General features: G+C 42.0%; 2 protein-coding genes and 1 non-coding gene across 3 annotated transcripts; 1 reads left to right on the top strand and 2 right to left on the bottom strand.

Moving 5' to 3' along the window:
- The first annotated feature begins 25,658 nt into the window (after nucleotides 1-25,658).
- EPSTI1 (epithelial stromal interaction 1) lies at nucleotides 25,659-125,904 on the top strand. The gene is made up of 11 exons (XM_027557158.1): nucleotides 25,659-26,000; nucleotides 45,256-45,314; nucleotides 47,118-47,201; nucleotides 51,108-51,181; nucleotides 51,994-52,077; nucleotides 65,052-65,125; nucleotides 82,106-82,199; nucleotides 93,921-94,004; nucleotides 113,412-113,485; nucleotides 120,159-120,258; nucleotides 125,359-125,904. Exons 1-11 carry the CDS (start codon nucleotides 25,822-25,824, stop codon nucleotides 125,365-125,367), a joined length of 915 nt encoding a protein of 304 aa, XP_027412959.1. The 5' UTR covers nucleotides 25,659-25,821; the 3' UTR covers nucleotides 125,368-125,904.
- Nucleotides 125,905-140,757: 14,853 nt separating this feature from the next.
- On the bottom strand, nucleotides 140,758-140,830 carry TRNAG-CCC. Its single transcript has one exon. It is a non-coding gene; the product is annotated as a tRNA-Gly (tRNA).
- A 68,547-nt stretch (nucleotides 140,831-209,377) lies between these two features.
- On the bottom strand, nucleotides 209,378-219,992 carry FAM216B (family with sequence similarity 216 member B). The gene is made up of 4 exons (XM_027557157.1): nucleotides 219,273-219,992; nucleotides 216,517-216,628; nucleotides 212,238-212,358; nucleotides 209,378-210,154 (listed from the first exon to the last, which is right to left on the bottom strand). Exons 2-4 carry the CDS (start codon nucleotides 216,613-216,615, stop codon nucleotides 209,937-209,939), a joined length of 438 nt encoding a protein of 145 aa, XP_027412958.1. The 5' UTR covers nucleotides 216,616-216,628; nucleotides 219,273-219,992; the 3' UTR covers nucleotides 209,378-209,936.
- Between the last annotated feature and the right edge of the window lie 16,460 nt (nucleotides 219,993-236,452).

Below are 236,452 nucleotides of genomic sequence, written 5' to 3'. Positions count from 1 at the left end.
TTCTGTTTAAAACCACAATTCTCCCATCCACGAGGGCAATCGAAGTGACCATCTGTTTATTCCACCCCTTCCCCCCGTAGGACTGACTGTATTTAAAGTGAAATTACAAAGAATCTTGTTTTATCTTCCACCCCACAAATGGTTTTGCGCTGACTTGAATATAGAGAGACCCACTTTGTTATTGTCCATCCTAAAGGAAATCAGTCCTGAGTGTTCATTGGAAGGACTGATGCTGAAGCTGAAACTCCAATACTTCGGCCACCTGATGCAAAGAGCTGACTCATTGGAAAAGACCCTGATGCTGGGAAAGATTGAAGGCATGAGGAGAAAGGGACGACAGAGGATGAGATGGTTGGATGGCATCACCAACTCAATGGACATGAGTTTGGGTGGATTCCAGGAGTTGGTGATGGACAGGGAGGGAGGCCTTATGTGCTGCAGTCCATGGGGTCGCCAAGAGTAGGACACAACTGAGTAACTCAACTGAGAGTGTGGGCCATAGCAGAGTGAGGGCGAGTGAGGCTGTGAAATGTGTGGTTAGTGGCTGGTTAATTTCATATATTGATGAGTGGGAGGATTATTCCAACTCTTTTTGGGAAGGGGTGGAGATTTCCAGAATTTGGGTCACTGCCCACTCCTTGGTCTTTTGACAGTGAGTGTCATGGCACCTCTGGGGTGTCATTTCACTTGCTGATGGAGGATCAAGGTCTAGTCTTGTCTGCCATTTGATTCTAATCGGTTTATGTTGCGTCCTTGGGCTAAGTCATTCTTTGAAAAGTTGTGCCCTGCCCCTTTCGCTCCTGTTACAACACTACATTCAGTAGACTTTTGTCTACTAAAAAAGATCCACAGTGTGAAAGTTGCCAGTTAAGTTTCACCTGGGGCAAAATGAGAACTGCAGCCTGGGAGACATTACCTCAGATAGCTCTGAGAGACCGCTCTGAAGAGGTAGTGGGGGAAGGTCAGTATATATGATTTTGGTGAAGGGGGAGCTCAGAGCAATCAAGCACCTAACTTTCAAAAGGTTTTCTGCTAGTCAGGAGAAACTGATGTCACCATGAAAGAATTTAGTGCTTTTCTAGATATGAAGACATGCAAGGATTGAGATCATGAAATTTAGTTCCTGGAAATATTTATCTAAAGACCTGTCCTCCAGTTCTCCTGGAGCACAAAGTGTGTCTTTCTCCACCCTTAACTCCCTTAAGAGCCTGTTGACAGTCAACAGCTGCAGCACAGGGTTTAATCTCAGAGGGTTCATTTGAGAGGCAGATGCCGAACCTCTTGGCAAGAGTGAATTTGTAGTTGACACTTTCTTAAAGAAAAGCAGATATAGGCAATTTATCTTAGATATATCTCAGTAAAAAAAGGTTTTCAACATTTTTTGTTTAAAAAGATTTTGGCAAAAAAAAAAATTGACCTCTGTGTGCCTCAGCTTCTCATCAGTAAGTGAAAGTAGAAGTCACTCAGTAGTGTCGGACTCCTTATGACCCCGTGGACTGTATAGTCCTGAATTCTCCAGGCCAGAATACTGGAGTGGGTAGCCTATTCCTTCTCCAGCAGATCTTCCTGACCCAGGAATTGAACCAGGTTCTCCTGCATTGCAGATAGATTCTTTACCAGCTGAACTACTAAAGTGAGGGATAATAATAGCACCTCCTGTAAGAGGATTAAATGAATTGACTTTTGTAAAGCTTTTAGAACAGTGCTGGATACTGAGTTAAATTCTATAAGTATTAACTACTATTTTCCTTATATTACCTCTTTCATCTGTTTGCTTCCTTGTATATTTTCTTCTTGCTTCCCAGCCCCAACTGTTATGGGAAGGGAAGGGGGCAAAGCACAGTATTTAAAAGAATGATACAGTCTGAGAATAGGACATAAACTGATTATAACCAAATAGGTCCAGGATAGCAAACCAGCTGACTTCCACTAGACCTGGAGCCTCAAGGGTTCTGAACTTGAGCTTACCAGTCAGAGGGGCTGAAGAAGGAAATGGCAACCCACTCCAATGTTCTTGCCTGGAGAATCCCATAGACAGAGGGCCCTGGAGTATCGGGCTAGAGTCCATGGGGTCACTAACAGTCAAATAAGACTGAGCACAGCACAGCACAGGCAGAGGGGCAGGATTCCCTGAGTCAGGACATTATGAATGATTATAATAACAAAACAGGCAAAAAAAAAAAAAAAGGGTTAAAGTCAAAGAAACAGATCTAGCACGGAAGTGTCAAAATTGACTCTTCTTTGTTACAGATAGATTACCAATGTAGGAGAAAGTAAAGGCAGAATTGAATCAGAGGACTCTCATTCAAATAAAAGACTTTGGCTCTAAAAAAAAAAAAAAAGAAGAAGAAAAAAAAAAGACTCTGACCCTGCAGATAAACATAGAGTACGTGAATAGACATAGACATAGTGAATCTAGTGTATGTCTGTGGTAGTAGTAACATAATAGCCCCTCCTGTGTGAGGACTAAATAAACTGACTTTTGTAAAACTCTTAGAACAATGCCATATACCTAGTAAGTTCTAGAAGGACCCAGGCAGGAGTTGGAGAAGTTAGTGCTCAAGTTGGCCATAGAAGGGTGACTACAAGTTTGCTGGACAGATAAAAAGGAAGCAAGCTTGGGGGGATGAGACAATGAAAGCATTGTATACGAACAGTCCTGAAAGTCATTCAGTTTCGCTAAACTTAAAGTACTTTGGCCACCTCATGCAAAGAGTTGACTCATTGGAAGACTCTGATGCTGGGAGGGATTGGGGGCAGGAGGAGAAGGGGACAACAGAGGATGAGATGGCTGGATGGTATCACTGACTCGATGGACATGAGTTTGGGTGAACTCCGGGAGTTGGTGATGGACAGGGAGGCCTTGGCAAGCTGCGATTCATGGGGTCGCAGAGTCGGACACAATTGAGCGACTGAACTGAACTGAACTGAACTGAAAAGTGTGAAAAAGACAACAAAGTTGGATAAGGGTAGACAGATAACCAGACAAAGACCAGATATGGAGCAGCTTTGTTTATTGAGCAAAGGCATTTAGATTTTATTTTACAGGTGAAGGCAAGACATCAAAAAATGTCAAATGTGGCAGTGATATGATCAGATTCTGGTAGTCATGTGGGGTCAAAAGAAGGAGATCATCAAGAGTTATTTCAGTGGCCTGAGTAAGAGTAAGAGATGTTGAGACCTAAACTAGGGTGCTGGCAGACACATGGCAAGATGTGTTGTGACCTTTAGTGGTTTCCTCCCCACGTTCAATCGGTCTTGGCCCCACCAAACAAGGACCCAAGGACTGACTGTTCCCTGCTCTCAAGAGTGGACCCACCACTCTGGCCATGATGTTTGTTCATGGATGGGTACACAGCCCTTCTGGGACACAGGGATTATTGGAGAGGTTTACTGGTTGCTTCAGGGAAAGCAGTTTCTTCCTATTCAGGTGAACATAAACAGAGTAGTATGCAGCCCTAATTGTGGTTGACAGTTGGCTGACAACCGTGAGCTAGGGTGACCATGTAATTTATCATCCCAAACTAGGTCACATCTGAATGAAAGACAGTGCTATAAATAGTTGTGTTAGGACAATAGATGTAACTGGGAGTGTCCTGGCCTACCAGGACATATGGTGCCCTGATCATTAGAAGGCTAGCCTGAGGATGCAGCAGACGCCATTGAAAGTTACAAGGAGGTTAAGAAGAAACCAAGTCCTTAATCAGACTTCACTTGAAGTTTATTCCATCTCTGAAATTTATAGTTTTGAAGTGAAAGTTATCTTTATTTTACTTTCTCTTTAATTTTGTACTTTAAAATGTAAGCATTTAAAGAGTAGAAAGAACAGTATAATGAGACCTCACATCCCCTAAGTCCAGATTAAACAATTGTCAAGATTCTGCCACAATACTCTTCTCTATTTTCCTTTTTTGGATGGAGTATTTTAAAGCAAATTAAGATACCATTTCATTTCACTCTGAATATTTTAGTTTATGTTCCTGCTAAATATAGACATTTTCTAACACATCATACCATTGTGACATCCAATAAAAATTAATAACTTTTTTTGTCATCTAGTTCATATCCAAATTTCTCACAGTGTTACAAAAATTGTTTAAATAGCTGATTTATTGATGTCTGGATCCAAACAAAGCCCACACACAGCAGTTGATTTTTGTGTCACGTTAGCTTCACAGACTGTGTGGATCACAATAAACTGGAAAATTCTGAAAGAGATGGGAATACCAGACCACCTGACCTGCCTCTTGAGAAATGTGTATGCAGGTCAGGAAGCAACAGTTAGAACTGGACATGGAACAACAGACTGGTTCCAAATAGGAAAAGGAGTACCTCAAGGCTATATATTGTCACCCTGCTTATTTAACTTATATGCAGAGTACATCATGAGAAACGCTGGGCTGGAATAAGCACAAGCTGGAAATCAAGATTGCCAGGAGAAATATCAATAACCTCAGATATGCAGATGACACCACTCTTATGGCAGAAAGTGAAGAAGAACTAAAGAGCCTCTTGATGAAGGTGAAAGAGGAGAGTGAAAAAGTTGACTTAAAGCTCAGCATTCAGAAAACGAAGATCATGGCATCTGGTCCCATCACTTCATGGGAAATAGATGGGGAAACAGTGGAAACAGTGGCTGACTTTATTTTTTGGGGGCTCAAAAATCACTGCAGATGGTGACTGCAGCCATGAAATTAAAAGATGCTTACTCCTTGGAAGGAAAGTTATGACCAATCTAGACAGCATATTAAAAAGCAGAGACATTACTTTGCCAACAAAGGTCTGTCTAGTCAAGCTATGCTTTTTCCAATAGTCATGAATGGATGTGATAATTGGACTATAAAGAAAGCTAAGCGCCAAAGAATTGATGCTTTTGAACTGTAGTGTTGGAGAAGACTCTTGAGAGTCCCTTGGACTGTAAGGAGATCCAACCAGTCCATCCTAAAGGAGATCACTCCTAGGTGTTCATTGGAGGGATTGATGTTGAATCTGAAATTCCAATACTTTGGCCACCTGATGCAAAGAGCTGACTCTTTTCAAATGAAAAGAGTCATCTGAAAAGACCCTGATGCTGGGAAAGATTGAGGGCAGGAGGAGAGGGGGATGACAGAGGATGAGATGGTTGGATGGCATCACCAACTCAATGGACATGGGTTTGGGTGGACTCCGGGAGTTGGTGATGGACAGGGAGGCCTGGCGTGCTGTGATTCATGGGGTCGCACAGAGACAGACATGATTGAGAGACCGAACTGAACTGAACTAAATCACAAACATCCTTTTCCCCGCATTTTTTCATACCACTTGCTGTCAAGTGTCAACTTTGTGTGCCTAGTGCAGTGAAGCCAAACAGACCAAAATGTCAGAGTTTGGAGCAGAGAAAGGTTTATGACAAGGGCCAAGAAAGCACTACAGATGGCTTGTACTCGAAAACTCTTGAACTCCCCAATAGTCTTGGAGGAAGAGGTTTGATAGGCAACATGGGGGGTGGGCTGCAGTGTGAGACTTTCTTCTGATTGGTTGGTAGTGATGTAACAGGGTGGTGTTCTGGAAATCACTGGGTAGGGGCCTTAGTTTCTGTAGAAGAACTCAAAGATATTGTTATATGTATCCCTTGAGGAAGAACTAGGATTCCGGCTTATCACTGCTCTGTTGCTTTTCTACTTTTGCCTTGCTTCTGTGTTTGTGCTCAGCCGCTCAATAGTGTCTGACTCTTTGTGACCCCATGGACTGTAGCCCACCAGCCTCCTCCATCCGTGGGATTTTCCAGGCAAGATTACTGGAGTGGGTTTCCATTTCCTACTCAAGGGAATCTTCCTGACCCAAGGATTGAATGCAAGAATTCAATCTCTTGCATCTCCTGCATTGCCAAGCAGGTCCTCCACCACTAGCACCACAAGGGAAGCCCATTTGTTTCTGTGTTCATTTGTTACCAAACCAAACTGGGGTCCCCTCACCAATCTTCTGACAACTGGGTTGTGGTGAGAGAAAGTGCTGGTGCTTATTGTAAGGCATCAGACAAGGAGCGCGGGCAGCTAATGCTCACAAAACCTGAACTCCCCAGTGGGAGAAGAGCTGGAAGTCAGGGAGAGTGGAGTTATGAAAGCCAAGAAAATTTCAAAAGGGCTGAAATAATGATAAATGCCACGTACCCCCAGATAATGAAAAAAATGTGCCCGTTGAATGTGGCAAGTTGAATGTGGTTGCTGGTAGTATTTCACCCATACTAAAGAGATAGTCATCACCACCCACACCACATTTTAGAATATTCTACAGAACATCCTTTTTACAAAAGTTATAAGGAGAGCAGTGTGCAATCCTATGTCTCTCTGTATTGATAACAGACAGTTTATGTAGCAGGAGGAGAAGGCAAAACTAGCTAATTTGGATTTTATCATCAAACAGATGATTAGGTTTTTAAAATGACTATTTGTTACTCTTGTGATCACTTGCATATTTGCTAAAATGTTCACTCTTTAGAACTTCAGTAGGATGACAATGAAATGATCTGCCTTCTCCTTAATGATATTTGCTGAACTATCTGAAACACAGCTGAAGAGTGGTTTCAGGACTGTATTTCTAATCTTCCAGATTTTTGAAAACAACAACAACAAAAATGAATCTAAAGGAAATCACTAGTGATAAGTCAAACAAAAGCATGCTTTCATTTTTTAACTCCAACATGTATTTTCAAGTTGACTGCCAACAGCTGGAAAGCTGGGCTTGGCCTGTGTCAAAGGCAATAAACTAAGTGCCCTTTGTGGGGGTGTTCACTGTCTAATCATGGAAAATGGGCGTCAGCATCGTGTGGTTTTGTCTAATGGTCCCCCCGAGCAGCATCTGCAGCTCAGGTGCCAGCTAGAGATAATCCCATGAACGAAAACCTGGCACCAACACCCATACGTTATTTTCTGGATCCAATTTACATTTTGTGCTTTTGTTTAGCTGAGCCAAAACAGCATAAACAATGCCAAACCCAGTTTTCTGATTATTTTCAGGCTGATTGAATCTGGCACATGACATGGTTTTATCTAATTAACCCACATGTGGTACAAAACAAAACAAATTTGAAATGGAAAGCTCCTTCTGCCTTTGTTGAAAGACTGAGGTGAATATATAATTATTTTTTTCCTTGTCTCTCAGCCAAATTTATAGTTGAGAGAGGCGGCCTTTTTCTACAAGACAGCAAAACAAGTTTTGTGTTATTACCTCACTATTACAATGAAAATTTAGTGTGTTCTACATTTTTCCAAATCCAGCCCTTCCCTTGTCTCTCTCTGTCCCCAAAGGAGAAGTGTGTGGAAGATAGGTTCCTAATTGTGGTATGATAAGAAATGTATTTGGTCTTTGTCCATGGTCTGGGGCACAATGCTCCTAAAACACTTGGGATTTCCGCTGAGAAGCACCTTTTGTTATTCCTAGGGAGTTGCTTCTGAGCCCCTCTGAGTTTAAGCTAATAAGGTGATTTAGGGTGGGGCCCCCAGTAGCCTTCCCAGGTAGCCCTAATGGTAGAGAATGCGCCTGCAATGCAGGAGACGTAAGAGAAGTGGGTTCGATCCCTGGGTCAGGAAGATCCCCTGGAGAAGGAAATGGCAACCCATTCTATTATTCTTGCCTGGAGAATCCCATGGACAGAGGAACCTGGTGGGTTACAGTCCATGGGGTTGCAAAGAGTTGGACACGGCTGAGTGACTGAGCATACACACCCCATACACCCTGGGTAACCTTAGGATAAGGATAGTCAAAGGGATTAGAAGTTTGAGATTTTTAGCCCCACCCACCAACCTCTTCATCTTCTGAATATCTGTGACCCTCCCCAAATTTATATGTTTAAATCTTTTCTTTTATTGCGACCCCTGGGGTATACACCATGTTATATATTCCTCACCCCTTAGTGTAGATGGGACTTGTGAACATGATGGAAGAGAAAGAATTTTCCCTGGTGGCTCAGACGGTAAAGCTTCTGTCTACAATGCGGGAGACCTGGGTTTGATCCCTGGGTGGGGAAGATTTCCTGGAGAAGGAAATGGCAACCCACTCCAGTATTCTTGCCTAGAAAATCCCATGGACGGAGGAGCCTGGTGTCCATGGGGTGGCAAAGAGTCGGACACGACTGAACGACTTCACTTGCACTTTCAGTAAGTTGACTTTTGGTTAATCAAAATCGATGTTAGCTTGGTCAGGCCAGATCACATTCAGTGAGCCCTTGAAAATTCAAATTGAGAAAACTTTGAAAAGAGAGATTGGAAGCTCTTTTTGACCTTGTAGTAGCAAATTACTGTCTTCCTCACATGGCAGGAAATAGTAAGTGGCCTCTAAGAGATGAAGGCCTCTTTCCTTTTATCACAAAGAACTGAATTCTGCTAACAAGCAGTGGGTTTGAAAGAGGACCCTGAACCTCAGATTAGATTGCTGTCCTGGCTGACACTTGGATTGCAATCTTGGTAAAGGTGGTGGTATCAGTAGGTGGGGTCTTTTGGAGCTGATTAGGTCATGAGGGTGCAGCCCTCATGAATGGGGTTAGTGCCTTTATAAAACAGATTCCTCAGAACACCTTAGCCTAGTCTGCCACATGAGGCTACAACAAAAAGTCTATGACCCAGAAGAGGGTCCTCACCCAGCTCAGCTGGTGTCCCAATCTTGGGCTTTCTGACTTCTGGAACTGTGAGCAATGAATTTCTAAGCCACCCCGTCTATGGTATTTTGTTATTGCAGCTTGAATGGATTAAGACAGTATCTTTAATCCTTATTTCCTTGCTGGATAGTATCTTCCTTTAAAATACCCAATGTTATCCAGAGAGTGTAAAGAGCGGTAGAGAGTTAGAGGAATTAGATTTGAAGCCTGATTTTGGAACTGATGTAGTACAGAAACGAACACAGTGCCTAACAATGTTTGACATACAGTAGTGGGCTGCCATTCCTTTCTCCAGAGGATCTTCCCCAAGATTGAACCTGGGTCTCCCACACTGCAGGGAGATTCTTTACCATCTGAGCCACCAGGGAAGCCCCAGTAGTCCAGTGTGTTTGTGTGTGTGTGTCTGTGTGCGAGTGTGTTCATTCTGAGTTGCTTTCATCTTTAAAACTAAGAAACTAACAGTCTTCACATAGTAGAAGTAGTCGGGATAAATAATGAGATAATAAATGGAAAATTTCTTTGTAGATTCTCAACCCTCCTGTAGAGCACATTTATATTATCTATAAAAATGCTACCATCTCACTGTTACAATACTATTTGTAGATCCAGATTATCCAGTATGTCATTGTTCACTAGTTACATAACAATTATTAAAAAAAGAAACACCTTATGATTTCCTGTGTGGAATAATGACATCTGGCTCTGAAATCGAGAAGTAAATGGGTAGGAGAGGTTTTACAGAAAATGAAACTGGTTCACAGGACTCTCATAATTCATTTCAAGGTCATGTTCCCTTTAAGAAGAAGAGACAATATAGTAACTTTCTTGTTTAAAATTCCCCAAATAACCAGTATCAGTCATCTCCTTAGAACACAGCTTAGCATTCGGGCCAGAATTAAACATCTGGTCTGAAGCACAGACTGTGGATGGTAACTGAGAACTAATCTGCCTATTACTATTTATAACAGGATACATTGATTGCTTCATTTATTGTCTCAGGGATTTAAAACTCAATTGTAGAGCTTCATAAGCCAGAAGCACATATTTCTTGGATTGAATACACCCTGAAAGGGAATAACAGCATGATAGTCCAAGGTCTTTTGCCTTAGAGAAAGCACTCTTGACAAACACAGCGTGGAAACAGAAAAACACCATGTTTTGCTTGGGTCTTGACTTCGTTCTTGTGGCCAAAGTCTGCATAAGTGTGTGAGGTTTTGAGAAGTTTATTGCATTGTTTTAACCTAAATTGAGCCCCCAAACCTATATTGAATACTGACATTGTACAAACTGCACTACTTTTCTTGCATTTTACATGTCCTTCCTAGATTATAGCCATGATCATTTATTTATTATTATTTTTAATTATTTATTTTGGCTGTCCTGGGCCTTTGTTGCAGTGCTTGGTCTTTCTCTGTTTGAGGTGATGGGGGAGGAGGTGGCTTCTCTAGTTGTGAGGCAGGGGTGTCTCCAGCTGCCCAGAGTAAAGTGGAATCTTAATTCCTCGACCAAGGATCGAACTTGCATTCCCTGCATTGGAAGGCTGATTCTTAATCAATGGACCACCTGGGAAGTGCCCAAGATAAATCACTGAAAGCAAAAGGGACTTAGGGTAATGTGGGTTTGGTCTTCAAAGCATTTTTATTTTTTACAACACGTGCTACAAAACCCATCCCATTGCTGTGATGCCGCTATACTCTACCTGAAAGAACAATGTGAACTTTTGGGGTCACCTACACAGGATCCAAAGAAATGAGACCCTGACAAACAGACACAACAGATACGTGTTTGGAAGGAGTTCCGAAAGCACTGTCTCAATAGTTAGGTGTTTCTTATATCAGTACATTTTTTTTAGTATCTTTACTCTTCCCACATTCCCCTGAGAAGTGCCAGGTATTAAATTCACCCCAGAGCCTCTGCTTTAGTGCATTCTGTGTACATATTTCAACATCCTTCCCTCACAGACCAGCTGCTGATTCTTCTGCTATACACTACAACGCCTACCCTATCACAAGCTGCAAAAGAGCCCAAATTGTCATTCTGCTTGCACACAGCCCTGTGGTCTTAGCCTAATGGTCTGAGAAATGATTTCCTAGAAGCAATTTAAAATAAATGTTCAGGACTTCTCCCTATATGTTGTCTATTTTTCAGCCTTTCAAGCCATCATTCTATTATAGTATAGCAACTTCTCTCTAACCTTTTTGGGTAAAAAGCAAATTGAGAGCTGCTCCTAAAGGTGCTGAGAATGATGATATTCGCTGGAGGGTTCTTCATCTACATGCTGATTCCCAACCTTGCTATACATTGAACTCCCAGCATCCAGGCCGTGCCCCTGACCAGTTAAATCAGTGGAGTACTTCTGGGTAGACCCCAAACCTCAGTGATTCCACAGCATAGCCAACATTGAGAACCGCTGAGCTAGAAGCTAAAGAACTGGTTTACCAACTGCTAGTCAATAGCTTTTCTAGTTTGTCTATTACCATATTTCCTGGTTGGACTTGAGATATGGAGGTTCAGATGTGTCTGTTTGTTCTTACATTTCAGTGTTGACCCCACACGTCTGGAACTTTAGTCTGGTTCATGAATATTCATTCCTGGATTCCCAGTGCATTTGTACTGACCAACCAGTCTGGGCCTGGAGCGAGCAGGGAGAGAATTCTAGTTCTCCTTTACATATCTTTTCTCTTCTTCTTCTATATTTAAAAGTTTCATAAAATTTTAAAACTATAAAATTGATTTTATATTTTAAAACAAGGGGAGGGGACACCCAAACTCCCTTTTCTATCTAAACTCACTCCCTGGGTAATCTCATCCAATCACTTCACTTTAAATACTCTCTATCTGTTGCTGAGTGCATGCTAAATCACTTGAGTCATGTTTGACTCTTTGCGACCCAATGGACTGTAGTCTGCCATGCTCCTCTGTCCATGGGATTCTCTAGGCAAGAATACTGGAGTGAATTTCCATGCCTTCCTCAGGGGATCTTCCTGCTGATGAGTTCCAAATTTATATCTTTGGTTTGGGAATATCTCTCTTGAACTCTCAGCTGGTAAAGAATCCACCTGCAATGTGGAAGACCTGGGTTCGATCCCTGGGTTGGGAAGATCCCCTGGAGAAGGAAAAGGCTACCCACTCCAGTATTCTGGCCTGGAGAATTCCATGAACTATATAGTCCACGGGGGTCGCAAAGAGTCAGACATGACTGAGCGACTTTCAAAAGCAAGCTCTTGAACTCACCCTTGGATTTCAATAACTTTCTCTACTTGGATATCAAGTAGGCTTTTAAAACTTAACAAGTCTGAAAGTGAGCTCATGTCTCTCTCTGCTGCTACTGCTGCTGCTGCTGCTGCTAAGTCACTTAAGTCGTGTCCGACTCTGTGCGACCCCATAGATGGCAGCCCACCAGGATGCCCCGTCCCTGGGATTCTCCAGGCAAGAACACTGGAGTGGGTTGTCATTTCCTTCTCCAATGCATGAAAGTGAAAAGTGAAAGGGAAGTCGCTCAGTCGTGTCCGACTCTTTGAGACCCCGTGGACTTCAGCCCACCAGGCTCCTCCATCCATGGGGTTCTTCAGGCAAGAGTACTGGAGTGGGGTGCCATCACCTTCAGCCTTCCCCAAATTAGTTGATGGCAACTCCATCCTTCCAGCCAATAATGCCAAATAACTTTATATCATCTTGAATCCTTTCTGCATAACTCACATCCAGTCTTTTCTTATTAATCCTACTTTCAAAGTCATGTTCATTATACTTTTAAGACATATCCCAGAATCTTGCCATTTCTCATTACCTTGTTATGGCTATTGTGCTGGCCCAAGCCACCGTCATTTCTCATCTGGATTATTGCAATAGCTTCTCAACTCGCCTTCTTGCTTCTGTCCTTGATTTCCTTCAGTCTATCCTAAATAGTCATTGGAAGCCCTCTTGGAGGTTAGCTGCCACAGTGTGCTCATGGGTCCCCAAAGACTCATATCTCTCCAACATGCACAATACACCCACCTTCTCCTACCCCCCTGTAAATCTCATCCCATTAGAGCACCAGCTCAAATCTAGAATTTGTCATCTAAATCAGGTCTTATACAGCTGAGGTTCCTTACATGTGTATGAAGTGAAGGGATAAGTATCTTTCCCCAGTATATCCAATATGATACTCTGGTACCCCCGGGCTATAGCAACTCTGAACTCCAGTGAGACACAGATTGATACTCCCTTGATAAGGACTCAGACCTTCTTATTCATTTATTTTTATTTTTGGCTGTGCTGGGTCTTTGTTGGTGCACGTGGGTTTCCTCTAGTTGGGGCGAGCAGGGGCTACTCTTCCTTGAAATGTATGGGCTTCTCACTACAGTGGCTTTTCCTGCTGTGGAACATGGGCTCGGGGGCATGTAGGCTCAGTAGCTGTGGTGCACGGGCTTCATTGCTCCGTGGCAGGTGGAATCTTCCTGGATCTGGGATCGAACCCATGACCCCTTCATGAACAGGCAGATTCTTAGCCACGGGGCCACCAGGGAAATCCAGGAATAACTCTTTATGGCATTTGGTTATATGTGGGGCTTTAAGTTCGGTCCTTTAAGTTACCTTTCTCCCAGGAAAGGTAGCCCAGGCGTACAGCTGTGAAGTTTTCTCAGCCCAATTCATGTCAGTATGACTTTTTTTCATTTTTTTAATATACATCTCTTTCAGTCCAAACTGGTAGTGTTTCTACAAATACCATTCTCTTAAAATGTCTGAAGGTTTTTTTTTTTTTCTAATGAATCTTATTTGGATTTATTCCATTGGACAAAAAACACCACCTTGGCTTTTTGTCTTGAAGGACAAACTTTGAAGGTCAACACTCTTGAGTTTCTGAAAGTTTTTATTCTTGGACTGAATGATTTCCTGAGGTATTTATAACCTTAGGTCATGCTGATGTCTTAATAAAAGAATTAACAGCTGCTCTCTCAGCTTCCTCTTTCCATTAGGTTTTCAGGATGGTGCTCTGATCTGGTCCCTTCAACAACTCATTTCTTAAATTTAGCCTAGTTTGCTATTTGAGAGGGTGCTTCCAAAACCAGTAAGTCCTGGCTCCTTTTTGTTTCATAATCCTTCATTGAGGTTCTCTCTCTCTCCTCTCATATTTTTGTCTCAGATGGTAAAGAATCTGCCTGCATTGCAGGAGACCCAGGTTCTATCCCTGGGTTGGGAAGATCCCCTGGAGAAGGTAATGGCAACCCACTCCAGTATTGTTGCACAGAGAATCCCACGGACAGAGGAGCCTGGTGGGCTATAGTCCATGGGGTTGCAAAGGGTCAGACATGATTGAGAGACCAACACTTGCACTTTCTTATATTTTATTATAAGCAGCAAGAATAAATTAGGCAGGATCTTCAACATTCTGCCCGGAAATTTCCTTAGCTAGATACCAATTTATTGAGTATATTTCCTGCTGCCTACATTACCATAGCTAACAATGTTGCTAAACTATCTACCACTGCACACCAAATATCCCCTATTCTTTAGTTCCTGATAACATATTCCCTCGTCTTTCATTGGCAGCATCCTTACAGGGTAATAGGCTTCCAATAACAGTCTTTTTAATGGTCCTAAACTTCACTATCTTTTTCCTAAAAGTCTTTTAAGTACTGTTCTCTGTTCCAAAGCCAAGCCCATATTCTCAGTTTTTGTTAAACTGCACCACACTTCCAAGTATTAAAATCTATATTAAATGCCTACTGCTACATTACATTTTATCCCAGATTTGGGTTAGGAAGCAAGAATTACTGAAGGCCATCTTGAAATCTGACTACCATAGTTCTTAACAATATCCAACACAATACACATCTTATTTTTGTTAGTTGTCCATCTAGAATGAGGCTTCCCCCGTGGCTCAGTGGTAAAGAATCTGCCTGCAGTGCAGGAGACACTGGAGACCTGGTTTCAATCCCTGGGTCAGGAAGATCCCCTGGAGGAGGGCATGGCAACCCACTCCAGTATTCTTGCCTGAAGAATCCCATGGACAGAGGAACCTGGCGGGCTGTAGTCCATAGGGTCCCAGAGAGTCAGACACAACTGAAGCAGCTGAGCACTCATGACCACACGCATCTAGAATGAAAGGGTTTTCTAGAATGGCAGGGCTTTTCAATGGATTGATTCACTGCTCTAACCCCAATACCTGGTATACACTAGATACTCAAGAAATAAGTTTTGAATGACTGAATTAAGACTAAATTTCTTGGCCACTCTTACAAGTGAGCTTGACTATTAACTAAATTTGACCAATGATGTGTGAGCAAAAGTGATGAGAGCAGTCTCCGGGTTGTACACTTGAAAGGAATGGACTTGTCCTCTGATTTCCTTTTCTCCCTCGTCACTGGCTGGATTATTTATGCATTAGATACACATAAGGGAAACACCCTAGAGAAGGCAGAGCAACACAATAGGAGCCTAGACCTTTGGCATCATAGAATTACTATACTGGCTGCAGCCTGCGTATACCAGAACTGGTACCTAAGAGCAAATTTCTAAGCTGTTTAAACCACAGTTAACTTGAGTCTCTACTATTGCAGCTGGACCTAAAGTTTATTCAGTCTAAGTTACATGGGGGGAGGGGGAGGGGCTTGATAGAAATACAGTGATAATTGCAAATGGCCTGAGGAAGTAATACAATGGCTAACTAGTATTTAGCTATTTAATCACTAAGTCATGTAAGAGTCTTTGCAACCCCATAAACTGCAACCCACTAGCCTCCTCTGTCCATTAGGGTTTTCCAGGCAAGAATACTGGAGAGGGTTGCCATTTCCTTCTCCAGAGGATCTTCCCGACCTAGGGATCGAACCCATATCTCCTGCACTGCAGGCGGATTCTCTACCGCTGAGCCACCAGGGAAGCCAACTAGCTCATATTTTGATAAATATAGACCCACTATTATATGGCAGTACCCTGGAGGAATTTACTACAATTTATTAATCTATTGTTGATAGACTTGTGAGCAGTTTCTAGTTTTCTACTCCCCTGAAAGATCCTCATATAAACATTCTTGCACATGACTTAAGAGAACACACGTACAGTGGGATGGCTGGATATGAAAGTATTCAGCCTTAGAAGATTCTGCCAAACAGTTTTCCAAACAGGTTGTAATACTAATTTACAAGCCCATTAGCTGAGCATGAGACTTCTAGTTGTTTCACATCCTTGCTCACAATAGTTTTCTCTTTAATTTTAGCCCTTCTATTGTGTGCATGGAGGTATATCATTGTAATTTCAATTTGCATTTTCCCCAAGACAAATGAAGCAGAGCTCCTTTTCATTTATTTGTTAGTTATTTGGATATCTTCTTCTGTATAAAGTGTTTATTCAAGTATATTGCCCAGTTTGTTTTAGTTTTTAGGTTTAAAAAAATGATCACTGCATTTATTTATTGAGTATACTAGGTTGGATACATGATAGCAAGCACTGTTGTTTAGTCACTAAGTCATGTCTGACTCTTTTGTGACCCCATGGACTGTAGTGCGCCAGGCTCCTCTGTCCATGGGATTTCCCTGGTAAGCAAACTGAAGTGGGTTTCCGTGTCCTTCTCCAGGGGATTATCCCAACCCTGGGATCGAACCTGTGTCTCCTGTATTGGCAGGCAGATTCTTTACCACTGAGCCACCAGGGAAGCCACCATTTAGTTGGTCTTATGACTCTTATTCCAAAGAAGACAATGACACCCGACTCCAGTACTCTTGCCTGGAAAATCCCATGGATGGAGCAGCCTGGTAGGCTGCAGTCCATGGGGTCGCTGAGGGTCTGACATGACTGAGCGACTTCACTTTCACTTTTCACTTTCTTGCATTGGAGAAGGAAATGGCAACCCACTCCAGTGTTCTTGCCTTGAGAATCCCAGGGACGGGGGAGCCTGGTGGCCGTCTATGGGGTCGCACAGGGTTGGACACGACTGAAGCAATTTAGCAACAGCAGCAGCAGATGACTCTTATTCCAGAGAAGGAAATGGCAACCCACTCCAGAATTCTTGCCTAGAGAATCCCGTGTGCAGAGGACCCTGATGGGCTGCTGTCCATGGGGTTGCAAGATTCAGTCATGACTGAAGGGACTTAACATGCATGCATGCATTGGAGAAGGAAATGGCAACTCCAGTTGGATACTGGATTATCCAGTTGGATACTGGATAATCCAGTATCCTTGCCTGGAGAATCCCAGGGACAGAGGAGCCTGGTGGGCTGCCGTCTGTGGGGTCGCACAGAGTTGGACATGACTGAAGCGACTTAGCAGCAGCAGCATGACTTTTATTCCCATTTAACTGATGAAGAAATGAAGCCTCTTGATATTCAGTAATTCACCCAAAACCTCTCAGTTGTAAATGGTGGAGCCAAGATCTAAACACAGATCCACAGTCTAAAGTTTGAACAGCAAACCTTGGTAGACAATACAGGAAGCACTCCCTTTCCTGGGGCTACATGTAACTTCATTATCTTAATCATTTTCAGGAATTGTCTTACTGCTACCTCAAGAAAAGAAGCCACCTAGTTGGGCTGCTGAGGACCACTCAGAAGAGTCTTCAACTTCAACCTGTGTGGTATGCCTATGGGGAACCCAACCGCAAGTCACACTCCTGGAATTACTGAAAGGCCATGGGAATTTCAAATCAAGTCAAACAGGAGAACCCTAGGTTTTATCCACGTAAATGAAACTCTTGTCAGCTTTCAGAGGTATTAGGGATAGAACAGTGTCACAAAATGTCTATGAAGTGCCCAGTGTCTTCCAGTTATGCCAACAGAGTTTCAGCTCCACTGGGGGCTCCACGTCTGTGCCAGGCATTTATATGTTGGTAAGTAAAAGTATATACTGCTTTATTTCTATTCTAAAAGGGAGTTCAAGATAAAACACACTGAGGATATAGCTCTGTAATGTTTTAGCAATTGAAAGCCAAGCACTGTGGGAACTGAAGTTAAGAACTCTATGAGGACAAATTTAAGTATTATTAGAAAACATATATAAAGCTCTTGCACTGACAGCTCAAAAAAATAACCTCCATTTATATATGGCATCAAGAGGTAATTTATGATCCACTTTCACATGTTATCTCATTTGGTCCTCGCAAACCCCTAAAGGTAGATCGGACAGGTGGTATTATTATGATCCATATTTCCATCTTACGAATGAAGCAACCAAAGTTCAGAGAGATTTAGTGGTTGCCTGAGGTCAAAAACTCTTAAATGGCACTGCCAGGTCTCAAGGTCAAGTCTTTTGCCTAACCTTTCCTTGCCCCCAGGTCTCTAGCAACACACATTCTCTTATTGACTTGGCCATATTTACAAAGGACTGTGAATGCTCACAAAAGAGTTGGCTGAGAGTTAACACATCGTAACAATTAGGAGTTCCCAAAGAGGGGGCACCTGTGGAAAAAGCACAGTGGCTGGGTAAAAAACTGACCGTGCTCTGTAGAGTTTCTGTTTGATTCATCTATCACAGCTAAAGAACCGGTTCAGAGGAATCTCCCAAGCCACTGACCGAGTCTTCAAAAGTTTTTCCAGAGTTAAGGGAGATTCCTTTCTCCCTGCAGCCAGTAGAGGCCTTTTTTTTTTTTTTTTTTTTAAGATTTATTTATTTTGGGCTGCGCTGAGTCTTTGTTGACGCTCTCAGACTTTCTCTAGTTGCGGCGAGCAGCAGCTACTCTCTAGCTGTGGTGCAAGGGCTCCTCACTGCAGTGGCTTCTCTTGCTGCAGAGCATGGGCTCTAGATCACTTGGGCTCAATACTTATGGTGCACGGGCTTAGTTTCCCCGTGGCATGTGGGGTCTTCCCAGACCAGGGATCGAACCTACATCACTTACAATGGCAGGCAGATTCCCAACCACCAGACCACCACAGAAGCTCCAGTAGAAGTCCTGTGACAGCTACCACACAGTGTTAGAACCCAGAGATGGGAGCGATTATGTATTCCTCAGAGTCAAATGTACAAACAAATTCAGCCACCTTCCAGAAGACAGGAAATAGCATCGAAAGCACATTTCTACATTTCCTGTTTTCCCAAGTGACAGGACACACTGTAAACAGAAAAATAGAGGGAGAAAACGTACATCTTTCCATTCTTAAGTAGAAGTCTTTGTGCTACACTATAAAGTATTTTAATACTGTTAAAGAGAAGGAATTTGAGCTAAAATGAGCATGTTTTGCTGCAAATTTGACATGTTGCATAAAGTACTGTCATGATATAGATCAATTGATCATGTAATTATAGGGAGGCATACTGAAGTGTTAAGGCTTCTATTAATGTTGATTCTGATAGGTTTAGAACCTTTGACACAACTGTTTTGGAAAAATAATATATGGCTGCACTCTGGCAAAATTATAATAATTGAGAAATGTTCCAAATTTCGAACTTTGTCAAAAATATATTTTGTCACAGTCATCTTTCAAAATGTTTGCTAGACTTGTACTCAGAAGACCTAAATCAAGTTCTGGTTCTGCCATGGATTTGTTACATAATGCTGACATTCACTTTACCTCTCTAACTTTCTGTTTCCTAAAATAAGGTGGTAGTTAGATAATTTTAAACTTGGAGCTGGAATAACAAGGTTCTGTCTGTTCCCCACCATAGCATCTGGGGTTGACAGAGTAGATGGTATATGCTTAACATTAAATAAAGATTTCTTCCAAGAATTTAAGGTGACTTATTACTGCAGCATTCTATGATATTATGCTACAAATTTGAAGAATTTCTAATGAATATGAAATTGTCATGATATAGATATGCTCATTCTTTCTCACACACACTCACACACACACACACACACACTTGTGTAAAATGAGGTTATGCCAAGTATTGGGTGTTTCATGTGGTTCCTTTGTTACAAGAGAAAAAAAAAAAAAAAACCTTTAAAGTAACTGTTGTCCTAAATCTATTGGGTTAATCTAACTTTCCACTGTAGAATCAAATTTAAGGAAGCAGGACTTTTTAGAATTTTCAGACTGTTTTCATGGGACACTTGAAAGTGAAAGTGAAAGTTCTCAGTCATGTCTGATTCTTTGTGACCCCATGGACAATACAGTCCATGGAATTCTCCAGGCCAGAATACTGGAGTGGGTAGCCTTTCCTTTCTTCAAGGGATCTTCCCAACCCAGGGATCAAACCCAGGTCTCCTGCATTGCAGGCGGATTCTTTACCAGCTGAGCCACTAGGGAAGCCCTTCATGGGACACTTAATGACAAGAAAAAGCCAAGTCTATGTATTTTTATTTGGGCTTCTCTGGTGGTTCATCTGTAAAGAATCCGCCTGCAATGTAGGAGACCCGGGTTCCATCCCTGAGTTGGGAAGATCTCCTGAAGAAGGAAACGGAAACCCACCCACTCCAGGACTCTTGCCTGAAGAATTCCATGGACAGCTCATGAGGTCAGAGTCAGACACAACCAAGTGACTAACACTTTCACTTTAGGGACTAAACAACTACAATGTATATCTATTTATATTTATTTATTCACACTAATGAAGGAATATCTAAGGCAACTGATTTAAAAATCAGATACATTTTTATATATTTCCATTTATTTCCTCAGAAAATAAAGACACACCTGGATATTTTAGCATTAGACCAAATTGGTGAAGGTTGTTTTTGCTGCAATCTTTGCTTATGGTGCTGGCTAAACCTGCTCATTGAGCCCTGAATTGCCATTTCTCAACAATGTCTCATTTAAACAGCGTTTTCCTTTGCACAGCTTTTTGGATTCCTCCTCTTTCCCTCAGCTTCCCTCTTCCCCCATCAAAATATCTTGTGCTCAGATTAAACTCCTTTACCTAAAGGAATGAATAATGATTATTTCCCAGAGGCAGTTTTATTTTAATAGAAAACTATTTCCTAAACAAATCACTAATTGGCCACATTTCAGGCAATTTATCTCACTAGGCCTCAGCTATTCCCCCGGTCCCCTAAAACAGGGGTCCCCATCCTCCAGGATCTAACGCCTGATGATCGGAGGTAGAGCTGATGTAATAATAATAAAACGCGCAGTAAAAGTAACGTGCTTCAGTTCAGTTCATTCGCTCAGTCGTGTCCGGCTCTTTGCGACCCCACGGACTGCGGCACGCCAGGCTTCCCTGTCCATCACCAACTCCCGGAGCTTGCTCACACTCATGTCCATCAAGTCGGTGATGCCATCCAAGTCGAGCTTCCCTTGTGGCTCAGTTGGTAAAGAATCTGCCTGTGATGCAGGAGACCCTGGTTCAATCCCTGGGTTGGGAAGATCCCCCGGAGAAGGGAAAGGCTACCCACTCCAGGATTCCAGCCTGGAGAATTCCATGGACTGTATAGCCCGTGGGGTCTCAAAGAGTTGGACATGACTGAGCGACTTTCACTTCACTGTAATGTGCTTGAATCATCCCCAAAACCACTCCCCTGCCCCCAGGTCTGTGGAAAAATTGTCTTCTATGAAACAGGTCCCAGGTGTCAAAAAGGTTGGGCACTGCTGTCTTAAAACATATAAGTACAGTGGTTCTACAAACTTTTAAAGCCATAGAACTCTTGCTTCAAACAGAAATCAGGCAGCAGTCCACTGTACAGAAGAGATGAGGGCTGGAAGACCCCAGTGGGAGCAGGCATGGAGATCCGGAATCTTGCCCCCTTACCCTGCTTCTCTCCACCAGTGATGCCACAGAGGCACACACCTCAGGACAAGCCATGCAAGAGGCCAGCCCATCTTCTCATACAAATGCACACACATACGGTGGGCTTGTCTCGTGGCTCAGACGGTAAAGAATGTGCCTGCAATGCAGGAGATCTGGGATGATCCCTGGGTCGGGAAGATCCCCTGGAGGAGGAAGTGGCAGCCCATTCCAGTATTCTTGCCTGGAGAAGTCCATGGACAGAGGAGCCTGGAGGGCTGCAGTCCTGTTGCAGAGAAGAAGCCAATGCTGACTCCATGTTGGAACTGTTGCTTTGGCTTATTTTTTGTTGCTATTGTTATTATAATATACAGAATGGCCTGCCTCAGAGAATCCTGCCCCTCTGGCTGACTGTTAAACTAAGCGCCTTTGTTCAGGACTCTGTCCACCTATAGATCCCCTGCCTGACGCTTGCCTGTTCTGGGAGATGTTGGCAAGATTAATGGCCTTTTTACTTTGCTTCCTCACCTCCCCCGCCCCTCCTCCTCTGATCTATAAAAGAGCCGAGCATCCAGACCCCCAGTGATTGGTTATTTTTAGGCACTAGCCTGCCATCTTCTCAGTCAGCTGGTTTTCAGAATAAAGTAGTTTTCCTTGCCTCAACACCTGGTCTCTTTCATTGGCCTCGTGTGTGAGCTGAGTGAGCTTGGACTGGCAACAGCCCGTGGGTCGCAAAGAGTCCGACACGACTGAGAGACTAACACACGAAGGTGAGACGGTGGGTGGTAAGGCGGTAGATGACTCCCTCTTAAGCACCTGAAGAAGCTTATAGATGTCTGTTGTAATCATAAATCATATTCACGGTTTTAAAAACACTTTAAGAACATAGCCAAGAGTAGCGAATATTAATAGAATAAGCAATTTAGATTTTGACCATTATCTTCTATTTCTATCTTATGTTTGAAACATGGGTGTGTTGCACGGTTGTGTTGTAAAATAAACACGGTCAACTAAGTGCATTCCTAAAGTCAGTTTTACTATTACCTCTAACAGAACTGGTTTTCCCCTAATGGGCTTTCCCTTACTCAAAATTTGAATGTGATCTAACCACCAAAAAAACTGCTTTCTCTTCTGAAACAAAAGCTTCTGTGGTGTTTTCCCAGGGGTAGAGATTCTGACGCTCATCACCTCCAGAAAGACCACCCAGATCCATGGTAAGCATGTCTCACCTTTCGGGCACCTCCAGCCCACCCAGTCTCAAATCAAACTCTCTCACCTTCCGCCTGATTAATAATGAATGGTGGTACCACTTACCCACTTACAAAGCTAAAACCTTCAAGTCACCAAAAAGTAGCAACCATTAGACTCTGGCTCTTTGTTGTTGCTTAGTCAGTAAATCGTCTCTAACTCTTGTGACCCCATCAGGCTCCTCTGTCCACGAGATTACCCAGACAAGAATACAGGTGTGGGTTGTTGCTTCCTTTTCCTAATTTATTTATTTTTAATTGGAGGATAATTGCTTTACAATGTGGTGCTGGTTTCTACCATACATCAACATGAATCAGCCATAGGTATACATACGTCCTCTCCCTCTTGAATCTCCTTCCCACCTCCCACCCCATCCCACCCCTTTAGGTTGTCACAGAGCACCGGGTGGAGCTCCCTGTGTTATACAGCGAATTCCCACTGGCTATCGTTTTACATATAGTCATGTATATATTTCAATGCTACTCTCTCAATTCATCCCACCCTCTCCTTCCCTCACTATGTTCACAAGTCTGTTCTTTATGTCTGCATCTCTATTGCTGCCCTACAAATAGGTTCATCAGTAACATTTCTCTAGATTCCATGTGTATGCATTAATATATGATATTTTTCTCTTTCTGACTTACTTCATTCTGTATAACAGGCTCTAGGTTAATCCAACTCACTAGAACTGACTCAAATTTGTTCACTTTTATAGCTGAGTAATATATCTTTGTATATATGTACCACCGCTTCTTTATCCATTCATCCGTCGATAGACAATGAGGTGGCTTCCATGTCCTGGCTATTGTAAATGGTGCTGCAATGCACACTGGGGTGTATATGTCTTTAAGAACTGTGGTTTTCTCAGGTTATATGCCCAGTAGTGGGATTTCTGGGTCATACGGTAGTTATATTCCTAGTTTTTAAAGAAATCTCCATACTGTTCTCCAAAGTGGCTGGATCAATTTACGTTCCCACCAATAGTGTGAGAGGGTTGTCTTTTCTCCACATCCTCTCCAGTATTTGTCTATAGATTTTTTGATGAGGGCCATTCTGACCCCTGTGAGATGATACCATATTGTAGTCTTGCTTTGCATTTCTCTAATAATGAGCGATGTTGAGCATCTTTTCATGTGTTTTTTGGCCGTCTGTATGTCTTTGGAGAAATGCCTGTTTAGGTCTTCAGTCCATTTTTGATTGGGTTGTTTATTTTTCTGATATTGAGCTGCCTGAGCTGCTTGCCTATTTTGAAGATTAATCCATTGCCAGTTGCTTCATTTGCAATTATTTTCTCCCACTCTGAAGGTTGTCTTTTCATTTTGTTTATGGTTTCCTTGGCTGTTTAAAAGCTTTTAACTTGATCCATTGTGTTTGGGGCAGGATGATGTTCTGTGTGGGGAAGCCTGTCCTGTGCTCTGTGGGGCGTTTAGCAGCTTCCTCGGCCTCCACTAGATGCCGGTAGTCCCCCCTCCAGCAACTTCCAGGCTCCACAATAATGACCTCTAGGCATTGCCAAATGTCTGCAGGAGGCAAAACCAACTCCATTTGAGAACCACTGATGCGGATTATTTGTAAATCCTCAAAATACTGGACAGGGTCCCACCCCAGACCTACTGAGTCTCAGACACAAGGATTAGGGGCCAGCAGTCTGTTTCAACACACCCTCCATGTGGTTCTGATGCTCTCTGAAGTTTGAGACCCAAGTCTACTCGACAGACCTCTAATGCTGCAGAGTGGCCCAGAAGCCTTGACTTCCTTTCCTGACAAGCACCTCACCACTGCCTTCTCCTCTCGTGTGCCCCTCCACCCACTGCCTGCCCTTCATTCAATTCTTCCACTAGCTACCAAACATTATTTGTCTTTCTTTTCTAAGTACCAGTGTGTGGTTTAGTTGCTAAGTTGTATTCAACCCTTTTGCAACCTCTTTTGCAACTGTAGCCTGCCAGGCTCCTCTGTCCATGGGATTCTGCAGGCAAGAATACTGGAGGGGGTTGCCATTTCCTTCTCCAGGGGATCTTCTCCAACCAGGGATCCAACCCTAGTCTCCTGTATTGCAGGCAGTCTCCTGCCTTGCAGGCACATTCTTTACAGACTGAGCCAAGTACCAGTAAGACAAGCAAAACAATTGAGCTCCTTGGTGACTCCCTGACTACAGGCTGGGGTGCTCCACCATCCTGCCCCACCCGGAATTAGGTACACACCTTGTCAGTTTAAGCCACAAGCCTCCTTCTTCCTGGTGAACTTCTTGACTTTTGTGGCTCGTTTCCAAATGTCTCTTTGAATTATTCAGAGGGGTTAAGCCCTAGTTTTCCTGAACATCCACAGAGGTTGGATCCCCAACCTCTGGGATCTGAGGTGGAGCTGATGTAGTAATAACAGAAATGAAGGGCATGATAAATGTAATGCACTTGAGTTATCCTGAAACCATCCCTCTCCAACAGTCGTTCTTCCAGGAAATCAGGCCCTGGTGCCAAAACTGTTGGGGACCGCTGTCTTAGGGTACAGGTTAGGTGAAGGAAGAGACTTCTTTCAGGGTTGTACAGCCAACTTTAGGACAATGGTGATCAACCCAGCACACTTCAGAACCATATGGATGGGGGCACTAGTCCCCAGACCTACAGAATCTTGCAAATCTGTATTCCCACACCATGGTTGAATTATTGCCCAGTGTCTTACACAGAGCATGTATTTCATCAAAACTTCTTGACTGTCCGATCAGTCACTTAGCCGTGGAGTCATCGCTGCCTTCTCGCGCTGGCTTGCTTCTCTCCACTTGTGCTTTTTCTTTGATTTCACTTTCCATTTCCTGTATCTTGAGCTTGCTCGGCAAAAGCCAAACAGCAGCCTTTACTGGTGAAAGGCCAAATTGTGTCTAGATGATTTTAACTATTGACCTAATCTCTGGCATCTAAAGGTTAATACATTGTTCACAGTCTCAAATACTCTGCAGGAACTTCATATCAGGGTGACGAGTTAAACAGTCCCTAAGGCGTCTTTCAGGAATTTCAGTTACCTGGTGGCTACTCCGTGCTTACCCGAGGTGTCCGTGGCTGATCATAGACAGCTTTTAATCACCATTTAAAGTGGTTGTGAGATCCTCAAACCGACCCACCTGGAGCCGGCCAGGTTCGCTCTACATCCCTGGCTGGGCGGGGCGGCGGTCTCCTGAGATCAGGTCAGAGGGCGCCAGAGAGAAGCGAGGTCGCGGAAATCCTGCGGGGGCGGTGCTATCCGCTGCTGGGAGCGAGAAATCGAAACTCAGCTGTTAAAACCGCTGCCGCCGCTCTTGGAGTCGCAGTCTCGAGACCCGCCACGCATCCCAGCGCCGCCCGCATCCATCCTGAAGCGGCGTCGGCCGGGTCTGAACCATGTATACCCGCACTGGGGTGCAGGGCTCCGGGTTCGGGGCCCCCGCCGCCTCCCGCCCGACCCGGGACCCCCCTGCCTTGCGCGGGGAGCTGGGCCCACCGCAGGCGCCCAAGCAGGATTTGGAGGCGGCTCCCGAGAGGCCTTCGCGGGAGAGCACTGAGACCGCGGGCCCAAGATTGTAAGTATTTAACCACTTGTCCGGTGCGGCGGCGGCCCAGCAGGTCTTCCCAGAGCAGACCCGCAGGTTCTTCCCTGATCTTTGGAGTTTGAGACACGCGGGCCCAATCAGGGTTCACAACCGTGAATTACAGTATAAATTGAGAGTGCCAGTCGGGGCCCTTTCCTGAACATCCAAGCCCCTGTTCCTTTCCTGATTCTTGGGACCGGCTCCAGGATTGAAAGACATGCCTGTGTAGTGACTGCCTAGGCTTCTTGCGAATTTTCCAGGTGTCTCCAAAACTCATGCTCTTGTGTGTTAGTCGCCCAGTCGTGTCCGATTCTTTGCGACCTCATTGACTGTAGCCTGCCACATTCCTCTGTCCATGGGTATTTTCTAGACTGGAATACCGGAGTGGGTTGCCATTCTCTTCTCCAGGGTATCTTCCCAACTCAAGAATCGAACCAGGGTCTCCAGCATTGCAGACAGACTGTTTACGAACGGAGCCATCAGGGAAGCCCTTAAATAATATGAAAATATTTTAAAATTTCCTTTCTTAAAAAAAAAAAAAAATCGTTGCCCTAAATAGTATCTTCACATCAGCTGCCAGGGTAAGGGTGAAGAGGAAATGTGTTATGGGGTAGAAGGTGCAAATATTGCCTCTAGAAGTTTGCAGCCCAACAACAAAATAGTGGCCTCTTAGCATCAGAGGACCGAGTCAGAGAGGATGTGAATGGCTGCAGTGTTTCTTTTAAGAGTTTTTATTATTATTAATTTTTTGGACTGTGGTGGGTCTTTGTTGCTGCACATGGTCTTCCTCTTGTTGCCATGGGTGGGCTTCTCTTGTAGAGCACAGGTTCTAGGTGTGGGGGGTTTCAGTCGTTGCAGCTCATGGGCTCTACAGTGTGGGCTCAGTAGTTGTGGGGCACGAGCTTCATTGCTCTGTGGCATGTGGGATCATCTCGGACCAGGGATTGAACTGGTGTCCCTTGCATTGCAAGGCAGATTATTAACCACTGGACCACCAGGGAAGCCCTGCAGTGTTTCTTGTCTCCGGTGTTGAGAAGTGCTCTACATTTATCAACAGGTAGGTAGCATTATTCCTGGTCTTTGGTTTAGGGACTACAGTTACTATCCTGGAAACATTTATTATGTAAAGTGTCAGTGACGCTTTCTTTCCCACCAATGGATAAGCTACTTTATTAAGCTGACAGTAGGGTTTGTAAAGACGTTACTGCTTTTGAAGTGCTGCCTCTGTGAACCGGAACTTTCTATTGATAGGTAGTTTCATTTTCAGTTCTCCCTTTTCATCAACTTCTAGTTACATGAAAGGCAAATGTTGGTTGCTTAGGAACAATATATAAACTTATGACCAATAAACAGATTTTATTTCATCCCTTAACTTTTGAAAGAATTCATAAGTACCTGGCTTTTAATATTATTCAACTTAGAGTGGAACGTGAAGTCAAGTGGGCCTTAGGAAGCATCACTGCGAACAAAGCTAGAGGAGGTGATGGAATTCCAGTTGAGCTATTTACAATCCTAAAAGATGTGCTGTGAAAGTGCTGCACACTTTCACAAATGTCAGCAAATTTGGAAAACAGCAGTGGCCACAGGACTGGAAAAGGTCAAGGTCAATTTTCATTGCAATCCCAAAGAAAGGCAATGCCAAAGAATGCTCAAACTACTGCATATTTGATCTCACATGCTAGTAAAGTAATGCTCAAAATTCTCCAAGCCAGGCTTCAACAGTATATGAACCATGAATTTCCTGATGTTCAAACTGCGTTTAGATAAGGCAGAGAAATCAGAGGTCAAATTGGCAATATCTACTGGATCATCAAAAAAGCAATAGAGTTCCAGAAAAACATCTATTTCTGCTTTATTAACTATGCCAAAGCCTTTGACTGTGTGGATCACGACAAACTGTGGAAAATTCCAGAAATGATGGGAGTACCAGACTACCTGACCTGCCTCCTGAGAAATCAGGAAGCAACAGTTAGAACTGGACATGGAACAACAGACTGGTTCCAAGTAGGAAAAGGAGTATATCAAGGTTGTATATTGTCACCCTGCTTATTTAATTTATGTGCAGAGTACATCATGAGAAACACTGGGCTGGAAGAAGCACAAGCTGGAATCAAGATTGCCAGGAGAAATATCAATAACCTCAGATATGCAGATGACACCACCCTTATGGCAGAAAGTGAAGAGGAACTAAAGAGCCTCTTGATGAAAGTGAAAGAGAGTGGAAAAGTTGGCTTAAAGTTCAACACTCAGAAAACTAAGATCATGGCATCTGGTCCCATCACTTCATGGCAAATAGATGGGGAAACAGTGATAGACTTTATTTTTCTGGGCTCCAAAATCACTGCAGATGGTGATTACATCCATGAAATTAAAAAACACTTGCTCTTTGGAAGGAAAGTTATGACCAACCTAGACAGCATATTAAAAAGCAGAGACATTACTTTGCCAACAAAGGTCCGTCTAGTCAAGGCTATGGTTTTTCCAGTAGTCATGTATGGATGTGATAATTGGACTATAAAGAAAGCTGAGCACCAAAGAATTGATGCTTTTGAACTGTGGTGTTGGAGAAGACTCTTGAGAGTCCCTTGGACTGCAAGGAGATCCAACCAGTCCATCCTAAAGGAAATCAGTCTTGAATATTCATTGGGAGGACTGACGTTGAAGCTGAAACTCCAATAATTTGGCCACCTGATGCGAAGAGGTGACTCATTTGAACAGACCCTGAAGCTGGGAAAGATTGCAGGCAGGAGGAGAAGGGGATGACAGAGGATGAGATGGTTGGATGGCATCACCGACTCAATGGACATGGGTTTGGGTGGACTCCGGGAGTTGGTGATGGACAGGGAGGCCTGGTGTGCTGCAGTCCATGGGGTCACAAAGAGTCGGACACGACTGAACAACTGAAGTGAACTTCATGAACTTAGAATTGCCCTTAGATGGGGTGGATGATCTGGATGATTGCAATTAGAAATTGCTGCATTGGTCTCCAACTCAGAGTAGCTGGGGCTGGGGGAATTCCTTACAGGTTCCCCCCACCCCGCCCCCCTGCACTGCCCCCACCCCCTACTGCAGTCCAGTAGGGGGACTCAGTGCCCTCACTCCCTGGGCCTGGAGTGTAAATAAGGTTCCATAAGCTGAGCATAGTGGCAAAGAAAAAAAAAAAAAGGAGGGTTATCTGGTCATAATGGAAGTCCATTAATTTTGAGTAACTTCCAGCTCTATAAGCTGTAGCATTTGATAAAACAGAGGTCATGGATGTATGTTGATAATAAATACCCTCTATGCCTTTTTTTATATTATACAGCATCTACTTAGATGTAATTATTTAATTGCAAGCTCATAACATCACATAAACATTGGCAGTGGCATCTATCTGTTTTCTTATTTGTAAATTAATTGTACCAGTAAATTACCCTCAGAATATTGCTGATCTGAATTATTCAGAAAGAGGTAGTTTTCTAATTAATTTTCCAGACCTCAGTATCTGAAGACCTCACTACAGACTATTTTGTAGTTTCTAATTTGCCAGTAGACATTAGAGAGCTCATGGGTGGGTTCAGTTGTACTTCACAGAACTCATCATTTCCATGTGAACCAGCTGCAATGAGCAGGACATTATAAGATGCATTTCCTCTTAAGTATCTAACATGTACGATCCTGCTTTGACCACTCTGAGCTCTTCTTACATCTCCATTAGTCACTTGTATCTGCTCTTTATACTTGGTTGTCTCCTTTAATGGAAGTAGGGAAGTAAAGAAACTGGTTGAACAGCAGATATTAATAACAGCTCAATAAAACTGACAAAAAGCCATTAAGATTTATTTTTCTGGGGAGAAATTAGAAGCATTTTCTGATGGAAAATTAAGAAAAAGGAAGGAGAGAGTTGAGTGCTTAATAGTGAAACCTCACGTGTTCTCTTTCAATGTGAGCTTATTTATATGATAAAGGGTTGAACTTTGACCTTGTTTTGTATGCATCCTTCCACTTATTCACTGAGGAAGCCTCAATCTGGGCAGAGGAGCAGGAGCTTTGATACCAGTTAAAGAACTTGGGTTCAAGTTCTGATTCTGCCATTCCTTACTCTCTGCACTCCAACAAGGTTTTAGCTATTTTATCTCTTAGGGTCTTCATTACGTGAAGTGGGATAATACCAGCCTCTCAGGGTCTGTGTGTGTCTGTATGTGTGAATGCATGTATGCATAAAACAATTTCATGCCTGGTAGAAGGCAAATATCCAGTAAGTGTTGGGTGCTGATACCCTTGAATTCATTTCAGAAATGTCTCATTGACCAGGTACCGTGCTCTCACCCCGGAGTGTTTATGCCTTGTAAAAGCATACTGGTTTAAAACACTGACTTACATATGAAGAGACCTTAAGGCAGGTTGTTAGATTTCTGAGGTCCTCTGATAGACTCTAAGGCAAAGCTGAGCCCTCGACTCTATTTGGATTTAAGTAATTACAAGTGTTTACTAATAAATATGAGCTTTCCTAATTATTTTCAGTTGGTGATTTTATCTTGGCCTTAAATATTGTAAGCTGTTTATACAGATTTAAAGAGGAAAGAATGGGGACTTCCCTGGCGGTCCTGTGGTTACGACTCTGAGCTTCCACTGTCAGGGGCACGGGTCGGGGAACTAAGATCCGCAACCCAGTCTTGTGTGTGTGGTGAAGCCAAGTGAATAGCGCAAACTTCTAATCAAAGTGATCCTTTACCCTTCCCCCAAACTCTAGATAAATATAAATGTAAGACTAAGACATGGGTTTTTCTGGAAGGGCATTTTACCCAAAAGGCTCTTTGCCTGTGACAATAATACAGGCAAGGTTCAGATACTGGTCTATAACCATCTATAGAAGTGGTCCTTTAGCTTGATGCTAAAAAGATATTCTGAAAGTGAACCCATTGCGTGGATTTTTACTATACACTTAACTTGAACCTAATTTGTATACAAACTCAGTTTACCTTATTTGTGGCCAATTTTATAGTGAGAACTGTAGAAACAAAGATTAGCAAAAATAATGGCAAATACTTGTGGATTTAACATATGTATGTTAAAGTGGGTTACAAATATTAACTCTTAGATTCTTCACAACAACCTTGTAGTAAGAGAGGGTCTCTAGCTCTGGAAGTTTAATTAGAAATATAGGAACAAATACCTACTCAACAAAAAGACAAGCCCTTATGAAGCTTATGGTCTAATTAACGGGGCAGACAGTTATCAAAGAATTACATGAGTAACTCTTTATATGCTCCGGGAAGCAGAGCCAGCGCCTGAAGTAGCCCTGGGAGTAGGAGAATTACTTCCAGGAAAAGAGAGAATGTTTCAGCTGTAATCTACCAGATAAATTAGGAGTTGTGTCTTTTGTTTTGTTTCTGATGAATATGTTCTAACAATGATTATTTCTAATTAAATTCTGACAGTATTCAGAGTTGATATAGACCCCACAAGTTAAGGGCTCAGTCCCACAAATCTGCCCCCACTTTAGGAGTAAGCCAATAAGGGGGACTGCAGGCTACCCACATTTCTGACTACAAATTTGGCTGTTTCCCATGATCTCCCCTATGCCCAGGTTTAACAGTTCACTAGAATGACCCCCAGCACTCATGGATACCTCTGTGCTTACAATTACAGCTTTATTATACAGGATACAGCACTGGAACTGCCAAATGGAAGACATGGGGATGGGCGTTGCACAGCGCTTCCACACCTTTCGGGGTGGGTCACCCTCCTAGCACCTAGATGTGTTCACTAATTTGGAAGTGCCCTAAACTCACTGTTTGAGGATGTTTATTAAGGCTTTATCATATAAGCATAACGGATTAAACTGTTGGCCATTGGTGACTGAACTCAATCTGCAGCCCCTCTCCCCACCTCGGAGCTGGGGAAGGAGTAGACCTGAGGTTCTAACTCTAATCACAGGGTGTTTTTTTTTTTTTTAAATGGAAAACATCTCCAATCCTGAAGCTATCTAGGGCTCCCACCAGGAATCATTACTTTAATATGATTGATACCCTTCTAACTTAGAATTCCAAGGATTTTAAGGAGCTCTGAGCCAGGAACCGGGGACAGTGATCGAATACTTAAACTTCATTATACCAGCATTGTTTAAATAGCCTCTGTGGCAGCCAGGGAAGCCTGCTACTCAGATCTTCAAGACAACTTAAAGTGGGGAGCATAGCCAACTGACAGCTCTAGTGGCCATTCTTTGACTCCACTGCACCCTTTGCTCTGAGAGCACATTTATTTTGCCCTCTTTCCACCAGGGGCTGAGCATCCCCGTGTGGGACTTCTCTATGGGGCAGCTTTTGCCAGAATACTCCCCACGGACCTACCCAAGATTTTCTCAGAACTGTATACCAGTCCGAGGCTCTTCCTACTAATCCTCCTTCCCTCTCTCCTTTCACAGGAATCAGACCTGCTCACGTTCTCAAGGCTTTCCCTGCCTACTCCTGCTTGCTCCCTTTATCCTTCACAAGTCTTCCTCTCAGCAGATCTCTTGCTTGTCTAACCTCGTCTTGATGTCTGCTCCTTGGAAGACCCAAACCAACTCAGCCTTTAAGATACACCCTACTCCCAACCATAGCAGCTGAGACACCATGGCTATGGGAGTGTTCTGTGTTCTTTGGGAAGCCTCTCCTCTTCCTTATTTCCTTCTTTTGGGCTCAGGGGACATTCTCTAGTTTCTTACTCCAACCTCAATGCCTTCTCCAGCTTCTTCTGCTCCAGGGATGAAAGTAACCCCGGTAATTAATACTTCTTTTCTTCTTCATCTGCAAAATCTTAAGGGAGAGTGAAGGGAGAATAAAGAATGGCTTGGTAAGCCCACTGATTAATGACCAATTCCTGATTTTTCTCTCTTAAAGAAGACGGTGTTGCATTAATATTAAACATTTTGTAAATGTAAGGTGAAATATAAGATGTGCTATATGATAATATAGTCATTAAGTTACAGCATTGGTCCCATTTTTATAAACATCACTATTTAATCATTGTTGAGTATACTCTTAATCCTGATGTATAATTTATGCCTAAAACAGACCATGAAAAAACTTAAGTCATTCTTGATTCAGCTCATTTGGGAATCCGAACTAGCCACATAAAATAGTCTTAAATGAAATGCAAGTTTTTACAAACTTACGACATCTATAGGAACTGCTTTTCCTATTTCTTCACTGTGAATGTCCCAGATTTCTCTTCTGTCTCCTCTTATGACTGTGAGAAAATACGCTTTTGCCTGTAGGTGTTAAATGGCATGAAAGCATCAGGCTGCTACTTCTCCCTGGAGATGGAGAACCGAATAATGCTAGAGTTCCTTTTAGTGCTCTGAGATAATGGTACACGGGAAGAGAAAATCTATGATTGATTCTAATGAGTAATCTTCTTGATGGCTCAGTAAGGGTAGCTATTCATTAGGGAACTATTTAACTCAATCTCCAGGCCAGGCTCATAAGCATTCAGAAAGTTTGTGAAACAACAGATAGTATTTAACTCAATTATACAACTCAGTGAGCTGGGTAGGTGTCTCAATGATGACCGGATTCTACTAGGAAACTAATCAGTAGAGCTCTGCTATTTGACTGATTTTAGACAGGAGAAATGTGACAAAGCATCGCAAATGTGGTAGCGGAAAGGAAATTAGTTGTGATCTAGAATAGTTAAATTGGGTACTCTGAGGGACTGAAAACCAAAAGAACAATCAATAGCTCCAACTCTGATGTCTCAAACTTGTAATGCTATGATACACACGTCATATAATTCATTTTTCTCTTCACAATGAACACTTTGCCCCATTTTAATTGAAGAAACTGAATCTTGAGAGAGTATATGATTTCCTAAGGTCTCATGGCTTTTTAAGTCACAGAACCAGCAGTCAAACCTGAATCTATCTACCAGAGTCTGGATCCTGAACATGATGGAGCTGAAGGAGGGAATGACCGTGCAGCTCATGAATTTCCTATCAATGGTCCTCTATTCACATAAGAAAATAGATTTTCTATAGGCTAAAGAGAGTGGTACTACATAGAATCAGCAATGTGACATTTATTTCCAGCTTTGACATGATGTGCATAGAGAAGTAGTTTGTCAGAGCAAACTTGCTGTGGGGATGCTCTGCTCTCTGCTGCGTTCCTCATGACAGCTTGGTTGGCTTGCATTAGAACAGTTTTCTCACTGTCACAGTTTCTGAGCAACCTAAACTACATGCTGCCTTCCAGCAATCTTTCAGACTTCTGACCATAGCCTAAGGTTAGCAATGCATTTGAGATTCATGACCTAGTACCTGTATGGGATATGTGAGTTTGTAGATAATTGAAAAAAAAAGGTCAGAAAATAATTCTTACCCTTACTTACTACATGTGATGTACTTTGACATTTTCTATTCTGATTCATTAAAAATAAACCCATTAAATTGATTTCATGGCCCACTAGTGGGTTATCATCCACAGAGTGAAAAGCAAAGCATTGTTCTGTGCATGGCAGACGAGATTGTTTGAGTGGATGGAAAGAAAAGACACTTTGGTTTGATTAGGTCAAATTTACCTTCCTGTTTATACAGGAGGGGAGGAATTATGGTCCTATTTAGGATGAATTTCCAACTTTTCTGCACTAGACTCCACTCCTCAGTATGATATGTATTTGCATTCTGCCAGGTCTTGGGGAGCAATCATTTTTGTTCAAATATAATATCAAAAGTGAGTGGGAATGTCTCAGAAAGTCTTTTGACAGCTGAAACAGTGAAACAATAAATCAGCAGTATGATGAAAGCCTGCACACACATAATACCTATAATAATCAGTAGAAGCATAGCAGAAAGGGGGGGGGTGGAGAAACTTAGTTCAATTACACAGTAAGGTTACTTACGTCAAAGTCAGCAGAGTGTTGTAAGGTTATACATATTGTTAAGGTTAATTGCATCTATTCAGAATGCAGTTGAATCTGAAACAAAAGCTTAACAGGAAAAGAAAAATCATCAAAGGGAGAAGACTGTATTTGAAGGGTCTGTTCTATATCAGAGAATCAGCCAATGATGGTTCCTTTGTTCTGTAATGTTGGTAACCATTCCCCCCTCCCCTAAACACTTAAAAGGCAATTTATTAAAGTCTGGAACAAAAACTGACCATTCAGGTATGACCTAAATCAAATCCCTTATGATTATACAGTGAAAGTGACAAAAAGATTCAAGGGATTAGATCTCATAGACAGAGTGCCTGAAGAACTATGGATGGAGGTTTGTGACATTGTACAGGAGGCAGGGATCAAGACCATCCCCAAGGAAAAGAAGTGCAAAAAGGCAAAATGTCTGCCTGAGGATGCCTTACAAATAGCTGTGAAAAGAAGAGAAGTGAAAGGCAAAGGAGAAAAGGAAAGATATACCCATTTGAATGCAGAGTTCCAAAGACTAGCAAGAAGAGATAAGAAAGCCTTCCTCAGCGATCAATGCAAAGAAATAGAGGAAAACAACAGAATGGGAAAGACTAGAGATCTCTTCAAGAAAATTAGAGATGCCAAGGGAACATTTCATGCAAAGATGGGCTCAATAAAGGACAGAAATGGTATGGACCTAACAGAAGCAGAGTATATTAAGAAGAAGTGGCAAGAATACACGGAAGAACTATACACACACAAAAAAAATCTTCATGACCCAGATAATCGCGATGGTGTGATCACTCACCTAGAGCCAGACATCCTGAAATGCAAAGTCAGGTGGGCCTTAGAAAGCATCACTACGAACAAAGCTAGTGGAGGTGATGGAATTGCAGTTGAGCTATTGCCAATCCTAAAAGATGATGCTGTGAAAGTGCTGCACGCAATATGCCAGCAAATTTGGAAAACTCAGCAGTGGCCACAGGACTGGAAAAGGTCAGTTTTCTTTCCAATCCCAAAGAAAGGCAATGCCAAAGAATGCTCAAACTACTGCACAATTGCACTCATCTCACACGCTAGTAAAGGAATGCTCAAAATTCTCCAAGCCAGGCTTCAACAGTACGTGAACCATGAACTTCCAGATGTTTAAGCTGGATTTAGAAAAGGCAGAGGAACCAGAGATCAAATTGCCAACATCTGCTGGATCATGGAAAAAGCAAGAGAGTTCCAGAAAAACATCTATTTCTGCTTTATTGACTATGCTAAAGCCTTTGACTGTGTGGATCACGACAAACTGGAAAATTCTGAAAGAGATGGGAATACCAGACCACCTGACCTGCCTCTTGAGAAATCTGTATGCAGGTCAGGAAGCAACAGTTAGAACTGGACATGGAACAACAGACTGGTTCCAAATCGGGAAAGGAGTACTTCAACCCTGTATGTTGTCACCCTGCTTATTTAACTTAAATGCAGAGTACATCATGAGAAATGCTGGGCTGGAGGAAGCACAAGCTGGAATCAAGATTTCTGGAAGAAATATCAATAACCTCAGATATGCAGATGAGATCACCCTATGGCAGAAAGTGAAAAAGAACTAAAGAGCCGCTTGATGAAAGAGGAGAGTGAAAAAGTTGGCTTAAAGCTCAATATTCAGAAAACTAAGATCATGGCATCTGGTCTCATCACTTCATGGCAAATAGATGGGGAACAGTGGAAACAGTGACAGACTTATTTTTTGGGGCTCCAAAATCACTGCAGATGGTGCCTGCAGCCATGGAATTAAAAGACACTTGCTCCTTGGAAAACAAATTATGACTGACATAGACAGCATATTAAAAAATGGAGAGATTACTTTGCCAACAAAGGTCTATCTAGTCAAGGCTATGGTTTTTCCAGTGGTCATGTATGGATGTGAGAGTTGGACTATAAAGAAAACTGAGATCCAAAGAAATGATGCTTTTGAACTGTGGTATTGGAGAAGACTCTTGAGAGTCCCTTGGACAGCAAGGAGATCCAACCAGTCCATCCTAAAGGAAATTAGTCCTGAATATTCATTGCAAGGACTGATGCTGAAGCTGAAACTCTTAATACTTTGGCCACCTGATGTGAAGACCTGTCTCATTTGAAAAGACCCTGAAGCTGGGCAAGATTGAAGGCAGGAGGAGAAGGGGACGACAGAGGATGAGATAGTTGGATGGCATCACGAACTCAATGGACATGAGTTTGAATAAACTCCAGGAGTTGGTGATGGACAGGGAGACCTGGCATGCTGCTGTCCATGGGGTTGCGAAGAGTTGGACATGACTGAACGACTGAACTGAACTGACAAAAACTGAAGCCATTTGCTATCTTTAAAACTCACGGGCTAGTATTATCCAGTGTTTGTTTTACTAGGGAGCCAGTGAGAGCAGATATCCTGGGCTACCTAGGATTTTAAGAAAATCTGAACCCCTGCTTTAAGAAATATTTAAATGTTTTCTCATTTAAAAATCCTTGGAATATATTTTTCATGGCTGGAAAAGTAAAGTTGTATCTGCTTGTTATAAAAATCTAAACTACATCAGGAATTCCCTGACAGTCCAGTGGTGAGGACTGAGCACTTTCACTGCTGTGTCCCAGGTTCAGTTCCTGATCCGGGAACTCAGATCCCACAAGCTATGTGGTATAGCCAGAAAAAAAAAGTACCACCCCCCCCAACCCCAGAATAAAAAACTGAACATTACTAAACTAATATAGAAAGGAAAAATCCCTTGCCATTCAGAACCTCAGAAATAAACAAGCTGTTGATGTAAGGACCTCTTTAATGTAGGTTGTGCTTTTTCACTTTTTACACCAAGTAGAAAGTCTTAGAGCCATTATGCCCTTCAATTTCTACTGCCAATTGAAGGTGAGAAAAATAATGTCTTATATATAATTATTATGATTGCATATAATAAAATAGATATCTCTAAACAGGTATCTGAAGCATTGATGGCTTTGTTTCTCTCCTATAGAATAATTCTGAAGGTGAGTAGTCTAGGGCTGATAATAGTACAAATAATAGGCAACCTTAATAGAACTTTTGTTATTTCCTAGCTTTATTCTAAACACTTTATACTCTAAGTGATGGACACTTGTTATCCCCATTTTACAGGTGAAATAATAGAAAAACTAGGCAATTTGCTCAAAGTTATAGCTAGGAAGTAACAGAATTAGGGTTCAAAGCCGGGCAATTTGGCAATGGATTACCACTAGTGTGGTGGTTTTACAGTTACAGGGCACCAGATCACTTCTTTCTGCTCTGCTATTTCTGAGGTATGTCGTCTATATCCACGTTGCCTCACTGACCAAGATGGTTGCCTGAGCACCGGCTACCACTTCAACCATCCAGGAAGGGGGGAAGGCAACAAAATACCTTTCCTGTCCATCTGTCTTCACTTAATGGAGCTTTCCTAGAAATCCTTCTCAATGGCTTCCCTTATATCTCAGTTTGCTAAACAATCACACGTCGTGTTTGACTATAAAGAAGGCTGGAGACTATAGTCTTTACTGGGCACATTATTAACCTGAATAATACAGGAGTGCTTTTAGGAAGGAGGTGGTGAGAATGAATGGGTAGGTAGGCCAGCATATTGTCTGGTTTAGGCATTAAGGAGAGTCAAGCATATGAGCAGAAATCAATCATATGATCAAACTATTGCAGGAACTTCTCAAAATGCAAATGGGATATCTAAGGAAGAAAAATTTTAATGTAGTCCACATTACTGTTCAGAGTATTGATTTTAGAGAACTATTAAGGGTTTTCTTCTGGATGATGTTCTGTGCAATCTTTGTTTTATGCCTTGTACATTCTGCAGGATTATAATAGTGAACAGTTGAAATAACTGAAATGGTTAAGTGAGTGGTTATATCAATGATGCATCGATGTTGTGAAATATTATGTAACCATTTAATATTAAGCTTCTTATGTGCTTAATCGGAAAAACCACTTACAAGTGAAAGCAGCATATAAAATTGGACTTAAGATATGACTGCTAAGTCTGCTAAGTCACTTCAGTCGTGTCCGACTCTGTGCAACCCCATAGACGGCAGCTCACCAGGCTCCCCCGTCCCTGGGACTCTCCAGGCAAGAACACTGGAGTGGGCTGCCATTTCCTTCTCCAATGCATGAAAGTGAAAAGTGAAGGGGAAGTCGCTCAGTCGTGTCCGACTCTTAGCGGCCCCATGGACTGCAGCCTACCAGGCTCCTCTGTCCATGGGATTTTCCAGGCAAGAGTACTGGAGTGGGGTGCCATTGCCTTCTCCGAGGCTTGCTTACTACCTGCTTTAAAAATGGTGGATTCCACAATTCAGTGTTCCTCAGCTGCAATGCAAACACTTTGTGTGTGTGCAACATCCATCATGTTAACCTGAAAAGATAGAGACAGAGACCAGACATAAATATACTAATGCTGATGCTGTGCCATGAGTAATAGAGTCCTTTGTCTCTGACTCAGGAGTCTTGTCCTCTGTCAGCATCCATGACATAGTAATAGCCTGTTAGGCAAATATTTGCTTATAGGTAGGCTCCAGGCAATGAGCGACTTCACTTTCACTTTTCACTTTCATGCATTGGAGAAGGAAATGGCAACCCACTCCAGTGTTCTTGCCTGGAGAATCCCAGGGACGGGGGAGCCTGGTGGGCTGCCGTCTATGGGGTTGCACAGAGTCGGACATGACTGAAGCTACTTAACAGCAGCAGCAGCAGCAGGCTCCAGTCACATCCCAGACCTGACATCTCTGTCCTCTGAAAATGTGAGTGTCTTGTAGTTTTTTACTGAGGAAGCAACTTAAAACATTTTTAAGTATTCTTACCAACTGGTCCTCATCTCTGCTTCCATCATATGGTTTTTGGTCTCTTAAAGACGGCAAGTCTCTATAGTGTTATGTGTGTTTTAAGTGAAGAAACATCACATCTTTCAGCTCTGTGCTATATGATTATCTGGGTAAGATAGTAATCTGAAGCTGGAGTACATACCACGTCATGTGCCCTAATCAGGTGGGATTGCCTCCGCCTGACAGAGGGGGCACTCTTCTGATTTGCATCAGTTTACCGCCTCTCACTAAGCCATGAGTCTACATGAGGATCCTGGGTGGAGATACGTGTGTGTGTCCCTCTTTCTGCTTTCCATAAAGGTGTATTATGAACAAAGGCCCTGGTGTCCTGATGGTATCTTTTCTGTCTGGGTGCCTATGCCGCCAGCCTTCTGGACATCGGTTCAGCCCTCCATCAGAAGCTATGAGAGAACTAACCAGCCTCACATCAGCCTCTTGGGTGTGCAGACAAAGTCCTGGGCTCTTCAGACTCTGAGACTAAAGAGAATTCACTAGTCCTTCCACACCAGGGATGTGGAATATGGGTCAGGGCTGATGTGACAGGCTAGGGATCAAGGATGATTTACTCAGCCTGATCTTGTCATTTTTTTTTTTTTAACTTAGGAATATGGTTTCTTTACAAAAGAACTCTTGAAAACCTGAGTGCCCTATAAGTTGACTCACATTGGTTAAAAACATATGCTTGAGTCCTGTGCTGAAAACCATGTTTTAAAAACCAATATGGAAAACCATATCTAGAAATTAAACATCCAGTGCCTTTGTATAGTTTTCTTTCTTTCTTTTTGGCCATGCTGGGTCTTTGTTGTCGTACAGGCTTTTTCTCTCATTGTGGTGCGTGGGCTTCTTGTCACGGCTTCTCTCGTTGGGCTCTGGATCAACAGGCTTCGGGAGTTGCAGCTCATGGGCTTAATTGCTCTGAGGCATGTGGGATCTTCCCGGACCAGGAATCGAAGCTGTGTCTTCCGCATTAGCAGGTGGATTACTTACCACTGAGCCACCAGGGAAACCCCTGTCCACTACGTTTGATTAGCCAAAAAATTTTTCGTTCTTTCAGTGTCCCCCAAAGGTAAGATTTTCTTGAACTATGAAAACCTCAAGCCAGCTTTTTATAGGACAGTAAACTTTGTGTCTACTGTTCTGCTTTATCTGTTTGTGATGTAATCTCTTTCTGAATTTTTGCTTGTGACTACATTCCTTTTTCAGTCAAATTGGTGTTGTTCCTAATTAGAAATTTAAATTACATCTGCTGTGGTTTATACACACCAGGGGATATATTTATGTAATACTTTTATCCAGCCCAGATAGTCTTCATAACTTCAACAAAACATTTTTTTCATAGAGTGCTTATTGATGAGACCTTATTAAAAACATGCAAGAATGTACACCAGAGAGACAGTGGTGTGGCTTAGGAGAGAGCTCACAAGGCAAAGAGTTCTTAAATATATATATTTTAATGGTACAGAAAAACATTTTCCCCTTGTCACATGCTAATCTTTATACGTTCTCCCTTAGTATATCTCATGGATGTGGGCTGTTGGAAAGTGAGAATAATCTTACAAATGGAGATGTTTCATTAAATTTCAATGAGGTAATTAAGGAAACTCATTTTCAAAGATATACATTTATTTCAGTGGCTGTTGAATGTTGCTTAATCAGAAAATGACTGGAATACTAAATATAGTTAGGTTGGGCTTGTCTCCATCAGCAGCTTTTAGAGTCAGGCTGTTGAAAGGGATGACATGGAGGTTAAAACAGCGGAGGCCCTTGCTGTGGGTGGAAACTAATTGGCTGAAAACATGAATAAGTTATACTTGTTATTCATGTCAAGGAAAAGCCAAGAGAGCAGGGATGAATATTTGTGTCTACCCAGGCATTAGGCTGTGCCACAGGATATTAAAAAATAAAAAGTCAATCCTTAAACTTAAGCACCTCTTCCTACAGGAAGGAAGAGGGATAGAGGCTTCATTACTTGGCCAATGCTTTCTTCTGAATATTATGTTTCAGCTTTGACATTTTCAGCCAATAAAATACTGCTAAGAAGGTTGCTAAGGAATTCTTTAACATAAAACATTTATTACTTGGACCACTGTCCTTGAGCCCAGGGTTATGTTTAAATGTTTTCAGTTAAAAGCTTCTGATTTCAAGGCTGCTGCTGCTGCTGCTGCTAAGTCGCTTCAGTCGTGTCCGACTCTGTGCGACCCCAGAGTCGGCAGCCCACCAGGCTCCCCCGTCCCTGGGATTCTCCAGGCAGGAACACTGGAGTGGGTTGCCATTTCCTTTTCCAGTGCATGAAAGTGAAAAGTCAAAGTGAAGTCGCTCAGTCGTGTCTGACTCTTCACGACCCCATGGACTGCAGCCTACCAGGCTCCTCCGCCCATGGGATTTTCCAGGCAAGAGTACTGGAGTGGGGTGCCATTGCCTTCTCCGGATTTCAAGGCTAGAGAATTCTTTTCTCATGGCCCTGTTCTGAGTCTGGGTACTTGTCAGCTACCTATGTTGGCCATAGATTGACCGTAGTCTTATTTAATCCTAAGACTAAAGATTCTATGTGATGTTGTCATGCTGCTGCTAAGTCCCTTCAGTTGTGTCCGACTCTGTGCGACCCCATAGACAGCAGCCCACTAGGCTCCCCTGTCCCTGGGATTCTCCAGGCAAGAATGTTGTCATACTTAATTAGATTAGATATTGTAGAATAAAATCTTTTACAAACTGTTTTTTTTTTCTTTTCAAACCTTTCCTGAAAATTTCGTAAGAGAGATTCATGGAATTTGGAAAATTCTCTATAAAGCTTCTCTTAGCAAACATCCTTGTGGTCTGCTCTGATGGTTTCATGAATTGTTCCTAAGTGTGCATGCTCAGTTACTCAATTCTGTCCAACTCTTTATGACCCCATGGACTGTAGCCCTCCAGGCTCCTCTGTCCTTGGGATTCTCCAGGTAAGAATACCGGAGTGAGTGAGCTGCCATTTCCTTCTCCAGGGGATCTTCCTGATCCAGGGATCAAACCAGAGTGTCTTATAAGTCTCCTGCACTGGCAGGTATAAGCTCTGTTAAAGGGGTTGTATCTGTTTTTTTGGTATCTCTCCTCTCTCCTCATAAGTCCCTAACACACAAGACCATAGTGGGTGCTGAGTTACATTTACTTCCTTTGTTTGGAAGTCTATCAAGAGGCCAAAGTTAAGGACAGTCATATTTGATGTTTTCTACTTTGAGATGAATGTTTACCTCCAGACACCCCCCTGGTTTAAGTCAAAAGTGCTAGGTTTGAGTCTCAACACAATTGCTTAAAAAAACCTTATGATTTTTGGCATATGATTTAACCTCTATGTCTTTATCAGTATTTATGAATCCTTCAATTCCCTTTTGGGGCTTCCCAGGTGGCTTAGTTTGGTAAAGAATCCGCCTGCCAATGCAGGAGCTTCAGGAGACGTGATTTCAACCCCTGGGCCAGGAAGATCCCCTGGAGGATGAAATGGCAACCCACTCCAGTATTCTTGCGTGGGAAATTTCACGGAGAGAGAGGAGCCTGGTGGACCACAGTCCATAGGGTCGCAAAGAGTCAGACATGACTGAGCGACTGAGCATGCACGCACAATTCCCTTTTAGTCCAAGTATTTGAAGACAGCTTGATTGATCTACATCCCTGCTTCTCAAAGTGTGGTCCCCAGGTCCAGAACATCATCATCATCTGGGAATTGTTAAAAAGGCAAGTTATAGGCTCCTCCATCCCCCACATACCGGTTGAATCAGAAACTCAACATTTTATAAACCCTCCAGGTGATTCCGATACATGTTAAAGTTTAAGAACTACTGATTTGCAGTGTAGTCAAACCCCTGGTATGTTGAGAAGCTCCATACCACCATGTGAGGGGATCCTGAGGCTTCTGCAGTCATTTCTTCCTTGGCATTTAAATCCAGCACCTCATGTTTCATCTTTAAGGCCCTGCAGAATGGCTCACTGTTGCATCATATTCAGGTCTGCAGGTATGAACTGCAGCTCTCAAGCTTCTATCAAGGGTGGCCACTTGAGTGAAAAATCTTTCTGAGGGTGAACAAAAAATATGCAATGGACAAGGGATTAATTTCCAGTGGCGGCCTCCTAATTTTGTATTCATCACGTTGTACATTTGTGAGGCTACACAGGCAACGTCTGCCGATATCCGTTAGGTAGTTGGGCACCCAGCAGCCACATTTGCATGCAGAGGGGGTCACACACCTCCCGTGTACAAGTCTAAAATTAAAGCGCAGTTTGAAGCTGGCTGAAGGCTCACTGCTAGGAAAATAATGAGATAAGGAAGAAACGGCTTCTGTTAATCAGCACTTTTGGCCTCTACTGTTCAATCTTTGCTAATTTGTCCTTTGAAACGGTACAGTCTGTGTTGGACGGAGACTTCTAAGCGTATCTGGGCTTTTTTTTTAAAGGCCGACGTTTATAAGCTGATTGTATTTATCCATAACATTTCCCCTCACACTGTACCCATATGTGTGCTGCATTCGGTTGCTGTGTTATGTTTTTGCTGTATGAAATAGTCATACTTTTGTGGGATTACATGCGTCATGACAAAGAAGAGCCACCGCAGCACAGACTCACAGACTGGGGTCTGTGGTATCATTTCAGTTCAGTCCACATTCATCAAGCAGCTACTTTGTGCCAGGGGCTGGGCATATACAGATCAATCAAGTGGAGTTTCTGCCTGCAAAAGCTCACAATGTTTGAACAACTCCTTGTATCTCAGTGCTGAATATTTTTGCCTAATTGAAGTTTCCCCTAATTCCCACTCCCTCCCCACCCGCCCATCCTGTGCCCAGTGAACTGAAGTGACTCTTGGCTTCTCTGAGCTCCTGATTATGCTCAACCTGTGTCCCCAGTAAAATGAGGGGCCCAGTGGACCCCTGCCTGGAAGTCAAAGCCCCAAAACCCAAGACTGTGGCCATCTGGCCACTCAAATGGGTCATTAAGAAGAGGTGTCTGCATTGAAATGGCCCCTACACCCAGTTTACGGCAATGAAAAAGGAGCGTGCCCTATATTCCCAGTGTGGGTGACATGGGAGAATGCCAGTCATCTCAAGTGGATGTGCCCGTGAGGGCCACCGGGAGGAACAGTGGAGTCCTGCGGTTTACCGAGAGCTAATGGTGAAGTAGTCACTTGTCAGGCTTCACCAACTGCTCTATATTTCCATATGGGGCCATGTGTTCTTGTTTTACTTTGACAACTAGATTGTAAGCTCCTGGAGAACATGGGTCTTTAGAGAATGATTATTTTTCATAGTACCTATTTGATGGCGAGGATCATAAATACAGTACATTATCACAAAGAATATCTGGTGGCTTATATGCATTAATAATTTCTCATGGGGACTTCCCTGGTGATCCAGTGGCTAAGATTCTGTCCTCGCAATGCAGGGAGCCTGGGTTTGATCCCTGATCAAGGAACTAGATCCCACATGCTGCAACTAAGTTCTGATGTAGCTAAATAAATATTTAAAAAAAAAATTTCTCCCGGTAATTGATTTTTTTCTCTTCTTTCTAGCACAGGTGCATATACCTTGATAGCACCAAATGAAAAACGAAGAAATGAGATACAACAGAGTATGTATATTATTTAACACTCAAAATACTGCTCATTTTCTTAGTAGAATTGGCTTGCATTGGGCTGAAGAATTTTTAGTTTCTGATCTGTATAGACTCACTGGAGCTCATTTTTTTTCCTTTTTAAGTTTTGGCAGTTTTAATTATACCTTTTAAAACTATTTTATTGTTAATGCTTCTAAATTTCTTTCTATATGCTAATAGCAGAACTCATTGCATAATCATAAATCTGAGGTTTCTATTGCAATTAAACAATTTCACACCTATTGCCAACCGACCTATCAAGTTCCTGCAAAATTGGGCTTACTTCAGATATCTTTACAGGACTAGGAACACTTTTGAAAGGGACAAGCGATACATGAAATAGATTATAAAATAATCTTTTTCCTGGATCTGTTCCATTCCTTCTTAATGGAATTTTTCTTTAGTTTCTGTGCTCGTTTAATTTTATAACCAACAGAGTCTAACCTCAGCTGTTTTTATTGGTGACTTCACTTTCCTTCTCTAGATTATAAGGTCTTTGAGGGCAGGGCTACATCTTGCTTGTTTTTGTGCTCCTTGTACCTAGCGGACATACAACATGATTAATGTAGTGTTAATGTTACGGTAAAATAAGGGCTGCTGTTTAAAGAGACAGCATTAATATTTTCGAATTAGGAGGAGAACTAAAGTTCATTTCATTCACAGAGAAGTTTCTGAGGCTTGTTCAAGTCAGCTATGGGGCTAGCACTGAGATCTTGTGCTCTCCATTCCTGATCTTCCTAGGAAATTTGATTTTGTAATGACTGATGAACATAAGGACACAGCAGGAAGGCAGCTCTCTAACGGTCTCCACTGGACGAGTAGCCTCCTGGGTGGCGTATCTGAGTCTGTGCAGAGTGTGACCGTCACAATTGTGCAGACGTGGTGACTGTGGGTACTGCCTGCAGTTGACCAGTGGAATCCCAGAGATTCTGTCATCTTACACGTTTCTTATTTAAATGGTTAACAGGAATTTAAGCTTCAGTGTGGTCTGGATTTTTGAGATGTTTCAGAAGTTGTTTTTTTTTCCTCTAATAATTAAAAAATATAAATGGATGTTTGAAATAATCATGTCTCATGAGACACCTTGGAAAAAACAGAACTAGTATCTCTGGTGCCCCCTGCTGCCAGTCAGTGTATACTTGGGAAATTGGGCACTGCTCCACAGGGAGTAGGCTCAGCTCAGTGGGCCCAGGTAGTAGGAATTGGAGAGCCCTCATTCCTCACAGTTACAGTGATCTTGGGGAATATTTAAAATGCAGCAGATACAGGCATCAGAATTCTACGGGGGCTTATGTTTACTGTGTGTGCAAAGTTCTTATTGCCACATGAATGTTTTGCATACACCCTATAGGAAACTTTTAACATTAAATGATGTGTGCTTGGTCGCTTCAGTCGTGTCCAACTCTCTGCGACCCTATGGACCATGGCCTGCCAGGCTCCTCTGTCCATGGAATTCTCTGGGCAAGAATACCGGAGTGGGTTGCCATTTCCTTCTCCAGGATTAAATGATGTAGGGTTTGAAAAATGCCAGGATGCGAGGAAGAACTAAACTTCTTTATTTAGCAGGAGTTTATCTTGTTTTCACATCTGTACTTCTGTGTCAGCTCTTGGAGAGAAAGTGCCTTAGGGTGACCCCAAGGGGTTAGGACTGGGTGGTGGCTTCCTTTCCTGGATATCTCGCCCACTCATGCCCGCATGTAGTTAAATGTCCATCTCAAGGGAGCAGTTTCCTTTTCACACTCTAATAATTGATGATTTCATATTTCTCACCTGACTTAGTGGCTGCGAAAGAGCTGGAGGAGCTGGAAAGGTGGAAGAAACAACAAAGGGAGAAGTCCATTAACCTACCGCCCATGACGCTAGGTAAGCCAGCAAGCCAGTTGCTTGAATGCAGGAGGACAGGGCCACCCAACAATCTGCTTAGCACCTTGCCCACATCTGTCTTTCAGTGTCCGTTATAGGTCATTGACTCATTGTGCTGCTTGGAATGAAATGCATTTAAAGTCAAAACATACATTTAAAGTCAGAAGTATGCAGGTAAACCGTTGTTTCTGACTCTCTGCAAATAGCAAACAGATGATGCCACAGTTATGGGGGAATAAGAAGATGGCTTAATTGCCAAATAATTTACAGCCTCTTAGTTGATCAGCTCTGAAGAAATCTTACCTAGGGCGTCGCATATGCCTCGTCATAGCTCTTACTCCCATCCTGATTAGTGCTATCACAAGCATATTAATCACGGCAGTTAACTAGTTATGGGAGAAAAAATTGGAGGGTCAATTCTGACCTTAAGATGTCAGTGGGCTGGGGACACGGGGTAGGTATAGAGATAATATCATCTGTGTTTTCATTTGCAAATAGAGACTTTGGGGCCTCTGGAGCACGTGGCAGTGTGATAAATTGCATGGGCTGCTTCTGCCCGGCGTTTGACTCACTCACCAGGGAAGTCCTCTCATGCGAAGCATTCACGTCTTCTCTCTGCCAGCAGCAGCTGGGAGCTTCAAGGGCTGGACGCGCCGTTCCCACAGGTTTAGTTTGCACAAATGTGGTAGAATCAGGGGCCACTGACTCTCACAGTAGTTTGCAAGAAGTACTTTTTCCAAGATGTCGGTAGAAATAAGCTCATTTGGTGATTGTGTACAAGCAATAGCATTATCATTATCATCCCACTGTATTTCATGAATGGGGTTCATCTCATGTCACCTTTATGCTGAAGAAGCTGCATTTGAGGGGTACAACCTGGAGGATAGCTCTGTCTTTCCTAACTGGCCCCCTCACACTAGCTATCTGGGTCTGTTTTTTTCCCCTATGTTCTTTGGATGAAATTAGATCTTTGTGGTCTTTCTCAAATAATAAAGTTGTCCAGCTAATTCTAGGCATAAAACAGTGTCTTTTCAGTAAGTTCAGCCCTAAATACTGGTCATGACTCTATTGCTAATAGAGATTAAAGCTTCTTCCCTGTTCCAGCCCGGGCCTGCTTTCCTTTTTTTGCCATGCCGCATGGCACGTGGGATCTAGATCCCCACCAGGGATCGAACCCCTGCCCTCTACAGTGGAAGCATAGAGTGCTAACCACTAGACCACCAGGGAATTCCCATCCTGGGCCTATTTTGGATAGAAAGTTGGCAAAGGAAATGAGTGTGGCTGAATTTTTCTCTATTGACTCCTCGGTTTCTCTGTTGATTCCTCCTCCTTGTGGGTCAAAGGAAGAAGAAGAGATTATGGTCTCTCTTGCACCGATACCAGTTTCCTCAAGTTTTGGGGTGTTTTTGCTGTGCATCTCATCCCTGGGGTCCTTGAAGTTCTTCAGAGACCCCCTTTTGCTCGCCGTCCATCTCTCACCTGGCTTTCCCTGATGTAGATGATACTTTTCTGCTGTTGGCTCCTGGTAGCTAGACTACCTTTGTAGAGCTCCATTGTGCCTATGGAGTTGTCCACAGGGGCAAGTCCCTTTTAAAGTGGCTTTAGATTGGCATTCTCTTTCATGACAGCCAGACTGGGAGTGTGGGAAACACTTGTGCACTCTTCCCACAGACTCTGGGAATACAGGCCATTTGCCCTGTGGCCACTTCTTCTTGATGACCAGTCTGAGTAGCCACTTGAGGACAGCCGTGTGCCTTCTGGCACTGTCTTTCCTATGCATGGGTCCCTCAGTCTTCTGGGGACACAGCTTGAGCTCTTCAAATGATTTTCATTAAATCTCTCTTACTCACATTGAAGATGTGAAGATTCTTCCTTCCCCAAACACATACTCAGAGAAGATGAAATTCACAAAGACATCTTTTCTCTGATTTCTACCTCCCTTTGACCTAGCTAACCTCTTTTACAGGCTGAAAGTAGTTGCCAATTAATGTTCCCCAAACTGGTTTTAAGTTACCCCCTTGCAGATCCTGCTTAGGGAGCTAAGCACTTGCCTTGGGTATTTGGAGATGTTGGTGTCTATTGTCTTGGGGTCTTAAGCAAAAATGATCAGGAGTTCTGGTATTTGGTGTATCTAGGAATGGTCAAGAGAAAGAGGGCACAGTAGAAAAGAGTTCTGGGATGTATTAAACTTTGAGATGAGTTTTAAAGGAAAACCTGTAAATGCTTAGACATCTGATTTTCTCCATTTTTAAAATTCTCAACTCCTCTATTTCTCTACCCCTTAAAATGTTGGAATGGTTCTAGGAGATACTAAAATTAGCTGTAACATTAGATAAAAGCTTCAATAGGCCTCACTGTTTCTTTCCTTAGGGCCAGGACCAAACAGGTATTATACGTCTTTTGGGACTCAGAAGTCTCTATGGTGTCTTTAACTGTTCAATTATAAAAACTATGATGAATGCAAATTGTTTTAATGCATCTTCTGTGTAGGTGAATCTTTCATAGAACTGACACTTTTAGTGACCAAAGCACCAGAGAATTATTTCAAAGGAATCTTTAAAATATGCACGCCAAGCTTGCATAGACACTGAGAACTCCCTAAACAGTAATTTTTAGATGATTGTCAAGCTGCAAGGATTTCTGGCCCCTGGTTGTTATAGGTTTAAGAGAGAGCAGATGAATAATCTAACATCCATATTTTTTCTCTTGAATACCTAAAGAAAGAACAATAAATAATATGGATTGACCATTAATTTTACCTAGAATATTCCCACTGTACTTAAAAATTGGGTTATAAAGACTGTATACTTGTCTCATGGCAAGACCTCTCAGGGTTTCCCGAGCTTTGCTACTTGAATACAGGGCAGTAGAATCAATAGAAGAAAAACATTGGAAACATCATTGATTATCATCTTTATTAGGTTAAGAAATGGTCATACTCTAGCAGGAAGAGTGTTCTAGAATTTCCAAAGCACTATTTCTTATTTAGCATGGACCTTCACGTGTGATTTCAGTCTATGTAAAAACTTGAATACCTACATGATTGAAAAAACCCTCATAGCATTGTCCTTTTACTGGGGGAATGTGGCCTTATCTTTCTTTTATGCAATTACTGATGTTTAATGTCTCACTTGAAAAAATTGGTTAAGTTACCGAATCAAATTTGGGTCTGCTTGCCCCTGTGCAGTAAAGCTAGTCTACTGACACAGCTTTGTGAGGTCAAGTGCAGTGTTTATTGTAAGGCATCAGCCAAGGAGTTGGAGACAAATAGTGCTTAGAAAACTTGAACTCCCTGATGGGTTTCAAGAAAGCATTTCTAAAGGCCAGGTGAGGGAGGGGAGTCACAGAGTATATGATCGGATTGTGCACAATTCTGACTGGTTGATGGTGAGATCCTAGGACTGTATCACAGGGGTTAACATTATCAATCCTTAGGCTCCAGTGGGCTTGGGGGCTACATGCTGTAATCACAGAGTTAACTTCTTCCATTTTTAGCATCTATAAAACAACTCAGGAAAATGTACATCAGATACTATATTATCTAGGTACTTCAGAGAGGAGCTAAAGTAGAGGATATGAGGATATGAGAGAAGGTTCTATCCTGGGGTCTTCCTGAAGGGTCTTTCCCAGTTACAATTTCCCACTTTTTTTTTGAGATTCCTTAAGCATGAGGAGAACAGGTGTTAGACAAAAAAGGGAATAATGTTTTGGATGAAGAGGTTAATCATAAACTCAGCAGAGGAACTAGGTTTGAGGGGGACTCAATTTCAGTTAGCCCCTTGTTTCCAGTGGTATGAAAATGTTAAAGAAACAGGTGGTGTAGACTTATCATGTATTTAATTAGTCTTTCATGGCTGACATTTCAGTTTAACATTCACGTTTCACCTTTGTGACTTTTTTCCTTAGGGGGAAGCCAATCAGAGGCTGAAGTCAGGCAGAGACAACAGCTTCAACTGATACAATCTAAATACCAGAAGAAGGTCAGAATCCATCTCTTTTAGCTTAAATTTGGCAAGAAATTAGAGCACCAGCACTTTGAAAATAACCATGAAATAACATAGTAACTTTACCAAAAAGCATAAAACCTTGAAACAAATTGCAAAAGAAAATCTCAAAAATCAAAAAATCGAGATGTGAGAAGTGAAGGGATAAATACTGTGAATTCTCACCCAAGCTGTGTATCAGTCAGTGGGACCTTGGTAAGGGAATTTCTCCCACCCCAACCCCAGTTTAAGTCTCTACTATGGTTTGAATATTTGATTCCAGGAGCACAGACTTGTTTACTACATTCCCATCATGAAAGCATGGAAGTAGTACGAAAAAAACCAATGATTTTTTTTTTTTTTTTTTTAACAAGGAACTCAGGTGTTTTTTTTGGTTTTTGGTTGTATCATGCAGTTCCAACCAGGGATGGAACCTGTGTCCCTTGCACCGAAAGGCAGGCTCTTAACCACTGGACTGCCAAGGAAGTCCCTGAAGTCTGAGTTAAATACTAAGGAAAAATTATCTGCCCTTTCTTCTCCCTAACCTGGGCTGGTGGTGGGGGTGGTTTGGGGCCAGGGAAGACAGAGAAACAGATATCAAGGTAGAAACACAGAGAAATTTCACGGACAGCAGATATAGCTTGACCATTTTTTGTGATCTAAGTAGCCTGCAGAACCAACCTATAATCATGGTGTTCTATAGCACAAACAATACTGTAATTTGCCTTTCATCATAATTTTGTGTTCCAGGGGTTCAGGCGGAAAAATAGTAACTGCTTTTTGTCCTCTGTACTCTCAATACAATTTAGCTAAAAAAAGAAGAATGTGTAAGAATCAAGAAGGAAGCTGAAGAAGCTGAAGTCCAAAAAATGAGGGCAGCTCAGAGAGAGAAGGTAAGAACTGGAGAAGATGGTAAGCTAACATTTACCTAAGGCCTCTGATGTGCCAGGTTCCCACACTGTTCATATACAAAGTGTTTAATCCTCACAAGAGCCTGTGAAGTATATAATGTTCTTGTTGTCCAAGTTTGCAAATGGAACTGACAGTTCAGTCACTCAGTCATGTCCGACTCTTTGTGACCCCACGGACAGAGGATCAGATGACTCGCCCAAGGACTCACAGCCAGTAAATAGAAGAAGTAGGATTCAAATCCAGACTGACTGGTCTCAGAGCTAGTGTTATTTTTTTTTTTTTAAGTAATTTTATTTTATTTATCGGCCGTACCGCATGGCATATGGGATCTTAGTTGCCCAACCAGGAATCAAACTCATGCCCCCTCCATTAGGAGCATGGAGTTTTAACCATGGGACCACCAGGGAAGACCCAGATCTGGAGTTCATTGTCTTCACACTCTCTCACCTTCTCAGGTGGGTGATCAAAAGAGTAGCTGTGTATTTGGCCAGAAGGCACAGCAACTAGTAACGACGGCCGCCAGTGGTACACATCATGTTTATGTACAAATATTGAACTTTCCAGGCTAAATGTTAAATAGGTGAACATGTCTTTCTCACGGGTAAAAGAAAAAGCATGCGTTTGCATTTCAGTATTAGTGATATGCTGCTGCTGCTGCTGCTGCTAAGTCGCTTCAGTCGTGTCCGACTCTGTGGGACCCCATAGACGGCAGCCCACCAGGCTCCCCCGTCCCTGGGATTCTCCAGGCAAGAACACTGGAGTGGGCTGCCATTTCCTTCTCCAGTGCATGAAACTGAAAAGTGAAAGTGAAGTCGCTCAGTCGTGTCCGACTCCTTGTGATCCCATGGACTGCAGCCCACCAGGCTCCTCCGTCCATGGGATTTTCCAGGCAAGAGTACTGGAGTGGGGTGCCATTGCCTTCTCCGTCTTAAAGATTGGGTGTTGGTCAAACTTAAACCTGGTTACCAAGCAATAGATATCTTTACTAGTTAGAGTTAACAAAGCCCAAGGCTGATGTCTTATAGAATGCACAAGAATGTGAGTCTTCTTTCGCCATGGAGCTCTTTACCTGGCTGGAGAGGTATATTTCTTGGAAGGTGTCCTCTTGTGTTGTGTGACCTTGGACAGGCCCCCACCCCTCTCTGAACTATTCCTGTAAAATGAGTCTGTAAGCTCCACCTCCTCTGTTCCCAAGGCCAGGAATATGTGTAGATATAGAAATGCTACATCCTCTAGAGATGTAGGCTCTGGGGTAGAGTTAAGATTGGACATATACACAAGGAATTGAAATGAAACGCTGGTGGTATTAAAAAAAAGAGTATAGGTACTTTGTTTACTAAATTTGATTCAGCAATTCACTTCCAAGTCATTGGCTATTACACCTTCATTGAAAAAGATTCTCAAAATAATTCTTTTTAAAACCTATCTCTCTCTCTCTCACTTCCTCTCTATTCTTCACTCTTTTGCATTCAAGGCCCCCCCACCCCCACCCCATTTCCTCCTTCAGAGGAAGGTTTACACTTCAGTCTCAAGATTGTAAAGGAGGTATTCCCTTTATATTCCCTTTATAGCATAGTCTTTCTGCATTTCAGGTCGAACTCAGAAAATCATCAAATAATCACTGGGAACTAATTAAGAGGCTTGCGGATCCTGAAGAATTGTGTTGTGAACTCTTATCCTAAAAGCAATTTACTAGTCATTTAATACCCATAATTGGCTGGCTTGTGGGTCATTTATAGCTCGTTTCTTCGTGGTTCAAATAATGTACTGTATACTGTTTCGAAATGTTAGTGGCCAAAACAGTTTTCATTAACACCGAGTGAAAACAGCATTCCCTCCTTCTTAAGTTATGCCATGCCACTGGATGTACAGCAGCCGTTAACTACAAAAATCTGAACTGAATCGGCTTTTCTAAAATGACAGCTATAATGATTATTGGTGTAAATTTGTCTAAGAGTAAGAGATGGTGCGGAGAAGGCAATGGCACCCCACTCCAGTACTCTTGCCTGGAAAATACCATGGATGGAGGAGCCTGGTGGGCTGCAGTCCGTGGGGTCCTGAAGAGTCAGACACGACTGAGCGACTTCACTTTCACTTTTCACTTTCATGCATTGGAGAAGGAAATGGCAACCCACTCCAGTGTTCTTGCCTGGAGAATCCCAGGGACAGGGGAGCCTGGTGGGCTGCCATCTATGGGGTCGCACAGAGTTGGACACGACTGAAGCGACTTAGCAGCAGCAGCAGCAGCAAGAGATGGTGAGAGAGAGTTGATGTATAGATCCTTGCCATTCCAAACGCAGTTTCTGAACCAGCAGCCTTGGCATATCACTTATACAAATGCAGGAACTTCCCTGGTGGTCCAGTAGTTAACAATCTGCCTTGCAATGGAGAGGACAAAGATTTGATCCCTGGTAGGATAATTAAGGGGCTTTCCTGGTGGCTCAGCAGTAAAGAATCTGCCTGCAATGCAGGAGACTTGGGTTCAGTCCCTGGGTCGAGGAGATCCTGTGGAGGAGGGCGTGGGAACCCACTCCAGTATTGTTGCCTGGAGAATACCATGGGCAGAGGAGCCTTGGTGGGCTGCAGTCCATGGGGTTGCAAACAGTCGGACCCAACTGAAGTGACTGAGCACGCACACAGGATAACTAAGATCCCATGTGCCACAGAGCAGCTGAGCCCGGGTGCCATAACTACAGAGGCTGTTCACTGCAATGAAGATCCTGATGCTGCAACTAAGACCCGATGTAGCCAAAGAAATAAATATTTTAAAAAAAGAAATGCAGAATCTCAAACCCCACCCCAGACCTTCTGAAACAGAACTGGCATTTTAACAAGCTTCCCAGGTGATTCTCGTGCGCATCCTGGTTTGAGGAGCCTTCATCTAAACTGCCTTGAGAGAGACAGGGCCGCCCACTCTGGCCCTTCCACAGACCTGATTTTTCTGGCTAATTGGCTCGGACTGCCACCCTGACCTAATTTTTCCTACTGTATATAAATCTGTGGCTTTCATAGTAAATGTGAGCCTATTTAGTAGCTTGTGTCAGATAAAAGAAAAATGGACATTAGCCATCTCGAAATGGCATGCTTCACATTGCCAGTGTGAAAATGGCCAAGGGAAGCGATAATGGCTGTGCTTATGGAGCATTTATTCTTTGAAATGCACAGCAGACACACACATGGACACCGGCGTACAAAACACCACCCTCCTCCCCAGGCACATGGCTGCTGTCCAAGGAACGACAAGCCAAGGAGAATCCAAGCAGCCTGTTGCCTCCCGAGGACTTCCAGCTTGGCCCATTGGTCTTAACACCCCCTTGACCTTTATTTTGTCCTCTCCCGGGAGGGCCACCGGACTTCCCAGGTGGCACTAGTAGTAAAGAACCTGTCTGCCAATGCAGGAGACGTAAGAGACGTGGGTCGGGAAGATCCCCGGGAGGATGGCGTGGCAACCCACTCCAGTATTCTTGCCTGGGAAATCCCATGGACAGAGGAGCCTGGTGGGCTACAGTCCATGGGGTTGCAAAGAGTCAGACGTGACTGAAGCGATTTAGCACACATGTATGCAGGAGGGTCACCTAGGAACACCAGGTCTCTTTCTGATTGGCCACCACCTGTGTGTGAGTGAGGGGAGCATAAACTGCATTCCCTGTATCTGGGAGGAGTTAATCCTGTGGGCTCAGGGGCACTTAGGCGAGGGCACTGGGGTGCTTCAGGTAAGCTTGTATTCCCTATACTAGAGGACGTTGATGATGCATGCTCTTCCAGTGGTGTGCTGGGACCTCCTTGTTGTTACATTTTTATGAGTTAGATGACTTCATGTTGGTAGATTGAAACTGACCACGAGGGGTTATTCTCACCACTGGAATCAGTAAATGCTACAAATCAACCACCCCTCCCCTCCTTGCTAGAGCTACCTGTTAAATTTATCAGCACACCACTGCTTCACCCTAAAGGAAATAAGACCTCCCTCCCTCTCTCCCATTCTAAAACTAAGCCTCAGAGGGCTGGTGGGGCGCAAAGATTCTGTGAATTATCTGGCATGTTATGTATCTGATTTAAAAGTGGATTCCAGGCAGAATAACGCCCCCTCCCCTGCTCTTCCACATCCTAATCCCTAGAATTTAGGAAGATGTGATGTTACGTGGCAAAGAGGAATTCAGTTTGCAGGTGAAATTAGGTTACTAATCAACGTACATTCAAATAGGAAGAATAGCCCACATTATTCAGGTGGTTCCAGTGTAATCATGAGGTTCCTTAAATTGGGAAGAGGGATGCAGAAAATTGAGAGCATTAAAGATATGGAGCTGCTGCTGTTGCTGCTGCTGCTAAGTCACTTCAGTCGTGTCCGACTCTGTGCGACCCCATAGACAGCAGCCCACCAGGCTCCCCTGTCCCTGGGGTTCTCCAGGCAAGAACACTGGAGTGGGTTGCCATTTCCTTCTCCAATGCATGAAAGTGAAAAGTGAAAAGTGAAAAGTGAAAGTGAAGTTGCTCAGTCGTGAACGACTCTTCATGACCCCATGGACTGCAGCCCACCAGGCTCCTCGGCCCATGGGATTTTCCAGGCAAGAGTACTGGAGTGGGGTGCCATTGCCTTCTCCAAAAGATATGCAGCAGGAGAAAGATTTAGCCTGCCGTTGTTGGCTTGAAGATAGAAGAAGGGCACTGGATAAGAGACTAAACCTATAGGTAGGAGCTACAAAACCGTAATGTGGAACCCCTAACTCTACACTGACCAAATAGATGACTGGCACTTAGCACAGCAGGACGTACAAACAGATGTGATTTCTGGAAACAGAGTTCTTATCGTAGGGGTAGAACGAAGTAAAGACTCAGCTGTAGTCTTTGGAGGGCACTCATTGCTAGCTACCTGAAAGCCTTGTGGTCGTGACAGCTGGTACTGGAATCTGCTAGTTTCCCTCAACCTCAGGATATTATTTGAGCCCCATGAGACCCATTTTGGACTTCTGATCTCCAGAGCTGTAAGATTATTAACAAACTTATTGTTTTAAGCCACTAAGTTTATAGTTGGTACAGCACCAACAGAAAGCCAATACAATCCATGTGGTTATACAGTGTATTAATTTCACTTCTTGGAAGTCTATATGGAAGAGAAAATATTGCCAAAATATCAGTGCATCAGTAAAATAAAGTCCTTGAAAAAACAAACAACAGCATAACACATGCAGGGACTTGCTTTGTCGCTGGATCTCAGCGTGGTAGACACTTTTCAGGAATTGTCACAGTGAGCCTTTCACCTAAATGCAGTGCCATGGAAATAAACCTCCACCACACTTTCCCCTCATAATCACATTGATGAATTAAAGAATCATTTGATTTTTTTCCCCAGCCTTTCATAATGCCCACAAACTTAAAAAATAAAAATCTCCAAGTCCATGTCAAAGACCTTCTTTACCTCTTGGATTTATCTTAGTCTGCTTTTGATCAACACATGTTTGAAATAATATATAGTGCTATATAGTTTATGAATATTTTCATTCGATTCTCCCAACTTCTTAGAGCATCAGGACGTCAGAGGGGGAAGAAACCAGCTAGAAATCTGAGTGGTAAACGAAACCTTTCTTTGCTCCTTCCAATAAACTATAAAGTCATAAAGCTGATGAAGTTATGTGGAGCCCTAGAGGTCATGGTATTTTTTATAGACACTGAAAAACATAAGTAGTTAGTTTTAATGCTAAAAGTGAGGTAGGAACTACTTCATACCTACTTCATTTTCTATTTAGCATAGAAAACAAGGTCTGCATATTAGGGGCGGAGGTGCATTCACATACACGTTTTTAAGGAATCACACCTGTTGCTTATTTCTAGGAAACAAATAGTAGTAAGGGCTAATTTAGAACAATTTTAGGGTTAAAACTCAACATCAAGGTAATTATTCCAATACTGCTTTTAAAAATTGGGAAAAGTTTCCATTTCTGAAAACTTTCAAGGAACAAAACAAAACTTTCAAGTTTTTCCCAGAAATATGGTTCCTACATTATGCATTTCTTTGTGCATGACCCAGCGTGGGCATTAAGCCTCTGATTGTTGAAATGCAGTAGGGTCCCATTAATTGACCCCATTAATTAACACATAATGATATCTCTGAAATGCAGGTATAGAATTAAAAGTGTAAGCCGTTCATTTATTTATGCTTAACTTTCCTTATCTGTAATAAAGTGTGTGTGTGTGTTAGTCGCTCAGTCATGTCCAACCAACTCTTTGCAACCCATGGACTGTAGCCCAGCAGGCTCCTCTGTCCATGGGGTTTTCCAGGCAAGAATACTGGAGTGGGTTGCCATTTCCTCCTCCAGGGGATCTGCCTGACCCAGGCATCCAACTCACGTCTCCTGTGTCTCCTACGTCTCCTGCATTGCAGGTAGATTCTTGAGCCATTGCGGAAGCCACTGTCTGTAAAATGGGTATAATAATATAATAATGGGACTGGTGGGATTAAAGGATACAGTACATGCGAATCCCTTTGTATTGAATACCATGGATAGTGCTAAGGAAGCACTGAATAAGGTGCCCTGACCTAATTGACTGTATCTGTAAACAAGCACCCTATCTCATTTGACTCTCTTACTATTCTTTAAACTATGTGTTTATTTGGCTGAGTCGGGTCTTGCTTGTGGCGCGTGGACTCTCCCGTTGTGGTGCAGGGACTCTAGCTGTGGTGTGGGCTCTCCCGTTGCGGTGCAGGGACTCTAGCTGTGGTGTGGGCTCTCCCGTTGCGGTGCACGGACTCTAGCTGTGGTGTGGGCTCTCCCGTTGCGGTGCAGGGACTCTAGCTGTGGTGTGGGCGCTCCCGTTGCGGTGCACGGACTCTAGCTGTGGTGTGGGCGCTCCCATGCGGTGCAGGGACTCTAGCTGTGGTGTGGGCGCTCCCGCTGAGGTGCACGGACTCTAGCTGTGGTGTGGGCTCAGCGGTGCTGGCGCCTGTGCTTAGTTGCTCTGAGGCAGGTAGGATCTTAGTTCTCCAGTCAGGGATTGAACCCACCGTCGGCTGTATTGCGAGGCAGATTCTTAACCCCTGGACCACCTGGTAAGTCCCTACCTCTCTTACTATATCAACCTCTCGTGTGGATGGCAGACAGGATTTTTATTTTACACACGAATTGGATTGGCTTAATGATTTCATTTTCACTACGTGCACATGTTCATTGGAAGGACTGATGCTGAAGCTGAAACTCCAGTTCTTTGGCCACCTCATGCGAAGAGTTGACTCATTGGAAAAGACTCTGATGCTGGGAGGGATTGGGGGCAGGAGGAGAAGGGGATGACAGAGGATGAGATGGCTGGATGGCATCACTGACTCAATGCACATGCGTTTGGGTGAACTCTGGGAGTTGGTGATGGACAGGGAGGCCTGGCGTGCTGTGATTCATGGGGTTGCAAAGAGTCAGACATGACTGAGCGACTGAACTGAAGCTCACATGAACTGGGTTGCTGGAGAAAAAACACATTTGGCTCCTCTTCTCGCAGAAATTGTTGGGCTTCCCTCTTAGCTGGGTCTTTAATCATCCCCAGGGCACAACATTTTCCTTTGCAGTCTAGGCTCATCTCTAATTATCAACATCGTTCTCCCTTATCCTCATTTTTCATTTTCAACACATGACCTCATTTCTCACCATCTCGGAGATAAAGACCATGAGGCTGAAAGTCTCTATATTTTTCTGTTTCCTTACTCTTTCTTTGCTGCTTCTACACCCACCTCATCTCAGGAGGAATAAGAAACTGCTTTTCCTTGTTGCCGTGATGGATTCTCCCACCTGTGCTTCCCATCCCGTCCCATCTTTCCTCCATCCTCCTCAGGGACCATGTTGCTCCCTCGGTTAAGGCTCCATTTCTTCTGTAGCTTTCGTGTTTGTTTTTCTCTCTTAGGGTATAATCACACTCAAATCTCTCACCTTAAAAACAAATTGTCTCTATGCTGGCTTGCTTTCAACTCCTTCCTCCCAAGCATCACAGCTCAGCTCCTTGAAAGTCTTCTCTGCCCCACTGGATTCCCACATGCCAGTCTGTAGACCAACTCCTATCAATCATCTGAACTGCTCCCCTCCAAAATCTGTTTTAAGTGATGCTCCCCAGGTGATTTGCTGAGCTCAGCTGGCTTTTAGGAACTCACTTTCTTTGAGTCCTCACCTTTACTTCCTCCTTGGTGGGCCAAATTTGACTTCTGTCTCTAGTAATTCATTGGTTTGGATCTAGCTAAGATGGAGCTTAGTTGAAAAACGCAGTGGAGACTCTTCAGCTCCTAATTTATTTAAACTGTTTGTAATATTGTATCTATTAAGCATTCTGTCCTTCAGACTCTCTCCTTCTGGACTTCCTCTGGACCCTGTTCCCTGCTTGTTTTCTATTACTGATGTTCTATCAGGTCCCTTCCATTCATATTCTCATTGCCTTGCGCTGCCATATTGCTAGGTGAAAGCCCCCACCTTTCCACATCCGGATTTTGCTTGTGCTGATGATCTGTGAAAGCTACATCTCTCGTATTCCTGAATTACAGAACATCTATTTTACTGTATGCTAGCTATTTCTTTCGAGATATTCCACAGTATATCTCAATACAAATGAGCATACTCCTAACAGGTTCAAAACTGACCTCATATTCATTCTGATGCTCTTAAATCATAGTCACCTGTAATCTTCCCCCCTTTTTGACTCATCCTATTATTAATATGGATTTCCCAGGTGGCACAGTGGTAAAGAATCTGCCTGCCAATGCAGGAGGTGCGAAAGATGTGAGTTCGATCCCTGGGTTGGGAAGATCGCCTGGAGAAGAAAATGTCAACCCACTCCAGTATTCTTGCCTGACAATTTCCATGGATGGAAGAACCAGGCAGGCTACAATCCATGAGGTTGCAAAGAGTCTGACATGACTGAGTGCGTGCGTGCACACACATATACGTTAATATAGCCCGCCTCCCATATTTCCTTTTTACTCTCCTCTTATTTCTGTCCCCTATATTTTTCCAGAGTTTGTCCTTTCTTTTATGTCTGTGTTGTCTTAATTTGGGACTCATAATTTTATGATGTGGCTTGTGAGAACCACACCATTGGTTTTTATATTTGTGATCCTTTCTGCTGCTTATCCTTCATGTTGCTTTCAGGATTAACTGCTTACTATCCTGCTTAAAATAATACAGTGGCTCATCATTGCCTTTAATGAAGTCCAAACTCCTTTACGTGGCATATATATTTCTTTATAATTGCCCCTTCCTGCTTTCTCAATCTTATCTTCCACCCATCTCGTACAAATCCCTTTGAATTTATACATAAGCTTCTTGGGGTTTCCTCAACTGATATATTCTCTTCTGCCTTTTGGTACTGAAAATATATGTTATAAATATGCCCTTTTCCTAGTCAGGGCCATGACTAGCCCATCGTTGCCTTCGTGCAAATTAGAAACAGATGCTTCGTCCAGGCAGGCAGTTCTGTGGGTGCTCAGACTGCCACAGAGGTGACAGATGGTACCTTTGTGAGACACAGAGAAAGATACCTCTGCCGTGCAGAAGCCCCCTGTGCCGGGATGCAAAGCTTGGGGAGCTGAATGCTGCCTCTATTTTAGCCCTTTGGACCCCTCTGCTAGGCCCCTGGGCAGTGAAAGGCTCATATAGTGGAATGCAGTTTCCTGCTCCCATTACCCCCGTTTCCTCCTTCGAAGTTCTTGCTTAATATTGGTCTCCATCTAGAATTTCTATCTCTCACTAGACCTGTGGTTCTTATCCTTTTATTTGGTCATCAGCCCTTAGGGAAATCTGAAGAAAGCAAGCTATGAACTCATTCACCATAAAACTGAGCATATTCCTAACAGACACCTAATTCATGCACCCAAGGTTAGAAACCACTGAGTCAGGCTAACCCTGACTCTACCCCTAACCCAAGATGGGGCCTGCCACATAGAAGACGCTGAACGAATGTTTATGGGAACTGTTGAAAGCATTTCTCCAACAGGCCACTTCTGTGCTTGTTTCTTTATATTCATACTAGAGATTTGCAAACCTTTACTCCCTAATATATTTTATACTTTGCCATCGTGGCTTTCTTGTCTATGGTCCCAGCTAGCTTCTCGAATTTTCCAGGGTAGGCACTGCTTGGTTTATATCTGTAGTCCCAGCATCTAACAGAACACAGTATGGAGCATGTAGTAGGCATATGAGGAGTGTTTACTGAGTGCCTGGGATTCCGTGACAGTAAATGATTTGCTTCAGGTCACTCAGTGATGGTGAACCTAGAACCAACTCCATCATTTTTTCCTCTGGACCTTTCTTCTTAGATATTTTACATTCTGCCTTTGTATATGCATGTGTAAGTATGGTTGGGTGACTCCTTAATGCACTGCTAAATGGAAAGAAAGAAATAGTCTGACTAAATCTAAGTATTTGGATTAGTGTACTAAAATACCTGGGCTTCCCAGGTGGCTTAGTGGTAAAGAATCTGCCTGCTAAGCAGACGTGGGTTCGATCCCTGGGTCGGGAAGATCCCCTGGAGAAGTAAATGGCAGCCCACTCCAGTGTTCTTGCCTAGGAAATGCCACGGACAGAGCCGCCTGGCGGGCTACAGTCCACGGGGTCACAAAGAGTCGGACACAACTTGCTGACTGAACAACACAAAGCAACCAAAACAACTACCACGGTGGAAGGCACTGAATACTCAAATACTCCAGAACTGTGAAAACTACTTCTCCATCCACTCTTCAGGGAGGCACAGACCTTTGTTGGATGGAATATAGCTACTGGGTACTATTTCCGTGAGCTGAGTACAGTGCCAATCTACTGGTGGAGAGTCCGTGTCCCAGTTTCTGACCTCACTGAAGGAACCCAGCCGTGGCCTCTGGGGGCCTGTGTGGCTTTCTCACTGTTCTCTCGGGAGCATTCCTAGTTCTGGTTTGATCAGTACCTACCTGCTGCTTGCTTGCTGCCTTGTAACTCTTGGCCCCCCCTCTTCCCCACCGAGATGTGGGGAGCTCATCAAAATTGACCACTTTTGGTCTCATGAGTCAGGATTTTTTTTCTAGATTGAGATCATGTTTATTCAGTTTGCTTCCTAGAACTGTTTCATTAATAACCCCATTGCCTTGTTTCATTAATAACCCCGTTGCCTAATTGATGCTTTCAGATTGTAGTAAATTTTCCCTATTATTAATTTTTTTTTCCTGAAACCGAAATCATCCATTTTACCTTTCAAGATGGGATAAGTAAATAGTTCTGTGTGAATGAAGGCTTCCACGGAAATGAACAATTTTTTCCCTCTTTGGAAAATGGAACTAAACTTATGTTAGAGTTTGGAAGTGATGATTTCCATTTTCCTTTTTCACAGGTCGTCCCAGTGGACAAGTCCATTTTTTTAAAATTAAATCAAATAAAAGATGCTTGACATTAAAACTTCAAATCTCTCCTGTGTTGTGGAACTTGTCTCAGCTCCCCATTAAATTTGCTGTCTAGGAAGTCTACTTGTTTTTCATATGCAAATTTAAAAACTGACAGTTGTATCATAGTTAAAAAAAAAAAAGCAAGTTTTCTGGGTTATTAAGTCGGATTAAAATATGTCAGAGCCATGGTGACAGTAATATCAAATGTGAAATTCTTTAGACTCTCCAAGCAACTAATTAAAAAAAAGGAGAAGAGTATTTACGCAATAGCTTATTTTGGACATTTGCTGTTCTGTCTCTCAACAGCTTTAAGTGTCTGATTCTAAGTCAGAAGGGAACTGAATTGGCTTATTGAAAATTGTTTCCTGAATGCTTTATCAGGATATAGAGTGATATATATATATATATATGTAGTATAAACTATTTAATCATATACATATATATGATTAAATCATATACATATATATATTTATATCAACTATTAAACCATTTATCATCATTTTCATTTAACATGATTGGTATGGAAATTTTATGTTTTCCCTAGAACATTCTGAAGACATTGCTTAAGATAGAAATATTGCTATCATCTGAACTAAGATTAAATTAAATATTGCTATCATCTGAACTAAGATTAAAAATATGAAATACTGATTTTTGTGATTATACCCATCAATCTGGGAGAGGGGGACAATGGAAGGAACTCGGGGCTTCTGGCTTTCAGTGTAGGGCCCAAGAGTTGTGAGAGGGTATTATCTTTGCTGCCCTGCTATGTACCATAATGGATTATGGAGGCCACCTGAACCTAAAGATTTTGGACCTTGGGTAATTTTAACATCATGATTCTGCTTAGTTCAGTTCAGTTCAGTCGTTCAGTCATGTCTGACTCTTTGCGACCCCATGGATTGCAGCACCAGGCCTCCCTGTCCATCACCAACTCCCAGAGTTCACTCAAACTCATGTCCATTGAGTCAGTGATGCCATCCAACCATCTCATCCTCTATTATCCCCTTCTCCTCCTACCTTCAATCTTTCCCAGCATCAGGGTCTTTTCAAACGAGTCAGTTCTTCACATCAGGTGGTCAAAGTATTGGAGTTTCAGCTTCAGCATCAGTCCTTGCAATGAATATTCAGGACTGATCTCCTTTAGGATGGACTGGTTGGATCTCCTTGCAGTCCAAGGGACTCTCGAGAGTCTTCTCCAACACCACAGTTCAAAAGCATCATTCTTTGGTGCTCAGCTTTCTTTATAGTCCAACTCTCACATCCATACATGACTACTGGAAAAACCATAGCTTTGACATAGCAATGCCTCTGCTTTTTAATATGCTGTCTAGGTTGGTCATAACTTTTCTTCCAAGGAGCACACATCTTTTAATTTCATGGCTGCAGTCACCATCTGCAGTGATTTTGGAGCCCAAAACATAAAGTCTCTCACAGTTTCTATTGTTTTCCCATCTATTTGCCATGAATTGATGGGACCAGATGCCATGATCTTAGTTTTCTGAATGTTGAGTTTTAAGCCCACATTTTCACCTAAAGCTTCCTTAAAAGATAATATTTTGTTACTTGCAATTTCAGAGCAACAAATTAGAGGAGAAAAAAAGACTTCAAGAAAACCTCAGAAGAGAAACTTTTAGAGAGTATCAGCAATAGTAAGTTTGTTTTCAGAACTTTGTACCTTTTACAGAGATATTGTTCATTGTGCTTTTAAATTCCGGGTGATGGTAACTGTTTAAAATATCTGGTAATGAATTCTTGGCTATTAATTATGTAATTGAACTCTAAAAGTGAGGTTCTAAGTTTGGAGACATCTGTACTCACCAAAGTTGTGGTTTGTAGTCAACAGATTAGAATGAATACTGCTAAATTTGAGAAATTCCATATTCTAAATAACTTGGAGGGCTTGATTTTTTGGTAATCCAGGTTAGTTTTGATTATGAAGACTTCTGAAACACCAATATAAGCAAGACACTGTTTGAAAAGAAGTACCCAAGCAGAATCTAACTAGGGATTTAGCTAATGGACTGAGGACTTACATTTTTATAAACAAGATTTGAGAAATAATTTCACAGTTATCAGCAAAGCTCCAATTGATGGTCATGCATCAAGGTACTTTTTCCAGTGTGACTTGGGAATCACAGCAGCTAACCTGTATAGGGCAACCACAGCATGCTTTATAAGTTTGTGTCCCAGCTCTAAGTAACACCGCCTAAAAGAATAGACAAAATTGAAGAACCGTATTTCTGTCCCTAGATTAACACCAAATATTGTGGAATTAAAACCAAGCAGATCTGGGTTCAAAATCCTAGCTCCATTCTCCAGCTGTGACATTGGACAAACTACTAAACCTCTTGGAAACTCAGTAGTTTTTTTGTTTTTTTGGGTTTTTTTCCTAATAGGGTTGGTAATATACCATCAGCCATTTGTAAGGATTAAATAAAATATATAAATGGTATACAAGTGATTTCATTTTATGGAGACTTGATAAGTAACTTCGTACAGAAAGAGGTTCTTGCTGCATGGAATCAGAAAACTCATTTTGTAGAGACTGTATAGAGATTGGGAGAAGGCAATGGCAACCCACTCCAGTACTCTTGCCTGGCAAATCCCATGGATGGAGGAGCCTGGTAGGCTGCGATCCATGGGGTCGCTAGGAGTCGGACACGACTGAGCGACTTCACTTTCACTTTTCACTTCCATGCATTGGAGAAGGAAATGGCAACCCACTGCAGTGTTCTTGCCTGGAGAATCCCAGGGACGGGGGAGCCTGGTGGGCTGCCGTCTACGGGGTCGCACAGAGTTGGACACAACTTACGTGACTTAGCAGTATAGAGATTTTTGGTTGCACCAGAGCTAGACATTGGCCTCCCACTTTCAGATGGATTGTTCTGACTGCTTCCTCTTATCTATTCCCATTGTTATACCTCATTTGCAGAATTTAAGCTTATTCGCATGTTGGTGTGAGCATATGTGACACCCTAAAGTGTATTCCTCTTGTAGGTACAGCCCTCTCTGGTTTTCTCATTCCACTGAAATTTTCTTGCCTCTGTTGTAAGCCCTAACTCCTTGCTTTAAGACTCAAGTCAGAATGCAAAATATATTTCTCAATATTTCACTTTGCCCCTTTTCAAATGGGGCACTTTGTCTCTGCTACCCAGGCCAGGTAAAAAGTGGGAGATGGAAAGGGGTTGGGTGGAAGTGCTAATGAATGGTGTTATCTTTCCCCACTTTTGTTTTAAGGCAGGCACGGGGTAAGAAAGCTGGTGTGAAGCTAAACACCAGGAGAAGTTGACTGTCCTAGAGATTGAGGGAGACAGGCAATGCTGCTGCTGCTGCTAAGTCGCTTCAGTCGTGTCCGACTCTGTGCGACCCCATAGACGGCAGCCCACCAGGCTCCCCCGTCCCTGGGATTCTCCAGGCAAGAACACTGGAGTGGGTTGCCATTTCCTTCTTCAGTGCATGAAAGTGAAAAGTGAAAGTGAAGTCGCTCAGTCGTGTCCGACTCCTAGCGACCCCATGGACTACAGCCTACCAGGCTCCTCCACCCATGGGATTTTCCAGGCAAGATTACTGGAGTGGGGTGCCATTGCCTTCTCCGAATGTATTGTTGCCTCTGCCTTCTTTGGTAGATAATGGATGAGAGTTGATTTCTTGGCTAATCAGTAGGAGTTGAAGGAGATATAGTGATTCCATGGGGGCATGTTGCCTGGAGACAATAAGAAAGTATTTTAGTATTGTAATACATAATATATTTATCCTGTGGCATCCTCCTTTTACACTGGAAAAGGGAAGACCTTCTCACTGTGAGGAATCTTAGGTACAGGACTAGGAAAACAAGCTTATCCTCTGTGAAGTTTTAACATGATAATGTGAAGGATAAGAGATTCTTAGAGTTTTAGAGGATGTGGGAGATTGTGTCATTAAACCTTTTTTATTTTTCCTAGTCCTCCAGCTTCTTGAGTTTGTGTTTTACTAAATATTAGAGATCATCCTTTTTCTGTAAAGAAAAAAGAATTCTACCCTCAGCCACCTCACACACTATCAGTGGAGCTGAATTCAATTTCATGCACATTTCACTCCTGCTTTCTTCTGCTTATCGTAAAAGTCCCAGTTAACCAGGAAAAAGAGAAACTGGCTGAAAATGAGAAGTATCTCAAATTGATTTTTAAAGCCTATTGAGAAACACAAGAAGAAGTATATGTGTGTGTGTTTTAAGTATATTTTGTTTTGAAGTGCTTTCGAAATTAAAAGACTAGTAGCTAATGAAATGAATGACCATTATATAGCTAGAAATATGAAAGAAACTTCTTGGAAAAGATGGATCCTCTGTATAACAAGCCTTTATCATATTTTCTTAGACTCAATTTATGGTGGAGAGACTGAATAGGACAGCTGTTAGAATTTTTTTTTTTTTTATATTTATTTAGCCACACCAGGTCTTCATTACAGCACAGCGGATTTTTGACCTCCGTGGTGGCATGCAGGATCTTTAGTTGCAGCATGTGGGATCTTCATTTCCTGACCAGAGATCAAACCTGGGCCCCCTGCATTGGGAGCATGGAGTCTTAGCCACTGGACCACCAGGGAAGTCTCCCCTGAGCTGTCAGAATTTTAACAGCACAAAGTTTTCACCAGACCAACCAGGCTGTTCCCTATTCCATCTTCTTACCCCAAAGTTAGATTCTTCTGAAGGTGTTCAAATGAAGGATCACAAAATAGAAACACAAATAAGAAATATTTTTGATGCCATGATATGTGTGATTCAAATATCAGACTGGGAGTGGTGGTCTTTGCTTTGTTTTCTGTAGAAAAGGGCAACCATAGACTTGAGCAGACTGTAACTCCAAGTTGCTGGAGAAAAAGCTCCTGATAGTATCCTGGGGCACCACCATGGGAATCTTAATGTGCTCTTTCTTACCACCTTGTTCCAGGCTTGTTCATTTGCTTCTGATTATTTTTAGTGTTGTCAATTATTTAGCTAACAGGCAGAAAACTAGGCTTTTATTGACATCTAAAGGGACTCTCCTGAGTGTAATAATGAAGGCAGTTTATTGAATGCCTGTGAGGTTGCTTTCTAATTGTACACATTAATCTGCCCGTGCAAGCTGGCTGAAATACACAAGCAGATTGCACATGCAGATGGAGCACACGGGATAGCTTTTATGAAAGGACCTCTGGAATGTACTCCTGCAGTACTGCCTTTTCCTTAACAATCGAACGACTGTGACTATTTCAGTTGGCGGCTGAGAACAGACCAGATTAATGGTGCATTAAGTCTGCTATTCTGGCTGGGGACAGACTCAAATTTCATGGTGGAGAGTTAGTTCTAGGATTCTTGAGCATGAAAGTGAAGGGTAGAAATAGGCTTCTAACCTTGGCATAGTTTTCATCATTATTTTACTCTGTCATTCTTTACTGCTTATAAAGGGTGAAATGTGATTTTTCAGGATTTTTTTTTATGAGTCAATAGTACTGGTAGATTTAAGGATCTGAAGTAACAGTTAATAAACCTGTGTGTGTGTATTGTTATAATCAAAGAAAGGATGTTGTTTTTTAGATTTTTTCAAATTTCAGCATTTTTAATTTAAATGGTAATTTATTTTGAGTCACAGTCATCTTTCTAACCATGTGGCTTTTGGATGGATGTCAAGACAGGTTTGAATTTGGAGACTATATAACGAGTTATGGGGGCTAGGGTAAGGTGTGAATGGGGCAATCAGATGGGTTTTGGGTGCAGGTGTTAGGAAAAACAGTGCTCTCGTACGGATTTGCTGGAAAAATGAGAATTGTGTGTGTTTTAAGCATTTATAATTTTAATTCCTATCTAATAATCATTTAATATAATAGATTATACATTTGTATGGTTTTAAAAATATAGAAAGTGCGTGGCTCTTTTAAAATGCTATTTCAAAGTAATGAGCTGCTCTACTATTGAGAACTTAGGGTATTTCAGCCATATGAGGCATACTATATACATTTTTCATTTAATTTTTAGATCAATCCTATTAGAGATATATCATCTTTATTTTAGGTGGAGGGATTGTGTAATTTAAATTCTACCCTTCACTTTCGTGCTTAAGAATCCTAGAACTGACTCTCCACTGTGAAATTAGAGTCTGCCCCCAAAGTCACAGACGCAGTGAACGATGCAGTCCGATCTTGGTCCTGAAATTTGGGGGGCTAGGGAAAATGAGCATTTGAGAGGTGTGGTCAGGAACATCTGGCTAGGGGTGGGTGATAAGCACTGTAGCTCCATGGCATTGGGCGGGGATGCTGTGGGGAAGACTGTTGGTCAGTTCAGAGATAAAGGCTTGGACAAAATTGACTTCTGATTCTTCCAAGGAAGATCTAAATTTTGCCTGCGGGAGGCAAAGAAAAACCGAGGAATTATGTCTGCTTTCTCTGATTTTCCTCACACATGAATGACATCCTCCTCCAGGTCTCACATGGGATTAATTCCACAGTTAAGCTTACTGTAGGGTACCTGGGCTTTTGTGAACTCTCCTGGGTGGACTCAGTATTTCTAGGGGAGAAGGGGCTCGGTTCCTTTTTTTTTAAATTAATTTGTTTATTTATTTTTGGCTGCACTGGGTCTTCACTGCTGTGTGCTGACTTTCCAGTTGCCGTGAGCAGGTTTCTCCTTGTGGTGGCTTCTCTTATTGTGGGGCACGGGCCCTCGGGCCTGCAGGCTTCAGTAGCTGCGGTGCCCTGGGGCTCTAGAGCACAGGCTCAGTAGCTGGGGCACACTGGCTCAGTTGCTCCACAGCATGTGGCGTCTTCCCAGACTAGGGATTGAACCATGTTCCCTGCATTGGCAGGTGGATTCTTAACCACTGGACCACCAGGGAAGTCCAGGGCTCAGTTCTTAAAACCTTGGTTGAAAAAGCATTTGGAACCAAGCTCATTCCCAAATAGGACCTTCTTTTCCCATTGCCAAGCATCACCATTCACTCCACCTGCCGATGGTAATGTTGGGAAGTTTTCTTCATTCCCGCCATTGGAGCTATGCATCTCTTTTACTTCCGTTTGAATGATAGTGTGATTAGCTCCTAGGAGGCACATCTTCATCTGTTTTAGTTTCTGAGAGCCAGGGATCCAGGCAGGTCTGCTGAATAGGCATACTTAGGTTCCAAGTTTGTCTTCTAATATGCTCACAAAACTTCTAATGCCCTTCATGGGAGCTTCCAAAAGACACTTAAGGGCCAAATTGATCCCTTATCCATATGGTAGGCTTACATCCAACCTCACATTTTATAATCCAAGTAAGGTGAACCAAAAGTCATCCTATTCATAACTTTCTGTCTTATGCTAATGAAGTGAACTTATAGATACCAAAAAGCCTGATAGGATTTGGGCCTGTGTCGGGTGATGTGGGAGAGGGTTTGAGAAGACAGGGCTTTGTTCTGGGTTGGCTGTTATCAGCAAGCAGGAGTAATAGTGATTAGGTATCAAGTATCTTTTTAAACACTTTTTATTTTACATTGGAGTACAGTTGATTAACAGTGTTGTGTTAATTTCAGGGGTGTAGCAAAGTAGGTATCAGATATGTTATTTAAAAGGAGGCGAGATCAGAGTGAGACTAATACTGTAATTGATTAATAAGCAGCAGTCTCTATCATTTGCCAAAATACTGGGGGTTTAGTTTAATAGTCATTTTTGTAGTTTAGACAAGGTTCATACATTTTTCTTTGTTCAGCCATGTCATGGAGTGGTCTTATTTTTTCATAAGCCATAAAGTGACCTCCTCTGAGACTGATGTTGTATGAAATTACTTTCAATAGGAGAAGACCAAGGTTTAGCTATGAGTGCCAGGCCAGCTCCTGGATGTCAGGAACAGCTTCTGCCTTTCTTAGGATATGATTAATAATTGGTAAAAAATAAAAAGTTGACTGGCCACTTACTTACAAAATGGTTTCACTTAAACTATCTCATCGCTGGAACATCATACCATCAGTGCTCCGCCCTTGGGAGGGTATAGCAGGACACAGATATACCAGGGACCAGACTGCCTGCCTGGTCTCAAAATTTAACTTCTCTCCTAACATTTTTAATCTCTCTGCTTTATTTTTTTTTTTTGGCTGCAAGGCATGTGGGAATCTTAGTTCTGCAATGAGAGATTGAATCCCGTCCCCTTTCAGTGGAAGCGCCAAGTCTTAACTACTGTACTAACAGGAAATTCCTGTTTAACCTCTTCGAGCCTCGGTTTCCTCATATGCGGCATGGGGTGGGGCTAATATTTGCTAAATCAAAAGAAGATTAATCAATATAAATCACGTAAGAAATCAGACATAGTACTTGGAGGGAGAAGGTGGAGTATAAAGGAATGGCAAACAAGAACAGCAGAGGAAGGAGAGAGAGACCAGCGAACTCTCGCCTTTACCTGCAAGGGTACAGCCGAAGAACTTCTAGACAAGAGATTCACTGAGAAGGCCCCAGGGCCTGAAAGAGCTCCCGGTAAATGTACTATGCCTGGTGGGATATGCACCACAAGCTACCTGCATAGCTAGCCAATTTGTCACTTCCGTGTGAATTCTAAGATATTTACTTTAAAATGTCACCACAAAATGAACTCTGGTCAAACAGATAAGGAGTCCTAGAGAGAGGAAGAGATATCAGAACCATTGTGAATAAAGAAAACAATGACATTTATAGTCAAATACATGATTAACGTTTTTCTTTTTCATTATTAAGAATCAATGGGATCAAATTAAAATCATGGAGGGCTTCAGTGCTAGAAGAGGCATATGGATGGAAGAGAGAAGGTTAGGAAGTAAAACAAGTATTATTTTTTGTATGAGTGAATGCTAATGAATTCCAGATGTTGATGGAAAAAATGAGTAATTATGTTATTATATATTTAATTGTATTATATGTTTAAGTAGGATATATAACAAAAACATAAAAAAGTCAAATGAAAAATTGATAATTACAACAAAAGGCAGAAAAGGGTGTGGAAGTTTTATAAGCAACAAGGGAGTAGTCACAGTAAAAGGTTCAGTTCAGTTCAGTTGCTCAGTCGTGTCCAGCTCTTTGCGACCCCATGGACTACAGCACGCCAGGCCTCCCTGTCCATCACCAACTCCCAGAGTTTACCCAAATTCATATCCATTGAGTCAGTGATGCCATCCAACCATCTCATCCTCTGTTGTTCCCTTCTCCTCCCTCCTTTAATCTTTCCTAGCATTAGAGTTTTTTCAAATGAAGATTCATATCCATTGAGTCAGTGATGCCATCCAACCATCTCATCCTCTGTTGTTCCCTTCTCCTCCCTCCTTTAATCTTTCCTAGCATTAGAGTTTTTTCAAATGAGTCAGTTCTTCGCATCAGGTAGCAAAACTATTGGAGTTTCAGCTTCAGCATCAGTCCTTCTAATGAACATTCAGGACTGATTTCCTTTAGGATGGACTGGTTGGATCTCCTTGGAGTCCAAGGGACTCTCAAGAGTCTTCTTCAACACCACAGTTCAAAAGCATCACTTCTTTGGCAAAAGGTTATATAGGCTAAATTTCCTTATTAAAAAACCTTTCAGATTGAAAAAAAAAAAAAAAGGCAAAAATCTAGCTGTATGTTACTATTAGAGATACCTACGACAACAGAAAATAAAAGCACAGAACATATATCCATAAATGCTGATAAAAAAAAGCAAATGTAGCAATATTGAGACACAACTGAATTCAAGATAAAAGCATTCAATAGGATAAAAGATATTTTATGCAGATAAAATATGTAATCCAAAAGATAATATGAACTATAAATACCAACAGAGATGTGAAATATATGAAGCAGAAACTGCTGAGGTCTGTATGTAGATGATGGATGTGTCAAATTTTCCTTTTATTTAACTAATTCTCCATAAAAATTAATATGTCATCATGTGAGCCAAAAAAATTTCATAAGGCATGGAGGGTATATGAATAACATGACTTGGCATGATTATACAGACATAGTTACAAAGTATTGTGCCTAGTTTATGAAAATACCTATTCTTTAAAAATATGACTTAATCACCATTAGCCATGACTCAAAGCCCTGGAATAGGAAATATCAACCCACTCCAGTATTCTTGCCTGGAAAAATCCATGGACAGAGGAACCTGGCTGGCTACAGTCCATGGAGTCACAAAGAGTCAAACACAACTGAAGTGACTAAGCAACAAAATGACTCAAAGACTCTCAGTAAATTCCCAAAATACTCCCCAAATCTATAAAGTCACCATTCCTAAGGGGACAAAATGTAATAAAATTAGAAATTAAGCAATAAGAAATTTTAAAGTCTATCCACTTAAAATTTTTTTCTAATTACCTTTTTAAATGTTAGGTCACCATCTGTCACCATATTGGATTTATTGTGGTGACCATTTCATAGTGTATAAAAATATCAAAGTCACTATACCTGAAACTAATATTATGTGTTAATTGTTATTCAATTAAAAAATAAAGATTCAGGTTTCCTGGGAGGATGGGGGAGACTATTAGGATAAAAAATTTTGAAACCAAAACTGAATTGTAAAGTAATTACAAATTACTTTAGGATAAGAGAATATAAAGTTTAAAGTATTCTGCATCTTTTATTTGATTCAAAGGTAGGGGAAGAATCGAAACTTATTTTTCAATGTTAAACTGCAGATTGAGAGTGGCAATCTGATTTTTTAAATTCTAAATTCACACTGATCTGTTTTAACTACACATCAAATAAAATAATGAAGAAAATGAAAAAAAATCTATGGAATGTGACTATAAAATTATTTCGAAAATGTAGAGGTTTAAAAGCTTTTAGAAAAATGGAAATAAAATAACAAAGCACATAAAATAAATGCCAAAAAAAAAAAAAAACCCCAGAAAGAAGGAATAAATAAAGGGAGAAAAGTGATGAAGTTGAATAGAATAATTTATCATCGATAAACCAAAGCCTAAGTTTTTTGTAAAACTCTGATAAAATGGATAAACTTTTGACTTGTCTGAGTAGGGAATAAGGAAGAACTCCAAGGATAAGAAAGGAAGTATAACCACAATTCTAGAAGAGAAATCCTATGTCCTGCTTCTGTTAATTTGTTTAACAGATTTCCTAATTTATTTCCTAGGAAAGAGTATGCCATTAGACTTGAAACCTGAATAGAATAAAAACTCTAAATGGAAGAGAAAATGTTGTTTGATCTCATCTTAAAAAAGACAGTAGGCCCAGCTGGTTTGAAAACAGAAAAAGAAGGCAACTTTTTCAGTTAAGTCAGGAACAGGATGACAAGAGTATTTGCTATTTACAACTGATATGGATTTTTAGATAGGAAATTAGAATTTATTTCTAACAAAGAAAGAACTTAAATATTGGAAAGGAAGAGATAAGTGACTCTGTTTATCTAAAACCTCTCAAGGGACTTAACTAAAAAACTGTTAGAACTAATCAGTTTGGCTATCATGAATGAATCTAAAATCAATATGCAAATACTTCTGTCTTCACATCATCAGACACACCATCAAAAGTCCACTGTAAAATATAATTAAAAGAAAAATTTCATTTATAATATCTATCAACATTGTAAAACAGGTGAATGTAAGTCTAATAGACTTTTATATATAAAAGAAAATACCTAAAATAAGATGAAAATAAATATAGAATATCTATTTACTATAAGAGGAAAAAATCACCATTGTAAAGATGATTCTACTCTTCTTCATATATAAATTAAACAGGACCTTTTATGAAATATGATAAACCAATTTTAAAGAGAAAATATTTAAAAAATAGACAAACTTGAAAAATTGAAGGGAAAAGGGAGAAGAAGCTGGTGACATGAAGCATATACAACATAGGTATGGTAATAATAAAAAAGCGTTATTGGCATCGCAGTTAATAGTGAATGGAAGAGAGTCTACCATTCTCTTAGTCGTGTCCGACTCTTTGTGACCCCATGGACTGCAGCATCCCAGGCTTCCCCATCCTTCATTATTTCCTGAAGTTTGCTCAAACTCATGTCCATTGAGTTGATGATGCCATCTAACCATCTCATCCTCTGTCATCCCCTTCTCCTTCTACCCTCAATCTTTCCCAGCATCAGGGTACTTTAGCTGTTGATACAAGTATTTTTTTTCAAATCAGCATCAAAAGAACAGATAATTTGACAAATTGTATTAATTCAACACAGAATGTAATGAACGATGCTTTTAAAATTTTGTGGTAGAAATGCCTTCCTATGCTATGTGTACAACTTAGAATCCATAAGAAAAAAAATACAGATTTGACTACAGGAAACACTTATGCTAGATGACATAGTGAACTACATTACAAGTAAGTGATGGTCTAGGAGAAACTATTTGCTTCAAAAATAATAAAGGCTTAGTTTCACAAAGAACTCTTACAAATTAATAAGAAAAAAGACAACTCCAGAAAAACTGGCAAAGGGATTGAAACAAATAGTCCAAAGAGAAGAAATATAAACTAAAAAATATTTGAGAAACACAGATAAAATTTTTATTCTAATGCATCGATAGTATCTCACAGGAAATGTGCTTTCATATATTCAACAGTTTGTACTGTACCTGGTGTGTATGAGCTTCCCTGGTGGGGAAGTTTGTACCAGTATGTACGGCTTCCCTGGTGGCTCAGATGGTGAAGAATTTGTCTGCAGTGCAGGAGACTGGATTCGATCCCTGGTTGGGAAGCTCCCCTGGAGAAGGGAATGGCCGCCCACTCCAGGATTCTTGCCTGGAGAATTCCATGGACAGGGGAGTTTTGTGAGCTAGTCCATGGGGTCACAAAGAGCTGGACACGACTGAGCGACTAACACACTTACCATTACGTGCCTGGCGCGTGTCAAGCACTGTACTAGGTTAGCAAGTTCTTGGTATGTGTACTGTATTACCGAGCGGTGCTCCTTTGGCCACCCTCTGTCTAGGCGCCCTTCACTCGTTTACCTCACTGTCTGTGCTCTGCAGCTACTGGAGTTTGTGTGTCAACTGACTAGGTGATGAGAGAAGGAAAAACTACTCCATCCACCCTGCAAGGCAAAAAGAGAGATTTGTCACTGCTCTTTTTTCAGGGAGCGTGCCTTCCTAATTATGACTCTTGAGGGTTAAAATGGGTCCTCTAACATTTTTATTAGCACCTTCTTATCTGTCATGGTTCAGCATCGGATGTGGGCAACCAGGCAGAGGAAGGTGCGTGGCACACCTTGTAACCCTGGGGTGCAATGGCTGGCGGGCACCTGACTCATGAGCTCTTACAGATCACAGTGAATGTTTTTAAACTGATTGTTTTTTTAAAAAATCCTTGTTGTTTACCTTTTTTTATATATGGTACTGTGCATCTGTTGATCCCATACTCCCAAGTTATCCCCCCACCCCCTTCCCTTTGGTAACTATTATAAGTTTTTTTTTAATATAAATTTATTTATTTTAATTGGAGGCTAATTACTTTACAATATTGTATTGGTTTTGCCATACATCAATATGAATCTGCCACAGGTATACACATGTTCCCAATCCTGAACCCCCCTCCATACTATCTCCCCATACTATCCCTCTGGTTCGTCTCAGTGCACCAGCCCCAAGCATCCTGTATCCTGCATCGAGCCTGGACTGGTGATTCGTTGCATATATGATATTATACAATGCTATTCTCCCAAATCATCCCACCCTTTCCCTCTCCCACAGAGTCCAAAAGACTGTTCTATACATCTGTGTCTCTTTTGCTGTCTCGCATACAGGGTTATTGTTACTATCTTTCTAAATTCCATATATATGCGTTAGTATACTGTATTGGTGTTTTTCTTTCTGGCTTACTTCACTCTGTATAATAGGCTCTAGTTTCATCCACCTCATTAGGTGGATTCAAATGTATTATTTTTAATGGCTGAGTAATACTCCATTGTGTATATGTACCACAGCTTTCTTATCCATTTGTCTGCTGATGGATATCTAGGTTGCTTCCATGTCCTGGCGATTATAAACAGTGCTGCAATGAACAATGGGGTACACGTGTCTCTTTCAATCTGGTTTCCTCGGTGTGTATGCCCAGCAGTGGGATTGCTGGGTCATAAGGCAGTTCTATTTCCAGTTTTTTAAGGAATCTCCACACTGTTCTCCATAGTGGCTGTACTGGTTTGCATTCCCACCAACAGTGTAAGAGAGTTCCCTTTTCTCCACACCCTCTCCAGCATTTATTGCTTGTAGACTTTTGGATCGCAGCCATTCTGAAATGGTACCTCATAGTGGTTTTGATTTGCATTTCCCTGATAATGAGTGATGTTGAGCATCTTTTCATGTATTTGTGAGCCATCTGTATGTCTTCTTTGGAGAAATGTCTATTTAGTTCTTTGGCCCATTTTTTGATTGGGTCGTTTATTTTTCTGGAATTGAGCTGCAGGAGTTGCTTGTATATTTTTGAGATTAGTTGTTTGTCAGTTGCTTCATTTGCTATTATTTTCTCCCATTCTGAAGGCTGTCTTTTCACCTTGCTTATAGTTTCCTTTGTTGTGCAGAAGCTTTTAAGTTTAATTAGGTCCCATTTATTTATTTTTGCTTTTATTTCCAATATTCTGGGAGGTGGGTCATAGAGGATCCTGCTGTGATGTATGTCAGAGAGGGTTTTGCCTATGTTCTCCTCTAGGAATTTTATAGTTTCTGGTCTTACGTTGAGATCTTTAATCCATTTTGAGTTTATTTTTGTGTATGGTGTTAGAAAGTGTTCTAGTTTCATTCTTTTACAGGTGGTTGACCGGTTTTCCCAGCACCACTTGTTAAAGAGATTGTCTTTAATCGATTGTATATTCTTGCCTCCTTTGTCAAAGATAAGGTGTCCATATGTGCGTGGATTTATCTCTGGGCTTTCTATTTTGTTCTATTGATCTATATTTCTGTCTTTGTGCCAGTACCATACTGTCTTGATGACTGTGGCTTTGTAGTAGAGCCTGAAGTCGGGCAGGTTGATTCCTCCAGTTCCATTCTTCTTTCTCAAGATGCTTTGGCTATTCGAGGTTTTTTGCATTTCCATACAAATTGTGAAATTATTTGTTCTAGCTCTGTGAAAAACACCGTTGGTAGCTTGATAGGGATTGCATTGAATCTTTAGATTGCTTTGGGTAGTATACTCATTTTCACTATATAAGTTTTTTTTTTTTTTTTTTAATATAAACTGATTCTTCCTTGAACATTAGAGATGCTGGTTGTCTTTTCTAACAATTTTATTTTTTAAAGCCTTATAGGAATTATCTTTGCCTTTCTGGCCTATTTAAATGAGCCAACACATACACATTTCACTCTCTGTGATCTTTCCCATATATTTTATCCTTTCAAAAAGGTCAAAAACTTTTTGATTGATGAATTGCCATTAACATTAATATTCCATCATCTTACATTATAACCAGCCATATCCCTCTCCTTCCCTGACTTTCTCGCCCTCCAGTTTCTCCTTTCAAACCCCCACTTGTCCTCAAACTAGACAAATCTTAGTGGTACTGAGATAAATGCCTGTTCATTTTTATACTGTGGGCCTAGGCAGCTGCTAGACCAGACGCCCGGACAGCCTTAAGGACAGGTGGTTTCCTCCCCTTTCTCACCTACTCCTCCCCTAAGGTTCTGAAATAACTAAGATGCCGAGCTTAACCCTTGAGAATTCTACTTTTTCTACTGTTCCTCAGCCCTTCTTGGCCTCTCCTCATGTCCTGTGAAACTGATAACCTAAACTGAGAGGTGATTCTCTTGTGTATATTATGTTGTATTAGTAGGGTTGGCTAATTGCTGTAATCAACAAACCTCAAAATAAAATAATTATTTGAGCCCTATTTTTTCTTCACGTAAGATATGGGTGAACAGGTATGAGAAGAGGCCCCCTCCCCGCAGATATTCCGACACCGAAAACAGTGGTTCTACCACCTTTAATACACAAATGACTTCCAGGATTGTGCCAGGGCTTGTCCCTATTCCAGACAGCCAGAAGGAGGAGGGGAATGTGTGGAGGCTCATGCATGGGAAACTTATTATCAGTTCATCCTGGAAGTGGTGTGCATTACTTCCTTCCTCATTTTGTTGGTCAAAACCACCACGTGGCCAACCTTAGCTGCATGGGAAGCTAGGAAATATGGTCAGGTTATATGACTAGAGGAAAACTCTCATTTTGATGGATATTTAGAAGTATCGGCTACAACAGAATTATGTCCAGGTGATGTTACCCCGAAGAGGCCTTTTAGGATAAGCCATAGGCACCACCCTAAGGACAAGTAGGAAGGATGCTTAAGCGTCCTAAGTTGGAGATGAGTTAAGGTTAACTAAATCTTCAAAACCAGTCTGTTATTGGTGGTCCATTCTCAGGTGTTCTCTGGAGAGTAAAGGAAGGGATCCTGTATCTGTGCCTGGGTCAAAGTGCTAACGTGGGAGAAGATCACCGCCCCCCCCCCCCTCATTAGGTGACAGAGTCATGGTGGTGGCAAAGACGGAACCCCAATAAAAAGGTGACTCAGTGCTGGAGTCTAGGGTTCCGTTTTGTTGGACTTCCCCTCCAGTAGATGTTTGTCCTGTTGAGCCTCAAGGAGGTTCTTTATTTTATTTTTATTGAATTTGACCACAATTACCTACAGGGATTCCAATCCAGTTCAGCCAATCTATTGATAACAGAAAAATGCCAGTTAGCCTGGTAGCTTGGAACTTATCTTGTTTGTAAAGTTAATCACTTGGGAGTAACCCACATTCTTCCCAGGCCCCTACTGGTATGCCTCTGGCAGTCCCGTGGCCCTGGCACTGTGCTCTGATCTTGTGGCGTGAATGGGGCGGTGATCACGGGCACAAAGGCCGTGGCTGCTGGTGAGCTACCCAGCCAGCTCTGTGCTTGGCGTTGGCAGGTAAGAAGCATCCCTCAGAACACAGTGCGGGGCTGCTGGTGTACCTGGTCTGAAGCTCCTTACTTGCTTATCATGGTGCTTCTTTTCCACTGCTTTCTCACATAGTCTGCTCTCAGCTAAGGATATTCAGAAATCTCAGCCAAACTTCTGGCAACACTCTTCTTTTTACACTTGTGACTGATGGCTTCATAAAGCCTCAGACGATGGGGCAGCTTCCAGCTTCTGCGACATCATTAGTCTCCTTGTCTACTCTGGGCAAGATAAGCAACCCTAGACAAATGGAAAGGCTGCTCGTCTCAGCTGCTGAAGCCTTGTGTTTCTCTGGGTTATGTTTGTCGCTTAACTTTCAGCTCTTCCTTTCCCAGCTGAAGATTCTGACCTTGTTCAGATGCCATGTTCTACCTAAGTAATTATTTGAAGTGATGTTGGCACCTCTGTTTAACTTCTAATTCCTTATTTTGATTTCCACCCTCACTGGATACCATTTATTCTTACCAGACCATTTGTGTCTCCTTTGATGCCCATGCCCTAAGTGCTTGATAAATTGGATCTTAGCATCAGGCCTAAAATATGAGGGGGGAGCCGAGGGGTGACAGAAGGAAAAGGCAGAAGGAAAGCAGGCTGCCAGGGTCTCGTGCAGTATAAACCAGGCCTTGCTGAGCTGTTTGATTGTGAATATGAAGTAAGAGGATCAAAGTTCCAGCAGTTACATGGGGAAAGGACAAAGCAATAGAAATTCATCAGTGGGAGGCAGAAAGGGGCAGTCGTTAAAGTAAGGACTAGGAAACCATTCCAGCATTCTATGCTTGACACATGTGAGGGAGAAGTTGGGGTGACGGTTTGGATTTTTAAGGGAAAAGCAACTTATTAAAACTGAGGGGACTTCCCTGGTAGTCCAGTGGCTAAGATTTCGTGCTCCCAATACAGGGATCTGGGCTTGATCTCCGGTTGGGGAACTGGATTCCATGTGCCACAGCTAGGCTAGCATGCAGCAACTAAAGACTCCATGTGTTGCAACTACAAGATCCCACATGCTGCAACTGAGACCTGGTGCAATCAAATAAATCAACAAAATATTAAAAACACTGAGGCTATGTCTTGGTATGCCTTTTGCAATCTCTCAGAGCTAAAAAGAGATACAGATCAGAACTGGCAGCATGTCTTTCTTCCATGGAAGGTACAAATGAAATGCAAAGGGGTGTGTGTATGTATAGGGAGAGGGCCCATTCCTGCTTTCAGAATTCCAAAGGGGTCCATGACCCGTAAATGGTTAAGCATGACAGGCTTGGTGGCTCTGGGTATCCTAAGGGTAGTCCAAGCCACGGGGGCAGTGAGATGACTAGCAGAGAGACCCCTGGAGGGTGACGAGCCTGACGTGGCAGCAGCGTGGTGGGAGGGACACCATACCACGGGAGGGATGTCGTAGGGGAGGGACGTTCACTCTACAGCCCTACACTGAAGTCTGGGTGTCAAGCTTCAAGTGCTCAGATAGGAAATTAGGGCCCATACTGTGGAGTCTGATAGGGCATTTATCTCCATGTCAAAGGACACAAAGAGAAAACAATGAAATGGTAGGCTCACATTCCACAAGCCTAGTGTTATATTTTCCCAACTGTGAGGTGCCGTCTTGCAGTAGCATTTGCTTGACGTTGTACTCTACCATGCCCACAAACTCACCTTCTGTTCCATCGCGGCCGCTTTTAGTCACCGCCCGATAGAGGTCCAGGCGAGTATCCAAAGGCACAATGAGGAGCGAAAGTTCTTCTTTTACAAAGGCACTAACACCTGTTTGTGTTCCTGCTAGCAAAACTGCCGAGTTCTTGAGAAGATTTGAGGTAGACTTGCCACGCAGAGGGGCCTGTCCAGTTGCTGGTGATGACCCACAGCCTTCAGCTTGGGTGAGTGGAATATCACGCAGGGTGCCGTCTGGCACTTTTTAAAGTGGATGAAGATCGGGGTCACAGAGTGACTTCTACAGCACAGAATTTTGGAACTAAAGGCAGAGATGATCTGAGCTGAAAGTGACCTCAACTATTGTCTCAGCTGTAAAACAATGCTTGCACTTGTTGCCAACATCATGGCCCCTGGGACGAGCAGCAGCCTCTGAAACCTTTGCTGTCACCCAGTCATCCATCCCTCAAATGTGATTGTTTATATAAATACTGTCATGCTGCCAAGTTGCTTAGTAGTGTCTGACTCTTTGCGACCCCATGGACGGAAGCCCGCCAGGCTCTTCTGTCCATGGGATTCTCCAGGCAAGAATACTGGAGTGGGTTGCTATGCTCTTCTCGAGGGTATATTCCCAACTCAGGGATCAAACCCTTATCTCTTGTGTCTCCTGCATTGGCAGGCAGGTTCTTTACCACTAGCACTGCCTGGGAAAGCTCCAAAAAGGGCATGTTGCCTCCTCATTGGGGAATCAAACCCCTGACTCCTGCGTGACAGGCAGGGATAGTCACCACTGTACTAACAAGGACCAGGCACATACAATTTCTGCCTAGAAGGACCTTAGTCCAGTGAAGAGGAGAACTAGGTATAGAGCAGAGTGGTGAGTGTAGAGGATAGAAACAGTCGGAAAGCTGAAGCTTAAAAGATGAGTCACAAGGGAGTCATTCCAGGTGTCAGGAATTAGAAGAAGGAAGGAAGGTATAATGGCAAGGAAAAGCGTGGATGAATTTTGTGCAGCTGCAGTTGAGAAGGGCAAGCTAGGAGCCTGGAGAAGTCAGGAGCCCTGAGGAGAGTTCCTCAGCTGTAGCCGTCTGGGTGGAGTGGTTCATTGGGTGGGCTGTCTTGGGTACTGCAGGATGTGTAGCAGCCCTGACACCCTGGGCAGAAGATGCTAGAAGCATCTCCCGGGCTTTGAGGCTCCAGAGATGCCACATACAGGAAGCTCCTGGTGCCCATGGTGGAACACCACTGCCGACCTGAATGAACCTGAACTTCATTCTGTGAGTCCTGAAGGTACTGAGATGTTTTAAACAGGGACGCTTCAAGGTCACATTTGCATTTTGGCTGCTGGATCACACTGGTAACCAGGTGAAAGATGGGTCTGAAGTAACAGAGAGGTCTCTGAGGCTTCCATATTAGACTCAGCGACCGATGATGAAGGTCTGAAGCAGACTGGTGGGTGAGAGGGTGGAGATGAGAGTGTGGGTCAGAGGGACGCTTAGGAGGTGAAAAGGGCAGAGCTTGGTTACTGACTGACCAAGTGGGGGCAAGGATGACCACGGGAAAGGGTTGTAAATGAAAGAAAAGGTTGTTTTAGGTTTTAGAAAAACAGCTTTTCAGCGTCTGGGGAGGTAAACGAGAGGCTGTTAGAGATATCTGATTGCCCTCTTCCCCCAGCCCTCTTTCTCTTTAGTGACCACATTTTAAAATGTCAGGAAGATACTATGACACTCCTTGGGAAAAGGTCATTCTACTCTTACCAGAAACCTCTCAGTGCTTCTTATTTTTTCTGGGTGTCCCAAAGTCCAGATTTGCTAAATGTGGGCTCCACCAGTCGTATCAAAATCCATCGTCCCTCTCATTGCAGGGTACTGGAGGGAGAAGTTTTGAGGAGCTGTAGGTAGTAGGGTTAATCCCGTGTAGAGATGCTCCTTGACATATGTCTACACGGCCTTTTCGTGATGGAGGAGGGGAGGCAAGACCGGAGTTGGATAGCTTTACCACCTGGGTGCTTGGCTGGCAGGACGGTCTTGATTTCTGTTTGAAGGGTCTTGAATCCTGTGGCTGAAACACCTGTGTGCTTGCCCTATTGATTTTGGCTCATTTCTTCAATTGAACAAGATCCTCCTGGAATTTCAATATTGTTGTCCAAGGCCTTAGTAATCTCTCCCAGAGCTGCATTTCCTGTGGATTGATTAGTGCCTTAGTCATAAGATCCTCAGGCTATTAATAGAAAATATGCAGCAGGATTGCACCCAGGATGGCTCCTCACCAAGAGCATTCAACAGCGGCTCCCATTTTGACACCAAACTAGTAATAATTTGTGGGTGTTCAATATATTTCCTGACTTGTTACCCATATTGTAGTCTTCTCATACTGTCTAATCCATATGCATGGAATTCCTCAGAGAATGCACTGCAGAACCATTTTTTAAATGCTTTAGGAAAATCAAATATGTACATTACACCTCTGTGAATTTAAAGGCAGACACCTGCAGTTTGCCTTAATTATGGTCAATGCGCAGAAGGTGAATACTGCGTGATACCCAAATATGTGGGGTGTGAGGAGCTGCAAGGTTTCAAGTTTTTTTTTTTTTTTTAAGCTATTTCAGTTTTACTACATAATACAACTTTCCTGAGAAAATGGTTGTTCTTACCACTTCTTTAAATGTGGGGCTACCATGACAGATGGGAATTTAATAAATACTATATATGATGTCGGAGAAGGCAATGGCAACCCACTCCAGTACTCTTGCCTGGCAAATCCCATGGACAGAGGAGCCTGGTAGGCTGCAGGGGTCTGTGGGGTCGCACAGAGTCGGACACGACTAAAGCGACTTAGCAGCAGCATATATGATGTCGATGTAAAAAACAAGAAAATTCCTGTAGGTCAGAATGTCAGAGAGGAGGAATTCACAGTGTTTGCTCACACATGGATGGCTGTAGTTCTCTATGCTGGGTGTGGAAGCAGACGTGCCAGCAGCATCCCCCCCCACTCCCCAGTCGCTATCATAGCGTATCTCCAGTTGTGCATCATCCCCCCCACTCCCCAGTTACCATCATAGCGTGTTTCCAGTTGCACCATCAGTGTACGACCAGTCTCTGGTTTGCTTCCCCCTGCCTCTTCTACCGAGATTAACACTTTGAGAAAAATACCACCTCATTCTGTTGTTCCATGGTCCAGTGGCTCCCCGTCTTTGGGAGAATGGCATTGAAACATGTGTAATATCATGTATGAGACGCGTCGCCAGTCCAGGTTCGATGCACGATGCTGGATGCTTGGGGCTGGTGCACTGGGACGGCCCAGAGGGAGGGTATGGGGAGGGAGGAGGGAGGAGGGTTCAGGATGGGGAGCACGGGTATACCTGAGGCAGATTCATTTCAATGTTGGGCAAAACTAATACAATATTGTAAAGTTTAAAAATAAAATTAAAAAAAAAAAAGAATCAAGTCACAATGCCCTGGCTTATGCACAAAGCCCTCTCTATGCCTCCACCCCCCACCTCCCCCACAGCCCCCCTCTCTGTGGGCCTGCAGTCTAGGTCTCTGCTGCTCCAAGTGTGGTCCATGGCCCAGCAGTAGAGGCGTTGCCTGAATGATACTGCAGACCTGAATCAGCGCCCACAGTTTAACATGGTCTGTGGCTGATGTGTGTACAGGTTTATGTGTGAGGAGCACTGCTCTCTATTCATGCCTTTCTGGCCCCTGCTGCTAAGTCACTTCAGTCGTGTCCGACTCTGTGCGACCCCGTAGACGGCAGCCCACCAGGCTCCGCCATCCCTGGGATTCTCCAGGCAAGAACATTGGAGTGGGTTGCCATTTCCTTCTCCAATGCATGAAAGTGAAAAGTGAAAGTGAAGTCGCTCAGTCGTGTCCGACTCCTAGCAACCCCATGGACTGCAGCCTTCCAGGCTCCTCCATCCATGGGATTTTCCAGGCAAGAGTGCTGGAGTGGGGTGCCATTGCCTTCTCTGTTCTGGCCCCTACTACTGCTACTTTCACTTCCACCACTCCGAACACTTACTGCAGGTTGCTTTAATTTCTATCCACGTGTCACATGTCCTTTAAAAAGTCAACACTGAAAGGCATAGGTCTCTCACATACCATTCAAACCCACTTCTATTCCAGTTCTTTACATTCTTAGTATAACGTTTCCTTTGCTGCTGTAGTGCATTTTTGCCGTTTTAGGGGCTTCAAACACAAATGGAATCTCTTGCAGTTCTGGAGGTCAGAGGTCAGATATGAGGAGGAAGGGACTGAAGTCAAGGTGTCAGTAGGGCTGGTTTATTCTGGAGGCACGAGGAGGAATCTGATCCTTGCCTGTCCCAGTGTCTCTTGGCTGCTGCTGCCATTCTTTGGTTCTTTAACCCGTGTGTGTGTGTGTGTGTGTGTGTGTGTGTTAGTTGCTCAGTTGTGTCCAACTCTTTGTGACCCCATGGACTGCAGCCCACCTGGCTCCTCTGTCCATGGAATTCTCCAGGCAAGAATACTGGAGTGGGTTGCCATTTCCTTTTCCAGGGGATCTTCCCTACCCAGGGATTGTACCTGCATCTCTTGTGTCTGCTGCATTGGCAGCCAGATTCTTTACCACTGAGCCACCTGGGAAGCCCCTTCCTTGACCTGTGGCTCACTCTAATCTTGACTCTCATCATCATATCACCTCCTCTCCACTCTGACCTTCTTGCCTTCCTCTTGTAAGGACCATTGTGATTCTGTTGGTTCTACCCGTACCACACAGGTGCCTCTCTCTGTGTCCCGATTCTTGATTTCTACAAAGTTCCTTTTGTCATATAAGGTAACACTGACAGCTTACGAGGCTTCCCTGGTGGCTCAGATGGTAAAGAATCTGCCTGCAATGCAGGAGACCAGGGTTCAGCCCCTGGGTCGGGAAGATCCCCTGGGGAAGGGAATGGCTGCCCATTCCAGTATTCTTGCCTAGAGAATTCCATGGACAGAGGAGCCTGTTGGACTACAGTCCATGGGGTTGCAAAGAATCGGACAAGACTGAGCAACTAACACTTTCACAGACAGTGTGCAGGGATTAGGATGTGGAGCTCTTTGAGGGGGCTGTTATTCATCCAGCCACACTCCCTTAGCTGTGTCTTTTGTTATTTGGCTCTGAATATGTTAATGAAGTTTTCTATAAAGAAAGCTGAGTGCCGAAGAATTGATGCTTTTGAACTGTGGTCTCAAAACTGTGGTCTCAAAAACTCTTGAGAGTCCCTTGGACTGCAAGGAGATCCAACCAGTCCATCCTAAAGGAAATCAGTCCTGAATATTCATTGGAAGGGCTGATGCTGAAGCTGAAACTCCAATACTTCGGGCACCTGATGCTAAGAACTGACTCATTTGAAAAAGACTCTGGTGCTGGGAAAGATTGAAGGCGGGAGGAGAAGGGGACGACAGAGGATGAGATGGTTGGATGGCATCACCGACTCAATGGACATGAGTTTGAGTAAACTCCAGGAGTTGGTGGTGGACATGGAGGCCTGGCATGCTGTGATTCATGGGGTTGCAAAGAGTTGGACAGGACTGAGCGACTAAACTGAACCCAACTGATGTTAGTAAAGTATATGGCTATCTGTTGATTCATCTATTTTTAATCTTATGATTTTTTTCCCCCTAATTCTCCCCATCTAATCATTCAGTATCTCAGGCTTTCCTTTATTATGACTGCAAATATTTTTCACTGCCAAGCCAGTTATAAGTTACATTTTCTTTCTTTTATAACTTCAGAAATCTTTCATTTTATTTTTCATTTTTTTAGTTTCCTTTGAACATCTGACTGCTTTCCTTTAGCTTTTGTGAGTGTTCTACAAAGTGCCTCTTGATGCAAATTTCCATACAATTTTCCACGTTGTGACTGTCAGATTAACTTGTCAATTCTGGGTTTCTTTCCCTTCTGCAAACCTCCCTCCTCACTTCATCTGGGCTGGTTGATTTTGAAGCCTCCAACAGCGCTATAGTTCTGGGACTGTCCTTTCAGGGAACAGTTCCCGACCTCAGCTGTCCACTGGAATCATCTGGGCGGCGGACTTTAAAGCTCCCTGATGCCTGGGTCACGCCCCCAGGGCTCCTCCTGTACTGTGGCCTGGGCTTTAGGCTTTTAAAGCTCCCCAGGTGATTCTAGTGTGCATCCAAGGATGGGAATCAGGGCTTTACAATCATCCAGGGAATTGCTTTTATTGCTTTCCTGTGTTGGGTTCCCTGGGTTCCCTTGGTTTCTGGGTCGCATTTCTTCTTTTTTTCCTTTTGCTTTATTTATTTGTGTTGGTGGGGCATATTATTTAGTAGCTTCCCAAGAGAAGATGTATATTCAAGTTCTTGCATGTCTGAAACTATCTTTATTCAGTCCTCACACTCAACTTGCAATTTTCTAGTAAGTATTCTAAATTGCAAATAATTTTCCTTTACCATTTTGAAGGCATTGCTCTTCTGACTTTGAGTTATTTGTTCCTAAGGAATGCAAGGCCATCTGAATTTTGTACTTATATGGGGGCTTTCCCCTTCTTCCCCTGGAAATATTTCTATATCTCCTTCTCTTTTATTTTTTTCTGGTATTCTGTAATTGCATAATGATGTATCTTAGTGTGAGGGTCATTTTTATTCATTTTTCAGTCTGGAAATTTATCTCTAGTTTTAGATGATTTTCTTGTGTTATTTCTTTGATTTATTTCCTTTCATTTTCTCTTTATGGGATTCTTATTATTCAAATCTTAGGCTTCCTTGATTTATCTTCTAACTTTTTCATAAAAAAGTATTTTTTCCCCTCTAATTTATCTTTGATTACTCCCCCCACCCCCACCTTGTGTGTGAGACTGTGTGTGTGTGTGTGTGTTAGTCACTTACTTCCTGGCCTATTGAATTAGAAAAAACTCCTATCTTTTCCCTCCTAAGTGTATCCTTAACTCCTACACTTGTGCACACACACACACACACAGAGCACTTCTGATACAAAATGTGTGCGGGGTTTTCCCCACCAAGCAGCTCTGCAACATCAGCTAAATGTCCCACAGTTTAACTCAGTTCTGACACTCTCTGCCTGGAGATAGCATCAGATCTCACAGGCTAAGGACTCAGTCCCATAAGACTGCTCCCCACTTCAGATGCCAGTCACAAGTGGTCAGTCCCCAGGGAACCCAGAGCTTCTGCCCAACTTGGCTACAAATCAAACATATCCACAAGGGACTTCCCTTGTGGTCAGTCCAGTGGTTAAAACTCCACATTTCCATTGAGAGGATTCAAGTTCAATCCATGCTTGGGGAACTAGGATCCCACATGCCATGTGGTACAGCCAGAAAAGAAGTTCCCACAACCCGCACTTGGGATTTAATTAATTTGCTAGAGCCACTCACGGAACTCATTCTACTCTATACTTAATTATGTTTACAAGTTTATTAAAGAGTATGATAAGGGATATAGATGCACAGCCAGATGAGGAAAGATACAGGGAGAGGCCAGGGAGGGTTCTATGCAGAAGCTTCTGTCCCTGTGGGGTTGGGGTAAGGCCACCCTCCTGGTGGATATGTTATATTTGGATATGTGCATCTACTCAACAGTTCCTTGAACCCCTGTATTTCTGGGACTTTTATGGAGGCTTCCTCCTATAGGCACGATCAGTTATTAATTCCATTTCCAGCTCTTTTTTCTTCTCTGGAGGATGGAGGTTTGAGACTGAAAATTCCAAACGTCTAACCATGACTTGGTTCTTCTGGTGACCAGGCCCCATGCAGGAATCATTCAGGAGCGCACATGGAGTTGCCTCAGTAGAACAAAAGGCCCTCCTTGTGGTCTGATCACTTAGGAAATTACAGGGTTTTAGGAGCCCTGAATCAGAGATGGGGTCAAAGACCAAAGACTGGAACAAGAGATGCTCTGAAAGCTCTTATCATTTAGTAAATGACAAACGTTTTAGGGGCTCTGAGCTCTGTACCAGGAACTTGGGGTAGGTGTGTGTATATATATACACACACACACACACACACATACATATCTGCCATATTTATGTTTTGGAATGACCCTGATGCTGGGAAAGGTCGAAGGCAAAAGGAGAAGAGGGCAGCAGAGGATGAGATGGTTAGATAGTATCACTGACTCAGTGGACAGGAATCTGAGCAAACTCTGGGAGATAGTAAAGGATGGGGAGGCCTGGCATGCTGTAGTCCATGGGGTCGTAAAGAGTCAGACATGACTTAGTGCCTAAACAACAGCAACAACCTGCCATATATACTATATACAAATATGTATGTGTAGGAAAATTTTAAATATACATCATTTTTTCTGTTATCTCACACATTTTGTTGGTTTTATCTTCTAAATATTTTACTTGTTTGTCTTTTTGTGGGGAAGAGGGGATATTTTTAATTTCTAAGAGCTCCTTTTTATTTTGTTGCTTAAAAAAAACAACCAGCAACCTGTTCTTGTTTCATGGATAAAATATCACACTCTATGTCTCAGAGGGAACAGTGCAGGGAGCAGTATAAATGTTCAAAGAAGGGCCCAGAGGCCCACAGCCTGGTACGCAGCAGTTCACACAGGCCTTCCACTCTCACCCTGGATCTGAACACGGCTGTCTTCTGTCCTAGGCCTGTCTGGTTTGGTTGATCCAGAGGATACACTTTTGATTTCCTGTCAGGCTGGGGGCATTAGCACCTGAACTGTCGGGGTGGAAGCAGATGTGGGCGCCTTCCTCTCATCCATCGCCTTCCCGGTAGCTGGTACATCCATCTCTGGGGCCCTCACCTTGCTCTGCGGGGCTAGCTGCCTTCCTGTGGCTCCTGCATCCCCACCCCCCGCAGCAGGGCTTTAGATTTGCTCTTTGCCCTCCTGGCCCCTCAGTGTCTATCTACTTTGTCTTCATAGATTTTTTGTCTGAGAACACTGGTTTCTCTTGGGTTTTTGAAGCTAGGGTTTGTGGTTGTTTCATTTCCTCCTCTTTTTAGGGTAATTGCTGAGAAAAGCATGGAGCAGAAACATATTCACTTCACCATCTTCAAATGGGAACTCAGTGCTTGTTACGCATTGAATTGCGTCCCCTGGAAATTTATACGTTGAAGTCGTAACTGCCAGTACCTCCGCATGTGAGCCTATTTGGAGATGGGGGTCTTTACAGAGGACATTAAGTTAAAATGAGATCTAATCCACTAGGAAAGGTGCCCTTATAAAAACACGGAAATTTGGTCACAGAAGCAGACAGGTATAGAGGAGGAGGATGTGAAGAGACACGAGAAGACTGCCGTCTGTAAGCAGGAGAGAGGCAGAGATCCTTCCCTCACAGCCATCAGAAGAAACATGTATATATCCTACCGACAATGCGTATGCGACAGATAACTGAGGACCTACTGGCTGGGGCAGGAAGCTGCTCTGTGATCCGTGGTGACCTCAATGGGAAGGAAATGGCAACCCACGCAAATGGACATCACATTGTAAAGCAACAATACTCCAATAAAAAAAAAGAAGAAGAAGCCAACTTTGTAGACACCTTGATTTTAGACTTTTAGCTTCCATGTGAGGCAATAAACATCTGTTGTTTAAGCCACCCGGTCTGTGGTTCTTTGTTATGACAGCCCAAACAACCTAGTATAATACAATGCCATTTTTCATTTATTCACAGAATGTCCTGCCCCTGCTTAGTCTGATTCCCACTCTTTAAAAAGCAACCTATGTCTCCTGCTTTGAGACTGTGTCCTTGATCTGCTTTAATTAAATGTCCTTCTTTTTAGCATCCCTTATCACAATACCTCTCATGCTGTACTGTAATCAATAATCTTGTTAATCTTTCTATCTGACTTCCACACTAGGGTATAAGTACTTGAGGCCTGCGGTCCTGTCTGACATCAGCGATTGTGCACAGGAGGCTGAAATATTGCTTATTGAATGAATATATTATTAGTATAGCTTGTGGGGGAGGATGAGCAAAAGTGTAGTTGAGTAACAAATTTATCATTAATATGTTAAATCAATACTTTTTGATAGAAAAATTATATGAATATAATTAATAGAAATTTCTGAGACTTCAAGAAAGCTAGTGATACCCATACATGCACACACAACACTCAAGATTAAAATTTCATCATGAGAATAAAAATACAGAAAACCAGTAATCGAGAGTCTTTGCCCGTATTTTTAAAGAGAAGCTTCCTGTCCTGCCTAGGGACCACAGCTGGGTAAGCCAGCACTGGCACTGCAAGTAGCTTTGAACTCTGTAGTTGCGATGCCTTGTGAACTGCCCAGTTTCTGTGGCCTTTTCATTGACACTTACTGTGTCTCACCATTTTTTTCTAAGTCAAATATTGTACGCTGTGTCCATGTGTACTCAGTCATGTCCAACTCTTTGCAACCCTGTAGACTGTAGCTTGTCAGGCTCCTCTGACATGGAATTTCCATCCAAGAATCCTAGAGTGGGTTGCCATTTCCTACTCCAGAGAATCTTCCCGACCCAGGGATAGAACCCACATCTGTTGCGTCTCCTGCATTGGCAGACGGATTCTTTAACACTGCGCCACCTGGAAAACCCAGGACCCATATGCTGATAAAAAACTCAACAGGTTGAGTTTAAAAGGAAGGTATACAAATAGGTTCCTCACTCAAGTCATCTTATCTGCTTTAACTAAATCTCTTATTCCTCCTTTTACTCCTTTGAATAGAAAATGTGCCAGCAGCCTCTCTCCCCTCCTTTAAGACCTTCTCATGTAAAAATAAAGGGTCACTAGAGAATGATTCCCCACCGTTTATATCTTATCACAGTCCCCTTGTGTTCAGGATATGGATAAAGTCCTGGGATGTGTGTGCCTGTCTGATGTGGCAGGGTTTGGATATATGTGGGCTTTCTGAACACATCTGGACACATTTGGAGCACTGCAGTTCTACTTATTAGTGCTACAGCTGATGCATCCTGAGAATCTCTCTCTTTCCGGCGAGTGCTTCTTCTTATTTGCTGGAAGATGGGTTTTATAGTGACAGAAATGGAGGAATGAATTAAGAACTACTTGAGAAAAATTATAGTAAGGGAAAAGGGGGGACCAGGCTACAGAAGCTTTATGGATTATTAGTCCAAAGAACTAGGGCCTGAAATATGTCGCTGCTGCCATGATGCTGCGAGTAGTTTATGAGAACAATGGCTTTCCTACGTGTTAGCTTATCAGGCTGGCCTCTCTGCCTTCCTGAGGGTGGGCTGCAAATCAGTGTGAGGGAGAGAAAGTGTATGACAAATGAACAGATAGAATACTTGAAATCTCATCAATTCCAGCACATGTGGTCTCTGTGCCCATGACATGGAGGGTCACTGGGACTGAAGGACATCTTACTGTGTGCGCTGACTCTTCCGAGCTTCCCCCTTGAGGTCCTAATTCAGCCAGAAATGATGGCTTCTGTGCTCCTGAACAGACTTCGCTTTCCCTCTCGGGCACAGAAAGGAGCTTCAGGTACACATTAGGGACACAGAGACCTGGAGGGAAATTCGTCTCTGGAATTGCACGGCATCAATCACCAGCCGACACGCCGTTTAATAGGACGTCATTAATGAGCAGCAGACACGTCCGTGCTGCTGCAGCCGGTGTCATCACTGCCTGCCTCTGAGATTCATCAGCTAGTTAAAATATTCTTGAAAAAGTACATTTAACTTTGCTCTGCTTCAAATCCTCCTCACGAGAAGGAATAAACTATGTTGATTATCTCTGAGGGGATATTTTTTTAAAGCTTTTAACAAATGTTTAGAGCATCCTTTAAAGTGTGCTGGATGGTTGTGCTTACACTCGTCTCTTCTTGTATATCCCAAGGGGCATCTGCAGACATATACATAAATCACTCAATTTTAAGCAAGTGTATGTGGAGAGCTGGCTATATGCTCAGGTTGATCTGAGCATATAGCTCAGATCAGAACTGGACCCACGGTAGGTCTGACATTGCGGTGATGCTTTTTCTCATGATTCCTTTTTTTCCATACCATTACAGGCCAGAAGACAGGCTTATATGGATACTCTAAAGGAAGAAGAAAATCAAAAATTGCAAAAGATGAAGGAAGAGCAGCACCAGAAGGTATTCAAAGACCATATTAGCATTTGGTTGCGGTACTAGATAATGTTGAAGAGCTTGAGAGCAGTAATATTTATATACATGAAAATCCTAAAAACAAAACAAAACACCACAGGTGTTAAAAATGGTGAGATGTGAGTATGTTTTAAGAGTATGGTGGTGTGATGGCGGCTTCTGTTCAACTACTTATTGGCTCCTGCTACTTACTCAGCCTCTGAGGGCTACAGTGTGTCTGCTGTAGTTGGTGCCATGGTCCAGGGAGAAGATGATAGAACACTTGGGAACTTCTTTTTTTTTTTAACTTTTTATTTTGTATTGGAGTATAGTTGCTTAAAAATGTGTTAGTGTCAGATATATAACAAAGTGATTCAGTTACACGCGTAAACATGTATCTATACTTTTTCAAATTCTTTTCCCAGTTAGCTTGTTGCAGAATATTAAGTGGAGTTCCAGGACACTTGGGAACTTTGGGTCTACAAAATATAACAAATGCCACTGCCATTTTTAAAATTAAAGATATATGATGTTGCAAATAATGTCCAGAGACCACTATAATGCATAATGGAAAAAAGCAGGCACACAAAATCGTGACACTGGCTTAAATGTTCATCTAAAAATACCCAAGGAATGAAACGACGCACTCTACACGTACACAAATATGTGAGGTGTTTCCAAAAAACACAATATTCCAAATAAAATGAGCAATAGAAATCAGGGAAATGAACACTGAGAAAAGTACTTAATGAATAAGAAATTTCTGACAGGGTAACTGAAAACAGTATTGTGACTTGATGGTCATACCTGCTTTGATTCATAGGCTCAGAGGCTCCTCAACCAAGGATGGGAGTCATGAGAGAGATGGGAGTCAGCTCCAAGGGGCCACTTCGTCCCAGGTCCTTTAAAAAAGCAAAAAAAAATTATTCAGCTAGTGGGAGACCATTATCTTCCCCATATTTATTTTCGAACTTTTTTTCTTGTTCTATTTGTACTTAATATATCCTGCCATTTCTTCCAGGATATCCCTCAAGTCTGTTTCTTCAATTATTCAATTACCTTGAATTCTGACGCCCATTCTGATTTCCTTAATTTGGTTTGTTTTTTCCTCTTATGTCTTTGCTCTACAAGGTAGCTTATTATAGCAATTGAGTGTGGAAATCATATTATAACATATTCATATTATGAAATGTGTACTAATTGTTGTTGTTAGAATTGACCCTCTGAGTGCTCCCTCCTCCCAACAGAGGTCAAACCCTTACTTTTTCATAGTTTCATCCAACATCCAATATAAGTGGTTGTCACTGAGTTGTTTTGTGCTTCAGTTCAGTTCAGTCGTTCAGTCATGTCTGACTATGACCCCACGCACTGCAGCACGCCAGGCCTCCCTGTCCATCACCAACTCCTGGAGCTTGCTCAAACTCATGTCCATCGAGTTGGTGATGCCATCCAATCATCTCATCCTCTGTCATCCCCTTCTCCTCCTGCCTTCAATCTTTCCCAGCATCAGGGTCTTTTCCAATGAGTCAGTTCTTCGCATCAGGTGGCCAAAGTATTAGAGCTTCAGCTTCAGCATCAGTCCTTCCAATGAATATTCAGGACTGATTTCTTTGAGGATGAACTGGCTTGATCTCCTTGGAGCCCAAGGGACTCTCAAGAGTCTTCTCCAACACCACAGTTCAAAAGCATCAATTACTTAATATTCAGATTTCTTTATTGTCCAACTCTTACATCCATACATGACTACTGGAAAAAACATAGCTTTGACTAGACAGACCTTTGTCAGTAAAGTAACATCTCTGCTTTTTAATATGCTGTCTAGGTTGGTCATAGCTTTTCTTCCAAGGATCGAGTGTCTTTTAATTTCATGGCTGCAGTCACCATCTGCAGTGATTTTGAAGCTCAAGTCTCTGTTTCCATTGTTTCCCCATCTATTTGCCATGAAGTGATGGGACCAGATGCCATGATCTTAGATTTTTGAATGTTGAGTTTCAAGCAGCTTTTTCACTTTTCTCTTTCACTTTCATCAAGAAGCTCTTTAGTTCTTCTTCACTTTCTGCCATAAGGGTGGTATCATCTGCATATCTGAGATTATTGATATTTTTCCTGGCAATCTTGTTTCCAGCTTGTGCTTCATCCAACCCAGCATTTCACATGATATACTCTGCATATAAGTTAAATAAGCAGGGTAACAATATACAGCCTTAACATACTCTTTTCCCAATTTGGATCCAGTCCATTGTTCCATGTCCGGTTCTAACTGTTAAATTGTTGAAAGAAATAATGTAAATTGTCAGTTTAGTTATTAAGCCACTTACTAGGCTTAATTATTAAGCCAAGTGCCAATAAGGTGCTTCCCTAGTGGCTCAGTGCTGAGGAATCTGCCTGCAATGCAGGAAATGTGGGTTTGACCCCTGGGTCTGATAGATCCCCTGGAGAAGAAAATGGCAACCCACTCCAGAATTCTTGCCTGGAGAATCCCATGGACATAGGAGTCTAACGGGCTATAGTCCATGGGGTTGCAAAGAGCTGGACATGACTTAGCGACTGAATACAAGCATGATAAGCAATGAAGAAGCCATGAAGCATTTTTATCTCTTGGTGTTTAAAAAAAATTATTTTTCCTTTGACAGAGGCTTCATATGGAAATCCACAGTTAAATAAGCAGTGTTTTAGTAAGATTCTAGTAATTAGCAAGTAGAAACTGAATCTAGTATATATTTAAGTTATATTTTCAATGATGTCCATCAAATGACATGAAAGTATTAATATTTTTCTGTGATCTTTCAACGTATCACCACATCCTGAGTTACAAATCAGTGTAGACATGATGTATTTTAAAATAACTACTAGTGAATCTTAAATACTGTTTTATAAAGTTTGATATATTTAGAATGTGAAAACCTGTAAATGTAGAATATTTTACAAAGGGCATGCTCAACAGATTAGAAAATCAGATCTGCTATTTAATTTTCAGGTTGAGCAGTTATTTTAAACAGTGAAAATTAAGCTTTTTATTTCTTAATCTTGTTTTTCTTCTGGAGTCAGACAAATGTTGATACACACATATTTTTCTGGTTATTGATTAAACATATTTTCTTTTTACATAAATTATTTCCTTTTACTTACTGAAGCTTTCAGTAAAATGAATAATGAGTGTATAGATGGTTCCATCACTAGGGACTTCAATAATGGTAGAGTACATAAGGATATTTACCTTATTTTTGCTTCTCTCCCTTTTTGTTCAGTCTGTTGTTAAAAGGCCACTGGAAGCTTCCCTGGCTAGTAGAGTCTGCCACTCATTATCACTTCAGTGGTTTTGCTTAAGAAAACAAGAAGAATCATGTTCATGGTAGGGAGCCATAACACATTTGTATCATCACATCTTTCCATGTGTTTGATTTCACCTAGTAGCCCAGATGGTAAAGCATCTGCTTGTAATGCAGGAGACCTGGGTTCAATCCCTGGGTTGGGAAGATCCCCTGGAGAAGGAAATGGCAACCCACTCCAGTATTCTTGCCTGGAGAATCCCATGGACAGAGGAGCCTGGTGGGCTACAGTCTATGAGGTTGCGAAGAGTCAGACACAACTGAGCAACTAATGGACACATTCATGTGTTTACTTGTTCCCTTGATTCAACAAGTATCTAATGAACACCTACTGTGGAGAAGTTGGAGAGTAGATTCTCTAGGTTAAAGTGAGGTGTAAAGTGATCTAGGTAAAGTGATCAACTGCGTGTTGATCCTGCTCTGTCTGTCCCTGACTTTCACATTCTTCCATTACTCTGGTCTTTGGGGACAGTAGATTCTTCCTTAATTTTAATTCCTGGTATTTTACATTTGATTCAATTCCCTGTTCCAACACTTTACTTGTAATTACCTTGGCTTGCCTGGTGGCTCAGGTGGTAAAGAATATGCCTGCAGTGCAGGAGATCTGGATTTGATCCCTGGGTTGGGAAGATCCCCTGGAGTAGGAAATAGCAACCCACTCTAGTATTCTTGTCTGGAGAATTCCATGGACTGAGGAACCTGGTGGGTTACAGTTCATGAAATTGCAGAGAGTCAGACACAACTGACTGACTAAAACCTCCTATTTTCAGTTTTTCACCCTATCAGTTCAGCTGAGTTGCTCAGTCGTGTCCAACTCTTTGTGACCCCATGAATCACAGCATGCCAGGCCTCCCATCACCAACTCCTGGAGTTTACTCAAACTCATGTCCATCGAGTCGGTGATGCCATCCAACCATCTCATCCTCTGTCATCCCCTTCTCCTCCTGCCCTCAGTCTTTCCCAGATTCAATGTCTTTTCTAATTAATCAGCTCTTTGCATCAGGTGTTCAAAATATTGGAGCTTCAGCTTCAACATCAGTCCTTCCAGTGAACACCCAGGACTCAAATTCTTCCCAACCCAGGGATCAAATTCTCCTTTAGGATAAACTGGTTGGACCTTCTTGCAGTCCAAGGGACTCTCAAGAGTCTTCTCCAACACCACAGTTCAAAAGCATCATTTTCCCCCTACATCTTCAGTATATTTTCTGTTAACTAGTATATTTTTTGTCGGCAGGCATGCTGACTCTCGCCGTAACAAAATAAACAAGCTGACCTACTTCTTCCTTGATTCGGCTATCCTCAGGGTTATCTTTTCTGCTTCTACCAAAAAAAAAAAAAAGACAGAGGTAATATTACTATAATCACATCTTTATTGCCCACTTTGTCCTTAATGCTTTATGTTCTGGTTTATATTCATAAACGCTCTTACTGAAACTGCTCTCTAAAGATAAAATCCCTTCTGAACATTCAATTCAGTGGTTCAGTGGTCTTTTTGCAATCCCTGTGTCCCTGTAACTCTGACATTATTTATACCATTTAAAGCTTTTATGGCTTTTTTTTTACTCTATTATTCTGATATTATTCTATCTCAGAGTAATCCATCCCAGTATTCATCCACTGACCCATCTATCCATCCACCCATCCATCCAACTATTCTGTCGACAACAGGGACTGAGCTCCTATTATGTACTGAGCCTCCTGGAAGATACTGAAGTTCCAACTAGAAACAGGATAGACAAGGCCCCTTCTCTCCTAAAGTTTACTTTTTTGTGGAGGAGATGAACAATTAAAAGAGGACAAATAAAACGCTGTACTTTTATTTTTTAGTGAATAATCACTTGGTAGTAATTAATGCTGCCCAAGAAAAAATTGTGTGTTGTGATAACTTCAGAGTGATGTATCAAATAGTGTCGATTACCTACTTCTCTCCTAAAACCTCATTTTTTTTTCCCCCTTCATATATTCATCCTACTTAGCATGGCCTGTTTCAGAAAAGTCAGAAGTCAGCCCAGGGATGCATTTGCAAATGGTCTAACTGATCATGGGAATTCTATTCTCATTGACTGTGATTGGTTCAGCCATTGAAATGGGAAGTAGTTCCAACCAACATGACTTATGGGAAGCCAGCCTTTCATACAGGATTTTATCAATATGAAATGGACTACTCTTCTCACTTAGTGATTTTCACCTTGATGGTTCTTGGTCTTAATTTTGTCCGATCCTAATTATTTTGCCATCCTTCTTGTTAGAACTTATGTGGCAATTTCTTTTTCCGTTACTCAATTTTAACCCCTCTGTGTCACTTGGCTTAAATTAGATTTCTAGTAACAAAAATGGCTGATCTTTCTTTTAGCCAATTTCATAATCTCTTTTTAATATATTCTCATTTATTGTGTGATTACTAGTGTATCTGCCCATTTTCTCCTACATAATTTACTTTTTATTTTTGTTTTCCATTCTTTATTTTCTTGACTCTGAATTTTCTGTCCTGTTTGTTTACTTTTCCTCTTTTCTCTCCTCTCCTTTCCTCCCTATCGTAAGAAATTTCTTAGTGGTTTTGATTTTAATTTTGTATTACCTTTTGTTGGCCTGTTTAACCTCAAAATATGTCTTACTGTAGTTCTGAAAAATTTCTATTTTCTTTTCACATTTCTTCCCTATTATCAACCCTACTCCCTGTTTCTTGGATATGTATCAAGTAGCTTTGGAAATTCTAGCTAGACCTGTCCTCTGTCTCTCTTAACCATTTGTCTTATACTTCCTGTCTGGCCTTTTCCATTGCATTCTGGGAGAACCTTTCGCTAGATCATCTTGCTCCTGGAATCATTTCGTCATTCTGCTTATTTGGCCCCTGCATTGAATTTGTTTATTTACCAGTGTTGCTGACTTACTTTTTCATAGCAGTGTTCTGCTTTATAAGTGCAATATCCTTTCTGATCTCTTCATTAATGGCAGTTATACAATCATTAACATTTTCTACTTACTATTTTAATAGTATTTTTTTCCTTTCTGATGTAAGTTTTATCTCATGTAGTTTTGTCTCTCACATGTTTGGTGATTCTTGGTTATCTCCTCATGTTTCTTTGGACACGTGAAAGTGAAAGTATTAGTTGCTCAGCCGTGTCTGACTCTTTGTGCCCCCATGGACTGTAGCCCACCAGGCTCCTCTATCCATGGGATTCTCCAGGCAAGAAAACTGGAGTGGGTTGCCATTCCCTTTTCCAGGGGATCTTCCCAACCCAGGGATTGAACCCAGATCTCCTGTACTTAGGGCAGATTCTTTACCATCTGAGCCACCAAGGAAGGCCCTGGCCAAGTTAAGATATACAGAAGCCAATCTTCTGCATGTGGCAGCCTCTTGTTCTCCTGTGGTCAGCATGTACTGGGACACTGTCCTGTTCCTCTGAGCTCAGAGCCCCTCCTCCATTCTGTGTTACCTAGGGGACGATGTCAGTGCGGGCTGCTGTGTATGCCAGCATGGGAGACGAAGAACCCACTGTCAAGCTCCTCTCAAAGCACTTCTCCACCTGGTCATCTTTAGCTTCTCTCAGATCTCCTTTAGAAACACAGCTAACTCAGACCCAGTTGATCCTGCATACTTGTTTCTCCATATAATTTATTTTATCCCTTTTCTGCCTACAAGTAATTTAAAATTTTTCTGATAGGTTGAGTACACTTACTGATTTTGCATGGTTATTGATTTTATATAGTCATTTGGAAAGTAAAAACAAACCATGAAAACATATTTAAATTATTCAATGACAGAGAAAAGGATTGTAGACTACGTTAGAAATTATGGTGAGAGCAGCTTATAGGGAATCCTCGCAAAGCCGTACTCAGAAAAAGAAAAATCACAACTTTAAATCCAGTCAGGACTCAAACAGAAACAAATTAATGTGTCCAACCTAAGAATTTAAAACAAGAACAATAAACAATACTGAAGGAAGTAATTAAGAACAGAAATTAATAAAAAAAAAAAACTTGAAGAAACAGCTGTTATAAAAATTCAACAGCTTCTTCTTTGATGAGGTCGACAAAATGAACAAATCTCTGGTAAGTCTAATCAAGAAAATATTAGTAAAAATGCAAATACACGACAGTATAAATGAGGGGCTAGAACCATAGTTTTAGAGAAGATTAAGTGAATGGTTTTATGAGAATATGTAAAACTCTAAACTGACTCAAAGAATTACAATAAAGACAAAAATGCAAGTGATTTTAAAGTTTTCTGAGAATTACTTTCCCTTAACAAGCTAAATTTGGATAAATTTACAGGCAGGTTCATTAGAATTTTCAAGTAACACATTTTTTTCCTGTGTTCTACAAGTTGTTTCAGAGCAAGGAAAAAGATGAAATAATTTAGAATTAATATAATTTAATTGTCATTCTCATGATGTCACAACCTGGTAAAGGGACACACTCACAGATTTATAGAGATTAACATCTGAAAGAAAGTTCTAGCTAATGGGATTTGTTTCTCATATCATTTACATAGTTAAGTTTATTCTAGGAGTGCAAAGATGACTACCTATATATTATAACTTTTTATATCACTGCAATATGATAGTGAAAGCTGCTCAGTCGTGTATGACTCTTTGCGATCCCATGGACTATATAGTCTATGGAATTCTCCAGGCCAGAATACTGGAGTGGGTAGCCTTTCCCTTCTCCAGGGGATCTTCCCTGGATATCAAACCCAGGTCTCCTGCATTGCACGTGGATTCTTTACCAGCTGAGCCACAAAGGAAGACCGAAATATGAGAGAAAAAGAGATCATGAGAGAAAAAGAATTTGACTACCTCTGTAGTTGCCAAAAACAGGCATTGGTAGGTTAAAATCTATCAGTTAAAAAAAAAAAAAAGAAAACATGGTAAGCTAGAGATAATTTTTTTTCCCTTAACATTCATATAGTCTTTCAAACAAACAACCAACATTAATCTCAGTGGTAAAATATTAGAACAGTGAACAACATAAAAGTATCTGCAGCTCCTACCACCAACTAATATTTGTTCTGGAAATTCTAACCTAATGCTTTTTAGTGTCATTTGATGAAAAACTCTTCTAGTGAAGGGGAAGAAAGCTTCAGTATTGCATGGGACAAGGTTCGAGAATTGTTTTAGCCAACTTGATAGGACAAAAATAGAGAAGTTTTATCTAATTATTGGAAATATAAGTTATTATTTATGGATGAGAGCAATCTGTACAACCCAAGACAATCAACTAAAAATTGCTTAGAACAAATGGAATTAAATGAGCTGGCTTCCTTTGTGGCTCAGCTGGTAAAGAATCCACCTGCAATGTGGGAGACCTGGGTTCAGTCCCTGGGTTGGGAAGATCCCCTGGAGTAGGGAAAGACCAGCCCACTCCAGTATACTGACCTGGAGAATTCCATGAACTGTAAAGTCCATGGGGTCGCAAAGAGTTGGACATAACTGAGTGACTTTCACTTCACTTCACTTCATATATATATGACACACAAATTCATGAAGCATTCCATATGTTTTAGGGCTTCCCTGGTAGCTCAGCTGGTAAAGAATCCACCTGCAATGTAGGAGACCCCAGTTTGATTCCTGGGTCGGGAAGATCCCCTGTAGAAAGAGAAGAGTTTGGGGCTGGGGATAGCTTAGAGGAGCCTTGGTTCTGCAGCTCCCCACAGTAATGCCTTTCCCCAGAATAAAGATGACGTTGGCTATAAGAAAAAGTGGAAATAGAGCTCAAATTATTGAGAGGAAACCAACCAAATCCAAGGAAGTAAATACTCATGGGTAAAGTAGGAGAGTGAAAAAATAGCATTAATAATGTGTACTCCTCTCTTACCGTGCTGTGCTAAATTGCTTCAGTCATGTCCGACTCTACGATCCTATGGAACATAGCCCGCCAGGCTCCCCTGTCCATGGGATTCTCCAGGCAAGAATACTGGAGTGGGTTGCCATGCCCTTCTCCAGGAGATCTTCCCGACCCAGGGATCGAACCCAGGTCTCTTACGTCTGCTCAGGTGGCAAGCGGGTTCTTTACCACTAGTGCCACCTGGGAAGCCCCCCTCTCTTACTAGTTATTGTTAATTCTGTCATTATTTAATATAAAGAAATGGACTTTCAGCTACAATAGTCATTGAATTCTCTATCTCCCACCCAGAAATACTTCCTATCAAATTTCTTCCAACTTCTAAAAAATATTTTTTATCATAAAAGTTGCTTTTATATGGTGGAAAATGTCAAAGTATAGAAATTACGAGGAAAAATATAATCATCACTCATAAAAACTCTCCACCCAGAGATAAGCTCCTTTAACATGTCAGTATATTTACTTCATTTCTTGGTTTCCATACATGCAGAGACTGTAGCTGCTTCTCTCCACCTCGGGTCACATTTGCAGGCTTACCACATGCCAGGCATAAGCTAAACTCTCCATGTGCTTGCTCTCAGGTAATCTTCCAGTGTCATGAGGTAGACAGCACGACAATCATCCATAACAAATGAGGTTTAGAAAGAGAAAGTAATCCGTACAAAGTACAAGAGAAGAGGCAGGCTTCAAAACTCACCCAGACTCTCTTTTATAATCACTTTTTTTCCATTTTCACATAGATAAGCACATTCTTACATCATTGAAGCATAGTAGTCACTGTTGCATGGTACTCCAGACTTCAAAATCCTCAACTTCTCTACTGCTGAAAAACTATTTTAAACCTCCCATTAAGCTGATTTTAAATATAAACAATCCTATCCATACAGCTTGCGTGCATTTCTGATTATTTCCTCAGAATAGATGTATACCTTTTAGGTCTAAGACTTTTATTTTAGGAAACTTTTTAGAATTTGATACTGTCTGAGTCCTTTGCTGCCCCTCTTATCAGCAGCAGTACGAGGGAGTCTGTAATGTTCTTTAATAGCTAATAATATAAACCCTCCTCACCCCAGCAAACACACAAATTATTTCTTATTTAATCTTGTGATTATTCTCTCAGTTGAAGTGTAGATATGGTTTTTCAAACTACCTCAAATTCCACTGAAATTTTTACTGGAATTGCATTAAGCTCACTAATTAATTTGGACAGAACTGTAGTTGTTACAGTATTGAATTTTACCACTCAGGGGCATCAGCCATCTCTACTTTATTCAAATTATCGTTAAAGGATTACAGGAAAGGTCTCAGGTATTCTGGGGCTTTTTTAGGTTTGGGGGTTTTGGATGTGTTTTTTTGTTGTTTTTTTTTTTAGGGATTGAGCAATTTTTTATATTGTTGCTTTTTGATGAAATCTCTCTATCTCCTATTTTCTCATTAGTTTTTACTAACATTTGAGGGCATTATTGATTCTTACATATATGTTTTATGCTGTGCTTAGTTGCTCAGTCATGTCCAACTCTTTGTGACCCCATGGACTGTAGCCCACCAGGCTCCTCTGTCCATGAGGGATTCTCCAGGCAAGAATACTGGAGTGGGTTGACATGCCCACCTCCAGGGAATCGTCCCAACCCAGGGACTGAGCCCAGGTCACCCACATTGCAGGCGAATTCTTTACCATCTGAGCAATGAGGGAAGCCCAGGAATACTAGAGTAGGTAGCCTATCCCTTTCTGCAGGGGATCTTCCCGACCCAGGAATCAAACCGGGGTCTCCTACATTGCAGGTGGATTCTTTACCAGCTGAGCTACCAGGGAAGCCCTAAAACATATGGAATGCTTCATGAATTTGTGTGTCATATATATATGAGGTGAAGTGAAGTGAAAGTCACTCAGTCATGTCCAACTCTTTGCGACCCCATGGACTTTACAGTTTATGGAATTCTCCAGGTCAGTATACTGGAGTGGGCTGGTCTTTCCCTACTCCAGGGGATCTTCCCAACCCAGGGATTGAACCCAGGTCTCCCACATTGCAGGTGGATTCTTTACCAGCTGAGCCACAAAGGAAGCCAGCTCATTTAATTCCATTTGTTCTAAGCAATTTTTAGTTGATTGTCTTGGGTTGTACAGATTGCTCTCATCCATAAATAATAACTTTTATTTCCAATAATTAGATAAAACTTCTTTTCTATTTTTGTCCTATCAAGTTGGCTAAAACCATTCTTGAACCTTGTCCCATGCAATACTGAAGCTTTCTTCCCCTTCACTAGAAGATTTTTTCATCAAATAACACTAAAAAGCATTAGGTTAGAATTTCCAGAACAAATATTTTTATAAACATCCAAAGGTGGGGGTCCTTGAAGTTCATGGCATCAACTCTCCCGCTTCCATTATCCTTTTCCCCTTGTTGAGTTGAGAGAACATTCTCTCCTGGGAGAAGCATGTCTGCTTTAATGGTGATGACACTTTAATGTTTACATATAATGCAGTCAGGCTGACCATGTCAGAACATGCCCCACTGGAATTCAAACATGATTTTAAAATGACCCTGTCCTAGCCTCCGATTACCACAGCCTTGCTTTGGAACATGCCTTTAAACTCATCAGCTTTCTCACGCAGCTGGCCTTGTACACACCTGTTTGTTGTTTAGTCGAGCCTTTGGTAGAATGCAACGCAGAGAAGTGATTTCCGTAACCCCTGGCAGGAAATGGTGACTCTTACTTCTTGCCATTAGCTTGGTCCCCCCAGCACTGCTTCATCTTAGCCCTTCCTCCAGCAAGAGCAGTCCCAGCAGGACCGGCACAGACTGGCACCATTTGCAGTGTTGTCCTTATTTACTAAACATTTACTTGGTGGCTTAGTTAGTAAAGAATCTGCCTCCAATGCAGGAGACCTGGGTTCAATCCCTGGGTTGGGAAGATCCTCTGGAGAAGGGAATGGCTACTCACTCCAGTATTCTTGCCTGGGAAATTCCATGGATGGTATAGTCCATGGGGTCACAAAGAGTTGGACACAACTGGGCGACTAACACACATATCTGACTTGGCCAGTGTTTACAGGAGGTTCTGCTTTAGCATCTCCAAAACGAGACTTTGTTTATCAGAGGACTTACGTACCTTCTCTCGATGGAGCGCCGTCTGAATGCAGGGAGGCGAGCAGAGCAGTGAGAAGACACACGTTCTCTCCCCTGGGAGCCTTCATGGATACATTTAAAATATCGAACCTTCGGGAACATTTGCTCCTTGTCTCTAGTTTGCATCCCTTCTTATTCTCTTGTCATGTTGCTTGAACTTGTGTCCAGTGATGCGTTTCTTTCTGTTTCATGTCACAGCTGTTTCCCGGGTCTGTCGTCCTCATTATTCTGTGGTTTCCTTCAGGTTGGAGGTGGGTCTTCTTTGCATCTGTATCTCAGCCTGAATCCAGGTGTCTGGAGAATGGTTGGTGCTTCAGAAATATGTGTTGAGTGAGACAAGATTTGACAGTGTCTCAGATGCTTTGTGTCGTGTCCCTCCGACTTGGAGAGCATTTTTATTTTCTTAGTGTCCAAAGCTCAGTCCTTGGAACAGGAACGACTTGTTTTGTATCTGTCCAAGGAGGTGTTGCACTTCTGGGTTAGAACCACATCAACGACCCAGGAATATGCTTATAAAGCATGCAGATGCATCTGCAGTGGCTGTCAGCTCAGCAGAAGAAATTAATTAGTTGAAATTATCCTTTGTGGCACCAAAGGAAAACCAGCCTCTCTCTCCCTAGTAAACACGCTTTGCTGCTTGTAGAATAAAAATCCCGAGTGCAGCGGAACGCGAGCACCCCCTTCTGCCACCTGGGGTCGTGGTCCTTCGTGGTGGTGCCTCATCGACTCCCCTCCTGCCTCCCTCCTGCTCTGTTTTCTTCCCTCCCCTGTCCTTGCCTCTGTAACAGCACGCTCTGTGCTAGTCTCTTCCTGGCCTCTTTTTTGCCTTCCCTGACAGTTCTTGGCTTCATGATGTACTGTTTTGCTCTTTTACATTTTTGTGTATTAAAAACTAGATATCCATTGGGATTTTTAAATAAAGGAAAGCAGAAAGAAACAGAAATGGTCTCCCACACAGATATAAACCTTTCTTGATAGTTTGAGGAAGTAATGTTCACATGGTTCAAAGATTAAAACAACAAACACTACTTACGATATTAAAGTTTCCTCCCTCTGCCTACCTACCTGCCATGCTTTGAGCTCCAATGATAGTTACAATTAACATTTTAGTATGTGTTTTACCATAAAAATGTCTAAGACATGTACATGCTATGCTATGCTAAGTCACTGCAGTCGTGTCCGACTCTGTGTGACCCCATAGACGGCAGTCACCAGGCTCCCCCGTTCCTGGGATTCTCCAGGCAAGAACACTGGAGTGGGTTGCCATTTCCTTCTCCAGTGCATGAAAGTGAAAAGTGAAAGTGAAGTTGCTCAGTCGTGTCCGACTCTTAGCGACCCCATGGACTGCAGCCCACCAGGCTCCTCCATCCATGGGATTTTCCAGGCAAGAGTACTGGAGTGGGGTGCCAAGATATGTATACCAGCATATAAAAGTTAAAAATGGATATATGTGTATCTTTTCTATTTACATGGAACAGTGCCCTCCAAACTGCTCTGAACATCACTTTTACCATTTAATGTGTCTTAGAGGCCTTGTCATCGGCGCCCCCGCCGCCATCCGTCTAATTCTTTGGACCTGTTGCGTAATACCCCATCGTGTGGGCGATGCCGTACTTTACTGTGCCAGGTCCTTGTAAATGTGCATGAAGTCTTTCCCTTCAACTTGAACTGTTTCAGTAATTCAGATGCGCCTCTCCTTTTACACGTCTTTGAACATTCTGCAAAGGATGCGTACATTTTACATATTTATGGTTGCTGCTCTCCAAAAACTATTTTTTTATTAACTTAGACACTCCACCAAAATGCTGGAAGGTACCTGATTCTCTATCAAACTTTTCTAGTTTTTGTCAACAGGAAAGAAGAAAAACTTTATCTCATTGTTTTGGTTTATATTCTTTGACTATGTGTGAAAATGATGACTATTTTTAAATGTACACGCATTCTGTGGTTTAGCTGCCAACTTCCTCTTCCTTTGCCTGGCCCTTTTTCTGTCGGTGTCTGTGTTTTCTTTATTGGTTTATATAAGGTCTTTAGCTTCCTCCTCAGGCCTTCCCTGAGCCTCCACCTAAAATAAGAACTGAGTCACTGAGCCTCACAACGGCATGTTTAATCCTCTGCATAGGATTATCGGTGGATATTTTTCTCATTTATTCATGGTCTTCTCTTTTTTTAGAATATAAACTCTTAAGGAGCAAGGATCTTGTCTGTCCTGTTATTGTATCCCCATCACATAGATGCAAGCCTGCCTCACAGTATGCACTCAGATATTGCTGAATGGCTGAATGAAAGAGTAACTGAATTAGCCTATGTGTGCCATAAACATCTTTTTAAGTTTTTATCCCAGTTGAAGTTTTGAATTTTGATGTAGCCAAATCTATTAATCCTTCTATTTCCTGAGTCTGTACCCTCCTCATTTCAAGTTTATAAATAAACTTACCCATGCCTCCTTTGGCAACTTATACGGTTCCATCTTTTAAGTTCAAGTCCTGGGGCTCTGTAAAATTTATTTTGATATAAAAATAAAGGATCTTGCTCTGATTTTTTCTCACAGTAGTCAGCTAGTCCATCATCATTCACTGCTCTCTCTCTTCTGTGAGGGTTTAGCAAAACAACTTATGGTGAGCTGTGCTTCCATGCAGTAAGTCTTTTCCTGAACTCAATCAAATTGTTTTAATTCCTGCAGTTTCATGATATTTTTGAATATTTGGGAAAGCTGGTTTTCACTCATTTCTTTTTTTCAGGAATTTTTTTATTGCTATTTGCTAATTTATCTTTTACCAGATAAATTTAAGGATCATTTTTGTCAAGGCTGAAAAAATTATCTTAAAAATTATTTTAAGGAAATATGTGGTAATACACATCTATAAAATATATGCTTCAAAGGTTTTAAAAAACTCTTTTGTCTCATATCTAGGATTGATGTCCTAATTTAGCCTGTCCAGGGTTCATGTTATCAAACTTGGAATGGCTGGATACAGAAGTTGCTCCTTGGAGAAATGGGTTAATATAAGTGGGAAAAAATAGCATCCTTTGACAAGAGGGATTTAGGTTTGAACTTAGGTTAGATAGATTCTGCTAGAACTTTTGAGTGTAATGGGCTCTACAGTTCTAGATGTGGCTGTTTATTCTTGAGTATGATTAACTAATGACAAGTTATCCTTTATCTCCACAGCCTATACTGGATGCATTTTTATAGATTAGGTACAAAAATGTCCAAGCTCTCGTCTTTATTTGTTACTTAGGAGCCATTTATCCCTTGACAAAATACTTAAACTGAGTCTCTGATCCTTTGTTTCCTCTTCTATAAAGCAAGTGTAATAATGTTTATCCATTCATTCATCAAAAAACACTGTCTGCCTACCTTTGAGAATTGTTGTGAGGATCAAGTAACAGAATTCCAGTGTAATTTTTGCTTCAGAATATTAAGGTCTGGTTAAACACTGCACTTTCACAACATTTCATTTGCTTAACTCCAGTCCCGCTCTCCCTAGATCCCCTAAAAAGAAAATAAAGGGAATGTTTTTTTTTTTAAGGCATAAGCCAGTATGTAGAACAAAAATGCAGACCAGGAGACTGTAGCAAAAAATGTTATCAGCACAATTTTGGAAGCTGGTAGGAAGAGCAGGAGAAGGCAGAACTTATTTTCAAGAAATGTAATACTGATATTGAAGCAGTCCAGATACAGATGTGGAATTAGAGGCACCTGGCATCTCGGAGGGCTAGAGTTGAAAAAAGGGTGACTTGGAAATCTAGCTGAGGAGTGGTAAGACCCCTAGGACTCTTCCCTCACCACAGTGAAACTTAAAGTTATCAGGATGAAGGATGAGGATGGTGGTGTACCAGGAAGGGAAGTGGGCACTGGGATGGAGGTAGTAATAGAGATGTAAATCTCCATGGTAGGAGGCCAAATGATAATGCTACTTTTTTTTAAATTAAGAAACAGAAGAATATTCATGCTTTAAACAAGACAATTGACAGATGAAATCACACACAAATACTGAACATGATTGTATGGGTGAGAGGGAAGACTGGGACTTCCTTTATTTTAATATAAGCCTAGTATAAGTAGTACTGTTGCTTGGTAGATTTTTAAACTATGCTTATACAGTGACAGAAATTAAAGTGAAAGACTTTATGCCACTGTGAAAAAGTAAGTCTCTAGCACAAGCCTCAGCATTTAATACTTGCGAAGTGACTGAATGAATACTCTTTTTCCTTTGTCATTGGTGCTCAGGAGAAATTAGAATTAAATATTGTGCTTTAGGGATTCAGTTCAGTTCAGTTCAGTCGTTCAGTCGTGTCTGACTCTTTGCGACCCCATGAATAGCAGCACGCCAAGCCTGCCTGTCCATCACCATCTCCCGGAGTTCACTCAAACTCACGTCCATCGAGTCGGTGATGCCATCCAGCCATCTCATCCTCTGTCGTCCCCTTTTCCTCCTGCCCCCAATCCCTCCCAGCATCAGAGTCTTTTCCAATGAGTCAACTCTTTGCATGAGGTGGCCAAAGTACTGGAGTTTCAGCTTTAGCATCATTCCTTTCAAAGAACACCCAGGGCTGATCTCCTTCAGAATGGACTGGTTGGATCTCCTTGCAGTCCAAGGGACTCTCAAGAGTCTTCTCCAACACCACAGTTCAAAAGCATCAATTCTTCAGCACTCAGCTTTCTTCACAGTCCAACTCTCACATCCATACATGACCACTGGAAAAACCATAGCCTTGACTAGACAGGCCTTTGTTGTCAAAGTAATGTCTCTGCTTTTCAATATGCTATCTAGGTTGGTCATAACTTTTCTTCCAAGGAGTAAGCGTCTTTTAATTTCACGGCTGCAGTCACCATCTGCAGTGATTTTGGAGCCTCAAAAAATAAAGTCTAACACTGTTTCCACTGTTTCCCCCTCTATTTCCCATGAAGTGATGGGACCAGATGCCATGATCTTCATTTTCTGAATGTTGAGCTTTAAGCCAACTTTTTCACTCTCCTCTTTCACTTTCATCAAGAGGCTTTTTAGTTCCTCTTCACTTTCTGCCATAAGGGTGGTGTCATCTGCATATCTGAGGTTATTGATATTTCTCCCAGCAGTCTTGATTCCAGCTTGTGCTTCCTCCAGCCCAGCATTTCTCATGATGTACTCTGCATATAAGTTAAACAAGCAGGGTGACAATATACAGCCTTGACGTACTCCTTTTCCTATTTGGAACCTGTCTGTTGTTCCATGTCCAGTTCTAACTGTTGCTTCCTGACCTGCATGCAGGTTTCTCAAGAGGCAGGTCAGGTGGTCTGGTATTCCCATCTCTTTCAGAATTTTCCACAGTTTATTGTGATCCACACAGTCAAAGGCTTTGGCATAGTCAATAAAGCAGAAATAGATGTTTTCCTGGAACTCTCTTGCTTTTTCCATGATCCAGCAGATGTTGGAAATGACCTCTGGTTCCTCTGCCTTTTCTAAAACCAGCTTGAACATCTGTTCATGTATTGCTGAAGCCTGGCTTGGAGCATTTTGAGCATTACCTTACTAGCATGTGAGATGAGTGCAATTGTGCGGTAGTTTGAGCATTCTTTGGCATTGCCTTTCTTTGGGATTGGAATGAAAACTGACCTTTTCCAGTCCTGTGGCCACTGCTGAGTTTTCCAAATTTGCTGGCATATTGAGTGCAGCACTTTCACAGCATCATCTTTCAGGATTTGAAATAGCTCAACTGGAATTCCATCACCTCCACTAGCTTTGTTCGTAGTGATGCTTTCTAAGGCCCACTTGACTTCACATTCCAGGATGTCTGGCTCTAGGGATTAATGTATAGCTTATTTGGATTATCACAGTATAAGAAACCAGTCTTTATTTTGCAGGCTATACAATGTTGGAAGGCCTTAGAATAAAACTAAAAGAATAAAATGTCAATCTGAATTTTGAACTTACTTTATACTTTTCATCATGGAAGTTTGGAGGTTAAAAAAAATACACAAGCTGCTGTGTGTTTATCAAGAGGTGGCTGTATTTTCTCTGTCAGTTAGTGCTGGAGTCGGAAAACCTCTTTCACTCAGGCACTAACTCATGACAGGGGCCTGATAACTTCCCTCTGCCTTTTTCTGCCTGTGACATGAGGTTATAACTTGGTCCGCCTCAAGGTGTAGGCAGTTGAGTATTGAGATTCTCTGGCAACCTAGTTGTTTGGTTTGATACTGTGAGCACAGTAACTGAATGTGGAAGTTGCTGACTCTTCCAAGAAGACAGAATGTCAGAAGCTAGAGATTTAGTTGGAGTAACATGACCGCCTATTTGAAGCAAAGCATCCACTCCCATGTTCTGCTAGTATTAGAAATAACTGGTCAATGAGACGGAGAAGGCAATGGCACCCCACTCCAGTACTCTTGCCTGGAAAATCCCATGGATGGAGGAGCCTGTTAGGCTGCAATCCATGGGGTCGCTAAGAGTCGGACACGACTGAGCGACTTCACTTTTCACTTTCACTTTTCACGTTCATGCATTGGAGAAGGAAATGGCAACCCACTCCCGTGTTCTTGCCTGGAGAATCCCAGGGACGGGAGAGCCTGGTGGGCTGCATCTATGGGGTCGCACAGAGTCGGACACGACTGAAGTGACTTAGCATAGCATAGCATAGTCAATGAGAGGTGAGTGATTATTCTCCAGGATGGAAAATGTGTTTCTAATGGAATTGCTCTACAGAGTTGAGTCCAATATGTATTTGTAAGCAGCTGTGGATTTGTTGGGAAAAAGAAGCTCAAGAAATTACCAAGAAATAGTATTGTGTAACATTCCTTAAGGAAACTAATTGGATTTGTTTTTCTTTGTAAGACACAGGTGAGTTTGGCTCACTTTGCGTTTTCTCCTGAGTATGTTGTACCTAATGGTCTAATAGCTTGAACATGCACATTCCCTTTTTAATCTCACAGTTTTACACTCACAGTTATTACTTGGCTGAGGCACAATTATTTTTGCTACCTAGTTATGTAAGAAAACAATTTCACATGGAAATGGCACTTAAGTAAAAGTTTCAAAAATGAAATATTGTGCTAGCTAAGGTTAAATATGTAATTAATTTGGGTGTCTTCTGTACAACCATGTTAACTGAAAACCATATTTTAATGTTCCTAGGGTGAATTACTGGAATTTAAACGACAGCAACAGGAGGAAGAAAGAACCAAAAGCCACCAAGCTGAACACAGGAGGTATGAACCACTAAGATAAGCATCCTTGGTTAAAACGATTACCTATAAAGGTTTTGCAATGTTTTAGGAAAACACAGTCATACTGAACAGGATTTTGGAATCTATATTAGTTTTTTAATCATTATATTATTGGGGTGTGGTATATGTGAGAATGCCAGCTGCTACACACACATACACACACACATACATATACAAACAATATCCAATTTTTCTGAACTGGCGGCATAAATTGACCCTAGAAAGTGGACTCAGCTCTCAAGGTCTGTTTGTTTAGGTTATACTTAATCTCCCTCCCATAAGACAAAGCCATAGTAATCCTTTTATATAATCCTTACCATTTGTACACTACTTTATAATAACTGAACTAGTATAGATGGTAAGATACTCATACCTGAATATAAAAGCTGAGACAAGAACTACCATTGGTTATTTTATGTTGACTGATATATGAGGGAAAATTTTTTACAATCAGTAAGTAATTTTTAATAGTGGAAATAGTCTTTATCTTATTTCTAATGTCAGACATTGAGAGTGCCCAGAATATCATGTTGATATTGGGTGAGCGCTAATAATTACCTTATCTATCATTATTCTAGATTTTCCTAGGGAGCAGTTGGGTTATTTGAGTTTATTGCCATGTGATTGAGTGTCTCAGGAGAAGAATTTAATATAAAGGCCTTCATGATTTAAAGGAGCAAATTCTTTCGAAACTGACTGGCTTCATTTATGTGTTTAACCTTCCCACTATTACTAAGAAGTACTTTTAAACTGTGGTGGTTTCATTTTGTAAATGAGACTTTAGAAAGTGTTAATGGAAGTTCCTAATTCTGCTGTACCTGCCAACTGTGGCTGTGTTTTCATATTATTTTGAATGGATTATTCTGCTTCCATGGTCCTGTCAAAATAGTTTTAAAATGTTAAATGTGAATTTATGTGTTTTTCTCTGGTTATAAGTGAAAAAGTGAAAGTGTTAGTCACTCAATTATGTCTGACTCTTTGCAACCCCATAGACTGTAGCCCACCAGGGTCCTCTGTTCATGGGATTCTCTGGGAAAGAATACTGGAGTGGGTTGCCATTTCTTTTTCCAGGGGATCTTCCTGACCCAGGGATCGAACCTGGGTCTGCTACATTACAGGCAGATTCTTCACTGTCTGAGCCACCAGGGAAGCCCCTCTCTGGTTGTAAGGAAACATCAAAATTCTGATACACTGGTTAGACTATTTTGTTGGATAAAGGGGAACCATTACTACTACCTATTTTTTGTTTTGTTTTTATTTTTCATTTTAAAAACTTTTTATTTTGTATTGGAATATAGCCAGTTAACAAACAATGCTGTGATAGTTTCAGTTGAACATCAAAGGGACTCAGCCATATATATACATGTATCCTCTCCCCCACAGGTGGACCTTTGCCAACAAAGGTCCGTCTGTCAAAGCTATGGTTTTTCCTGTGGTCATGTATGGATGTGAGAGTTGGACTGTGAAGAAGGCTGAGCGCCAAAGAATTGATGCTTTTGAACTGTGGTGTTGGAGAAGACTCTTGAGAGTCCCTTGGACTGCAAGGAGATCCAACCAGTCCATCTTGAAGGAAATCAGTCCTGAATATTCATTGGAAGGTCTGATGTTGAAGTTGAAACTTCAATATTTTGGCCTCCTGATGCAAAGAACTGACTCATTGGAAAAGACAGTGATGCTGGGAAAGATTGAAGGCAGGAGGAGGGAACAACAGAGGATGAGATGGTTGGATGGCATCACCGACTCGATGGACATGAGTTTGGGTAAACTCCAGGAGCTGGTGATGGACAGGGAGCCTGGCGTGCTGCAGTCCTTGGGCTCGCAGAGTCAGACATGACTGAACGACTGAACTGAACTGATTCTCCCCCAAACTCCCTTCGCCATTCAGGCTGCCACATAACATTTACTGCTACCTTTTTTTTTTTTTTTAATAAATTAGGTCATAAATTAGTTTAGTCTTTTACTTTTTCTCTTTAAAAGTCTTTCTATTAAAAAACCCGATATTTCTATAACAGTAGTTATTAGTAGCCAGCATTTCTCTGGATTTCTGAGGATTAATTGGATTATAAAGCTTTAGGCATTTTAAAGATAGTGATATGTCACATTAATAGGCCCCTCTACTAAGAAATTAATCTTCAGTGGGCACCCAATAAAAATACATTATTTGATTAGAGGTCAAAAAGATTACTTTTTGTTATAAGAACTTTGACCTTTATTTCCTTATTGCTGAATACCTAAATACTGACGGCACTATTTCTTTCCTTCACCTTCTATTCTTTCTATTGATTCTAGTTAAATATAGATCCCAGTTTAATCCAATAGGAAATCCCTCTGGATAATAAACTCAGTAACCAGTTTTGAAACAATTGGTCAAGTCTTTATACATATTTTATTTATACTATCAGTTTTTGATAAAGGCTCATGTTTGTATTGTCCTTTGGTGTTTACAGTGAGCTCTTCCATCTTTTCATGCTCATTCAGTTGTCACTTAAAGAATAAAATAGCTGTGTCCATTCCTGCTGAGGGCAGCAATACAAGCTATGTGGTTTGGGGAAAGGGGTCGTTAAGTTAGGTTTTCTCCAGGGACATAATTTTATTGGAGACAAGAAGACGATGTGTTTTCTACTGTTTGGAAGTTCACATAGCAGAAAATGCAGCCCTGAGTTTTATAATAGAAATCATGCAGATTCCTAACAAGCTTTACAACCAACCCTGTAACGATTGAATCTGATGGCACCTGAACCTGACCCAGTGTAACTTTCTGAGGAAGAGAAGAAAGTTAAAACTTCAGAGGAAAAAACAGCACTGAGGGTGAAGGACTTGAACTGGGCTGCAAGCTGGAAATTGGAATGAACTGAATTGATTTATTGAAACATGAATCATCTCTGAACAATAGTTTTTATCCAAGTTAAGCCTCTGAAGAAAATCCTGAGCACTAGCTTGACAGCAATGAAATATATGTATTTTCTAAAACTAGTAAACAAAAATATAAACTGGTACTTTTCCCCCCATTTCAATTTGTTACTGAGTCCAAGCTCGCACTTTTTGTCCCATGACAGGCCAATAAACTGAGAGATGAGTTGTTGGGACAAAGAATAGCAACGTTATTGGACAGCTGGCAAAAGATGGTAGACGTGTGTCTCAAAGAACCAGTCTTGCCTGAATTAGAATTCAGGCTTCTTTTCTACTAAAAGGGGAGGGAGTAAAGTCAAACATTTCCTGGCTCCAGTGAGTCACTGGAGTTTATATATTAGTTTCTTCTTCCCCGCAGTCATTAATAGAGGACCTGGTCAGGATGTTTCCTGTGAGCTAAACAAAGGTATTTTAGCTTAATGCTCATTATCTGAGAAGCAGGGTTCTCAGAGATGGCCCATTATGTATAATTTAAGCTTATAGGCAACATCCCTTTCGTGATTAACTTGTAATAGAATACAAAAGGTTCTTCCCTATTACAAATTCTTGATAGAAATTGAAAAAGTAATCTCTTTACCACCTGTGACCTCTAGTTGACCCAGTCTGCTGTCCTCTTAGTAACACGCTCAAAAGTGAATCACATCACCTTGTGAACATGACAAAGTCATCCATCTTCAAAGTGTTTAAGTGCATTGAGAGCAGTGGACAATGAACTACTCTCCCTACCACGGCTAATTTTACAATGCAGCTGCAGTCACAGAAAGAGGCTAATGTGGGGACCATGCACCAGGACAGTTCATTCATTCACCTCTTAAGAATCAGGGCATACCCTGTGCTTTGTTCTAGGCACTAGGAATAGGTGTGAACAAGGCAGAGGTCGTCCCCAACTGCATGGGATTTACAGGCTAGAGGAGATAAATAGAAGTTAACAATTTAGCAGCAAGATTATTTCAGATAGCGATGCACACATGAGGACCACATCCCAAAGTGACACTAAGGGAGAGATTACAGGCAATAGTTCCTCAGTGAAGAGGTGACATCCAGGAACAAGAGTCAGTCACACAGAGATGGGAAGGGGGCAAAACATTACAATGGGATGTCCCCTCTTACCAAGCATAGCAACAAACACAAAGGCCCTGAATCAGGAATAAGCTTGAACTTTCTGAGGCCCAAATGATTTGATTATAGATGGTGAGAAAAAGAAGACTACAAAATGAGGAAAGAAAGATAGGCAGGAAATAGAAGATTTTGTAAGTCAATTATTTTATTCTAAGACTAATAAGTCGTGGGAGGGTTTTTAAAAAAAGGAAGGCCTGATCCCTTTTATAATTTATTCAAGTGGTTGTGTGGACAATGGATTGCAGAGGGCAGGAGTGGAAAGAGAGGCAAATGAGAGAAGATAGGAATTTGGACTAGAATGGTGGCCATGGAAATAAACAGGTAAATTCAGGATGTGTTTAGTGGGTGGAGCCAACAAGGATTCTAGTGGATTGGATGTGAGGTGGGAAAAGGAATATTGAGGGAACGTCTGTCTTTGTTACTGACAGAGAGACTGGATAAAAATAGCCCCAGGTGTATGGACTGTCCAACGAACAGTCCAGGTGTATGGACTATACTGTTGGTTGTAGAGTTTTAGGGGAATCAAAGCCACTTCCTTATTCCTTAATATTCAAGTCTCCAGCTCAGGTATCTTATTTCAATCTGCATGCTGAGAGGTCTAGAAAAGGTGGTGTAAACATTCAGTTCTGCAGTGAACTAGGCTGACCAGTGGAGAAGGAAATGGCAGCCCACTGCAGTATTCTTGCCTGGATAATCCCACGGACAGAGGAGCCTGCTAGGCTACAGTCCACAGGATCACAAGAGTCAGACACGACTTAGCACCAAACCACCACCACCAGGCTGACCAGAATATGACACCTTGGTAGATTTTATAGTGAGGGATTAAAAAAAAAAAAAAAAAAAAAGCTTTCTAATAACTAAGATGTAACCACTGCCAAATGGGGCTTGAAGTTGAAAACAGCAACCAAAAACCAGAGACTAACATGAATCAACATGCAGTTGGCATTTTAGCTAAACGCACTGAGCAAGACCAAGAGGCAAAACCCCCAGCCTCTGACTCTGCCACTCAGCAGTCATTTTCCTCAAAGTTCCCAAATCTTACATAGATGTTGACTTACAGCCACCCACAATGACCACATTCGTTACACTTCATGACTAAAAAGGAGGCTCACCTCACTGGGTCCTGCCTAACCCCTCTTCCACAAGCATGGATTGAATGGTTTCTGGGCTCCAGGCACTGTATTTCTGTTGAGAAGCTTATGGCCTTCATGATGCTATTCCTCCACAATTCATTCACATCATAGGGTACCTGCTGCTGTTAAGTTGCTTCAGTCATGTCTGACTCTGTGCAACCCCATAGACGGCAGCCCATCAGGCTCCGCCGTCCTTGGGATTCTCCAGGCAAGAACACTGGAGTGGGTTGCCATTTCCTTCTCCAATGCATGAAAGTGAAAAGTGAAAGTGAAGTCGCTCAGTCATGTCCAACTCTTAGCAACCCCATGGACTGCAGCCTTCCAGGCTCCTCCGTCCATGGGATTTTCCAGGCAAGAGTCCTGGAGCGGGGTGCCATTGCCTTCTCCGTCATAGGGTACCTATCACCATGCTCTTTCTCCAGCTGCCGTGTCTCTGACTCTGCTCAGCCATACATGGGCAACACAGAGCATGGTGTGGCCTTTTTCCTTTTTAAATTTAAAAACTGTAAGATGTAACACACAAAAGTCCATGAAAAGGATATTTAGGATGGTTAATTATAAAATGGGACACCCAGGTAGCCAGCTCCAGTAACATAATATAACCATCATCCTACAGGTAACCCTGTCTTGACTGTTAGGATGATCACTTCTTGCCTTTCTAATCCGCTCCAGTAATCTTGCCTGAAGAATTCCATGAACAGAGGAGCCTGGCAGGCTACAGTCCATAGGGTTGCAAAGAGTCAGACGTCTTGACTGTTAGGATGATCACTTCTTGCCTTTCTAACCCGCTCCAGTAATCTTGCCTGAAGAATTCCATGAACGGAGGAGCCTGGCAGGCTACAGTCTATAGGGTTGCAAAGAGTCAGACGTGACTGAGCAACTATCACTCATCACTTATATGTTTGACTTTATTTCTGCGATTGGTTGCTGCCAGTATGATCAAACATTAGGGAAAAATGTATCCCTTCTTTTGAAAGCTTGGGCTTCCTTCTTCAGGTGCCTGTCTTTCTTCCCTTTTCTCACACTCTCTTCCTATTTTCCTTCTGCTTTTCACTAGTGGGATTTACCTTAGAAAGACTGGCGATGGGGTACAGAGTGTATGGGAGAGACATTTATTTTGTAATACTATTAACGGCACCACAGAAGTGTGTTTGGTTTCTCTTCATGTTTTAGCTCTTGGTGAAGCTTCCATCTTCCTTCCTCCTCTGGGGTGCACGCCTGGCATGGCCCTGAGGGGTATGGGTGTTTGGGTGACCAAGATGCTTGTAGAACTAGTAGAGGTGGGTGAGCGAATCTCTGGAGTAAAGAATTTATGCCCGTTTTGGACTGAGTCAAGACTACCACCACCTCCACCAGAGGACTGTTCCCAGCATGTCATATGGTTAATATGAAAAGAAGTCTCTGTAGATTTCTTCACAGCACATTAGGTTCTCAGAAATCTCTCAGCCCTGCAGCAAGCTTTCCACTTACCCACATTTTTCATTGTTTTAAAGGGTAAATAATGCTTTTCTGGACCGACTCCAAGGCAAAAGTCAACCAGGTGGCCTCCAGCACTTTGGTGGTTATTGGAATATGAATAGTGGTAACAGCTGGGTGAGTTTTATTATTTTTTTCTCAAAAAATAAATATTTCCAAGTTGAAGAATAAAAACAATGAGAATTTAAAAAATATGTTGTGGCCTTCTCTCTAGATAAATATTTTTTTGGTGTGCCATTCAGCTGTGTGGTGGGCAGGCAGCTGGGGTGATTACTGTAAATTCCACAATAGCTTCTGAGAGATGGAGAAAGTCGTGATTTCAGCTCTAGCCCAATGCCAATCACAATAAAAAATGACACCTGCCCTTTGTTTGCTGTGTGATTGCCTGGACTGCAAGTCTTTAAAAAAAAAAAAAAAATCCCCCTTTGCCCAGGCATACAATAAAAACCAAGGAACATTTTTTTTTTTCCAGGAAGATTTTCAGTGAAATATGGTTCTAAAAATAGTAAGCATTCTCTTGTAACATATTCTTTCAGTGAAACTAGCACATCAAAGAAATCAGTATTTAATTTTTCACTACAAAATGATTTTTAAAAAAACCCTATGGCAAAAGGCACTTTTTGAAAATGAAATGTTCTTATAGATTTTGGGGAAGAAAGCCCTGCGACTGTGTTGTAATATGTGTGTAATGTGTTTTGTGTGCACAGTAGATTATTTAAACAGCACCAAAGCTTTGGAATGTATGGGATTGTGGGGTTTGCAATGTGTACAGAATTAAAACTAAGCACAGTGGGTTTTACAATTTAATTGAAGCCTAAGTATATTTGTACTTATTTAAAAAAAAAGGAACAGACAGAAATCTTTAAACTGGTAAAATATGAGAAAATAATCAAGTACTTGCTGACCTGGTAACTCTAGAGGAGATCACCCCTTAATAAATACTTGGTGGACAAAAAATCATTTTTGAGAAAATAATCTGTTAGAGATTTGATATGCGTGATTCCTTGGAATGCATCTAGTGGTTAAAATTTATGGATAGATCTCACAAACGTATATATATTGAAGATAATTAAATGTAGGCAAATTGTAGAGAATGCATAGTGGGTGTGTCTGTTTATAATGTATGCTCCTGTGTATCACTAAGGCATTCAGAGTAGAGACAATGTACAAAGATAGAAAGGAATCAAAACAGTATCTTTGTATTGTGTGTGAAATTGACAAATTATTGACTTAAAAGAATATGTGAGTAGGAGTCATGTGGAAAATAGGGCATTGTGAATTTAAGACACTATCCAAGTTTATAGAATTTATAAGTAGTGAAATGTGATTGAAACTCAGATTTTGGACAGGACTTGGAACTTGCTGTACATTTTCTCCTGTACTTAATAACCCCAATTTTGAAGGTGCATATACATAGAAAGGGCTTCCCTGGTGGCTCAGATGGTAAAGAATCCGCCTACTGTGCAGGAGACCTGGGTTTAATTCCTGGGTTGGGAAGATCCCCTGGAGGAGGGCATGGCAACCCACTCCAGAATTCTGGAGGCGAATCCCGTGGAGAATCCCGTGGACAGGGGAGCCTGGCGGGCTACAGTCCATGGGGTAGCAAAGAGCTGGACACGACTGAGAGACTAAGCACACATACACAGAAAAACACCTGGGGCTGAAGAGTAGATGACAGGAGAGAGTAAATGAATACTCCATGGGCTGCCATGAGGGGAATAGGGATGTGGGAGTCTGGCTTCCCCTGACTGTTGATAGGTCTTAGGTAAGTGAGCTGTGAATCTCCACTTGGGTTCCTCACAGATAGAAAGAGAGAAACATCACTTTCTCAGGATATGATTTGAGTGAGGATGACTGAAGATTCCTTACTAAGACGGGCATACCCAAGTCCAGCGTGGTCACTGGCTTTTCACTTGTGTGAAAGAAGCAGTGACACGGAGGCGAAAACTTGCCCAGGTTCTCATCTCCACCTCACTTCACTGCAGACATCCCTTCCTCTGTGTCTGCTTTTCGTTATGGCACAGATTCTGTCTTCTCCATCCACTGGGGGGCTTTATTCTAACAATGCTCCTCCCTCTCTCCCGAATGGTCACATGAAAATTCTCATCAGCAGAAAATGTAAATATTAAATTATATTGATGCCCATTTTCCTCTTGCTACTGTCTTATTTCTTTGTTCCCCTTTAGAGAAAAACTTTGAGGGATTTGTCCTGTTTCCAATTTCTTTATTCCCTTTTCTCTTAAACCCCCTCTAATCAGAATTTAGACCATCTCTGTCTAACCACAAAGTTCTTCTTGTGGTCACTAACATTATCTACATTGCAAAATCGAGTGGTTATTTCTCAGTCTTCATCTTTTGACTGATTAGCCTCATTTGTCATGGTAAATCACTGCCTCCTCTTTGAAACTCTTTGTTTACTTGGCTTCTGTACTCTCCTGGGTTTTATTTCAGTGACCACTGCTTTCCAATCTCCTTTGCTGAATCCTCTCTTTCTGTCCTCTCCACATTAGAGTGCCTCAGGGATACATCTTGGACTACCTTCTTTACGTTCACTTAAGACCTTCATGGCCTCATTCATTCTCATGAAATTAAATACCAATATGCTTTTTACTCCCAAATTTCAACTTCCAGCCTCCATCTCTTCCTCTAGACTTGCAGATCCATTTTTCTACCCAACATCACTACTTGTGTATCTGATAGACATTTCAACCTTAACATGTCTAAAACTTCACCTCTGATGCCCTTGACCCCACTTCTCTGTCTGTACTTTTTCATGTTTGCATGACTGACTCCTATACCTCTACAGCTGATGCATCAGCAAGTCTCCTTGACTCTTCCTTCAAAATGTATCCAGTCTTGCAGCTTCATCCACCTTCACCACTATTATCATGATCCCAACCACCATCATTGCTCATCTCAATTCTTGAAACCATCTCGTAGATGGTGTCCTTGCTTTCACGCTTCCACCTAGAGTCTGTTCTCAACATGAGACTGAAAAATAAGTCATCTGCTGTCACTCCTTGGCTCAAAGCCCTCCAGTGGCTCTGATGACTCCAGAGTAAAAGCCACAGGATGTCTATTACTCATCCTTACAGATGCTTCAAGACCTAGAGCCCACACTACTCCTCGGGCACTCTCCTCCGACTGCCATTCTTCCTCATTCCTCCCAGCCACGCCAACTTTCTTTGGCTGTTCTCTGAATACTTAAGAACTGGCTGCTCCTTTTATACTCTTCTCCAAAACATCCAAATGATTTGTTCTCTTTCAGGTATGTTCTTAAGTTCCAAGGATTCCTTGGCCATCCATTTGATGCTGCCACCAGACTCCTGCAATTCTCTTTCCAGGCTCCATTTCTTTTTTCTATAGCACTCTGCAACTTCTGGCCTAATTTTCTAACATCATTTTCTTAGATGTTTTGTTGATCAATTACTATTATTCTATCCTTGTGATAATTTATGTTCCATATTCCATCAGAGCAGGGCTCTTTGACTGTTTTGTTCAGTGGTATATCCTAAGTATAACACAGTGACTGGAACTTACCACAAGGATAGGAAACAGATAGCTGTGGCTGAGGGCAACAAAACGAAATTTAGAACCAAATGATTTGAGACACTTAAATGATTAGATATTGAATTTAAGATATCTATGTATAAAACATTTGGAATAAATATTGACTTTGAAATGATACACAAAAACAAGAGACAAAGACAACAAGGAAGATTCAAAGAGAGCAAAGTAGAACTTCTAGGAAGAAAAAATTATAATCTTTGAAATTAAAGTATCCAATGAATTTATAACAAAAGGAATACAAATTAAGAACTAAACCAAAATACCACTTCTTATCTATTATTTGGCAAAATACAAGAGATTGACAACATGCTCTATTTGCAAGACAGGGGAGACAGTTTCACACTTTGTAGGTAGGATTCAAAATGATTTAAATTGTATCTAGGTACTGTTTTCCCATAAAATAAAAAACAGGCCTACACATATTACAGAAAAGTTTTACTAAATGTTCAAGAAACAGATTATTCCAAGTGTCCAGAATGTTTTCCTGATAAATGAAAAGAAGGGAGTATTCTTCCAAAGGATTAAGCAGGTGAATGTAACTTAGAATCAAAACAAAGACTATATAGAAAAAAAAATCATAGGCCAGTCTCACTCATAAACATAGATTAAAAAAGTCACAACAAAATTTTCACAGATTTAACAATGAATTTTTTTAAAAAAGCATAGTATGTACTTATCTCAGAAATTTAAGTTTGGCTCATCACAAATAAATAGAACCAAAAAATTGCCAAGATAATATACCACATAAATTATAGGAGAAACACCTATAGATTATAGGAGAAACATCTCAACAGATACAGAGAAAGCATTTGATAAATTTCAGTATTCATTTGTGGTAAAAAATCTTTAGCAAACTAGGTATAGAAAATAAATTTATCTAATACAAGGGATCAAAAATCTGTAATGAAAACACATCCAAAGCTTTTCTTTGAATCACACATAAGATGTATCTAAGGTAGGATATTTAAAGAATCAGTTCAGATGATCATTTCTCTGATACCAGTAGGTGAGACCCTTTGAGATGCTGTGGAAACTCTGAATCCTGTGTCTTCAAGGGCAGTTAAGCATTTGCCATGACCCATGAGGCAACCTGAGATTTTAGTTTCCCAGAATGTTCGAGCAGCAGTAGTCTGAAACCTCGGTGGACCTTGGGCTGGTAGTCTGGGAGGCTTGATCGAGATGACATGACTGTTTGCACATGGCGGGAGGAGGGAACTCATTTAAGTCTGTCTCCTTTCCTCCAGGTCCCCTTAGACGTCACCTTCCTGCTGTATAATAGAGTGCTCTTCCACTCCACACATTTCCGTTGAAGTAGCTCTGCTCCGTACTGTATTTGCCCTGTCCTTGCTCTAACTGTGGAGGTGGGGTGACAATATTTGTGAACACTGTTAGTTGTCACCCATGTTAGCCTGTCTCTCAGAACACAGCTGATGAGCTGTCACTCAATAAGCCAACGCACTGTTGACAGAGACCATCTTGTGAGTCAAAATGGAACTTGAAAATTAAATCATTTCACTGGGACTTGAAATCATTAAAAAAATAGTCATGTAGTCAGAGTGTTTTTTGGAGGAACTTCATTTTGGATTTACAAAGGCTTTGAATTCTGTTTTGTTGCTGGTGCTAATTTTCGTTTTCTTTTTCTTCCAGGATACATGAGAAATATTTGCTTATGCCTGGCCTTTGTCAACTGACCTTGAAAAACCACACGAGATGTTTTTCTTTCTTGCAGCTTTGTTCAGCCTCACTGTTTTTTACCTTGACTCCAACTACCCACCCACTCAGCTGAGCGGCTGAGGATAACTGGTTTCTTCTCCCTGTCATTATTTATGCATATTTGTAGGCGCAGATTACTGAACTCATATTTAATCTCTACTGCTAGTGAAATGCTGCATTATTTTTCTAATTGGTTTTGCCTCTTATTGGAAGGATAATTACAGCCATGTTAGTAAGCTAGAATAGCAGGGAGTCACTTGATGCTTTCAGGTTAGTGAGAGCTGTGGCTGCTGCCTGCCTGTCTGTCTCTATAAACAGCTAATTTTTTTCTGCTTCTCAGATCAGGTTTGGGAAAGCTCTGGCACCTTTAGATTTGTATCCCTATTTTCTTAATTCAGGCTACAAATGTGACCAAAATAAAAATCCTTTATATGCTTTTAAACAAATTTATAAATAAAATTTGAACTGCTTTTGTATAAATGGTTTGTGTTTGTTTTTAATGAAAAGCTCTTGAGTTTTTCTCTCTTGTTTTTATATCTTCTTTACAGTCCATAGAGATCAAATGTAGTACTACAATCACTACTGGGTTTGGCTTTGGTTTTGACTTATTAATACTGTTCCTCTAGTTTTTGAGAGTGGGACAGTTCATTTCCTGAAAGGTCATAAAAATCAGCTGGACACACATGTCGATACCACATGTGGTTTGTGGGTGTTTTAGAAACTTGTCTTTGCTCATGCAACCTAGTTCCTGTTACTAGTTCAGTAGGTTTTCCTGTTCTTTTATGACCTTGAACCAGTTTGTAGACCTTGGTGTGGGAATTACTGGTTTTCCACACTGTATGGTCTGGCCACCCCCTCTCCTCCCACGTTACATAAGAGAAGCATTGCAGCATTGCATTAGTCTTAGAATGAAGGTTGGAAGAGTAGATAATTTTTGGAACTGGACAAGAGCAGACAATACTGTGCGACATTAAGAGCTCTCCTGTGTTACCATCTGCTGCATTGCAAGTGACTTTCCAAACGTGTATTTGGAGAAACACTGGGATTTCAGGTTCTTGGACCAAGACTGGTGGGGGAGGGCTCACAGAAGTGGGGTGAGGGTGTGGTCCAGAAAGCGCTGCACTGGGTGCTGTGACGGTGGTTGAGAGCAGACGGTACTCAGTGTTTCTCTGGAGTGAGTAATGCAGACACTCCTGGTTTCCCTCTCCTCTGCCAGCCAAATCTACGTTAGTGCTGTTGACAGTAATATAAAATGTTCAGTCCATTTGAAATTTTTGTCATTGCCTAATATGGGGACAATGAAATCCCTCAACCTGGCCTGGAAACACCGCCAAACTGATTGTAAATGTGTGAATGTTGGAGGCATTTTACTGCAGCCGTTTCAGGCCTACACCTGCCAGCCTGGCTACCTCACAGTCCACGGTCATGCTCTGGTTTTTCTGTCTAAGCTTGGCATTCTCATTTGCTTCTGTTTCCCCATGTGTAACCAGGACTCAATATAGGGGAAAGAGAGGCTTTCACACTTTGGGGACTCTCGGGAAAATTGGTGTCAATTTCTCTTCTATTGCCTGCCATATCCTGCATTCCCAAAGATTTTGTTCAGGTATCTGGTCTTGTTAAAAAGTTGTTGGGCAAGTATGGAAGATTGTGACTTTATGGCCAAAATTCTCTAGACTACATATGGGATGATACACATCTTCCTGAAACAATTCTCTATGCAGGCAGAAGTAACCAGAAAAGAAGCACGAGTTGCTGTGTAAGGGAGCCTACTATTTTGTTTTTCACATTTAATCTGCTCTTGATTGGAATACAATTTGACTTATGAGTAACCCTGGATAGGAATTCCAAAGTTCCAATTACCCTTTCTATGCTTTTAAAGTACATTTTCTATAAAAGAGAATAAAAATGAGACAAACTGTTACAAAAGTAATAGGTATTTGTTACAGAAACATTAGACATACAGATGAGTAAATTATAAAAAGAAAAAAAAAAAACTAGTGACTTTTTCAAGTTTAATTTGCTGATCTTCACAGCTTAATATTTTAGTATGCATCCATCAAGATATTATCAACATGTATATCAAACTCCCTGCAACAAAAATCCTTACAGATACTTGTCTAATGACTGGATGAGGACAAACACTTTTAATTAGAACTGGTGATTTAAGGGAATCCACATTTACTGGTATTTTAATATATGTAGTTTAATTACTTTCCCAAAGGTTGACTTCAATATTTATTGGCACCAAAAGTATGCTCTATACTCTCCTTAATCCTATTACTAGTTTTAAAAAATCTTTGCTTACAAGCTGAGTAAAAATTTCATTTGGAGAGCTTAATCCCTCTTTTCTTTCCTTAGGCCTACTGGTCATTTTTTTATCTTCTTTTGTGTGTGTGTGTGTGTAGTTGATTTATAAAAGATCTCTCTGTGCTGAGATATTATGTTGGAAATACTTAAATTTTTATAAATCTTTTAGTATTATTTAGTATTGGAATTTAAACATTTGTGTATGGGAACCTATTAATCTTTTTCCTTTGTGGTTTTTCTTGGTGTTATGTTGATAGATTTTAAAGGCAGAAACCCACTCAAAGACCCATCATAAGAAAATGCAGGACTTCTCGTGGGTATGGTTATGAGTGATATGGGGCAGAAGGTCAAACTCCATTCATAGCACAGACGTGAGCTCACAGATTTGTTTTATGTATTTTTAACACTAAAGATATATTTCTTGTGGTCCCTAAACACTTTGTTAGCTTGAAAAAAATTAGATTCCTTCCACAGATTGATTTTGTTAAACATGATAAAATTCTCTAAGCTGCTTTTTAAACCTGAATATTTGTCTTTCAGAAAGTATCTATAGGAAATTACATTATATTAATAGTTTTAGTAAACATAGAAATACTTCTCTCTAAAATAAAGCACTTGGCATTTGTAAAAATGAAAACTTCAAGTTAAAATTCAAAGTTTTGATAACTCTGGCTGAAAGTTTGTAATTGACTTTAGGAAACATAAGTCATAGAGACAGTGCCTACAGGCTTAATTTTAACTTCCAGAATATTCAACAGATGGGCTGTGATGAGCTAGACCTTTTCCTATGAAAGGGCATTTTGGAGCTTTGGATGCTGGAGGAGGTAATAGATACTGTGTTAGAACTGTTAATAGATAGAAGAAAATAGTAAGAAGGCTGTGGGCCTTTTGCTTTTAACCCTATGAACTAATGCATATAGTAGGCAGCTCCATAGATGTCCAGGAAATGACTGGAGTGATGTATAATACACTTACATGAGCAAGAAAAAATATGCCTTTTAAGTTACTATAAGGATTACAGAGAGAATAAGTAAACGTTCGGCATTTCTTTCAGGTAGAGACTGTGTCGGAACTCTTTTCTTTTTGGAGAGTCCATTGTTTAACGGTGGCATTTAAAAAGGATCATAGAAAGAGGATTTTTTTTTCTCACAGAAGCATATACTCAAAGCTGAGGGTTTTTAAAGGCATATAAAGGCAAATGGAGGAAAACTTTTATTACATGTATTACCATGTCATTGTGCCATCTGCTTGGGCAGAGGATACAGGGCGACCTATGCTGTAACACTCACATCCCCTTGTAAGCTGATTACTATAATCCCTCAGAGCTGCATGCCTGTGCTCCAGCCTCCTTTACTTCCCTGAAGAGCACTGCTACAGCTGAGCTGGAGAAACTGTTCAGTCAGTCATCAGAGGGCAGCCATCTTATTCTCTACAAAATGTTACATGATGATCAACACTGAATTATGAACTGATTAGAATTTTTAATTTTTGCATTTTAGAAGCCAGAATGGTGCTAAAATGGAGCAGAAAGTGTGCTTTAGTCATGAGACAGTAGAAACAGATGAGAGAGGAATCTTTGAAATGGGACACTGTGAATTAGGAAAAAATCAGAAATCAGAGTTTAAATACAATATTTATATTCTAGTCTGATTTGAATATAGCACCATGAAGACCCAAAGATAAATGGTACTGTTCCTGTCCTGAGAGAATGAAGTGGTGAGGATAGACAAGGTTATGTGACCATAGTAAAACCCCACATCTTAGTGGACTGGTAATATCTGTTTCTTGACTACGTTATATTTCAGGCATAGGTCAGCAGGAGGTTCTGCTCACCTTTGTCCCTCAGGGAACCAAGCTGATGAAGCTTCCATTTCCTCATGTAAGGGGAAGAGACAGTAGCAGTGTCTTGCATGGGTAATTAAAGGCTTTCTCAGAAAATGGTGCATGCTATTATTGCTCATATGTTATTGATGAGAACAAATCACATGACTATGCCCAACTTTTAAGGGAGCGGGAAATATAATTTTGCAATATTCCAGAAGGAGGAAAAGAACAGGAACGTTGTAAATAATTCTAATGACTACCCCTCAAAATGCACTGTAAGGTTGAAGAAGCAAGACCCATAAAAACTTAAGACATACATATAAATGCAAAATGATAGCAGAAGCTCTGTCCAATTCAAAATTGAGTAAGGGACTACTATATGCCAAGCACTGTGCTGGGTATGGAAACTATAAAATGTACAAAGATAAACACACACACATACACACACACACAGAACTTAGAAAAAACGAGTTAGCAACTATGTAAAGCAATGAGGCAAGAAGCGTAAGACGTGATGGATATCAGAGGGCTTTGTGTACCATATCAAGTAGTTTGGGCTTTTGAAGGGTTATGAGCAGGGAATGGACCTGATTCGACTTTGTTTTAAATAAATCATGAGAGATCTCATGGAAGATAGATTTGAGGGAGGCAAGACCAGAGGCAGAGCAATCAGTTACAGTCCAAATGATCCATAATTAAAATCCTAAGCCAGAGCACTGACTAGAGATGGGGAGAACAGGACAGGCATCTGTATTTTTTAAAAAACCAGCACTTTGTGAGTGACTCAAATGTAGAAGGAGAATGACAAGTGAGAGATGAGTTTTCTATTTGTAGCCTGGGTCTCTAGTTAAGGAGAGAGAGATGAAGATGGCAGAGTAAGAGGACATGGAGCTCACCTCCCACCAAGAACATATTTCTAGCCTGGGTGAATGTGTTGATAGTGATGTAACCACAGAGACAAAATGTGTGGTATTTCAGAAGATGGGGAGCCCTGATGTAGTCAATAAAGAGTTTTAAAGACTGTAGATTTAAACTTGGTGAGCTCAGGGACTTTGTCTTGTTTAGTGCTATATTCCCAGTGCCTTGAAAGGTGCCTAGCACATAACACGGAGAATATTTGGTAAATGAATGGATTTGATGGAGGAGTAGGATTTTCAGAGATTAAGAGAAATAAGTATCATGGTGGTTGGTGGAGGATTGGGTACAGAGAGAGAGAGAGTAGGGGAGCTACCTTGGGGGTTCATACAATTGTTGCTCAGTGTGAAAGGAAGTGGGAAGATCAGAATGAAGAGAGAAGAAAACTTCTTTTTTTTTTTTAGAAGAAAACTTCTCAAAGAGTTTCTTTTGATGTTTTGGGATGTCTCAGAGCTAACTGGAGAAGGCAATGGCACCGCACTCCAGTACTCTTGCCTGGAAAATCCCATGGACAGAGGAGCCTGGTGGGCTGCAGTCCATGGGGTCGCTAAGAGTCGGACACGACTGAGTGACTTCACTTTCACTTTTCACTTTCATGCACTGGAGAAGGAAATGGCAGCCCACTCCACTGTTCTTGCCTGGAGAATCCCAGGGACGGGGGAGCCTGGTGGGCTGCCATCTATGGGGTCACACAGAGTCGGACACGACTGAAGTGACTTAGCAGCAGCAGCATAGCTAAGTGACCAACCCCAGGTGTGGCAGTCAAGGTTTGGAAAGATTCTTGGGACCAGGCTATCAGACTAAGCTAGTCAGTTCAGCCCCTGCCACTGGCAGCTGCTGGCACAAACCAGTGCTGGCTTTGTCTATTTGTAATTCAGGAAGGTTGCTGGTGCTGCCAGTCTTTTAATGCCTACATACAGATCATTAGCCATGAGCTGAAGCATTTGGAAAAAGAAAGGAGGACTTCTGGGCTGCCAGGAGACTGGACAGTCTAGCTGCTGCTGCTGCTGCTAAGTCGCTTCCGTCGTGTCTGACTCTGTGCGACCCCATAGATGGCAGCCCACCAGGCTCCCCCGTCCCTGGGATTTGCCAGGCAAGAATGCTGGAGTGGGGTGCCATCGCCTTCTCTGAGTCAGCTGCTAATGTTGGACAACTCTCTTAGCTCCATATCTACCTCACATTCTGTACAACCTCGGTGGGCTAAATGCTCTTCAAAGGTAAACAAGGGGATAAGGTGAGGGAATGGCAAATGCTAAATTCGAATTAACTAGAAAAAGGCTTTAAGGTTCAGTCTTTCAGTCTTCTTCCTCCCTTACTTAATCACCATTCTACAGACTTACAGACACCATGGACTCTTAAAGGACTCACCGGTCTTCCCGCCCCACCCCATCCAGGCATATCTCATTGCCAAAACAACCAATTCGACTTCCACCATGTCTGGAGCAATCGCCCACTTTCAAGTTATTGCCATCCACTTGACCTGGGTTCTCGGTGTGTTTTAAAGCGACCACTGTCACAGAGAACTGCCTGGTCCTCCTGTCTCCTGCATCTCACTTCCACGGTAGCATGGGAGGGGTGGGGATCTTGGGGGGAAGCGACTGCGTCTTTCTAGGATTTCTGGAGCCCGGCAGCGGCTTGCAAGTGCGCGGAAGTCGTTGGTTCTGAAGGATGACAGTGCCGGGGTCTGGAGAAAATGTGCACGTGAGTTTCCTCAGCTACCTCACCTAGGCAGGTGGAGCTCTGTTACTTAGGCTGCCCTCCCTCTGTAGCGTCAGTGAGGACCACCGCGGAGAGGCGGTTCCCCGCCCCACGGTGGCCGGGGGTGGGCAGGGCGCAGGATGACAGCCGCACCTCCCTTACCGTCTCAACCCCTCGGAAAGCTTGCTCACCGAAAGCACCATGGCCACGGGGGCCTGAGGAGCTCCTTGCTGGGAACCGGAGCCGACGCCCCTACTCGGCCTTACGCCCCTCAGGACCGATACAGAGTGCTCCCAGTCACCGCCCAGGGCCAGGCGGGACATGCTCACGCACCAAGGCGACCTCCTGGCCCCAAAGCCCACTTGGCAGAGGACTTCTCGCGAGACGCAAGCCGAGTAGGCCTCGCGAAGCTGTCCGCTGTATCCGAGGAACCCGGGGGAGGATCGGGGTCGGGAGACGAGAGGATTTGGCTCCACGCAAGCGTCCTTGCCTTCCACACACTGCGGACAGGTGGGGAGGAGAGGCAAGGGGCCCCGTGCCGAAAAAGAGCGGCCGGGTTAGCCTTGGGGTTGTCTCTGTCCTCTGGCGTGGCCTAGGCCAGTTCTGGTGGGACATCACTTCGATTCCATCCATCCGTGGACTTCAAGGTAAAGTTAAAAATTGCTATAATCCAGCAATCCTGTTAGGAAGTATATATACCCAGAAAAAAAACCCATAATTCAAAAAGACACATGTACCCCCCAATGCTCATTGCAGCACTCTTCATAATAGCCAGGACGTGGAAGCCACCTACACGTCCATCAAGAGATGAACAGATAAAGATGTGGTACATGTATACAGTGGAATATTCCACAGCCATAAATGGGAAGAAAGTTGGGTCATCTGTAGAGATGTGGATGGACCTAGAGTCTGTCATTCAGAGTGAAGTCAGAAAGAGAAAAATACTGTGTATTAACACATGTGTATGGAATCTAGAAAAATGGTGTAGATGCTCTTATTTGCAAAGCAGAAGTAGAGAGACAGATGTGGAGAACAAATGTATGGATACCAAGGCAGAAAGGGTGTGGGGGCTGAGATGAACTGAGAGATTTGGGATTGACATATATACAGTATTGATGCAATGTGTAAAATAGATAACTAATGAGAACCTACTGTGTAGCACAAAGAACTGTATCTGATGAGCTATGGTGGCCTAAATGGAAGGAAATCCAAAAAGGAAAAGGGGGGATGTATGTAAACATATAGCTGATTCACTCTTCTGTACCGCAGAAACCAGCACAACATTGTACAGCACCTATAATAAAGTTAATTTTAAAAATACTTTTTATATAAAGTGAAAAGTAAACATAAAAAAGAATCAGAGTAATTGTGTGTTAGCTGCTTCAGTTGTGTCTGACTCTTTGCGACCATGTGGACTGTAGCCCACCAGGCTCCTCTGTCCATGGGATTTTGAGGCAAGAATACTGGAGTGTGTTGCCATTCCTTCCTTCTCCAGGGGATCTTCCTGACCCAGGGATCAAACCCAGGTCTCCTGAGGCTCCTGCATTGCAGCAGATTCTTTGCCGGTGAGCCACTAGGGAAGCCCTCTCAGAACCCCCATCAGAACTGAAAGATTTCCCCCCCAACCCTTTAACTCACCCCCTTTAATCAGTTTCCTAAAACACATGTATCTCAAATAACATGCTACTGTATTTTTCTGAAGAATATGTTTTTTTCCCCCATGTGGTCTTGCTGTGTTACATTTTTGAAGAAAATTACTTGAAATTTTCTTTAAAGTTGCATTTTAAGGCTAATAAATTTGAAATGAACCTTCAATTGAGCTTCTCTATAGACCATATTATGTTGCAGAATATACTGTCTCTAGCATACTTAATAGGATCAAAACAAATTCTAAGTGGATGATATTCTCAATTCTTAACGTATTTTCAAGGCTACTTTTGGCTTCCATTTAGAGTAACTTTCTTCAGAGAGTATTTTTACAAGGCAATGCTTGTCAAATTAGTTTTCTTTATTTTGCCAAGTTTATATTTTTCAAATTTCAGTTCTCAACTTTACCCTAGTCTGAAACAGAAAAAATAGGAGCTTTGTTAAAAAGTTTCTACAATTTGAGATATTCTGAAGTGCTGTTATAGAATTTCAAAGTTAAATCTTGCACATCATTTGATTTGTTCAGAACAAATCATTTAATTTGTTTAGTTCTTTTGTGGGGACAAATTTTAGTGTCTTGCTGTCTTTATACCTTGTTATCAATAATTGGAAGTCTGAAAAACTGAAGCTTTTTGATCTTCCATTCATTGATGATGTTGATAAATTTTCCAAAACTATTTTGAAAAAATATGGACCAAATTTAGAAGGCTCACTTATAAAGAATTTAACACCATTGTTGGGCACTTAGCTTGATTTACAAAATATTTCTTCAAAGGCTTAAATATGTCTAAAATCCTACTTATGGCCACCAGAAAAGAGAAAAACACATACTGCTTTGTTTTCAAAATCAGATTTTTCACAAAAAAGTGTGGTTCAGTTATTCTTACTATGTATATGATATAATATTTATAAATTTCTATAGCTACCTGCTACCGTTTGACAAGTTGAGTGCAGGATAAATTATGTTGTACCACACCTAATTCCAAGCACATTTCTACTCCATAAATTTCTTTAGAAAGAACATGGTTTTGCCGTGGCATTGTTTTCCATCAAAATCTGTATTTATATTATCATGTGAGGATAATGTTAGTATGAACTTTTTAAACACTGAATTTACAGTAGCAATGATTCATTTAACTGAGTTTATAATGGCATCTTGCTCTAGTAATGTCAAATGTTTTACTCTCAACAGGGTGAAATTCCATATGTTTTACTTTGGTACCATGAATTCTATTTGAAAAATTAAACCATTATTGAAAAAACAATCATTTTCCAGTATATAGTGTTTGATTGTTGTTTAGTTGCCAAGTTGTGTCTGACTCTTTTGCCACCCCATGCACTGTAGCCCATCAGGCTCCTCTGTCCATGGGATTCGCCAGACAAGAATACTGGACTGGGTTGCCATTTTCTTCTCCAGGGAATTTTCCCTACCCAGGGATGGAACCCTGGTCTCCTGCACTGGCGGGCAGATTCTTTACCACTGAGCCACCTGGGAAGCCCCATAGCATCTGATTATACTCATGTAAAAATGGCATCATTGAATTGTTTGAAACTTTTTTCTGCATTTGAGCCAGTGCATTAATAGCCACCTTCACTTTATGTATGTGCACAAGAAAAATGGAAGAAAGTTAATGTTAGAGAGTTAATGTAGAGGAGCAGTTATTTCATCTAAAAGTCTTGTTTTGCTGCATACATTACCCAACTGTGTATGTTGGGTCATTGTCTTCAGGCAAAATCTTTGGGAGTTGATATTGGTGCCTTAGCATATTTGTGTCTTCTGATTTTTGTGGGATCAATGGTATCGTATAGTCCCCGTGGTAGGTGGTCAGTTTTGATAAACATTTTGAAGTTTATAAGTTTGTCATCAACTTTCTCATGAATGAAGTATTTGATTTTTGATTAAGCAGTCCTTTTCATTTTTTGAGCCCATTAGTAGCAATATAGTTGTTGCCAATTTTTAAAGTATTACCAAATAAACACATAATAGTTGTAGATTTATGCAGGGTATCATTAATGTTATTAGTAAAAACACCATAGAGCAGTTAGAGTCCTTTCTATTTTCTCTGTGACAGAAGACCACTCAGTCTTTATTTTCCATAAGTATTTCACATACACCTGGTCTTGTTTTCCACTGAGTGCACAAATGGTGACCTGCTGACAGCCGGCATCTCTCAAATTCAGACAAAGGTCACCTCACAACTGGCTGGTATCCCACGGGGCCAGGGGAGGCAGCAACATCAATTATTTCTCCATTTCCCAGATGAGAAGGAGCTGTTCCTATCTGCCAGTTCCCTAACACACTTTTTTTTTTTTGTTAAGTGAACACCTCATAAGCTGTCCTGGAAAGAGAAATGTTAAGTTGTATCGCAGGTTGTATTATCCAGAAGCTGCTGCTGAGAGGAAGTTTGGGGCTCAAGATGTTTATTTGGGAACAGCACCTGTGAGAGGACGAGGGGAAAGCAGGACTGGGCAGAGGGAGCTGTGCAGCCGGGATGCAAGCTTGACAAGGCCTTGGATCACCTGATTGGGGTTTCTGGAGCAGATGTGGCCCATTAGAATGTCACCCATTGGGTCTGAGTGGGCTGGATATTTATATGCACACCTCACCTGGTCGGGCTTCCCTGGCGGCTCCAGTGGTAAAGAATCCATCTGCAAAGCAAGAGACCTGGGTTCGATCCATGCGTTGGGAACGTCCCTTGGAGAAGGGAATGGCTACCCACTCCAGTATTCTTGCCTGGAGAATCCCATGGACAGAGGAGCCTGGCAGGCTACAGTCCATGGGGTCACAAAGAGTCAGACACAACTGAGCAACTAAAACTCACCTGGTCACTAGATCACCTGGTCACCAGGTCTGGGCTGTCCTAGAAGGGGCATGACGTTTGCTGGGGCCACTCTCTGCAGTTGAGGCACACCCCGAAGAAGCTGACAGCTCGAGGCCACCTTGCTCACTGCAGTGCCCACAGCTGGGCAGCAAGCCCTTCTTTGAAGAGGCATCCAGGCATCACTTTGTCCACAAGGTGTTGGGTCTGAATAAGATCAGGCAAAGTGAGATATGTTGTTTCGGCATCCTTTGATCTCATCAGAGTGAGAACGCACTATCTTTATCTCATACACTACTGGACAAGTCCATGGTAGGATGTGAAGGCACCAGATGGTGATTGCCAGAGGCCATGGACTGCTAAGATGGAGATTGGTGTGCAGCAGTCTGTGAGGGAGCGTTCTCGGGATTCATAGCTCCGGCTAAAAGACAGAGGATTAGGCAGAAGGAGAAGCTGGCTTGGGAGATAGCTTCAGCAGAGGCCAGCCCCATAAGGAGCTCTGAAATTAGTGGAGGGGACCAAACATTTATACTTTCACATAAATCAGTCACTGGGCATAAGTGCCCTGGGAAGGACACCTCACGGGGCTTTCTGCCAGAAGCCCTCTTGGCAATTGGGGAACTCTTTCAGTTCTGAGAGGGTTCTGAGAGGGCTTCCCTGGTGATTCAGTGGTAAAGAATCAGCCTGCAATTCAGGAGCCACAGGAGACGTGGGTTTGATCCCTGGGTTGGGAAGATCCCCTGAAGGAGGGCATGGCAATTCACTTCAGTATTCTTGCCTGGAGAATCACATGGACAGAGGAACCTGGTGGGCCACAGTCCATAGGGTTGCACAGAGTCAGACACGACTGAAACAACTTAGCACACCCAGGGATTCTGAGGGACACATCAGAGCATCTCACTGCAAGTTTACTGAGCCCTGGCTGACTTTAATGCGAATAATAATTATAGTGATACTACTACTACCACTAATCTTTTGGCGACTGCATGGCCTATACAGTCCATGGAGTTCTCCAGGCCAGAATACTGGAGCCTTTCCCTTCTCCAGGGGATCTTCCCAACCCAGGGATCGAACCCAAGTCTCCCGCATTGCAGACGGATTCTTTACCAACTGAGCCACGAGGTAAGCCCAATAATAATAATAATACTTTGTTAAAAAAAAAAATCCTGAACCAATGCTGAAAGAGATAACCCTGACACAACAGATACAAATTAAGACTGTCTTTAACCACCTTGAAGGTAAGCTGCTGATCTAGAAATCTTTTGAGCTGACTTACTGGGATTTTCACTGGGATTTTCACTCAAATGGAAAAGGATTTACATTGATTATTTAATCCTTTGGCTAGAATGTAGTACCGCAGTGCTTCTTTAGTTTGCAGTATCTTCCTTCATTTTCAGCAGCCCCTGTTTAGTCATACCCACTTCCCCATCCTGATCACTCAGCAGACCCCACTGCCATCTAGAGTCATCTGGTTTCAGGTTCTAGTGTGCCTGGAGCCCGGTGATTTGGTCCCCACTCTACGCATGGCCTTGCTCTCCCTCAGGCTGTGAGCAGAGGATTTTTCACAGTTGTAAACATCAAAACTCATCCCCACCAATTCTTGCAAAGAGCCCAGGGAGCCCAAGCTGTTTCAAATGAGATGTTTCTGCCCGAAGAGTGTGGTGAGAGTGAGGGAGGCTGGTGCATTTCGTTTCATTATGAACTCAAACGAGGGTCGAGAGGAGGTTAAAGTACCTTCATTTAGCTCTCAGTCATTATCTTGCCTGGCGCACAGTGCTCTAGAGGGAGGAAGACACAGCAGAGGGACTCTGGACATGACGCAAGGAGGCTGCCTTCTGACCCTTCCAGCCCCTGGCCTTCTGGTTCTCCATGGATCGGGTCTTGCTCATTCCCACTGCCTAGGAAAGTGTGGGGTTCACAGTGTATGCTCAGAAGTGTGCCTTTGCTTTTAGGGTCCCCCCAGATGTAGCTGGTATAAAGAAAGAATAAAATAGGTATGGAACAAAGTTAAGGAATTGTAAAAGTTTTCCAGCTCATGCTGCCCCATCCCATGTCTAAGTCCACCACCCAAAGCACAATACACTGCTTCTGACATTATATCTTGCAACCCAGTGACAAGTTATTAACTCTCCCAACATCATATATCTGTTGTAAAGAGGTATTCTATTTGGGCATCTTTGGACATATGTTCCCCCTTGGGCCAAACTTTATGCCCAGGTGATTGGAGTCCTGTGATGACTCAGACCTAAATATTGCTTTTCCACCATTCTTTCTTATTATTATCCTACTAGATGTATGTTGAAACTTTTCTTCTAGTCTTTATATTTCTTACTCCCTCCTGCAGATTGCATATTCCTTTGTATTTATGCTGCATTTTGTGTAATTTCCTCAAATGTATTTGGAGTCAACTAATTTTGTCTTGAGCTGGTTCTCATCTGCTATATTCATTGAGTTTTTAAAATTTAATGAATAATTTCTTGAATATAAAATGGTTTATTAAGATGTGTCCCTCATATATTTTATTGTGCTAAAAACACATAACATGAAATCTGTCCTCAGCAAATTTTTAAGTGTACAGCACAGTATTTTAGTTTTATGTACAATGTACAATGTTATACAGTAGATCTCTAGAACTTTTCCATCTTTCATCAACTTTCTTATAGACTGAAACTCTATACCCACTGAACAATAACTCCTCATTTCTCCCCTTCCCACCCGCAACCACTGGCAACAACCATTCTACTTTCTGCTTCCATGAGTTTGACTACTTCAGATACATCATATGATTGGAATTATGCAGTATTTGCCTTCATGTCGATTGGCTTTTTCATTATGTCCCCAAATGGCTTTAACATTAAAAGTGCCAATGGCTTTAGCATTATGTCCTCAAAGTTCATCCATGTTGTAGCACATGATAGGATTTCTTTCTTTTTAAAGTCTAATACTCCATTGTATGTATATACCATATTTTCTTTATTCCTCCATTTGTTCATAGACACTTAGGTTGTTATTCATTTCAGTTCAGTTCAGTCGCTCAGTCGTGTCCGACTCTTTGCAACCCCATGAACCGCAGCACGCCAGGCCTCCCTGTCGATCACCAACTCCCAGAGTTCACTCAAACCCACGTCCATCAAGTCAGTGATGTCATCCAGCCATCTCGTCCTCTGTCGTCCCCTTTTCCTCCTACCCTCTTGGCTATTGTGAATAATACTGCTGTGAACTTGGGAGTGCAGATGCTTCTTTGAGATCTTAATTTCATTTTTTTTTTTTTTTTTTGGACAGATATCCTAAAGTGGGATTGCTTGATCATGTGCTGTTTTCTTTTAATTTCTTAAGGAACTTCCATTCTGTTTTCCATAGTGGCTGCACCAATTTACATTCCCTCCAACAGGGCACAATATTTCAGTTTCTCTCCACATCCTCACCAAGGCTTGGGATTTTTTTGTTGTTTTGTTTTTTGAGGATGGCTACACAAGCAGGTGTCAGGTGATATTGCATTGTGGTTTTAATCTGCATTTCCTTGATGATTAGTGATGTTGAATATCTTTTTATGTACCTATGGGTACATGTATGTGTTCTTTGGAGACATGTCTATTTAAGTCCTTTGCCCATTAAAATTTCTTTTTCTTGTTACTGACTTGTGGGAGTTCTTATGTATTTTTGGATATTAATTCCTCAGATATATAGTTTACAAATATTTTCTCTCATTCTGTGGATTATTTTGTGTACTCTGTTGATAGTCCTTTGCTGCACAAAAGCTTTTTAGTTATGTAGTTCCACTTGTCTAGTTTTTCCTTTGTTACCATATCCAAGAAATCATTGCCAATACCAATGTTATGAAGCCTTCCCTATATTTTATTCTAAGAGTTTTATACTTTGGGGTCATGCATTTAAATCTTTATTCTATTTTGAATTTATTTTTGAGCATGGTATAGAATAAGGGTCCAGTTTTATTCTTCTGCACATGGACGTTTAGTTTTCCAGGCACGTTTGTGTGGGTTTTTTTTTTTTTTGGTCCTTTAAAAATATTTATTTGGTTGTGCTGGATTTTAGTTGCAGCGTATAGGATCTTTGATCTTTGTTGTGGCATGTGGGATCTTTAGTTATAGCATGTGGGATCTAGTTCCCTGACCAGGGATTGAACCTAGGCCTCATGCATTGGGAGTGCAGAGTCTTAGCCACTGGACCACCAGGGAAGTCCCCAGGCACATTTGTTGACTTATCCTTTCCTCATTGTGTAGTCTTGGCACCCTTGTCAAAGATCATTTGACCATATATGCATGGGTTTGTTTCTGAGCTGTTCTGTTCCATCTGTTCATGTCTGTCTTCCTATCAGGACCATGCTGTTTCAATTACTGTAGGTTTGTAACATGTTTTGAAGTCTGGAAGTGTGAGGCATCCAGCTTTGTTCTTGAAATTGTTTTGGAATAAATACTTTTTTAATGTTTAAAGCAGTATGTGGTTTGTTTTTGTTTTCAACTTGTGTCTTCTTTTTCCTTAGCATAAGCCCTTTGATTTTAGTTTCCATTCTTATTTCATAATCTCTTTCAGATTTTGTCAACTACTGTAGAATATTGGTATTACATCTGTTAATGGTTGTAGCTGCTCTTCTCCTTCAAATGGTTTCATTTCTTATGTGCTTTGCAATTTTTTTGTTGTGAGCTCTTGTTTTCTCCATGTAAATCAGACACTCCCTGGTGCTCAATTTTGCATTTACTTTTGCCTGGACTTCAGGGATTCACTAGTGCTAGAGAAGTTTTTGTAATATCCTCTTGACTTGAGTTTATTACACTCCCTGGGCATTGTAACTTCTGATGGCGTTTCTGTTATAGGGTTTCAGTTTCATGAAAGGCTTTGTTTTCCACTCAGATTCCCAGCAATTTGCAAGCCTTCCTTTCCTCTTCCCTGAGCTGATGGGTGAGGTTTTTCTAATCTTCTTTATCCAGACAGGGAAATCCTTTCAGGAACTTCATCCTCTGCAGGATTCTTCTCCTGCCTCACACTGCCCCCAGGCCCTCTCCCCTTTTTCCACCTGCAAGGTAGAATACGCCTCCACCCACAACCCCCACCCCGACCCTGCCTCCTGCTCTAGCATCCAGGGCTGATAACACATACCCAGGCCGCCTTGGGCTTCTCTCTCAGCAGTTGTCAGCATTACCACACAGTGTTTGAGTTCTTTTTCCATCTTGGTTTCTGAAGGTTTTTCTCTTCCTTTCTCCTTTCTTTCCTCCTCTCCCTCCTTCCCTTCTTCTGAATTGATTATGTATTCTATTTTATTGCTGCGTGCTTTTATGCAGCTTTTTTGTTGTATTCAGTTGGATCAATAGTATCTCTGTGTGGTGGCAAAGGTAGTAGAAGGATGCAACTGAATTCAGCTCATGTTGCCCGAGGATCTTGATCTTGAGTGATCTTCTAAAAATAAAATATATCTTGTTATCCCCAGGTTAAAACCTGCTGATGACTTGCTATTGTGCTTGAGTAAATACTTCAAAGTCCTTATTTTGGCTTAAAGTGTCCTATATGAGTTGACCCCTATCTCCCTTTGTGGCCAGAGATCATGGTACTTCCTCCCTCATTCAAAACAGCCTTCTTTCTTTTTCTTAAGAGTGGTTGTTTCTGCCTGGAAATGTCTCCATCTGGATGTCCAGATGACAGAATTGTCACCTTCCTAAAAAGGCCTACCCTGACGACCCTACCAAAAGTATATCCCCACTCCATCCTCTCATATCATCCTGATTCATAGTCTTCATGACACTTATCACTATGTTAATTAATATAAGTTTGTACTTGTTCATTATTTTGGAGGCCAGTCTGACAGTTGCTGATGAAGAAGGAAAGAAATAGTCAAGGATGAATCGTAGATTTGGGGTTTGAGCAAGTGAGCAGATGCCTGTGAGAGAAATAGGTATGGGATGGGAATTGAGTTATGATTAAAAGGTTTATGTTTGAGATTTCTAGTCTTCATCCTAATGAATACATCAAGTCGGAAATTGCATATAAAAGTCTGAAACTCAAATGAAAATCAGGGATGACAATATAAGCTTGGGCATCATCAGCATATAAATAATACTGAAAATCATATGACCAGATGCTAGTACCCAGGGAAAGAGTGAAGAGTCATTAGCCCAGGAGAAGGAAATACATCTTTTGAAGCAATTACCAATGTGATGTAGTCAGAGCTGCAAGGTAATTCCTTTGAACAAACATACACAAAACAAGGGAGGACCTTTTCATGAAGAAATTAAGCGGCATGTTCCAAACTTTATTTAATTAGCTTACCTCTTGCTCGTGTCAGTGGGAAGTTTGGTACATGGAAACAGTGATGGTCTGTGTAGATTTCCAAAGGAGGAGAAGTAGATTTTCTTGACTCTCTCTCCAAACATGATGTGATCTTCCCAAACAAATGCACACAAGGATTTCATGAATATTGATTCTTTCCTTCTTTTCCATAGGAATTGATGTGGGGTATTCTGATAGAGAGGACTCATGGGTTTTGTCCAACACAGTTAGGTTAGAAATCTCTGGGAAGCTTTATCTTGGCATTATCCTTGAATGCTGGAGAATGGACCAAGAGAGAATTTTCTTCTCTTCTTGTTTTGGGGACATTAAATTATGCAGTTATGCAACTTATTTGGTCTTTAGAGAAGCAGAGTAATGCTGAATTTCTTCAGACAGTTTAGTCCAAGGTGGGAATTATGCTGGAATGAACAGGCTGTCTGTCTGCTCTGACTTGCTTGAGCTACAGATCAACATCTTGTGTTTAAATCTAACTTACTGCTCTCATTGTCTTCTAGACTTATTTAGGCTATAAAAGGTTTGCCTAGAGATACGGATTGTTTATGTATATGGTATGGCTGCAACTGTGCAGTATAGCCATGCTTTTGCTTTTTACTTTCAGTCAAAGCAAAATTAAAGGATCATAATCACCCTTATTCAGGTGGTAATGAGGAATATTTTCAAGTTCATGTTTCATAGATCTTTCATCAAGAATAGGACTGAAGTTCCAAATGAGATGTATTTTCTGTAATGCATGTAGTGCCCCATCCTGAAATAGCTATTATTTTTTTGTCATTCTGATTTGCTGGGCAGACAGTTGGATATTAAACAATAAAAAATAAGTTTTCATACATGACATTTCATTTTTGGATAACCAGCAGCCAAAATTCCCAGGCATTGGGATCACTGTATTCATCTCCACGGGTGTCCAGAAATGGAATGTCACCCAAAGCAGTAGACACACTTCATTGCCGTCACACCCCAAACTTCCCTCCAGTAAAATATTTTATTAAAATTAAATGAAAAACCAAAACCTTCACAGTGGGTGTTCCAGCAACTTTAATGGGTTTTAGGATAGAGCACACCCCAAAAAATTCTACAGTGGGTATTTTATTATATGCAAGACAGTTGTTCTGAGAATATTATACTACTCTTTCCTCATCTTTTTGGCTGTGTGATGAATCAATTAAATTGCAACTTATAAATTTCTGCTTAAAGTCTCTGAGAAAATAGCTCTTGTTTCTATTTGTAGATGTGGTATATACTTCCTGAAAATGTTTCCTTTCTCCTAATCACTCTCTCCTTTCTCATCATCTGGCCGTTCATTTAGCAAATATTTATTTACGTGCTGTGTCACTGTGTTCATTCTTAGGCATAATCAAAGTCCATAGGCCCTTATGGACTTTATAATTTAGCCAGGTAGTCCCATGACAATACAATGAATGACAAAATCTCATACTTATTAGATGTTTACTATTTGCCAGATGTTATTCTAGGTGAGGTCATGTATAAAATCACTTAGACATTACACTAAGATGTGGGAAAGTCCTCAGCTTATCCAAGGTCACATGGCCAGAAGCGGCACTAACAACACCAAGTGATGAGATACAGGGTTTGTTGTTGTTGTTTAGTCACTAAGTCATGTTGGACTCTTTTGCGACCCCATGGACTAGCTTGCCAGGCTTCTCTGTCCCTGGGATTTCCCAGGCAAGAATTCTGGAATGGGTTGCCATTTCCTTCTCCAGGGAATCTTCCTGATCCAGGGATCAAATTTACGTCTCCTGCATTGGCAGGTGAATTCTTTACCACTGAGCCACCAGGAAGTCCAAGATATAGGGAGTTTAGGATATTGTGAAGATATGATATAAAGGCTTCTGACCTGATGTCTTAGTCTGTTCAGGCTCCCATAACAAAACAGCATAGGTTGGCGGGTGGTTGTTAAACAACAGAGATTTATTTTCTCAAAGTTCTGGAAAAGCTGGAAAGTCTAAGATCAAGCTTTGCCAGAGTTCAGTTTCTGGTGAGAGCTTTCTTCTCTGACTTGTAGACGGCTGCCTTCTTGCGTCCTTACATAGGAGAAAAAGGGCAGTCGCTCCAGTGCAGCTTCTTTTAAGGGCACGAATCCCATCATGAAGGCCCCCTCCTCATGACCTCATCTAAACCTAATTACCTTCCAAAGGCTCTATCTCCAGATACCATCACATTACAGGTTAGGGCTTCAACATATGAATTCTAGTGGGACATAATTCAGCCACAGCACCTGGGTTTAGAAATTTTCCAGGTCAGGGATTACAAATCCCTCTCCAGATCAGAAATACTATTTATCAGCTATGAATAAGAGTTTAAAAATACCTGTCTTTGCTGGATCTCAAAATAATTATAATGGATTACAGTGTGGATTAGCTTTTTAAGATCCTTAAGGCTTGGTTTTCTCATCTGTAATTTGGGAGAAGAGTTGTATACTTGCATATATACAGCATTTCTATATGTTAATGGTATATATTTCCATGTATGAATGTATATGTCAATGGTAAGGTGTGCATGTATGTGTGTGGGGCAGTCAGTGATTTTTTGGCATTTTCATATGTGCAGCATTTATTAAATAAAGTGCTTTTTAAAGCACATGGTAAAATAGATGTGTATTACTCACCTGATCATCATAAGTGAGATGTTATTTTTTTCTTGTCCTTTTTACATGTGTAGAAACTGAGGCCAAGGGATCATGTTTCTTTTCCAAGGTCGTGCATACAGTTGGTGGGTGGCCAAGGTTGGTACACAGACCTCTGATTCTGGATCAGCGCTTTTCCTCTGCCCCGTGACTGCCTGGGGCTTGTGTACAGTTTGCCTGACACCTGGGATCTGAAAAAGATACCTATTCTCATGCTCAGCTGACATTTCGTTCTGTTTCTTCGCCATCCTTGACTACACCATGGTGTTCAGTGCATTTCAGACGTACTGGTTTTCAGCCAGCCCCCCATCTCCAAGACCCTACCACACTCCCATTTCTATTTGCCTCACCTCAGCTCATGTATGTTGTTCCTAAGAGTCCTGGTTTGCTCCTGTTCAGTGTACAGGCAGCCTTGCAGAGCTTTCCTGCAGCTACCAGGACTCCAGTGGCAGGAAAACAGTCGAGTTTCAGAAATGTGAGCCGCTTTTGCTGATTTTTAAGACTAAAAACATTTTTCTTTATACATGCAGAAATACAAGCATTTGAATCATTTCATAAAATCTATACATTGGGTCATATCATAATACCTTTTTTTAAGCTAAATATTTTCTTTATTTGCCCTTACCTACCCTTTCCTGACCTGTGTCAGCTTCCACCCCTGGCTAGCCCATGTGTATAATCTAGCACATGCCCTTCAAAATCATTCTCAGTGCTCGGCTTGTAAAGTCACATGTAAACATACATACATGTATATGTATATTTATATATATATGTTTTACAAAACATGTCATTATTTTACAAAAAATGGGTTCATATTATTTTCTTATTTGTGCATTATCTTGCTTTTTTCTTTCTTTTTTTGAACCTCTCTCCTCACCTCCTCTTTCCACCCTTGGCAGGTGCCTCACCCCTCCCCCTAATTGAAAATAGACATACCCCAACTCCCAAATTTCAAACCCACTAACTGTCCTACATCCACCCCATCTCTTCCTTTTTGGAATAAATGTCCAACAAAAAAGTCTCCTTTCTCCAGTCTAAGTTTCTGTAGCCCCTGCTGATTTTATCTTTCTCATATTTTTATCCTTAACTCTTTAATCTCTAATCAGCATCCAATCATTAAATACTAGCCTCTTCCTATGTATAGTAAAAATAAAATAAAAGCATCCCACTGAAAGCACAGTCTTTGCAGTTGCTGCCTTAGCTCTCACCCTTCTTCCAGATAAACTCTTGAAAGGGTTGCTTCTCTTGTCATCTCTGCTTCTGTGCCACCCACAAACCCTATGCTGCCCAGACGCCTCATTCCCTCTTCCTGCTCTGGGCCTCTGCACAGGCCAGTCCTGCTGCCTAGAACACATTTTTCCTTACTTGCTCCTGTTCTGTTGCTAACTCCTACTCATCACTTATGTTTCATCTTCATCGTTCTTCTAGGAGTTGATTAGAAGCCTCTTCTATGCATATCAAAGTTCCCCATAATAAACTGCAAAATCACACGAAATGACCAAGTTAAGGCATCCCTGATTTTCCTTTTTGCCTCTTCAGCCCTCACTCTCCTCTCCTGAGATATTTGAGGCTTCTCCGTGCTTCTGTGGCACTTAACCACAGTCTGTTTCAAGTATTCTTTTGTATTTGTTTGTCCACTAGACTATGAACTGCTGGAATGGTGCTAGAAATTTGAAGCAGCAATAATTGTTTGTTGAATTGGGCTGATTTGAAACATAATTGATTATGGCTCCATAATATTACATTATTTACTTGGTTATTTTTCACTCTGACTTTCTTACTGTTTTCCTATTTTCAGACATTTAGGATTTTGTTGGTGTTTACTATTATAAATAAGGCTGTGATTAAGATCTTTGTAATTGAAGCTTATTTCTGTTGTTTCAGATTATTTACGTAGATTTGAGTCCTAAAAGTTGAGCTATTTAAGTAAAAGGTATGATCATTTTAAAGACTTCAACATCCATTGTCAGATTGCTTTCCCACCATTATTATACAATTAAAATCCCCCTTTATGTGACTGTTTTACAAATTGTATTTCAGACCTTTGTGTAGCATGAATACACATCTAACAATATCACTGCATTGGAAGCATTGCAGTAGCTGTCTGAGTTTCCTGCTTATCTTCACTAAGAATATTGCCTGAGTGTAGAGTCCCTGGGGAACTGGAAGCTTGCAGGCCTGAGAGACTGAGTAGCTGGTCTTGCATCATTTCTTGCTAAAGAAATCCATACTCAGTGACCTGGAGATCATTGGAACTGCTCTTCAAATCTTGTTGTGAGAGAACAAGGATCCTTCCTACTCTCTGTGATCAGTTTAAGGGCAAGGTTTGATGGGAACTCTGGCTTCAGTTTTTCCTTTCTTGATTTGGCCCAGTGGGGCCATCTGGCTTCTTTATTTCAACAGAAGATCATGAAAAATGCTCCAGGACTACTGTCAGAGCTCTGGAAATTCTTTCATTATTTTAAAATTCAAAATGGAAAATTTAAGACACATATAAAGATGGGGAAAACCACATGATGAATTCTTATTGCCTATCAGCTGGCTTCAACAACTCTTGGCATTTTGACAGTCTTATTTCATCTATTCCGCTTGGCTTTAAAATGTTTTCATTTATTTTTTGCTGAAATCTTTTTGCACAAACCTAGACTTGGTTATTTTTGTCCAGTAAACACTTGTGTATGTTTCACTAACATAGATGCTTTTTAAAAAAATAACCATAATACTACACTCACTTAAAATTTATAATAGCCTTTAAAAGCATCTTATATCCAGTTCATGTTCAAATCCCTTTGATTACCTCAAAAAAGCCTTTCTTTAATAGTTGATTTGTTTGAATGAGGATTCAAATGCCAAACACTGCATTTTCCTGATATGTCTTATGAATATTTTTTAAACTTATGACAGTTTTCCATTTCTCTCCCCCTTTAATGCCCCAATTATTGAAGAAACCAGGTTATTTTCCTCATAGAACTTCCCGTTTTCTAGATTGGGCTTATTTTATCCTGTGATGTCACTTACATTCATCTACTGTGTCTTTCCTTAATTGAATATAGAGGATTGATGAGATTCAGGTTTAGTTTCTTTGGCAAGAATACTTAATAGCTGGTGACACCGCGCTTCCTCTTTCATCAGCATCAGAAAGAACAGAATGTTGGCTGGCCCTCTTTAAGTGACATCAAAATTGATCAGTGGGTTCAAGTGTGGTCAGCTTCCTTTTGCCAATATAAACTTCCTTATTAACCTTTCCTAATGGTTTTGGCGGCCCTTGCTCTCTGTGACTCACCGGGTGAGGGTCCCTCTGGCACAAACTCCACCCCCCCTCCACCAGAGTCTCCAGCCGAGGCCTGCTGCAGGGTCGGGCCACTGAGTGCAGCAGTGCGTGCACAGAACCTTTTGAAGGAGGTCGCCTTTTGCTTCATTACCTCCACCATAGTTTGGCCTCAGGTCAAACAACAGGGAGGGAACACAGCCCCGCCCATAACAGAAAATTGGATTAAAAATTTACTGAGCATGGCCCCACCCATCAGAACAAGACCCAGTTTCCCCCTCAGTCAGTCTCTCCCATCAAGAAGCTTCCATAAGCCTCTTATTCCTATGCATCAGAAGGCAGACAGACTGAAAACCGCAATCACAGAAAACTAATCAAACTGATCACATGGACCACAACCTTGTCTAACTCAGTGAAACTCTGAGACATACAGTGTAGGGCCACCCAGGACAGATGGGTCATGGTGGAGAGTTCTGACAAATGTGGTCCACTGGAGAAAGGAATGGCAAACCACTTCAGTATTGTTGCCTTGAGAACCCCATGAACAGTATGAAAAGGCAAAAAGATAAGACACTGAAAGATGAACTCCCCAGGTTGGTAAGTACCCAGTATACTACTGGAGATCAGTGGAGAAATAACTCAAGAAAAAATGAAGACATGGAGACAAAGCAAAAATAACGCCCAGCTGCTGATGTGACTGGTGATGGAAGTAAAGTCTGATGCTATAAAGAACAATACTGCATAGGAACCTGTAATGTTAGGTTCATGAATCAAGGTAAATTGGAAGTGGTCAAACAGGAGATGGCAAGGATGAACATTGACATTTTAGGAATCAGTGAACTAAAATGGACTGGAATGGGTGAATTTAACTCAGATGATCATTATATCTACTACCGTGAGCAAGAATCCCTTAGAAGAAATGGAGTAGCCCTCATAGTCAACAAAAGTGTCTGAAATGCAGTGCTTGGGTACAGTCTCAAAAACAGAATGATCTTTCTTTGTTTCCAAGGCAAACCATTCAATATCACAGTAATCCAAATCTATGCTCTGACCAATAATGCTGAAGAAGCTGAAGGTGATCGGTTCTATGAAGACCTGTAAGACCTTCTAGAACTAACACCCAAAAAAGATGTCCTCTTCATTACAGGGGACTGGAATGCAAAAGTAGAATGTCAAGAAACACCTGGAGTAACAGGAAAATTTGGCCTTGGGATACGGAATGAAGCAGGGCAAAGACTAAGTATTTTGCCAAGAGAACGCACTGGTCATAGCAGACGCCCTCTTCCAGCAACACGAGAGAAGACTCTACACGTGGACATCACCAGACAGTCAATACCAAATCAAGTTGATTATATTCTTTGCAGCCAAAGATGGAGAAGCTCTATACAGTCAGCAAAACCAAGACTAGGAGCTCACTGTGGCTCAGACTATGAACTCCTTATTGCCAAATTCAGACTTAAATTGAAGAAAGTAGGGAAAACCACTAGACCATTCAGGTATGACCTAAATCAAATCCCTTATGATTATACAGTGGAAGTGAGAAATAGATTTAAGGGACTAGATCTGATAGATAGAGTGCCTGATGAACTATGGACAGAGGTTCATGACATTGTACAGGAGGCAGGGATCAAGACCATCCCCAAGAAAAGGAAATGCAAAAAGGCAAAATGGTTGTCTGAGGAGGCCTTACAAATAGCTGTGAATAGAAGAGAAGTGAAAGGCAAAGGAGAAAAGAAAAGATATACCCATCTGAATGCAGAGTTCCAAAGAATGTCAAGGAGAGATAAGAAAGCCTTCCTCAGTGATCAGTGCAAAGAAATAGAGAAAAACAATAGAATGGGAAAGACTGGAGATCTCTTCAAGAAAATTAGAGATACCAAGGGAACATTTCATGCAAAGATGGGCTCAATAAAGGACAGAAATGGTATGGACCTAACAGAAGCAGAAGATATTAAGAAGCGGTGGCAAGAATACACAGAAGAACTGTACAAAAAAGATCTTCACGACCCAGATAATCATGATGGTGTGATCACTCACCTAAAGCCAGACATCCTGGAATGTGAAGTCAAGTGAGCCTTAGGAAGCATCACTATGAACAAAGCTAGTGGAGGTGATGGAATTCTAGTTGAGTTATTTCCAATCCTAAATGATGCTGTGAAAGTGCTGCACTTAATATGTCAGCAAATTTGGAAAACTCAGCAGTGGCCACAGGACTGGAAAAGGTCAGTTTTCATTCCAATCCCAAAGAAAGGCAAAGCCAAGGAATGTTCAAACTACCGCACAATCACACTCATCTCACATGCTAGTAAAGTAATGCTCAAAATTCTCCAAGCCAGGCTTCAACAGTATGTGAACCGTGAACTTCCAGATGTTCAAGCTGGTTTTAGAAAAGGCAGAGGAACCACAGATCAAATTGCCAACATGCGTTGGATCATGGAAAAAGCAAGAGAGTTCCAGGAAAACATCTATTTCTGCTTTATTGAATATGCCAAAGCCTTTGTGTGGATCACAACAAACTATGGAAAATTCTTCAAGAGATGGGAATACCAGACCACCTGACCTGCCTCTTGCAGGTCAGGAAGCAACAATTAGAACTGGACATGGAACAACAGACTGGTTCCAAATTGGGAAAGGAGTATATCAAGGCTTTATATTGTCACCCTGCTTATTTACTTATATGCAGAGTACATCACGCGAAATGCCGGCTGGATGAAGCACAAGCTGGAATCACGATTGCCGGAAGAACTATCAATAACCTCAGATATGCAGATGACACCACCCTTATGGCAGAAAGTGAAGAAGAACTAAAGAGCCTCTTGATGAAAGTAAAAGAGGAGAGGGAAAAAGTTGGCTTAAAACTCAACTTAGTTGTTTGAATAAAAACTAAGATCATGGCATCTGGTCCCATCACTTCCTGGCAAATAGATGGGGAAATAGTGGAAACAGTGACAGACTATTTTCTTGGGCTCCAAAATCACAACAGATTGTGACTGCAGCCATGAAATTAAAAGACCCTTGCTTCTTGGAAGAAAAGCTATGACCAACCTAGACAGCATATTAAAAACAGAGACATTATTTTGCCAAAAAGGTCCATCTAGTCAAAGCTACAGTTTTTCTAGTGGTCATGTATGTGTGTGAGAGTTGGACTATAAAGGTAGCTGAGCACCAAAGGATTGATGCTTTTGAACTGTGGTGTTGGAGAAGACTCTTGAGAGTCCTGTGGACTGCAAGGAGATCTAACCAGTCCATCCTCAAAGAAATCAGTCCTGAATATTCATTGGAAGGACTGATACTGAAGCTGAAGCTGAAACTCCAAACTTTGGCCACCTGATGCAAAGAACTGACTCATTGGAAAAGAGCCTGATGCTGGGAATGATTGAAGGCAGGAGGAGAAGGGGACGACAAAGGATGAGATGGTTAGATGGCATCACCAACTTGATGGACATGAGGTTGAGCAATTTCTGGGGGTTGGTGATGGACATGGAAGCCTGGAATGCTGCAATCCATGGGGTTGCAAGAGTCGGGCACGACGAAGTGACTGAACTGAATGGTTTTAGCATTCAGAAGTGAACACTAGTTATATGTATTATTTCACTCAGAGTTGAAGCATGATTTTCTGAATCTTATCGGTATGTTTCTGCTTTTATTTTCTGGGATTCTTCTGTGAGGACCTCTCCTTTGTCAACCATTGGTAATCCCCCAAGGTATTAGGAAAGGCAGAATAAAAGCTTTATTTTGCTTGTCAATTTTTAAAAAACTGAGTTGGTCTTTTAACAACCCATAGTGATGGTCAGTTACATCTTTGGACTCATAGATTTTCGTATCTATATCTTTTACTTGCAGCTATTATTTGTTGGATGTCCAAATGGTTTGATCCTTGGCCAGTGGGAACCCCTCAGATTTTCTCCTTTTGTTTTCTTTTAATAAAACCCCAGTAATTCATGATGTTTTCCATGCTTTCTGGCACAATAAGGTATACTAGACTTAGTATATTTCTACACCAAATCTGGATTGAGTCATTTCTCCAAGGAAGAATGTTCCCTTTTATTGGAAAATGCTATTTAGAGACCACCATCTTGGTTCTAGAAGTAAATTGATTGACTTTTTTAGTGGCTCTGTGATACTCCATGACATGCCATGACGTGTTTAACCATTGTTCATTTTTGGCATTCACTTTTCCCCCAGTTTTGTCGGGTTTTGTCTTTCAATTACAAAGCCACATAGAAGATACAAGAAAACTGTATAAGAAGCTTGCTATGGTCCTTGCGTCATTAACAGAAATTGTAAAATTGAAAACCAATACAAGAAGAGTTGAAATTTTTAATATAAACTCTGATAACCAAGTAGTTCTTGGGCATTATGTGAGGACTAAAGGAAAATAACACTTGTTCAGGTAGATAAAGAATTTCTCCTTTGCTTCCTAGAGCTCATCATTAAAAAGACAAGAAGTTGATACTCTCTTCTCCTTTCCTCTCTTGGCTGGAGAGGAATTTTCCTTCCTTCCCTCAGGGATCTCAGCAGAAACATACTTTCTGTTTGCTTTTTCTAACTGTGCTTCTGGCAAAGGGATGCACACAAGCTCTCCAAGTCATGAAGCAGCTTGGACCTCTCATCAGCTCCATACAACTTTGGTGGGAGGTACAGCTGTGTGCCATACTGGCAGTACATTTTATTCTTGCAGAGGGCATTCTGGCTTTCTTGATTCTATATTTTATTTCTTTGCCAATCATCAGACAGTGTGCAATGGAGGAAACAAAATTTATTGAGAGCTTTCAGCTCTGTGACTAGCAATAACCATTCCTGGCTGGTTACAACGTTCCCCAGATGCACCATGCTATATAACCCTGGCTTTCTAGTTTATTGTGAATTCACCGCACTGTACTAACGCTGCCAACTGGCCGTCTTCTCGGTATCTACATAAAAGAGAAAGATCTTGGTAACACTCTTAAAACTTTTGATAAAGCTTATCAACTTTACAAAAAGAAAATTACGGGAGTACATTGCAGAAAATTACACATAAGGAACAGCTTGATGAATTTCTACAAATTGAACACATTCATATAGTCACCGTTTGGATCAGAAAATAAATAGTTCATTATAAGTACCCCTAAAGCTTTGTTATGTTGCTTTCAGTAGCTCCCCTTCTACCTCTGAGGACAGCTATTATCCTGATTCTTTTAAAAGCACAGATTACTTTTACCCGGCTTTGGACTTGTATAAATGAAATAGTATAGTATATACTCTTTTGCATCTGACTTGTTTCTCTCATCTTTTATGAGATTCAGCCATATGAATATGTGTAATTGGAGATTGTTCTTTCTAATTGTCATATGAGTTTCTGCTGTGTGCCTCTGCTACAATTCATGTATCCATCTTCTGTTTATGAGTGTTTGGATAATTTCCAACTTGGGGCTATTAAAACAATATTGCTATCAGCCTTCTAATACATGCCTTCACTGAACATATGTGTTAATTTCTGTTGGTTCTACACATAGAAGGGGGATTTATGGTCATAGCAGTATGCTCTGCCTTATTAGAAAGGAGCACATGGAAAATTTGGGGGGTGATGGATATATTTACTTGATTATGATGATAGTTTCCTGGGCACACAGTCAGTCCTCCATATCTGTATGTTCTGTATCAGCAGATTGAACCAACAGTGGATCAAAAATGTTGGGAAAAAGAAAAAAATTCCAGAAAGTACCAAACACCAAAACCCGAATTTGTGATGCTTTGGCAACAACTATTTACATGGCATTTACGTTGTATTAGGTATTTTAAGTGCTCTTGCTTTTAGTCGCTGAGTCTGTGTCTGACTCTCTTTCGAACCCATGGACTGTAGCCTGCCAGACTCCTCTGTTCATGGCATTCTCCAGGCAAGAATACTGGAGTGGGTTGCTATGCCCTCCTCCAGGGGATATTCCCCACCCAGGAATCGAACCCGCATATCCTTCATCTCCTGCATTGCATGCGGATTCTTTATCCACTGAATCACTCAGAAAGCCCTTTATTAGCTCGTATACTCTATTTGGGGCTTCCCTGGTGGCTCAGATGGTAAAGAATCTGCCTGCAAAGCAGGAGACCTGAGTTTGATCCCTGGGTTGGGAAGATCCCCTGGAGAAGGGAATGGCTACCACTCCAGTATTCTTGCCTAGAGAATTTCATGGACAAAGGATCCTGGTGGGCTACAGAGAGTTGGACACGACTGGCCAACTAACACACATTCTAATTTTAAACAGAGTTGATGATAATACCAAAGAAAATTGCATGCTATCCATACTATAGAACCAGATTCTGATTATTTCATGTCTGATGAGTTATTTTATGAAATGAATCCTCCTTTGTTCTCTGTGTCTCTCCTCTCTCCAGTAGCCACACGTGTTACCATCACATCTTTATATTACTGTGAACACAGCGATTATCCAAGCATTGTCTTTGGCTGCTTAGTGATCCTGAGACACTTCCAGGGAGTCTGTGAGGTCAAATCTGTTCCCAGTTTTGCTTTTTTCACTCTGTTGACATTTTCAGTGATAGTACAGAAATAAAGGTAGATAAACTGCTGACATCTCAGCACAAATCAAGACAGCACCACCAGCTGCACTGGTAGACATGTATTCTTCATCTGCATGCACTGGCAGAAAGCAAAACAAAGAGTTTCACTCAGGAATGATGTTGATGAAGCAGCACTACTATTAATTTTATTAAATCACAATCCTTGGATGTGCATGTCTTTACAGCCTATGTGCTGATATGGGGAGTACAAATAAAGTCTTCCTATTACATAGAGAAGAACAAACAAAGGCATTTTGTGCTTGACTTTTGAGCTGAACTAGCAGCTTTTTTTCATGAACACCGTTTTTCAAAATTTGACAAGACAGACTGGTTATTCAGATTATTCAGACTGGAGTATTTAGCAGACATGCCCAGAGATTTTCATTTAAAGACAACAATCTTAAGAGATTCTTTTTTCTTGACTGAGAATGATATTTCCTGTAAAAGCTTGAACACAGGTAGAGCCCAGGGAGTTCCAGGGATTTGCTGCAGGACACAAAGCGTAAAGCAGCAGACGAGGATTAGGTAGGAATCAGGCCCTCTTGCTTCCAGCCCACTATCCTTCCCATTTCACTAAATGAGACAGGTGGCTTTTCATATTTCATGTGTCCTCTCCTTGAGACAGAGTTAATGCAGCAAGAGAAAGAAATGCTAGGTGGAAAAACTGACAAGGCAGGTATTACACAGCCACTTAATTTTTATTTTGTAATTTTCACAATCTGAGCAACCAAGTAGAATACATGAAGGAAGACACTAAAATGCAGCATAATAAAATTCATTTGACCAGGAATATGAGCTTCCATGTTTTTGTCTCCAGATCAGCTTTTTTTTTTTTTTTTCTCCATTTTTAATGTTAACCGTTCTCTGAGTCCAGTACTCACTTTGGTAAAAACTACATTTAGTTGCAAATTGAGACATGGTGCATAGCTACTATGATTAAGGAATTCAGAATCTTATCCAATATAAGGCCTTGAGGGCAGAAAGAAATGCTGAAGGAAAAACATTTCAACGTTGCCATGTCCAGATGAATGCCTGAAGTAAATATTAACTGTTATTTCTGCAAACTTTCTCACTGTTTTATATACTTCATTTCCCCCGCTTTTGAGAAACGACAACGTATCCTAGCAACATTATGGGTTTCCACTCACGATGAGTCTTCTCAGCGTGGGCTGAGTGGGTGTTTGTAGCTCAGCTGGCTGGTGCCAGAGTGGAGGGCATGTCTGATTTGATTCCACCCCAGGCACTGAAGGACTTTCAAGATTTCCCTCTTAATATTTGGCTTTACTTGATAATCCCAGAGCATGCTGGGAAATCTCAGCAAGAGGAAAAATTTAGTAACCACAGGGAGGCCTGCTCAGAGGGTTTTGTGGGATAAGTATGAAAGCTTCTGAGTATGACTATTAATGACTCTTGAATGTTCTGCTTTTCACAAGATTTCCCATCAACAAAAAGTGTGTAGGCTTATGAGGACAAAGAGTGTTAAGAAAACTCAGCCATCCCCAGAAAGACAAACGCATGATTGAGTCATTTCCCAAGAGAGAAGCCACTAGCCAGGTATGTGGAACCATATGGGCCAGCCTGTAATTTAGAATTTCAAAAGCAGGAGCCAGCCAAGGGTTGCATGGGATTTTAGCCTCATGTTTTCATCATCATTTTTTGTTCTTGGTTTTGAGTACTGACATTGCCCTTGGCATATGCAGAAGAGGAGACATGCTATCTGCCTCTAATCAACATTGGAGGAAGTGCTCAATTTAGAAACAGCTTTTGTAGCCGAGATGGTGATCAAACCCCAAAGGCTTGAAAAATTTCTCTGTGTGTGCAAATCAGTATCTCGTGTATTTTCTTTTCAATTCTGTTTTCCCCCTTTTGTTGTTGTTGGCCTTTGTTTATATATGGTTACTAAGACTCTCTGTCTTGGAAATGTTCAGCAATTAAGCTAGATCCTTCTGTGGTCTGGGTGCTCCAGTTGTGAGCTGGCCCCAAAGAGGTGGTGGTATAGAGGGAGCGTTTGCACTCTGCACTGGGGGCGGACAGATTTCACTGACTGGGCTACAAGGCTCTGAAAAATTCTAGCTTTTCTGAACATTTGGAAGCATTTGACAGTGGTTGATCTTGACATAGAGGAAATCTAGCCAGCGGCATCTGTGTACAGCATGTCCCAGAGTACAGGAGACTTTCCTTATGACCCTGTACCTATAGGACTAACCTAACATGATAGCTGGGTTTCCCTGGTAGCTCAGCTGGTAAAGAATCTGCCTGCAATGCAGGAGACCCTGGTTTGATTCCTGAGTCTGGATGATCCCCTGGAGAAGGGATAGGCTAGCCACTCCAGGATTCTTGGGCTTCCCTGGTGGCACAGGTGGTGTACAGAATCTGCCTGCCTGGGGGACCTGGGTTTGACCCCTGGGTTGGGAAGATCCCCCAGAGAAGGGCGTGACAACCCACTCCTGTATTCTTGCCTGGAGAATCCCCATGGACAGAGGAACCTGGCAGGCTGCAGTCCATGGGACTGCAGAGTTGGATATGACTGAGTGACTTAACACAGCAACAAGACAGCTAGAATGACTCTGGTATTCTATATGCTGGAGCCAACCTCGCCTTTGTTTAATTGGATTCAGCTGACTTTATTAGGTTCCTACGAAGAAAAAAATACAAGAGATTTTGAACATAATTAATTCTTGTGACTTATTACCCTCATTTTAAATCGTAGGAAACAGAGATTAGAGAGAGAATAAGTGGCTTATCCAAGTGCGTACAACTGACTCTTCTTGCCACATATCTTCATTTTGATAAGAGAGACAGCTTTCCCTTCTGTAAGAAAAATTCGGTCTCATGGTCTGATTAGTGTCTATGACTTAAAAAAAAAAAAACACTTAATTTTTCTAGATTGCTTTTAAGTGTACAGAAAAATTGAGAAAAAGATACAGAGATTTCCTATGTGTTATGAATACCTGCCTCCCAGCCCTCACATACTGTCAACATTCCCAACCCTCGCACATTGTCAACTTCCCCCTCCAGACTGATGTATCTGTTACAATTGATAAACCTACATGGACACGTCATTATCCTTCAGAGTCCATAGTTTACAGTCGGGTTCACTCTTGGTTTTGTGCATTCTGTGGGTTTGGACAAATGTCTAATAATATGTGTCCATTATTATGGTAGCATATATAGCATTTTCACAGCCCTAAACATCCTTGTAATCTCTTATGCATCTCTTCACATTGCCCTCTCTGCAGCCCCTGGCAACGACTGATCTTTGTACTGTCTCCATCGTTTTGCCTTTGTCAGAATGTCATGTGACTGGAATCACATGTTATAGAGCCTTTTCAGATTGGCTGTATCCAGTTTTGTGTGCCTGCGTGCTCAGCCATGTCCGACTCTTTGTGACCCACCAGGTCCCTCTGTCCACGGGATTCTCCAGGCAAGAATACCGGAGTGTGTTGCCGTTTTCTCCTCTAGGGCACTTAGTAATACGCATTTAGATGCCTCCGTGTCGAGGATCTTCCATGTATAGTATAGTGTCATCTGAAGACAGTGACAGTTTAGCTTCTTTTCCAATTTGGATTCCCTTTACTTATGTAGCTAGGACTTCCAAAACTATGTTGAATAAAAGTGGCGAGAGTGGACATCCTTGTCCTGTTCCTGATCTTAGAGGGAATGCTTACAGCTTCCCACCATTGAGGATGATGCTAGGTGTAGGCTTGTCATGTATGCCCTGCATTATGTTGAGATATCTGCCCTTTATGCCCACTTTCTAGAGAGTTTTTATCATAAATGGGTGCTGAATTTTGTCAGAAGCTTTTTCTGCATCTATTGAGATGATCTTTATTTTATTGATGTGGTGTATAACATTGATTGACTTGTGGATGATGAAAAACCCTTGCATCCCTGGGGTGAATTGCACTTGATCATGGTGTATGATCTTTATGCTGTATTGTTGGATATGTATTGCTAATATTTTGTTGAGTATTTTTGCATCTATGAAATTATCAGGATTCATCAATGAATTTGGTAAAGTTTCAGGTTACAAAATTAATACACAGAAATCAGTTGCATTTCTATATACTAACAATGAAGGATCAGAAAGAGAAATTCAAGAAGCTATTCCATTCACCATCCCATCAAAAAAAAAAAAAAAAAACTCTAGGAATAAACCTATTTAAGGAGACAAAAGACCTGTACTCTGAAAACTATAAGATCCTGATGTAAGACTTCTCATTGTCTATTAATGAATTGATAGCTCATTTTTCTTTAGTGCTGAAGAATGTTTTACTGTCTGTATATACCAAAGTTTATTTACCAATTTACCTACTGAAGAATATCTTCGTTACTTTCAAGTTTTGGCAGCTCTGAATAAAGCTGCTATAGAAACCTAACTGCAGTCCCTCAAATTTTGCTGTGTGGCAAAGATTATATTTGAACCAAGATCTTTTGGAACTGAGTCCAAGTCCATTATCTTTTCACACTTCCATCTTGTTTTCCCTGCTTCTCTGTAGCTCAAACGGTAAAGAATCTGCCTGCAATGCAGGAGACCAGGGTTCGATCCCTGGATTGGGAAGATCCTCTGGAGAAGGGAATGGCAATCCACTCCAGTATTCTGGCCTGGAGAATTCCATGGACAGAGAAGCCTGTCAGTCTACAGTTCATGGGGTCATAAAGAGTCGGACATGACTGAGCAACTAACAGACATATAGATCTTGTTTTCAGGAGAGATTTTTAGCATCTGTGGTGGTGCTGAAAGTAACAAAGAAGATCAAAGGAAGAAAAAGACTTCAGGAAAAACCAGTAAAGAATGCTGAGGTCAGAGCTTTTATTGTCTTTAAAAAAGAATTGATTCGAGTTTTGAAAGTAAACAACTTTTTGCTTTGTTCTTGTGTCTTTGATGAAATTTACTCATCAGAAAGTGATAAAAGTTTGCTACAGTATAAGCATGTTTCATCACAGAGTCATTTTTTGATTAGTCATGGTATTTCCCTCATGATGAAATGAAAGTTTCATAAAACTATACTTTGGAATAGAAATGGATGGTAGTTTGGTCAGTTTTCTTGGTAAGTAGAGCCTGACAATGAGAAGACCTGAGCCCAGGTCCATTTCAGTGATCCACAAAAGAGATCAAAGTAGAATTTCTCTCTGTTTAAAGTATTCTGTTTTATTGTTAAATATTCACTTGGAAAGGATTTCTTGAGAATTTTTCTCAAGGTCACTGAAGCTAATTTTGGTAGTAAATTTAGGATTTAAAGGCAAGTAATGATTTGATTGAATGAAAATTTGACCACTAATTGTCTAAAAGTACAGAGACTGTGTGATTAAGGGCCAGGAAGACAACTGCAACTATTTTGGGGGGTTGAAAGTGTTAGTCACTCAGTTGTGTCCAACTCTTTATGACCCCATGGACTGTAGCCCACCAGGCTCCTCTGTCTGTGGAATTCTCCAGGCAAGCATACTGGAATGGGTTGCCATTTCCTTCTCCAGGGGATCTTTCTGACCCAGGGATCAAACCCACATCTCCTGCATTGCAGGCAGATTCTTTACCATCTGAGCCATCAGGGAAGCCCTGGTGGGGGATTGGGGGGATTGAAGAATCTATAAATGTAAACAATCTGATTTTGTTAATGGATTCTATGAAATTTCAAGGTAATCATTTCTTAGGTTACAGCAGCAGCTTTTGTAGAGCCAGTGCTATGTCCCTTTGTCTAAATTGTAACCCCTTGATGGTGATGCAAAGCTTTTGATAAGAGCTTGAACATATGGTGAGAATCACTTTGAAGCTAGCTTCAGAATCCTGGTTTTGTAGTTCTAGTGACTAACGTCTTTGATAAAATAAGCTGAAAAATCTGTTTCAAATGCAATATAGGTATTTTAAAAGTTAAATACCTCCTAAATGATCTGAATCTGCAGTTCTAGATCTTTTTAAAAAAAGATTTACTTATTTAATTGAAGTCTAGCTGATTTACAGTGTTGTGTTAGTTTCAGGTGTATAGCAAAGCATTTCAGTTGCATACATATGTATCTATTTTTCCAAATTATTTTCCCTTATAGGTTATTATAAAATATAGAGTGTAGTTCCTTGTGCTACACAGAAGGTCCTTATCGGTTATCCATTTTCTATACAGTAGCATGTATAGTACAGTTCTGGATCTTAAATGGAGTTTCTGCATAAACAAAGGCTGAGTTTCACTGTGGTTCACTGGTCATCTGAGTTACTACAGCAGGATGCTGATTTTTGATGTTCCTTTTCTTCCCTTGTAAAATCACCTCTACTTTTGTATTAGTGGAGAAAGAGTCCATGAGCTGTATCAATGGTTAAAGGATATTGGAGTAGGCTTTTAACTGTCTCCTCACCTCTATTCTTACTCTGTACAGTTTTATACGCATATTGCCATTGGAGTGTATAGTTATCTGCCACCATCCAGCCCAACATGAGGCCGTCTGACGTTGAGCTGGGGGCACCATGTAAAAGCTGTAACCTGCAGCGCTCCGTCCGTGGCCTTGTCCCTCCCTCCAGTCTTCTCTCTGCTTCTCTTGGCTTCCTGTTTTCTGGCCCTGTGCCTGGCTACAGCATTCCGTGCTCTCTGCTTCACTTTACTCTCTTCCTTACACAGAGTTCTATCCCTTCTGGGTACAGTCTTGGTGATGGTGTTCACAGTGGTACCTCTAAGTTTGCAATGCAGACTGTGCGGCCTTTACAGACACTCCTGGCATGTCGTTTATCCAAGAGTGGTTTGAAGACCACTTCTGTCAGGATGACCTTGGGAGGGAAGATTGTGAAATATCTGAGTTGACTGAGCCAGGACCTCTGAGGAGTGGGGCCCTGCAATCTGCATTTTAACAGACTTTCTCTTTAATTTTTTTCTGACCAACATTTTGTAGGTACTGTTCTAGGTTGGATGTGATCCCAGGCATGCCCATCCTCTCTGATGTCCTCTGCAGTGACTCCTCTACCTGTGAGGGCTCCCTGGCCTGACCTGACTCTGTTCCATGAGTGTGGTTGACGGTGGATTATTTATATTGTTGTTGTTTAGTCGCTAGTGTCCGACTCTTTTCGATCCCATGAACTGCAGCCCTCCAAGCTCCTCTGTCCATGGGATTTTCCAGGCAAGAGTACTGGAGTAGATTGCCATTTCCTTCTCCAAACGATCTTCCTGACCCAGGGACTGAACCCGTGTCTCTTGCATCAGCAGGCGGATTCTTTACTGCTGAGCCACCAGGGAAGCCCAGGTTGTTTGTATTGCTCGGGCCTTTCAGAAAATCCTGAGAGTGACTGCCTGCCCTTTGCAATCACAAATGTAATTTTCCCTTTACTTTGTATATAACCTACATTTCCCCAAAGCCTCATCTGTTTGTGGGTACAAATAAAGCCACTTAATGTTTATAACCCAAATTTCACTGACTCATGCCCATACTGACATAATACAAGACTTAATTTCCTGCAGAATTTTCCTTGAGTGTTTCTGGGAGGTGTGGGGAGGAGCCTCCCAGGTGCCGTCAACCCTGCTTCTCTGCGCCTTCTGCTGGTTGAGGTGTGTTGCTTTCGGAGTCATTTAGGCTCTGCGTCTGCACGAATCCAAGGCTGGTGGCCTCCCTGCAGGTGTTGACCAGGACTACGTGCTCTCTCTCTGTACTTTCAGAGCCACACACGCTTGAGGAGCCAGGGGTGGAGCTGTGTTCTCAGGCATGCTGACCAGGTCGGAGCCATTCTGTGCTCGGTATAGAGGTAAGAGGATGCTGTTTGCTCTGCCTTTGTTGTAGTTTTTCCATCCAAGCAACACAGTTATTCTCCAGAGTCTTCAAAGCCCTTTTCATTCAGTTTCTGTGAGTAGCTCCTCTCTCCAGCGTCCCAAACACTGTATTTTTTTCCCAATCTGATCACTTCCTTGTGCATGCATGCCAAATCCCTTTAGTCGTGTCTGACTCTCTGTGACCCCATGGACTGTAGCCCACCAGTCTCCTCTGTCCATGGGATTCTCCAGGCAGGAGTACTGGAGTGGGGTGCCATGCCCTCCTCGATCGCTTCGTTGGATGCCTACAAATAAACTACATTCCCCAACAAAAGCATTGTGAAAAATCTACTCCTTAGACCCATTCACCAGGTCATCACACATGCTCAGCTATATCTGAATCTCTGAAGCTCATTTTATACTTAGGTGGGGAGCTTCCCTGGGGGCTCAGTGGTAAAGAGTCCATCTGCTGATGCAGGAGACACGGGTTCGATCCCTGATCTGGGAAGATCCCACAGGCCACGGAGCAACTAAGCCTGGGAGCTGTAACTACTGAGCCCGTGTGCCACAGTTGCTGAAGCCTGCATGCCCTGGAGCCCGTGCTCTGCAACAGGAGAAGCAACCACAGTGAAAAACCTGCGCACCGCAACTAGAGAGCAATCCCCACTCGCTGCAACTGGGGAAGAGCCTGGCAGCAACAAAGACCCAGCACAGCCAAAAATAAATAAAATTATATATAAAGAAAGAAATATAAACTTAGGTGGAGACTCTTCCCCTACCCAACACACACATCTGTTAAGTTCCTGACTCCAGTGATCCCAGTTTTAGAGCTACTACAGAGAGATCCTTGAGAAGAGGTTGAAACAAACTTTGGAAGGTAGAATAAGCTGTCAGAGTGAAAGAAGGCAAAAGCATAGATTACTGAAAAATTACAGTTTTTTTCTTTCAAGGACGACATCTAAGATTTAAGTTGAAGAATATGAAAGAAAAGAGAGAAGCAGAGAACTGAAGCGCATGCGGGATTCAGCATCTAAATGGAACACAGTCTTCCCTACCTTCCTCCCCCGTTACCACACAGGGCCAGCTGTCACCAAGAGCTGCTTCCAAAGCAATTACCATTCCTTCATCAGCAAGGAGGATAAAATCTTCACAAAGCAACAGATGACTGGATGCGATTGGTTCTTCTGACTCTGGAACTGCTTTAGAAAGGAAGTTGCATCCTTGCAGAATTATTATTATCAATCAACCTTTATTGCTTCAGCTTTCTTTATTGCATTCTAACACACAAAGTAATGAAAACATATAATAAAGAGAATAAAACACGTAATGCATCACTGTGCAGATATTGCAATCATAGCAAATCCGATGTAAATGCTCTACAGGGAATACTTGGGCCTTCCAATACATTGCTAACAGTTTGCATGATACTACATCACGTTATTTATCTACTAAACCTGTCATGCTCTGCTAAATATCGTGCCAGCATCAACCCCAAATAGCAGTACTCTTTTCTATCCTCCCAACGGAAGGCATATTTCTTTGCTGTCACTGGTTTTAACGTTTGCAAAGAGTGGCTCCAGCCCCTGAATAATTAATGCATAACAATTACTAAGCTATGCGTAGTTTACTGTTCTAGCCCCTCTGGTCCTTGCAGCGTTGCTTGCTTTAATATGCACTTCGAATTGGAACCAAGAGGTAGTAAAAGTCATTAAGACGGCACGGAGCTCAGTCAATAATGATTTACAGACTTTGGACGCATCCTGGGCTTCTCATTCATGGCTCTCAAGCCCCATCTGCTGCTTGTGTTCTTTCTTATTCCCCTTTTGCAAATGCTTCTCTGATGGAGGATTTCTGCTCCGTTTACACTTACTTAAAAGAATCGACACTGGAGAGTTCAGGTCAAGTACATATTTCCTCTTCGGTATTTCCAACTCAGAAAGAACATTGGCAATGACTAAATACACTTGGCCTATCTCTGCCAAATATATATTAATACATGTCAAGCAACTTCATAACCTCATATAGTATGGACACTTAGTAAATATTAAATAATGATAAGAACTACTAGAGCGATTCACCCAAAGGACTGTAGGAGGGGCTTTTTGAAAGCCAGCTGGGAGGGTTTTAAAGAGGAAGGAGAGCATTCTCATGGTGGGAGCAGGAGAGGAGTACTGTGAAGGCTGACTCTGCTGTTTGTTGCTCATGGTTTCTTCTCAATATTCCTTGAGAAACTTCAGTGATTCCCATGGGCTTTAAGCTGTGCCATCCCAAAGGGCAGAAATGGAGCATTTTAGGAGTTTTGTCTGAGAGCTGGAATGATCCAATGCTCCAGGAATATCTAAACAGAAGATGTGAGCGACTCTGGCAGAGCAAATGCCCCTTGGGTGGGCATTAGAATGAGAGCCAGTTGCTACTAGAAAGTCAGTGACACAAATTATATTCTCCTTGGTACTTGGTCTGGGGCTGAACATATACAATAGAAAATTGGTCAAGATATTTGTGAGGTGGTGGTAAATAAAAGAATATGTTGTAAACACCATGCCACACTAACCAAATTGGGGGTTTGGTTATATATATATATATATTATATATATATAGTATATACATATGCTTTGGATGCTAAGTCGCTTCAGTCATGGCCGACTCCTTTCAATCCCATGGACCATAGCCCGCTGCCAGACTCCTCAATCCATGAGATTTTCCAGGCAAGAATACTGGAGTGGGTTGCTGTGCCCTTCTCTAGGGGATCTTCCTGATCCAGGGATCAAACCCACGTCTCTTATGTCTCCTGCTTTGGCAGATGGGTTCTTTACTGTTAGGGCCACCTGGGAAGCTGGATATATACACACACACACATATATATGTGTGTGTGTGTGTGTGTGTGTGTGTGTGTGTGTATGTGTGTGTGTGTGTAAATATCTGTCAATCAGTCAACTGATCAATCGGTCAACTGATCAATAGGTATCTTAGTTGCTCCATGTTTTCCTCTTGTAGAATATTATGCCATTTACCTTTTTTTGGAGTCTCTCAAATTTCTCCATTAAATACAATTTTTTTAACATTTTAGAAATAAATATATAAATTCTTTGAGTCTGGTTTTGTAGACTGAAAAACAGATTGGCGTTTGCTTATGGTAGGCAATATTAATTTGAGATGGTTCAGAAAAGGTCTTTGACTAAGTGGACCCTGGAGACCTACATGTTAGCATAAATCTAAAAGGTCAAACTTGCTATTTCCTCCTCACCCAGCAGCCCAGGCCGTACGTACTGTAATTGGTATTTTGCCCTTTCCAGCTCTGAGATTGTTGCAAGGCCTGGCACTGGGCTAAGTGGAAAGGACCTGTGTCATTGGTGGAGTAAACAGAAGGGCAGCTGAAAGCGTGCATTAGTCCATGCTGTGATTGGTTTGCTGATGAATCATTTGTCATCATGGTTCCCTTTCATCAGGAATGAAAGGGAGGAGAGACAGCTGCAGCATGACCCTACGAGCCTCACAGTACTGTGTGTAACAGACCGGATGTCAGAATCTCTGGGTTCCTTAGAGAAATAGAAGACACTGGCCACAAAGCAGCATCACCTTCTGTGACATATTCCCCACAGAGGACTCCCATTAGGTCAGGTTCCTCCGCAGCTCGTGGCGAGCGATGAGTCCACTGGACGCCTTCTTTGTTCAATGGGTTGGTTGCTGATTGCCATGGTGGAGGGGCTGGGGTGAGAGGAGTCAGGGATTCTAGGGGAGACCACCAGACACCTGGGTTCAGTCCTCGGAGCTCTCCCTGTCCCATCGCCCTCTCCCTCTGAATGTCAGCACCCCGTCCTCCTCTCCAGGGGGTTACGGTTACTTGTGTGAGTGACCCAATTCTTAATGGAAGGGGAGGGGAGGGGAGGTGACTGTCCACATGAGATGGCTTTAAGGGGATGGAGAAGAGGTCATATTAACTGCTGCTCGTCAGTGGAGGGGGAGCACCCAGACTGCTTCGACCTGAGTGCTGGCTCGGCCATCACGAAGCTCCTGGGGGTCAGAGCTGGGCAGCCTCTCAGTGGCCCATTCCCATCCATGAGGTCTTGCCTTTCTCCTCCCCAGCCAGGAAATCATTTACTGGACCGATGACATAAGGACCAAAGATCCTCTCTTCTTCCTAGTTTGTATCAGCTGGTACCTGTACTTCAGCTTGTCCAACAGGAGAAAAATACTTGACTTCACTCTCTCTCCTCTTCTTTAATACTCCTGCATGTGTCGTGCTCAGTTGCTCAGTCGTGTCTGACTCTTTGCCAACCTATGGACTGTAGCCCACCAGGCTCCTCTGTCCATGGGATTCTCCAGGGAAGAACACTGGAGTGGGTTGCCATTCCCTCTCCAGGGGATCTTCCTGACCCAGGGATCAAACCGATGTCTCCTGCCTCTCCAGCACTGCAGGCAGATTCTTAACCTCTGAGCCTCCTGGGAAGCCCCTTAATACTCCTAAGGTGATTCATAGTGCCTTGCTTGAGTCAGAAGAGACACCTGGTGGAAGCTTAGAAGAAATTCTGGGGAGGGGGAAAGTTGATGTGGGAAGGAGATTGAACATTGTGTGTGTGTGTGTGTGTGTGTGTGTGTGTGTGTGAGTGTGTGTGTATGCATATGTGTGTGTGAGTGTGTGTGTGTATGTTTGTGTGTGTGTGTGTGTGTGTGTATGTGTAATCACCCTCTGCTTCTGTCTTATGAGGACCCTTCTGATTACATTTAGGGGCTACTGGAAAACCCAGGATAATCTCTCCATCTCACAATCCTTAATTTAATGGTATCTGCAAAGATCCTTTGTCCTTAAAAGGTAACATTTACAGGTTCCAGGGATGAGGAATTGATATCTTTGGAAGGTTATTTTTCTGCCTACCAGACTTCTCTTGTTGTTCAGTTGCTCGGTTGTGTCTGACTCTTTGCAGCCCCGTGAACTGCAGCACACCAGGCTTCCCTGTCCTTCAGCATCTCCCACAGTCTGTTCAGACTCATGTCCACCAAGTCAGTGATGCCGTCCAACCATCTCATCCTCTGTCGCCCCCTTCTCTCCTTGCCCTCAATCTTTCCTAGCATCAGGGTCTTTTCCAGTGAGTCAGCTCTTTGCTTCAGGTGGCCAGAATATTGGAGCTTCAGCTTCAGCTTCAGTCCTTCCAATGAATATTAGTCCCAGTCATTTCACTTGTAAAATGGAAATAATGGTACCTAACTCGCAGATTATGGTGAGGATTAATTCAGTGTGTTATATGATAATTGACAAGAGAGATCTTCAGAATCCCATTTAGACTAGGAGAGCTGCAGCATGCATCCTGCTCTCCTGTGGGAAGATGCAGCTAGCAGCCTGTGTTTTCTGAGATGGGGTTAGGACAGTTGGAAGTGGAAATCATAAGAAGCCACTAGTTTTTGTTCAGATCAGACATTACAAGCCTGCTCTGTGCTGGATACTCTTCTGAGGACTGAGATTACAAAGATAAAGCCTGGATCTTGAGGGATTCCATGCCTGAACTGTTCCATTTGGGGTGCACAGATGTATACAGTATGAGCCCATTGTGTTAGGGGTCCTGCTACGAAGAGCCCAGAGTGCTGTGGTGCAGAGTGGACATGGAGTTGGCCAGGGAGGGCTTCGCATCTGCATGGGTGGAGGTGTTGGGAAAACTCAATTTGCCTGTGGGTCCGACCCCTCTCAGTTGCTTGGCAGTTACACATTAAATAGGCCATTTCTATGCCCGGTGGCTCCTGAATTTTGGAGTGGAATAGATGACGATGTTGTGGAATGAGATACAAATGTGGATTTTTCTGCTTGATTCTTTTCCAAAGTGTGAAGGTCACAGAGAGTTGTATATGGGCGATGCTTTTCAATTTAGCACAGAGCCCAGGAGGGCTCTTTTTCCTTTTCTCCTACTTCCCAATTTAAACACGGCTGAATCTTTAATAATCAAACCAAATAAATGATGAAATGTCCAGCGACAGCTGGTGGATTTGATGGAGCTGTCCCTGGAAATAGAAGTGTAATTCTGTCGTGTTGATGGGAAAGAAGATGTTGATCAGCACGTTCCGAGTTCATTATCATGCTCACGCAGACCGCTGCCTCGTGATTTCCTGTCAGATCCCTTGTTCAGTCTGCAATCGAGGTAGACACAGGAATGTGTCATTCGCATCTACTGGGAATAAATGGTGTTTTCTCTTCCAAGTGTATTCTTGCAGCCCTCTAAGTAATTATTATATGAGAGCTAACGGTTGTAGTTCCAGTTTTAGAGATGCTGATAAATTATGGGGATCCCATTTGGAGAGACAGGGCATATTTATCAAAAGATAACAATTCCCAGTAGCATCTTCCAAAGCAGCAAATGAGTAACTCAGACAAGTTTTGGAAGAGAGTGGTGTTTGGGGAAGAGGTGAGTCCAGAGCTGAGCTTGAGAGTGCTGGCAGATAGGAGGGCCTTGGAAAGTGCTTCCCAGAAACCCAGAAAAAGTGGGACTAGCAAGGGACAGAGGCAAAAATGTGCTGATGTGCCTTTGGGAACAGGATTTATATCCATGTGGATAAAGTAGTATGATTAGAGCCATACAATGGTACAATAAATGTCTGAATAGGAGTTTCAGTCCAGATTCACTCATTCAGCATGTATTCATTCGTCAGCTGCCTATTGAGAGGACGCATCAGCTACTTATTGAGACCCTGAAGTAAGTAATGTATTTTGTGTGTTGCCATGTTGGTAATGAGAAATGAAGACGATTTTTGAGCTTTGGAGTAAAGTAAGAACATGTAAAATCATAGACTAAACTAAAAATGGTGATCTGAGAAGATTCCTTGAACTGCCTTGCATAGCATGGGTTAGAATGGGAGATACTGAAAATAGAGAGATGAGTTAGGGAATGTTGCTGGTGAAGGGCTTTGATAAGCGAGGCAGCAGAAGGAATGCATACAAGCGATGTTATCAGGACAGAGTGGTGGATCAACAACAACAGGAAGGTGTTGTTTCCTTTCAGTTCTATTCCCCTGGGCTTCCCAGGTGGTGCTAGAGGTAAAGAACCCCCCAGCCAGCGCAGGAGACATAAGAGACACGGGTTCGATCCCTGGGTCAGGAGGATCCCCTGGAAGAGGGCCTGGCAAAACACTCCAGTATTCTTGCCTGGAGAATCCCCTGGACAGAGGGGCCTGGTGGGCTACAGTCCATGGGGTCACAAAGAGTCGGCCACGACTGAAGCGACTGAGTACACACATGCTATTTCCCTCTAGACTGTCAGCACACCAAAGACAACAGCCGTTTACTGTTGTGTCTACAGCCCCAAGGCCTGTGCTGGGCACGCGGTAAGTTTTCAACAAATGTTTGTTGACTTACTGATGATTAAAGATGGATCGAACATGAGAAAGGAGAAGAAAGAAGAATCAGAAAAAGTTTGGGTTCTCAGAACAGAGGACAGTTATTCGTTATGAACAGGAAAAGAGGTGGTCACAGCAGAGCTGTTCCTTCAAGAAAATGTTCTGCTCTCATTGATCAGGCTTTTGTGACATTGAGGTGAAAATGAGAAAACCTGGGGCTGGTCTAAGTCCGTTAATCAGTTGCATTGATTGTAACTAGGTTACATGTTAGGAAGAGAAACCAAGGCCCATGGCATCTAAGAGAATGACTCAGAAGCTTGGAGAGGAGGAGAATGTGAGTATAGTTTGAAAAAATCTAAAATTCTTCACTGTCACACAAATCTGGTTTTATGCTTGGGAAAGATACAACTCATCAAAAGAAACTTAAATATTTGCATATCAACTGGGGAACAAATGTTAAAAGATTAGTACACTTGGGTAAAAAGTTTAGCCCGAAGTCTTTTGTAACACCCTTAAAACCGTACCTCACAGATCTGGGCAATTGTTTCAGAGGCAGGTTCAGCAGACAGGCCAGGAAGGAATCTTTCACCCCATTTTTAAAGTTTTATATACCAGAAACCCTGAGTAAATCTGTGCCTGTTGTAAATAATTTGGTCACACAATTCACACAGTGCAGAAATGTTGGCCCCATAGAGCAGAAAGTTAAAGTCCCCTTCACAGACATCCATATCATTTTCATTATAGGCAGCCACTGATAGAAGTCGGGTTTTATTTCTTTCATATATTTTAATCTATGCACATAACACATAGAGGGATTTTAAAAATAAAGGTAAGTGTGGGACCTCCCTGATGGTCCAGTGGTTGGGACTCTGTGCTTCCACTGCCGGGGCACTGGTTCAATCCCTGGTCAGGGAACTAAGATCCCATGCCTCAAGGCAAAGCCAAAAAGTAAAAAATAAATCAATAAAGTTCCAAAAAAAAAAAACAATGACATAAGTTAAGATTATACTATACGTATTTGTTTTGGGGTATCTTTTCTTCTTTAATATCTATAATCTTACCATGTCCATATATGTAAATCAGTCTCATGCTTTTAACAGTTTGCATGGTATTCCACTGTAATAATAGTTAACATTATATAAGTATTTGCTGTATGTCAAGAACTGTGCTAAATATCTTAATATGATTTTCTTAATACTTATGCCACTCCTAAGGGTAGGTACATTTATAATCCCCATTTTGGAGATGAGAAAACTGGGGCATTAAGAGATTAAGTAAATTTCTCAATAACACAAAGATAACAAGTGTCAGAAACAAGATTTTATTCCTGGTAATCTTATTATTATTATTATTATTTTTGGTGGGTGGTATGGCATCTGGGCTCTTGGTTCCCCAACCAGGGGTCAAACCCATGCCCCCAACATTGGGACCTTGGAGTCTTAACCACCAGACTGCCTCAGGGATGCTATGCTATGCTATGCTATGCTAAGTCGCTTCAGTCATGTCTGACTCTGTGACACCATAGAGAGTAGCCTACCAGGCTCACCCGTCCCTGGGATTCTCCAGGCAATAACACTGGAGTGGGTTGCCATTTCCTTCTCCAATGCATGAAAGTGAAAAGTGAAAGGGAAGTCGTTCAGTCGTGTCTGACTCTTAGCGACCGCATGGACTGCGGCCTACCAGGCTCCTCCATCCATGGGATTTTCCAGGCGAGAGCACTGGAGTGGGGTGCCATTGCCTTCTCCGACCTCAGGGAAGTCCTGAGGTAATCTGATTTTAGAGTCCTTGGTCTATACTGCCCTCTTATGGACCTACCATAATTCATTTTGGAAAAAAAAATCACCATTCAGTTCAGTTCAGTTCAGTTGCTCAGTCATGTCCGACTCTTTGCGACCCCATGAATTGCAGCACACCAGGCCTCCCTGTCCATCATCAACTCCTGGAGTTCACTCAAACTCATGTCCATCGAGTTGGTGATGCCATCCAGCCATCTGATCCTCTGTCGTCCCCTTCTCCTCCTGCCCCCAATCCCTCCCAGCATCAGAGTCTTTTCCAATGAGTCAACTCTTCGAATGAGGTGGCCAAAGTATTGGAGTTTCAGCTTTAGCATCAGTCCTTCCAAAGAACACCCAGGACTGATCTCCTTTAGACTGGACTGGTTGGATCTCCTTGCAGTCCAAGGGACTCTCAAGAGTCTTCTCCAACACCACAGTTCAAAAGCATCAATTGTTCAGCACTCAGGTTTCTTCACAGTCCAACCATAGCCTTGACTAGACAGACCTTTGTTAGCAAAGTAATGTCTCTGCTTTTGAATATGCTGTCTAGGTTGGTCATAACTTTCCTTCCAAAGATTAAGTGTCTTTTAATTCCATGGCTGCAGTCACCATCTGCAGTGATTTTGGAGCCCCAAAAAATAAAGTCTGATACTGTTTCCACTGTTTCCCCATCTATTTCCCATGAAGTGATGGGACCAGATGCCATGATCTTCATTTTCTGAATGTTGAGCTTTAAGCCAACTTTTTCACTCTCCTCTTCCACTTTCATCAAGAGGCTTTTTAGTTCCTCTTCACTTTCTGCCATAAGGGTGGTGTCATCTACATATCTGAGGTTATTGATATTTCTCCCAGCAATCTTGATTCCAGCTTGTGCTTCTTCCAGTCCAGCGTTTCTCATGATGTACTCTGCATACACCATTAATAGACTCTTACTATGTTTTCAGTTCTTCAGTTCATTCATTTATTCATTGAGCAAGTATATATATATATTTTTTGAATGCCTACCATCTACCACACACTGGTCTAGGTACTCGGGATTCAACAGTGAACAAACTAGACAAAAATTCCTACCCTTGTGGAGTCTACTGCAGAAAATAGACAAGATAAATAGGTAAAGTATACAATATTACAGATAAATAAAAAAGCAGTGAAAAGAGATATGAACTATCGGGGGCTGAGAATTTTAGGGTGTTCTGATGAAGCTTTTTTGAAAAAGTAACATTCGAGCAAACTCCTGAAGGAGGTAAAAGCATGAGCTTTGTCAATGTTGTACACTAACTCTCCTGGATACTTGTAGATATTGAATTATCAAATCTCTCCTCCTTAGTAATTGCAGCAATCAGAGAATTATTGCTTTGTGGTTCTGGTTGTTCCTTGGGAGATGCAGCTGAATTATAAATATCAAAGAGCAAGAGAAGAAAGAGCCAAGTTGTTTCGCTTTTACAGTAAGCCAGTCTTGGAGGGATGTCTCCACTCCTAGATTGCATGGGAACACCACTTTGACCAGTGTGTTATCTCCGTCAGCCATTTCTTTCCAACTCTTGGGAGCCTGGATGGCTGTCTGTTTTGACCGAGACAATGTTCCATTAGCCAAAAAATCTTGTTGAAATAGAAGAGTCTCTTCTAGGTAGAGTTTAAAAACTTTTAATGGAAAGGAAAGGAAAGAACTCCGTGTTGGATAGTCACTGGGAGGAAATCAAGTTTTGTTTTGTTTTGTTTTGTTTTTTCATTTTTGTACTCCTTTAGACAGCCTGAGCTGCTTTTATTCATCATTCTTTATAGTGTCCTAGGCAGGTGTAACTGTCACATAGAAAAAGATGGACTTAATGGGGTATGGTCATAAAATAACTTTGTTTTCTCCTGTGGCTCTCAGACTAACTCACTGTGCTTGCTTAAGTCTCCTAGATTTTTCTGGTAACTCTTAGACTATCAAAAGTTCTCAATCACTGCAAGTCATAAGAAAAATTTCAGTTCAGCAATTTAAAGGTGCAGCCCAATTTAATAATAAAAACTCTGAACTTCATTTAAAGTTTGAGATTTCCCCCTCTCCCAACTTACTGCTGCTGATTTGGAATTGGAAGCTAAGGAGAGGAGAGGAGAGAATATCAACTTTTATATTTTCCATTTGTGCTTAATCTGCACACACCCACTCCACTCTACCCCACTTATTCTCCTCCAGAATTGTAGTTGGCAGAAAAAAGAAATAAGGGATAGGAAAGTTCTTTCTTCATTAAAAAAGATGTTATCTGGCATTGAGGATAATTGCTATGCATTTTCAACTTTATAGGACATAGAAAAGAAATTCTCCAAAGGAATTTTTTTTTAATGAAGCAAATAAAAGATTGTCACCAAATACTGAAAAAATTGCACTAAAACAGAGTCACAGATTTTTATTTTAATAGTGAGACAAGTACCCTAAATAAAATGAAACTTACACAGAATCCAGTAGCACCTTAGAAGATAATACACCATCCCTGCAAATGTATTTGGAAGCTAAATAGTTGATTTGATATAAAAATGCACTTCCCAGTTGGCAGAGTGGAAAAGAACCTGCCTCCCAATGCAGGAGATGCGGATTTCATCCCTGGGTCAGAAAGATCCCCTGGAGAAGGAAACAGCAGTCCACTTCGCTATTCTTGCCTGGGAAATCCCAGAGCCTGGTGGGCTACAGTCCATGGGGTCACAAAGAGTTGGACACGACTGAGCATGCATGGACACATGGTAGAAAAATATGTCATAATGGATTTCATCATACTAATAGTTGTACGCAGGAAAAATACTATGATAATTTTTATGAATACTAAAAAGGCATTTGACAAAGTTTGAGATCTATTAAAATTAATTAAATAGGAATGTATAGATTTTTCTTTAATATGGTAAAAAAATGCCCATCTCAATCCACAAAATAGCATCATACTTAGCGGATAAACACTAGAAATAACATTTCCATTAAAGTCAGAAATGAGAGAATGTCCACAAACACCACTATTGTTTAACACTGTTTAGTAGGGAGAAGGCAATGGCAACCCACTCCAGTACTCTTGCCTGGAAAATCCCATGGGCAGAGAGGAGCCTGGTAGGCTGCAGTCCATGGGGTCGCTAAGAGTCGGACATGACTGAGCAGCTTCACTTTCACTTTTCACTTTCATGCATTAGAGAAGGAAATGGCAACCCACTCCAGTGTTCTTGCCTAGAGAATCCCAGAGATGGGGGAGCCTGGTGGGCTGCCTTCTGTGGGGTCACACAGAGTCGGACACGACTGAAGTGACTTAGCAGCAGCAGACTGATGTAATAGATAATGCAAATAGGCAAGGGAAATACACGTGGAAAAAAGAGGAAGTAAAGTCTTTGCATACAATGTGATTTGTAAACCTCTGAAACCAGTGATCAATGGAAAAATGACTGCAAACAACAAGATAATTCAGGAAGACGACTGCTACAGAGTTATATACTTAAATAATTAACTTTGATAGCTACAGACAAAAACCAATTAAATAATAATGGAAGATCTCATTTATAAAGCAATATAAATTTCCAAGAATGAACTCAAGAAGAAGTATGTAATTTCCATACAAAGAAAACTTTGTAAGACCCTTGAGGGACATAAAAACGGTGACTTGGACAACTCAAAAGGTATGCGGTATCCTCAGAGAGGAAAATTATGTGTCATAAAGAAGTTGGTAGTTGCCAAGCTACATGTATGAATAGTGCAAGTCCAATGCCGTAGAAGAGGGAATCATCAGAGAGTCAAGCTGGTGTTTCCCTACGTAAAAGTTGTTGCTGTCCAATATTTAATTTCAAATTTTAATCCTGTTAGCCACTTCCTTATTATTTTGCATAATTAATAATTGTTAAGATTCATTCATACACTTATTTTGCCAGCATTTCTTTTGCATAGGAGACCTCACCCCAGGACCATATTCTTTCTTCCTAAGTATAATCTTCAGAATGTCCTTTATTGAATGTTTATTGGTAGTAAGTTCTCTCTCTCTCTCAGGTTTTTTGGGGAGCTGGAAATGATTTATTTTGATTTAAAGAATGTGTGTTCTTAGTTAGGTATCATATTTAGCTGACAGATTTTTTGTTTTTGGTACTTTGATGGTATTATTAATTGTCTTCTGATTTCCGTTCTTGTTGAGAAGTCAGCTGTCAGGTTAATTGTGCTTATGTAGATGATTTTCTTCTCTTTGACTACTTTTAAAATTGTTTCCTTTGTCTCTGACAATTAGCAGTTTTTAACTCTGATTAGTCTAAGTGTAGATTTCTTTTTTTTTTTTTTCTGTTCTGTATGGGATTAGTAATATTTCTTGAATTTAAGAATCTATATATTTCATTAATTCTAGAAAGTTCCCATTCATTATTTCTTCAACTATTGCTTCTTTAACATTCATTTCTGCTTCTTTTGAAATGCCAATTAAATATGTTGTAGACATTTTTTCAATCTGCCCTCCTTGTCTCTGATGCCCTGTTTCTTCCCTACTTCTGTCTCCTTTTCTTGCTGTGCTACATTCTAAAAACAAACAAAGATTCTTTGGTTCTGTTTTCAAGCACCCTACTTAGAGGAGCAGCCCATGTCACTCTGTACTTAATTTACCTATCTTCCAGGCACTGAATGAAGAAAGGAAACAGAATAAAACTCCCTTTAGCTGCGAATGTGTTGGTGGGCACTCAAGTCCAGACTGACTTAGAGACACCCACCAGGGCCGCAGACTTGCCCACGGAATCCCTGGTCCCTGGTCTCCTGGCCAAGGTGCTGAGCTTTGGATTCGGTGTCCTTCGGTCTGCCACCTGGGCACTACCTGGTTCCCCTGCTCCAGCGGAAACCTGTGAAACCCTACCCCTACGCGTGGTCTCAGAACTCTTACACTTCTCTCAGGGTCCAGAAACTTCTGTGTTGTCCAATTCAAGTGGTTCCTGCAACTCCTCCATTTAAAGAGGGGCCCAGCTTAATTCTTAGAATAATAAACTGTTTTGTGCTATCCCGTCATACAGCTGAGGAAACAGAGGCATAGAGGCCAGGGCTCAAGGCTGGTAAGCAGCAGAGGCAGAATTTGGGTGTGGATGGCCTGGCTTCAGTCCCTGCCCCTGCCTGCTCTGCTGTGTTGCTCTTGGTCTGTGACACGGAGGCTCCTCACTTCTGCTCACCCCTAGGTATAAGTAAGCATATCCCAGCTTTAAAAAATAAAGTGCCGCTCTTCTTTTCTGGGGTACAGTGAAGGTTATTATTGTTGTCTAATTGCTAAGTTGTGTCCAACTCTTTCGCAGCCCCATGGACTGTAGCCTGCCAGACTCCTCTGTCCATGGGATTTCCCAGGTTTATGAATACTGGAGTGGGTTGCCATTTCCTTCTCCAGGGATCTATTCTTCCTGACCCTGGGATCGAACCCAGTCTCCTGCATTGGCAGGCAGGTTCTTTCCACTGAGCCACTCATGGAAGCCTGTAGACAGTGAGGGAAGAAATATTAATTCTCAAAATTTTTCTTTCTAACCCACTGTTACATACCTAGTGAAAAACAGTATGTTGCTTTGAAAACTGCATTAACTTAAGGTCCTCATATCTTAAGTTTTCTCATATTAAATTGGGGATAGTCCTTCAACTGTGATTTTGCCTCTGTGTTTTACTTCATCAATATTTGGTGATATGAGAAAAGAGGCATTATCTAAGAAGGTGTTTGGAATCTTCAGGAAAAAAAAAAAAAACTGTGTGATATTATAAGAAGAAAATTGATGCACAGCAGATACTATAAGTGGTAAAATGAATTTTAACTTTGGTGTCCCTGTATGCTCCCTATCCAGTTCTTGGTAAAATATACTTCAATCTAGAAGAAAATAGGGTCCCTGCCAACTGTTATTAATGTTCACTTGCTTTTTAATTGAAGTGCACTCTTGGAAAATGCCGTATGTATCTGGGGAAATATAATGCATTCAGCAAAAGAATAAATCTTTTTTTTGAGTGAGTTAGACCCAGGGATTTTTTTTTTTTTTTTTCACTTTTCAGTCATTCCACAATGTTTCTGGTTTATCAGCTCCTTTTTCTTTGCTAAGCAGTGATGGTAATGCATACATTTGCCTTTTCCAGTAAATCATCCTTTTATAATTTGGCTTTCTTTCAATCTCAGATTCCCATCAGAAGGGTTTTACCTCGAGGCATATTGCAACCAATTTCCCTCGTAATTAATGCCATATCTGCCTCAGAGTCCATTTCAACTCCCAAATGAAAATTGATGAGGCAGCCAACCACAAATAAGGATCACATACCACTGATTAAACTATCAGTCTAGTTTCCCAGCTATTGCGTTACAGTGCTGAATCATAACCGGAGAGTGAGTTTTCTAGTCTTTTGCAATGTGTATTGCTCAAAGTAAGTGTCCATAAATTACTATTAGCAGATGAGGAGAAGGATTTTATATGACCCCTATCAAATTCCACCAGAAAGACTAATGATTAAAGAGGTTTGTGTCATAGGGACTGAGACGCCACAGCACACGAAAAAAAAAAAAAAAATGTGTCTAGACTTGATAAAATGAGCCACAAACTGTGATGAAAGCCTCTAGGAAAAGAAAAACTACTCACCGAAGTGCTTTTTCTCATCTAGGTGGACTGTGGATGGCATGTTGCCCTGGGAATACGGAGACCGAATTCTCCACCCACCAGCCTTCGGTTCCATATTTCAGGGTGGGAGTGGGATTAGAAGGTGGTATATGAGGTAACTGTTCACCAAATGGTCAGAGCAAGAATTCATTCCCTCATTCATTGTGTTCATTCACTCATTTACTCAATATTTACTTACCCATCTTTCAGGCACCATGTTAAGAATGGGAGCACTCAGTGAAAAGGATGCCAGCTTTGTCCTGGTGGAGCTGATACCCTGAGGTGGTAGGTGTTTCCAAACAAACTTGGGTCTGCTTGCCCACCTGTAGCAAAAGCAACGCACTAATATCGGGCTGTAGTGAAGGAAAGTACAGCGTTTATTGCTGGTGCCAAGCAAGGAGTCTGGGCATCTAGTGCTCAGAAACCTGAATGCGCTGTTTGAAGACAAGGTGAAGAAGAGGACTGTGGTGTGCATGATCGACTCGTGTACATTCTTCTGAGGGAACCAAGAGCCCACATCAACAACCTTCTGGTTCCAAGCAGTTTGGGGTCTCTGTGCCTGTGGTCAGCATATAGTTCACGTCTTCCACCCAGTGGGGGTTGCAGTATCTACAAAACAGCTTAAAGGACATGGCTCAGAATACTATCTCTAGCCCTTGAGGAGGTACTCAAAGTCCTTGATTTTAATGGCTAAAACTATTGTTATTTTGTCTTACTTGACTGTTTTCCTTTGTTTCTGCATGTTCTCACTCCTCTGATTAAACTTATTCTTTGGCACTCTGGGAAGGCCTAGTAGGCTGAAATTTTTCTATAGACAAGAGGCAGGCAGAGGACATGGGGGGTGGGGTGGGGATCTGTCCTTGGAAGGCCCCATAGGGGTCTGATTGATTCCAGTGGTGATGGGGGACAGATCAGTAACCAGATCAATCAATAAAGGGTAATCAGTGCTGCAGGAGAAGTAAGCATCGAGGCGCTAGCTGAGCACATAAATGCTGTGTGTATGTGTGTGTGAGAGAGAGAGCTGGGGGAGGGAGCAGACTTCCTGGAAGAAGTCACCGGGGCTCTCAGCAGTAGATGGGGAGAGCTAGCGAGGTTAAGGAGCAGTCAGGGTAGGGCAGGCATTTCAGATAGTGCAGGCCATTTGAGGCAAGTTTGGGATGGAAAAAGAGCATGACCTCTCCGGTAACTGAAAATTTAATCATCGCGAGAACAAAGGTGCGAGGAGTCTTGTGGAGAAAAAGATCACTCGAGGGAGGCTGCCAGATGTTCTCCCTGGAAGTGTCTGTCCATGAGTGACAGCAGAGCAGCTGGGAGTGCGATTATGAGAGCAGAATCGTGTGTGTGCGTGTAAGTATATAAATTTACCTCCAAACGTGTTGGGTATTTCGGTGCATAACACATGCTTGTTGTTTTGGTATCCTTTAGACATGTTTTTAAGGAAGCCATTTTAAAAAGTAAAGTTAGCATTACTGTAGAGATGAACCCTGCCCCCAAGGAACTGTCTGTGACACCCTCCAGCACATTCTTTATGTCCCAGTTTGAAGGATCTGACTTTGGTTTATCTCACTAATACCTGTAGTAATATCCCCCAAAGTAGTGGCAGAGTGGAGGCAAGAAATTCCAGAGCTTCTTCCCATTATAGAACAAGCTGTACTCAGTGGGGACCTAAATCACAGTGACTTACTAAATTAAAAAGCTTGACCCTTCCACCTTTCAGAGACTCAGCCACCCTGTCCAATTTTTCAGCTGCCCGCCGCCACAGCGTGTAGAGGGCTGTCATAGCAATCCAGGGGAGGGACCAGGGTGTCTGCTTGTCAAGGATGCCCTGTAGAATCAGTGGATGCTCAAAAAGGATCCTGGCTCAAAAAAATACATCCAAAAAAAAAAAAACAAAACCCATTGAGTAAATGGTTTAGTACTACGTATTGCCTATGCTTGTACTTTTAATAAGCTGATTGGTTTTCACAATTTATTTTAGATAGCAAAACTTCTTGTCTCAAAAAACGATAAGCTCACTTTCTAGCTATTATACTTCTTAAAACTGAGGAGATGATGATGATAGTAGTTGTTTGTCCAATAACATGCCCAGGACAAATCGTATGAGAGGAACACAGTCAGAATCATGTGGCGAGATTTGGCTTTGCCCACGTTCCTTGGAAACTAGAAATTTCTAAAGGTATTTTGTGTGCATGCTGCACTGTGTGCAGTTTTTAGGTTTTTAACTTCAAGGACATCAAAGTATTGGAAGAGATTCAAAGAAGGATAATAAAACGCGCATGGGGCTGCCTTACAGAAGTGGGCCAGTCACGTAGGGTAACAGCGAGCTTGCCCGGGCTCTTGCTGAGGAAGCCACCACACAGGGCGCTGAGACCCCCTCCACCCCATCCGTGGGACAAGGGCATAGACCATTATTTATGCCTGACTGGCCTGCCTTTGAAGAACACTGCAGGTATGTTCAGAGCACAGAGCCTTGCTGTGTGGTTTCTTCAGAGAGGGTTTAACCACACACACGTTTGCCATGTGTGGTAAACATGCTCCTTCCTTTTTTCCCTTACACAATTTTAAGAGGAGGGAAGTCTCTGGATCTAGATCCTGATCCAGGAGTAGATGAATGAACACCATGAATGCCTCCAGGCAACGGGCACCCTCCCAGACATGCTGGATCTTGGACTTCGTGCCAGGAAGAAGAGAGCTGGGCTCTGCACAATGGTGAGTCCATCCTGGGGTGAAGAGGGTGACTTGGAGCACTGGAAGTTTTCAAAGTCCCAGGTTATTTTTTATGTGTAAACTGCCCTTGATGTACACTTCTGCATCCAGGCAGCTGGGGCTTCCCTGGTGGCTCAGCTGGTAAACAATCCGCCTGTGAAGCAGGAGACCCTGGTTTGATTTTGGGTTGGGAAGATCCCCTGGAGGAGGGCCTGGCAACCCACTCCAGTATTCTCGCCTGGAGAAGCCCCACGGACAGACGAGCCTGGCAGGCTACAGTCCACGGGGTTGCAAAGAGTTGGGCACAACTGAGCGAAGAAGCGCAGCACAGCACAGCATCCAGGCAGCCACAAGCCTGGTTGGTCGGTTCCTGCTCCTTGCTTTCAGAAACATTTAGGCCAAGGTTGGCAAAAGCTCCTCATTATTATACACACATCACAGTGAGAGAAACGGCATTGCAGTACAGCTCCAAACTCACCCTCTCCCGCTTACACACGTGGGTGCTTCCTCCTCTTCTACCAAAATGTAACAAATGTCTCTGCTTAGTTTCAAGTCTTCCTCAAATGGCCTCCTTCTCATCTCAGTCTGACATCTCTTTATGTCCCCATGAGTAAGTCTGTGCCAGCTAAATGCCTCACTGCTCCCCCAAACATCCCAGTCCTATTTTCTTCTGAAACTAACACTAAGGGAGGCGGGGGGGGGGACTGTTCATTTTAATAAATAAAGTTTTCAAAAGAAGCTACCCCAAGTATCTAGGCCTGATAGTCATCCCATACCATTGAGATCTTAGAAGTTGCTTTGTTTCACTGGGCCATTATTTTGATGTCGTGAAGAAACACGGAACATCCCTTAGTTCCATCCTCGAGGGCAAGTGTTAGTACAGGATGGAGGTAACTGCCTCGACACCGGGCTCTGGCCCCTGACACAGGCCATGTGAAAGTGAAGAGGAGGAAGTTGTGAGGGGAACCGATGTTCTCTGAGTTTCCATCATGTGCCAAGCACTGAGCTAAAGGTCCCAAGCACGTTCTCTCCTTCAGTCCCCAAAGTCATCCTCTGGCGTGCCCTTTAGGAACCCTTGGTTGGCTTGCTGTGTTAAAGTGACGTGCCTCAAGCCACCCGGAGAATAAATGATGAGGCTGAGGTCACACAGGATCTTTCTGCCTCCTAAGCTCTTGTTATTTCCATTATGCCACATTTCTTTACAAAGACATAGAGAGTAGGGGTAGGGAATACTGTAGAAACAGACAAAAAAGACTTATTTGTGTTCAGTATCCAAGAAGTCCCGTACCTTCTGCGATGGCCCCAGCTTTATTTTTTAAAGAAGATAATGACCAGGAGAATGAGCAATCAGTATCTTTCAGGTTCGGCTCTACGCCTGTTTTTCTTCAACATCTCTGTCACTAGGAAAGGATTTATTTAAAAATCTTGTTCTGACTAGTTTCTGTCTCAGTACAGATTGTTGAGGAGCTCAGTGTTTCTACCGTTTGTTCATTAGTATGGCTATTTTCTGTGTTTTATAATTTCATTATTACAAGTGAACTCAGTAATTAAAATTAACTTTAATTAACTCAGTAATTAAAATTAACTTTGTTGTTGTGTAGTTGCTAAGTCATGTCTGGCTCTTTGCAGTCCCATGTACTGCATCCTGTCAGGCTCCCCTGTCCATGGGATTCTCCAGCCAAGAATACTGGAGCGCGTTGCCATTCCCTTCTCAAGAGGATCTTCCTGAACCAAGGCTCAAATCCATGTTTCCCACATTGGCAGGCAGATTCTTTACCACTGAGCCACCAGTGAAGCACTGGAACCCTTTAATACACCCCCAGTTAGAGGGTCATTGGTGTTCTGAGTAATCCCCTGCCTGCTCCTGTTTTAGCAAGGAACTAAAAGAATTTAGACTGAATTTATTCAAACATGCATAAGATCCATTGATTCAATATTCCCTTCAGTAGTCACACACTTTGGTTGCACATGTTAGTTCCATGTCTTTTCATCCCACGGCACCTAAAAAATTCAGCATTGGAGTTCTCTGATGAGCACGAGACAAAGGGCTAGGACAGAGGATGTCAAGTCCTGCAGATGCTCAGGATCAGAATTCTTTCTTAACCTCTGCCCGTGATCCTCTCTGTGGAGAAATGCCACAGCAGAAATATCTTGAGAGTTAACCCATGAATTGCATAGCCCCCATCAGATATGTATTCAGCACCTCTTAACCAGAATAATGACTTACTCAGGAGTAAAAGGACATAAAAAGAGGTAAAGATTAAAAGACTGAATAATAAAATGGGTGAGTCAGTTAGCAGAGCAGAAGAAAAGAGTATAGTCATAGGATGGCAAATGTTATAATTATCAGGCTCCATGAGTGCCAAGTCCAAGAAGTGATGGGAAAGCAGAATTAGTGGGGACAGTGGCAGAGAGCAAGGTTAAGGTGGGGGAGGGGGCACGGGAAATGGAAATAGGCTAAGAATTAGGAATGAATCGCAAGAAGCGGAACCACTGACAGCAGACAGCAAAGATGGGGAGGAGCAAGAAGGCACTCCAAATTGAAGACTGCAACAAAATAAGGAAAAGAATGAATTATATATGAGCAATGAGTTTTAGGGCAAGATGACATATACATTTCAATGACTCCTGAGGTTGGCATCACTGGATTATAGCACAGTACCACAACTGGTGCTTAGAATGATGAGGCTGAGCCATTGAGAATATCTTAAATTATGAATATATTATATGCTAGACTGCAGACAAGTACAATAAATTTTAGAAGGATTTTAATAAAATATACTTGAAATTTAAGCTTTATCCACAAATGCATAAATATCCAGCTATTTGCAAGTATAAGAAGTTCCTAACCATCCTAGGTTAACTAAAGCATTGCCAGAAAGGTCACGAGCCACATTTCCAAAGGCACACAGATGTGCAAGTAGGGAAAGGAAATGGAGTCCTCTTGGTCAAGCACAGGGTCCGCGGGAGCGAGAGTGGAGGGCGTGTGGAACTGGAAGGCTTGGCCACCACTGAAGGCCTTTAAGCAGGAGTGTGCCGTGAGCAGACGTGTGTTTTGGCAATATCATTCTGGTGGGGCACTGTGGGAGGCTGCCCTGGAGGAAAACTCGGGAGCAGAGGACGGCGCGATAGCCACTTATCTTGGATGTAAAATGTAAGGGGCACCAAAGCCTCCAGTAATCAAGCTCAATATTATTTTAATGGAGTATTAAAAAAAAAATCAAAATTAGTGCAAAAAATCCTTGATGAACAAGATATCAAACTTTAAAGACAGAATTGGCAGTGACGCAGAAAACATCCAGGTAAGGCTGAATGAGGCAAAAAGCAGTTTAGGAAAAAGAATTACATGACTGGCGAGACACAAGAGTGTGGCAGGAGAGTCAAGGACAAAGCCCAGGTTCATGGCTCGTGTAGCACTGTCATGATGCATCCTCAGGGATGCAGAGAAGAAGCTGGTTTCAGGGAGGAGGATGAGGAAATGTGCTATGAGTTTATTGCATGGGAGGTGTTACGTGGGTTATCACACAGAGGAAGTCCAGCCAATGGCTGGTCAAGCACTTGGTGAGACATCTAGATGGGTGTAGAGACAGGGGCTTTTTCACGTGTAGATGCTCATGGAAACAACGTGTAGGTGAGCCTGCCCAGGGAGTGGGTGCATAGACAGACAAGACAGACCGCAGTACTGAACATGTTAATAAAAAACAGTAGGAGTGGGACTTCCCTGGTGGCCTGGGGGTTAAGAATCTACCTTGCAATGCAGGGGGCACAGGTTTCGTCCCTGGTCGGGAAACAGATCCCACATGCCGTGGGGCAACTAAGCCTCTGTGTGGCAACTTCTGAGCCCGCGTTCCTCAACTAGAGAGTCCACGCGCTGCGAGGAAAGATACCACGTGTTGCAACGAAGACCCGAGGTAGACAAGTAAATAAATACTGTTAAAAAAGCGATGGTAATGTTTATTGAGGCTTACTGTGTACTAGCTACTCTGCTGAGTTCTTTACAAGCATTTTGTAATCACATCCTCACAACAACTGAAAGTTCTGTGCTGTCATCCTCATTTCACTGATGAAGAAACGGATGTTAGAGAGCTTGCATAACGGGGGATTTGAGCTCAGCGAGTAAATGACAAGGCCAAGATTTAAACTCAGGAAGTCTGAAGAGACAGTGGAGGCAGCCTGGCTTTGGAGAGCAAGGACCGGGGTTTGAATTCCATCTGGTGTGTGGAGTGGAGTTTGAGGGCAGATTCTCTAGGATAGCAATGAGAGGGGCCACTCGTGGAAGGGCTGAGCTCCACTTCCGGGAGAAGGCATGGGTAAGAGGCACCGATGTGAAGAAGCAGAGACTTTTTGTTATTCTCCACGCCAACAGCAGAGAGATGTCTGGAAAGGACTGTGATGTTTAAATTTACCTTAAGAATATATTAAGACTTTAAAATTTTTCTGAAGAGATTGAGTGAAGACTGGAATTGTGTGCAGTGTTTTGGCTTTTCTGCAGCCCTGAGCACATGGGACCTGGTAATATTTGGATTACATATGGCTGGCAGATGGTGGGACCAGACTTACGCTCAGGTCTTCTGATGCAGGGCCAGCATCCTATCCACCAATCCACATTGCTTTTGTTTATGAGTAAGACTGTCAGTGTGCAGAAAGTGTTAGTCGCTCAGTTGTGTGCGATCGCATGTACTGTAGCCTGCCAGGCTCCTCTGTCCATGAAATTTTCCAGGCAAGAATATTAGAATGGGTTGCCATTTTCTACTCCAGGGAATCTTCCCAACCCAGGGATTGAACATGTGTTTGCAGAAATAGAGTAAAAAAAATTTATTTTTTTAAATTGTGAGGATTCCGGTTTCAACTATGCTGGATCATGAAGAAAGCTTTCAGGAGACAAAAGGTTAGGGATGGTTCACACAATATTAGCTAGATGAGGAAAGGCTTTTATTTCATTAGATTGATTTAATAATCATTGAGGGCCTGGTGTCATGGAGAAGGACTTAGAGAAGATTGCAGAAACTAAAATCAGGCTAAACTTAACCTATTCACTGAAGTGCCCCATATCTGAAGCTGTTCATGCTAGAACAGAATTTGATTCATCAGCATGTACCTGACGTGCCCTTTGGAAACTGTGTTAACCATTTTATATAAGCTGTGACATTTCATCCAGGTTCACTTATTTGCATACTTGTGATTTCATTTGCATATATTTTACTGTGCTGCACTCTGGGAATATATTTACTTATTTCTATTCTCTTTTCTCTTAAATTTCTTTCCCCCTCTACAGTCCTTTGGTAATGAGGAAAACATTGACAACTCTGGAGCTTCTATATCCAATCTGCCATCAAAACTTTTCTTCCTTTAAATATCTGCTGGAGGCTTGAGGATATATTGTACAACATGGGAATTAGAGCCAATATCTTATAGTAACTGTAAACGGAAAATAATCTTTAAAAAATTATATTAAAATTTAAAAATATGTATTAAGAAAAACATTGGTGAATACGCTCCCTTAGTTTTTATTTTCACTATCACCCTAGACTGGGGATTTCTCACCTTCTGACTGGTCTCCTGGACTCTCTGTTGGCTCAGTGGCAAAGAATTCACCTTCGAATGCAGGAGATGCAGGTTCGATCCCTGGGTTGGGAAGGTCCCCTGGAGAAGGAAATGGCAACCTGCTCCAATATTCTTGTCTGGGAAATGCCACGTACAGAAGATCCCGCTGGGCTACAGTCCATGAGGTCGCAAAGGGTCAGACACAACTTAGTAACTAGACAATAACAGCTGGTCTCCTGACTTTGAGTCAAAACCATGCAATTCAGTCATTTTCTACATCCCGAATACTTCCCCTAAACTCACCACTTAGTGCTCAGTGGCCCTCACAGTGAACTAATTGCACGTTTATGTATTAGATACATCGTATTTCAGATTCTTAACTCCTGCAATTGTGAAACTGTTAAACATTAATAGTTGTATTTATGGACTCACCCACTTTCACACTAAAGAGAAATAAGTCTTTTAAAGTCTGCTTCTCACCTTCTTCTGCCCCCTGAGAAATACTGTGTCCTCGATAGCTTAGTTCCTTATTGGGCCAACACAGAAAGAAAATTAGAAAATGGAGAAAAAGGAATGCATCAGAAGGGCTGGAAAAGTGTTTTTCTTTGGTGGAAAAGAAGAAAAAACAGAGATGGAAAGAAGCGGGGAGAGAGTAGAAAGATGAAGTTCTTTAAAAAGAATGCGGTTTCAAAGTAGGACTTAGAGTTTAGAGAAAGTGGTTGGAGATGAATAGAGATGGGCTGAGGGCAGATTCTGGGAGAGGAAACCTAAGCTGAGGATTCAGGAAAAGCAAGACACGGAGAGAAGCTGAGTTTAATTGTGCTGGTGTTGGGCCGACTGCTTTAACAGTGACCCAAATAAGAGTAGTGTGAAAAATACGGAGGGTTTACTTCCTTCATAAAAAAGTCTGAGCTGAGAGCAGTCCACCAGGAGAGGGGTGCTTTATGAGGTTGAAAATGTGGCCCAGGTTCCCTCTGTATTTTTGCTCCCACACACATTGTCCTTGTCTGTGTGATCCAAGTTGGCCCATCTCCTCTACATCCATATTCCTACCCAATGGAGCGTGGATAGAGGAAGTAAGATCACTGAGTTTTAAGATCACTACATTCAGAAAACTAAGATCATGGCATCTGGTCCCGTCACTTCATGGGAAATAGATGGGGAAACAGGGGAAACAGTGTCACACTCTGCTCACACTCCATTTTCCAGCGCACCATCAGTTGGCCATACTAGTTGCAAGGGAGGCTGGGCACCATTGTCTTTAAGCAGGTGGTCCTGTGCCCAGCCAAAGCTTAGGGGAGTATGTTACTAACAGGAAGAAGAGAGGACTGTTAACTGAGGAACAGTCAGTCTCTGCACTTTTTGTTAGATACCATAGTCAGATGGGCAGAAGATCTTCAATAAGTGAGCTTGAATAGGTTATGCAGAATTCGAGGGATAATCTGAATTCAGATGATAGAAGTCAGGTATGTTGGAATAGGAAAGGAACATTGTATGTGGAGTACTGTTGGCCTTGAAGTACAGCAGGACACGCTCCAGGGTCCCTGAATCTGGACCGTAAGTGTGTCTCTAGTTCAGAGATGAGCAAACATTTTCCGTACATGGACAGATAGTAAATATTTTAGCCTTTGAGGGTCATACAATCTCTGCCAATCTACTCAACTCTGATGTTGGAGCATGAAAGCAGCCTAAACAGTATATAAGCAAACAGGTGTCATTGTTTCTCAATGAAACATTGTTTTTTAAAACCGGCTATGGGTCAGATTTGACCTTGGCCATAGTTTACTGATCCCTGCTCTAGTCTGTGGTTTTAAAAGTACAGTCTTCTGAAGTTAGCATCTGACCTCATTAATCATAACAATTCTATCTACCTTTCTCTGATACAGAGTCTACCCTGGTGGCTCAGATGGTAAACAATCTGCCTGCAGTGCAGGAGACCCAGGTTTGATCCCTGGGTTAGGAAGATCCTCTGGAGAAGGGAATGGCAACCCACTCCAGTATTCTTGCCTAGAGAATTCCATAGACAGAGGAGCCTGGCGGGCACTACTGTCCATGGGGTCACAAAGAGTCCACGAGTCCACCTGACTGAGCAACTTAATACTTTGACTTTTCACAAATAAATTTATTTAACTGAGTGTGTTCTATGCTAGGTAATGGGATACAAAGGAAAGTGAGCCATAGTGATTGAACATATAGGGAAGTCATTGTCTTGAGGAGATATTATATATAAGGAAGTAATTTCTAAAGCAGCATGATAATAGATATATTTAACAGATTCTGTAGAAACACACAGGAAAGAATGCCAAGAGAAGGTTTCTCAAAAGCAAGGCTTATGCTGGGACCTGAGGATGAACAGAAGAATCCCTGGCTCAGCATTGAGGGAAGGGTATTTAAGGGAAATTTAAGGAAACAGTGTGCATAGGTATATGTTTAGTTGCTAAGTTGCGTCTGACTCTTTGTGACCCCATGGACTGTAGGCCGCCAGGTTCCTCTGTCCATGGGATTTCCCAGGTAAGAATACTGGAGTGACCTAGAGGAGAACATAGGCAAAACACTCTCTGACATACATCACAGCAGGATCCTCTATGACCCACCTCCCAGAATATTGGAAATAAAAGCAAAAATAAACAAATGGGACCTAATTAACCTTAAAAGCTTCTGCACATCAAAGGAAACTATTAGCAAGGTGAAAAGACAGCCTTCAGAATGGGAGAAAATAATAGCAAATGAAGCAACCGACAAACAACTAATCTCAAAAATATACAAGCAACTCCTACAGCTCAACTCCAGAAAAATAAACGACCCAATCAAAAAATGGGCCAAAGAACTAAATAGACATTTCTCCAAAAAAGACATACAGATGGCTAACAAACACATGAAAAGATGCTCAACATCACTCATTATCAGAGAAATGCAAATCAAAACCACTATGAGGTACCATTTCACACCAGTCAGAATGGCTGCGATCCAAAAGTCTACAAATAATAAATGCTGGAGAGGGTGTGGAGAAAAGGGAACCCTCTTACACTGTTGGTGGGAATGCAAACTAGTACAGCCACTATGGAGAACAGTGTGGAGATTCCTTAAAAAACTGGAAATAGAACTGCCTTATGATCCAGCAACCCCACTGCTGGGCATACACACTGAGGAAACCAGAAGGGAAAGAGACACGTGTACCCCAATGTTCATCGCAGCACTGTTTATAATAGCCAGGACATGGAAGCAACCTAGATGTCCATCAGCAGATGAATGGATAAGAAAGCTGTGGTACATATACACAATGGAGTATTACTCAGCCATTAAAAAGAATACATTTGAATCAGTTCTAATGAGGTGGATGAAACTGGAGCCTATTATACAGAGTGAAGTAAGCCAGAAGGAAAAACATCAATACAGTATACTAACGCATATATATGGAATTTAGAAAGATGGTAACAATAACCTGGTGTATGAAACAGCAAAAGAGACACTGATGTATAGAACAGTCTTATGGACTCTGTGGGAGAGGGAGAGGGTGGGAAGATTTGAGAGAATGGCAATGAAACATGTAAAATATCATGTAGGAAACGAGTTGCCAGTCCAGGTTTGATGCATGATGCTGGATGCTTGGGGCTGGTGCACTGGGACGGCCCAGAGGGATGGTATGGGGAGGGAGGAGGGAGGAGGGTTCAGGATGGGGAACACATGTATACCTGTGGCGGATTCATTTTGATATTTGGCAAAACTAACACAATTATGTAAAGTTTAAAAATAAAATAAAATTGGAAGAATAAAAAAAAAAAAAAAAAAAAGAATACTGGAGTGAGTTGCCATTTTCTTCCCCAGGGGATCTTCCTGACCCAGGGATCGAATCTGTGGCTCCTGCCACATCTCCTGCATTGCAGGCAGATTTTCTAACTGCTGAGCCACGGGGAAGCCCAGTGCGTAGAAATGCGAATAAGAGAGTTTGGTATGTTTGGAACACACAAGTGCTTAAGGAGCAGAGAGGTCATGGCTTAAAAGTTCAGATTATAAAAGGCCATTTACAAGTCATTCTAAAGAATTTTGTTTTATCTCAACAGGAGAGCCTTTGAGAAAAAAATGGAGCCAGGCAGGGACATGATCAGATTTGAGTGTTGAGAGAGATCCCTCCTGCAGGAGCGTGTGCCGTTGACTGGAGGGGAGTGAGAGGAGAGAGCTGGGAAGCTGTTAAGGATTACCATATATTTAGGCAAGGGAGATGGAGGGCCTGAATTGATTACCAGTGTAGGGAAATAAAAAAAGGAATAGACTCAAGAGATCTTTGGAAGTCAAGATAATAAGAATTGGAGGTCAACTGAAAGCAAATTGTGTAGGAAGAAAGAAGAATCCAGTATGGTACTCAGGATTCTGACTTGGTTTGCCAAGTACATGAGGCACTTATCAAGACAGATTATGGAATGTAGAAGGATTAGGTTTGGGGAACTGGATATGCATTTGACTCGGAAAATCCAAGTGAAGTCCATAATGCAGATGGATGTTTATGTTTGTTGCTTGGGAGATAATCTGGACTAGAACTACAGACCTATTTGATTAAGATGCTTCAGTTTGGGGGAGATATTTACATTCTGTTGCAGCTTCGCTGGTGACTCATGGTAAAGAATTTACCTGCAATGCAGAAGACCCAGATTCAATCCCTGAGTCAGGAAGAACCCCTGGAGAAGGGAATGGGTACCCACTCCAGTATTCTTGCCTGGCGAATTCCATGGACAGAGGAGCTTGGCACACTACTGTCCATGCTGCTGCTGCTGCTGCTGCTAAGTCGCTTCAGTCGTGTCTGACTCTGTGCGACCCCAGAGACAGCAGACCACCAGGCTCCCCTGTCCCTGGGATTCTCCAGGCAGGAACACTGGAGTGGGTTGCCATTTCCTTCTCCAATGCATGAAAGTGAAAAGTGAAAGTGAAGTCGCTCAGTTGTGTCCGACTCCTAGAGACCCCATGGACTGCAGCCTACCAGGCTCTTCCATCCATGGATTTTCCAGGCAAGAGTGCTGGAGTGGGGTGCCATTGCCTTCTCCGTGGGGGTGACAAAGAGTCAGACACAACTGAGTGACTAACACTTTAACTTTTACCCTCTGTTACATCCTAGGTTACAAGACCACAACAAGTTACAAGACCAAAACAGGCAAATACAGAAATCAAGGGAAATTCAAATGTGAATCTGAGATATAAAATCAAACCGAAGACTGCCTACACTAACAGTAGACTTCAAGATTTGCACTGAAATTCCTCAGGATCCATACAAAGAGTGAGGTAGTGACTTGAGTCCATAGAATTTATTAAGTATTTAGGGGAAACCAATTGGTTTTGGTCCTGAAATTTGAGTTTCCCATGTTATGTTGTGAGCAGTTTCTCCCAGCATATCCCCATAGCAAATAAAATGCCTTTCACTAAGCTGTTTCTTCTTTGGCTCTTGGAAGGGTCATGTGAAAGCAAAGCTGTGCCAGAGTAGTTTTATATGGGTCAATCATCCTCAGCTCATCTGTCATCTCCATAAAGTCCCTAGATCAGTAACTCTTCCAAGGGCTGTGACAGAGAAATTCTGAACCAGGTAGAACCTCTATGTCATTCTGCTTCCTAGAGTAGGCTGATCAAGTAAACAATGACCTTACTGACCGTGTGTTTAAAGTGACAGTTTTCTTCTCTTGTTCTATGGACTCTATCAACGTCATTCTTCTTGATGTATGTATTTAAGGTTTCTGAATTAGGGCAACATTATAGCGCAGGCATTTTCAGTGCCACTTGGTTTAGGCCAGAAAATCTTTTGTTTTTCAAAATGTTACAGACAGATCAGCAGAATGAACTGGCCCTGAACCCTCAAGGGGTTATCCAGGACTTATTCCTGTCTCTGTAAAAGGTGAGCTAAGTATACTTAGAGTCTGAAACAGGAGAGGAGAAGATTGTCCAAATCAGAACCTGCATTTGTCAGTTTTCTTCCTCAAAAAGAGCATCTCTCAAGAGTACATTTCATCTTGAAATCCAGATTTTATTCTTTTTATCTGTCCATGAAAATATTAATCAGTTGATCTAAGAAGGAAATGGAAAACTTTATTCGAGCCAAATTGAGGATTATAACATATGAATAGCTTCTCAGACAGCTCTGAGAATTGTTGTACCTGTTAGAGGTCAGAGCACAGTTGTATTTTGTTGTTGTTTTTTCCATTTATCTCTAAGTATTTCTTTTTTAAAACTTGTTTTTAAACGAAGGATAATTGCTTTACAATACTGTGTTGTTTTCTGCCAAATATCAACATGAATCAGCCGTAAGTGTACCTATACCCCGTCCCTCTTGAATCTCCCTCCCGCCTCCCTCGTTTTGTGTTTAATGATGTGTAGTTGATTGACCCTGAGGTGTTAGTTTCAGGTATATAGCAGAGTAATTCAGTTATACATCTATCTATCTGTTCTTTTTCAAACTCTTCTCCCTTATAGGTTTATAAGTTTTTGAGACAGAGGGCTGTACATTAAATGACATGTTATTGATGGTTTACACAATCCAGATCTACATGAACAAAGCGAGCAGTGGGTCAGGGGTCATCAAGGCCCCTTATAGGATTAAGAAGGAAGGTTATCTCCTAAGGAGTTGTGACCCTTGATGAGATTAAGAAGGAAAGTTATCTTCTGAGGAGGTCTGGTTAATGTAGATACGCAACACACACAAAGGGGAGGGAGGAGGCCCAAACAGGCAAAGAACAATTTTATGTTTAAATTTTTCTCATCTTGCCACGAAATATGAATTTTCTTTCACTGCATCTAAGAATCAGATCCCTTATGCATGCTGTGAGAATATCCTTAGGCACTGCAGTAGGCTGGATTATTTATACTTATCCTTCAATCTTTTATGATTGGAGATGCTGGGAATTGAATTGGTGAAGGGAACAAAAGATTTAGAGAAGTACATACAGAAAATGATGCTAAGAGTGGGGCATATGCATGTAACAAAGAGATTTACTTCACTCATGTCCAGCTTAGGTTCCTAATGTCTTTCCTGGTAACATTTTTATTTCCATTTATTAAAATTTCCAAACTTACATCTGGATTTTGCAGCCATTTTTGGTAAACTGTGGTACACAGAAAAAGTTTCAAAGCATAAATACATAGTATTACACATTGTTATGAGCAAATACTTACGCAGCAGCCACCACACAGACCAAGAAATAAGATACTGACAAAATTCCAGAAACAACCTTTGCATACCCACATGCCCCTTCCCATCACCAACTCTCTTTCATCCTGTGGTAGTCACGGAATCTAAGTGCCTGACGTTGAGCTTCTTGATTGCCAAAGCATCCATCTCAAAGATTTCCATCTTGAATAAGCATATTGCCAGCTACAGAACTAGACGCAGAGCCAGGCCGCCCTACTCATGAAGTTCTCGTTTAGAAAGTTCTGGGCAACCCAGATAATTGACCACTTGAATGACTCCACTTTTTTTTTAATCCTGTGTCCTAATGGTCCCTCCTATGCTTTGAATTTGCTGATAAAGAGTGAACCAGTGATGGGAATTCCCTGGTGGTCCAGTGGTTAAGACTTTGCCTTCCAAAGCAGGGGATGAGGGTTGGATCCTTGGTCAGGGAGATAAGATCCCACAAGCCTCATAGCCAGAAAATCAGAACGTAAATAACAGAAGCAATGAGGTAACAAATTCAATAAAGACTTTTAAAAATGTTAAAAAGATGCATTGATAATTGGGCACACATAATTAGGGAAAAAAACAGAGTACCCATCCCTTGGATCCCAATAAAGGCAGAGCTCCAGGTCCTCACTCCTCCCCGTCTCTCAACCCCCATAATCTCTCCGTGTGGCCTTTGGGCATGCTGTATACCCTTTAGGAACTATAAGTAATAAATCTTGTTCTTCAAAGTTCTCTGATTTTTTTTTTTTTTTTTTTTGCTGAGGTATGTTTTGCAATCATAATAAGAACCACAAGGACTGTTCCAGTTGCCGTATTGGCTCTGATTCGGGACTTGTCACTGGGAATTCCCACAAGTTGTAAGACCCAGGCAAGTATTCAGGCAGCTCTAGCCAACAGCATTACTATCGATAGTAATGATTGAGCCCAAGAGAACAGGTCCTGTCCTTCGCTTGTAGGGTAGTCATCATGCAACCCTAAATACTAACTTCTGAAAACTTCTATGAATGAAATCACGTCGTATCTATGTCATATCATGTGTATTTTTTGTGTCTGATTTCTTTGACCCGGTGTTATGTTTTTATAATTCACCATATATAAATATATGTGTGCTATATTTCATTCATTTTCACTGCTGTGCAATATTCTACAGTCTGAATGAACCCCCATTATCTGTTCTGTAATTGAAGGACGGTTGAGTTTTTTCCAGTCTGGAGCTTCCCCACACCCTATTTCTCCAGCTACCCCTTTACTGTTCCTTTGTAATGTATTTTCTAAAATATAACAGTATTTGAAAGAGGAGACGATGAGAGTTTGCCTACTGACAGCCATTACAAGGTTTTTCTGAAATCGGTTTTTTACAACTTTTACAAACAATAAACTCGTTTAACTAACCTTACCTTTTAACTGGGGCTTCCGTGGTAGCTCAGTGGTAAAGAATCTGCCGGCAATGTAGGAGACCTGGGTTCAATTGCTGGGTTGGGAAGATCCTTTGGAGAAGGGAATGGCTACCCACTCCAGTATTCTTGCCTGGAGAATCCCATGGACAGAGGAGCCTGGCGGGATACAGTCCATGGGGTTGCAAATGGTCAAACAGGACTGAGCAACTAACACTTTAACTTTCACTTCACCTTTTAAAGCGTGATTCATATAAAGGTGCCACGTAAATGGTAAACCATTAAAAATATTGAGTATTAGTTGTCCTGTTGCCAGAATTATTATACTTTTAAAACCAAGGTAATTAGTTAACTAACATGAATAAATGCATATAATGTCGAGGATTGAGTGCTAATTGGTCCAAAGCTCTACAAAGTAGGGGCTGTTACTCTCACCATTTTGCAGAGAAGACTGAGGCACAGAGGTGCAATCCTTCACCTGTGGTTACACAGCTGGTAAGAGATGTCAGTAGAATTCAGCCCAAATGAGCAGACTCCTTAGTTGTGTTCTTGATATGGCTCAGATAGTAAAGAATCCGACTGCAGTGCAGGAGACCTGGGTTCGATCCCTGGGTCAGGAAGATTCTGTTGGTGAAGGGGATGGCTACCCACTCTAGTATTCTTGCCTGGAGAATTGCATGGACAGAGGAGTCTGGAGGGCTATAGTCCATGGGATCACAAAGAGTCGGACACGACTGAGCAACTAGCATACATACCTTGACTAAAAACAAACATGGAGAGAAAAGGTAAAACAGACTTCTGATTAAGGAGTCTGTTTCTTAATTACAAGATTATATGCAAGATTATATGTTTGCAAGATCATATGATACCTAGCTCTGATCAGAAGCAAACCTAACTATACAGCCACCATAACTGTGTTAAGGCAGAGAAAGGACTTGTAGCTGGGCTTCTCTGCAGGGTGATCGGATCTTCCCTTTGTTCTCATGCTGGACTGAGGCCTGCACAGGTAGGGTGGCTCAGAAGATGCCCTCACTGAGCGCTCACACAAGCCAAAGCTGCCATCTTCGCCTACAGCTGCCGTCTATCTACAGCCGGCCCCCCCCTCACCTGTGGAGAAGGTCTGACTTGGTCACAGCCCTTAGTCAGAGAGTGGGAGCCGCAAAGCCGGAAGGTAAACAGCAAAGACAATCTAAGCAGAAGCACTTTATTCCATCCACGGTCTTTAGTGCCTTCCCCAGGACCCACTCCCTCACTGGCACTCAAGAAAATATGGAGCTGCTTTCACTGGTCTTTATAAAGCTGCACCCTCTTTATGTTAATTGAGAGTAATTAGAATGTCATTCTGAGCAAAGCTGTGATTTCCATGCTTCCCTCCTCTTTGGAAATGTTGTATTCTTCGGAACCTGCTGTGGGCATGTTCATAAACAGGGCTGCACACAGAGTTCCCTGCCAAAGCGTGTGTCTGCGGTGATACAGACCCAGCCATGAATGTGCAGCATTGTCTTTTTGCATCCAGAAGCAAAGGCAGTCAATTAAAACCCTGATTTATTTATATAAATAAATAAAATTTCCTTCAATTGAATATCTTGTTCAGAAGAATTCTATTAATATGATTTATCACAATAAACAGTGTGGTTCCTGCTTTAATTGATTTATCTTTTTCTCCCTATAAAATTTTCCCAGTATGTCTGTTCTGCACCAACTTTTATTGTCCTTTTCATTCCCTCCCCCGCCCATATCTGTGTTGGCTTTGATAATTTCAACAGGGACTAGATGTTTTTTTAATACAGTCTGCCTCCTAAATCATTCATTTTCTCATTTTTAAACTGCTGACTGCAATCATCCCTTGCATTTATTGAAAATTAGCATGGGTTTTAAACCATTAGTCAAAAAAGAAGAGGCTTAAAAAAAAGCTTCCTGCTGTTCTTTGTGGATGAAACAGTTGACATTTTGTTAAGAGATTTTTGTCTGACTTTAATTTTCTAGTTTTAATGTATTCCTAACAGTTATAAGTGGAATAGTTTGTCCTAAATGGAAGTATATCTATGGTAGTGTAGTTATATCCAGTCTTTAAAATGGATCATTTCATTTCACACATGCTATAGAATCTTGAATTTCACCTTTTTATTCATCTCAATTTCTTCACTAAAAATGACACTGTTGCTCCAAATTCCTACATCAACGGATTGGGTATATCAAATTGTGGTAGTAATTGTTCATAAGTACATATTTTATAACATGTACTAATAGAGTCATAAAATATATTGCAATAACATTGTGCTCTGCCTGATAGAATTTCATCATGAGGCTCCATTAACACATTCAGCTGGTATCAGCTTTTGAAAATGCTTTCCATTGTGGTGGAAGGGAAATACTCTGTGTAAGTGAATGGAGAAAATGGGATTCAAATAGGAATTTCTAGGAGGGCTGACTAGAATGACAAAGGGCAGACACTTGAATGGATGCTGACCAAGCATTTTTTGGACAGTGTTTAAAAATCTGAATTCATTTTGCGGCTCTTTGTACTTTCCAAATACCAGTCCGGCTGCCCCCCTGACGCCTGAATGACACTGCCTTGGGTAAGGTCACCGCAGGCTCCTACCTAGCCACCCCAGTGGCTCTGTCTTGGTTTTCATCTTCCCCATGCAGGCATCAGCTCTTCCTTTTGCAGTTTGCCTCTTCTCTGGATCTCTTTCTGAAGGATCCTCTTCCAGCCACTGCCGTCCTCTAGGGCAGACGATGCTCACGCCTGTCCCACCGGTGGGGTCTGCCCCTGGCTCTCTTGTTGCACCTCTGCCCTCCATCCCTGGGCATTCCCTCTCTTCTCTCCTCTTAACCACCCCCAGAGCTGACCTCTCACTCCATGCCAATGTCCTGGAAAGGCGGAGACCTCAAACTTGCCCACAGCCAGGTAATATTTCCTCGTCCCTCAAATCAGCTCTTCTTCTGAGGGCTACTTGCCCTCGGGGGACACTTGGATTTCCCCTGTGATAGCCCCAGTCTCTTCTGTCACACCCGGCCACGTCACTGATTCTTCTGTCGCTGCGTCTTTTGTTTTCCTTCCCTGTGTTTCATTCCTGAGCGTAGCCCTCCTCGTTTCTGCTCCTAGAATATTGGGACAGACTCCTGAATTGTTGCTCTGATTCCTTCCTCTTCGTCTCTGACTCATCCTACTCAGTATGGAAAGTTGGTCGTCCTAATACTTTCTCGGGCTTCCCAGGTGGCTCAGTGGTAAAGAATCCACAGGAGACACAGGTTTGATCCCTGGGTGAGGGAGATCCCCTGGAGGAGGAAATGGCAACCCACTCCACTATTCTTGCCTAGAAAATTCCATAGACAGAGGAGCCTGGTGGGCTACAGTCCATGGGGTCCCAAAGAGTCGGACATGACTAAGCATTTGAGCACACGTGCAGAATGCAACAGGTGTCCTTATAAAAACAACTGCAGTGATTCCCTGTTGTCTGCTAATTAAAATTTATCTACGACTGGGCTGTAATTTCTTCCTGGGCTTATTTCCCACTACTTGTGTATATGTGCACTTCAGCCACACCTAATTGCTTGTAATCGTTAATAGATGTTATTTCCACTCACTCTCAGGCACTGCAAATAGGTGAATGACTAAATAGCATGTAAGAACTGCTTTATGTAGCTCATCTCACCATGAGATATTAATCATAACATTTAAATTTTGAAATAATATGTAAGGTTTCTTTTAATTCTTGTTTCAGTTATGTAGGTTATCTTAAGAATTATGTTCAAGTCTAAAATGACTTTCTTTTTTCATGTATGCCTGTAATGTTGTGCTTTATAATAAGAAACGCACATTTGGTCCTCATCCTATTTCTGGCACAGAGTTCCTAATGCCCTTGGAATTTCCTGTGATGAGAGCAATAAAGGTATCTTTGATTATGTTAAAGAGGTGATTTTTGGAAAGTACCCAAGGAACCTTTGGAGCCAACCTTCCAGTTCCACCCGCCCATCCTCCAGGAAGGGAAGGGAGAGTGGCTGAGGATTGAATTCAGTCACCAGGGGCCCATGATTTAATCAGTTATGCCTACTTAATGAAATTCTTATAGAAACCTCAATGGACAGGATTCAGAGAGCTTGCAGTTGGTGAACAGGTGGAGAGGCAGGAACAGAGGCACCTGGAGAGGACACGGGAGCTCCAAGCCCCTTCCTGCTCTGTGTATCTCTTCTGTATAGCCCTTCCTGGATTATATCGTTTTATAATAAACCAGCAATCTAGTTATGTAAATACTTTCCTGAGTTCTGTGAGCTGCTTTAGCAAATTAATTGAACCCAGTGAGGGGGTTCATGAGAACCTTTGATTTACAGCCAGTTGGTGAAATGAGCAGCTAACAACCCAGACGCCTTGGAGTTGGCATCCGAAGTGTGGGCAGTCTTGTAGCACTGAGTCCTCAACCTGTGGAATGTGATGCTTACCTACCAGGTAGGTAGACTCAGAGCTGAATGTGTGGGACAAATTCCAGCTGGTGTCTGAGAATTGCTTGGTTTGGGGGGAAATCCCACACATTGGAACTGGAAACTGAATTGGAATACCCTTTTCCTTCTTTTGGAAAAGTGCCTGACAACTTGAACGGTAACACCTGACTTTCTCTCCCAAAATGAAAGGTCACTTAACTTCCATAGATCGTGTGTGTGTGTGCGCGAGCGCGTCCTCAGTCACTAAGTCATGTCTGACACGTTGTGACCCCACGGACTGCAGCCTGCCAGGCTTCTCTGTCCGTGGGATTTCCGGGGCAAGAATAGTGGAGTGGCTTGCCATTTCCTTGTCCAGGGTATCTTCCCTGACCCAGGGGTCAAGCCTTGTATCTCCTGCAGTGGCAGGCAGATTCCTTACCACTGAGCCACCAGGGAAGCCCTCCCTAGATCATGCATATATTCTTTTGGTATTAATTAACTTCTTATCTGGCTTCATAATCCTTCCATCATTTTGGTCATAACCCGTTTGACGTACTTCTCAGCTTGTTCAGCTCTTAGACCCCTCAGTTAGGAAGTGGAGCCACATTTCACACCTCGTCCCTGACTTCTACACACAGTCTGGCCTCCCCAGCTTCACTCCCCCTGGCCCGACCCAGTCTTAGGTGTGCTTCAAACAGATCCCCTGACTTATGGAGCTTTACCCTCTGGTCTTTCCTTATTTACATAATGCAACACATGCTATAATAGCTGATTGAATTTAAATAAGGAATCTATTTACAGTGGCGTGTTTTTTTTCCCCCCCTTATACAAAACTGGGCTTCCCAAACATCACTGACTGTCTATAATACCTTGTCAGGTCAATTTGATCATTCTTCTGGACTCATTTAATTATTTTTAAAGTAGAACATTTCTTTCTCTAGACCCTCCTGTTTATAAACAGGTACTCATTTCCCCTTGGGTCTGTGCTGCTCCGTGAGCCAGGAGGATGCTTGGGAGCTCACACCATGTCACATCTCAGTGTTTGGCTCGGTTCCAGTTGGGGAATTGCCTCTGACACCTGTGATTTTCAAAGCAACAAGTTTCCCCTACTTCTGACCTGATGGAATCCATCGTGTAACTTGCACAGTATGAAAACCCTAATGTGGAAACAAATGAAGGACAGTTCTCTGGAGAGGCAAAGGATTGATTTCTAACATAGGGATTGATTACATTTCAGGCAATGGACTATAAAGGTCTGCAGGCTGGTATAATGGTTTCTTCTACAGCATTGATATAATTAGCAACTCATTTTAATTGAGAAGGTGTACGACTCTTGGCCAGGTTCCCATAGCCTCTGTCACAAAATAGGAAATGGGAGATAAAACCAAGTCAGGATTCATTTTGTTGGAATTGTAATCCATATATAGTAATGCCAAGTATAGTAAGAATAAATCATCTAACTTGATGCAAGTACCCGTTATAACATACCATTGATTTGACCTGACTCTGAGTAAGAAAAATAAGCAGTTTATTTTACATGAATTACTGAAGACTCCTATGGAGATGCTTCCCCTTCCCTGAAAACCTCTCTCATCATGGAGCCTTGCCTCTAAATTTTTGCTGAACTTGACAAACAAAAATTCCGTTTATTAAGGTTAAAGCACCCAGGTGGTGCTTGTGGTTAAGAACCCACCTGCCAATGCAGGAGATGCAAGAGACTTAGGTTTGATCCCTGGTTCAGGAAAATCCCGTCGAGTAGGAAATGATAACCGACTCCAGTATTCTTGCCTGGAAAATCCTGTGGACAGAGGAGCCTGGTGAGCTGAAGTCCATGGGGTTGCAAAGGAGGTGACACGACTGAGCGACTGAGCCCATAATGTCTACTGAAGTCATTCAGCAAATGCAAGGGGCAGTTATATACATATATTTTAAAGATATTGACTTTTTTATTTGGCTGCCTGAGTCTTAGTTCTGGCTTGCAGGATCTTTTTGTAGTGTTTGAACTCTGCAGTGTGTGGAATCTAGTTCCCTGACCGGGATTGAACTCTGTTTGATCTTAGCCACTTGACCACCAGGGAAGTCCCTATATGTTAGCAATCACAAGTATCACCTGGGATGCTGTTGTTCAGATTCTGATTCACTGGGTCTAGGATGGGACTGAGAGAGTCAGTGCCTAGGCAGGTTGATAAGAAGTCCAGGGGTCCCCAAGGAGAGAGGGGTCTGGAATTCTCAAAGAGGAGGAAATGACAAACTTTGTTTTTTCCTCTACATTCTTTAGTCACATAAAATGTTTTTATCTTTAAGCCTCAAACTGATGATTACACAACAAACAATTCAGTTTAAACTCTATACTAAGGACTATTCTAGGACTTCCCTGGTGGCTCAGACGGTAAAGCATCTGCCCGCAATGCGGGAGACCCGGGTTCGATTCCTGGGTCGGGAAGATCCCCTGGAGAAGGAAATGGCAATCCACTCCAGCACTCTTGCCTGGAAAATCCCATGGATGGAGGAGCCTGATAGGCTACAGTCCATGGGGTTGCAAAGAGTCGGACATGACTGAGCCACTTCACTTTTCACTAAGGATTATATAACAACCATGTATCCTGCTTGAGGATAGTTTCTCCTTCCTCAAAACCTTCTGGCTAATCCTGTTATCTTATAATGTAAAGTATGGGAGTGAGTCTAGTAAGACCTTTACAACCTCCAGACATTCTTTTGATTCATTGTAATAACTAATTAAAAAGTGTATAACTCCCTTGCTAACATTAGCGAAGGGGGAACTCTTTCTGTCCCCCTCTGATGTCTATGTCAGAAGCTTTCTCTCTTTTATACTTTAATAAAACTTTATTACACAAAAGCTCTGAGCAATCAAGCCTCATCTCTGGCCCCAGATTGAATTCTTCTCCGGAGGCCAACAATCCAGCATCTTTCGTGGTTCAGCAACAACCTTTCAGGACCTAAGAATTTGACCTTAAGCATCCTCAGTGAGTCTGGTATATGGATTGTATTTTGATTAATACTGCTCCAAATGTATAGATTATATATGAACTAGTATTAATTATTGAATCTCTTAGGCTTAAGAGATTCCTTTTTCCTCAACAGCGTGTTTCAGGATTTGAACACAAAACAGTCGAGTTTTGTCACTGAACCAAACTTAGGTCCACTTGCCCACATGCAGTAAATTCAATTTACTGACACCAGATAGCAGTGAAGGAAGGTGCAGCATTTATTACAGGATTTCAAGTGAGGAGTCCAGGCAGCTACTGCTCAAAAGACCTGAACTCCCTGATGGTTTTCAGAGAAAGGTTTTTAAAGACAGGGTGAGGAAGGGGAGTTGTGGCGTAGACATTGTTCTGACTGCTTGGTGGTGAGGTAATCAAGGGTCAATACCATCAGTCTTCTGGGTTCAAGTGGTCTGGAGTCTACAGGTTTGTGAGCAGCATACAGGCAGCTAAAGATTGTCTATAGGATGGGACAGTCATCTGAGAAGACAGGCTCAGACTGGATGTCTGTGCAAAAGAGCCCTGAGCGGGTGATCAGGGTCATCGTAGAGGGTGCATGTGGGAGGCAGCAGAGCCTCAGTGAGGTGCCTAGGAGGGACTACATAAGAGTCACACTTGGAATTGTGCAAAAATGAGTGTTTATTTCCGTTTTGGACCCCAGGCACTTTACTCAACTTACCCTAGTTTTGGCTTTGGTAGATAACTTCTTCAATGGTCCCCAGTGATTCCCCCCCACACCCGGCCCAGTTCTGCTATGCATGCCCTTGTGTAATCCCCTACGCTTGTGTGTGGCCCAGACCTGGTTACTTATTTGGAAGTAGTAGAACATAGCAAAGATGTTGGCATGTCACTTGCAAGATCAGGTTATAAAGGACTGACTTCCACCTTACCCAGCATTCTTTCTTGCTCTCTTTTGTTTTCTAATTCAGATGAAACAAGTTGCCATTTGTGGCTTATTGAGATGCACTGATATTTCTACCCTATTGAGGGGCCTATGGAGTAGAAAACTGAGGGTGGCCTCCAGGTAACCTCCAACAAGTACCTGAAGCTCTGAGTCCAACAGCACCCAAGAAGCTGAGCTCTTCCAAGCATACTTTTCCAGTTGAATCTTCAGATGAGACCACAGCCTCAGCTGACACCCTGATTGCAATCTATTAGAGACACTGGGCCAGAAGACCCAGCTAAGCCATTCCTAGATTCCTGACGATGGAAACTGAGACAGTAAATATCATTGTTTTAAGCCACTAAGTTTTGGAGTATGTTCTCTGCAGGAATAGGTAACTAATACAGCCCTTAAAGATTTGGGCAGTGGTGGGGGTGGGGGTGGTGTTGTTGCCGAACCCGAAGAACAGTGCAAATAAGGAAAATGAAAACGTACTCAGGACACACTGAAGCACATCATAGTTTCGCCCAGGGGTGGTCTTTTCTACAGGGGTTACTTCTTTTACTTCTTCCTTGTCTCCTCCAAACCCTTCCTTCTCTAAAACTCATCTGGAGAGTTGCCTTATCAGGACTGACTCTTAAACTTTGAAATTTCTCCTGTTGAATCTTCATGACTCTTGCCATCACCACCCTCATGTTTATCATGACTTCTTTCCCTGAAATTTGCCATGGCTTCCAGTAAGATTGTGACTGTAACCGATAGTGACAACACCTTCCACTTACCCAAGTTCTCTTCTGCCCAGCAGCAACAGTCACTAAAATACAAAAGTTAGAATGTCTGACATTGCAAGGGTGTAGCGCAACTAGAGCTCATACCTTGCTAGTGGGAAGGCAAAACGGTGTCACCACTTTGGGAAACACTATGGCACTATCTTATAAAGTGAAACCCAAATCTACCGTGTGACCCAGGGGCCATATTTTTAAGTATCTACTCAAGAGGAATAAATAAATACTCATTGGAAGGGCTGATGCTGAAGCTGGAGCTCCAGTATTTTGGTCACCTGATACGAACAGCCAACTCGTTGGAAAAGTCCCTGATGCCGGAAAAAATTGAGGGCAGAAGGAGAAGAGGGCATCAGAGGATGAGATGGCTGGATGAACTTATGCAGTGGACATGAACTTAGGCAAACTCCGGGAGGTGGTGAGGGACAGGGAGGCCTGACATGCTGCAGTCCATGGGGTAGAAAAGAGTTGGAGATGACCAGACAACGGAAAAACAGGAGAAATAAAAACTTATGTTCACATAAAAGTTTACACTAAATCATTTATAGAAGCTTTATTTGTAATGGTCCAAACCTAGAAACAATCCAGATGTTCATCAATAAGTGAACGGAAAAGCAGCTGTGGTGTATCCATACAATGGAATGCTACACAGGCCTCACGGCGACCCACAGGCATCACGCTAAGTGAGAGGAGTTGGAATCAAAAAACTGTCTACCCTAATTCTAATTATGAGAATTCTAGAAAAGGCAAAACTATGGGGATAGAAAGCAGGTCCGTGATTATCATGGGCCAGACTTTGAGGGAGGAGATTGTTTATGGAAGTACACAAGGAAACCTTTAGGGTAACCGACTGTCCTCTATCATGATTGTGGTGGTGGTTTCATGACTGTATTCATTTGTCAAGACTCACTGAACTTTGAGTACATTTACTGCGTATAAATTATACGTCAATAAAAGTGTTTAAAAGAACAAAAAGGCTAAGTGGCCACGTAAAGAAGTAATTCAAGTTCTTTTTTCTTTTGTCTTTATGATCACGGTGTAATAATTGGTCATTGTTCATTCAAAACCTTTCGTTTAAATGTGAGAATACATAGCGCCAGAGTGGTTGGAGATATGTGAACGGATATGGTTTTGGAATTCTCGGAATTACTTTCTGTCCGAATCAAATGATTATTAAAGGAAAAGCAATAAAAATATGTTGCTTTCGTGCTTACATATGTACTATTAAAACTCAACAGTAAGCTCAGCAATTGTTTAGACCTTAGGCCAACAAAAAGATTTTTGGTAAAGAAATATTTTGTCATTCATATGGTTTAGAATTGCTGGCTTATAGTGATGACAGAACGCAGACCAACATTTAATCCGCTTTATTATTGTCTTAAAATCCTTCCCAGACAATGCAGCCCTATCGCTGGCATCTGGATGAACTGCTCCTATGCACTGTTCTTCACAAACAGAAAGTACTTGTGGTCTCCTGGAACCCCAGAAATAATAGCACAAATTCATAGGCCAGTCTGATTTGCCAAGTCTTTCAATGTTTTATAATTATTGACAAGTATTATTGATTGCCTACCACAGACCAGGCGCTAGTTCTGGGTACCAGCCCTGGTCTGTGGTGCTAGTCACATCACTGAAAATGTCAGTAGTCACAAGGGCTTTAAATTCTGATCATGTCTATTGACACTGTAGGGACAAGCAATAGAGTCTCCAATAGGTCAGCACTGTAGACCTTCCTAGAAGTTACAGTTCGTCCTTAGTTTTCTCTCGACCATCTTTCTCAGCAACCCCCCAGGTAATCACCTTTTTCCAGTATCACAACCAATCATATTCCTCATACGCTTTGGGTGTGGGGTTCAATAGGTGTGACATTATCCTCTCAGAAGAGAGATCCAACAAGTGGGACCTTCTGCACCAACTTCAATTTATTTGTTCTTTTGTGCCTTGTACCATCCACTTGATAATTAGCTTTCACAATTCTCTATCGGAAACAAGGTGCTTCTGAAGTTTTTTTTTTAATTAATTTATTTTTAATTGAAGGATAATTGCTTTACAGAATTTTGTTGTTTTCTGTCAAACCTCCACATGAATCAGCCACAGGTATACATATATCCCCTCTCTCTTGAACCTCCCTCCCACCTCCCTCCCCATCCTAACCCTCTAGGTTGATACAGAGTCCCTGTTTGAGTTTTCTGAGAAAATGAAAGTTAAGTCATTTAGTTGTGTCTGACCCTTTGCTACCCCATGGATGGTAGCCTGTCATGCTCCTCTGTCCATGGGATTCTCCAGGCAAGAATACTGGAGTGGGTTGCCATTTCCTTCTCCAGGGGATCTTCCTGACCCAGGGGTTGAACCCAGGCCTCCCACACTGCAGGCAGACTCTTTACCGTCTGAGCCACCAGGGGCTCCTGAGTTTCCTGAGACATACGGGGAATTCCCGTTGGCTATCTGTTTTGCATATGGTAATGTAAGTTTCCCAGTTACTCCCTCCATGCATCTCACGCTCTCCTCCTGTTTCCCCATGTCCATAAGTCTGTTCTCTATGTCTGTTTCTCCACTGCTGCCCTTCTGAAGTGTTTGATATAGGAATGCTGCTCAGAATTATAAGTGGCCTCCTTGATATTCTGCATCACTAGCTAAGGTTTTCATAGCAAATATCTGTGTCCATCAAAAAAGGTCTAAGCTGAACTTTCAAGGAGTTTCAGAAGGATAAATGCTCCTTTGATGGTTAATACAGGCCAAGTTAGGTCAACCACAAACCTCTGTGCCTTAAGAGGGCTACCCTATATAGCCCACCCCAGTTCCATTTGATTTTTCTTTTTTCTCCTTTTAAGCCCACCCAAAGGACTAAGCAACTTCCCTTTCACTTTTCACTTTCATGCATTGGAGAAGGAAATGGCAGTCCACTCCGGTGTTCTTGCCTGGAGAATCCCAGGGATGGGGGAGCCTGGTGGGTTGCCGTCTATGGGGTCGCACAGAGTCGGACACGACTGAAGTGACTTAGCAGCAAAGGGCTTCCCTGGTGGTTCAGGCAGTAAGGAATCTGCCTGCAATGCAGGAGACCTGGGTTTGATCCCTGGGTTGGGAAGATCCCCTGGAGAAGGAAATGGCAACTTTCTCAAGTATTCTTGCCTGGAGAATTCCATGGACAAAAGAGTCTGGGAGCTACTGTCCATGGGGTTGCAAAGAGTCAGACACAACTGAGTAACTTTCACTTTCACAACAATTCTTAACCTAGAAACATAGAGTTCCTTAGAATACATGAATTGGGGCCTGGATTTACAGAGATGAAGAAGCTTCTTTGTGATTAACTGTAGGAACCCAGCACAGTCAGCACTGGCTTCCCCAAGACTTCCAACCATGCACTCTAGTCCCTCCCAAAGAAAAGTAGATCCGATCTCAGAACCAGTACTGGGAGTCTTCAGAATCTCACAAGAACTTTTACATCTTCTCTGTTAATAGTTGTAGGATGAAGATGATGATAATCGTCAATGAGTTTTTTCTATTGAGATTGCAGCATCTTCTTTTCAGATCAATGTTAGCATATTCCTTGTCAAGCAAGCTAATACTCCATCTCAACCAACTCCTTTTTATAGGCTTGACAATGTCATTGAATGATTTGAATGAGAGAAACAGGTTGAACATTTAGAAATTAGATGAAGAAAGGCATTTTTACATTTTGCCTTTCTGTGAGCACTGCTGACTTACTTTTAACACCACAAAAAATCACTAGTGATATAACTATTAAATGTCACTAACAAAATACTCTGCCATTTGTATGGTGATCTGACTCATTGTTATCTCGTTTTTTGCTTATTTGTGTAGACTTAACTAGTTGGATAGCATCACCTACTCAATGGACATGCATGCATGCTAAGTCACTTCAGTCATGTCCAGCTCTTTGTGACCCCATGGACTATAGCCTGCCAGGCTCCTCTGTCCATGGGATTCTCCAGGCTGGAATATTGAAGTGGGTTGCCATTTCCTTCTCCTCAGTGGACATGAACTTGGGCAAACTCTTGGAGATAGTGAAGGACAGGGAAGCCGGGCAGGCTGCAGTCCACGGGGTCGCAAAGAGTCAGACATGACTTAGTGACTGAACAACAACAGTAATTTTAACACCACTAAGGCCGTAAAAAGGTTTGACTTGAGGTCCATTCTTTGGGGTTATTTCTTTTGCTGCTGAGACTATCTTCAGCTGCCAGGGGAAGATATGTGCACGAATCCTCTTCCCCGTGCCAAGGTCAATTACAGCTGTGTAGAAGGAACCCAGCTGCAGCAGGTTGATAAGTTTCAAGAGGCTACAAAGTGACTGAGTTAGGCAAGAACCAGAGGATTTGGGTCCAAGTTGAATGCTGTTGTTTGATGGGGAAGTCGAGAGGAAGGAGCCCATGGAAAGGCACGGTCCAGCAACTGCTGAGATGGTGTGGTCCAGAAGCCCTGCATGCCCAGTGTCCCCTCTGTGAAGGTCTGCTTATTTTCAGTATGCACAGCAGGGGGCTTGCAAAATTGTCCACCCAGTGGCAGAGGACCTGAACCCTCTGGTCCCTTGTCCTCTTCCAGTGTTCTTGGGATTTCTCAGGAATGTTCTAATTCAAAGGAAGCTTTTACTCCAAAAGCTTCGAAAGTCATTTTATTCTACAGATTATAGTTGGAACAAAAGCCTTGCTTACTCTTTTTTTTTTTTAATTTATTTATTTTAATTGGAGGCTAATTACTTTACAACATTGTAGTGGTTTTTGCCACACATTGACATGAATCAGCCATGGGTTTACATGCCTTGCTTACTCTTTAAAAAAATTGTAATTGGAGGAAACTTGCTTCACAAGGTTGTGTTTGTTTCCGCCGTACAACAATGCAGATCAGCCATAATGGTACATATATCCCCTCCTTGTTGAGCTTTCTCCCCCGTCCCTCCCATCTGGGTCATCACAGAACGCCAGGCCAGGCTCCCTGTGTGACACAGCAACTTCTCACCAGCTGTCTGTTTTGCACACGGTAGATGTGTATGCGATGATGCTACTTTCTCCATTCATCGCACTCTTTCCTTCTCCCACTGTAGGCCTGCTTACTCTTAGCTCCATTGCTCTTAAACCTCTCTACTTGTTCTCGCTGGTAAAATGCATGTGAATGGGAGAGATTATTTCCAGGTGTGGGGTTTGTATTAGACGTTATTCTTTGATTTACTCCTATTCAACAGATAAGCACTCAGTGCTCACTAGATGCTAGGGGAACATGGGCGCCCACTTGTTCAGAGCTTGTGCACAGCCCTGGACCTGAGGGATGGGAGCCTTGTGCTTCGGGCCCTGAGTGGAATCACACACACAGGTCTTGCTGAGGGCTGTGTTCTTGTCCTGCCCGCGGCTCTCTGGGGGACGGTTCTATGAGGACCTGCCTTGGCTGAGGCCCTTTTGGTTGAATCTCTTAGTACAGCCGCACAGGCCGAGGCCTCCCGTTGAGTAATATAGCCTGGAGGGAAGAAAGGAGATAAACTTCAAAGTCAACAGCTTTACAAAGCAAACAACTCTGCAAATATCCACATAGGCACAAAATTCCTTCTACTTTGTATGGTAGAAACAATTATTTTAGCATTCTCAGATTGTACAGTTTTTCAGGTTATGAGGTATGTTTTTCTTCCAGTACATTTCTCATTGAATAAGTTAATAAATTAATTAAATGAATAATAGTCTGTAGTTATTGCCAAATAGACAAATATTTGGAGAGGGACTTGAGCCATGAGAAATCTTCACATGAATTGCTTATCTTTAATAGCAAACTTGCTTCAGATAGAAACAGATACATTCAGTCTCAGTGTTTTTAAAGTACAGTCTGCAGACCCTGCACAAAAGAATCATTTGGTTCAGGCCACACTAATAATGCTCTTTAAAAATGCGTGTTTCCGACTCTATTTCAAAGAACTTCTGAGTCAGAAACACAGAAGGTTAAGCTTGAAAGTCTGTATTTTTTTTTTTTTTTTGGTCCCACTGCATGGTATGTATGATCTTCATTTCTAGACTAGGGATTGAACCCATGCCCCTCCATTGGAAGCTCAAAGTCTTAACCAGTGGACCACCAGGGAAATCCCTGGAAGACTGTATTTTAATAACATAGACAAGTGTCTTATGTGCACTAAATATTGCATATCTCTGTTTCTGGTTTCATTGGCTTCTGTGCAGTTTTACTCTACAAATAAGGCTACCAGATGATAATCCTCATGCTTTCTGTCAGGCATGGGGATCCGGCTAAATTCTGGTTCTGCCATTTACTAGTTCCATGACCCTGGTCAAGTTGTTTAACTTGCTCATGTGTCCAACTCTTTGAGATCCTATGGACTCTAGCCCACCAGGCTCCTCTGTCTATGGGATTTCCCAGGCAAGAATACTGGAGCAAGTTGCCAATTCCTTCTCCAGGGGATCTTCCCGAACCAGGGATTAAACCCGCATCTCTTATGTCTCCTGCACTGGCAGGTGGGTTCTTCACCACTAGCACCAGCTGGGAAACAGAACCTTGCCCAACATGGGGCATGAACCCACAACCCTGAGATTAAGAGTCTCATGCTCTACTGACCGAGCTATCTGGGCAGCTAATAAGAGATCTCCTGTAAACACTCACTTGTCTTTAGCACTTCTACCTTATTAGTGTTGTTCCTGTATTTGCACAAAAGGAAAATGCTGTTGTTGATTGTTCTTGATTTTAAATCATTTGCAAAAACCGCGCTTTCCTTTTGTGCAAATACAGGAACAACACTAATAAGATAGATGTGCTAAGACACGTGAGTGTTTACAGAAGAAAGGCTCTGTTGGAGTTAGAAGAGTGTAATAAGTGGGAGGCAGAGATTGAGAACATCTCCTGGAAGAAAGGGATTTTAATAACTACCTTTCCATAGACTGTTGCTTACAATCTACAAAGGCTTTCCACAACCATTCTTTTTGGTTCATAAAGTCCCATGTGGTTGGTGGAAGAAGAGAGATGGCAGATATTGGGGTGAAGATGCATGATCTTTGGTGTGATGCTCCTCACTGATGTTTATTCTCTATGTGATCTTGATCGAGTCCTGTAACCTGTCTGAGCTACAGTTTCCCACAGAAGTAAAGTGGGGATGAAAATGAGATATTCCGTGTAGAGCTCATAGCACAGTGTTGGAAACACGGTAGATACTTAATAAACATAAGCATTATTGCTGTGACTCAAATAAGCCAGTGAGTCTGCACGACCAGCGATGGGCTGAGCAGTGGGTTAGCCTAGATCATCTCTGCCCAAGCCCGTTGCCACTTCTACTAGATCAAGTGCTCGTAAATCTCAGAGAGTTGTTGACATTTGATAACAAACCCTACTCCAATTTCTTTAAGCCCTCTTAATTTCCCCATAAAGCCTTGCTTTTTATTGTCAGAGAAAATCGTCTTTAAATTGACCTGCCAACCGTGTTGATAAAACAGCAGGCTGACAGGAGGCCATTCTTCTTGAATTATTTATCTGGAAACCCGACTTCCAGCTGTAGCATCGGAGTCCTCCTTCCTGAGGCGCCTGGTTCCGGTCAGGTAGTTAAACTCACCAAGCAGCTGCTGGTGCTGAAGGCTGTGAAGGTAGCGGGCCTGCAGGGCCTCCCACTGGGGCCTGGGGCTGTAAATCCTCATGATGCTGTAAAAGTAGCGCTGCTGCCCCTGGGTTAGGTCCTGCCGGAGCACAGCGGGGGACTCTGGTGAGTTGCTGGACTTGAGGATCAGAGTGTGATGTATTCAGAGCTGACTTGCACAGAAATAAGATGCTTCTCCCACTGTTTCCCTCCCCTTGTCCCTCTCTCAGTGAGTTTCCTTTCACCTCCCTTAGTTTACTTAAACTGTCTTCCACTGGCATCTGTAATGGTGAAAATGAGTTAAAAAAAAAAAAAAAGATTCTAGGTAGGTAGGTCACAGTATTAGGCTGAGGGAGATCCAAGGATTTTCAATATCTGATGCTGAAGCTGAAGCTCCAATCCTTTGGCCACCTGATGCAAAGAGCTGACTCATTGGAAAAGACCCTGATGCTGGGAAAGATTGAAGGCAGGAGGAGAAGGGGATGACAGAGGATGAGATGGCTGGATGGCATCACCGACTCGGTGGACATGAGTTTGAAGGAACTCCGGGAGATGGTGAAGGACAGGGAAGCCTGGTGTGGTGCAGTCCATGAGGTCACAGAGAGTCGGACTTAGCGACTGAACAATGATAACAACCTGTACTGATCTGTTATAATCCTTGTTGAGGAAGGTAGATGGAGAATCTGCCCAGGGCCTGAAGTGTGCCAGGCCTCTGGAGAGTAAAAGAACTTTCCATTCAGAGCTCTCAGCTTAAGCAGAGAAGATAGATGAGTGGATGGGTAATGTGATAAGCATTCAAGGTCTTAGTGAAAAAATGCTATGAAAACAGAGAAGGAATAGAAGCTCATGTTAAGGAGTCAAGGAAGCTTCCTGAAAGAGAAGACCAACACGTCTGAGTCTGCCTTATCAGGAGAGATTCCCTAAAGGGGCTAGAATATGAATTCTCAAAGGGCATTGGCATCGCTTAGGAATCTGTGAGAAATGCAGATTCCCAGGCCTCACCAGACCTACAGAATCAGACATGGGGAGGGGTGGACCCAGGACTCTGGTGACCTCCGGGTGGTTTTTGACACTCTGCCGTAAAATTTGGGAACCACTGGACTAGAAGAAAAAGAAAGGCTGATTAGAAAGAGAAAGTGGTACAGATTTTCTTCTGGGGTACAAAATATCTGAATATATTGGGAATCAGACTTTTGGCATTTTTTTTTTAAACTTTAACCTGGCGGCTCAGACGGTAAAGAATCTGCCTGCAGTGCAGGAGACTCGGATTCGAGCCTTGGGTTGGGAAGATCCCCTGGAGGAGGAAATGGCAAACCACTCGACTATTCTTGTCTGGAGAATTCCATGAACAGAGGAGCCTGGCAGGCTACAGTCCATAGGGTCACAAAGAGTAGGACACAACTGAGCGACTAACACTTTCACTGCAATTACAAAAAAATTATTTTAACCAGGATTTAGAGTCTGAGCTGGAAAAGCCTCTAGAGTGGACAGCGGAAGATCACGGAAGCCTTTTATGCTACACTAAGAGGTTAAAGATTAGCTTTACTATGAAGAACCACTGGTCTTTCTTTAAGGCAGTGGTTCTCAACAGGAGTGATTTTGACCCTCAAGGGACATTTGGCAGTGTCTGAAGAAATTCTTGGTTGTCAGAGATGGTGGGAAGGAAGATGGTTGCCGCTGGCATGCAGGGGTTAGAGGCCAGGGATGTTGAACATACTACAGAGCACAAGACAGACTCCCAGTGCCCCCAGACAAGAAGTACCCAGGCCCAAATGCCATTCTGTGAGCTGGCTGGATCTGCGTTGTAGAAAGACCACCCTGGACCTGCTAGGCAGAATGGCCTTGAGGGAAGACAGACCGCTGGTAAGGGGACCATTTGGAAAGCCACCACCTACTGCAGGGAGGAACAGGAAGGGCTGCACCACAATTGTTGTTATATACCTGCCACATATATAGAGATGAGGAAACAGAGGAAGTGGCAGCAACGCTTTAGAAAAATCAAGATGAAATAAGTTCATGTGTCTGCGCATGCTAAGTCGCTTAGTCGTGTCCAACTCCGTGACCCCACAGACTGTGGCCTGCCAGGCTCCTCTGTCCATGGGATTCTCCAGGCAAGAATAGTGGAGTGAGTTGCCATTTCCTTCTCCAGGGGATCTTCCCGACCCAGGGATCGAACCCATGTCTCTTATGTCTTCTGCATTGGCAGGCAGGTTTTTTACCACTAATGCCACCTGGGAAACCCCAAATAATTTCACCTTAGGCTAAAACATTCAAAGCAATGACAGAATTTCAAAACCAGTTGATAACCATGTAGTAAAAAGTAAACTTAAGATAATTATGTATAAGCTAAGTGAATTTTATCTGTTAAAACATTTTGTGTGGTGTTGAAATCTGTCAGTTTTTTTTAAGATCTAGAGACCTTAAACTTGATATTAAAAATATATTCAGAGAGCAAGTAGCTGAGCCAAGTACTTCACACTTGAGATATTATTTCAGTTTTACAGTTTCCGAATTAGATGTTTTAAAAGATAATATATTTGAAGAAGAGAATAGATCCCTAATTAAGCCTTTTCAAATGATTGAGAACAATATAACATGAAAATTGCAAGCCATTTCAAGAGCAAATTTCCAAAGTGCAATGGGAGTTTCCATTATATAAGATAAAACCTTAAAAATTATAGTTTTATTTTACAAGGGGGGGAAAAAAAAAGCATAGTTCTTTTCCTTAGGAGAATACCATCTTTCTAAATGAGAAGTAATAGATAATGCTTTTTTTTCTGATTTTATTTTATTTTAAACTTTTTATTTTGTATTGGGGTATAGCCAACACAGCTCAGAACACAGAGGTGTGGGCTTTAAAAAAAAGCTTTTTTTTTTTTTTTTTAAATACACTTACTCCTTGGAAGGAAAGTTATGACCAACCTAGATAGCATATTGAAAAGCAGAGACATTACTTTGCCAACAAAGGTCCTTCTAGTCAAGGCTATGGTTTTTTCTGTGGTCATGTATGGATGTGAGAGTTGGACTGTGAAGAAAGCTGAGCGCTGAAGAATTGATGCTTTTGAACTGTGGTGTTGGAGAAGACTCTTGAGAGTCCCTTGGACTGCAAGGAGATCCAACCAGTCCATTCTGAAGGAGATCAGCCCTGGGATTTCTTTGGAAGGAATGATGCTAAAGCTGAAACTCCAGTACTTTGGCCACCTCATGCGAAGAGCTGACTCATTTTAAAAGACTCTGATGCTGGGAGGGATTGGGGGCAAGAGGAGAAGGGGACGACAGAGGATGAGATGGCTGGATGGCATCACTGACTCGATGGACGTGAGTCTGAGTGAACTCCAGGAGTTGGTGATGGACAGGGAGGCCTGGAGTGCTGCGATTCATGGGGTCTCGAAGAGTCGGACACGACTGAGCGACTGATCTGATATGATCTGATCTGATAGCCCATTAAGAATGGGAGAGGGAGAGGGTGGGGAGATTTGGGAGAATAGCATTGAAACATGTATAATATCATGTATGAAACGAGTCGCCAGTCCAGGTTCGATGCACGGTACTGGATGCTTGGGGCTGGTGCACTGGGACGACCCAGAGGGAGGGTAGGGGAGGGAGGAGGGAGGAGGGTTCAGGATGGGGAACGCGGGTATACCTGTGGTGGATTCATTTCAATATTTGGCAAAACTAATACAATATTGTAAAGTTTAAAAATAAAATAAAATTTAAAAAAAAATAAAAAAATAAAGAATAAAATATTAAAGAAAAAAAAAGAATGTTGTGATAGTTTCAGTTGAACAGGGAAGGGACTCAGCCATACATATACATGTATCCATTCTCCCCCAAGCTCCCCTCCCATCCAGGCTGCCACATTACGTTGAACAGAGTTCCCTGTGCTCTATAGTCATCCTTGTTGGTTACCCATTTGAAATACAGCAGCGTGTACCTGTCCATCTCAAACCCCCTACCCATCCCCTCCCCTCATCCTGCCCCCTGGCAACCATAAGTTCATTCTCTAAGTCCGTGAGATAGCAGATGACATTTTTGATGTTGTCACCCTATTGCTTAGCTTTCCTTGAGGGGAAGAGTTCCTAAAGGGGGACGGATGTAGGATTAGATCATCCGAGTGCTCCTTCATTCTCTCAGACACACTGTCGACACACAGTGAGGGTGTGCGTCGAGCCCTGTGTTCTCCCTAATGCCAGGTAAACCCTCACCCCCTGCAGAAGAGCCAGAGAAGGCCCCTCCACCTGCGAATAACATGCTGTACCTTCAACAATGACGTGTCAGAGGCAGAGCGAGGGACTCGAATGCGAGGAATATGTGGCACATTGCACAGCTTTTGTTGTCTTTTCCATTTCTCTCCCATCTTTATTCTGTATCTGGAAGGAATAACAAAGCCAAAGCACAGCATAAATTTTCATGTTGTTCAAACAATTTTGGGGGATGTACCTAAGTAAGTAAGCAATCAAGTAAATAAGTAAACAGATAGATGTTATTTATTTCAAGGGAAAAGACATTTTCTCAAATGATTTCATGGAACTGGACCTCACCAGACTTCTTAATTCTGCACGTTTCCCCAATTCTCATCCCTTACTTATTGTTCCATCACCAAGCAGTGTCTGACTCTTTGCTGTAGCCAGGGACAACAGCACGCTAGGGTTCTGGTCCTTCAGTATCTCCCGGAGTTTGCTCAGACTCATGTCCACTGAGTCGATGATGACATACAAACATCTCTTCCCTTGTCGCCCCCTTCTGCCCTCAATCTTTCCCAGCATCAGGGTCTTTTCCAATGAGTTGGCTCTTCACATTAGGTGGCCAAAGTATTGGAGCTTCAGCTTCAGTATCAGTCCTTCCAGTAAATATTCAGGATTGATTTCCTTTAGGATTGACTAGTTTAATCTCCTGGCTATCCAAGGGACTCTCATGAGCCTTCTCCAGCATTACAGTTTGAAAGCATCACTTCTTCGGTGCTCGGCCTTCTTTATGGTCCAGTTCTCTCATCTTTACGTGACTATCGGAAAAACCATAGCTTTGACTATACAGACCTTTGTCAGCAAAGCGATGTCGCTGCTTTTTAATATGTCATCTAGGTTTATCATAGCTTTTCCTGGCTATCCAAGGGACTCTCATGAGCCTTCTCCAGCATTACAGTTTGAAAGCATCACTTCTTCGGTGCTCGGCCTTCTTTATGGTCCAGTTCTCTCATCTTTACGTGACTATCGGAAAAACCATAGCTTTGACTATACAGACCTTTGTCAGCAAAGCGATGTCGCTGCTTTTTAATATGTCATCTAGGTTTATCATAGCTTTTCTTCCAAGGAGCAAGCATCTTTTAATTTTGTGCTGCAGTCACCACTGCAGTCATTTTGGAGCCCAAGAAAATAAAATCTGTCACTGATTCCACTTTTTCCCGTCTATTTGCCATGAAGTCATGGGACCCAACCCAAGGGAATAAATCAGAGTCCTTTGTCTTTCTGCTTACTCTGCATTTGGGACAGGTGGGTTGTAAAACCACATCAGGTCTTAACAGTTATTTCTTGATAACTCTAAATAATAGTTATTACTTTATCTGATTCTGCAAGTAATATATATCATTTTTGAAAATTTAAAAATAGAAGAGGAAATACGATCATCCATAATTTAACAGTGCATAACTATTGTTGTCACTTGATTGATTTCAATTTTACTATTTTTTCCCCGTGTACATCCACTGTGATATTAGAACAGGGAGATCATCCTCTCTCTGTTACGCACCTCCCCAGCACATTTAATAACCTTTGAAAATATGATTTATCATGGCAGTATATATATCTTTACATCATTTTCCATTTCTTGCACATTCAGATTTGCTGTTTTTCCAGCCTTGTACTATTAAAGAAGCTGTTAAATCTGGCCATGTTTCTAACCTGACAAAGATACAGAATGAAGGAGCCACAGCTGCTATGATTAAGTCTCATTTCCTTTCCACACAATTCAGGATTTAGAATCTGAGGTGTGTAGAATAATTTAAAAATTAGCCATCAAGAAAGAATAAACATATTGGAGCAGGGTTGACATGGCAGAGTGGAAATCCCAGCATTTCTCCTCTCTTCCCTCCTTTGCCCTTGCCAACGATGTCTACCTCATCGGTTTACTTGATTACCTGAAATTTTTAAAAAGTTCACTTAACTGAAGTATAGTTGATTTACAGTGTTGTGTTGATTTTGGCTATACAGCAGAGTGATTCAGTTGTACGTATATATATATTTCTTTTCACATACTTTTCCATTATGGTTTATTACAGAGTGGGGGGTATAATTCCCTGTGCTATAGAGTAGGACCTTGTGGTTTATCCATTCTATATATAATATGATTAGCTGAGATCTGAAAATAGAATGCTCTCACTTTAGGCCAGTTCTTCCTCTCTCCTCTACCCCATTGTATGCTCACGCACATGTGCATGCAGGAGCACCACAGGACACACACTTAAGAATTTTAACATGGGAGAAATCTCTGGTTCCAAGTTTACAGAGCTAAGGCTCAGATTTTCCAGAAGAGAAATTGATTAGGGGAATGTCAGTCGGCATCTTTGTGTGTCTTGTTTCCTCAGTATAAACTTATAATTTAAACTATTTTATTCAATATTGCTTTCCTTCCATGTGCTCTCCAGAAACCATCCCAACCAAGATACACTCTTTTAATATTGATGGTGATAGACGCCTACACTCTACCCTGTAATCAAATCATCTCCATATCCCTCCTCCCATTTTCCAGGTCTGTAGAGCAGAACATAAATATTCTTCAAAGCTGGAAAGATTTTTTTTCTTTTCTCAAATAGCATCAGGAAATGACTGACAATCTTTCTTAGGGCAGCATTTCATGTGTGCTTTCCTTGGGCTGTTGCTAAGGAAATCCATCTTACTGAATCAAGTGGTCTGTGCTTGATAAAGTTTGATTAAAATGCTTGCAGAGCTCAGGGAGGAAATATCTACCAAAAAAATTATATCTGAAACCAAAAGACAGATTTGCTTAAAAGAAACTTACCCTGTATTGTAATCTCCCCTCAGTGTAGTTTTCCCGCAAGGTCTCTTTCTTCATGGGGTGGTGGCGGTACAATCCTGTTTGTTGATAAGCTGATATCCAAGCGACATCATGTGATGAAACAAAGAGCTGGGAGATTTGGCTGCTCGCCTTTCCCTGCTTCTAGGCAACATGCAGCTGCACACTTTAATCTTTTATCTTTTTTCCCCCCAAAATTTTATATCTAATTAAGTGTCCACTTCTAATCTACCATATCTGCATTCAGTGCAGACACCAGGGAGAAAAGTACATGGAGACAGAGAGACTGAATATTAAAGGTCAAGAGATCCATCAGAGCAACAGCCCATTATATGTGTATTTCTCAGACTTAGAATCAGTAATCCCCATCCCTGTTGCTCAGAAGGATGAGGGAATAATTCCTAAATACAGATTACAGGCATAAACTTGTGGTGATCTATGGAGTGGTCCCATATGTTAAGATAATGTTCTGTTCTCAGTTTTTGGAGTAGTGTGCTATTCTCCATGTTTGATCTTGACTTGAGGGCGCGTGATGAAGAACTTATGGCACAAGATTCTTGCCCACATGGACGTCATCAGCGTGAGCCTCCCATTGTAACCTGACTCATGAGAGCAATCTTATCACTTCCTCTGGGCTAGCGTTATGACTACAGACTACTTTTTTTCAGATTGTCTGCAAAAATGAAGAGTTCCAAGGGAAAATGGAAGAGGAAATAGCAAAAAAGAAAACCACGAATTCAAGACTCTTCAGAGGCTAAAGGGAAGAAAAATATAGAGAGATAAAAGTGATGAATTGTGTAGCTTAAAAGAGAAAAGGCTCAACAAAAACAGTTTGCATTTTCCCACAATAATTTAAGTGCAGACCTTCTGGGGAATAAACATGATACAAGCAAGAGTCTATAAATGCCAGTGAATACCCCCAAACCTCTCAGATTCAGGTCAGAGAGGTGATTCTCGACTGAGAGAGAGAGATCAGTTGTCTGCAGAGTTGACACTGTCTGTTGAGTCTCCCTTGAATGTTTTTCTAGGAAGTGATGAAATGCCTTCTAGGCCTCACCACATCTGCTGACAGTTACACACACACGCAGATTCATACCAACATGCATCACTCCCTGCCAGGTAGGGAAAACAGAGACAGATCTAGGCGTTTCACTGAGAGGGAGCTGAAGATAAGAAATAGAAAAGTTTGGGAATGGCCTGCATGGGAGCAGAATAAGAAAGGCTAGCTAATCCAAAGACTGGCAATTGCACTAAATTGCTACTGTACCTAGAGCTGGCGGTCAAAGGGAGAAATGATTTCAGCCAGAGCCCATGAACACTGGGCCACAGAGGCGGCTTCTGTTGGGCCACTGCTGCCGAAACAGCACCCCAGGACCTGGTACTCACCCGCTAGTCTCGCTTCTATGTTCTTTCTGACACCTTATTACTGCTGCTGTTACCGCTGTCGCTGGCCTGGCTGCTGCCATTGCTAACATGGTCGCTGATGCTGCCGCTGTTACAAGCGCAAGCAGCAGTCATTCCCCTTCTCCTCTCCCCCAGATTTCCATCTCCTGCATCCCAGTGGATGCCAACCGGTGAGGAATTCCAAGATGTATTTTGCAGTCTTCTCACTACTGTGTCAAGGGCTTCCCTGGTATCTCAGATGGTAAGGAACCTGCCTACAGTGCAGAAGACCTGGGTTCAATTTCTGAGATGGGAAGATCCCCTGGAGGAGAGCATGACAACCCACTCCAGTATTCTTGCCTGCAGAATCCCATGGACAGAGGAGCCTGGCAGGCTACAGTCCAGGGAATCGCAAAGAGTCGGACACGACTGAGTAACTAACATTTTCACTTTCACTGTAGTAAAGAGGAAGGGTAAACGTGCAGAAGGGTAAGCATGAAGCTGAGAGATAAAAGACACCCCTGCATGTGAGAATGCCATCAACAAAAATTTAAGAGGTGCCTCAGGGATCTGTGAAGTCTGGAGAAGGCTGAAGGACTTAGACATACAGCCGGTGTCTGCCTAATACCACTAAAGTTTGGAATTTTGTAAGAAAAGGCAATAAAAGATAATCACCTATCTCCATTGATGGTATCGGGGCTTCCCTGGTGACTCAGCAGTAAAGAATCCACTTGCAAAGCAGGAGACTCGGATTCGATCCCTGGATTGGGAAGATCCCCTGGAGAGAGAAATGGCAACCCACTCCAGTATTTTTGTCTGGGAAATCCCATGGACGGAGGAGCTTGGTGGGCCACAGTCCATGGGGTCACAAAAGATTCAGACACAACTTAGTGACTAAAACAGCAACAGTAGATGGTATTAAAGAATGAGAGATACATTTTGGGACAATAAGAATTACGAATGATAAAAATGTACGGTATCACTTTTGGACAAAGAAAATGTTTCCCCGATGACAGCTAGGCTTTTCAAAGAGAATTTATTAAATTAACTACAAAAAAAAAAAAAAGGAGTAGAAACACTCCTCATCTAATTACTGTAGAAAATATCATTTTGACTATTGATGAAGATGCAGACTATTTCATAGATGAAATGTCGATACATCAATGGGGCCCAATGCTTAAGACATTGGTATGTTTAAATTCCATGCTCAGAAGGGTATACATGACCTCATGAGCATTACCAAATGAGAAAAAGCACCCCATGATTGGAATCCACAATGAGATTAAACTGTAATTTAAAGATACAGTCTGCTAGAACAAGAAGCAGAGTCTCATTGTATATCATAGAGATAAGTACCAGAAAACTGTGAGCCCAGGAAGAAGTTATGCACTCATATCTTTCTGCTTGAATTTGAGCAAACTCTGGAAGTTGGTGAAGGACAGGGAAGCCTGGCATGCTGCAATCCGTGGGATTGAAAAGAGTCAGAGACGACTGAGTGACTGAACAGCAACAACAATCCTCCTGCTCTAGGATCCTCTTAGCTGAGGAGCTTTCCATGGGGATAACTGCATTCTCTTGCTGTGGTGGAGCACAGGCTTTAGGCGCAGGGACTTCAGTAGTGGCAGCACGCAGACTCAGTAATTGCCACTCTCGGACTCTAGAGCGTGGGCTTGGTAGTTCTGGTACATGAGCTAAGTTGCTTGGAGACACGTGGAATTTTCCTGGACCAGGGATTGAACCCATGTCCCCTGCATTGGCAAGCAGACTGCTATCTACAGTACCACCAGGGAAGTCCCAGAGCCTTCACAGTCTTTGATGGACTTTCACAAAGAGCTGTTGAGTCCATCAGGCTCTATCCTGTTTGGTAGGGTTTGGCCAGGAGTCTAATTATTCCTCTGTTATCTTCTTTTTTTTTTTCCTCTCATATCTCTTCACAGAAAATTCCTGTTTCTTCAAGATTCCCCAAACAAAAGTTCTTACACATATCATATCACATACCCTTAAGGATCACTGGTCTCAAAAGTGAGAAATCTAAGAATCCCAGTTTTAATCCTACTTAATGCACTTAAAAGGAGTGATTAGCAGCAAAGGAAAAGTTCAGTATGTCATATATGTGCCAAGGACTTTGGAAAACAGGTTCCTGAAGTTCAGAAAATAATCTAAAATGGAATATAACTCAAATGCCCAGAGATTTAACTTTGACTCTATAACCTCAAATAACTCTATTTAATAAAAAGGGGCGATGTCAGAAGGCAATAGAACAGGTGCCCTGGGTACTTGCAAGTAATTCTAGATTCAAGGGCAGATTACTTTTTAAAACTGTAAAAATTTACAAAAAAGTCTTTTTCACTGGAGATTAGCTCTAGTCCTCTGAAAACAGATCCTATGGTATAACTAATTCTAGAGCCAGGACTCAAACCCATGGTTACCTGAAGTCTATGATTTCTCCCCTTAGACTCTGGAACTAAAAGGGAATTTAAGCAACAGACCGTTGCTGTAATAGAAAATTACCCCTCTTATGGAGCCATTATATGCACACAAAATTCATGCATCTTGATGATTTCTGTCACTGGGGTATGTTTCATTTCCATCCAGAATACTGCTTAGTTGAGCAAGGGAGGCTTTAGTTTCACAAAGACTCATGGTCATAATTCTGGAGTAGATGGCTCTTATTATACCAAGTCACTGACCTTCTGACAAGGCTCCTGGGAAGGCTTTGTGCAAGCAAGTGTCTAAGAGGCCATTCCCATCAGTCCATAAATTTCCCAGGCATTTCCCAATTCACAGAAACTGTGGGTGTAAAGCTTAGGTCCTTACCCACTCTCTGCATGTATTCTGATTTTTTTTTTTAAGTGAACTGAATAAAAATACCATCTACCACTTGACAGTGACTTAGTGGAGCAACTTATTTATTGAGATATAACTGACATAATTTAGATTCAGTATTTGTATATTTTGGAAAATAATCACAACAATAAGTCTAGTTAATATCCATCCTTGTAAATATTTATAAACATTTAAAAGATCAATACTGACAGCTATGTCCTGAACAGTCATTTCTTTTTCTGTTGTTAGTAGGGATAGAGTTCTGGGGCTTTTAGATGTTGTAGACCTGGTATTTCTGAAATTGACAAGGTGCCTTGTAAAATTCTCATGGGCAGATAAGTACAAAACTTGAAACTGGTTAAACATTAATGCTAGAGGTGCCAATTAAAGGGTCAGTGACAACCTGGATAGGATTTTGGCGGCATGCTCTGATCTGTTCCAGTTTTACCAAGGTCTTGTACGGAGACATAGTAGGCAAGCTTATTAAGTTTTCAGATGACAAAGATTTAGTTTTCAAATGACAGAAATCGAGGTGGGATGAAGAACATAGTGGATGGCAGAATCGGGACACAAAAAGATCTTGACAAGTTAATGTGTGGATTGACTTTAAGATGATGAAATGGAATAACAATGAAAGTTATATTCTGCATCAGTTTCATTTCTAGTTGGAAGAATACAGGAGTGAAATTTGGAGTTTAGTAGCAGTTTAAGCGTAGGAAAGTATTGCAGAATGAGGCTGCTAGGGAGATTGTGGGCTCCATCAATAAAGCCTCATAAAATATTTGAAGGGCTCACATGTAAAAAAAATCTGGTTTTATTGAGGTATAATTGACATACATCTGTAAAAATGGTTTGATTTAGGTATATTAGGAAACAGTTCTGCAGTAAGTTTTGTTAGCATCGTCATCTCACATAAATATAATAAAAAGAGAAAGCAAAAAAAAAAAGAAAAAATTTTCTTGTGTTGAGATCTTTTAGGGTTTATTCTCTTATCACCTTTCACATGTACCATAGAGCAGTGTTACCAGTAGTCATCACGCTGTACGTCTCTAGTATTTCTTTACCTTGTAACAGGAAGTTGGTACCTTGGGACCACCTTTCTCCAGTCCCCCGACCCACACCCCCAGCCTCTAGTACACAAATCTGATCTCTTTTTCTATGCATTTGGTTGGTATTTTCTGTTACTGTGTTTTCGCTTTGTTTTCAGATTCCACATATAAGTGAGGTTATATACAGTATTTGTCTTTCTCTATCTGACTGATTTCACTGAACGTAATACTGTTGAAGTCCATTCATTTTGTCTCAAATGGCAGTTTCCTTGTATTTTTATGGCTGAATAATATTCCATTGCATATATGTGTGTGTGTGTATATATATAAATATACATGCCATATATATATATATATATACCGCAACTTCTTTATCTATTCTGCCAATGAACGCGTGGATTGTGTTCATGTCTTGGCTATTATATATAATGCTTCAGTGACCATGGGAGTGCAGATAGCTTTTTAAGTTAGCATTTTTGTTTCCTTTGGATTAATACCCAGAAGTGGAACTGCTGGATCATACGGTAGCTCTATTTTTAATTTTTGAAGGCCCTCCATACCGCTTTCCATTGTGGCTGCTAAGGAGAAAGGAGATCATGATCGCCCTTGGAAGATGGCCGAATCAGAAAGTAACTTCTACTACATGTGGAATATTTCACTGTGGAGAGTAGGTATATGCTGAACATGAAGGAAGTTTCTCTGAGGAAAATGAAGCGTTGTACCCATCAGTGTGGTTATAGGGAATATGGTTCTCTAGGGGGGGCGTCCTAAATGCTTGGGTATCAGATGAATTAGCTGGTAACGCTGGCTGTATGAGCTACCCAACTCACAATCCGTACCAGTGTGTGCTCAGTCATGTCCAATTCTTTGTGACCCCACAGACTGTAACCCACCAGGCTCCTCTCAGACATGAATGCTGGAGCGGGTTGCCATTTCCTCCTCCAGGGGATCTTTTACCTAGGGATTGAACCCGTTTCTCTTGTGTTTCCTGCATTGGCAGACGGATTCTTTACCACTGAGCCACCAAACTCACAAATAGCAACATAATGCATGACATTCATTCACAAACCAGGAATCATTCTGGGAACTGTCAAATATGTTAGCTTATGTTACAAAAGCTAGAAGTCTTAGAGTTAAGTATCACTCAGGATACATTCAACTGCAGGTAACAGAGATGCCCAATAAATCATAGTATAAACAAACAAGGATTTATTCTTGTTACTTTGGGAGAAGTGAATCAAGATGGCTGGTGGTACTGGTTTAGGAATTCTAGGCTGGTGTCTGTGGTCTCTGGGTCTTCCCCTTGTGGCCATAAGCTGCCTACTTCAATCAGAGTCGAGATGTGGCACTGAGGAGAAGGTTGATCTTCCTGCACCTTTTTCTTATCAGAGAAGAAAACTCCTTCTCAGAAGCTTCTCAGCTAATCTTGCCTGATACCACATAAGTCAGGTGTTATCTATCAGTCAGCTGCTTCAATTACTGCTGAACAACCAAATATCATCTCAGTGACACACAGTAACACACACTTACTGCTCTCTCATCAACCAGGGCAGCTGTTCTATGAATCTCCCTTGTGAGGCTCAGGCTATCCATGACATATCCCTCCATGGCAGACGCTCCTGAGAGGCAAGCCTTGGCTTGGAATTGGCGCATTCTTTCTTCTGCCGCGTTCCAAGTCCAATATCACTGAGTCAGGAAAGGATACTTTTCTTGGAGGTCACGGAGCAGGAGTGAATATTTGATGAAAGGTTATGTGATCTGCCACAAAATGTCTGGATTTAGGCAAACTCCTAGACCATGGGCTGAGATTACCTTCCCGGAAGCTGAAAGATATATATCCAATCTTCAGTATGTATGGAGGGCTGCTATCCAGAAAGAAAAAATGTAAGTGGTTTTTATCAATAGATAGGTAAGAAACCATGTCAACTGTGTCTGCCACAAAAGAGAGGCTTTGATACAGAAGGAATTTTTATAGTTCTATCCATAATTTAAACTATCAAAGTATTCAGAGGTAGTGTTTAAACAGATAATTGTCTTTTTCTGCTTCACACTTCCAGGGATGGGGAAGAAGATGAGGAAGGAAACTCATTTATTACATGTCTAATATACACCAAAAACAGTGCTAGGAATTTAAGATAGACTATTTTATTTATTCTTCCTAATGCTTTGAGATAAATATTATTTACATAGTTTATGGAGGAAAAAAATGAAGCTTTGAGAAGTAACTTGACAATTTATATATATCATGCAAGGGGGAGTGAGGATTTATGCCCAGATTTGTCTGGCACTAAGGCTATAAAGTTTTTCTATTATAGTGTGTTGTCTTTTCTACATTTTGTTCAATTTGTTTAGAGCTATCTCTAGAATATTCTGTGTGGCATCTCATAGAGGAAACTTAATTATCCTCAAACAAGATAGTTCTTTATATGTGTAAAATCAATAATTCTGTCTCTCTAAAGTCATTGCCTCTCCAGGTTAAAAAATAGTTCCTTCAATAATTCCTTTTATTATATGTGTAAGCCCTGTAATAGTCCCATTTTTCAGAAGGCCCCTAGGCAGTCAGAGGTGGAAGAAAAACTCTTAACCAAAACAGTCAGGACTCAGGGCTGCCTGGCTAATCACAGGAAGGCAATTGAAATAAAACAATCATCTAAAAATGATACATGTCTTAAACATATATACGCTGTGTGCTGTGCTCAGTTAGCCCTGTCTGACTCTTTGCGACACTATGGACTGTAGCCCGCCAGGCTCCTCAGTCCATGGGGTGCTCCAGGCAAGAATACTGGAGTGGGTTGCCATGCCTTCCTCCAGGGGATCTTCCTGACCCTGGAATTGAACCCATGCCTCCTGCATTGCAGGCAGATTCTTTACTGCTGAGCCACCAGGGAAGCCCTAAACGTATATATTCTTAAATTTAAAATATATAAGTCCACATTATAACTTTCTGTGGTAGAGCCAAGGCCCTTTATTTTAATACAAGCAGCAATTCTTGGTGGGGGCACTAAAACTCTTATGTTTATTATAAGGAGCGTTCGAAACTGTGCAAGGAGGGCTCTTCAATGGTCACAATGACTGAGGGCTACCATAGCATTCAGTGCAGAGGTCCGAAATTGCCGGAATCTCTTGCCTGATTATCTGAGGTGATGCAATAATAATAGAAATTAAGTGCACACAAAATGTAATGCACTTAAATCATCCTGAAACCATCCTCCCACCCCCAGGTCTGTGGAGAATTTATCTTCTACAAAACTGGTCCCTCACACCAAAAAGGTTGGGGACTGCTAGTGGATGTGGATCAGAGATGCTGAATGTCTCATGCTGTATAATCCTGCAAAAGACAACATCTTACCTAAGATGTCAGTAAGACTCCTATTGAGAAGATTTGGGTCATTTAGCTGATGGACTTGTATGTTAACTCAAATAAAGCAAGCTCCTAATAAATTATCTATGATTTCCAATCTTGTTTCTTTAAACTTGAGGGAGTTCTTAGAAGACATTTGTGAAGAATATGGGATACAGAATCCTCCTACTTTTTTTTTTTTTAACATTGCCCCTTGTCTTACCCATATCTAACCAGGCAGCACATTTTTTTTTTTTTTTTGGTGGCTCATTTATTAATGCTTTCTAAGCATTCTACTTAGTTGTTGTAAAATCAATATCTGTAATACTTCATAAAAGCATGCAATGCGATCGCAATTAACAAATGCAATACTCAACAGACTTGAGAAGTATACAGTAGAACTGAGGACACCATTTGTTAGTCAGGAGATCCCACAAAAATAAAACTAGTTCAGAGAACTCCCATTAAAATATGTTTATTGGAATTGCTAACAAAGGCCTAAGGGAAGTTCCTTGCAGCCCAAGTTGCAGATGTAGTAGACAGAAATCTTATTTTACCATTGAATGTCCCATCAAGTCTGTTGCTTATTTTCATTCTTTCTCACTTTAGCAGCACAGTTCAGTTCAGTCACTCATTTGTGTCTGACTCTTTGCGACCCCATGGACTGCAGCATGCCAGGCCTCCCTGTCCATCACCAACCCCCAGAGCTTGCTCAGACTCATGTCCATCGAGTTGGTGATGCCATCCAACCATCTCATCCTCTGTTGACCCCTTCTCCTCCTGCCTTCAGTCTTTCCCAGCTTCCCAGTCTTTTCCAGTGAGTCAGTTCTTTGCATCAGGTGGCCAAATTATTGGAGTTTCAGCCTCAGCATCAGTCCTTCCAATGAATATTCAGGACTGATTTCCTTGAGGATGGACTGGTTGGATCTCCTTGCAATCCAAGGAACTCTCAAGAGTCTTCTCCAACACCACAGTTCAAAAGCATCAATTCTTCTGTGCTCATCTTTCTTTATGGTCCAACTCTCACATCCATACATGACTACTGGAAAAACCATAGCTTTGACTAGATGGACCTTTGTTGGCAAAGTAATGTCTCTGCTTTTTAATATGCTGTCTAGGTTGGTCATAACTTTCCTTCCAAGGAGAAAGTGTGTTTTAATTTCATGGCTACAGTCACCGTCTCCAGTGTTTGGAGCCCAAGATAATAGTCTGTCACAGTTTCCATTGTTTCCCCATCTATTTGCCATGAAGTGATGGGACCAGATGCCATGATCTTAGTTTTTTGAATGTTGAGTTTTAAGCCAACTTTTTCACTCTCCTCTTTCACTTTCATCAAGAGACTCTCCTGCTTTTCTCTCCTTTGGTTTGATCTCTTAACCCTTTGTCAGTTACGCAATATGCACCCCAAAGAAGGGTAGCTTCATGAGACACAGCTTTATTATCTTTACTCTTGCAGGTAACAAGGAAGAGCTTTTCACACTCACATGCCCACCCCTCCATTGCTGCATGTGGATCTAGTGATCCAGTTCTGTCTAAACAGCTCACCTTGGTGAAGCTGTCCTGGAAATCTTTTATGATGTTGCCCCTCATAGTTGTTCCTCTGTCATCTCCCTAGCACTCTGATCCTTAACTGCCCACAGGATCATCAAAACTGTGGCCTCCCACTCCTTCTGATGTTGGAGATTAGACCTACTGGGCATCATCTTCAGCTCCTCCAAAGCCCACAGGCAGTACCGCCTTCTCTAGTTTGGTGGTTTGTCCAGGTGTGTTCTGGGCTCCCTAGTTATTCTGAGATCAATTTAAGCCCAGAGATTAACATCTCTGATACCTGAGTCAGGAAAAACTGTGCTGGCAGGATGGTTCCACAGTATTCTACCTGTGTCACTTTGGACAGGTTCCCTAACCTTTCAAAGTTTTAGCTTCTGCATTTGTAATCTGTTTCAATAGATTCTGTGTACTCGGGTTCTTCTGACCATTAAATGAGATAAAGCAGCTTGAGATACAGCAAGTATCTGATCTATGACCAACCTGCATAGTGCTTCAGCTGTCAAACACGAGTCTACGAACCTTACATGTGTCATCCTATTTCATCCTCGCATCAACCCCACGGGCTAAGTGCTATAGTCCCACTGAACAGATGAGGTTTAACAGAGGCACCAGAGGCCTAACAGCTCAAAGTTATGTGGTTATTAGTAATCATCCCAGGATTTAAACTCGGGCCGGCTGACTCCAGAGTTGGTCCTGTTGACTGCTATGCTGTGCTGACTCTCCATGACTAACTCTGACCGTGGGTGTTAGTGCATAACCTTGAGAGACGAACCTGGAAAAAGACTGACACTCCCGTCTCTGCATGAATTCATCCTGCTTTCTTTTGTCACCAGCATGCGCTCCGCTTTCTCCTTTCCTGCACAGAAGATAAATTTCCATCCTCTTCCCTCTGCCTTGCTTGTGATGCCCTGCTCCCTCCTTCATCTCTACCTTGCTAGGAACTTCCTCTGTCACTCCATGCCTCTAATTTAGCTTTAGCACCTGGCAAAAGTAGGGAAAACCACTAGACCATTCAGGTATGACCTAAATCAAATCCCTTATGATTATACAGTGAAAGGGAGAAATAGATTTAAGGGATTCGATCTGATAGACAGAGTGCCTGATGAACTATGGACAGAGGTTCATGACATTGTACAGGAGACAGAGATCAAGATCATCCCCACTGAAAAGAAATGCAAAAAAGCAAAATGGCTGTCTGAGGAGGCCTTACAAATAGCTGTGAAAACAAGACACATGAAAAGCAAAGGAGAAAACGAAAGATATTCTCATTTGAATGCAGAGTTGCAAAGAATAGCAAGGAGAGATAAGAAAGCCTTCCTCAGCAATCATTGCAAAGAAATAGAGGAAAACAACAGAATGGGAAAGACTAGAGATCTCTTCAACAAAATTAGAGATACCAAGGCAACATTTCATGCAAAGATGGGCTCGATAAAGGACAGAAATGATATGGACCTAACAGAAGCAGAAGATATTAAGAAGAGATGGCAAGAATATACAGAAGAACTATACAAAAAAGATCTTCATGACCAGGATAATCACAATGGTGTGATCACTGACCTAGAGCCAGACATCCTGGAATGTGAAGTCAAGTGGGCCTTAGAAAGCATCACTATGAACAAAGCTAGTGGAGGTGATGGAATTCCAGTTGAGCTCTTTCAAATCCTGAAAGATGATGCTGTGAAAGCGCTGCACTCAGTATGCCAGCAAATTTGGAAAACTCAGCAGTGGCCACAGGACTGCAAAAGGTCAGTTTTCATTCCAATCCCAAAGAAAGGCAATGCCAAAGAATGCTCAAACTACCACACAATTGCACTCATCTCACACACCAGCAAAGTAATGCTCAAAATTCTCTAAGCCAGGCTTCAGCAATACGTGAACTGTGAACTTCCAGATGTTCAAGCTGGTTTTAGAAAAGGCAGAGGAACCAGAGATCAAATTGCCAACATCCGCTGGATCATGGAAAAAGCAAGAGAGTTCCAGAAAAACATCTATTTCTGCTTTAGTGACTATGCCAAAGCCTTTTACTGTGTGGATCACAAGAAACTGTGGAAAACTCTGAAAGAGATGGGAATACCAGACCATCTGACCTGCCTCTTGAGAAACCTGTGTGCAGGTCAGGAAGCAACAGTTAGAACTGGACATGGAACAACAGACTGGTTCCAAATAGGAAAAGGAGTTCGTCAAGGCTGTATATTGTCACCCTGCTTATTTAACTTCTATGCAGAGTACATCATGAGAAACACTGGACTGGAAGAAACACAAGCTGGAATCAAGATTGCCAGGAGAAATATCAATAACCTCAGATATGCAGATGACACCACCCTTATGGCAGAAAGTGAAGAGGAACTAAAAAGCCTCTTGATGAAAGTGAAAGACGAGAGTGAAAAAGTTGGCTTAAAGCTCAACATTCAGAAAATGAATATCATGGCATCCGGTCCCATCACTTCATGGCAAACAGATGGGGAAACAGTGGAAACAGTGTCAGGCTTTATTTTTGAGGGCTCCAAAATCACTGCGGATGGTGACTGCAGCCATGAAATTAAAAGACGCTTACTCCTTGGAAGGAAAGCATATGCAACCTAATATGCAACCTAGACAGCATATTAAAAAGCAGAGATATTACTTTGCCAACAAAGGTCTGTCTAGTCAAGGCTATGGTTTTTCCAGTTGTCATGTATGGATGTGAGAGTTGGACTGTGAAGAAAGCTGAGCACCGAAGCATTGATGCTTTTGAACTGTGGTGTTGGAGAAGACTCTTGAGAGTCCCTTGGACTGCAAGGAGATCCAACCAGTCCATCCTGAAAGAGATCAGTCCTGGGTGTTCATTGGAAGGACTGATGCTGAGGCTGAAACTCCAATATTATGTCCACCTGAAGCGAAGAGTTGACTCATTGGAAGAGACCCTGATGCTGGGAGGGATTGGGGGCAGGAGGAGAAGGGGACAATAGAGGATGAGATGGCTTGATGGCATCACCAACTCGATGGACGTGAGTCTGAGTGAACTCCGGGAGTTGGTGATGGACAGGGAGGCCTGGCGTGCTGCGATTCATGGGGTCTCAAAGAGTTGGACACGACTGAGCGACTGAACTGAACTGAACTGTTGTTCAATGGCTAAGTCATGTCCAACTCTTTTGTGACCCTATGGACTATAGCCCCAGGCTCCTCTGTCCATGAAATTTCCCAGCCAAGAATACTGGAGTGGGCTGCTATTTCCTTCTCCAGGGGATCTTCGCAACTCAGGAATCAAACCCATGTCTGCTGCACTGGCAGGTGAATTCTTCACCACTGAGCGACATAGGCTACTCTCAACCCTGATGAATCTTCTTATTAATTTTACACTTGCTTTCAACTCTGTCAAAATAATTGATTATGGATTATATTTTATATTGCTGCTGCTGCTGCTAAGTCGCTTCAGTCGTGTCCGACTCCTAGCGACCCCATGGACTGCAGCCTTCCAGGCTCTTCCCTCCATGGGATTTTCCAGGCAAGAGTACTGGAGTGAGGTGCGATTGCAGTTTCAAATGTTTACAGTATCTGACATTCTTATGTGTGTGGTATAGGTTCTAAGCAAAAATTTAGACTTTCATGGCACATAACTAGTTCATTAGCATCTTAAAAGAGAAGATGGGTTAAAGAGACCAAAAGGAACAAAGCTTCTAGTTTATAAAGTAAAAAAGTGATGGGATGTAATGTATAGCATGGTAACTATAGTTAATAATACTGTATTGTATATTCCAAAGTTTCTAAGTGAGTATATCTTAAAAGTTCTCATCACAAGAAAAAAAATTTTGTTACTGTATATAATGACAGATATTAGCAAGATTTATGGTGTTTATCACTTAGCAATATACACCAGTATTGAATCAATATGTTGTATACATGAAACTAATATAATGTTATATGCCAGTGACACCTCAATTTTTTATTTTTAAAGTGGGTTTAGGCCATCACACAGATTTCAGTTGGAGGACCTCTTCCATCCCTACGTCACTCGCTTCAGCTTTCTAAACCTGAGTGCCCTTATCTATAAAATGGACATAAGAATTATGTGAGGACTAAGTTAGATAATATGTATAAAGTCCTGGGCATCTTGCCTAGAGTGTGTTAACCATCCCCCAAAAAAGCTACAACTATTATAAGTTGTAGCAAACATAAATAGCAATCATTAATATCCAAGGATGTACCCCAAACTCCCCTTCTTGGTCAGAATGAAAGAAGTTTGGAGTGCCAACTAAAGAAAAACAGAGGAAAAAAAAAAAAGAAGTGATCGTTCACAGCCAGCATGAGCCCACCAGGACCAGATCATTCCATGCTAACCTCATTTCCTTTCAGAGAGTCGTGGACTCAGAGAAAAGCCATATACAAATTGTGTTCTGATTTCTTCAGGGTACTTGACAAAAGCTCTGATGATATTGCTGTGAATAAAGAAGTGAAGTAGGATCTGCAGGACAGTATGTCTTAGGGGAATTCATAGTTCAATGAATATCTGTATCCAAAAACTGCTGATGAAAAAGACTTTAGGTCAACCTAGGTGATGTCTCTATAGAGGAAGATGACAGCTCCGTATTGGGTGAAGCTGTCTTGTTCAACTTTTGTGTCAAAATTTTGCACCATGTTATGCATGCCTGGTAAGTAGTCCACTCTTAGCACCATTTGAAAATTAGGATGCTTTTTTCATCTTTCTCGTCTCCTGTTCAAGAGTGCCAGTAGTGGTCCTGATGTTGATCAAATGTGCCTTTAGTGCCTGGAACGCCAGTCGTCTGGGTCTGGAGATAGGAACACATACAATTACATGCTCTGAATTGCAATTCCTCCCTTTTATCTGAATGTTTCTGATTTTTTTTTTTCTGAATTGCAATTCTGTCCTACCTTTTTTAAGTTACCATTTTCTTTTATTTATTGGACAAGACAGAAGCAAAATAAGAGTTGAATAATTTTATTCTCTGTCATCTGCTAAATTGTACTCAGCATTTCCCAGCTGTCTGTGTGCTTATCTGATTCTTACTCTTCTTGCCTCTCACGGTTTAAAAATCCCTTTCTGTGGTTCTGACATTTTTACGTTTCAGCTCATTCTAGAATTTTGCCTGTCTGACATCATTCTTCAGGCTTGGGCCATTTATTCAACAAATTTATCAGGCACACAGTCTAATGGAGGAAGAAAGACAATAAACAGCATAGCCAGGTGAATTGTATCATATATTATAAGATAAGTGTAGTGGAAAAAATAAAGGAGAACAGAGATTTAGAGTTCTGGGTGAGAGGGTGAGTTGCAGTTCTAAATAGAGTGGCCAAGAAAACTCAGTGAGCAAACATCCTTCAAGCAAAGACTTGAAAGAGGTGTGCAGTGAGCTGACCTTTAGTGGTTCATGCTTATTCCCTGTCTCTTTTTCCCTTTTGTAGACACAGGATGTTATGTTCTGAATCAATTGTAAAAAAAACAAAAAACAAAAAACCCCAACATTTTATCCCTCCAATTTCCATTAACACCTCCCCTTTTTTTAAGTCAGGGACTAAGATCTACAGACTAATTAATTTCAGCTACCAAATAATCCTGTCTTGCCACATAGTAGGCACTCAACAAATATCCATTTAAAGACTCAATAAAGGAACAAAGGCCACTAACTCATAATAGAAAGTGAAAGTGAAGTGAAGTCGCTCAGTCGTGTCCGTCTCTTTGTGACCCGTGGACTGTTGCCCACCAAGCTCCTCCGTCCATGGGATTCTCCAGGCAAGAGTACTGGAGTGGGCTGCCATTTCCTTCTCCATAATAAAGGTGGTAACTAATGGCTGATTTTGAAGCCTCCAGGAATGTAGTTTTTTGAGGGGAGCTGCAAGCAGACTAGATGAACAGCAGGTGGTGGATCTGTAGTTTGGGACCATCACCCTCCTCCTGCAGTGTCTTCAGAAACGCATTTGGTTATAGTTAGGCTCACAAGTTCACTCCAGGAGCTGCCCCTGAACTTGGGAACTGTATATTCAGACACTGATTCTGTGAGAATAGGAAGTGGGAAAATTATCCATGAGGTATTTTTCCATTCAGCTTTTAATCATCCAAGTAAGTTGCTGCCGGTCACCACAAAACAAACAGCAAGCAGTTTTTCCCAGGGTCCCACATTGTGGGAGGGCTGGACCCAAAGGCCCTTGCCAAGTGCCTGTTGTGTCGTAAGGAAGAAAAACAAATTCATAAATCATGGAATTCTGATGTACGGTGCAGGAAAGCCTTCTGGGACACGACTTTTTCCCCTTGGTTTGAAATATGCAAATGGTGGAAATCAAATGCATTCTATATTCTGTAAGCATAGACGTTGAGCAAAAGAAACTTAAAAAATGGGTGAGCATATAATTTACGGTCCCAACTGGGGAATTCTTAACAGTGATAAGGTTTCTATTAATCATTACTCTGGGAAAACAGACACACACCAAGACTTTCTCAGACGAATCAGAATCTATTGTGACCCTCTATGGAAGAAAAGTGGGTGTCTCAGGTGGCTCAGTGGTAAAAAAAAATCCTCCTGCCAACCCAGGAGACTTGGGTCCAATTCCTGGGTCGGGAAGATCCCTGGAGGAGGGCATGGCAACCCACCCCAGTATTCTTGCCTGGAGAATCCCATGGACAGAGGAGCCTGGCAGGCTACAGATCAAAGGATTGCAGAAAGATGGACATGACCGAGTACGCATGCGCTCAAGGCAGTTTTAAGCATGTTCTCAGTAAATTTAGACCATGGCATACAACGTGGCCCCTAAGTTGAAAGCATTCCTCAGCTGGAGGTGGCTTGTATATTCAGTCTCTGAGGCGTCTCAACCTTGGACCCCATGGCTGCAGTCAGTGTGATGGTTAATCTCAAACTTGGCTCCGGTGCCCAGCTGTTTGGTCAAACACTACTCTAGATGTTGCTATGAGAGTGTTTTTCATACTGAAGTATTTTTCTGAAGTGATTAACATTTACAATCAGTAGACTTAAAGAAAAGCACATTATCCTCCATGATTTCGGGGCGGTCTCTTCCAACTGGGAGAAGGT

Source organism: Bos indicus x Bos taurus, chromosome 12, assembly GCF_003369695.1.
Source record: "Bos indicus x Bos taurus breed Angus x Brahman F1 hybrid chromosome 12, Bos_hybrid_MaternalHap_v2.0, whole genome shotgun sequence".
Classification (NCBI taxonomy): Eukaryota; Metazoa; Chordata; class Mammalia; order Artiodactyla; family Bovidae; genus Bos; species Bos indicus x Bos taurus.
The sequence above is the reverse complement of the archived record's forward strand: the minus strand, read 5'-3'. Positions and strand labels throughout refer to the sequence as shown.

What these genes read in the sequence shown, in the direction of transcription:
- EPSTI1 (XM_027557158.1), top strand. Translation starts at nt 25,822, where the DNA reads ATGTATACCCGCACTGGGGTGCAGGGCTCCGGGTTCGGGGCCCCCGCC. An exon ending in GAGACCGCGGGCCCAAGATT is followed by an intron (nt 26,001 to 45,255) that starts GTAAGTATTTAA and finishes TCTTCTTTCTAG; the next exon opens with CACAGGTGCATATACCTTGA. An exon ending in GGGCAGCTCAGAGAGAGAAG is followed by an intron (nt 52,078 to 65,051) that starts GTAAGAACTGGA and finishes TTGCAATTTCAG; the next exon opens with AGCAACAAATTAGAGGAGAA.
- FAM216B (XM_027557157.1), bottom strand. Translation starts at nt 216,615, where the DNA reads ATGGGAGAGAAATGGAAAAGACAACAAAAGCTGTGCAATGTGCCACAT. An exon ending in CTGACACGTCATTGTTGAAG is followed by an intron (nt 212,359 to 216,516) that starts GTACAGCATGTT and finishes GTGCTCCGGCAG; the next exon opens with GACCTAACCCAGGGGCAGCA. An exon ending in TCAGCACCAGCAGCTGCTTG is followed by an intron (nt 210,155 to 212,237) that starts GTGAGTTTAACT and finishes TCTTCCCTCCAG; the next exon opens with GCTATATTACTCAACGGGAG.